The sequence below is a fragment of the Styela clava genome, chromosome 5, assembly GCF_964204865.1.
Source record: "Styela clava chromosome 5, kaStyClav1.hap1.2, whole genome shotgun sequence".
Taxonomy (NCBI): domain Eukaryota; kingdom Metazoa; phylum Chordata; class Ascidiacea; order Stolidobranchia; family Styelidae; genus Styela; species Styela clava.
Genome location: NC_135254.1, coordinates 6,756,170 through 6,999,096, shown reverse-complemented (window position 1 = coordinate 6,999,096; position 242,927 = coordinate 6,756,170). Strand labels below are relative to the sequence as shown.

At 36.2% G+C, this 242,927-nt stretch overlaps 6 protein-coding genes and 2 long non-coding RNA genes across 8 annotated transcripts; 5 read left to right on the top strand and 3 right to left on the bottom strand.

Moving 5' to 3' along the window:
- The first annotated feature begins 18,254 nt into the window (after positions 1-18,254).
- LOC144422937 (uncharacterized) lies at positions 18,255-26,001 on the top strand. Its single transcript, XM_078112976.1, has 7 exons — positions 18,255-18,390; positions 20,456-20,526; positions 20,776-20,812; positions 21,221-21,352; positions 21,972-22,163; positions 22,733-22,947; positions 23,478-26,001. The coding sequence occupies exons 1-7, from the start codon at positions 18,321-18,323 to the stop codon at positions 23,673-23,675; spliced, it is 915 nt and encodes a 304-aa protein (XP_077969102.1). The 5' UTR covers positions 18,255-18,320; the 3' UTR covers positions 23,676-26,001.
- A 15,513-nt stretch (positions 26,002-41,514) lies between these two features.
- On the top strand, positions 41,515-45,948 carry LOC120344812 (uncharacterized). Its single transcript, XM_078113106.1, has 5 exons — positions 41,515-41,689; positions 41,946-42,070; positions 42,593-42,754; positions 43,226-43,440; positions 43,965-45,948. The coding sequence occupies exons 1-5, from the start codon at positions 41,562-41,564 to the stop codon at positions 44,160-44,162; spliced, it is 828 nt and encodes a 275-aa protein (XP_077969232.1). The 5' UTR covers positions 41,515-41,561; the 3' UTR covers positions 44,163-45,948.
- Positions 45,949-48,734: 2,786 nt separating this feature from the next.
- Positions 48,735-104,107, bottom strand: LOC120343929 (poly [ADP-ribose] polymerase tankyrase-like). The gene is made up of 57 exons (XM_078112479.1): positions 103,889-104,107; positions 103,375-103,438; positions 102,981-103,039; positions 102,131-102,212; positions 100,359-100,494; positions 99,814-99,962; positions 98,902-99,095; positions 98,216-98,384; positions 97,781-97,842; positions 95,547-95,711; positions 92,819-92,881; positions 92,540-92,718; positions 91,137-91,245; positions 90,285-90,454; positions 89,795-89,873; positions 88,810-88,947; positions 87,954-88,157; positions 87,069-87,173; positions 85,881-85,984; positions 85,119-85,180; positions 84,336-84,469; positions 83,600-83,731; positions 82,761-82,863; positions 81,803-81,933; positions 80,663-80,887; positions 80,260-80,430; positions 79,062-79,211; positions 78,437-78,523; positions 78,000-78,062; positions 76,591-76,755; positions 75,984-76,198; positions 75,571-75,698; positions 74,431-74,647; positions 73,487-73,626; positions 72,740-72,836; positions 72,072-72,225; positions 71,541-71,630; positions 70,601-70,753; positions 69,550-69,667; positions 68,290-68,407; positions 67,676-67,847; positions 66,794-66,886; positions 65,063-65,205; positions 64,446-64,584; positions 62,543-62,718; positions 61,328-61,433; positions 60,019-60,188; positions 58,916-59,057; positions 57,913-58,037; positions 57,257-57,335; positions 56,704-56,881; positions 55,559-55,666; positions 54,535-54,731; positions 54,052-54,138; positions 51,038-51,164; positions 50,628-50,722; positions 48,735-50,058 (listed from the first exon to the last, which is right to left on the bottom strand). The coding sequence occupies exons 2-57, from the start codon at positions 103,433-103,435 to the stop codon at positions 49,960-49,962; spliced, it is 7,317 nt and encodes a 2,438-aa protein (XP_077968605.1). The 5' UTR covers positions 103,436-103,438; positions 103,889-104,107; the 3' UTR covers positions 48,735-49,959.
- A 6,726-nt stretch (positions 104,108-110,833) lies between these two features.
- LOC120345044 (choline transporter-like protein 2) lies at positions 110,834-140,885 on the top strand. Its single transcript, XM_039414420.2, has 19 exons — positions 110,834-110,922; positions 112,160-112,282; positions 113,539-113,629; positions 114,366-114,450; positions 115,271-115,468; positions 115,799-115,960; positions 116,794-116,927; positions 117,610-117,751; positions 119,074-119,176; positions 119,342-119,441; positions 120,322-120,526; positions 121,414-121,493; positions 122,432-122,529; positions 123,578-123,665; positions 124,348-124,546; positions 125,508-125,625; positions 136,485-136,600; positions 137,816-137,900; positions 139,395-140,885. Exons 1-19 carry the CDS (start codon positions 110,901-110,903, stop codon positions 139,529-139,531), a joined length of 2,286 nt encoding a protein of 761 aa, XP_039270354.2. The 5' UTR covers positions 110,834-110,900; the 3' UTR covers positions 139,532-140,885.
- A 1,499-nt stretch (positions 140,886-142,384) lies between these two features.
- LOC120344383 (uncharacterized) lies at positions 142,385-146,980 on the bottom strand. Its single transcript, XM_039413582.2, has 2 exons — positions 146,668-146,980; positions 142,385-146,031 (listed from the first exon to the last, which is right to left on the bottom strand). Exon 2 carries the CDS (start codon positions 145,985-145,987, stop codon positions 143,750-143,752), a length of 2,238 nt encoding a protein of 745 aa, XP_039269516.2. The 5' UTR covers positions 145,988-146,031; positions 146,668-146,980; the 3' UTR covers positions 142,385-143,749.
- Positions 146,981-151,168: 4,188 nt separating this feature from the next.
- Positions 151,169-210,083, top strand: LOC144422821 (uncharacterized). Its single transcript, XR_013475398.1, has 3 exons — positions 151,169-151,602; positions 205,583-205,700; positions 209,925-210,083. It is a non-coding gene; the product is annotated as an uncharacterized LOC144422821 (long non-coding RNA).
- LOC120344257 (E3 ubiquitin-protein ligase rnf213-alpha-like) lies at positions 156,621-204,705 on the bottom strand. The gene is made up of 50 exons (XM_078112672.1): positions 204,195-204,705; positions 203,196-203,316; positions 202,081-202,214; positions 200,384-200,622; positions 199,879-200,105; positions 195,628-195,867; positions 195,135-195,333; positions 193,931-194,007; positions 193,441-193,570; positions 192,940-193,071; positions 190,920-191,033; positions 190,594-190,722; positions 189,731-189,917; positions 189,409-189,584; positions 188,009-188,117; positions 187,253-187,401; positions 184,148-184,304; positions 183,727-183,870; positions 183,362-183,516; positions 182,991-183,153; positions 182,580-182,830; positions 181,975-182,170; positions 181,384-181,582; positions 180,866-180,991; positions 180,561-180,696; positions 179,955-180,072; positions 179,271-179,471; positions 178,566-178,663; positions 177,969-178,257; positions 177,292-177,461; positions 176,728-176,884; positions 175,233-175,414; positions 174,666-174,803; positions 171,841-173,769; positions 171,382-171,546; positions 167,100-171,116; positions 166,551-167,014; positions 165,956-166,109; positions 165,269-165,432; positions 164,687-164,799; positions 164,336-164,429; positions 163,485-163,596; positions 163,016-163,182; positions 160,310-160,472; positions 159,917-159,961; positions 159,405-159,485; positions 158,717-158,845; positions 158,451-158,643; positions 157,971-158,106; positions 156,621-157,357 (listed from the first exon to the last, which is right to left on the bottom strand). The coding sequence occupies exons 1-50, from the start codon at positions 204,241-204,243 to the stop codon at positions 157,210-157,212; spliced, it is 13,566 nt and encodes a 4,521-aa protein (XP_077968798.1). The 5' UTR covers positions 204,244-204,705; the 3' UTR covers positions 156,621-157,209.
- A 30,486-nt stretch (positions 210,084-240,569) lies between the features above and the next one.
- LOC144422761 (uncharacterized) lies at positions 240,570-241,764 on the top strand. The gene is made up of 2 exons (XR_013475369.1): positions 240,570-240,803; positions 241,509-241,764. It is a non-coding gene; the product is annotated as an uncharacterized LOC144422761 (long non-coding RNA).
- The last annotated feature ends 1,163 nt before the right edge of the window (positions 241,765-242,927 follow it).

Sequence of the window (242,927 nt, the reverse complement as noted above, 5' to 3'; positions counted from 1 at the left end):
TTTGGCGTTATGTTGACGCTATTATTTGTCTTCCTAGCTATTATATATTTACCATGTTGATGAATGGATTATTATCAATTATATACAGGTGAATTAGTATCTATGATGATAAAAAGATCAACATAGTTAAGGAGGAAATATTTTTATTAGTCGTTTTGACAGGCCTATTAATAATTAGATAAGGGCGCGAGCATTATGGGATATCATGAGCAATAGCCACACAATATTTCTTTCCAGTTGGGTACTATTTCATACAATACAATATTGCCATACTTGATCTCGCGACCCAAGAGATGATTATAAAAACCGGTCATGACTGATTTAAAAATATTATTAGTATCGTTTGCCGTCGCATATCGATCGTCTCTGTCGAGAACCCCTTTCACCCCAATTATGTGGACCTTAAAAAGTTGGTATATTTTAAGGACAGATAGAGTGCTGTTTTTATTATACGTGTTAAGGAAGATATCTTCCATAGAAACACAAACAGCACTCACACATAATTTATTTAGGGTGTCAAGGATTCTCGACGATATGCTAAGGCAAACGCTACATTCCAAAAAAATATGCTGGGTGTTGTCAGGCCCAGATTTACAGAATTTACAGCCCAGTTTAAGTAATCGGTTATTAAGTTTATTATACTTAAAACCGGTCTGTTTCCGGCGTTTTCCAAAAAGGAAACCGTTCCGGACAATCCTGAACGATATTTCCCTTTCATGATTATTAAAGTGATATTTAAGATGTCGACTGAGAAGGTGGACAAATTCCCAGTCGACATCGGTGGGAGGATGTTCAAGTCTTTCCCCCAGAAGTCTTGAGTAGATGGTACGAAGATTGGAGGATTCCCATTCCTCGGTTGAGAAGTTCAATCTTTTAAAAAGATTGAATCTCCTCAACCAAGGTTCAGGTACACAGATGGAGTGGGGCATAGAATTACTATAGAGGTTGGTATTAACGGATTTTATCTTACTGCCAAGGGAGTATTGGGCCTCTCTATGCCAGAATTGACTGGGGTTGGTTAGAGAGACCAGGTGTTTAAACATCTCCACTTGGCAGGCAGCAATCTTAGTCCTAAGACTAATTACGCCCATCCCTCCTTTATTGATGTCATCCTGAAGAATCCTCCTACTCAAGACTTCCATGGGTTCAGACGTCCACATAAAAGAAAAAATATTACGCTCTATTAGTTGTACAGTTTGAGGGGGTATAAATACCGACCTCGCACTGTACAATACCTGGGACAAGATTAGGGAGTTTATCACCATAATCTTGCCGTACCAGGAAAGATACCTAGATCGACTAAGGTTAATTATTTTATTTATGGTAAGTATCTTTTCATTCCAAGTCTTATTGACTTGGTCTTTACCAAAATAAATTCCGAGTATTTTAACAGAGTCCTTTGTATATTGGTTATGGGGCGAGAAGGATATTAAATCTCTGGCCCGTTTATTAGTACAAAGGATCTCTGTTTTGGTCCGATTAATGGCCTGGCCAGTTGCTTTACGAAAGAGCTCTAGCTCAGAAAAAATTTCATCCACCGAGTATGCATCGGATACAACAAAAGTTGCATCGTCTGCATACTGGTCAAGTTTATGATAGTAATTACCTATATTAATTCCTTTTATTAAGTTATTACGCATTATCTTGCGGCTTAGGGACTCCACGTTGATGGTGTAAAGGAGCATACTCAGGGGACATCCTTGACGGATGCCCCTGAGTACGTTAATCTCCTCCGTGAAAGCCCCGTTCACCTCGACAATGCTAGAAATATTCGTGTACATAGATGTTATCAACCTCAAGACATTCTCACCTATATTTATTCTGTGAAGAATATTTAATAGGAAATGATGGTTAACCATGTCGAATGCCTTGAGGTTGTCAATAGCTACTATAAAGCAGGGAATATTTTTATCCCTGGTAAAATTTATTGCGCTATTTAAATTATGATGTATGTCGAATATACTTCGACCAGGAATGCTACATTTCTGATTTGGACTTATTATGGAGGACAGGGGTCCCATGAGACGTTTTGTGAGGAGTTTGGCGACGATTTTGTAGTCGACGTTCAGATTTGAGATCGGTCGCCAATTTCTCAAATCTGAAACGTCGGCTTTCTTATAAATTAAACGGACGCGAGCGATTTTAGAAGAGTCTGGCAGTTTACCAGAAAATAAAATGTTATTAATCAAAATTATGAATTCTTTTTTAATTGTAGTCCAAAACGTCTCATAGAACTCCTTAGAGAGGCCGTCAAAACCTGGCGACTTCCCACTCTCCATATCTCGTATAATATCAAAAACTTCCTCTTCAGAGGTCCAATCAGCCAATTTATCCAGATTGTCAGGGGTTAATTTAGGGTGATTCATTATATCTAAGTAGTCCTGTTGGGTCACTATATCAATGGGAGATACAGTTCCCCATAGCTCCTTATAGAAGCTGTGTACTATGTTAATTATTTCAGCTGGATTATTTTTTATTATGCCCTGATTATCCTTGAGTTCAGTAATGGTGGTTTCGGCCTCTCTTTTCTTTATTTTTTGATAAAAAATTTTGGAAGGTTTTTCTTCGGTTTCAGGGCTTTCAATATTGGCTTTTAATTTTATATATTCTAATTTCTTTTCCTGTTGAAGAAGAAGTTCACGACGCAGTTGAATAATAGCATTATTATTGGTCCCTTCTTTAATTAGATGTTGTAATTCCAACTCTTTACTTTTATTTTCTTTAGATTTCTGGATGGAATACGAAATCGATACCTTCCGGATGCTATTTTTGACGAAGTCCCACCAATCTTGGATGAAAGGAAAGTCCTCCAAACGATGGACATACTCACTATATTTATGTTTAATTAAATTAATATATACTTGATCAGTGTACAGGCTAAGATTGTTTTTCCAAGCACCCTTGCCCCACCTAATCTTCATAGAAGATTTTAAAACGAGGAATGGGACAAGGGTGTGGTCAGAAACAGTGTTAATTAGATGATGAATAGTTTGAGCACTAGCCAGCAGGTTTTCAGAGATGTAAATTCTGTCAATCCTGCGTGACTGTGCTCCTATTTGGCAGGTGTAAAGTCGGCCAGTAGGATAATTCCTACGATAAATATCCACCATGCTGGATGCTTGTAAAGCTGATCCTAATATTTTCTCTGCCCTAGAGAGTTTAAAATGATGACTATTAAGAACATCACGCTCATCTAGGACAGAGTTAAAATCACCGGTTATAATTATAAATATCAAAGGATCCAGAGTCTGGATCACACCGCACATCCTATCCATGAAGGTAGTCTGTATACAACCTCTGACAGACGGGACGTATGCATTAAGAATGCAAAAGTTATTGTTATTATATAAGAAGTCCAGTCTGCAAAGTCTATTAGGAATAACCCTAACATAAGTTGTATCGGTACATGGAATATTATTTTTAATAAGGATCCCAGTACCGGATTTAAAATATTTTGTTGAGGTTTCTTCATGGCTGATGGTGTTCAGATGTGCGGTGTAACCCAGATCAGTTGCCCAAGATTGGATGGTTTCCTCCTTACAGCGATGTATTTGCTGCAAGGAGATTATATGTGGTCTGTGTCTCTGTAAAAAGAGACTCAGCTTATGCATGTTTGTGCTGAGACCGTTAACATTGATGGTAACAATACTTAGCGAGTCCATTGATATGGAGCGATTTGGAAAAATATGTTAGTGCAGTATACATTACTATTAAACAAATAGCTGAGGGAGGATCTTCAGCTTCTATTGAGTTATTACAAGTTATTATATAGTGAGTACTGCCACAAATGGCTGTCCACAAAAAAGAGAATTGGAGGAATCCACAGAATTGGACCAATATTATTCGTCCTTCTCTGAAGGCAGAGCGGAAAATATTCGGGACTTACTCGGGGGGAGAACAAGGGAGGTGTCTGATGTACTAGACGAACTCTCCCGTCCCCTTTTGTCGTCCCTAAAAACAGATATTTTATCAATTTGGGAATAGTCCCACTCTGGACCAGGTTCCTTCTGTTTGCCATGGCTTCGAAGTTTTTGCCGAAAAGACGCATGGTCGTCATTAGAACTCTCCGAGAGTTTGACCAGATTTAACGGGCCATCCCCCGAAGAGTTCTCCTTCTCATTATTTACGATTATTTCAGGATCATCCTGGTTTTTTCCTTTGTTAGGACTATTTTTATTGGCATCATCCAGCTTCTCCTTGATGTTTAAAGAATCTGACTCGAGAGAATCAGAAAGATCACGAATTTCAGTAGGGATTGGGTGCAATTCGACCCTAACCAAACTGGAAAACTTATTAGGTTTTTTGGATGATGTTTTTTCCTTTCTATTATTTTTCTTCGGCGACTGTCTCTGCGGTAATGGGGGACTAGGTACAACTTTAGAGAAGCTATATCTAGCTGGCGTCGCTGAGGTGGTTGTCGCCTGTACATCGAGAGAGCTGGTGCGAGGTGGAATTTTGCCACCTTGATTTACAGCTGATGGTATTGCTGGAAAATCGGTACAGTCTCTCTGTACATGCCCCGATTTTTTGCAGAGACGGCAAGATGGTGGCAAAACGCATTCTCTGGCCAGATGCCCCGATTGGAAACAATTCAAGCAGGATTTAGTATATAGCTCTGCGGGAAGATAGGTCTTACATCTCATTCCACCAACGTTGATGAAGTCCGGAAACTTAGAGACATCGAACTCATCAACGATGGCTTGCACGTAGCCATTATACACTTTAGTACCTTTTAAAAAGATTTTAAACACCCGCCTGACTTTTCCAAAGTTTAAGGAATCTAGCATTGCTTTAAGTTGGTCTATCGTGGCTTCAGTTGGTATGCCCCGCACACTGATGCGTGTGCCGGGGCCACGAGGAAGACCAAATTTTAATTCACCTGAGGGAGTGTTCAAGATGTTGCCGACACTATCAAGAAAATTATCTCGCGTGGAACCTCCATCCGTGGGCTGGAAAGTTAAGTTCCACAGGCCTTGTCGGATAGGAAAAATACCTTCTACTAGGGCTTTAAAAGAGCGAAGTTTTTCGACGGAAGTAAAAAGCTCGTAAAACGCCGAGACGGTAGGTATGTCTTGAGAAGTTAAGAAATCGACCGACTCGCCGCGAGAGACCTCCACACCCTTTACACTAACTACCCTGGGCAGTGACGCCGCCACGCTTGAAAACAGCGGTTTTGGCGTCACAGAAGATGCCTGGGTAGACATGGCCTTTCGACTGCCAGGAACACTCTGAATTAAATCAGTGCCAAGAGGCAAGTGTGTCCTGGCAGACATAGAAAGACCAAGAAACCAAGTTAGTCAACCAGATGTTCTGACAAGGAGAGAATTCTGTAAAAAGGTATAAAAAAGTAAGTATACTATTTTTATACCTATACTACTATTTATGGTGGTGCTGGAACGATGACAATGATGAAACGAGCTGAACAGCAAGTACTATTTAAACAAAAGCAAGTCAACAAAAGCGGTAACGTCTTAACATGAAGAACGCTACTGAAACGCCGGGGTGGCCTCAAGGAAACTACAAGGAGAGGCCACTCCCAATACACCAAGAATTGGAGCGGGATGGCAAAACCACAATTTAGTTGTACCTTTGCTTGAAATTCGATCCTTTGACAGTTTGCAGTAGAGTGATACTGAACACTCTTAGCATCGCATTATATTCTATGCAAGCTTACTCATGGCTCACGGGAAGCGGAGAGTAGTATTTATTTCTCTTCTTAAAAAATAAAAAATGCATTTTGTCACAAAATAGAAGTATGAATTTAGTGGGCGCATCTCTCTTTCTATCTTCAGGAAACAGCACGTTGATTGATGCTTCAATTCCACACGTACAAAAGTATTAGGGGAACTTTAATATAAGTTTGGCACAATATAGAGTATCGTCGCCACCCTGAATATTTTCGAGAATTTATAAAAGCTAACACATTGATAGCTTATTATGAGAAATTGAAACAATGTACAGGAAAATTAAAATTGAGATAGGATGACTGTATATTCAATTTTCTGAATTCAATCGCCCTTCCCTCATTGCAAAAAGCGCAGGTGTAACAATAACATCGACAAAGTTTAACATACGCGTATATACGTTTTAATTTGGTAAACAATGTGTTCAAGTCTTAAAAAAATGAATTGGTAATGAAATAAATAGGTCTGATTAAGATAAATGAAGAACTGACTTCATGGCCAATTGCAACGAGATCTCTAGTTTTTATCAAATGTAATGTTTTTTTCTGGATAACACTCGAATGTAGAACACTCGTTAATTCGAAAATTCAACAAAAACGAATCTAATACCTAACTATTTCAGCCCTTGGATATTTGAATGAGTTGGCCAGTCCAAGGTTACAAATATTTTGACTCGATCTATGCTGGACGATCAGGGGCGTGACTAAGAGAGTCGGCCTGGACAGCAAGTTATTAATTAAGGGCGGCAAGCTTTGGAGTTCTCGTTATTACACATTTTATTCTCGATGTTCTTTATTTATGTTGACATTACGTTTGACTTATTCATTCTCATGTATAACAACACCAATAACATGTTTACACCCCGGATTATTTTCAAGTTTTTTTTATAAAAGGCATCATTATCAGAAACTTGACTTGGGCAAACAAAAAACGTTTGGCAGGCTCCTGAGGTCACTGTTAGGACACGTCAAAGATCTTTACCATTCAACAGAGATCATACCCGTACAAAAACCAAATAACAATATTGGCAAATACGAGTTAAATTGCTGATTATTTCTTATTATCTTATTAAAATGCAAAATATCAGATCCCGGCGTATTACCCACATAGTTCTACTTTTGGCAAGATATCAATCTGTTGGTTTAAACTAGAAGATAAACATCAATTACCTAAAAATGGCAGTAAATATACAAAAAATATGAACTGTATTGCATAATCCATTGTTGTGATTAGATCATGAAATTTAATGAGTTGGAATTTGAAATTATATGAAAATAATTTTATAATAGGTAACAACACCATTGTACGCGGTAGCTAGAAACTATTGTTTAGTCATTTTGGTTGCATTATGCAACGTATCCTTCCTTTGTGGACGCACTCACTTGGCATTAGGTTAATGCCAGGTCAGAAAACCTAGTTAACCGGCGCTCCGAAATATTCAAAACCTATTGAATGAATCAATTTTGTTAAAGATTCAACTTTTGACTGGCAGTGTCATGTCAACTCAAACTCGTTGACCCGATGTACTGAGAATTGTATTAATTTCCAGAACTTCAATTTTCCAAAACATATTCTTGATTATTGCACAACTTTGCAGAAAGTCAATGATTGAACAAAGTCATCCACATCGCAAAATCGCATATAAAAGTTAAGATTTTTAGGGAGAGGATGGGCTAAGCCTATGATTTAAGCGAAAAAGTATCTGATATATCAGCAATTAAAACGCTTTATGGATGATATAAAATTGCCACTGCATTAAAGTATCATGGCAGGATTCCATTGTTCATACTTGTTGTACTGAGTATTCAGCAGCTTATCTACGTAAAATGGCGCCAATGACAAATCTTAAAAATGCGCCCACGTGATTGTTGACCGATAATTTTTAAGGACAATTGTTGAATTGAGATATTTGTACGTTATTATTTAAGTAAAAATACAAGTTTCAGATCATATATTTCCATTTCGAAATTGTTTTATTGAAACATTTTGCGCTCATATTTAAACGGTTTCGTTCGCACGAGCCACGACGTTAGATACGCCTTTGTGTATATTCGATTCATATGAGGAAGCAGACTTTTATAAACTATCTACGTCTTACGGGCTTGCTATCCTAGACCCCGATACATTGAACAAACTTGTGGTGCGGTGTCTAATAGTAAGACACGAAATGCACTGAAATAATGAAAGTTATAGTGTAGTTCAGGACTGTTGAGTCGAAGTGGAGGGCCAACATTGTAAATTTTCTACAATCAAAGTTAAAATAAAAATTTTCTATTTTCAATGTTGATAAAATAATTCAAAATATGAGATAGAAACAAAGTATTTTCACTCAGCATTACGATACTGGTACTTACCTTCCGATCAATGTTATCCTCTGTGACGTGAGTCGCCTCCATGGTAACCACTTGTAACTGTGCACAAGGAACCCTCATGCGGTGCATAATTTTGCAATCATATTTGTGCTGTATATTTGATGATAAATGTACTAACTTATATTTATGTAAAGTGTAAATATTACTTGTTCTGCACAAAATGCATTGCGAAGTGCTTATAATACATAACAATAAAACAAAAGAAACAACCAGATATCGGGAGTCGAAGTGGAAATTTTTTTGGGGTCGGAATCGGTTGTATATTTTCTTCTAGTCCATAACTATGAGTGTTTAATTTATTCTAACAAGAGGAAACGTAACAATTTAGAGTGGAAAGAACAATTTTAAACTCTTCCCATAAACGATACACGGAAATGATTAACAAAACTAATCCCATTTAAAATATGACAAATCCAACAAATATTTTCTCTGACACCGCTATAGAGGAGGCCAGATCCAACGCAACACACATACAAACCGCCAAATAAGAAGATATCGGTTTCTTTACGTAAATAAATTTTTGCAGAGTGCAGAGTGAAATATTGAAATATTATATAAATAATGTTCATAGATTAATTAATTCATTCAGAATGAAATTTTATTTCATTGTTTAAAAGCAACAGAATTCGGCGGCCTATAACTGTGTGTACCAATATGGAAGTAACTAATTTTGTTCGCCAATTTTATGTCAAGTTGTGTGAAGGGACTGAAACCTATGGGCAGGGGTATATTTACTTGGTCAACACAGACAATTCCTGAACTCGTAATAGAACTAAAATAAGGAAAATCGAGAAAAATTATGCCATAACCCGACCTGGTACATATATTTCGGTAGCACCTAGAATAATCCATTTTACTCACAAATATTACTGCTCAATTGCGACACATAGTGGATCGCCGCGTATGTAGAAATAACACTGCGTCTGATAGTCATAGAATGGGGTTGAAAATTGTATTGTATATGCGTTCGATTTCAAAGTCTCTAGAACAGGGGTTCTCAACCTGGGGTTTGCGAACCCCCAGGGGTTTACGAAAAGATTCCCAGGGGTACTTGGGTGACTGTCGAGCTTTTGTGTGTTGCTGTTTTTTAATATCCTACATTACTACAAGAGGAAAATGCGTGCTCATTGAAACTAGATGCCAATTGAAACGTATATATTTCCCTGATCTTGCGTTGTTGTGATTGTGACGCAACAATGTGAAATTCACAGCTTTGCAGGCAAACTGAAATCTCCAAAGACGGCGTGCTGCGAGCGTTTGAGAAAGTGATTATGCTTATTGAAACTTGAGATTTTAAGAATTCATTAGTTAGGCGGAAGAAAAGGGCAATAATTTCAACACGAAGATTTAATTTAGTTACATCTGGTCAATAAATTGCTGTTGCAACAAATTGATAATCAATATATATATCACAACTTTGTTCGGTGTCTGATTACCTTACAAGTCTGATTGTACTTGACAGAAAAAAGATTGAGAACACCTGCTCTAGAAAGTAGCAAACAATGATGAATTTGTGTAGGGCTGCAGGTGATGACATTTCTCAACAAACAGATTTGGAGTCGAAGCATTTTTTATCTGAATTTTTTTAGCAATAAAAGCTGGCATTAGCTATAGGTATGAGTAAAAACTAGAACTGGGCGTTTTCGAATACCTGATGATTATAGAATCGATCCGAATATTTTTTTTAATTAAATCGCATCTCGAATCATCGGAAGATATGTGATTTTCATGGTAATGGGTCCTTCAGACGCATAAATTACTAAAATCATAGAATCCATCACTCAAACAGTTCTCGTAGCGTTCGCATACAATAAGAAATATGTTTCATCAATAACTCATTAGGAGTCTTATGCCAGAATTTCATTGTAAAAATATGGTCTCAAAACAAAAATATGATGACGGCAATTTGAAATTTTTGTTAGATTCGAATTGAATAATGTACTATTCGATTCTAGTTAACAATACAATACTCAACACAAGATGTGAAATATTTCCACGTACTATTCAATCCAACAATCAGCAACAGAACAATAAAATGACATTGACAGAAAAAAATCGATTCTCATTAGTTTAAGCAAATTAGGTTTGTGTGACTGAAACTATAAAGATAACTATCAAATGAGTTTAGGAGCGGTATGCATGTACACATGTGTCAATAGAAACATATTTTTAGGGATTCGAGGTAATTCATCCCTGCACTGTTAACAAAAATTAACCAACCGTGTTGCATATCAGGGAGAGAAAAAGTAAATTACTCAGTTGACAGCATATATGCACTCAAGCCTCACAAATTAAAATAGAGTGTGTTAGTTTCCATTCACCTACGCGGAGATTTACGACAACCACCGGGTAGCATTGTAACGTCTAAGATGACCATCATCATATATCCCAACTAATTTATTGCGATTATCTCCTCCCTTACTGTGGTGCAAATTGAGGCGGCGGTAGTGAAACTTAAACCTCGGGACCTTGTTTTGAGACAGTATAAATTGCGTTAATAAAATAAGCTGTTTTGGTTCTCAGGACTTTTTGAATATAGCGTGCACGTTTTTACAAATTTGTAAATACCTCTTTAAGAATTCTGTATTCGAGAAAATTTTCATTTCCTAATATTAAATTGACCAAAATGTTCAAAGTCAAAAATAAGGATTTGAGGCCCCACTGAATATTTTGAGGTTTGATATAGAATAATTGTTGCGATTTTCTATTAACGTTTAGAAGCTCCGAATATAAAATAGTTCCTTGTTGCAAAAAAATAAAACAACTTGATGGAATGGCTATTTTTTCCTAGTTTATTCGGTAATTTGCGCTGATACCGTACCCACAATTTTAATTGTTTACTAGCTCGTGATGTCGACAAAACACAAAACACAAAAAAAACATCCATATGTACAATCACCTGCCCGTGTCTCAAAACTTAGCGTATGAAGGTGAATTCAATGTGTTGACAAATAGGCAAAATAGGGTTAAAGGTCAGAGTCGTGACAAAATGCTAGTTTGGGCAAACTGTTTTCATTCAAAATACATCATGGCGTTCTTACTAGCACTTACAATTTAGAATCGAGTAGTAAATTATTCGACTTGGTTTCAACAAATATTTCAAATCGCCGTCATCTTGTTTTTGTTTTGAAGACACATTTCTTACGATGAAATTCTTTCATAAGCCTCTTAATGCGTTATTGGTGAAAGATGTATCTTATTGTGCGGGAACACTGAGGCTGTCGTAATCGTATCAAAAACGAAGTTGGGCGACAAATGCGCAATATTCCTTTTGAGTGAAGTAATTGAAGTGCAGATAAAACGTCACAGACTACGTCGTCGACGACTCATTTATTTCTGAGACTGATCGTTTGAAATTCCCTCAAGTCTCAGATAAGGCCGCAACTGAGTTGAATATGGTCGACATTTAAGGGGAAGGCCAACTGAAATGCGCTTTTCATTGACTCATGGAAAAGAATGCCAATGGAAAACTACGCCAATGTCAAACGCGCTGCGCTTTGGGTATCGTCAATGTTTGGGTAAACATACGTCTGCGAATATGTTTTTTCTACCCTAAAACACGTGAAATCAAGACATTGATATCTTCTGACTGACACCCATAAAGAACTACTTCGATTAGATACAACGACACACAAGACATATTTAAAGAGTATTGTTCAGTTCGAGTAATGCCAGAATTCCCACTGAGTAGCATGCATAATTGGCTTTTAAATCTCAGTCATATTCATGTTGGTTAACTCCAGATATAGCCTCCTATATAGTGGTGTCGTAGAAAATTTGTTAGACTTTCTCATAATTTACCTGTGATTAGTTTTGTTAAATATGTACGTGTATCGCTTATGAGGACACTTTTAAAATTTTTATCTTCACTGTGAGTTACCACGCTTACTCCTGGACTCGAAGAAAATATACAATTTGAAATCAGCCTTTCAATATAAATTCTTACGTTTACTCCTGATAGAATTACTCAACCACCCATGGCTATGGACTCGAAAAAAAATATGACCCTCATTTGAAAGAAAAATATTCACCTCTACTTCAACTTTGAATTATGAGAAAACACTTTTTGAAACAAAACTTTGACTCGATACAATTCACTGCTCGAATACACTGATATGAACGCTTAACACGGTTGAGGTTTTTTGATTTCTAGAGAAAATTTTGTATTATGGACTCAAAAAAATGTACACCAGATTCTTACCCCAAGGTTTAAAAACAATTATTTCGACTCCCGATATTCGGTTGTTTCTATAATCAATTTTGAATTATTTTATCAACATTAAAAGTATTAAATTTCGTGTTCCTGTCAATTTCGTGTCTAATTTTTGGACACAGCACCACAAGTTTGCCCAAAGCATTGCGGTCTAAGATCGGAAGCCCGCCTGACATATTTGATTTATAGGAGTTTGCTTTCTCATATGAATCTAATATACACAGTGGCGTATCTAAACGAAAGCAGTCGTGACTCGTTCCATGAAAACCGTTTGATATAAAGCCCAAAAATGATAAAAGTTTTAAACGTAAATGTTTTAATGAGACCATTCGAGAAGAATTTTTTATAATCTAAAACTCGCATTTTACTTAAATCCTAACGTCCAAGTATCTCGACAACAGTCGTTAAAAATCGTCGATCATCGATCACGTGGGCGCATTTCTAAGATTTGTCATTGGCGCCATTTTAAGTAGATAAGCTACAGAATACTCTATACAACAAGTATAAATAGTTGAATTTAGCTTCTGCCATAATTGGCAATATAACAGGTACTTGTGGACTTGAATCATAGGCGTAGCCAGAGTAACATAACTAACCTACCCTTCCTAAGTCTTTATTCCGATTTTGCGACGTTTTCAATGAGTCACGAACTTGGACGTCTTTTTCGACATTATTTTATTCTATTCTGATCTAATCATGAGCGACTCACCGTACTTCTAGGCTTACCATACTTCCCGCTTCAGGCGGGACAGTCCACTTTTTAACGTCTTGTCCCGACATGTCAGCCAAATGTCCCGCTTTGGCGTTCAACCAGTCAGCATATTACACGAACAATACCAATTAGCATGTTCTCGATACTGTTGTTGCTGTGTAGCACACCGTTAGCCTTCTCACTGAAGGTGGGTACGTGGTTTTGTTTGTTTCATTGTTTTGTTAGCGGAGAATTGCTACAATTTGTTACGTGTAAGCCCCGTACGCCAAATGGGTTTTAACGTTCTTTCTATTTTTCGAACTGAAACCGATATTTAGACAGACAACGCATGATCTTTCGATTACAATTATGGTCAATGAATACAGCCGGAATGGTTTTAAATGTAGGTCTCTAATTTAACATCGGTAAATTCAGAGTTGAAAAAATCACAACTATGGTCTTTGGAGGCGTCCCGCTTGAGGTCATAAAAATGATATCGATACCGATATCCCGCCTGTTTTATTCTTAATAACAAAACTGCCTCCAAACAAGCCAACCGAGACGAAATTGATCTCTTCTATAGATTTGGCAGTGGAGTAACTCTATGAAGTACTTGACCCCGAATGTTTGCAGGTGCTTTTATTGAGTTCCAGAACCGGCCAAATGTGCGCCCTGCGATCGAAATCTTGATGGCGTTTTCAGGCAACAACTGTTGAAGCTAAGTTGTCTTTTCGTGATATCTCTCACGGTATTATGATTAGGGCTGAGCATTTTCGAATACCTGATGATTTCAGAATCGAATCGAATAATTTTTTCGAATCGAATCTCGAATACTTGGAAGGTATGAAATTGTATGCAACTTTCTTATTATTTTAGGTCCTCCAGACACATAAATTACTGAAAACATAGAATACATCACTGACAATAAAAAAAAACACGTTTTCATCAATACCTCAATACAGAAAAGAGTCATATGTCAGAATTGTGTTGAAAAAATATGGCTTCAATGAAAAAAAATTGAGAAATTTACCTCGACCATTGGCGGAAAGAGTAAAACAAGATGGCGGCGATTCGAAAATTTGCTCCTAACCGATTCGAATAATTTACTATTCGATTCGATTCGAATATTCGATTCGAAATGCCCAGCCCTAATTATGATTATCATCATGATATCCAAAATTTAATTTAATATCCGTATACTAACTTATCTTTTAAAACATTCTAGGCAGATCATAAAGCTGAATAAATCGGAAAGATCGGTCTATTTGTAGCCGATACCGATATATATACTAATATCGAACAAAATTGCCGATACATCGGTGCAACAACTTCAATTGTCTAGCGCCTTAAACATTATACCTAATTATCTGTGTTGGTATCGTAAATTAAACATATCAGGCTCAAATTTCGTGCGACTCACCCAACCCAGGGTGTTCTAAATTGGTAGACAAATCAGAACCTGATTCCGGTCTTTCCCAAATAAATAGTGGCTTCCTACATATCGTTAGATATCAGGGACTGCTTGTAACTTACCTCATTCAGAGCAAAAAGCACGGGTAAGCATAGCATTGAATCCCCTCTCCCCAAGTTCTGTGTGCGAACTTGGCTTAAATGTACACTTGTCCCACGTGATCAGTTGGTTATTTTCTGAAATGGGCATTGTGGAACTATTTGATATTGAGTAAAAAGTTCAATCGAGATGATTCCAACTTCGACAAAGTAGAATCGCATTATGAAAATCGCGAAAAATTTGTAAAAAAGCACTGGGAAAAGAATCCATCATGTGAAATATAATTCTGCAATTCGAAATTCGTAGATGTGAGCGGTTTGCACTTTTTGTTATCGCTTTTTCAGTTACACGAGTTAATTAAAATTTTGTTGTTATTTCCGATATAGAAATGTTAGGACTGTATTGCTATCTCAGGTCGGGTTTTATCGGGTAATATACACGTCTTTGATAAGTAAACGGGTTAGAACCAGTTCCAGAAAGGAATGTACCAATCGATTATTTTAAACCAGGCGTTGCCATCAGCGGACCAGTTTGAATCAAAATATTTTTAGGTTCAACGTGTGTGACGAACTTCATGTATTCCACTTTACTATGAAATAATAAAATCACGAGCCTCTTTGTGCGGATGAACATGCTATTAATCTTTGAAAATTTTAAAATTTAACCCTTTTTTTGATATATATACGTAATTTGGCGCTCATGTATAGTATGTGAACCAAGAAGGCGGACAACGGTACGTAGTATGTGTACCAGGTTAAGGCCTAACCCTCACGTGACGTCATCCACAGGCATTTTTTTTGTCAGAAAACTTCAAGCTGCGGTTGACGTGTTTTTTTGACCTGACATAAACCTAATCCTGGGTAAGCGCGATCAAAGAGGAAGCACACGTCGCATACTGCAACCAAAATGAGTAAACAGGTATTTCTAGCTCCCGTGATAGCTTCAGCTTACTCGTCAGTAAATGTTTAATATAAAATTATTTTTAGATAATTTCAAATTCCAACTCAATAAATTTCGTGATCTCATCAGAACAATGAATTATGCGATACAGTTCATATTTCTTTGTATATTTACCGCCATTTTTCGGTAATTGATATTTATCTTCTAGTTGAAACCAACAGATTGGTATCTTGCCAAAGTTAAAATCATGTGGTTAATACACCGGGATCTGCGCCAACATATGATTCAATATTTGATTGCCTATATTGATAGTTTTAGAAAATTTATTTTTGCTAAAAAGCGTTGCATTTCACTGCATAAAATTCAATTCGAACTCATTATTTTAGTCAGTATTTTTTTAACAAAGTGATTCAAACGATCACAACACAATTTACGTCAATAAACCATTAACTATAAGGAAATGAGACTTTGATAGTTTAGTCATTTTAAACTCTCCTCACTTCTCATACAATTATTTAGCATTTCAAAAAGATAATAAAGAATAATCAGAAATTTAACTCGCATCTGTCAGTATTACTATTTGGTTTCGTTACGTGTAGAATCTCCGTTGACTGTTCAAGACTCCTAAAGTCCTAGCTAGGGCTGGGCATTTTCGAATACCTTGTGATTTCAGAATCGAATCGAATAATTTTTTCGAATCGAATCGAATCTCGAATACTTGAAAATATATAATTTTAACCGACTTTATTATAGTATAATTGGTCCTCTTAACAAATGAATTACTGAAGACATAGAATAAATCACTCAGATAGATTACTGAGCGTTCACACACAATAACAAACACGTTTTATCAATAACTCACTACAGAAAATAATCATATGTTAGAATTTCGTTGAAAAAATATGACTCCGATGAAAAAAAAATTGGGGAATTCACCTCGACCATTAACGGAAAGATAAAAACAAGATGGCGGCGATTCGAAATTGAGCTCTGAACCGATTCGAATAATTTACTATTCGATTCGATTCGAATATTCGATTCGAAATGCCCAGCCCTAGTCCTAGCTTTAACCTCAGGGGCCTGACAAACGTTTTGTTCTGCCCATGTCGAGTTTCTGATGATGCCTCTTATATCAAACATCAAAATTAATTCGGGCGATAAACAAATATAGATATTAATGAGAATAAATAAATCAAATTGCTTTAGCTTAAATAATGAACATCGAGAATAACATGTGTAATAACGAGAACTCTACAGCTTGTCGCCCTTTACAACTCGCTTTCTGGGTTGTCTGACCTTATTGCCCAACTCAGCCATGCCCCTGATCGTCCAGCATGCGATAAAGTTAAAATATTTGTAACCTTGGACATAGTCAACTCATTCGAATATCCAAGGGTTGAAATCGTTAGGTATTCGATTCGTTTTTGTTGTATTTTCGAATTAACGAGTTTGTTGTATAATCGTGTGTCATCCAGAAAACATTAAATTTAATAAAACTGGAAAATATGCTATAATGGGAATATCTGATTACTGTTAATAAAGTAATTTTTAATGAAATTCAATTTTCTTGGTTCTTTAGTTTTTTTTTTAATAAACTTTTATCAGGGCGGCGGAGCTTAAGAATTATCATGCAGGCATAGGTTCAATTACATTTGAACCCACGTACATTTGAACCCGTAATTTGAACCCACTTTAATTGCACCTGCATACTATTGCATGGATATTTGAACCCATACTAACCCTAACCCATGGATTTCAGCACCCACATATAGATTAAACCCGCGGGTATACGGGTTCAAATGTACGTGGATTGAAATGTGCGACTATCGCAGGCATAATCCTGTGTTCTCAAATCTTTTCTCTTACATGACCGATAATAAGTTTGAGTGAAAGTGACGTGGTCCACTTCTCGGTGGATAACTTCCACAGCGTACGAAATGAAAGTAAAACCGAGGCCATGTTTGGTTCTGATGTGATCTAATGATTATTTTGCATGAACTTTGTTCAATATTTCTAATTTCCGTAAAGTCGTTTAGTGATCATGAATGTCATTAGGAAATTCGTAGTTTTGAAAAATGATACATGCCGTGTACAATATGTGAACAATATAACGGAAGTGTGCGAAACAATTTGGGAGTTTGAATTGTAGAGGAAGCCTCCATATGTGATATCAAAATGTACAATATCAACCATAAAAACACTCGATTCAAGGTCGCTTTTGTAACTCACTCACTAACAACAGGTTCCCTCATTTCAGAATATGTACGTGTGCCACTGCGAGGAGTACATTAACATGACACGCTTAACATACGTCTAATAAAAAACTTTCGCCAAATATAACGCTAGTCGTGTTAATTAATTGACTTACAGGGTTGTTCATGGGGTCTCGTTGCAATTTGTCATGAAGTCAGTTCTTTATATATATATATATATTATCCAAGTTTGTTTATCCAAATCCGTGTTAATTCTTGATTTTGAGACTTTATGAGCAGGGCGATTGATTTCAGGAAATTGAATACAGTCTTTCTATCTCAATTTTAATTTCCCTATACATTGTTTCAATTTTTCATAATATACTATCAATGCGTTAGCTGTTACAAATTCCTAAAAAATATTCATGGTAGCGACAATACTCTATGTTGTGCCAAACGTATATTAAAACTCCCTCGATACTTTGTACGTGCTGGAGCATCAATCACCGTGCTGTTTCATGAAGATAAAAAGAGAGATGCGCCCACTAAATTCACACTTTTTTGTGACGAAATGCACTTTTTTTCATTGTAATTTTTAAAAAGAGAGAAAAATAATTCTCTTCTCTTGTTAAAGCAGTGAATAAGCTCACATAGAATATAATGCTATGCAAACAGTGTCGAGTATCACTTTGTTGCAAACTGTAAAAGGATCGACTTTCAAGCAGAGGAAGGTTGGCAAAATCTTCAAAGAATTTAAAATGAAAATTCCTCTTCGAGTCCTATTAATCAGATTTCTCCTGATTATCGAAGCTTTTTCGTTGATTAAAGGTTAGTACTATTTCAATTAAAACGTGAATGATTTTTGTTTAGGATTGCTAGAATATTGTGTATTGCAATGCAAGTCTTTTTTTTTTATTACTTCTTACGTAGGATCCGTAAGTGGGCGTTGCTAAGATGATTTAACGAATTGGTATTAAGGTTTTACTTTAAAGTACAATCGTTTTTTTTTCAACGAAATAGCAAGTATATTATTAAGCTTTTGATCGCAGTATACAGAAAAAAGTTTGACTAGGTTCTAATGAAAGCTTACAAGTATGCTTGCTATTTACTGGAAAGATATTATGCTATTACTATTCATCGCTTTGTAATTGTTTGCAATTTTATCATGGTATTTGGAAGACAATTATATTGAACGAAAGAACACGGTAACATGGTTTTGAAATTGTTCTTTCATTTTAGTATTCATTGCGGAATATGCTGCCAATGAATTTGTGTTTTTTCAATGACACAATTAGTCTTTTTAACATGTGTACTTTAGAGTTTAGACTACTGACATTTTTGTCATTCGGAATATTTCACTTTATAGCTCCGAAATAGGCTCTAGAAAAGCTGTCATTACAGAAGTTTAGTCTGATAGTTTGTGGATAGACACGTCAATCAATCAAATTAGCTGTTTTGGTGAAAAAATATGTGGTTTTCAATATTTACTTTGAAGTGATTTTGTCGGTGTTACTTGACTGATGTTTTACCAAATTGTACACGCGTTTTTGAAGTTTTATTATTGTAAACTCGTAGGTACGGTTACAGGTACACTGTCGCGTTTACGCTATACTGCGTAAAAAATAAGTATAATTGCGTAAACCAGTGGTTCTTCCTTGACGACTAAGTGTGCTTGACAACGACGTCACCTCCATTTAATCTTATTTATTTTCAAAAACATTTTCGTAATCGCATTAAATTTTGTGAATGAATGATATGAAGAAGGGGTGTGCAACCTTTAATACAGGAGGGCCAGATAAAAATAACTTGTTGAAACCATGGGCCACATCTTTATTTAACATAGGCTTTCTTGTAGGCACAAAAAGTTTGGTTGTTGAACTAATGACGTGCGTTGTCCGCATCGCACTAGCTAGCTGTTAGGCCAGTATAGCGTCGTTAGCATATATAATAAATTGGACTCGGGTATGAGCTTCGCGACGAAAAGGGAATCGAATTTATTGCACCTAACCGATTGAGCAAAGTTAAAACTCGTTCGCGGGCCGCACACTCTTTGAAATTAGCACTTCTCCGCGGGACGCACAATGTTTTTGCGGACCGCAGGTTGCACACCCCTGATTTAAATACCTATTTCTGTATAATTTTGAGGTTTTTTAATTTATCGATTTACTTTCTTAATATTTTGAAGAAATAACGTTGGTTGCGTAGCCATTGAGTTTAAACAAAGCACGCTCGTTCGAAATAGCGGGGAATCATTCGTTTAAAAACGCGTTCTATTTAGACCTAGAATACGACTTTATTTAATTTAAAGCAGTGGTTGTCAACCTTTCTTGTTAAATTCGTCCTGTCAACTATTTTGGACACATTTACTCCCCCCTCATTATGCCTGAAAAGTATCGATAATTTGTTTATAAAATCTCTAAACGATCTAAATTTATGTTATTACGATTAAATGTTATGCGAAAATCGCGCCATCGTTATTGTGCTGTTGAAGTAGTTTATAATGCGTGCATGAATAAGTTTTATAGCAATAATAGTAAACTACCGATTATTAGCAATACTACAGCAAATAGAAAGTTCCCAACCCCCTCAAGAACGGCAAAATTTGTCTGCTTGTTGATTTGCTTGTCGTAGCCCCGGCATAATCTACAACGCGTGAATATTAAATTGAAGTTATTGTTGATTGGTTAAACATAGCGTTCGTTATTACGTTTATGTTTTGTACGGCTATTACGTCACAGCTACATAAGGAAGTTGACGACTCGAGCGATTGCGTACTATTGAAATATTTGTAAAATTACCTTCTTCTCACTATTAATAACTTGTTACATTTCCGAGACAAACAATCTTCTTGATTTGTCGTTGTTTTATCTAACTATATATCTTTCCTCAACAGGAGAGAAATGCTGGGCACCAATGCTGTGTAACAATATACCTGTGTGGAGAGTATTCAAGGAATGCGAAATGGTAAGATATTCATATTAGCTTAATTTCACAGATTTATTTGTTTTACAAAAATGACTAGCGACATTCATAACATAATTAAGGAAAATCCTTTACTACACTTTGTTTATTCAAAATTTGAAAATTCTATAAACATTATGCGCCCAACAAAACGGCAGTATGTCGTCACATAAGTTTTAAATTTTTCGCAAATTTACGAGGTTCCAGATAAGTCGTTTTTATTTCTCATTTTATATTCATTTTTGTTTTAAGAATGAAGAATTGAGAAACAGAAAAAAAACTTTGGAAGGTTTGTAACATAAAGAATACTTTAACGATTCAACTGTGAGCCCCATCGGAATTGGTTGTTTTATATTTATTCAAATTATGTTCCCTTTTTTATTAAACTAGGTTCAGAAAATGTTGGGTAAGAAATATATCCCCAGGATTGTAGTCTCCCAGTTTTGGTTATTTTATCTTTTTATTAACGGAATACTCTATATTTCAACATTTTATTTATTCAGATCATTGAATAATGGCTTTATCGAATCGGAAACTTTAACAATAGAACCTTTTCAAATTGAATTTCGATATTGCGACATAATACATTTATCTGTTAATATATCATATTTTTCTAAAAACCAAGCGATAAATGGTTGATTAACTAACAAAGGATTGATAAATAGTTTGATAATCACCGATTTTTATCCATTTATAGAGCAAATCAACCAGTTGACCAGCATGCTAACCCTTCTGGAAGGAAAACTGGAAACCACAACAGCAATGACAACAAAAAACAACATAATACACACCTCTACCACAGATGTAGAAGAAACGACCAAGCCACAAGGTAAACAAATTTTCATGTTTCATTTTTGGTTGTTTTTGGCCATGGATGCACAACTTTTTTGTCGGTGTGCTATATTATCAACTTCAGACATCTAGCTGCGCCACAAAAAAAAAATTAGATTTTTCATATACACAACGATTTAAAACTTTAATTCGAAACCAAATGAATGAAAAAACGAATTAAAAAAATTCAAATTACAGTAATGAAGACACCGGTAAAAATTGCGAAAGATTTAACGCATCGACAAGAGCAAAAAACATATTTTTACATGTATTTCTACTCATGTGAGCGCACTTTTGAAAATAAACTGTCGGCTTGAGATTTATGCTTGATGGGGAAACTTTGAGAGTTTACCACACCTGAGAAGGCCACACCTTATGGCTTAACCGGCCGGGTTGTGGCCCACGGGCCGCCTGTTGCACAACCCTGTTATAAGTAGTGTCAATATGAATATATTTTGTTCAGCAATTATAAAAAATAATCTGTAGAGACGCTGAATAAGTCGTTCGTTAATGATTGCGTAAAACAGAGAAATTTTAGATTTAATATTGCCGACATCCCACAAAAATTTCATAAGTTTAACAACCTCGTTTTTATAATAAATCCCATTTTCACACAGAATTCAACGGAGTGAATACTTCTTCAGTCACCGCTACGATTGGTCCTACAAATTATCCTTGGACTTCTCCCGAACTAGCTGTGATTCCGGAAAATACATCTGAGACATCCGTCCAAACTACGCCTGAGCCATCCGTCCGAATTACATCCGAGCCATCCGTCCAAACGATTCCGCCAGGATTTACTGAACAAGGTCTGTTGAGTTAAATAAATCTTCATGTTTAATTTCAATTTGTCTGATTTATATTTGAGCGTATGGAACATTAGGAAAAATGTATGGTTGTTTTTTCTACAACGTATTTTATACACTTTTCACTCTCAATAGGGCTTTTTAAAAGCTTCCAGTGCTAGATAAAAAAAAATACTGCTGCTCGTAATGACAGAAATATTTCTGATTTCGAGTTGCCTACCCATTTCATTACACTCTGGGTGATGTGCTGGACATTGTATGATTTTTAATCTTTTCAAAGTTCAAAAAGGAATTTAACAAATTGCTCGATTTTCAACTAATCAATCCACAAGGTGACCCATATATGCAAATATAGATGCAAACTAACAAAGACCAAAATCTTAAATAAATCACGACGTAGGGTTCAAATATACTCAAGTCTTCGTCTCAAAACGTTAATGTGACATTGCACGCATCCCATAATAAGTAAATAATAATAATAAACTGCAAACCGTAACCAGATATGCAAATGTACGACCATACATTCACATTACTTCATATGATTTAGCAATTGCAAATTATTTGAATTGCAGATATTGTGCGCTATGACGGAAGAATATTCATACCGTTGGCATCTGAAAGGGTTAATAAAGCATCGGCGATCGTCAAATGTCAACAAATAAACGGAGATCTGGCGAATATATACAACCAAGATCATATGAACAAAATAATGACATTCATCCGTGACAACAAGATGGACTGGGCTTCATTGAAAGAATTCCATCTTGGCATGACATACGACCCTATTGTAAGTTGAATATAAAAGTATTGTAAGTATTTCTCCTAACTGCGCATATCGATTACCTTTATTGTTTGAAACTCAAAAAAGTAAGTTGTGGCGTCATAATACTATACAGTTTGTAATTTTTAATAGTACTTCACATTCGCTCCATATAAGACTGCGTAAGACTTCACTCAGACATAGGGAGATCGGTAGATCCTTTATCATTCCAGATCGGATGTTTGTTTCAATTATCTAATACCGATTGAGATGATTTTGAACAAAAGGTTAAACTATGACTCGAACCCTAATTTTTGAAAAATGATGTCAGTATATTAAGGGAAAAGTTAAGAGAATCCATGAAAATTATTTATATACATACTCTATTATTAAATAAAAACTTAATATTTATTAACTTTTTTCTTTTATAATCATATTCTACGTTATTATATGGTGTCAATATATTAGTCAAAACCTAACAAATGCCATAACTTTTGAATATAATCAAATTATTCTAATAATTGAACACTTAATATTATTCAACTTCTTACCTCTAGAATCAGATTCTTCGTTTCCGCAACGGAACTATGATATCACAAAGTGGTTTCGAATGGCATATAGGGACTCCATACAAAGGGCAGAGTTATTCTGATCGGACAAACATGTTCATCGGGATTCGTAAAGATTCAACAAGCATCTATCAATACATTTTCAACTTTACAGATCAACGCAACAACATCCTGTGTGAAATTTAAACTTTCACATAACAGTTATAGTAAACTATCGAATAAAAATAAATTAGGATTGTAAAATCTTTTTGTGTAATTAATGACTCCAATATGAAACGCCGAATATGAACGCTGCGCTTTAGTTTGGCATAATATTGCATTTTATACTAGACAACGTAATGTCGATGATTTGGCAGTGTTGGGCGTTTATATATTTACTACAAACAATAATCTCGAATCGAAACAATATATATGCTGTTTTACAATACTGTTCATGTTCACTCAGTCAGATGTGACGCTTTACCAGGTTTTCCTCGTGCACGAAATTATTTTTAAATGTATTTTTAATCATTAATTTTTTACTGAACAAGGTATTTCCCTTAGATCAGGTCTTTGTTTGTTTATTTTAAGTCCAAATTGTTTCAAATTATTGAGAGAAAATATAAATGAATATTTGATGTTGAATTTTAATAGTATTATATCAATATCCAAGTTTAATTGTGTAGTTGTAAAGGCCAGAAAAGATTTTCAAATTTCATCCCCTTTCCTTGTTAAAACAAGGTGAACAAATGTCATCTCTTTTTTTATTTTAGTTTTAAGTAAGAATCAATGTAATATATGATTTCTTCCAATATTGTATTATTATTTTCTTTCTTAGATGTGTTTTAAAATGTTATCATTTTAACAAAGAATTGTCCGAGCCATTCACATTTTACGATTTTTATTATCAGTATAAGTATGTCGAAAAGAAATGGAAAAGATAACATAAGCTTTCAGCCTCAACATCACCCAAATCCTTCTCTCGTTGAAATAAACGTGGAATTGTGTCTGATTAATATTATGCTAAGCCAGTTTCCATTGAATCCAAATTTAGCTGCAAACCAATGAAAACATAAAGATAAATTAAAATATTTCAATATGAGTCATACATATGAGTTTCCATTGAAGTGCAAGTTTAGCTATGACAAGGGTAAAATAATACAAAGTACATACGTTTCAATAGTTCGCATCTCCTGTCTCCCAATATAAACACGGAATTTTTATCTATTTTATCCAAAGCATTCACACCCCATTTATTAAATTTTCGCATTTATTCTAAGCATTTCCCTCCTCTAAAAAGAAGAAGAGATTTTGAAGTTGGGTTTTAATATTAGTCTTTCAAAATCCATGATTAGTTTTATATTTTAGTTTTCTTGAGTGAGAATCAATGTAATATATGATTTATCCAATATTGTATTATCTAATTTTATTTCGTGTATGTGTTTTGAGAATTTTTTTATCATTTCAACAAAGAATTATTAGATTCATTTACATTTCACAATTTTTTATTATCAGTGAAAATGTGTCGCAAATAAATTGAGAAATTGAAAAGATAACTTAATCTTTCACCTTCATCTGAAAATCCCTCTCTCTTCAAAAATAAAAATGTGAAGTTGGAATTTGATAAATAAAAAATTATGCTAAACAAGTTTCCATTGAAATTAGTTTAGTTGTTACCTGATAAAAAAAAATTGCCAGGGTATCTTTATAGTCCTTTTTTGTGGAAACATGAAAATCAAATATTAACCATATTTACATTTTAGTTTACTTATGTTAAAATCAATGTAATATATGATTTCCCTTTTTTTGAAAATCCTTTTCTCGTTAAAAATAAAAATGTGAATTTGGTATTTAATAAAAATTATGCTAAACCAGTTTCCATTTAATTCCAAGTTTAGTTGTAACCCAATAAAAATGTAAAATTTGCCTCGATATCTTTATAGTTCCCTCCCCTCTTGTGGAAATATGAAAATCAAATATTAATCCTATTTATATTTTAGTTATGTTAAAATCAATGTAATATATGATTTCTTTCTTTATTTTATTTGATCAGAAAATTAACTTTTATATGTTAGGTGTGTTTTACAAATATCAATTATTTGAGAAAAATTTTAACAAATTTTGTTGGAACTTTTTTGGCATTATAAGTGTGTCTAAAAAATTTGGGAAATTGAAGAAAAGTTTTCTGATTGTCTAAAAGTATTTGAATCTTTGGAAAAGGAATTTGTTGAATGCATTAGGGTGTAAATGTATTCTGGAAATATATATTTCTTGCAAAGGTATCGATATTTTTTACGAACAATATCGTTGTAATTTAAGCAAATCAAGATTTAAATCGGGACTGCAAAATCAGAAATAAATATCAGGCAGACGCAGAATTTATAAAAGCAAGTAGACAAAGTCTGTTGTTCGTTGTCCAATTGAAATTGAACTAATTTTCTCTACGCGCTTCTAACTAGATCCGTATTATGAGCACCCGTTTAGGGTTAAACCACAATTTTTTTCCAATTTTCTTATTTTAGTTCTATTACGAGTTTGGGGACTGGCCAAGTGACTCTCGTAGTATTTGTACCTGAAATTATGGCATATCCCTAACTTGGTACGCATACTACGTTCCGGTGTCCGCCATCTTGGTTCACATACTACGGGAGTACCCAATTTTCATCGTATGCCCAATTTTTGTCAGTTTTAGTTTAACAACATCACAAGTCAAACTATCGCCCGATCATCAAGAAAATCAGAAGCTGCTGTTCAGCCTCGGTGTCAAATTGAATAAGTCTAAAACAGGGTATCCCGAACTTTTTGGGCCGCGGACTCCTATTTGTGAATCTTAGTTTTGACAGAGCCCTATCCTATGCCGTATCAATTTCTGTGCCTAATCAACGAGGAAAAATAACGTTTCATTTACAACACAAACGGCATCAATTTGAGGAATGAGGTTACTTTTCACTGCACAATTGCCTCGCATATTTAGGTCGTTACAGAAGGCAATAAAATTTCAAATGCCTTTTCTGACAGCAATGAATATTGTTCGTATATTCGTCTTGTAAAAGCAATATAAAAGAGTTGGTAATTATAAATACCAAAGACTGGATGTATACACAAGACCATACTGGCCGGAAACACACAAATGTACGGAATGCACATGCATTCGTCTGTAACGCTAAACCCCAAAAATGTAATGTTTTTTTTTTATTACGAATCAATCATTAAACATCGACTAAAATCTGTTTACATCGTTGCAAACCCTGTGCAGTCATCAAGGACCCTAGTTTGGGAAAACCCTGGTCCAGGACCGATCTTCAATTCCTCGTATGGGTACTATCCTGTTACCGCCCCACCATTAATTTATTCTCTGCTTTCAGATTGTATCAAGTCTAGATCCGGCATGGGCGGAACCGGCCTGTGGCTAATTCAATCTGGCCTGCCTGATGGTACCACAACCAAACTCAAACCAAATTTCTATGTTTTGGCTAAAAAAAATAGCTCAAGCAATTTGAGATTGTGATTAAACTTAGTTTTGAGTTTATTGTTTTCCACTTTTTCTTTTGTAACATCGTAAATGTTGTTCATAAGATGTAACTTTTTACGTCACACTCACTTGGCCCGCCAGTCTAGGGGCAAAATGTTTGGTCACTGCTGCCAAAACCTTACTCACCCCTGGTCTAGATCTATTTCTTTCATGCAATTATTGATCTGGTAACCAAGAACACAAGTTGTGTTCGCAGAAGTTGTCATATCTGTGAAATATGAAAACAATCAATTGTTTTATTACATATCTTGGGGTCAAAAGGTCATGTAAAAAGCTGACGAGCCCGTCACTGCGATGAAGCAAACCATTCAAAATAGGTGTCATTATAGAGTTAAAAATCCTATCAAGTTTTTGCTGTTGCTTCAATAACCCACGTTCACATTACAAAATTTCGATGAACTACCAAAGTAATGGTAAAACAACGGACGAGAATACAAATTTGCGAATATTGCATTCAAATAACTTTTCCGATTTCCGATTCCGAGTTCGAAATGAGCATGCATTCTACACGTTGTAAGATACTAATTCATTTTTTGTTTATGCCTAAACAGCGTTTTAACCACAAGTTTAGAATCGAACATGTCTGGACAATGATTGAACAGTTGTGTCCGTTAAAACTGAACGTTTATTTAGATACTTTTTCGAGTTTCACTGCTTAAAAAGTATAGCCAAACCAGTGTTAACTCTAAGCAAATTATGAGTGCGAAAGTGCTTCGCAGTCGGAAAAAAAAGTGCGAAAGTGCTTTTGCCGATTTTAACAAGTTGGGTGCCCTAGCCTTTCATATAACCCATTTAAAACGGCATAGATACTCGAAAAAGCGCTCCTCCGGTTAATATTATGAATTAAAGAGAAGCCTTTTCCGAGTTCCCTTTAAGCGAATTCATGTTTAATTAAAACAAGCGACTTCATCGTCAACGAAATGACATCTGCTAACACCTGCCCCGACAAAACTTTCATGCAATGTATCACCGTGTCAGTTGCTTACTCGCGTAAACAGCAAAGACTTCACATTTGTTACTCCTTCCATCTAACAGACACGAGGCAGGCTGGAAACCATATTAGTTACAGGGTGGATCGTTTGTACAAATCCCGTGCAAAATAATCCCCCACCCCCAAATATAAATAGCAATCAACTAATTAGGGTTAGGTGCGCTGGAAATTCAACTTTTCGGTTTACCCCTAAACCTAATCTGATAATTATTAATTTGCGATTTTGAACCACTTTGAAAGTCGCCACCCGCTGTTTTAAAAGATAGGTTAACCTACGTTCCCTCCGAAATATTACCGCAAGATACTCCCCTGTTTTAGGAGATAGGTTGACCTACTTTCCTTTCAAACTTTTTTCTCTGAAATATTACACAAGATCACTTTGAAAATCCTCCCTTTCGTGAGCTAGCGTGACCTAATTTCTCATTTACATTTATATTATACTATTTCAGAGCTTACCCAAAGACAAGTAATTTTTAAATGTCGACATGCCTTGGTTTGCGTGCGAATCAGTTTAAATCGGGCAGAAAACATCATATATTGGCAAAATGTTTAGTGATGTCATGTACTTTCAGCATTCATAAATAGCACTCTTTGTAATGCTGCTGACCTAGTATCAAATATTCGCATCACAACGCCACTTGCGAGGTTTCCATATATTTCAATTACACTAATAGGAACAATGACACCAAAGAGTTTTCTTTTGCGAAGGTACACTAAATATAACGAGGGTGATTCTTGAGAAAAACATGAATATAAAAAATCAAAGAATATTATGATAGTGGATGCCAAATAATTTTGAGAGTGTCTCGAAATAACAATCCATTTGATAAATAATTTTTATTCGACCACATGACCGCTGATATCCTGATAATTAATGTTGAAAGAAAATTACGCATTCTCAGATATTGGACATCCAGTCGCGATATTCAATCGTTTATATGCACAAATCTCACATTAATAGTAATTGCTACCCAAGTTTGTGAAGTTTAGAAACCAACAAACAGAAAATAACTTATCCTAAAACACAATTAAAATTCAGTCGGCAATAAATTCGTCGCCAAGACGATGCCATACAAAACAAAAAGATTTGGTCGCGAGAGTTACGTGCGTTGTTTTTTAAGCAGAAAGTAAAAAAAATTATAATTAATAAACGGGAGTTACGACGCCCTTTACACATCGTGTGTGTTAAACTTCCCTGGTGAGTACTTTGGTAAGTACTATTATTATTGTACTTATACACCTGTTGGAGTATTTCGGACAATTTCGAATTTAAAATAAATGAAAACTTGACATATAATAAAGACGCAAAAGAAAAATGAACATTTATTGAAAAAGTTATTATTTAAGAAAGACAACATGATCGTACAATTCCGCCAAAACCTCGATGTTCGCAAGTGAGATGATAAATAAATACTTCCCTGTATTCGATCAATTAACTTTAGCGTATCGTTGTTCTGCCAACAAACAGCCGGGTGCAAAATATTTCCGTCCTGTGATATGCTCACAAATATTCTCGATATTAATATCATACCCTCGCGTATGTACTTTCTATTAGCTCTTTAGTGATCTATGGTGGCCCATCGTTGTCACGCGTAAAATTGAAAATAAAAATAAAATAAAAAACCGATAATAAAAAAATTTTTGTGAAAAAACATAAAAATAATTAAAAAAAAAATTAAAAAAAAAAATTAAAATTAAAAAAAAATAAATAAATGAAAACGAAAAAAAAAAAAAAAAAAAAAAAAAAATTAAAAAAAAAAAATTAAAAAAAAAAATTGAATAAAAAGAAAATAAAAAGGTTGACAACGATGGTCCGCCTCGTGGCCCATCGTTGTCACGCGTTTTTATTTTTAGAAAATTTGCCTCTGCTTGGGACCAACGTTGTCAGGCATAATCCTACGCGCACAAATGTGTTCCCTGGGTTTCAAACTCACTACTGATTTTCTTGAGCAATATTCAATATGAAAATGTTCTATAAATTCTCCATGCTACAAGTTCAACATGAAGTAATATATTTATAATAATGATAAGAGAATATAGAATTGAATACGAAAATTCGGAAAATTTGTTTTTACGTGTATAAGGTAATTTGGAGAATGCTGCTTAACTACTCAGTTGTCTGGACACTCGCGATGCCGGTACCGTACCGTCTTACCAAATACCGGTAGTCGGTTATAGTCGCTTTGCGTCTGACCGTACCGGTAGCCATACAATCACTCATCATCTCCCATTCTTTCACGAGTGATTGCATGGGTACCGGTACGGTCAGACGATACCGTACCGGCATCGCACGAGTGTCTAAGCAGTTAAGCAGCATTTTCCAATTAAATTACCTTCTACACGTAAAAACAAATTTTCGTATCCAATTCTATATTCTCTTATCCTTATTATAAATATATTGCTTGTGGTTGAACTTGTAGCATGAAGAATTTGTAGAACATTTTCATGTTGAATTTATTGGATATTGGTCATGAAAATCAGTAGTGAGTTAGAAACCCAGGAAACACATTTGTGCGTGTAGGATTAAGTCTGACAACGTTGGTCCCAAGCAGCATCAAATTTTCTAAAAATAAAACGCGTGACAACGATGGGCCACGAGGCGGACCATCGTTGTCAACCTTTTTATTTTCTTTTTATCCAATTTTTTTTTTCAAATTTTTTTTTTTTTTTTTAATTTTTGTTTTTTTAATTTCAATTTTTTTTTTAATTTTTTTGTTTGTTTTATTTTTCAATTTTTTTTTTTAATTTAAATTTTTTTTTATTTCTTTTTTTTTCAATTATTTTTATGTTTTATCACAACTATTTTTTTATTTTCGCTTTTTCATTTTATTTTTTCATTTTTTTTTTAATTTTACACGTGACAACGATGGGCCACCATAGTGATCCCTTCCATCCTTGGCCAAGTCATGTTTCGAATATGTGAACATTTTATTCGACCATACATGGCCGGCGGGATGTTAAAATTGTAAACAAGAGAGAGGTAAAATCAATCGCGAGTTTCGTTATAACGGCTTGTTTACGAATTGTTGCGCCTGTTATCGTCGAAAATGATTACATTTGTTGTATTTTGAGGCATTTAAGCAGTAATAATTAGGGCATGACATCATCAAAATCATCAAGTGAGATCTTGAAATTGCAAATTCCGTAAATAAAATTGTGAATTATTCCGTAACGAATTCAGCTTTAATGACCGTCGGGGTATTGTTTTGTTGAAAATTATTATTATTGTGAGAGCGCCAAAAACATACAGTCCATACCGATGCGACTGCAATTTATATGGTCGCAATTGGTGTGGCGCGTTTATTAATAGTGTAAAATAAATTAAACGAATATCATTTATAACCGAGCCTGTCAGCGTGTTTATTTTCTGTGGGCAGGAATCGTAAAATACCATCTTGAGACAAATTCACTTCTATTATAAAATCTTAATTTTTAATTTTTTATTATCGTTAAAAAATAAAGTGTGGCAACTTTTTAATTTATAGTTGACCAAAAAACCGCCCCACACTCGTCCAAACGTGTGTCGAGCTTGAACGACAGGAACAGATTCATCGAATACCTTAATTAGGGAAAATATGTATTTTAATGGGAATGCAAAATAAATGTAACAAAACGCATTTTTTTGTGATATAACTTTGTATTTTCGGAAACGGGTTGCCATGAAAGGTAAAATTTGATCTAAATTAATCGCAAAAAGGTTTTATTTTAAATGTAACAAAACACATTTTTCGAGATACAACTGTATTTTCGGATACCGGGTGTCATGAAGAGTAAAATATGATCTGAATTAACCGTAAATAATGTTTCATTCCAAATGTATCATAACGCATTTTTTGCGATATAACTTTGTATTTTCGAAAACGGGGAGTCACGAAAATTATTAATCTAATGTTTTATCTATCGTCTAACTAACGTCTGGAACACATCATTTTCGGGGAGAACTCTAGCCCGCGAAACGTCATTTAATTTAAAATAGAGAATGTTTCACGCATTTCAAAACAGAAAATCACCAGTAAGTGGACAGGGATTCAACCCTCCGGATTCAGTATTCTATATCCCCGTGTCAGAACTTTCTGAAGAATGGAACAAAGAACCCGTCAAACCGCCGCGGAAGAAGGGGAGTATTTTTTGCACTAATAATTAGGGCGTGACAATATCAAAATCGTCAAGAAAGTGGTGAATTTGCAAATTTCATAAATAAAATTTTGAATTGCTAGGTAACATTTTAGCTATAATTATCGCCGGGGTGTTGTTTTGTTGAAAACACGTTGAAACTTGAGGGAATTAGTTACAATTAGCGCCTGACCTCTATTAGGCACTCGAGCACTGGAAAAAAAAGCACTCGAGCCCAATCTTTTTAGCATTAAGTCGCATACGTAAAATATCCTGTAAAAGAAGTGCTGTTCATTAACGTCATCTCGTCTTATGACCACGCAGAAATGCCTTTATTGCCGAATTATTCAATCACTATTTTAAATCAACATTCAGGATTGACACAATTTCAGACTTGCGAAGTTTATCACCATAGAAATACATGAGAAAGTTAATTATCGTCTTAATAAATATCTGCATCACAGTATGGACAATAATATTACCATTCGCATAAAATTAGGACGGTAAATTTACAAATCTTGATAGGTAATATTAAAGCCAACGCAAATGTTAATTAGAGTCCTCAATGTCTTCAACAGCTGTTGCCGATGTGAACGAACGGGTAAACCCGAAATATAAAACTTCGATGTCCGCCGACCCACAAGAATTCATATTTGTAAAAAAGAGAGGGCGGGAATATAGATTACCCAAAACCTGGATATCGCCGCCAAAACGATCGGTGACAAGAACAATTAGCGATTACAACGGAATTAACCAGTAAAAAGGCTTTGTTGCCGATTTTTTAATGTTCCACCACGTTTATTCGGTACTCCTTAAAAATATTCGATTCAAAAAAATATTGAATTTTGCCCACCCAACCTCGCATATCAATGAGAAATAGTTGTGTAAATATCGCAAAATTCCGGAAAATGCCACGTCCTTTCAACATTGTGATTACAATAAAACGGCACTTAATGGTATTTTGTGAATTTGGTGATTTTGCAAATCTGTGACATGCTGCTAAAAGTTTCGTCTGATTTGAAAATCGTGCAGTTTGGTCACAATTCATCCAAAGTGACTATAACCGTAACACTTTTATAGTCATTTTGAATTCATCGATATCATTGATAGTCACATGACCACTCTCGTTCAAAGAAACGCACTGGGTATTATTCCAACAACCAACCCGTTTTTTGCGGGACAAGCGGAATCGGTGTGCTTGTATAATAATCATATTATAAACAAGAATTTTGCCGTTAATGCAAAAGCTTTATTTCCTATGTCTGCATCTCATAGGTTAGAATTCCGATAAATATCGTTATGATATGCAGAATTGAGTTACAAAAGTACTAGTATGTTACTTATTTGTCACCTTAATACTCGAAAATATTTGTTAACTTTGAATTTTTATTCCATTCGAAATCAGAAAAAAGTGCTATTTCTCTTCAAAATCGGAAAAAAGTGCTATTTCGCAGTCCCTAAAAAAAGTTGCGAAAGTGCTTCGCAATTTTCGCAAAAAAGTGCGCTAATAGTGAACACTGAGCCAAACAATGACTTATTTCTTCAATCAAGTTTGGTTTGTTGATTCTTATTCCATTTACCAGTACCAAATTCTCGGCGACAAGGTCGCGAGATTTTTGGTCAACAACAAAATTACCAAGCGATGTGAATCAATTGGTTGTTTTGGAAACAGTAGTCTGATTATGTTCTATCGAGGATTCAATACCGCAGAAGGTAGTTTTAAAAGACTTGCGTTGTTCCGAATGCGTAAAAGAAGTGTAGGAATTAATTAAAGAGTGGAATAGGAAAAAGCAAATAGTTGCTAAGAGTATTGGTGCATATGGTCAAAGCTGTTGTGTAAGAGAATTCAATGATGATCTAATTCTAATCCAATATATATTGTATATGTTTCTTCATATCATAATATGTTAGAAAGTAAATTGTGTCAATTGTCGCAAGTTAGGTTGGGTTAGGTTAGGTTGTCGCACTTTACTCCCCAATCTGACCGGCGTTTCAACAACAATTTCAGAATTAGAAATGTTCAAATATTATATTTGTATTTGCAGCCACGTTTATGCACTTTTTTATAGTAGGCCACATCAGATTTATGTCTATTTTTTATTTAAACAGTTCTAAAATTCTCAACGACTCGACCATTTTTTCTTGAGATTGTTTGAACCAACAACAAGTGGGTATATCTGCCTTAGGAAAGCACTTGAAATTGGATGTTTTGACAACAGTAGTCTGGCTTTGCCTCATCAAGTATTTAATACCACAATAGAAGGGTTCTCGAGTCAAGTAGGATAGGATAGGAGGATAGGATTTACATATTTATCCCGTGGGAGAGGAAAGCCGATAATACGGCTTATCCCTATGGCGAACCACGGCCTCTCGTCCGGTTACCATTTCATGTCTGGTATGGGATTAGTTAGTTATTTTATTTTTTCGGAAGCATGAACTTGATGGTGGAGGAAGCCGTAACCGACCAGCGGTTACGTGAACCACCCTACGGCGGCGAGGAGTCCATCAATCCTCTTGCCCATAGCCATCCCGCATGGGATTCGAACCTGCGAACCCCACGCAGACTAATTAGAGGTGCGGTGGCGAGCCTAATCCTAACGCTTAGCCCGTTGAGCCACACCGCCGAGTAGCTTTAGAAAACTTGTTTTTGTCAAGATTTCAAGTTTGTTTGTCTCGCAGGTGCAAAAAAGAACTACATAGTACTGGGTGGGATTGGCTAGAGCAGTGGTTCCCAAACTGGGGTCCGCGGACCTTTTGGGGTCCGCGAAGCACTTGCCGAGGGTCCGCGAAGGAAATCTGTAATATGGCTCATAGCTATAGGTACAAAAATCAAGTTCTTAAATTTGCAAATATACATTTTTCTCTATTTGCTTCTATGCAATCACTGCTATAGACACTGATTTTTCACTTTCTGCTCCGAGCACGCTGCCCCATTGTGATTACACAGAGATGTGTGCTGTGATATAGAAGAGAGAGTCGAATTGCTGTCATTACATGTAAACTAACTGCAGGGATGTAGCTGACGATGCTTTTTGCATGTTTGTTGGTACAGGGTGGAGTTACAGTAGGCAGCTTACGAAGTTATTCTAGTACGCATCTGAATGCTGTTTTATAATTTTCATTTGAAAGGTATTTCAGATAGATAGCCTAAAATGGTAGGTAAGTAGAGCATAGCGAAAAACGGCAGGCCTATATTTTTACGTGTTCAGCTTTGTAATATCAAGTTCGAGATGCCGCCTAAAAAGAGATTGAGCTACGACGAATCTTTTGTGAAGTTCGGGTTTATCTTGCGTTTTGTGCCATAAAGTGTTGGCAGGCTCTTCACTAAAGCCTTGCAAACTGAAGAGACACTTGGAAACGCATCATCCAAATTCAAAGGACAAAGGTGCAGACTTCTTCAAACGTCGTGGTCAAATTTTACAAAATTCTAGATTTGATAACATGGAAAAATTCTAATATTTAAGCCTAGAGTATTCTACTACCTACCAGTATATTTGTATATAAATTTATGTGAACCATATTATTATTATATGTAACATATTGTTGTGTTTGGAGTTAGAAATAAATTAGTAGAGAATAGATGACCACCATTGCCAGCGCGCAGCCAGGATTTTCAAAATCGGAAATTCTCATTGCCGCCTGTAATCCCACCGCGATTCCGCGCTCGTTAAAAGAGCCGTCTTGTCAGCGTATAATGATCATTCTGTTACGTAAAATATTCAATCCATGACAACTATGAGATTCTAAAATATCTTTATATATTAATTTAATGTGTCCAACATAACTCGCGGTTGCTTCTTCTTACGTCAAAAAAAAAACATTACTATTCGGTCCACGGCAATCTGTGACCTAAAATTACGGGATAAACTGCTTGATGTATTTAATTTTAATATGTATTTTTGCAATCTTGCCAACTCGTTATCGCCGTTAGAAAAATCTCAAATAATTATATAAAATCCTGTTAAGTGTAGAGAATAATTCATTTCATACAATGAATATACATATATATAAAGTTTAGCAGTAAATTAAAATACATATTCATCGCCGTGATAATGCCACCTGTTAAAAGAGTCGACTTTTACAACAAATAATATAACAACGAATATATATTTTTCTGTTGTGCAAAGTGATGAATTCGTGACCGACACGGACATATTTAAAATGTCTTGCTCTTATTAATTTAATTGTCTTCAATTTAACCTGCGGTTGCGTCGACAAAATAAAATCCTCACCACTCTTATATACCATTGCAATCCGCGGCCATAAAAATAAAAACGTGAGGTAAACTGTCCGATTAAATATTGTTTTTATCCGTATTTTGCGAATTCGGCAAATATTTAGATGTACTTGTTAACAGTGACTCCGCTCGATCGAAATGCTCAGAGTAAAATATCTCAGAGTAAAATTTATTTCATCACAATAAAATTGAATATACTTTAGATTAATTATATTATATACATCCTCACAACCAGGGAAAAAGTCGCGTTTCAAACCGTGTATCGTGTTAACCCGAAAATATTCGACGGCAATTTAGAGTAATGGATAATCAGGCAAATCCCGCCCTCAATTAGTGACGATATGTTTCTAAACGCCGACCAAACATAATGTGTGCCAGAGGCACACGAAATTTTGCGATTTTCACTGCCTAGAAAAGCCTTTTTTAAATTTTCGCGGGCCTCAATAAAACTTATATTGTTTACGGTTTTATTTTCAGTATTTTAAATTGCCGCTTTTCAATCAAAAAGTTGAGTTGTCATTAGAAACTCGCCGCCGATAAACGTATTCACCAGATTCACAATTCCGTGCGCATACAAAAATAAAATAAATGTTATCGTTATCGTGGAACAAATTTGTGGAAAATTTTCGTTTTAGAGAAAATAACACAATCGTAAAGGCGTTTACGGGCCTAAATAACACGTTACGCTGATGAGTGATAAAAACAATCACGCGCAAGTTTCTATCGAGAATGTTTTCATTCAACGGAAACGTCTTGAAAGCGGCGTCGAAAATGTGTGAGGTCACACAAATATCCGATATTCTTATGAACGTGAATTCCGATATTCGAATGACGAGATATTCGAATTGGCCATCCCTGTCCACTGCCATGAAAAGTTTAGACGGCTCTTAATATGAAACTCTCACTGTGGCATTCTAAATTAGACAAAAAAACACTTGCTCCTTTTCCACATCTTAATGGATATTTGGATGAGAATGAACTTCAAATAAGCGACGATATAATCGAAGTTATGAAGTCCCACGTTTCAATTCTAAGTGAAGAAATTACACATTATTTTCCGGATTTACTAGACTTTAAAAAAGTTGATCGTTTCATCAACGCTCCATTTGGACTCAAATTGGACGATTTACCTTAAACAAACAATCAGATTCAAGAACAGTTTATTGAAATGATTAATGATGGAAGTGCAAAAAATCTTCACCGTGAAATGTGTTGCAGTGACTTTTGGATAGCAATGACGCAGGCTTATCCAGATCTTGCAAAAATGGCTTTGAAAGTGCTCATTCCCTTTGCCACAACCTACGAGTGCGAGGCAGCTTTTTCCACTCTACTCCATATCAAAACAAAATACCGAAACAGACTGGATGTCACGCATGATATGAGAGTTGCGCTTTCCGAAACCCAACCCAAAATAGATGAAATAATTTCAACGAAACAAGTGCACCCATCTCATTAAAATTCCTATCATAATTTTCGTTCGTTTTTAAGGTTTTTTACTGTACGCATTGATTTTTTAATGTTTATTGCACAGGGCCGGGAGTCATTGAAAAAATTGCATGGGGTCCGTTTTGAATTTTTTTTGAAAAAGTTTGGGAACCACTGGGCTAGAGGCATAGGTTGTAATCATCAGAAAGTATTTTTATACTAAATAATTGCTCAGAGTTTTTGCTTTAAAATGTATTTGTTGATTGATAGCTTACAGACGAGGTTGTCGTGTAAGAATCCTTAATGGTGACTTAAACTTGCTGAAAATATATTGTCTTAATCTCTGTCTTAATATTACGATATGTCTGAATGTAAACTGTGCAAAGTCAATTTTCGTGGGATAGTTTGGTTATGAAATAGGAAAGTGTATCGATGCATTAAAAAGTCAAGGAGAATGTACAGTTTGTACAAGTGAAACAATTTCCATTTTTCATGTCATGTTTCATGTCCAAAATGTCATTTATGTGGTTCTAATATTAACATGATTTACAATTTTTTTTACTCGGTATTCATTAATTCTTGAATAATAATTATTTCACAACTACTGAGCTGAATAAATAAAAGAATGTAGAATATAAAATTAAAGTGAAGTGTAAAACTGTTGCGATAATGCGACTGTATAATATATTCATTTCTGAATGGCATATTCAAAAATTTCATTTGGGGTGGCGGCCTAGATAATGTAATAAAAAAATAGACTTGCATAGTCGTATTCGATCAATGGTAGTAAAGGACCGCAGACAAAATTTCATCCAGGGAAATTACGATCATGAAATATTATACTTATTGGTGTCGCTACTCGTTAACAAGGTTGCACTGCTCGAAAACCAAATTTCGTTATCCATGGCTCCCCTCGCCCCGAAATGCTTTTTCAATATTTATTGCAATTTTATATGAAGTGTTCTTTCAGTATGGTGCGAAAATAAGTTACTGATTATTTCCCCACGAAGCATGGCGCTTGCATGCAACTAAGATTTGGTAAGTTTAGGCTTACCACGTCCCGCTTTTTAGCGTCTTGTCCCGCCGTCCCTACAAGTCAGTCAAAAGTCCCGCTTTTGCGTTCAGCCATCCAGCATAATACACGAACATGTTCTTGTAAATGTGGTTACTGTGTATCGCAACGCTAGCCTACTTACTGGAATAAGTAAATTCTCAATGCTTGAAAACGGCAGACTATTTCATTTTTCTTTATTCCTTTTGCTGTACATAGAAAAATCTAAATTCGGATCATTTGTATCGTTAGCGTCTATTCCTTTCTATTTTTCGAACTGAACCCGATATTTAAACAGAGAATATGCGCATGAACTCTCGATGACAATATGGTCAGTGAAGACAGCCGGAATGTCTTTGAACGTAGGCCTATGTAGTAAAATCGGAAACTATAAAGTTACATGATCACAGCTAAGTGGTCGTGTCTTTGGAGGCGTCCCGCTTTGAGGTTCAAAAAATATGGTAATCCTAGGTAAGTTTAACTTTCAAAGTCAAATTCATGATAAAATTGACTATCTGCGCATATCGTATGTGATGAATAATACCAGCCTCGGTATGCAAAGGATATATATATATGTTCAGTAAGCTATTGTTATTAAATGATATGACGACACGGTTCCATTACATTTGAACCCATGTAAATTTGAACCCATGACAATTGCATCTCCACACTATTGCACCTATGGAAATTTTTTTTGTTTTACGGATATTTGAACCCATACTAACCCTAACCCATGGGTTTTAGCACCCGCATATAGATTGAACCCGCGGATATACACATGGGTTCAAATGTACGGTCACCTGACAACACAAAACCTTGTTTGCACAAATTTCTCTCGTTTTATCACCGAACGAAAGTATGCTAAACCTATGACCTAACTCAGGGGTCGGCAAACTTTTGTCGTTCGCGGGCCAAAATTAAAGGTTGCAAGTCATTGGCGGGCCGCACACATTTTCAGAAAGTTAAAAACCGAGGGAATGGCCAGTGAATCACACAGATTTCAGTTAGATTTCAAGCAGCGCGCGAAGACTGATCATTTGAATATTTTCTGCGCCATTACCATTTGCACTCAGCATCAACTTTTCTACGTTCTGTTGTCATTTGTCTAATTATAATCAACTTATAGGCTCATTAAACGAGTGATTGTGAATTGTATACTTGTTAGGTTATAATATAACTTAGTCTACACGTGTCTCACAATAAATTCTGTTACGTAAAGAATATAATCGTCAATACAGTTGTTTTGTTAATTCAAATGGATTTGTTTAAGATTCAAATGGTTTTAAAATCTAATGACCTCGGGTGTCCCTGGGTCATTTTGACACCCCTCTTTAATTTTTTGGTATTTCATCAACCAAAAATGCCAAAAACATCAATAATGTGTCCTTAAAAGCGTCTTTATTATGGCTATTTGAGCTACAACGCTAACAACGTATCGCGTATCACGCGTTCGACGCGTGACCAGAAAAAGAAAGAAATTTAAAAAATTTCGTGGAAGAAGTTTTCCAAGTCTGCGACCTATAGTCACCTCAGAGGAGAAACTTGCACTATCTCTTTTTTATCGTAACGCGCAACACGCCAGCATTCAAATAAAACATGAGTGAATCTCATGACACAATCCAGACGTGATATATTGAAATAAATGTCATCGCTTGTCGATTACTCGTCTGTAGTACTCGACATTGATTGATTTGCTTTCTTTCTCCAAAACAAGTGTGTATATCTGTCTTAGGGAAGCACTTGAAATTAGGTGTTTCGAAAACAGTAGTCTGGGTTTGCCTCATCGAGTATTCAATAGCACAATAGAAGGGTTCTCGAGTCAAGTAACTTTAGAAAACTTGTTTTTGTCAGGATTTTAAATTTGTTTGTCTCGCAGTAGCAAAAATGAATTACATAGTAATGGGTGGGATTTGCAAAAGGCATAGGTTGTGAACAGCAGAAAATGTTTTTAGACTAAATAATTGATCAGAGTTTTTGCTTCAGAATGTATTTGTTGATTAATAGCTTACAGACGAGGCTGTTGTATAAGAAAACATCAGGCTGACTTGAACTTGCTAAAAATATAATGTCTTAATCTGTGTCTTTATATTACGATATGTCTCAACGTAAACTGAGCATAATCAATTGTCGTAAAATAGGTTGGTTATGAAATAGGAATGTGTATCCAGCGATGAATTAAAAAGTCAAGGAGAATGCAAGTCGAGCAAAAAAAAAAAAAAAAAATAGAAAAAAAAAATAAATAAAATAAAAAAATAAAAATGTACAGTTCAAACAAGTGAAACAATTTCAAAATTTCAACAATTTTATTCATGTGGTTCTTATATTATTATGATTTACTATTTTTTTTTACTCGGTATTCATTTATTCTTGAGTAATAATTATTTCACAACCACTGCGCTGAATAAATAAAAGAATATAGAACATAATATTGAAGAAAGTGAAACTGTTGTGATAATTTTATTCGATCAACGGTAAGAAAGGACTGTAGAAAAAATCCGAGCAAGAAATATACGCTTATATAATGTTTTATTTCTTGCGAAGCATGGTGTTTGCATGTAACTAGGATATGATAAGTTTAGCTGTGAAAGTTTATCATGATAAGAAATGACAATGTTCGCATATTTTATCTAAAAAATAATACTAGCCTGGAAATGCAGAGGTTTATATACTTTGTTGAAATATTAAACATTATGACCAAACAAATCTTTGTTCTTACAGATTTTTGTCGTTTAAAATAATCAACTATGACATCACCAATAGTCACGTCGGTGCTATTACTCTCACTTTCCATAGTCACGACTGGAAGGAGACAAGATAGAATTTGTTTCCAATTAGACAGTGTGGATGTGGAAGACCGATATGGCGAAAATCGGTATGTAGCAAATTAACGTTTTGATAATTTTACAAAATCTTACAAATATTAGAAGTAGCTGCAGCTGAGTATCATCTATAACAATTTCAACCGCTTGTTATGAAGGCTAAAACAATTAGTCTATAGTCTATAGTACCATATACCCTGCATTAAAGCTATTTTTTCTAGTTTTTGATCTAGAATCCCCTACCTATGGGTGAATGTGTACAACGTTCCAACGTTAAAAAAAAATAAAGACTAATACATTTATTTTTAGTGTTGAAACCATTCGAGGCGAAAGAGGCCCAAAAGGAGATAGGGGGATTACCGGGTCTAAAGGATCGCGAGGAGAAGTTGATTATGATGAACTTGAAGCCTTGATTAATGAAAAAGTAGAGAAAGGTGAAATCTACAAGATTGTTTCATTTGCTATTGTAGATCTAGATTGTAGACATTTTGGTCCAATCTTTAGATGAAGTTGAATTTATAACCTTTGAACTAGCGATATTGAAATGGACAGTTTTTTTTACGAACATTCGAGAGTTATTCCACGTTTTGGTGTACCAGCATTATGTCACACAGCCAAGCGTCTCAAGCATTTTTCATTGCCTTATGTCATATCTGCGTCGGAAGACATTGGTGTTGCGTCCACCAACAATCGCAAATCATTTCTCCGAACGTATTGTAATCAAAAATAAAACGCGAATAAATTAATAATATCAATCAGATAATATATTTTTTTTTAGTCAGAGATTCTTTGCTACCTGCATATAGGCTCCGACCACTTAGGTGGCAATTGAGTTTCGTCCCAACTTCATTTGGTTTGGGATATTTTTTTTAAACAAAACTAGCAAATGGATTATAATGTGATTTTGTTGTTAGTAGACAGTTGTTATGATTTTAATTTGTAACATTTGTGTTCAGCAATGGAAAAGCAACGAGTGGAAATAAACAAAACAGTAAATATATTGATGGGAAGAATAGAGGCATTAGAAGAGCAAGAAAGCACAAACACTCTTGCAGATGCAACAACTGCTTCATCCGTTCCACCGACTCTCTCTCCGCCTCCTGGGTTCACTGAACAAGGTTTGTTGCATCATACTATTGTGTAGTTTTGATTTTTCAATACTACCATTTTATATCTTCACTCCAACAGTGCTCTGTGCAAGCATCAACTGGAATGTAATGAACTACGATTTTCTGAAGAACCGTATCTTTGCGGTTGCACATTGCCTCCTTAGTGCCAATATAATTTATCCCGACGAATTAACCATAACGCAAGTACGCTTGATCATTTTAAAATAAAGCGAATTGTAGTATTATATTCAGATTTTATAACCCAACTTTGTAACTTTTAAATTACTGAATGATTTTTTGAGTAAGACAGAACGATTTATCAAGCCGTAGCTGTCATTCTCTCACTTTTAGATAATTAGTATGAGTGATTCACTTGGCGAGCACAATTATAAAAATCATCAACGTTGGATATTCAAATGTATGACGCCACACTGAGATCAATCATTCTGATTTAACAAATGCTAAATATTCAAATTACAGATATTGTGCGCTATGACGGGAAAATATTTATACCGTTGGCATCTGAAAAGGTTAGTAAACCATCAGCAATCGCTAAATGTCAAACACTTGGTGGAGAGTTGGCGAATATATACAACCAGAATCCTATGGACAAGATAATGACATTCATTCGCGACAACAAGTTGGACGGGGAATCATATAAAAGATTCCATCTTGGCATGACATACGACCCTATTGTAAGTTGAATATAAGATATTAATCAGTTTTTCTCCTAACTGCACATATCGTTTTATTTTATCGTCGCTTGAAATTCAGTTGTGACGTCATAATATCATGCAGTTGGTATTATTATGAGTACTTATAGCTGTTTCTCTCCAGATAAGGCTCTGTGTAAGACTTCACTCAGATTGATAGAGCCGTTATCATTTTTGATTGGAAGTTTGTTTTATTTATTTAACACTGATTGAGATAACTTCGGATAACTGGATAAACAAACCATGGCGCGCGAACCTTAATTTATGAAAAATGATGCTACTAAGGGGAAAGTTGGTAGAATATATAAAAGTTGATTATATACATATTTTAGGAATATTTAAATATTTTATATTTAATAACTTTTTTTTATATTCATATTCTACGTTATCTTCGGCATATGACGCCAATATAGCGAAGATAATGTTGACAAATCCCTTTACTTTTCGAGTTCAATAAAATTGTTATAATAATTTAAACACATAATATTGTTAACTTTTTCCTTCAGGATCAGATTATTAGTTTACGCAACGGAACTGAGATATCGCAAAGTGGTTTTAAATGGACCAGACCGTACCCATACAACGGGCAGAGTTATTCTGATTGGACAAACATGTTTATCGAGATTAACAAAGATTCAACAAGCCCATATCAATACATTGGCAACCACCCATATCTTAACAGCTACGTCTTGTGTGAAATTTAAAATTTTCATCTAACTGTTATTGCAAACCATCACATAAAAAGAATAAAAAAGATAGAGAAAAGTTTTCCGTGTAATTAATGATATCAATATAAAATGATTTTGAAACATAACGAAAGGAACTGGAGCAAAAACTTCTGTCAAATCGAAAAAATGAAAAGTTACGATTTCAGTTTGTATATTTGGGGTGTAATATGTAATTTCTTTCGTAAATTTTTACTGAACAAGCTATTCACTTTGATTAGTTATATTATTTATTATATGTGTTCAACAACTGATTAATTTCACAGTTTCACCTATGCTACCCTATATGTTATAACTAGCGTTGAATTACTTTCTTCGTTTATTCAAATAGTCATGACACATCCAATTACTTTAAGTAATTTTGAAAAGTAAAAAAATCACCAAATGTTGATTATTTTTTTAATTGGAGTTAACTTTCAAGTTCCGTAATTGTTTTGTCACAGTATATTCAGGGTAGAAATATGTTCTATAATCTTGTGCTCATAGTATTGGACATAAATATGTTGGCGCTGCAGGGTAGTGATCTTGAAATTTTCCCATACCCGCCAAGGTACAGTTAAATTGTTTAGGAAATGGAAAACCATTAGAATTTCAGTCTTTGTGGAAAGATTACCTCTTGTATAATAGTGTAAAAAGCGACTGGGCAAATCATTCGACTTGACATCTTGACGTTATGATCAATATCATTGCTCTTACAAATTCAGAGTAATTTTACGTTTCGTATCATAGCGAATATTCACATGACCCGACAGCATTCATGGGTTCGTTTCCTACATTTTTATTCTAAGAAAGTTTGCTTTGAAATACAAGTGTTTCATTAGTTTGCATCTCCTTCTACCATTATAAATCCGAAATACTCATTCACTTTATTCGAAGCAATTTTTACCCATCCAAAATTTGCTTCCTCCTTTAAAATAGGGAAAAACCCGAAGTTTTTTAATATTGGTCTTTCAAAATTCAAGTTGGGTTGTGTAGATGTTCGGTAGTTGTAACGGCCAAAACATTTTCAAAATGTATCCCCCTTTCCTAGTAGAAACACCCCATCACTTTTATATTTTAGTTTTCTTGAGTTTGAATCAATGTAATTTGTGATTTCTTTCCTTAAATGTATTTTTAATATGTTTTGTAGATGTATTTCAGGATTTTTATCATTTGAACAAAAACTATTAGAGCCATTAACATTTCACAGATTTTATTGTCCGTATAAGTGCGTCGATATTAATTGAGAAATAAAAAAGAAAACTCAAGCTTCCACTCTAATCTGAAAATTCCTCTTTTGTTAAATATAAAAATGTTTACATTTCACGATTTTTATTAAAATCTGAATTGGAATTTGATAAAAAAAAATTATGCTTAACCAGTTTCCATAGAAATCAAAATTTAGTTGTAACCTGATAAAAATGTAATATTTCCCAGTACATCTTCATAGTCCCCTGTCTTCTTGTGGAAACATGAAAATCAAATCTTAATCTTATTTACATTTTAGTTTACTTATGTTAAAATCAATGTAATATATGATTTCTTTCTTTCCTTTTTTTTGATCAAATAATTAAGTTTTATATCTTAGATGTGTTTTACAAATATTAATAATTTTGGAAAAATTGTTACAAATTTAGATTGGGCTTTTTTAGCATTATATTTGTGTCTCGAATAAATTGAGAAAAAAATTCTGATCGTCTAAAAGTGTTTGAATCTTTGGCAACGCTATTTGTTACTGCATTCATGTGTAAATATACATTAGAAATAAATCTTTCTTGCAAAGGTATTACTATTGTTTAAAGAAAACATCGATATAAGTTGAGCAAATTAAGATTTAAAACGGGACTGAAAAATCAGAAATAAATATCAGGGAAACGCAGAATCTATAAAAACAAGTAGAAAAAGTCTTGTTGTTCAACCGAAATTGAACAATTTTTTTATTACTCACTTTTAACGAGATCCTAATTTTCACCACAAGGGTACATCTTGTCATTTTCAGTTCTACAACATGGTAAGGTAAATTATTGCTTGATAGTCGTCATAAGCAGCGCCGGATTAACCATTAAACAATATAAGCACGTGCTTAGGGCACCAAGCAAAGAGGGGCACCACAGAAATTTTAGAGCAGAATTTTATATAGTTTATCGGCATTTATTAAAATATTACGAGTTCACCAGGCGAGTCAAACTTCAAAATGTTCGCTTATTTTTTGTCTTCACGTATCATATTAACCTTCTTTACTAAAAATGAACACTGAAACTTATTTATTGGACACGAAATGGGCCTATGAGTCGTTTTCTTAAATTGTTGTTGTTTTTCTTTCCAGTATTCACCTTGTTGCTGCATTTTTATTTTGAAAAAATTTCTATTCTCTTCAACAATTGGACCAATGAACTATTTACACTATGTGGCGGTTCCACGATCGCATTTCAACGATATATTGGTCAGTAAAGTCGGGAGTTTTTTGATAAGGTAGACCAGGGTGGTCCAAACTCTGTCATGCTGATACATTCCGTGCGGCTCACAGAACAATTTTAGCGTATATTTGTATATAACGGAGTAACGTTTTTGAGTTTTTTTTTTAGATATTCCAACTGGGGTTGGGATCCCGAAATTCAAACCCTTTTTCTAACGCTTTGTGCCTTTATTTTAGTAAAAACACTCCTCTGTTTACAAGCGTCGGCCATGTGACAGTAGTGACGAAACGCAGAGCCGACTTAACGCTGCGTAATCCAGTTTTTTTCCAGTTAGGCCCCGAAATACCAACTGAGACGGACTTGGTTGGTATTTGACGATGTCACTAAGCTTGCTTACGCTGCAAGTTTTTAAACTACTCAATATAACAATTCGTAATAAAATGAGTGTCGCAAGAAAGGTGACATAAGAGAACACGGCGGAAATGTATTTCCTTGCCCATCACATAGTGTGAGTAATATCTGTCACGAAAGAATATAATTTGAAGCGACATTAAACGCGAGATGCGCAAAATACAACGGTAATTAACTTTAAAATAACTGAAGGCTTTATATATCTTCTTTAAAAGAACGCCACCCATGCAACATGATAATAGTCTGATTAGAACTGTGAACTCTCGTTGTTTATTAGAATTAAAGTAAGTAAACTCGCGATATTTTGATCACTTTTGGGTTTTCTCCGACTTGCGGCCCGCGAGAGCTCCTCAAAAGTTTTTGCGGTCCTTCAACATAGCAACCTTGAACCACTTTGAGGTAGACTACTAGGTACCGGTAAAATTCCAAAGTACAGTTGTGACTTGTATCCTTTGGTATTTCGATTCACGTTGAGACTGGAGGCATGAATCTTTATTGTCACACTCCCTCAGGATTAGCCCAACCGATATTGCGTGTTTGCATATATATAATATCGGCAGTAAACGGCCGATATATATATCGGCTATATATAACAGTTAGAAAACCCAAAAATGTTCGTAAAAGTTGTTCTATTTACCGTTGGTTGTGATTATCTTTAATGGATAATACACTTATGTGGTTTATTGTTTTTATATTTAAATTACACATGAGGGGGGCACCAAAGTCTTCAGTGCTTAGGGCACCAAAGGGGCTTGATCCGCCCCTGGTCATAAGGGAAACCAGATGCTGCTTCTCAGCCTCGGCGTCAAATTGAGTCTAATACAGGGTTTCCCCAAACTTTATGTGTCACGGACCCGGATCCTAAGCCGTATAAATTTCTGTGCCCAACCAACGAGGAAGGGTAATGGGGGCTCCCGAAGTATGCGAACCAAGATGGCGGACATCGGAATGTAATACGTGTACTAAGTTAGGGTTAGGCCATAATTTTAGGTATAAATACTACGGGAGGCTCTTGGCTAGTCTTCGAACTGATAATAGGTCTAAAATAAGAAAAATTGGAAAAAAATTATCGCCTAACCCTAACCTGTTACGTTCCGATGTCCGCCATCTTGGTTCGCATACTTCGGGAGCACCGGGTAATGTTACATTTACAACATAAACTTGAGGTATAAGATTGCTCTTTACTGCACAATTTATCAATTCTCGGAGCAAAGTGTGACAAGCAAGTCCGTAGGTCCGACTCTACGGCAAGTCTCGGCCTGAATTTTATCATCATATTGGTAAGAGCTGAAAATCCGGTCTCGCATCGGTAGGTCGTTGCGAAAGGCAATAAAATTTCAATTGCATGCATTCGTCTGCAACGCTCAACCAAAAAAAAGTAATGGCTTTTTTACTACAAATCAATCATAAAACATCGACTATCTTTTCACATCGTTGCGGACCCCCTGTGCAGTCATCACGTTTTGGCTAAAAAACAGATCAATGAATTTGTTGACATCCCAGTTAGAATCTGTGACTCGTTTCATACCTGCTATAGGGTAAAAAATTCTCCCCAATTTTCGCCGCTATCAATAATCCTAATGCACACTTTTCTATGGCATTCGAGATTTAATTAGAATTTTGCTGACATTATGGTGGCGACTTCTTGTCCATATATTACAGTATTGATCAGTCATTTTGAATATTTCTGATCAAGCGCTGCATTGACCAAAAACACTCACACCTAATTCAGAATCTGACAAAGTGAAGCTTTTCTCTTGAATACATATTTCGTACGATTAACAATACAATAATTAACACAAGATGTGAAATGTTTCCACATATCAACTCAATCCAACATTCAGCACCAGAACGATAACAAGACATTGACAGAAAACATAGATTTCCATTAAAGTTTGAGCGAGTTAAGTTTGTTTGACTGAAAGTATAAAGATTACTGATAAATGAGTTGCAAGCAATCGCAGACATGCTAGGAACGTAATGTATATATATACATGTGTCGGCAGATACAGGTTGTCTTAAGTCTTTAATGAATTAAGAAGAATACCCGAATTAAGTTTGTGTGACTAAAATTATAAAGATTACTGATAAATCAGTTGCAAGCGATCACAGACGTGCTAGGAACGATATGTATATACGCATGAGTCAGCAGATACAGGTTGTCTTAAGTCTTTAATGAATTAGGAAGAATACCCAACTATGTGGCAGTGAGGGGAAATCGCCAGAACAAAATTAAGTCGAAGCAGCTATGTAAAAAATCTCGAATATACAAATAGAGATCCGAGCGACCAGCTTTTCCCTCGCTGTGCAGTTTAGGCAGTGCAAAATGCATGTTCAAGATTGACCAAACTTCACCAGTGAGAAGTAAACCTAATGATATATCAAAGTGGTTCTGAAATGTTGGCGCACGCTCCACAAAAGGAACGAAGATAATTTTTTGAGGGCCTGAAGCCGATTAAAAATTGAAATAGGTGTTAGATCTGATTTTGCCCCCCTTATTTTGGGGGGTTCCATCCTCATATTACCGTGTTTTTTACATAATACATAATTTTGCCGTACTATCTGTCATTTGTAGCTTATTGGTAGCTAGTTATTTTTGGGGAGGGACGAGAGACTTGACAAAGGAGGCGCAGCTTAAAAAGTTTTGGAACCACTGATATAATAATTTCAATCAACCACCGACTCATGGATCACTGTTGCACTTATGTTGAGCAGGAGCGGGTGCGACGAACCGGTTGATTTTTGTCTAGCGGCCAATTAAAGGCAAAGATTAGAATAATAAATTACAAAAAGCTATCAAATACCAAAATCCAATGTTAGAGGAGGAGCAACCCAAAAATTAAAACAAATAAATTGTCAAAATATGATTTTCAACAATATGTGGTCTCAATACCAATTGGAGAGACCGAGCATTTAATTGGGTTTGATTTCGTCTTTATATTCCATCACGACGAGAGAATTCAGGCCATTTACTTCGGCAGCTTCGAAGTACTGCTAGTTGTTGAAGTAGGTGAGACCGAGTGAGAAGTTTCCGCATCCGAATATCGAACCAGGTAGCGAAGGCAAACCTAAATAAAAACATATTTTTTATATCGTGTAAAGAATGATTTGTAAATCCTATCCCAACCCCTTGATCCAATCACAGGCATTATTACTTATCGATCTTAAGATCGGTAAGTATATTGATAGGTATTCGTCTGTATGTGTGTGTGTCTGTTAGATGCACGCGACATCTCACAAAAGCGAGATTGAATCTGCTCCAGATTTTGCATGTGCATTCATCTTATCTCGGACCAGAAGCCTATTGAATTTGGGCGAATTATGTCGTATAATTAGCGAGTTATCAATCAATTATTGATATAGTGATCTAGATTTCTGTAAAGCGAGAGAATTTTGAAACCCGCCGAGTGTGTGTGTGCGATGCGCAGTGCGCAAGTTACAAGAGCGGATGAATCGAAACTGCAGTTTCTGTTTTGGGGGATCCCCTAACTATCGATCGATAAGTCTTCGGTTTCCAACCGATATTCTCGTTTATCCTTTCTCTCTTTCTCCATGAAAATACTAAAATTCTGTTAAAAAACTATTATCTACAACTATGTTATTAGAATTGCAGTAACATTTTTGAATGGTTACCCACCTGCTCTTGACTGTACACAACATATTCATTGTAAGCATTCGACACGCCAGTCATATCCGGGTTTTTTATCTTTTCTCCAAGAGGAATAGCTCCACCTAGTGTCATTGGTAATGAAAAATGGTTAGAAATTAGCCTATGACAGTGGGTTTCGAGAAATGGCATGTGATAGTTTGCTTCTCGGAGCCAGGAAAAGTTTACAACCGAAAAATAATGTATTTGAAGCCATTGCCATTGATTTTTTTTTTTCGGAATCCAGGTGTTTTGTGAGATTGTAATCTCTTGTTCCTGTTATATGGCGGAGATTGACTTTCAAACTTAACAATTCTCAGTACGTATTAGCAAAGTAAGCAGTTATATCAGATTTTTGATCCACTTTAAGATAAATATGAAAAATCCTCATAAAGTCCTACCTTCTGGAAGAATTAGCTCATGACCGGGTTTTGGGATGTTTTTCCCGACAGCCATCACTGAGTTTGCAACTTCCATTTCTCCTCTCGGCATATCATCTCGTATTTCTTTCACATGTCCCAAAGCAACCTGCACGAGGATTAGAAAATGGCAATAGAAAGTTACCTGCGACAAACTATTGCTCTGTTGTAGTGTGGGTAGGGATGGGCAATATAGAATACCGAATCCGGAGGATTCGAATCCCAAAGTATTCGAATCCAACGGGATCCGATAACAGGATTCGGTTTCCGCCTTTCCGGCGCCATGCGTCAATTTTTGTATTTCGGGTTTCTAATTTATCAATTATAGGCGAGCGTTTTTCTCGCGTAGAAATCTCTCTCGTTTAATTAAACTTGCGTCTGCTCGCAAAGAACCCATAAATCGGTAAACATCAAACACTGTAATTTCAATCGGCATATTCAGGATAAGAAGTCGGCAATATAACCTCACGGCGAAGACTCTTTATTGCACCATTTTTGCGTTTTCCTTCTTTGCTATCTAGCTAGCGTTATTTGTGCCGACTCACTGGTGATATTTCGATAATCTGAATGCAACAATCTTTAATTGTTTACAGACGTGCCTTGCTTCAATTTAAATTGAATGATTTTTCGCGACCTACGAGTTTTCCAAAAAAATGATGCACGTAAACCAAAAGCCAGGCGTCAAATGTTATAACATTACTTGCGCTCAAATATTATTTACTAATAATTTTATTATACCATTTTCCGAAATACAAAGTTATATCGCAAAACGCGAACATCTGTCACATTCAAATTTCACTCTCAAAAGATTACATATTTTTCGGTCCGCTTCCATCGTTCAAGATAGACGCACGTTTGATCGAGTGTCTGTAGTATTTTAGTCGCCGATAAATTTTGAAAAAGTTGCCGTATCTGGCGAAGATAGTGACGTATTGAATTTGAGTAGGGCTAAGTCTGGGTAGATAATGATTAATGATAACATTTCTATCGTTCAAGATAGACGCACGTTTGATCGAAAGTCTGTAGTATTTCAGACGGCGATGAATTTTGAAAAAAGTTGCCGCATCTGGCGAAGATAGTGACATATTGAATTTTAGTAGGGCCAAGTCTGGGTAGATAATGATATGTAACGATAATCATAGAAAATGAGTTCGTCTTTAGATGTTATTACCTAATAACTAAGTACGAAATCGCGTTTACGGGAACTTGGTTTTACGTGTCTTGCTCGCACAGAATAAAAATTTGATTTTAATTGGTAGTGGTTAAATTTAATATTTTACAACGGCGCATAGGTTGCAGTGGCCACACGCTGGTTCTGCATCTAATTAATTCTCAGCGGGATTATAGTACACTCGACAGACTTACATTAATAATGATTCAACGCCGTTTCATGTCTATTTTGTATTTAACCGCTTATTATTAAAGTGCGTAAAGCGTGTCTTAGTTTAGCATATCAGTATTTATTAGTATTTCTTTAGGGATTACATACATTTGGAACAATTGAGGGCAAAAAATATTGTAATATTCCTAAATTTTATTGTCCTGGGAACTGCCTGTTTAGTATCAAATGAAATCCAATGTTCAGGACATTTCCAAATAAATAATACATTTATAGTAAGTAATACATTGCAATTTTTTAACATCTAAATCCCGCAATGTGGAAATTCCCACTATTTGAATAAGTATGAAAATAGAATAGGATTCGGTATTCTGGATTCGATTCAACTATTCTAGAATATTCTAGAACAGTAAATTATTCTACATTGCCCATCCCTAAGTGTGGGACATATTTTATATCTATTACTTATTACTTATCGATCTTTAGATCGGTAAGTTTGTTGATAGGTATTTGTCTGTCTGTTAGATGCATGCGATATCTCACGAAGACGTGGTTGAATCTGCTCCAAATTTTGCAAGTGCATTCATCATATCTCAGACCAGAAGCCTATTGATTTTCGATGAATTATGTCGTATAATTAGCGAGTTAATAATTAATTAGTGATGGGACAATCTGTGTCACTATGGAGTCATGAATCGAAACCGCAGTTTCGATCGATAAGTCTTCGGTCTCCGAACGATATTCTCGTTTTAGGAAGTATTGAATTAACTTATCCCACGCTAAAATTGATGTAATGCAAAAGTGTTTTGCGGCTGATAAGCTCCAACAAATATCAGGTACTAGCAAAGTGACTCCCGTAGTATTTGTACCAAAAATTATGGCCTAACCCTAACCTGGCACACATACTACGCACGCACACACATATACTCTTGGTTCACATACTTGGTACCCAGTAACCTGCCTGGCACTCCAGATGTATGTGTACCAATATGGAGGTAACTAATTTTCTTCACCTCCTTTACATAAAGGTTGTGTAAAGGGACGGAAGCCTACGGACTTACACAGACATTCCCCGAACTCGTAACCCTAACTCGTAACAGAACTAAACTAGGGTAAAAATTGGAAAAAAATTATGGCTCAACCCTAACCTGGTACACATGTACCTTCTGTGAGTATTCACAAAGCGACAATCTCATGCTGTAAATTTAGAATATCTAGATTATTTGATTTGTTTGCATCATGGGCAAAAGCAATTTCCGATATCATTGTGTGTAAGTGATTATGGGAAGAAGGCGTTTGATGTGTGTACTGTAAACAAAACAGAGAGAGGAATGCCTCGAGTATTCGTTTTGTTTTGAACATCTTCGGTCTCTGACATTTAATCAATGATAAGTTCTACTACTCATGTAGTGTGTGTACCAGGTTAGGGTTAGGCCATAATTTTAGTCCAATTTCCTTATTTCACTTCTATTACGAGTTTGGGGACTGTCTTTGTTAGCCAAGTGAATATACCCCTGTCAATAGGTTTCAGTCACTTTACACAACTACAATGTAAAGTAGGCAAACAAAATTAGTTACCTATATATTGGTACACACACTTCTGAAGCGCCCATTGTTGTGATTTTTAATGTCAAAATTTTCACAAAAAAGAGCATACCTGGCAAAGTAATAAATATTTCTTCTCTTTGTCCCACTTCTTGCAGTCTTGCATTGCACAGCAAGCCATATCAGACATGTATATACCCTGCATTATAGAACAAAAAATTCATTATTAGGAAAATTGAGAAAAAGCAGTTCAACACAATTAACCACGTTGTTCAAACGATACGTTTCCTATCTCACACAGGGTTTGTAAAAATCAGGAACCTATTGAAGACACAGTAGATGTTACATATCAGTAGATTAATTTTACAAAGAATCTCTATTTCTAGAAGAGTTCATTATTTTCAAGCAAAGTCTTGTAAACAGGAAAAGTCTATCATAAACAAAAAAGCCAAATATTTCACCGGAGGGGGTCTATCTGGCTGAAAGTTCTCTTATTTCAGGTTGAGTCAACTATTTTCAAGACAATGTCTCTGCTTTCCAAGAAAAAGGTTCAATTTTAATAAAATGTCTTGATATCAAGGTAAAACAATCGTACCTTGCCAAACTGCAGCAGAGGACCAATAGGTGGGGGCTCTGTCAGCATCAGTCCTTTGTGTAGAATAGACATCAAGTTGAGAATGTTAGTTCCGTGCCACAACATCTTAAAGTTACCGAGTCCTGTTGAAACCAAGTTTTCTGCTTCTCCTGGTCTGCTGATTCGATAGATACACTCCACTGTAGTTCCAGCAGGTGCTGCAAAAAGGTTGTGCGACATTATAAGTTGGAATGATAGTATTCAGCACCACTGTTCTAACCACTAGACCAGTGTTCTTCAACCATTTACTATGTGGTATACCTTTTCAAATTTTTATTTTTTTTGTATACCCCAAAAATAGCAAAGGTTATTCAATAAGTAGAAAAACTTGTTTGATAAAGTCATTACAGAACTCTTACCCTTGCGCTCAATTGACAAAAAAACGTAACATAGAAATTCATGTTAATTTTACGACTTTTATGAAGATTGTGTTTAGAAATTTGCAATAACTTTGAATTAGTCTTTTCTGTATATCTCTCCGCAACTTATTTATTTGCGTGAATAGGTTTCTACTAGCTCATAAAGTTCACCTCGCAAAATTCGTGGTCTAAAACATACTGTACTTGCGAATTAGTGTTTTTGATGTTTAATGTGTATCTGTTTTGAAAACACAAAACTAGCAGTAGTGTAGAGCAGGGCTACTCAACGATTTTTACCGAAGACCCGCATACAAAACTTCAAAATTATTTGGGTCCGGTCTTACCAGAAATTATATTTCGGCATCCTCAAACACGCACTTCAGCGGCCTATAAATGATTATTAGCTAATCGAGATTGTTTATTATGGTTTTATAGTTCTTTTATATATACTCAACTCTATAAAAGTCATTTTGTGGGGTTAATGATCCAAAATAAAGAATTAGGTGCAGTCCGAATTAAATACTTGAAAGGTCCATGTCTTGTACACCCGGGATCTGACTTGGGAATACAGTATACCAGTTGAATAACACTGCACTATGAAGAAATAAAACAAACGCGTAACTTACCGCTGTTATACAGATACTGCAAGATATATTGGGATTCATCTGACAATGGTTCCATCACTTTGACTCTACATCCAACTGACCGATATACATAGTCAAGAGGATTCATTTCTGTAAAAAGATAAAACATCAGATATCTATTCTCAGGCGCGCAGCCAGGGTTTTCAAAAGGAAGGGGGAGGTCAAAATCCGAACTTCCCATTGCCGTCTGTAACAGTCACGGTGATTACGCGCTCGTTAAAGGAGCCGCCTTCTCAGCGAATAATGATTTTTCTGTCGCGTAAAATATTCAATCTATTGCCAACTGCGCCACTGACCATTCTTTTCAAGTATAGCAACCAAGAATGTCCAATTTTATACAATTTGCGATCCTTGCCTTGTACGTCTCCACTTGCACAAAGGCACAAAGCAGGGGTGGGCAAATTACGATCCGCGGGCCGGATCAACCACACCGAAGTATTTCATCTGGCCCACTTGTGTCTGATGAAATTATGACTACAATTTTTATGGATATAAATTTTCGTTAAAAATATCAACGTCATGATACCTCAATTGTTACTTTTTGCTTCTTACTGTTTTATAAACGTTAGCCTAGTTGTTGTAAATAAACTGTTTTTCATACCAAGTTTATTATCTGTGACTGGCCCATTCAGAAAAGTAATTGCCCATCCCTGGCATAAAGCAAGGAAAAGTTATTAATCTTAATATATAGTATGTGATAATGAGCAATGGTTTCCCAATTCAAACATTTCCTATTTGTTGCATGTACAACTTTACATGAAAGATGAGTTATTAATGAAACATGTTTCTTATTGTGCCTGAACACTCAGCAAACTTTACGCAGTGATTGATTCTATGTCTTCATCAAAATATGTGTCTTTCATCACATTATTAAAGTCACATACGATTGTTAAAGATCTAATTCGAGAAAAAATATTCGATTCTGAAATCATCAGGTATTTGAAAAGCTCAGTCCTATTAAACACAATACAGAGCTTCCGCAGTATGTGCACCAAGATGTCGCACAACCTGAACATAGTATGTGTACCAAGATGTCGCACAACCTGAACATAGTATGTGTACCAGGTTATGGTTCAGGTTGTGCGTCATCTTGGTGCACATAGTACAGGAGCGCCCACAATACCAACCATTGATTCGATATTGAGCTCCGAGGAGAACTTTATTTGAAAACTCAAGTTCAATTAATCGTTGCGTTTGTTTCATGAGCTGATTGAGTGTTGCGACATCGCAGATTGAGCGAACTCTATCGAACAATCCACCACGTGGTGGCAGCAGACGAAAGTATTCTGTACTGAGTTGTTGAATCTGAAATTAAGAAATTCAAGAGTAAAAAATCTTCACTGCCGGGATATTCGGATCAAAGTGGTAAAATATTAGAATCAGAGGAAGGACTGAATTATATTATTTCCACCGTTTTAGAATTACTGGTTAAAGAACCAAATTAGATAAAAATAATTATCATTAAAATATTTATTATTTTAAGCAATTTCAAGGACATAAAAATTTGAAAAGTACTGTTCTAAGTGAGCCATGACAGCCATAAGCATTATACTTGACCAATTTTTTTTGCTTGAATTTCACGTTGATGCCAAAAGCAACAATGGTCAACAATACATCATTTTTATCTGCACTAGATTTCACTTGTGAAAGATAGTATGGAATATTCAATAATACATTCACCTTCTCCAAAGCTCTTTGTAATCTAATCTGATCCTGCGCATCTTCTAATTTCAATTCCTGCGTTGTCGCAATTAGGTCCCTGAAAACAAAACGTATTCAATAAACCCCGATGTTGCTGCTCGATAACCAGTATTGGTTTTCAACGCTACCCGTCACCCTGAAATGCCATTTTTATTTCTTTTATTTTGTCAAAAAGCGTATTCCATGTAAGAAGGAACAATGAGTCTCTTATAGTTTCATACTCAAGTACTTTTATTGGACTTATCCTTAACGATTTTTGAATATGTCATCCCTAACCCCCACTCGACTAAGTCACTCAAAAATTATGTCACCATGACACACAATCATGTCACAAGCTGCAAAAGTATTTTACATGTTCTTATGACATGGGTTGTTCGCTTTTACACAAGCTGGCTGTTACAGCATTGTAACGTCATAGACATAAATTATGAATTGGACTTGGGTCGAGGCTATACAATGCAAAAGGATTGAAATTTCTCGCACAGCCCAAAATAAACCAAGCTAAAAAATTGTTTTTCAAGCGGCATGCTATTCAAAATTGGTACTTCTTCGCAGGTCGTACAACTTTTCCTTGTGGGCCGCTGCATGCACACCCCTGTTTTATATGAAATAGTAAATTATCCAGTTGCACTCACTTAATTTCATTCAATATATCAACTCCGAGATTCAGTCTGTCCTTCTCTAACCTTCCGAAAGGCATGATATCGGGGTCTACATTGGTGCTGTCCTTGAGGGCTTCTTTCATGGAGTCAACACTGATCTGCAAAGTTTGAAAATGATTTGACAGGACTTAATAATTATCTCGACGGAGAAGAAACTGTTGAGATACCTTAATCAAATGGTAAACCCGCTTGTAAGGTTAAATATACAGTCCATGTCGGATATGGTATCGCTGGGAATGTACTTGCTATTATATCGCTTTGAACAAAGAACGCGATGCAAGGAGATTGAAAAATTCTCGCCACAAGTGTGCTAAAATGCATATGGGTAATATTTGTGTGCATATTATGCAATGCACGGAGAAGTATGTTACATAAATAGGCGCTTCAGAAGTATGTGCATCAAGATGGCAGACACCAGAACGTAGTATGTGTACCAGATTAGAATGAGGACATAATTTTATTCCATTTGTCCGGTTTTTAGTTCTGTTACGAGTTGGGGGACTAGCCAAGTGACTCATGTAGTATTAGTACCTAAAATTATGGCCCAACCCAAACCTGGAACACACATACTACGTTCCGGTGTACCCATAAATTATGTGTCAGGCACACGGTCTAAATCAGGGGTAGGCACGGTTTTTGAACCAGGGGCCAAAAATTTTGCCTACCCAGGCTGGCGGGCCACGTAAGTGTGACGTGAAAGTAACATTTTATGAACAATATTTACACTGTTACAAAAGCAAAGGTGGAAAACAATGAGCCTCGTGCCAAAACTAAATTTAATCGCAATGTCAACAAATTCCTTGAGCTTTTTTTTAGCTTAAACATCAAGGTTTAGTTCGGTTGTGGCAGCATCAGGCGGGCCAGATCGAACTACACAACGGGCCAGATTTGGCCCGCAGACTGTAGATTGCCCGTGTCTGGTTCAAATACATGAACTTTATTGACGAGTCATTTGGAAACATAACCATGTACTCACCAAGTCAGTGAAAGCTTCTCGTACTTCTTGGTCGAGTTGCGAAGCGATATCGGAACGAAGATCAAATTCCAAGTCTGCTACTCCTCGTTTTTGTTGAACCTCTGCTGCCACCAAATGGTACTTGCGAGTTTGTGGCTTGAAACTGAAAATCAGAACAAATACATTGTTTTGGACATGTGCAACTATTTTGAATGAATAACGAATGTGATGCTTTTTTACTTTGTGAAATTCGAAAAAAATATGCATGAATTTGATGTTTATATTATTATTGTGAACCTCTGAACCATGATTGTGTTTTCAAGACCTAAAGTAGAGGATTTTAATTTTTCACATTAAATTCAGATTCATGATTGATTGAGATCTTGCGTACGTCAAGATTTTTAGGGCCAATACTTTCAAAATCGGGGGAGCTGAAATAACGACCAATTTTTGTCAACTTAAGTTGAAGCCTTCCAATTGGGCAGGAGTTTAAAGTTGATGTGCAAATTTGGTTGGTTGTTATCCGCAGCTATGGATACAAATAAAAAATCAGTTCTCCCGTAGTATATTATATGTACCAGGTTAGGGTTAGGCCATAATTTTATTCTAATTTTTTTTGAGCTTTACAGTTGAACTGAGAACAATCTAACTATAATAAGAATCTGGGGGACTGTCTGTGTTAGCCAAGTGAATATATCCCCCTGCCCATAGGTTTTAGTCCGTTTACACAACTTGATGTAAAGTAGGCGAACAAAATTAGTTACCTCCATATTGGTACGCACACTTCTGAAGCGTCAAAATTAGATCCTATTAATAACAAGCCAAGGGAGGAATGTGTCAGAAAGGTTGGGAACTACTGCTTCATTCACATGCTAATGTGTAATTTTTGAACACTCCATTATTCATCGTTTATGTTTTCTGAATTTACAGATTTCCATCAACATGTACTTCGATTTATCTTATTTCAGCTTTATTACGAGTTCGAGGACTGTCTGTGTTAGCCAAGTGCATATACCCCCTGCCAATAGGTTTCAGTCCGTTTACACAACTTGATGTAATTAGGCCAACAAAATTAGTTACCTCCATATTGGTACACACACTTCTGGAATGCCAAAAAAACTTACTTGTTGACATTTCTCCATTCATTCCCAGTTTTTAGTTTATAATATTTTGCGAATTCGTTGATCGCATTGACCGGGGTTTTGAACGGGGAGGTTTGCCAACTGCCACGTTCTCCTATTGTTCCCCAACGTGTGAAAAACAAGTAAAGATGTCGTCCTTTCTGGTGAATCACCTGGGTAAAATATGAAAAAATATTGATACAGGGATCAATGAAATCAGAACTATTTCAAATGCATGCTTCAAGGTAAAATATTTCTAATGTTTATCATTTCTGTTTGTTAGCGACGGCCGTAGATCCTTACTCGTAACTCTTACTTGTAAATTCATGTTAATAATGTCTATATTGCTTTTCATGCGTCGTGATTTGTATTAATGGAAGGGATTGTTGTCGGGAGTTTAAGAGAGTCCCTGAGTCAGCATAAAACAATTTCCTTTGATCGTCCACAACGCGGTTAATTTCGATAAGAGTCCTTATCACCGCCCCTTAACGGATAACATATCCATATCGTGAAGGTGATTAAAAGTCGCGCGCCGTTAATTGCCTCTACAGCGAAAGTGCACCAAATAATAAAGTTTTCACCACAAAACAACTGGCCGTAAATCGACACTGTTGCTGTTATATAAAAGAAACACAAGCGAAAACAAACAATCACAGCCTGTACAAGCGTCACGTGTTAAACAACCAATCACAGACTGTACTAGCCATCAGCTGTATGATAAGACAATCCACTTTCACAAGCGAGTGTGTGTGTGCGTGCACGCTTCTTATTGTGAGAACTTGGTATGGTTTGGAGCTTTTGGAATTACCGGCAAGTCAGCATAATATCATCTCGTTGCATGATCAAATTCTGATAAGTGAAGGTACATATACTACGGGAGTACCACACTAGATATACTAATATTTGCTAGTTAATCTCAAAATTTATTCACAGTATTGAATTATTTGAAACTGAATTCAACAGAAGACACAGAAGTTGGAAATAAATGAAAGTTGTTGGAGCGATTTCGTTGATTTGTGATATTTTGAAGCCTTGGTTCCCAAAAGTTGAATGGTGAGGCACGCTCCACCAGGAAGGGCATAGCGACTTTTTGAGGGATCATGGAGCTTATCAAAAATGAAAATATTTGTCAGATTTGTTATTGCTCACATTATTTTGGATATTTACATTTCTTTATTTTGAATATTTACGTCCCATCCATGTATTTTCAAACATACTTTTGCTTTACTATCTGTTATATGTAGCTTATTGTTAGCTAGTTATTTTTGAGGTGGGCGCGAGACTTGACAAATTCTAAAAGGGGGCTACATACCTGTATTCTGAAGAAGTTATACTGCACTACACCGCCTTGCTGGACATCGACAGCCGTTAGGAAAACATCACACGGACGATTCATTGTGGGATCGATCACTATCTCTCTGAAAAGATAGAATTTAGTTAGAGAGAAAGATCTTACCAATGCTGTCAAGATCTATCCTACATAGTCTATCAGAGGATGTAACAAATTAGCAAAGCAACACCGGAGTTGAAAATTTGAGATAATAGCTCAATAAGGTGTCTGTAAACTTTGTACCTTGTTTCAAGTGAATGAATGTGACGCAAGAGAGCACCAGACGCAAGAGAGCACCATTGAAGCCAAAACATTGAGGAAATACCAGAGCGCCTGTCAGTGCTTGTCTATACTTTAAAATTTAGTGAGTTTTAGTTTCAGTGATTATGTGAAAACACTTTACCTAACAATAAAAGTTAAAATCATTATGTATCAGTGCATTCCTTGCATTTAGTTTAAGTGAATAATTAAAATCGTCTAACTCATAGAGTTTCGATACATAGCCAGGCAATGATAAAGATGAACAATTATTAAGGTCCACTCCCATCTGCTATTTACCATCAAACTGCTTTTTCAATTTCACAAACGAAGCATGTTTATAACTTTATTATGTGAAAAACAACGAGTTCAGCAAAGTGAAAACAACTCACACAAGAATTCCAAAAATTGCACAGTCCGCCCTTGCACCCATTAATAGCTTTTGAATTCAATTTATTTCACAAACAAACATTTGTTTATATTTTGACTATTGGAAAAACGGTCAGTTCAGAGAACATAAAGCTAACTACAATTGAAGATAGTCATCATTACATATCAGGGAAAACTTGCACTCTGCTTGAGCAGATGTGTACAAACACCTCACCCAAGAATTCCAAAAACTAGGTAGGGGATGTTAATAAACATGGAAGATTCAGATTCATTACAAATCCAATGACCACCCTTCAGCCCTTGAATGGCTCTTTAAATCTATTTCACAACCAAGTGCAACACTTGTTCATAATGTTGGAAAAACAATCAGCATACCTCCAGGAGTATGTGTACCAAAATGGCGCACAACCTGAACATACTATGTGTACCAGGTCAGGGTTCAGGTTGTGCGCCATCTTGATGCACATACTTCGGGAGCGTCCAATCAGCCTATCTATATGAAGCATGTTCTCAACGATATCCGCAAGTAGAGATAATCATTCCTCTCACCCAGTTTCTCTAAGTCCAGACAAAACATCGGGTTGGGGCAATGGTCGCTCGACTTCATTTTCTAATTCATCTTCTCTGATTCGATCGAGTATTGTACCTGCGTCCACTTCATACATTGGTTGGGAAGTTTCCCAATTCTCTTCCTGAATTTCTGCCGTGATTTGCATCGGTTTTTGCTGAAATAAAGAATCAGTTGAGGCAGCTTTTTTCAGCTGCAATTCTTTGGCACCATAGGGTTCAGTCAGCACAGTTCAGGGTTTACATACAAATCTGTGAGCAGATATTATTATATAACAGGGATGGCGAACCTTTTTCAATAAATGGGTCAAAAATCATATTTTTATCGCGGAACAGAAGAGAGTGGGTCACAGATATTTAATCAATGTTTGTAAACTTCTGAAATCTAATAAGCTTCAGTTGGTGTATCAGGGATTTTTATGGCACTCGATTTTAGTAAATTAGAGTACGAAAACACGCATACAGGTTACTAAATACGTTTAGGCTGATGCGGCAAATTATCCTACGGTTTCAAAGAGTTCGATCAGCTTTAAACCCAGTTGGGGCACTTTTACACTGCCCCATTGTTATTTCAGTTCGCTAGGTTTTTATTTCAAGTCTGAAAGCTTTTGCTTTTTCAATGGCCTTGTAGCCGGGAAACTAATAAAATGCAAAGTAGCATCTAGTTCTCGTATAACCCCTAAAACAGTCCGCAGATGCACTTTCGAAAGAGACAAGACGTTACGAGAAATGAACAGATCAATTGTTATGTCATAAACGATGTCAGAGCCAATAGCTGAATAACGGTACACAGCGGTGCAGACATACGTCCAACATTGAGGGACTTGAAAATTACCATACCGGTTTAGAAATTAGCAATTTGAATATGAGCGATCGCGGCCCTGACTGCCCAAGCTTAGTTATTGTTAGATTAATTTAAGGCCGGTTTTATTAATTTTCATAATCGATATGTTAGCATTTTTATTTTATTCATGCCTTGGCGATCACGAATAAAACGCGGTGGGTCACTTTGTGACCCGCGGGTCAGTGGTTCGCCATCCCTGTTATATAAGGCATCCATAAAATCTATAATATTTTTTCAAATTGCAAATTTATCGATACCGTATATTGTTTCGGCCCTCACAGATGTATTAAATGAAGTAAAACTACTTAACGATTACTGATTGAAAAACAACAAACCTGGTTAAGATATATTGAGAACTGACATAACAAAATTAAACTGGAACGGAACTTTATGGACACCCAGTCGTCTAATATGGTGTAATAAATTGGATTGGCAAACATGCAACCAAAAAGATTTCGGCACAAGCAAAATCAGGCACTCCATAAGTATGTGTACCAATATGGCGGTGACTCATTTTGTTCGCCTACTTTATATCAAGTTGTGTAAAGGGACTGAAGTCTATGGACAGGGGTTATATTCACTTGGCAAACACAGACAGTCCCCGAACTCATAAATGAAATAAAATAAGAAAAAACGAAATAAAAGTTTGCCTAATCTTAATCTGGTACACATACTACGGGAGTAGCACAAATCGCGGTAGTTCTATATATAGCAGTGGTTGGTTGTAAGTTGCCTTGAAAAGAGCGGCATATGTATAATAAGAACATGGTATATTGTGCCGCAGAGCCTATACCAGTACCTGAGTGCCACTGTCATATTAGCAAAACTAGCTAGAAAAATACTGTTGCAAAAAACACAATGTGACACTTTTCACATATACAGTTGAGCAACACTTCAATAGGCTACCAATTATAAAATGAACAAAAAGATTTACTCAAAAATAAATCAGCAAATTTTAGGTTTTTGTTGAAAAAACAATTTTTAGGCGACCCAGTTTTTCGTCGCGACCATAATTGATTAAGAAACACTGGCCTATCTTACCCATTCAAGTTCAGGGAGCCCCATAACAGCTTGAAGAGCTTCAGACATTTTTCCCGAGCCTTCCTCCAAAGCATAATCTAACGCAAGTTTATTGTAACGGTCACGAACAGTCAGAGGTACGCCTTGCTCGACTAGCAATCTAAAAACAACATTCAGATTTTGAATTCTGTTACCATAGTTCGTAGAAAAAGGGGAATGTGTTGACAATAAATTTGCACAACTGGAGCATTGTGTTCACTAGCTTTTTTAGAGGTAGTGTTTCGAAATTCAGGGGGGGTTAAATATTTTGCTACCGGCGATAAAACTATTTGTAACTTATAAAAATGTGTTATGTATTTGACATATCAACACACTGATAAAGATGCCACTTTCTGGATATTCAAATACAATTTTACTTAGGTACCCTAGGTTAGGTATTAAAGTGTGGTATCACACCTCAAAATTAGGGGGGGGGGGGGGGGGGGTTTAGGGGAGGTAGAATGAACAATAGTGGCGAATATCGAAGGTTTTTTTTGATTATATTTAAATATTACTCGGACCATATTGACAGAACCTGGTTGAAAAGCACTGTTTTTATACTAATTTAAACAAAAGTGCATGTAAATAGCAAAACTTACTGTAATATGTTCGTATTCTCCCAATATCCATAGGTCAAAGGTCGGGTAGTATGATGCAGAACCGTTCTTCCCTCATCATCGAGTGAGGAGAGAAGAACAGGGGTCTTGTGAGTGAGTAGCTTCTTCACAACATATTCATCATTCTGGAAAAATTTTCAAGTTTACATTATTTCGTAATTCCACTCAAAACAAAAATCTTAGAGATCTGGTACAATGGCCTAGATTCGTCTATTAGGCAACCTACCTGGGATGTGGATAGACTATCGCACAAGAGGCGACCTGCTCAAGAATTTTGTGCGGCCCCTGCATTTGGGGAAAGTGGTGAAATTTCTTACAATTACACACAAAATTCAGATTTATTTTTGAACTTTATTCAATCAAAACATCTGAACTACGAATTAATGTCGTTTTCATCGACGTAATAATATTGTCAGCCACCATTAAATTTAACTATAAAATAACTATAAATGGGATAGTAAATGTAAAGTAGTTTGTGGCTCTTCGCAAAAAAAGATTTGCGACAGTTGCCAGAAAAAAACTTTGCCAACCTCTAGTCTAGCCAACATTTAGGGCAGTGGTTCCTAACCTCTTTTGTTAAATTCCTCTCTTCGTCTATTTAAGAACTTTTTAATTCTCCCTCACTACGCACTAAAACTCCTTCATTCGTTCAATCTTTATTGGATCATTAGATTTTGTTATGCGCGATGTGCACGGTTTAGATCAGGGTCGTCCAACCCAACCCATGGGCAATATGTGGCCCCGGAAGCATTTCGAGTGGCCCGCACTGTATTTTTCAGAATTGAATAAAAAAATTGGAGTAAAACTATTTTTCGAGTGATGTAGTATACAAAGACGTGATACAGACGATTTGTTTATTTTCCTGAAGCCAGCCCGTTCAAATGAACCATCATTGCCATTTTGAATCGAAACCAAATTGGAGGAGATATTGATAAATGAAGGTGCCATAGCCGCTTACACACTTGGTCTTTTACTACTCTATATGACGTTATCGCACAACAATCCAAGCCATCCTCAGATTGAGAATTAGTTAAGGAATGTATATTATGTATTGTTCGGGTTGCCAAAGTTTTACGTCCGGAAATAAAAGAGGTGTTTGCAAAAATAGCCTGTCAAGACAGACCATAACTCGTCATATCGAAGAGCTTGAGAACTCTATAGCAGAAACTTTAATTGCAAAGGCAGGAAAATTTTCATCGTATTCCTTGGCGCTTGACAAAAGCACTGACATCAAGATCTTCTTACGGGGAGTTAAAAATAATTTTTAAATCACTGCAGAGCACGTAGCCATTAAGGGCACGACAAGAGGCATTGGTCTGTTGGGAGCTGTGATGAAAAGATCAAGCGTCTTGGCTTGTCTTTAGCGAAAATTTTGGAAACAACAACTGATATCGCCTAGTTAATGGTTGGAAAACAACAGTTTTATTGGTATAATAATTGTGAAAGTTTAGTGTGCGGATAATGTTTGTTTTTTATTAACATGTAGTCAGTGTAGCAAAACTAGAACATAATGTCATGTTTAGATGGCCTGCGCTATTATTAGTAAACAACATGTGGTCCTTTGGCCAAAAAAGGTTGGACGACCCTGGAATTTCCCTATGAAATACAGAGCACAAGTCCCGCCTAATAACGACTTCTTCCAAGGGAAGCAATTTCCATCAAGTTGGTGAAATGAATTCAGGGGATTTCAAAGTATAAAAAATGTCTTCCAACCTGCTGCACAGCAACCATCAATGGAGTCTGGTTATGCAATCCTTCCACTTGTACATTGATGTCAACATTGTATTCAAGAAGAAGATCAAGGACCTGAAAAGAAACAATAATTTTTTCATACGGCTCTCATGCATGCTTTTCGCTCCGAACTGAACTCTGAAAGGACCAAAATTGGCATTGCCTACCTGGATTATTACACCAGAGGTTCTCGAAACATTTTGAGCAAAATGTGTGGGAATGCCGTAACAGCCAAAAAATTGAAAAAATATACAAATGCGACAAGGGAACTATTGCTAGAACGGTTCGGATGGATGAGAGAAGTTCCTAACTATTTGTGAATATACAAGACTAGCACTGCTGATATTTTTCATGTTCTATGGATTGGAGCAGATCGGGACTTCAGATTGATGTGGTAGGAATTCAAATTCATTTGTCAAGTCTCGCGCCCCAACTCAAAAATAAGCTACAAATAAGTTGTAAAATAAAAGTATGTTTTATTAAAAAAACACGTTTAAAATATGTGGATAATATTGGAACGTAAATATACAAAATAAAGAATATCCAAAATAAGGAGAGCAACATGAAATCTAACAAATAATTTTATTTTTAATAATGTCTAATCTACGTTTTCCTTGTGGAGCGCGGCAAAAAAGACTCAATGCTCAACAAAAAAGCTGCAATGGCATTCTGATTAAAATCAATCATTAAAGATCGACTCTTCTTTAATATCAGTGCGGACGCCCTTTGCAGTCATCAAAGACCCAAATTTGGAAAACTCTGCACCGGTGGACACAGTTTTGATCTCTGTAGAATAGTAGGGGAGTGGAATAAAACTTATTCCCTTTCAAAAGACCCCTGATTTAACCAATTTCAATTTCTTACCCTGTGTGCTTTCCTCTGAATGGCTCTCACAATAGGGTTTATTTGAACTGTGTCGATCTCCTCAGAATTAAAGTAAGCTTCCACGGAGTAGTCGCCAACTACAGATGATATATCAGGAAAGTTACACGATTGGTTGATTGCACCGCTACCTTTGTCATGCTCCAGGAAAAGTCTGAACGATGAGTATAGGATTTAAATTTGATACACAATAAAAAAGAACCAAAAGGCCTTTCCACGGCCAACTGCGCCATTGCACATTGGCCCAAATGCGGCCCACACAGAAGTGCCAATTTTGAATGACGAGCGTCCCGCAAAATGAATTTTCAATTTAGTTAAATCTGGTATGTGCGAGTATTTCCAATTCCTTTGCACTACAAAGCCTATACCTAAGTCCAATTTATTTTCTAGGACAATACAATGCCCTTTTTCGTCCTGCAACTACTAGAAAACCTATGTTGAATAAAGGTGCGGGCCATGGTTTCATCCAGTTATTTCTATCTGACCCTTCTGTATTAAAAGTTGCCCACACCTGTCCCAATATATCAAAGACTGATGGTACAGAGTTAAAATACACCATATAAATGCCCCCATTTTATGTCCAATTGGATACTTACTTTAGAATGGTCGTGGTTAGTTCATCATTGATTACCGGGTTCCACAAGAGGGCAGCAATGGCATTACGATTCTTGAAATCCGTGAAACTGATCATTCTGACGGAAGATGGGTTTCGGTCTAAATAAGATAAATAAAATCAACACTGGAAAGTAATAATCCAATTATTTTATAAAACTTGAGACTTGACAACACTAAGTTCGCAGAAAACACCAGAAGACAAGCAATAGGGGGGAGCTGTCCAGAGGGATAGAATAAAATTAAAGTAGATTTATATAAGTAAAATAATACAACATATGTTTTGATAGAATACTAGTTCCTACAGAAAGCTTGAACTAAGACAACATTAGGACAATAGCCTGTTAGAGACCTCTTTATATCCATTTTTATTTAAGCGATAATAAATTGATTAAATTGTTGATTAACCCTTTCCGTGCGGTGGGCACGTATACGTACCAACGACAAAAGTCGCTAGATTGCGGCGGGTACGTTGATGTACCCCACTGTTTTATTTAGCAATCGGTCGCAAACTGTTGGTCTAGTTTTTCCGGGTTTTAGTTTATTGATAAGAAGTCTTCTTCGAGATTAACATGAGCGACGGTAAATCTCGCTTTCGTTTACGACGGGAATTTTATTTGCGGCGGAACAAGAGAGCGTTTTTGAAATTTATGCAAATTTCGGTGTTTTTTGGGTGGTAATAGAAGACATATTATCCCTTCCATTTACCTAAGTATTTTGAGTTAGATCACGAAATTGCTACAGCAATATTATGCTATTGTTTACCAACCACGAAGCGGTAACAGTAAAGGATTTAGCGAAAATTTCTATTTTTTATCACGGTTTGAAGTTTCAACTCCCAAGAAAAAATAATGCCTTTTTTCTATCCGGTTTGTGACTCAGACACCCACTTTTAAAAAAACTTTTTTTTTTAATCGCCAATTGCAAGCTCTTTAAATAAGCTTTCCAACGAGCCGTCAGTGGGCAGCAGAAGATCATTAGTTTTTTGTTAGTCGATTAGTTGTGGGGGTACAGATGCATAAAATCGGCGTAGCAAATACGATTATTTAATAAAAAATAAAAATCGCATGGAAAGGGTCAAAACAATCTTAAAATGCTGCAAATTGAGGACCAAAAAATAAAAAATAAACTCGCTTTTCTGGCATTTTCACCCAACCAAATCATTAGGGAACACAATCTTCTTAATAAAAGCAAAATATCAACATTTTCAAGCTATTTACAGCCTCTCTAGAGTCCAAACTTACCCATGAAAAACTTGATGAGAGTGTGGTTCTTTGTGTAAGCGGCATAATGCAATGGTGTGCATTGATAATCATCAGTCGTGTAATCTGGGACACCTCGCTCTATTAAAAGCTGTGCAACCTGTAAGATAGGAATTATATTAAATAGGTGAATACTGGTGCAGGAGAGATATAAGGCAGTGATTCCCTGAGTTTATTGACGGGGGACCAAAATCAAAAGGATATTCGCAGGCCTGGAGACGAGAGCACTACAAAGCCTCTATACTGATAAGGGCACGTACAATTGAACTGTGAATATATAAATGCTTAAATTGTGCTAATAAGGTACGGTAGGTAGAACGCAAAAATCTGAAGTGTTAACCTATTTCACTCGAGGTCATCAGGGCCAAATTAAATCTTTACGCTGGCCCTAATTAGCCCGCGAGCCTAGTTTCGGGAACCACTGATAACCGGTAGGTGAATTGAATAAATAAATATTTTAGTGTTCCAATTTTCACTGACATCCGAGCAACAAACAATTATGTCTGTGTAGAAAACTTAATTATTACAGAATTCCCTTTACGCATTATTTTACGCACAATTAAAGATTGTTGGAAATAACTATCATATTGTTGTTATAGCAAGGAAAAAATATCCAAAGCATTATTTTGAAGATTAGATTTCATGCTTTGAAAGTTTTTCTTGGTATATATAGTGATACGATAGTGCTTTTTTTTACCATATGACACCTTGATGAAGTTTTTCTGTATAGAAATTCGAAACATTGGCAAATTAAATCGTTTTGCTAACACCAGTGCTTTATTTATCTTTGACCTGATACAACCATTCCCAGCGTATTCAAGTTTAGGCCAATCACACCACAAGTAGGTAAACGTATAAAAACTGTCAGTTCTTGATTCTTGTCAGTCGCTATCTTAGTCAATGTGCCGTTACTGTTATCGTTTGATTGTGTTAAACTGATGTATCTTTATTTGAATGAAGGGATAATACAAACGTATTATTACATTACATTATTACGTAATGTTTTCCAACTATGAGATGACCTTGATCTCACCTTGATTTGAACGTCTGAGTTCGAAGGTCGATTCATCGCAAGGACATGTAGAAGATTCTGTTTCTTTTCATTTTTTTCACAAAGTTTTCCGGAATCCCGCTGTTTACGTAGAAGAGATAAAACAACTTGATATTTCTTTGCTCTCATTGCAGCCTGTGAAATTATAAAACACAAGTGACATTTCAAACTTGACTAATTGTGCGCTAGCAATACACTTGCCATCAAAAATTTCCTGCATGGGTCACAACTCTGTTTTATTCCGGATGTCCAGCTTTTTATTTTAATATTTTATGTTCTGACTTTCGATTATCTGTGATTAGGAAGATTTATAACATTTTTTTTTTGCAAAAATTCATGAGACATGTCAAAATTTGCTAAATTCTGTCGCGGTTCTTAGTTTAAACGTATTTGATAAAAGTTTTACCTTTTTTTATCAAATACGTACACCGAGAGAATTTGCTTAAACAAAAAATCGAAATTTTGACATGTCTCATGATTTTTTGCAAAAAATGTTTTAAATATTGGGCATCGTAAGGCGGCTCATCTACACATTTCAGGCATGCAGTATACATCTTAAATAATTAAATTCCGCACATTGTGTAATTCAATCTGGCCCGCCTGGTGCTACCACAACAAAACTGAAATCAAATTTAGATGTTTTATCTAAAAATAGCTCAAGGAATTTGTTGAGATCAAGATAAACTTTTGTTTTGGCACGAAACTTATTGTTTTCCACTTTTGTAAAACTGTAAATATTGTTTATAAAATGTAGCTTTGTAGGTCACACTTACAAGACCCACAAGTCTAGATGAGCAAAATTTTTGGCTGCTGCTTCAGAAACCTTGCCCACCCCTGTTCTAGTGGTCGATTGCAAATCTTCCACCAGGAAGTTTAGCCGAGGCTCAAAAGCCTTTTTCCAAAACTAACAGCAGCCACTTACCTCAACAGCTGCAGCATATTTCACACCACAGGCTTCGAGGCGATCAAGCATGACGTACGTTACTCCCTGCCAACCTTTTTCCACGACAACCTAGGATCAAAAAACACGAAATGGATTAATATGAAGAATTTGTACAAGCAGTAGTCAAAATGTACAAACCCCAAGCGCTTGATTCGCTTCTATCAGCTAGGGCCTATTTTTCGTATATCCATAGCAGTATTATCAAACTTTTTAGGCCGCGTCCCCTTTTTAGAATTTTTCAAGTCTCCCGCCTCGAAAATAACTAGCTAACAATAAGCAATAAATAATAGATGATAAGGCGAAAGTATGTTTTATTTAAAAACACATTGAATATATGCGGATGGAACATAAATATATAGAATAAAGAACTACGATAATCAGTGATTACAATACAAAGAACAATAATGTAATAATGACGGAATATAAACAAAGGAGAGTGGCACACAGCAACATAAATAACTAAAACAAATTTCCATAACTTTCTACCATGACATCACAAGACCTAGTTACCTTGAACACTGGCTCGCATGTTGATTTCATTGGTAAAACATTAGCAGACTTGAGTTGCCACTTCTTGGCTGGAATTTCACTTGCGGAATCCTTGGGAATCGTGATAACATTTGTGTTCACGTTGGCCCCTTTTTGGATAAGCATTACTGCACAACTGAACAAAAAAATTCCGAAATTATTTTTAGCCAGCAGAAATGTGACAGCAAAAAATCCAAATTCGATAGCAAAAACTTTGACATAGACAGGGATTCAAAGAAAGTCGGGGCATGAAGTCAAATACCAATTACATATCGCACCGATTTCCAATGTATAAGTCGAGAGTGATAAAAATGGGTCGTATTAAGACGATTCAAGTTTGTCAAAACAAACTTCCAACAAACCAAGTTCTTTTCATTTCATTATATGACTGTATCATTGCATAATTCCTATTTCATTCGGCTTCTTAGTAAGAACCAGATTATTGCATTACGAGTGGTTTTTCTGGAGTTTAATAGGCACTGATATTCGAGAAGATGTTGCGGCTTCGAGCAGGTTTAACTTTGAAGGAAAGGATGCCGAATGGCTCTTTCAATGCTCAAGGTTGCTGACCCGAGGCTTAGGTTAATTATGTATTGAAATCAATATTTATCCAAATTCAGCGCGGTGTTAGTTTGAGAAATCATCCGTACCTTGTCTGTCCAGACTTAACCGCCAAGCTAAGCGGTGAATTCCCATCTGAGTCTTGTCTGTTTATATTCGCTCCTCTTTCTACCAGATGCATGCAGCCTAAGATAAAAACATCATTTTTTTATTAGTTAGGGTTACGCAAGACTAACTACTACCTTTCCTTCCTCACTCTATCCCTGTGGAAGTGGATTCGTATGCGTGTGACTAACAAATAGGAAAAGATTTTTATATTTATCAGGGAGAGAGAAAAGACAATAAGACTGTTCAATCATATGACAGGCCATGAGTAAGGTTACCGGCCCATGTTGGATATGGAATTGGTTGACCAGTTATTTGTTTCAGATGCATGGACTTGATGGTGGAAGAAGGTGTACCTGTTACGAGAACCCCTCTAAAAGGAGTTCAGCAAAATTTTGCACATAATGTGAATCTTCCAATCCACACAGGGTAATCAGAGTTGTTATGGCAAGGATATACTCACACCTTTGTTACATCATAATATATTTCTTTATACATACGTAATGAAAGAACAAAAATATTTAAATACAGTATAAATAACGGATTGTTAATAACCGATAACGAATAAACGAACACAAAGTTTCATCAAATAATTAAGAATCTTGAAACTTTTTATCTGAAGAAGAAGAATCTCGTTTCAGAGGATTCGCTTGCATGTCGAATAAATGGGCTAAATGTTTCACCCTGACTTAAAATGATGCACCATACTCCCAAGATCTTTAATAACTTACATATCATGGCTCCTTGCATTGAAGCAGCATGAAGTGGCGTTTGTCCATTTTTATCAGCTGTGTCTATTTTATCAGCTGTCATTCCTGATGTGAGAAGAGTCGTCAGCTCTATTGGATCGTTGTATTTGTTGCTTTCAGACCTTAAAATAACGCATTTAAGGAAATGATGATTCTTGAAACTTTCACTAAGACACCAAGAAAAAAATATTCAAGCGGTTCTTAAACTTTCTCGTTTAATTCCTCATTGTGCTAAGCATTAGGAATACGCTGGGCCCGCACCTCTGATTACTCTGCGCGGGTTCGCACGTTCGAATCCCATGTGGGGATATGGTAGATATGTGCGAGAGGATTGCTGGACTCCTCTCCGCCGTTGGGTAGTTCATGTACCCGCTGGTCTGTTACGGCTTCCTCCACCATCAAGTCCGTGCTTCCGAAAATAAATAACTAACTAATCACATATCTAACATGGAATGGTAACCGGACTAGAGACCATGGTTCGCCATATGGATAAGCCGTCCTATTGGCTATCCTATTATTACTAATATCGTTTAGTTTTTTACTATATGATACTTATTTATACACACATTATAAACTACTTATTCCACAGATAAGCAGAAGCATGTCATACACACTGAATGAGGTTCCATTGAAGATTAAATAATAAATGGTTTTAAAGTAGACAGGAGGCATTCAACCAAATGAGTTGGGAATGCTGCTCTAAGTTAAGATATTTCATTTAGTCAACTTTAGTACAACCTAATATGTGAAGTGAGAAAGTGTATGAAAGCAGCACCAACACTATTATAATAGGATGGGATTATTCTGGCTGGTCACACCTGAATGCTTCCAAGAAGTAGTAAGAACAGAATTTATTACTGATGAATCGGTTCGTGTGTTCTTAGATTTATTGAATCCCAATAAAGAATATAAACTTTTTTACATACTTCCCAATCTTCATGTACGCATAATGCAATGGAATCCTCCCACTATCATCGTCTGCTGTGAGGCTAGCTCCTTTCTCAATAAGCATATCAGGAATGTCGAATAGCGCAGAATTCGGTCCACTAGCGTTCACCGCAAGATGAAGCGCAGAGCAACCGTTGTGGTCACGTTCATTCAATGATGCTTGCTTCTCGAGAAGAGCATTTACAAGATCCATTTCTATGTGAAAAGGAAAATCGAAAATAAGAACAAGGTGGAAGCAAGAATCTACTAAACATTCAGAGTCTTTAAAAAAACGGAATCAGGCTTTAAATAAGGGGTGCTACTGAAAAGCCTCCTCTGATTTCATTCCCTGAGTCTGCCAAAACCAAAAATGAACTGCAAAAACTTTAAAGAGTCCTATTTTTATAGAGTCTTGTATAAGGTCTTATCTGCAAAATTTCAACCATTTTTAGGACCCAGGATAGACAATAAAATTTACACCAAGAAATACCAAAAACTATGAACTCCTGTTTGGAGTAAAAATTATATATGATCGCAAAATCAACTCATGACTCCAAGAATATAAATTTTTGTACTCGCGTAGTATGTGTACCAAATTAGAGTAAGGAAGGCCATAATTTTATTCCGATTTTCCTTATTTTAGTTCTATTACGATTTTGGGGTCTGTCTGGGTTAGCCAAGTGAATATACCACCTGCCCATAGGTTTCAGTCCCTTTATACAACTTGATGTAAAGTAGGCAAACAAAACTAGTTACTGCCATATTGGTACATATACTTCTGGAGCGCCTAAATTTTCGACAATGAAAACTTCATTCATATTAATGACTTTCACCTGACCGAAATTAAAAATAACATTGACTCCTATCACCACCCTTCTTACTTCACTGTTTGATATAGAGAATCCCACGAATTGTTTATATTCACAAACTAAGGGGGTTTATGTTCAGCTTTTTTGTGCCTATTCCATTCAGAATATTCAAATATTTGGGCAATCACATGTGTTATTACACCAATAGACTGAACAACAATGAACTCATCAGGGAAACTGACAACAGATTGGAATGGAAAGCCATGATCGTCGATGTCTGCATCAGACGTGGCCCATGAGGAAGAAAAAATGTTAATATAAGTAAATTACCCTCTTCCTGTTCTACTGCACACATCAGAGCAGTTCTACCGTTCCTTGGGTCAGCGGGAACGAGTTTAATGTCAGTGATTGTACGAAGCAGTGCGCGGATCGCTGGTAGAAGACTTTTCTCTCCTGGTCTGTGACAAAGAAAATGATGTTTAACCATATTTGCAGAGACAAAGTTCCTTATATATAAAAAGTACTGTGAGACTATGATAATAATTAAATAATGAAGTGCACGTTTAAGAATGTCGAAATATAAATTCTGGAAAGAGCGGAACCCAGTAATTTTAAAAGCTTTGTTTATAGATCTTTCGTAAAAATAGTTGTGTATACCTGCCCTAGTTATTTCTCTACACTAAACCTCAGAGCAAGTGACCTAATGCATCCAAATGTTTTGGAATTCTGCCAACACCACTCACCCGTGTCTTGCTGTTGCCAGGATGAGAGGAGCCATCGGATATTTATGCTTCTTGTTATTTGAACAAAAGTTCGGTTGAGCACCTGCGTCGAGGAGAAGTTGAACTGCTCGTGAATTGCGATGCAATATCGCCATCGTGAGGGGAGAATTTCCAAGCTGATCAAGAACATCGAGTTTGGGTTTGTGACGAAGCAGAGCTGATAGAACTTTGAAATCCTAGGTAAAGAGTGAAATATAAGAAAACCAAAGTCAAACATTTTTTTCTCAGTTCAGACGTCAGAACCAAATTTCAGAAAAATTAAAGTAAACGAATATATTTATTATCGAATATGTTACGATATCCAATTCATATTTGTGAATGATTTAGTCCGACTACCACTTGCAATCATTGTGGCTTTGCTTGTTGTTACATGGTAATTATTCTTTGTTTACATGTTCGTGTGAGGGAGCTGGTAATGGTGCATTACAGATTATGACAGGGCCACAGAAATCTGCTTTGAGAGTACACTGTCATAACTTGTGAATGTAAATCAATGTAACTGTTTTTTAATGAGTTAGGAATCCAGCAATGTACAATGCAATATTTCTCATATAATATTACACCCTACCTTATCTACAGCAGCCTTGCTCAAGTAATGTGCAGCAGATTTCCCATCATCTGTGAGGTTTCTGTAACTTCTACGAGTTTTACCAACCACCATACTTATATCACTCTTTGCAGCGAGAACAAGAGCTTCCAGTAGAGGGCAGGCAATATCTTCGAGAGATTTTTGCTAGATGTGAAAATTAGTGAAATAGACTTGTTGTTTATTAATGGCAGTGGTTCCTAAAGTTGATTGATCGGTGACCAAAATTAGAAGCATAAGAATATTCAAGAATCGGGAGAAGGAAGCGCCTGCAAGTGGGTGATACCGGCACCGGAATATATAATTAGGATACTGATTACTGATATGAATGAATTGTGAAAACTATACACATGCCCAAACTGTGATAATGAAAACATAAAAATTGGCTGTGTCTAGAATGTTTGAAGGTAAAAACATTGAGTGTCAAACTATTTCACTTATGTTCGGCGGGCCATATTAAATCATTATGCAGGCCGAATTGGGAGCGACTGTTTTAGGTAATGCTTTCAACCCCTCACTACAAACAAGGCATGAGACTGATGCTCTGTTTCATTTTCGTCAAATAAAACTACAAGTTGTGTCTCATTGTTAACATAGCTTTGAAAGTTAATCCCAATCTGCAACATATCAGCATCAGCTCGATACAAAGTTCAAAACCTCAGAGATGCATACATTTATGTAGTAAGTGTACATGTTGTGAGGAAGTGGATTAATGTGCTAGGTGTTCTCATGCGCGTCCGGAGAATTTTGCCGTAGGAAATTTCACCACATAGGGTTAGGATAAGCTCTTAACTAACAAATCTTTTTTAAATAAATAAACCTAACCCATTTTAATCACAAATACTCGTTTTACAGCAAAATGCTCTTGAGGTGGTTTTTCATGCGGCGTTTCTTTAATGCAGCGAATTTTCTTGTGGCAAGATTTCATACGACAAAATTTCCTAGAACGGTTCTCATGCCTTCTCTCAACAAAGCTTCACACAAGCAAAACAATGTAGAGAGCTTTCATATTTCAAAAACACGAAAAAGAATTACGAATGAATTACAGAAGCTTCCCAATGATAGATCAACAAGTTTTTACATTCTTTCTTTCCTTTTCTGATTTTAACATTTTTTAAATTTGGCCTTGTCCCTAAAATCGGTCACATAGACTTTTATCCACATAAAAGAATATTCTAATAATTCAAATCAGAAAATATAAAGCAACAATACCCAAAATAAAAATCAAACTTAACTTATTCCCAGTGTGATAAGTATAGTACAGTTACATTTGAATTTTTTAAGTATAACTACAGTAATTTGGCACATCCCAGGGACTGCTTTTACACACATTCATAGGATTCAAATCAAACACAAAAATTATGAAATCTCAAACAAAAAATCATACTTACAATTTTCTTGACTTCTTCTCCATATGTATCAGAATTAGATTCTGTAGATTTGGGCAGTGTTTGCTGAAAAAATGAAAAATTTAGAATCATATTTTCACTGATCTGGTACTATGTGCAACTCTTGAATAAAAGACAATTCACGCACTTATTTCTACTGTATTTTTCCTTTCATATTAAGCGGGGACATTTTAGCGTATGGATCACCAGAAATTTCCAAACTTCATGCAATATACGCATAGCATATTTGCGTTCCTCTCACTTGTCGCAAATTTTTTTTCATCGAAGCTTTTCGGAGTTTTCAGAAAAACTGCCCTCAAAATTACAAGTTTTCACAATAAAATATTTGAATAACTTTTTTATCACAAATTCATTATATAAAAAAAATTTGTTTAATTGACCAAATATTCCATTTATTTTTGATATTTTTAATAACTTACTTCCCCAATAGTCTTTGCCAGCAATAGCAGAGGTGTTAGTCCATATTTATTTCTTCGAGATGCGAGCTCAATCACTGTCTGTGGAGTCTGATAAAAATAGATAGGATAGAAAAAAAATAAGAATTCATCCAGTCCATACATGGCTTTCCAAACTGGGGGTCCTGACCCCCCAGTGGGTCACAAAATGGCTCAATGGGGGTCACAATAAAATCTTTTTTGTCCTAAGTCAAGTTAAAACACAAATATCGATCAAATTTGAAGGATTTAGAACCAGTACTGAGACCCACCATCACCGAAATAGAGCCAAACTTCGATCTGGAGGATATACAAGAACATTGTCAATTTCATTATATTTTTTCAAATATTTCCTGCGTCATGAAACGGTACTTTACTTTCATTTCACTCTAGGAGTCCAGCAATCCTTTCGCACATAATTACCCCGCATGAAATTCAGTCCTGCGAACCCATGCAAGGTAATCAGAGATGCAATAGCAAGCGAATTCCTAACGCTTAGCACGATGCTGTATCAAGAAATGCTACTTCATTTTATTTAAGTAAGTACAGTAATCCTCTCGCCAAGCTATGCTCATATCAAGAGTGTCCCTAAAATAAAAAAGTAACATACCCTATTCACAAGTCCAAATACAGTTTCAGCCATATTGCCTTGGTCCCAGTTCTTTGCTAACATATGAAGTATATTGTCACCAACAGCATTAACACTACGCGGGCAATGAGTATCTTTCCTTACCATGAGTTCTATCAGGTTCACGTTCATCTGTTATAGAAAAATATACTTAGATCAGGGGTTCCCAAGCTTTTTTCAGAACGACCCCAAAGACAACTTTCAAGTGTCCAGTGCGACCCCAAGTCAATATATTTATTTTTCATGAAACTTCAAGAGCTTCCTTCACTGGACTTTCGAGTTTGGTCATGTGGTGGTATTAAGTAAAATAAGCTAAAACCAAACAGTGATGTCACAATAAGCACCTACATTTTCTATAGTATAGGCATAGAGCGATGCCTGTGGGCCTGTTTTACAGTAAGCCATGATACAAACTGCTAAATTCAACATGGTTTGTCAAATCCTAGATGGTTTGTACATCCATCCTCTACCATACCTCAGCGACCTTACCTACTTATCACTCCGACCCAACTTGGGGTCGCAACCCCTGGTTTGGGAACCCCTGACTTAGATGTTTGTGTAGACCCTTGTACGGGGAAGAGGGCTTTGGGGAGATGGTCTTGAACAGTGGTTATTGAAGCAATTGTTCCTAAAGTTGATTGGCCAGGGGCCCAACTTAGTAGTAAAAAAGAAATGAGGGCCGAAAAAGGAATGCACCTCAAACGTTAGATATCGGTAACGAAAATAATAACTAAGATAACAGTGTAATTGAAATGTGACAAATATACACACGCACATTGCACTTTAGTTATGCAGACCATTATAAATCGTTACGCTGGCCATAATTAGCCCGAGGGCTACAGTTTGGGAACCTCTGGGTTGAAGTGTTTAACTTGACTATGTTAGTATCGCAGGTCAAGCAGTCGATAATTTGGATTGGAATCAACGCTCAGCTCACAGTGCTAAGAATTTCAATTCGCAATGGCAAACTAGAAAGTTCCTTCCGGTATTGTAGATCCTAGCATTAGTTGCTTAGAGGGGAAGGTATATAGAACAATGAGATATCTTGTTTTTAAATCATCGAAACATACAACCCGAGTCCGAACCTGAACTAAAAAGGCAACCTTTCTTTGTAGGTATATAGAAGGTATGTAGAACAATGTAAAATCTTGTTTTCAAATTATCGAAACATACAACTTACGTCTTCGACCGCAAAATAAAGAGGCAATCTTCCTCTGTAGTCAGCCATATTTAGTTCGGCTCCTTTTTCAAGTAATAACTCTGCAAGATATAAACTAACTGCTCTTTTTTCAATCTGAATAGTCCTAGGTTGAGTACGAGACCAGATGGAGTTGGAAGCGATGTTATGAAGCTGAAAAAGTAAATTTTACAATATCTAATCTTACACACATGACACAAACAAGGAAAAAATTCAAGGTGTGAAATTACCTCATAAAAATTTAAATAAATAATATTTTCCAAAAGAAATATGATTCACTAGAAATATATGCATTAGTTTACGCAATTTCATAAAAAAAGTCAGAGCAGGACTAATAAAAAAACAGGAAAAACAAATTAATGCTTTTCTAAAACAAAACACTTACTGGCGCCATCCCCTGGACATCTTGAGCGTTCACGTCAGGTTTATAAGTGTCGAGTAAAAATGCGATGAGATCGACAAGTTGCCATGACAACGATTCATCAGCGAGAAGCCTGGAAAGTATTGTGCGTCCTCGTTCGTCTTTGAAATGAATGTTTGCAGCATGCTCAAATAATAAGTTGGCAACATCCCGATGGTTTTTGAGGAGAGCAACTCCAATTGGAGGCATCTGAACAATGAAATGTGCTCAAAGTGAGAAATTTGAACCATATAATATGCGAAACGCCCAACTGATATATGGAGAACCAGCTAACAGCCAACGCAGAAAAACTCTGCTTTCTCAACTACAACTTGACTGTTGAACTGGAGTTATCGAGATTCACAAGCTTCCTGTCCTTACAATAAGTGTTCTTTCTTGCCCTGCACACACTTTTCTTCTGCGCTGTGGCTTTACACTGATAATTTCTAACATAAGGCGTTGAAAATCGCTAAACTCAGTGATGCACAAAGAAAGGTGTAAATGTACTTTTTATGTAAATTTTCGTATCATTGCATGAGTTTAACATTTTGTTATAGACTCCATTTCTTTCGCAAGAAAAAACACAGATTCACAAAGTGTTGCTTGTTACTTGTAGCCATCTTTTTAGATAAGGGAAACATCAATATCGGCTTATCGGCCTAGTTTTAGAAAACTATCGGTATCGGTTTAAAAAAGCAGTATCGGTCGGGCCCTAGTTAAGAAATCGTTCATATCCTATGGGGATGATTAAGTGTGACAGGCTTGTTGGACTTCTCACTGCTGTGGGGTGGTTCAAGTAGCCATTGAGTCGGTTAGGGTCCATGCTTCTGAAGCAAATAACTTACTAAGCTAACGAATCCCATACCCAAAATGAATCGTTGCAAGTCTAAAAATCGGACTCCACTCCAGATTATCCAAAATTCATACTCCGTCTCCGCAAACAAATTTGAAAATACGGCTTCAGTTTCAACTCCAGTCAAAACATAAATGAGAACCCATATCGGACACAAGTTGTAATAAATTGAAAAGCAATGGCAATCCAAAAAGATACCAGCCTTTCAAAAAAGGTATAGTTCCTTATGTATCAGTGGCCGCTTGGAAGGTTTAAAAATCGTCCCCCCTTACCTTTCTGTCATTGTAAACATCTGGATTGGCGTTGGCATCAAGTAGTAGTTGAACACAATGATACCAGCCATAACCTGCAGCGTAGTGGATTGCTGAGTTGTTTGAGGAATCCGTTACATTTGGATCCGCACCTATAAGACATGAGATGATGAAATGATATACTAACACATGAAGGTGTTTTTGTACATGTTTTCAAGGTTTTTACTTATCGATTTGAATCGGTAAGTATGTTGATAGGTATTTGTCTGTCTGTTTGTCTGTTAGATGCACGCGATATCTCACGAAAGCGAGATTGAATCTGCTCCAGATTTTGCATGGGCATTCATCATATGTCGGACCAGAAGCCTATTGATTTTGGATGAATCATGTCGCATAATTAGCGAGTCATTAATTAATTAGTGATGGAACACAAGGTGTCACTATGGAGTAAGAGCGCTCTTTTGGGGGATCCCCTAACTTTCGATCGATAAGTCTTCGGTCTCTGACTGATATTCTCGTTTCAGTTTGTGCAAGGTTTTTTGGTGGATTTGCACTCACTTAGAACACTTAATATTTCACACCGGTATTTCATCCCTAAAAATCAGGGTTTTTCCATATTACCTCTCAATAAGACGGGCCGAAATATTCTTCAGTTAAGCATCGATGGGCTTTCATAATTTTATTGGATAACTCATATACATTTTGGTGGAATCATACCCATGAAATTGACTATTCTTCCAAACAAAAGCTATAATTTGCTGTCAAAAAGGTGGCAGCAGTCATCAAGGCAGCAAAAGCAGCAATTTAGCTTAAAAAGTTAAACCACAGTCGCAAACAAAAGCCGTAATTTAGCGTCAAAGAGGTAACGGAAATCATCAGGACAGCAATGCATTGACTGCTAATGCAAAAACCCCAAACTCTTGATCACACAGCTCGGCAAGAGATTCCTAAATATTATAATATTGAATGATCTTTTTACCTTTTCTCAGCAGATAAGTCATCACAGGGTAATGACCATTCAGAGCAGAGTGAATCAGAGCAGATCTTTGCAGTTTGTCTGGAGCTTCAATACTTGCGCCACACTAGATAAAAAAAATAATAGGTTGTCAAAAATTTGTTTAAAACAAGGAAATTCAAAGTACTGATAGAACGGGTGTAAATTCTAGTATTATCAAAATTAGAAATTGCCAAATTTCTCTGTTAAAATAAATCTATTTATATATAGTGGTTCTCAAACTTTATAGCTAACAATAAGCTACAAATAACAAGGCAAAATATTTTTATATTTAATAAGCTCCACGCCCCCTCAATAAATTGTCTACGCTCCCCTTGTGGGGTGAAGTCATCGTTTGAGAAAAACTTATTTAGAATATATCAAGAAATTTCATATTCAGAAATATAATTTAACAATACATACTGAATAGAAAAATAATGAGATTATAGCAACCACAATAGGTTGTGAGACATTAATTGGACCTCCAGAAGTATGCGCACCAAGATGGCGTACAGCCTGAACATAGTATGTGTGTACCGGTTATGATTCAGGCTGTGCGACATCTTGGTGCGCATGCTTCTGGAGCCCCCATTAATTTCTGCTCCAAAGTCAAACAAATTGTTACTTATTAATAATAAAAGAACTTGATACAATGCTCCCGAAGTATGTGCACCCAGATGGCACACAACCTGAACATAGTATGTGTACCAGGTTAGGGTCATCAGTGTTTACAGAATAGTAGAATATTCATCAGATTATATCTACCTCGATAGGATATGAGACATTAATAACTTTACTTATTCAGAAAAGAACTTGATACCCACATTCACGAGAGCAATGCAGGTCTTCAAATGTCCATTTGCCGCAGCTAACATCAACGGTGTCGCTCTAGCCTTCGAGATGCTGACGGGCCGATCCATGTTCGCCCCGTATTTGGAGAGAACTTCGATCACATTCTTAAACAGAACATACAATAGAATAAGAAGTATGTTTTACAACCGGAAGGATTTTTGCTTGTATTTGCTGTAGTATTACTAATATTCTTTAGTTCTTTATTATTACTACAATACTTATTTGTGTGCAAATAATACAAGGTACTTAATCTTAAAAATTCCAAATAAAGCAACAGGACGTATGGACAAACTCCAAAGATATTAATAAACAACTTGAACAAGAACAGTATCCGCAGCTAATTTTTTTGAGGTACTTAAACTTGCAAAACCGACACAGTTAGCCCATACAACGGTGGTACATCAATTACTCAATATGGCTCAAAACTTAATATGAAAAACGGCACTTGTGAAATTTGACAATGGTAGCGTAAAAATGTGGCAATATAGCAGTAATTTAAATATGACATTATCTAGTTCCGATAGAACATTTTTATAAATTAATTGTGGTGCTCCGTAGATAATTGTGAGCCTCTTCGCAGGCTCCATTACACCAGAAGTTTGAAAACCTGTGCATTAAGCTATAGTTGCCACGGACAGAAAAACACCTCTGATTACACAAAATAAAGTAAACAACGCAACCAATGAGAGGATTTTAAGTTGTACTAACCGCATGTCCATGTTGAGCAGCATAATGAACAGCTGCGTAATTATTTCTGTCTGGACGTTCAACAACGTTCTCCACATGGTGGAGCATGTTCTTTGAAGCTGACTTTAGGATCAGCTCAACGTTACGATGGCGACCTATGAAAATGAAGATGAAATTTAGTGACATCAATTTCGTGAAGTAAGTTAAGCTAGAACTATATCTGCCGATTAACTCTGATTTTAAATATTTTAAATTTGCTCAATTGGTAACCAAATCATATAACTGCGTTAATACTTAGGTTTCTACGGGACTAACTCCTTATCCTCCATCTATGGTTTTGCGCTGGTGGATCCTTATGCATATACTGCAAGGATGCTGTAGCAAAAGTAAAGATAACTATTTCGAGTGATCCAAGAGTTAGGCTGCATACTTGTACAAATATATTTCTAAACTGTTGAATAACTTAAATCATATAATATGCCCAAAAAACAGTAGTAATTATGGTTGTTTATAAATTGTATATCATCAATGCATATTTTTTTAAAACTTTTGAGCCGCCAAGAGGTACTGATATTGTATAGATTCCGTATTTGATTTATAGAGGCGAATCATACACTAGTAAATACTAGGTGCCTGGAGCAGTTTCAAGTCAAACTGAAGGTCTTAGAAAAGGTTTTGACAGTATACATATAAGAATTGTAAGAGGAATGCACTGTTCCTTTATGTCTCAATACCACACAGGTTTCGTTCGATTGACTTTCACAAACTTTTCTCCCAAAAAAGTACACAAATATTGATACAGACCTGCTAATGCAGCCACCATCAATGGGGTCATTCCCATCTGATCCTGTTCTTCAAAGTTGACTCTAAAAAATTAAGAAATGCTGCGTAAGAAAAGGAAAATTGAAGCTATCATCCTTTCACATATTACTTGATGAATTTCTTGTAAGTGCTATATTTTGAATGTTTTCGGCTTTTTTTAAACATTCTTACATTTCAAGTCAGAAGATTACTTCAGTGAATAACACTTGATTTCAAAAAACAAGAAAATGTGGCTTCACATACTTCTGAGTCAACAACTATATTATTTATAGGGTGTCCGTAAAGTCCCTTTACAATTTCAATTTTGGTATGTAGTCAGTTCTCAATATATATTAACCAGGTTTATTGTTTTTTACTCATATATTTGGGGCTCCCGAAGTATGCGAACCAAGATGGCGGACATCGGAACGTAACATGGGTAACAGGTTAGGGTTAGGCGATAATTTTTTTCCAATTTTTCTTATTTTAGTCCTATTATCAGTTCGAAGACTAGCCAAGAGCCTCCCGTAGTATTTATACCTAAAATTATGGCCTAACCCTAACCGAGTACACATATTACATTCCGATGTCCGCCATCTTGGTTCGCATACTTCGGGAGCCCCAAATATTTTTACTTCATTTAATACATCTATGAAGGACAAAAACAATATATGGTATCGATAAATTCCCTTTGTGATTTTAAAAAACCTCAAGACTTTATGGACTATATTTAGGCTACATATATTCAAATTATACAGTCTTTACCTCGTGCACAGAAATTCCAATGGCCCTGTCCCCTCACAGGCAGCAGCGTAATGAATTGGTCGGCGTCCTCTGATGTCCGCAGCATTAATGCAATCTCTTGATAACTGAAATTAAAAAGGTTTGAGAAATTGGCAAAGTTATGTCAAAAATCTATGCTACATTCAGTATATCATATCAAATAGGATTCAAAATTGAAAATGAGATAACGATCGGAGACCATCGACTTATCGATCTACCGGCGCATATCCTTTGCTTTGACTCAATAGCGACACCACATGTCCCATCACTAATTAATTAATAACTCGCAAATTATTTGACATAATCCATCCAAAATCAATAGGCCTCTGGTCTAAGATATGATGAATGCACATGCGAAATTTGGAGCAGAGCTCGCTTTCGTGAGATATCGTGTGTATCTAACAGACAAACAAACAAACGACAAATACCTTCAACATACTTACCGATCAAGATCGATAAGTAATGATCCAATTTTGGCGCTCCTGTAGTATGTACATCAAGATGGCGCACAACCTGATAACTTTAACCCGGTATACTACGGGAGCACCCCAATTTTAACCGATCAAATTGAATATACCAGTATTACCTAAAAACCAGGGATGGGACAATGTGCACAGGACTACAAGACATTTAAAAAACGACTTCAGATCCAGACTATAGCTTGACAAAAATTTGGGCCTTGACGGAAAAGTCCGGAGACTACGAGCAATAAATGTTTTTTTGCGTATTTTTCAAAAAAATCTCCGATTTCCGAGAAACCAAATTTAGACAGCAAAAGTTAATATAGACAAGCTTTTTAGATGGTTCGTTGATACTATCCAGCCAGATGGATGTTTTTTGTGTGTTTCCTTCAAAAATTCAAAGATTTCAAAATTTTAACCCTGTGTAGTCTAAAATTAGACTTTTGATCCAATATCACTTCAAACAAGCCAAATTCAAATTTCATATCACTGTTAAGAACTGTCTAACAATAGAATCCATTGAGTTGGGAATATTAAGCAAGTTTAATATTTTTTGAGTTTCCTTTCAAAATTTTGACCTCAATTACAACCATTGAAGGCCTGACTTTTGAAATTCGAATAATTTAAATAATTCAAAACAAGCCAAATTCAGACTCCATATCTCTGGTAAAAAAACTGTTAACAATAAAACCAATTTAATAAATTTTACCTGAAATAAATTTTTGATATTGGTTGGATCTGGGTTAATCGCAGCTAAATGGACAGGTTGAAGCCATCCATTTGCACTGGCACTCCTCTTCTTGATTTCTTTGTTCTGTAAAGAAGTGATTTACATTGATAAGTATTAAATCCAATAATTTGAAAACCATGAGTTTAACACATTTTCGAATAACTGATGATTTCAGAATCGAATATTTTTTTCAAATCAAGTATGCGACTATTTATTGTAATTGATCCTGTCAACCCATGAATTACTGAAAACATAGAATACATTACTCAGACAGATTGCTGAGCGTTCACAGACAATAAATATCACGTTTTTATCAATAAATCACTGCAGAAAATGATCATATGTCAGAAATGTGTTGAAAAAAGACAGCTTTATTAATGAAAAAAAATTGGGACATTCATTTCGATCATTGGCAGAGAGACAAAAACAAGATGGTCGAAATTCGAAATTTTGCTCTGAACCAATTCGAATAATTAACAATTTGATTCAATTATTCTATTCGAAATGCTCACCCCTAGTTGTGACGTAGTGACGTAATTTTTGGATTCTAGCCATTTTTAATAAAAGTTCCTCACTAGAGTACTAACTTAAATAACATATATTTATTTTTTTCCTAGAAATTCTAGCTACATAGATTCCTCCCTCATATCATTAAGATACTTTCCTACCAAAATAAAATAGACTGCGTCTTGTGAAACACTTTTTAACATTAGTGTATACAGTGCCACCATAACTATATATCATTCCTTGGCTCGCAACTTGAATTTGAGGTTAGTTTTTCTTATTTTCGAGTTCAGAGGCATGAGACTGTTTGGAGAAAACAGTCATAAAAATTATTTCTTACATTTTGAATTTTGTACTTACTGTTAATCTCGGCATAGGTTCTTCTTGCGACAACGCTAACTCATGCAAATCTGTGAAACCGTGACCTTGCAATGACCCCGGTGAACCTTGAACTCCCCCTGGAACAGATTCAGAATGATTTTTGCGAATGTACGAGATCAAGAAATGTGTTGTGTCAACGTGACCCATCTCCGCAGCATGACAGATGCTTTGAAGAAGAAGATTCTAAAAAATAAATAAATATCACTTTCATTTCACTGTTATTATAAAACATTCTAGAGCAGGGGTGTGCAACTAGAGGGCCAAATGCGCCCGGAAGTAAAAATTGTGCGGCCCGTAGACAACTGCCAATTTTGAATGTTGTGCGGACGCGAATGCAAAACCTATACATATGATGTTACAATGTCCTAACTGCTGACTTGTGCGAAGGGAACAATGCATTTCATAGAGTAATCCACAAAATATTTGTGCCTGCAATTACTATTGAGCCTAAGTTAAATAAAGATGCGCCTGCGGTTTCACCCAGTTATTTGTATCCGGCTCTCCTTTATTAAAGGTTGCACGCCCCAGATCTAGAATATCGGTTCCCAACCAAGGACACAAAGCACTTGAACGGGGGTCACAATGCTATGCGCAAAACTGAATTTCCTTTCTTCTTCTTCACAAAAAAATGTTTCCCCTAGTTTCATTGCTTGATTATTTCATATGGTGTTTTCACTTTGTTGAGCATGCATTGTTTAAATATAATGGGGTTTGGAGCCTACCGATTAAAATAACAACACAAGCAAATACTAGAATGACAAACAGGAGGGCTACGAATGCTAAAAGCCACGAGTCATAAGTCACTCTCGTTTGAGATGAAACAAATAATACTTACTGTCATGGTCCCATCTTTAAGCTTGGGGTAATGTGACATAAGAAGACGTAAAGTATCTCTGCCGACACCGTGTGAGCAAGCGAATGTTGCGTACTCTAATGCAGTCGCTGTATCGTTTGGCATTCCTAAATGCCAATCCTGAAATTTTGAGGAAATGATTTGACAGTGATATAACGTTTAATGAATCATCTGGCCCAGTGATTCTCAAACTGTTGGTCACGATAAATTTTTGAGGTCGCAAAGATCACACCAATTTCACACAATATACTATAGGCTATCTACTGTATATTTCAGACTTTGATTCAAAACACAATTATTAGTACTGGTGCAATACATAATTCTCACGATTTTGAGAAAATACATAATATCAGAGTGGAGCGCTTGCATAATAATGCAGACTTAACAGGGGTTGCAGAAAATTTTAATACATTATAAAGGGTCGTGAGCCTGAATGTTTAGGAAGCCCTGATCTGGACTATTAATCGGACATGAGCATGTGACAAGGGCTGTGGTGTGAGAAAATTGGCTTGGTTTAACCCGAGTCTGAAGCGATGTCCTATTTCCAAAGTCTGGATAAAGAATTTTTGATTTTCGGTAGAGATATTTTCTATATACTCAAAACGCTCACGAAATGTTCTTATTAACAGTCTATCAAAAGAGGCTTGCATACGCCAAAGTTTTGTTATCAGAATTTGATTTTGTCATAGTTTGGGCTGAAGTCTGAGTGAGAATTTTCAGGAAATGGTCGGGAGACCATTTAGAATTTTCTAGAACTCCGCTGGTGGAAAATATTATATTCCTAACTTTCCTTTTTCCAAGATGTCATAAAAGTCAAGATGTCATAAATGCAATGAACTGATTAACAGGTAGTTATGTTACTAGACTGTTGACTAAATAACATCTTTCATTCCCACCAAAGTAAAGAGTGACAAATGATGTTTTGAGATTTTTCTTTTCTCAAAAATACGCCACAAAGACAACAAACCTTCAAGAAAGCATAATTCCCTTCTTTCATTCCTTTACTGATGTCAACAGCAGAGAGATGATCACCTTTGAACCCATTCCTAAACATAAATAAAAAAATCATGAATCCTGGGATAAACGTCTTGCATTTACTGTATTTCCTGGCGAAGTCTACCCAGCAAATAGGACAAGATCAGCTTAAAAAATTTTTTCTGCCTATAACCTCAACATGACGAGGCAAGAAAAACGCAATTCAGCGTCTCTGTTCGAAAGATAGGCAACAACATGCGCTGCATTTTTATCGATTGTTAAATTTTTCCTCAGTTACGCATCAATGCACTCTTTCACTTTGACATGCTGACAAAGAATTTTAAAAAAGAACAAAGAATTTGGAATCTCGGAAATCCCTAATTCAAAAATATTATATCTAAAAATCAAGAATTTAAAATAGCAAATGTAATTAATTTTAGTTTTAATAATCTTCCCCGATTCTACAATATTCAACTTCTTACTCAGGATCATTCGGGTCTTTTAAAACTTCAGGAGTCGTCTCGATGGAATGGTGATCGTCCACTCGTTTCATTTCGTGCAACAATGACTGCAGAACACCTTGGTTTGAGCTGAGCAGAGCGTAATGCAATGCAGTGTATTGAACATCTGTTGATCTGTACTGTCTCATAAACTGTGAAGATGAATAAAAGAATTAGAACCCAAGCAGGAGAAAAGAAAAGCTGATAGGAACTCTCGTTAGGTAGGAAGTTTAATAATAATCATTTTTGACGCTCCAGGAGTGTGTGAACCAATATGGAGGTAACTAATTTTTTTCGTCTACTTTACATCGAGTTGAGTGAAGGGGCTAAAACGTATGAGCAGTCTCAGTTGGCTAACACAGACAGTCCCCGAAATCATAATAGAACTAAAATAAGGAAAATCCGAATAAATTTATGACCTAATCCTAACCTGGTACACATACTATCGTACCAATAACACTGTTTGATGTTTATCCAGAGGAAAGGTAAGTTGCTAGCACCTATGGTCTGATTTAAGATTCTAATAAACTGGAGGTACTACAACTCCCGTAGTATGTTAACCAGGTTAGGATTTTCATTATTTTAGTTCTATTACGTGATCGGGGACTGTTTTTGTTGGTCAAGTGAATATTCCACCTGCCCATAGGTTTCAGTCCCTTTACAGAACTTGATGTAAAATAGGCGAACAAAATTAGTTAACTCCATATTAGTACACATACTTCTGGAGCGCCAAACTGAAAATGCTAAATAGAATAGAATAATTCAATGTTTGTCAATTGGGGGAGCTGATAAGACCTCTGGCTTGTTTGAGAGTCTTTTGAACATACTACTTACATCTGGTGCATTCTGCCTTTCCTTGTACAACTCCTCCAGCTGTTCAACATCTTGCAGAATCACAGCGCGAATTGCCAACTTCGACCACGGAAGAAATGGACGAGCAGCTCTGAACAAGACAATTATCAAAAATTAGATGTAAAATAAATAAATAGAAAATAAATGTGAATTCTTAATTTTAGGAATAATATCGAATATTTTCATTTGATAACATGTTATTTAGAGCAAATATAACAATTCTGTATTATCTATTTCTGATAAGTGTAGAAAATGGAAAATAGAATAAAACTGTTTAATTTTTATGCAATTCAATTTCTAAAAAAAAAAAAATAATAAACCGCATGGGCAAATTTTTGAAACTGCAATTACCTAATATTTCACATCTGATAATATTATTTCCTAATGTATTCAGAATAGAATGTTGTTCGGTTTCGCTAGTCCCCGAATGCAACACACGTAAGAAATAGAAGTTTCATTGTAAGAAAACTTGAGTTTGTGGATAATATAAAAAATACAAAATCCTCTCAAATCACTGTTTAGGAGTAATATTTTACAATTCTAAATCTAACTCACTGTATGCAAATTATCTTTTATAGGTTCTATGTCCCAACTTGGGATACATTATAGAACATTATGTCTACCCAACTGGTGGACTGCATTCCGAAACAGACCAGTGTATTCAATTCGGACCGCACCTAATTCCTTATTTGTAACCCCATAATAAACAATCGAATAGTGCTATCTTGATTAGCGAATATTCATCAGCCGGCCGAGGAAGTGCATGTTTGAGGATGTCGAAATATAATTCCTGGAAAGACCAGACCCCAGTAATTTTGACTTTTGCATACAGATCTTTAATAAAAATATTAATAGCCCATTATTTCAAGGTTATTTCAGACAAGCCCAATTCTTTCTGTTCCTGTTTGTAACACGTACAAGCAGGGGTCGGCAACCCTTTGTAGCTCGCGGGCCAAAATTAAGGTTGCAAGTCATTGGCAGGCAACACATATTTTTAGAAAGTTGAAAAACCGAACGGATGGTACTTTTGATAATAAAAATCAAGCAGTGATACATCTCCCTCAAATAGAAAATGGATTTATTTTCTCATTGCATCTCATAAAATTCTATTTGAATATTTCCAGTGCCATTGAACCCTCTGCACTTAGCATAAACTTTTCTGCGTTTTGTTGCCATTTGCTCAATTATAATTAAATTATATGCTCATTAAACGAGAAATTGTGAAATATATAATTGTTAGGTTTAATATAATTTAGTCTAAAGAATATATTCGTCAAAACGGATGTCTTGTTACTATAATTTAGTGAAGCGTCGCGGGCTGGATTATAGTGCTGGCCCGCGGGCCGTAGGTTGCCGACCCCTGACGTACAGTATCATCCACTCACCGGCTATCAAAAGCAGGATCTTTGTCAGCAATCTCAATATCCATGTTGGGTGTCAGTTGGTCATTTCTCGGATGGCTGCTAGACACTGCATCAGGACTGTACATGTATTGCACGACGGTGTCTGAGCTGACAATGCTCGCTCCACCCAACTTCTCATCTTGGGCATTGGTGATTTGTAACTAAAAACGAATAAAACAAGATTTTTCCAGAAATAATGTTTTACAACCTACGGGCCGTGACCCAAAGTTGGGTTTAAATTATCAAACTGATATTACTCACCAATTTCTTGGTTTTGCTGTTGCTTTTAGGGCTGAACACAGGAGTCCCTGATGATCCCGGAGTCTGTGAAAAATAATTGAAGAAAAAATGAGATAACGGGCATATTATTTTTTAGTATTTATAAATCGGCCAAGGGGTTAAGATAACAGGGTAACCACCACATTAGTTAGGCCTAATGTACCAACCAATAGACCAGGGCTTTTCAAAGTGTGCTCTCCCTGCCCCCATTTTGAGGACCATGCAGCAGCTTTGCGGGTCACCCCTGTCTGGGTAAAGGGTGACGGACTTTAAATACACTGTATTGTGATTTGCTTAATTCTTTAACTGTAAGGAATTCAGTATTTTACTTTACTTTGTCGGCTCTTTACTGATGGAAACACAATAAAAACAAAACCAGGTTTTTCGTTATTGAGTGCAGGTGGCCAAAGTGTTAACACTTTAGTGGTTTTCAAACAGTGTGGTGCTCCAACAAGGGGGCTGTAGACAGTTTTTTACAGGGGTGTGAAACTAATTAAAAATAATCTTGCAGATATCTACATTTCTTTATTATTTAGAGCAGGGGTTCCCAAGCTTCTTTCAGGACGACCCCAAACACAACTTTCAAGTGTCCAGTGCGATCCCAAGTCAATATATATATTTTTCTTGAAACTTTAGAGCTTCTTTACTGGACTTTTGAGTTTGGTCATGGGGTGGTATTAAGTAAAATAAGCTAAAACAAAACAGTGATATCACAATAAGCACCTACATTATTTATAGCATAAGCATAGAGCGATGCCTATGGGCCTGTTTTACAGTGAGCCATGCTACAAACTGCTAAATTTAACACGGTTTGTCAAATCCTAGATGGTTTGTACATCCATCCTCTACTACATAGGTTCTCAAAGTGCTACATACGGAGCCCCAGGGCTCCGCGAGAGAAACCCAGGGGCTCCGCGAGCTATTCGATTACTTTTCAAAATAATGACTTGGCTAATTTTGTAACTGCTCAAAGAAGCAATAACAGCTTTGATAAAATTTGACAACAATATAGCCTCGAAAAATGGCAAAGATGCGGAATTAAAAAATGACATTATTTATAAGCTGGAGCGCAGCCAGGATTCTTAAGAGGTGGGGATTTGAATCGGAAATTTCCGCGCAACATTCTTTGCGATTATAAAAAAACGGATAACCAGATTTCTGTTGCGTAAAATATTCAATGCATGGCCGTTAAAGTGTCTTGTCGTAATATTTCAATTGTACTCATAGTTACTCACGTTTCATTCGAGATTCCTATTAGGATTACTGAAATGAAAGAATACTATTCTAAAATAACATAAAATACGTGATAAACTGCCAACTATAAATAAATTGGAGTCGTATTTTTGCGATATTGGAATTTGTCAAACTTGATTTGTTCTTTTGCACTTGAGATTATAATTAAGCAAGATATCGTCGTGTAAAAACTCACAAGATCTGGGCAAAATACGAACGAATAAAATTTATTTTAATGCATGCGGCTCCGTTGGTAGAATAAAAAAAGATAAATCGCGCACACAATTGACTGTGTTTCGATTTCGCAGTTACTATACGATGAATAACCGAAGAAAACCTAACATAACACCAAATTTTGTGATTTACAATGCCTACAAAAGCGTTTTTAATCTGACGTGAGTCTGCTAAAACCAAACATATAGTGTGATCTTTTATTTAAGTTTTGATATTTTAGAATGCCGTTTTTCAATCAAGAAATTTGGGTTGCGGATTTACCTCTTTATTATTAATTATTATTTTTAGCACTTCGTCGCCGATGACTATATGGTAACATGTTTTTCACATAAAACTCATAATTCCCCACGAGAACAAAAAAGCAATTATCGTCGTCATTGTGGAACAATACATGTATATGCCGAAGAAAATTTTTGATTTAGGGAGAATAAACACCGGCGTAAAGATGTTTAAAAACATGCCATGCTGACGAAAACTATCGGTGATTGTGACAAAATGCAATCGCGCACGTTATTAGCGGCCTTCCGAAAATGTCAAAAGGGAAAAGATTCGACCCCTAGTTTAATATGTTTGTCAAGTGTCAAATTTACAGCTTTAGTAAGAGTATATATAATTTATCTTTGAAATTGAGATTTATTTATGACTTGCATTAACCCTATTAAAAAAGGTTCAGCATTTAAATTAAGTAAAGTACGTTTAACTTGCTCAGGAATATTAATCTGAAAGTAACAATTTTAACATTTATTTTGGGGCTCCGTGAATAATAGTCAACCTTTTCAAGGGCTCCGCAACACCAAAAGTTTGAGAACCCCTGCTCTACTATACCTCAGCGACCTGTTTGCGACCCAATTTGGGGTCGCGACCCCTGGTTTAGAGATTGCAGAGAGCTGTTGTGCTTGCATCTGTCTTTATCATCCTTGGCGTGGAGCATGTTTAAGAAGAGTTCAACTTCATGCTGTTAGTTCAAAGATTCTAGAACCCTTCGTACAATGTCAACATGCTTATTGTTAGCTTGTTGTTTTTGAGGTAGGGTTCAACTGTTCGTCGTTTGATCGAGTAGGCAGGCACTCGAAATGATTCGAATTTCTTTCAACATCATGTCATTGAATCCATGAATGGTCGATTCCTTTTTTGCCTATCGAGTGTTGTTGCAGAAGATACAAGCTTCTATGTATAGCATTTAGGGGGGAGTGGGGGTTAAAATCACTGCTCTAGACTAAAGCACATACAAACAAATTCTCACCATCTTTGCCTGGGGTTTTGCCAATCTGATAGTTGGACTTTTGCCAGCTGATACTGCTCCATATCGCCCTCCTGTGGTTTTCTTCCTAGCGGAACCTTGTCCCATTGTTATTTTACCCAGTTTCGGAGTAACAGCAGACTTTTCAACAGCTTTCTTTGACTCGGCCTACAAATGAGGAAAGCATTGCTTATTATTAAGAACATTTTAAAATTGAGACAGAAATTTAAAAGTTTCAAATTTAAAACTACTCTTGCATAACCAACTAAGCATTTTAAATGCCTTGTCTCAAAACAAGGATTTCAGCAAGCAAGTGTGATGAGGTATTTATACAACTTTAAAAAAATGGCTCTAAATAAGCAGTTACTTATAAGAAAAATGCCACTTTGAGGTATTTTCACACTATTTCTAGATCGAAGGTGTGCAACAATTGGCCCGCGAGCCACAAACCGGCCCGCCAAGTCATTTGATATGGCCCTTGTCAGCACTCGGTTTTCCCCTAATATGCCTAAAATCCTAATTCTACAGTTTATGGTTTAAAAGGCGCAGGTGTGTGTAAGACAAATCTAGAATTAAATTTATTGCCACTTTGCCTTTATTTCATTAATTCATCATTGTGTACATAGAAAAACTTTTTTTTTTGCGTAGCCCTGCTAGATGTCTGAAATTGTCTGATATATCGACAAAAAATGTTGCACAACCCCGACATAGATTAACAGTCACTGATAAGTATTGTAAGGAGATATTATTTTAGGGGGTACTTTACAATTCCGCTTTAATTGACCAATTTATTATACTCTGGTAGGCCAGACCAGAAGCCTATTGATTTTGGATGAAATATGTCGTATAATTAGCGAGTTATTAATTAATTACTGATGGGACATATGGTGTCACTATGGAGTAAGAGCTCTTTTTTGGGGGATCCCCTAACTTTCGAGCGATAAGTCTTCGGTCTCTGACCGATATTCTCGTTTTGTTGTTATCAGGGTTTTTGTTGTTATAAAAAATCTTCTCGGTTAATAATAGAGCAATCAATTTTGAATTTTTGGTATGATAGAGGGCAATTGCTTTTATGTTTTTAACCTAATCCTCCCGGTCTGACGCATGCGCGACGTTTCAGACGTTTTGCAATGCTGTGTGTATACCATGAGGTCTGGAATGTTTGTTATGGTCTTGCTTGAAAGGAAATCTTATTCCCCACACAACGATATGAGAATGAACCTTATATGACATTTAGAAGTGATAAAATTTCGCTTACATATCACGCGTGTACTTCCCGCTGCGATATAAAAACGTCGCACAACAAGAAAATGATTCCATAAACCTTGGCGTTGCGCGCTAACCAATAACAAAAGCTAGTATGATAAGGTCTTATTTTGAAGGTCATTTTATATGCTACATAACATAGGAGAGTGGACATCTCACAACGTCAGGAAGTTATAAAAATATCAAGTCGTTTGATCGCCGCTGCCTCACCGAAAAAAAGTTAGGCGTTTTATCTCGCAAATTCTCCTTGTCTGACGATTATAAGCTTTTATGATTCATAATAAATGTTTTTCATTATGACTCACAAAAGCTTTCAACGCGATAAAGCACAAACAAACAACCGATCGATCTATCAAGCTTAGCCTGGCCTGATTCGATGTGGTGACTTCTCAAACGGTAAATTTCCAAAACGCTTGAACAACGCGCGCTATGGAAAAGCGTTTAGTATCATATGAAAGAGAAAACCAATGTGCAGTCAACTGTATAGTCACATTTCAGCTTTACAATAGCTATAGACGTCCAACAGCTGATAGAATGAGAGAGTGTAAATGTTTTTGTTATTTTTTGACGTTACGAGAGACCTCTTGAAAGAGGTGTTTTAGTTTACGGTCCTCCAGTGACATCTAGCGTATAGTACTCTAAAATACCTTTCCAATGGTATATAATTATTGTATATTGGGTAAATTTTGGGGGTCGTATGGCATTAATAAAAATGGGTATTCAAAATTGGGCTCGATTGGGCGTCTGAAACAGGTTAAAGTCTTCGGGGCCCAATGTATCATCTAAACTTCTGTTTTATGTCCAACTCGAAGCTTGCCTTAATATCCATATACTTGAGCATTATTCTCTCATTGAGACTGGGATGATCTTTTACAGATTCAACTATCAAACTTATATAGTACTATTTCCTCAAAGATCTAGCTCTAACGGGACAATAATATCTGAATAAAGTAGTAAAGAATATTGTTAACCTTTCTCCCTCTCTTTGTGCTAGGAGTGAGAGTTGCAAGTGGGGCGTCTTCATCTTGAAGAACTGTTAAAAATAATAACACAGAATTAATATGTTTTCTCCTTCAAATCATGGCATGTGGAATTGGGGAAAATAACAATTGACTCAAAGTTGGAAACAAGTTTGACAGACTTCAGCTCTAGACTGATGTAAATTTGGTATCCTGTCAAATTTTAATACCAAAACCTTCTTTTAAAGCAGTGGTTCCCAAAGTTGATTGATAGGGGGTCAAAGTTAGCAGCGGAAGAATATTCGCGGGTCGGGAGATGGATGCGCACGCAAGGAGCTGATACCGGTTTCGTATAATTTAGAGTTATATTTAAACTTCAACTCCTTATTACAATTCCGAGAAGATTGAAAATGCCCATGGATTAACTGAAAAAAAAAAGATGCCAACCTCTTTCAGGTCCTCCCACTTGTTTCGCAGAAAGTTTCAAACTTTTTCCTTTCTTTTTAGGGGAATACCCTCCAGCCGAGGAAGACCCTTCGTCCTCACTGTCTGAGGAGATTTCTTCCACTCCCTGTAAAGACTTTTCAAGCCGATGAAGAATCTTTTTTTCTTGTACCTGAGAATATGAAGGAAAAAATTGTGAAGTTGATGTTTAAAGAAGGTAATTTAAAGAGAATAGGAAGAAAAAAATTGTGAAGTTGATGTTTAAAAAAGGTAAACCAATGCGTGGTAGTTTGAATTGGAAAAGTAGAAAAGTCAAATGTCAGGTGATGTGGCGCATCATGCTAAGCGTTAGAAATACACTCGCCACTGCACCTCTGATTACCTTGCGTGGGTTCGCAGATTTGAATCCCACGCAGGGTTAATTATGTGCGAGAGGATTGCTGGACTCCTCGCCGCCGTAAGGTGGTTCACGTAACCGCTGGTCGGTTTCGGCTTCCTCTACCATCGAGTCCATGCATCTGAATAACTGACTAACTAGCCTCATACACAACATGGACCGGTAACTGGATGAGAAGCCGTAGTTCGACATATGATTAAGCCATCTTGGCGCCTCTACTTCTGCTCATGGAATGTCTTAGTCGTAGTAAATTGCATGAATAAGCGTAAACAAAAAAAATTAAATAGCCAACCTCTGGAAGTTCAAACTTTCCAGCATCCAGTTTTTTCAGGCTCAAACCGGAATAGAGAACGGCCTTCTCATGAAGGAAATCAAAATATGATTTTTTGTAAATGTTCGGTTCTTCGTGCTTGTCAAACCATTGAATCTTGAACGGTTTCGAAGCGTTGAATATATTCATCGGACAAGAGCAGAGATAGTAGCCACCTAATGGTTCAAACAAATGAAAACAATAATACTTTATAGCCATGAATGTAACGCAACAACGTATTCCCCAAAGAACATAAAAATATTGAAAACAATTATGAAGCGAACATAATACCAGAAGACAATCGACACATTAACATCTTTAACTACAAAAATATTGGAAGTAAATGGTCCTTTTGGTTGGAGAGAAAAAGGTTTATTTATCCCAATAACGATTAGTACACTTTATGTTTAATAAAGCATTTCAAAATGTTACAATCAATCTAAAAAAGTCTGAAATGATAAATCAAAAACATTCTTGGATAAGACGTTTTATATCCATCTCAAGAAAAGAGAACTAAAAAGCACTAATTTGTTGAAGGAGCATTCTCAATAGACAATTGGTGAAGTCTAGCAAGTTTTCCCATAATCGGGAACTAGGATGGAGGTCAAAATTTTGTTCCAATTTTAGTTCTATTACGACTAGCCGGGGACTAGCCAAGTGACTCTCGTAGTATTTGTACGTGAAATTATGGCCTACGTCAACTCTAACCCGGTACACATTCTACGTTCCGGTGTCCGCCATCTTGGTTCACATACTTCGGGAGTACCCAAAATTTTAATTGTAAATTGTCCCACAACCACAGCTTTGACCAATAAAAACCTTTTCTGAACATCATTATACTCAGAAATTTTAAACATTCCCGTTTGACTCCCGAGATTTGATGATAAAACATACCGTCTTCATTTCTCACAGCCAGCACTTCTCCTTTTGCGAAGTAAGGTTTTAATTCTGGCGTTTGCATGCCACTAGGTGTTGCCACTTGAACAGAAGGATCCGATTTCTTTTGTGTTGGCGTAGTTGGTACGCGGCTTGGAACTTCATATCTGAAAATAGAAGAGTTGTTCCACCTAAAATCCCATTAAAAGGGCGACAGGTGGCGCATCCAGAACATTAGTAATGTTTGCCGTTTCACCTCTGATTACCCTGCATGAATTTGCAGGTTTGAATCCTGTCGTAGGGTGGTTCAAATAAACGCTCATCGGTTAGGGCTTCCTCCACCATCGAGTCCATGCACCGAAACAAATAACTGGCTAATTCCTAATTAACTAACTAATCCCATACCCAACAAGGATTAGCAACTAGACAAGAGGCTGTAGAATGTTATATGATTAAGCCATCTATCGTCTTTCCTATCCCCTTGGTATAAAAGTATCGTTATCGATCTCAAGAGGCCTTGCATGTATTTGAATTAGCATGCACAAATTGCAAGAAAAACTCACTCATAATACAGGGATGACGAAGCAACATGTCTGCGAGGTCTTTTTGATTTTTGACGAGTGGAAACTGCCGCTGCTCCAGCACCTCGCTTGTCTGCCTGCTTTGTTCGAGATTTGCCGCGAGTTCCTCCATCTGATTCTGAAAGTGGAAAGAGGAATAGAGCCAGGAATGGTCAGAGTCAAATAAATTACTAGCATTTCGAATAGCAGATTACTCAGTTTTTCTCCCAATATTTTCTTTTCCCAATGTACTCCGGATACATAATTATTTGGGGTCTCCCGAAGTACTTACACACAAATACTTCCAGTGGACGAAGCATACTGATTTTTGCATATAATATACCCAACCCCCACCTGACTACATCACTAAGACGTCACAAAGCTTGCCAAAGTATAGCTGCGATACAATTGTCCGAAATGGCATCTGTGCCGGCTATAATGAACTCAGTAGCACAAGTGATCTTTCTCATCTCATATTTGTATCGTTACGATTAGGGCCCGACCGATATATCGGCCGGCCGATATATCGGCCTTGTTTTTCACAAATTTTGAACTATCGGTATCGGCTAATTTTACCGATAGTTATCGGCTAATCACGTGACTGCCAAAGTGTCAAAATTGCGCCGGGAAAGCAGTTTTATCGCTTGTTTAATTCGAGAGCGGTTCTGCGTGAAACTCTTTTTCTTCACTATTTCTATTTCTCTCTTATCAAAAGCGGTTTCACGGACGATTGCGACACGGGATTTCACACTTTGCAAGCAAGTTTGCAGTGTGGTGGCTTACAAATCGAAGCAATAGAACACGTGAACGGCTTATTTGTGTCAAATAATATACGCTAGATAGAGAATTTTCGCGTAGTTTACACGGCGCTTGATTTCCCTTGCGCTTTAGTCGTTGAAGGTATTATTTAACTTCTTGTATTGGTATGTTATAGATGGCTGGTTCTAGCGGTAAGAGCAAAGTATGGGAATACTTTGTATGCCACAGTGATGGTGTACTTTGTAAAATATGCTCATCATTGTTAGGTCAAGGTTCCGCCGATTCCAAAAAGAAAAACACCAGTAATTTGTGGAGTCATCTCAGATCGAAACACAAGAGCAAGTATGATGAGATTTCGCAGACGCAGTTAACGCGAAAAAGGCCAGCTGAAGCTTCCCAGTTTAATCGGCAACCTTCATGGGAACACATAATGGATAAATTTAATAAATGGCATGGAAATGACGCAAGAACGAAATCACTTGATAAAATAATAATGGAGATGATAGCCACTGACAACAGGCCATTTGCAATAGTGCAAGATGATGGATTCCGCAGGCTAATAGAAACATCGGTATCGTTATCGGCTTATCGGCCTAGTTTTGGAAAACTAGCAGTATCGGTATCGGTTCAAAAAGGCAGTATCGGTCGGGCCCTAGTTACGATGTATCGCAGTGACGTAATTTTCGAATTACGAAGTCAGGTGCGGGTTGTCACTATGGAGTAAGAGCGCTGTTTTGGGGATCCCCTAACTTTCGATCAATAAGTCTTCGGTCTCTGACCGATATTCTCGTATTATTCCATTGATACTTTTTTAACACTTTACACACATAACAAAATCTAGGACTTTAGTTTATTATTTCCGTTTAAATATTTGATTTAACTAACATCTGGAATCCTTTTTATGGGCCGTCGATGTTTTTATTGAAAACAATTAAAAATTATCCCCTTCCCCCCAGGAAGTAATAAACTTCATAATTTCAAAATAATTTTTTTTGACTGAGTTGTAGATCACATACCTTCTTCCAGTTCTTGTTGATCATCAGTCGTTTCAACTTCCATCTGTATAGCAGTTGCGTCTATTGTTGTCATTTCTTCAAGCTGTGGAAGAGAAAAAACACAACAAATTATTCACCGGTCAAGTCTACTTTTAAAATAAATGGAGATATTTGTCGTTCTTGGAGAGAAATTTTCCTTGTATTTGCTTCATAGAGCAAAGCCACTGTATTGGCGGAATCACAGATACCAGCATGTAATCAGTGACCACAGCCAACTTATGGAAACTGTGTGAGACCAGGGGTTGGCAAGGTTTTAGAACCAAGGGCCAAAAATTTTGCTCATCTAGACTGGGGGGTCATGTAAGTGTGACGTAAAAAAGTAACATTTTATGCAAAATATTTACAGTTTTACAAAAGCAGAAGTGGAAAACAATAAGCCTCGTGCTAATACAAAATCTAATCGCAATCTTAACAAATTCATTGAGCTATTTTTAAGATAAATCGCAAAACTTGGTTTTACTTTGGTTGTGGAAGCATTGGGCGACCAGACTGAATTACCCAATAGGCCAGATTTGCCCATGTTAACCCTAGACTGTTGGTGTGCAACTGACAGAATGGCCTTGGTATTAATAACATTCTTCTAAGTTTTTTTATCCTCTAATCATTATTTATAAGCACACATTATAAATTACTTGATAAAAAAGCGGGAGTGCGACTTGCGACACTAGCTGAGCATAAAATTTTCAAGAGGCGAGGGAACAAATTTAACGAAAAATAGGAATATGGCAAGGGTCACAGCTGAAGATCTCAGGTTCTCAGGCTTGAGAATAACGCAAAATTATGTGCTTTCGGCAACAATTAAAGTATTTACCTCCTGTTTAGGTGATATCTCCTTCTCTTGTTGAATGGTCTCCTGGTCTGCATCACCGTCTAATTTAGTAGAAAAAAAATAATGGAAGTTTATCAAAAGTTGGGCCCTTAAATTTAAAATTATCAAAGCAGAGGTTCTAATTTTTTAGAACATTTTTCGCTTTGATTTTTGTAGATAAAATCCGAAATTCAGAAGAGGAAGCCCAGGCCAAAATATCTTTATCTAAAAGTGAAGTGCCAAAGACTAAATTATGATAAACCTCGTAGTTGCAGTCATATTTTTGAAATCAGGATCAAATATTACAGAAATAACAAAATCATGCTAGAGTCTTGTTTATGTTACAGAGAGATTAAAATAAAACTGTCAGAAAAATATAAACTCTTTGTTATATTACCAGTTCCAGCCGCTGTTTCCTTCTCGGTATCAGAAGCCACTTTCTCCCCAGAAGAAGACATCGTCTGCAAAAAAAAAAAAAGTCTTCTGAAGATGGGACACATAATACTTTTACATAAAATTAGTTCCCCCAAGGTGAAATACCAAAGCTCCAATAATAATAAATGGAACCAATGCATAAAGAAATGCAGCGAAGCGACCATATAACAGAAGAAATGATCTGATTAAATCAGATAATAGCTGAGTGAATTGTTTTTACTGGAGACACATTTTCAAACTCCTGAGAGCATGAATTTTATCCTATCATCGTTCAAAGACTGAGATCAAAATTTTCACAACTGGGAATGTGAAGACATGGTCATATTACTCAACTATGCAACTTGGAATACAGGAATAGGAAGCTAGATTAAAAAATTTTAAAACCCGTATTCGGGAATTGAATATAATTTTCCCCATCTTCACATGATGGTGTTTAGCGAAATTGACAAATAAAGAATTGACACATTTATTCTCACCTTCTGCTGTTAATAACCAACAAAGTCTAACAAGCTTTTCAACTCCGAGCAGGTAAAAATTGAGAAGATTTTTCAACCAATAACAATAATTCGAAGAACACTAAATCTCCAACTTTGTATAAACCAATGCATTCAACAGACGTTTAACTAGTCAATAACTTTGAAGTGAAGCAACAGTCATTTAAAGCCTAGAGCTGTCAGGCTGTAGAACAATTATCAATTTTAACATTTTTTTCCAATATTAGGGATTAGAAGAAATGAAGTCGTAATTGGCATTTCAAAATGTTTTCATCTTTTCCTACTTTGGTATCTCTTGTAGGTATAATCCAGTCTGGATTTCATGGCCTTTTTGAACGAGAAATCGGGCGTGCAATCAGAAATTCCCGCGTGCAAATAAGAATTCCTGGCGTGCAATTATAGCTCACGACGTGCAAAACAACTGCACTCGCGTGCAACTGACTTTGACATCAGATACCTCTCAATACATCCGCGTAAAATTACCGGTACCGGCATCGGATAAAAAATACGTTGAATCAGAGAAAAAATGGACGTTTGACCTTTGACCCCAAACATTATTTCTACAGTTTGTCGCTAATTTTGAGAGTGTTTGTGCGACTTTGGATACCGGTACTGTTCAGTACATCCGCGTAAAATTATTGGATAAAAAATACGTTGAACCAGAGCAAAATGGACATACTTTGTCATTAATTTTGGTAGTGTTTTTACGTAGAATTAATGGATAAAAAATACGTCAAATTAGAGCAAAATGGACGTTTGACCTTTGACCCCAAACATTATTTTCATACTTTGTCACTAATTTTGGGAGTGTTTGAGCAACTTTAGATACCGGTACTGTTCAGTACATTCGTGTAAAATTATTGTATGAAAAATACGCTGAATCAGAGCCGTACTTGGCCATTGGTGCGGAGGCATTCTTTTCGTCCATAACTATTCTCACGGGATTCCTATTTCCTATCATTCAACATGATATGGACCTTTCCCCGAACATAGACTTCCTTGTTTACTTCGTGACATTGGCCAATCAGTAAGATGCAAAAAAGGACGTAACAATGAGAGGAATTTTTCGCGGGTCAAAGGTTGGGGAAAGGTCCATGGTCTTTTTGCTTCGCAATATTTCGATCAGACCAAATCTTGCAGGCTGGTATTTGTCGACAATTGTGGAGTTATAATATTTTGGCATCTTTATATTACTGGATTATTGATTTTAAAACCATTTAAACCGATTTACATTGGTGAGCAATTGCAAATTTTCGGCGTGCAAAATTGATTTCGCTCGCGTGCATTTTTGCGGAGCGCTAGCGCCCTCGGGCGTGCACCTGCCATGGAATCCAGTCTGGGGTATAATACTGTAATGAGCAGGCAAGCTTGATTTCAAAATTTATAAACTGATTTAAAAAAGTCAATAAACAGTAATATGGGGTCTGGTATAGTTTAGTACCACATGCACTTCTAGTTGGCCTGGCCCAACAATTTTTGCATATGTCAATCCTAACCCCTACTTGACTACATCACCGAAAAATAACGTCATTTTGACGTCACAGTGGCGTAATAATACCCACCAAAGTATGCGAATGGTCATCCAAAACGCGCAGACAAACACCCGAAATCGAGCAAGCTATCTCTCTCGTTTTCTTGTCACAACGATCTCGATAGGAGAGATTTCGCCGGCTTTAGCGAGTTCGTTATCGGCGGCGCAGATGTCCTTTCGGGCGATCGTAATTATACTTTGGCAAGACCCATGACGTGATGGTGACGTCGCAGTGACGTAATTTTTGTATGGCATAGTCAGGTGGGGGTTAGGAATAACATATGCAAAATTCGGTATGCTACGCCCACTGGAAGTACCTGTGGTACTAAACTATACCGGTACTAGACCCGTAATATGTGTCTACCCAGCGAAATTTAACACCAAATTATGTATTTGGGAAAATGACAATTTTCAGGGTTATTTTGTTTGCAACAGTATATAGATTTTATTTTGATTCATTCGCAAAAAATAAAATAATAGCCTACACAGAAAAAGAGAAAGGCGAATAGTTTGTGAAAAAAAAAACTAAAAATAAGTTTATAACTTATTGAATGCGTTCACTCATCGAAGAAGAACAACAAACATAAACAAGAATATAAACGGTTGGTCATTATTCCAGTATTCACTGATTCAGGCGTCTTGACTTCATAATCAAATCACGTACAATTAGACTACTTACAAACAAATATAACAATATTGATTCGAAATTCCCACAAAAAAATCCTTTAGATATCGCTACTCAAAACGAACAGCGAGCCTTAGACAATAACGTTAACAGAGAAGTCTAAATGCAACATAATACAATACAGCAATACCGGTACCTGCGTCCGGCAATCTGCATTGTTTTTGCAAAATAAAAACACAAAATCCCGCCATTGTCGACACGTGGATCACAACGCCAACTCGCGGAAGAGTAAACTTCTTCTTTTTTCTTACTACAGCACGCCATCTCCCGGATATATTGAGAGCGCGAAAATTTACCACGCCCTTCCGTTTGAAGCAAATATACATGCAAGAAAAGCGCATTTGAGCGCTCAAAAAATAGATAGACTGCGAGAAGTATTTTAGTAATCTAACTGATTCATTTTTAAAGTGAAAATGTAGGTAAATATTCTATAATCTGTGTTTGAAACAGATAAATTCAAAAAAGCTTTTACATTAGCGTCATCTCGCGGATAAGCGATCGATCAAACTGCGCAGGCGCAAAGCTGCGACATCTTACGGATTTGTCTGGCGACGTCACATCGTCTGGCTTTCGCCATCTACCGTGTTTGTTTCTCACGTACGCATTTGTTGGTTCTGTCTATTTTGGACCGAGTCGGCCATATTGATGTTATGCGGAAGATTATTGTGCTATAATAAGCGAATTATGGCGATTTGTACGATATCGAATTGCGCAGAAATTTGCCCCATACATACATAATACAATGTGCTATAGATACAATAATCCAGAATCTCTTTGACAAAAACTAACAGTTTATCTTATACCAATTTATGTAAAATTTTACTTCTTATTGCGAGGTGCGTTAAAATCAAAAAGACGGTATGTCTCAAGCAAATCAATTTAACAAATTGAGAAAAAATCGCTAGTGCGAAAAATTGAACCTGGCTGATGGTGTTAGCAGATAAGACGTAAAAACTATATATCTATGGTAAAAACCCTATGGTCGAGAAGATGGCCCGTACAAAATATAAGCAAATTATAAACAAATTAGTGAAACTTTTGATGCTACTGCACCTCTACTTACTCGACATGCAACAAGCGCCCACATACACGAAAACTGTAGAATTAACAAAGCTCACTCAACTTCGAAATAATGCTTCGATTTAATGGCGTCGGCAAGCGTTTATTTACCGGGAAACCCCGTGTATGGAATCACCAATTTTGCCATGGATCCACATTCTAAGTTCACGGTAAACATTTTCGGACCTATTCTAATCATCAAACTTAACGAATCCTATTTATATATGAACATAATCCTTCAAATCTTTTTGCACAAATGGTATGATCTCATAAGCGCTACCTCCATGTGAATCGCATCGCCAAACGGATTATTGCTATGTAGTATCAACAACGAAAAATTTAAATCTAGGCGTCGTAAAATCGATAGAAGAAATGAAGCAACTTTTTAATAAATATTACGTATCTGAAAAAGCAAAAAAATGCAGTGATTTTAATGTTGAGAACCTGTAGTATTTAGCATTCGGCGGACCGTCACATACATGGCTATGAATAAATTTATTCTATTTCTTGGTCATAATAATAATAAAAATAGAAGCAGCAGGAACCGACGCTGTATCGCTGATGTAGCAGTCGGAGTCATTTTTCTCGTTGTTATCAAAATTGAGAAACAGTAGAGAGTAGTTTTTTCAACGGAGATTCAAAAATAAGAATAACATGGTCTCTGGCCATATAAGGGTCCGGAGTAGAAGGCAACAAGCACACAGGACATACGTTTCAATACACAATATCCCGCGAAGCTAAAAAGTAGAAATTTCGTAGTCAAGATTCGTAATCCCGAAGATGGGTCTGGAATAATTTATTCAACCCGGAATGGAGAGCCATAGTCAGGTTTATATATGACTCGAAACATAGAGATCATTATCTGGTACTACCAAAGTATGTGAACCAAGATGGCGTACGCCGGAACGTAGTATGTGTACCAGGTTAGGGTCAGGCCATAATTTCACCTACAAATACTACGGCAGTCACTTGGCCGCGAATAGAACTAAAATGAAGAAAATTGGAATAATATTATGGCCTAACCCTAACCTGGTTCACATACTTAGTTCGGGAGTACCCTTTTTCTAACTTGGTCCCGTGCATGAACCGTGTTCAGTTCAGTTCCAATAGAATACTTCAAAATATACCACGTAGCACGCATACCACGTAGCACGCATACCACGTAGATTACCAATAGGAAAGGATGGAATAGCAATAAACCTTTTTGACAGGTATTTTAAATATTCGCTACTAACAAGGCCATGAACAAGCATACACTGGGAAAATATCTTTTTTGGTGGGGTGAGGTGCTATTGTCACGAACAAAAGTTCCTTCATCGAAGTGGCGTGGGGGGGGGGATGCTATTGTCACAAACAAAAACTCCTTCATTGAACCTGTTGAAAAAGACGTAAAAATACAACCACCACCATCGTGTATATGAAGCGTGTCAGGGTATTGACACAATTTTTGACCATCACCTCAAGGTCATGACTAATCTTATTACTTATCGATTTTAATCGGTAAGTATGTTGATAGGTATTTGTCTGTCTGTTTGTCTGTCTTTCTGTTAGATGCACGCGATATCTCACGAAAGCGAGATTGAATCTGCTCCAGATTTTGCATGTGCATTCATCATATGTCATACCAGAAGCCTATTGATTTTGGATGAATTATGTAGTATAATTAGCGAGTTATTAATTAATTAGTGATGGGACACACGGTGTCACTACAAAGTAAGAGCGCTGTTTTGGGGGATCCCCTAACTTTCGATCGATAAGTCTTCGGTCTCTGACCGATATTCTCGTCTTATATGTAGTTAATTTGGGATCTATATGGATTCAACCAACTCTCATTGTAAGGCACAGCCTCCAACTTCCTTATTGCGGTTTCATGTTACGTCACATTTCCTTACATCATGTGTGTTACATTTAGAGAGAGAGGGATTTTATTATTTCGTCAACCAAAAAATACAGTCGTCAATAAAATAGCACTAGCAAATAAAATTATTTTAGTATGGACAGGAGGGAGCGATACGACCATACGGTCATCGAGGTCAGCTCCCACCATATACGCTGATGTGATTAAGATTAACACTGAAAGATGACCAGTGGTGAAACTTGAACTATTACGATAATATTTTTACAATAAATTTCTGAATAAAATTAGGGAATTCTTGGGTAAAAGCATTGTTATGAACGTGTATTTTTAGAGGAGATAACGAAAGGGGGTTCCGGTGTTGCATTCGGTAAATAAATTAATCTAAAGCACCCAGAATAATGTGATGAAAATTCATACTTCTATGAAAACTAAATACCTAAATTCAATGGGGTTATAAATTGGATATATACATACACAGTGGATAAGGGACAAAAATGTTTGATTAGGCCACCCAGTCTTATAAATTCCTACAACGAGAGAACCTGGTTCGACTTATGATTGCGTAGTCTTATCGACTTTTCTCTCCTATCAGGGATAAATACGGTCATGTTTTTCCGATCACCTTTATTACGAAATAACTGTGCAAATTCCCCATTTTTTATTATGTTGTTGTTGTTGGCACCTGTTATAGCTACTTGAGATAAATAAATATAGTGTTTCAGCAGACGCTTTTGTCACAAAATAGTTCGTCTTTGTTCTGGATGTGATACGACACCCCTGGATAGAAAATAGCCTGATTTCTAGACGCTTTTGTCATCACGACTTTTCAAAATATTCACAATGCCTACTATGATTTTATGGTGTATTTAAATGATTCGATCATATAAAAACATAACACGATGGACATTCGTGGATTTATAATATAAAAGGCCTTTATCAGAAATCAATAAGTTGAACATGTTTATTCGTTTGAAACGTCCAAAGTATGAGAACAATTTAGTTAAATTACAGTCAAATCAGTTTTCATTTTTTGTATTTTTTAAAGCTTCTCGGTTAGGCTCAGTTTGTTTCGATCAAAACAAGAGACATTCGTTTCGATCTACGCAGGCTAGAAGACTTATGTTGGGAGGGTGTTTTCAGATAGGAGAAATAATTCGATATTTCACAACAGTGATTTTCAGCAGGAGTTCTGCGGCACCATAGGATACCGCAAGTACAGCCCAGGAGTTCCGCTGCAATTTGAAGATTATTTTGTATTGTCAGTACCAGGCTTAGCTTTTATATATAGTTATAGTTAATACAAGTTGGGCAATAAAATGCTTGCTTAAAGCGTCTAAAAAACGTTCCAACTACGAACAATTGCTATGTATGATATATAAAATGCTTTTTATTGGGTACACCCGTAGTATGTGAACCAAGATGGCGGACACCGCGACGTAATATGTGAACCAGGTTAGGGTTAGGCCATAATTTCAGGTACAAATACTACGGGAGTCAGTTGGCTAGTCCCCGAACTCGTAATAGAACTAAAAAAAGAAAAATTAGAAACAAATTATGGCCAAACCCTAACCTGTTACATATACTATGTTCCGGTGCTCGCCATCTTGGTTCACATACTTCGCGCCTGTTACTGTACTAATTGTAATAACTATACCTATATGTAAAAGCAAACTTCAACTATTGCACAGGGCACTGTTCAAACTTTGGATATTTGAACCCCCCCCCCTCCTTCCTGGATTCGACCATATGATTTCTCATCTCTAGCGCATTGATTTAAAATAAATTGAAAACCAAGCAATATGTTTTACAGTTATTATATTTTTATGGCAAATTAGATTGGAGGAAAGCTTGAAGAGTCAACATGGGATGTTGCTGTGGAAAAGGTGAGGACTGTGACGTAATAGTTGAATCGATACATAATTTCTTCTATGTTATTTGGTCACAAAGCAGAATTATGACTTTGCTAAGTTGTTGTTCGTGTTATTGTTGTTGATTCATTCAATCGATTCAGCTAGGTAGCTCTACAGAGCCCTTCACTAGCCCAAGTGCCACGATAACTAGTATTCGACGCCTAAAATCCAAATTATAGTCTTCATTATTACATCGTAGACCTCCTTTGTGACGTTCGGTTTCGCATTTTTCTGGAACGTTTCTTGTATCATCCAATACGTTTTAGCCGGGGGCAGAAGTGTAGAGAGTCTTTATGGAAGGCATAGATTAGGAAACTTCGATAATCCCTGGGTTAGCCTTTGCTTATATCGATCTGGACTTTTTAATATATGAAAGGCTATGACATGACTTAATAATTAATTAATCCCCCATGGAATAAATTTGTATTCATATTACTTCATATCAATACTTTAGTCTTCTGCCAGAGTATTAAACTATCTTAACTTAGAAACAAGAGAGCTGTGCTCGAATATATGGACACGTCACAAGGTGTCGCTATGTAATAGCCTTCTGGCAAAAAAATCAATCTTTAACCACTGAAAATTTCAAAACAATTGGTCCAGTATCCGAAGAGAAAAGCGATTTCATCATAACGAAAGAGAAGAAGAATACTAACAAGAACAACAACATAATATTGAAACGATCGTTATGTACACTGAAGTGTCCAATAATATAAATTTCACGTCATATGCTTTACCTCAACAATATGCCGCATAATTTCTTTTCTAACTAAGAACAATGGGAAACGGTACTTTAGGGACACGGAGGCATAAAAACAATGACGCGTTGCGCTCAGCAAAAAAGCAAAATATTCGGGCACGGGCGGAATAAATGCGGTTCATGTTGGACTTGCGGATTCTTTATAAATTCACAATAAAGGTTTTTATATTCATATATATTGATCGTCTTTGTATTGACGGCTGACACAAGTAAACTAGGTCCGTATTTATTGAATATTTCCACATTTTTTTTTGCAATATTTTACATCACATCACTTGTTTTACACGAATCTTTCATAGTCAGTATATTTTTTGCTATTAATATCATTATATTCACTTATGCTCGTTTTATTTTAAAAGCTGGTATCTGTTTTGCGTTTTTCTTATTTTTGCATATTTTTTAAGTCGGTACATTTCCAAATAAAAATTGTGTAAAATTTTATTATTTTAGAAAAGAAATCAGCATTCGATCCTTCGAAGGATGGGCCAATCAAAAACCGTTCTTGCACTGATCTGATCTGTTTAATAATATTTTTCGCCGCCATTGTTGGATTCGTCGTCGTTGGGATATTCGGTAAGTGCCTTGTTGCGTATTTACTCAAAGACCTGGTAGACGATATCAGATCAGATGCTAATCTTCACAGACAAACTGTGTAGATTTTTTATTTATTCTAGACGTTTTTCACAAAAACTTTCTCTTTGGCGACTTACGGATATCTACATTTTACCGACTTTCTAGGCACGAATATGGTAGAGTGGTTCACGTAACCCCTGGTCGGTTACGGCTTCCTCCACCATCAAGTCCATGCTTCCGAAAACAAATAACTAACTAATCCCATACCCGACTTTGATCGGTAACCGGACGAGAGGCCGTGATTCGAAATGTGATTTAGCCGTTTTATCAGATTTTCTTTCCCGGGATAAATGTATAAATCCTATCCTATCGTAATATGAACCGTAATGTATTAGGGCCCGTTCAGGGGTTACCTGAAATTCTAATTTCGGTCTCCAGACTCTCTTCTTTTTTAGTTCATGGCCTGTTTTATGCAAATCTGTATCAAAATATGACTGTGTTTCGTGTATCTGAACTGAAGTTGATTCTCAAAATGCCACCATTATAAATACTGTATACACATTTGCAAATGTCACTAAAATGTTATGGTAAATAGGAATATTATGAAAATACCAGTGGAGTCCACCAATCAAGACTAAAAATAAACAAAAATATCACACTATATTGCCGAAACGTGGTGTCATAATTATTCGATTCAACGTACTTTCATTACCGTACCCGTAAAACGAATGGTGATTAACCTGAATAAAAATTGAATGAGCAAGTAATAATAATACACGCTCACTAAGTTAGTATTGAGGGCACATTTAAGCTGAAATAATAATTTCAGCGTTCTACATGAAGACATGGCCTTAAAAACCACGGAGTCCAATCGCGTCTCTTCTATTTTGTATTTCTCTATATAATATTTTAATTCTGTTGGCACGATTTTTTGGCCCTTGTTTCTTGTTTTTCTGATTCAAATACTAAATTTTTTCTGCTTTTCAAGATAATTTTTTTAGTTCCTCTCGGTTGTGTTGGAAATAGAATTTAAAAAGCTTGACATCTTATGCATTATATATTGTTTTACATTTATAATCATGTACCAAACGAGCTACGCTTTTTAAATTTTTATGGTTCTTAATATAAATGGCTGAATATTAAAAATTGTGATTTGTTCATATTATTGCTCTAGCTGACCATGTTGCATATATGAATGTTTAAGTGAAAATAGATTCCCAGCTTTGATATTTTTATTATTCCTTTTTCTTTTTCAGCATGGCTGAACGGGAATCCAGTTATACTTCTGTTGCCTACTGATAGCAATGGAAGAATATGCGGAGTCAAATATGGAGATTTGGATTTGTCGTAAGTTTTGTCCACATATTCTTTTAGTACACACTGTTGTGTCTGCTTTCATACTTCATAAAAACGCAATACATCACATGTCGAATTCATGTTTTGTTCATTCATGTTCTACTTTGACAAAAGGATACCGCAGTGGTTTTCAAACGGTGGGGCATAGACAATTTTATGAGGGGACGTGAAGCTAATTAAAGATAAAAAAAACTTTGTTAGATTTGATCTTGATCGTCTTTGGATATTTACAGTTTATTTATTTTGAATATTTAGATTTCATCCATGTATTTTCAACTGTTTTTTAATGAAACATGCTTTGCCTTACTATCCGTTATTTTAGGTTATTAGTAGCTAGTTATTTTTGAGGTAGTGCACGAGACAAAGTTAAAACGTTTGAGAACCGCTGGGTTAGAGTATTCTTATGCATACTGAGATTCATAAGAGTAGAACAAGCTATTCTTGAGACTTCATTTTCAAAGTGCCATTTCAGCTTTGAGTCACAGAAACCTTGTTTAATCAACTTGTCTTAAATAGTAACTGATTGGTGTAGCTGCTCGATAAACAACATCGTTTTTTTCGCGTCACCCTTCACCGCGATTTTTTAAAAATATTAGCCATTTACATATCAATGGCTTCTTGTCTAAAGCCATGTTCAAAGTTAAAATGTATGAACACCTCTCATTTGCAATACCGACATGATTAAGTTATCCACTGTTTTGATTTATTTTCTTTTTCAAATGATCAGAAACAAGACAAATCTGTTCTTCTTTGACTTGACACAATGTGCCAGTCCAGCAAGTTACCTGAATTTTCAATGCCTCACACCACAGGTGAGCTTTTTGTTATAGGAATAGGATATGATTTACATATTTATCCCAGGGTAGTGGAAAGCCGATAATGCGGCTTAATCATATAGCAAACCACGGCACCTTGTCCGGTTACCAGTCCTTGTCGGGTATGAGGTTAGTTAGCCAGTTATCTGTTTAAGATGCATGGACTTGATGGCGGATATGAGACAACGAGACAACTCTGATACCTAAAATACTTCTCTTAGACTAAAATTACCTTTCTATGCCTTGATTACAATTTTTCCTAATTAAAGTTAATTTTGAATGTGATAAACAATTTTTATATACCTGAGCATTGTGTCAATTCTTCATTCACAGAAACTCAATATGACCTAATATAATGGCTTCTGTCACTTTTAACTCAAAATTATATTCTTCTGAGCAATCATGACTCAGTGATTTTCATGATGATTGGTAATGTGGGCATATCTGTAGCCTTTGCTCTGAACAAGGCTCTGCAGAAACATCCTATGATAAGTAAGGATATCAAAAGGACCTGAATCAAGGGGGCGGGATATCAAAGACCCCTGTATTGGGTGCTCCAGAAGTATGTGTACCACTAAGAAGGTAATTAATTTTGTTCACCTACTTTACATCAAGTTGTGTGAAGGGACTGAAATCTGTGGACAGGGGGGTATATTCACTTAGATAACACAGACAGTCCCAGAACTCGTAATTGAACTAAAATAAGGAATATCATAATAAAATTATGGCCTAACCTGGTACACATACTACGGGAGGACCTTGTATTGTAATATTCATGTATTTCTGCATGACGAAACAAAGCTGATCGATTCTACAGGTCTGTGTCAACTCGTGTCCAGATTCAAGTTGGACTTATATTCAAGATCTTGTGATACTTCAGGCAGCCAAAACAGCTTCAGCAAGTGGAGCTAGCAATGCTGTAATTTCAACTTACGCTCAGACCAATCTGAATCTGGACTGGTCCAAATATATCTGCAAATATGACATTGACGCAAAAACTGAGTTTGAGAAAGGGGTGAGTGCATGGAAGCAGGATTTTAATTTTTGAGGGAGCAAGAAGTTAATTGAAAATAAAAATATTTGTTAGCTTTTATCTTACTTGCCTTATTTTGGATATTTACATTTCTTCATTTTAGATATTTAGTTCCATCCACACATTTTCAACGTGTTTTTGAGTGAATCATACTTTTGTCTTACTACCTGATATTTCTAGCTTTTTGTTAGCTAGTTCGTTTTTAAATGGGGCGCAAGACTTGAAAAATTCTAAAAATGAAACGCAACTAAAAAAAGGTTTAGAACAAATGTGTAAAACACTTCAATTTCACAGTTCTCTTTATTCTTGTAGACAAATGGCGAAAGTGATCTTCAAGCAATGATATCAGCAGAGAAATGTGCTCCATATTATATACCAATGTCTCCAGTTGTGAACCGATGCATACCGAGTGTTATAGTGGACGCTACAAATTTTGTGGCGGATTCTGCATCTGGACAAGACACAACAATCGTGGTATGTCATTGTAATTTAAAATCTACTTAGGATAGGATTTACATATTTATTCCTGAGAGAGGGAAGAGGATAAGATGGCTTAATCATATGGTGAACCCTTGATTATGGGCTTATCAGAAAACCCCTATTAACAAATGTTCAAAAGGAATCATAAATGTGATATATTCAAATATTGGACACTTCATCAATAACAATGAGAAGTTAGTACTGAACAAGGCTTTGCAGAAACATCCTATGATAAGTAAGGATATCAAAAGGACCTGAATCAAGGGGGCGGGATATCAAAGACCCCTGTATTGGGTGCTCCAGAAGTATGTGTACCAAAAGTAGAACTAAGATAAGGATTAAATTATGGCCTAACCCTAACCTGGAACACATACTACATTCCGGTGACCGCCATCTTGGTCAATATACTTCGGGGGTACCGAGCGAACACGTACTACTTCTTTTAGCAACACCTTTCCAGCTAAAATCTGTACGTTTCAAACTTTACTTAAGGTTTTGTTTGCTCTCTAAATTCTATAATCAGTTTCATTTATTTTGTTGTTATCAATTATTTAATTGTCTGTTATGCTGATTATGGAGTCAAAATAAACTTATACTAACATAAAATGCAAGAAATTCAATGACTCTTCTGCCGTTGCGTGACTTTTACAAACATGTTCTATGAAATTTTTTCCCGCCTATCATTGCTACTCGAGCAACTTTTTTTCTTATTTTTACTAGTTAGTAAAGCAGACAGTCCACTTTGACACTTTAGTTGTCAGTTTGCTCAGAGATAAATCTTCATTTTTTCGGAGTGAGTGCGCATAATTTTGCTGGTATAATTCCAGGATGCGCTCAATCAAACAGTAACCGGCTCAAATCTAAATCTTGGGAGTGAAGTCATTCAAGCGTATCTCAATGCTCAAGAAATTGGAATGAAAATATTTGCTGACTTTACTGCTTCTTGGTACTGGATACTGGCGTGAGTATCTTCGATTATATTGCAAAATTTAGTACTCCTGAAGTATGTAAACCAAGATGGCAGACACCGGAACGTAGTATGTGTACCAGGTTAGAGTTAGGCCATAATTTCAGGTACAAATACTACGGGAGTCACTTGGCTAGTCCCCGAACTCGTAATAGAACTAAAATAAGGAAAATTGGAATAAAATTATGGCCTAATTCTAACCAGGTACACATACTAAGTTCTGGTGTCCGCCATCTTGGCCACATACTTTGGGAGTACCCAAAATTTTATAAATTGCAAACAATTTTTATGTTTTATGATTATTAAGTCTAAGTCAGAGGTTCTCAGACGGTGAAGCGCGCCCTATAAGGGGTCGTAGGCAATTTTTTGGGGGGCGTGAAGCTTATAAAAAATAAAAATATACGATATGTCAGATTTGATCTTGCCCGCTTTATTTTGGATATTTACATTTCTTTATTTTGGGTTTTTACATTCCATCCACATATTTTTAATATGTTTTTTGAATAAAACATACTTTCACCTTCCTATCTGTTATTTGTAGTTTTAGTTATTCTTGGGGCGTGGCTCAAAAAGTTTGAGAACCACTAGTCTAAGTGATTCACATATTGATTTCATATGATTAGCTTATCAAGTTTCCTCTCGCTTGGGATAAATATTATAATCTTATTATTTGCAGTGGCCTTGGAGTAGCTGCGGTGATTGCATTTCTCTGGATTGTAATAATGCGTTGGGTTGCATGGCCAATGGTCTGGATCACTATATTTGGACTCTTTGGTGTGCTGGGATTTGGAGTCTATTATACGTACACTGAGTGGCAGGTGAATGATTTTTATTATGATAAATCATTAGACAAATATAAAAAAAAAACAGGGTTTGAATTCTAATGTAGAAGTTTGCCCCAATAATTATTTTCTGCGAAATGCATTTTTATTCTAGAGAAACATTCATGAAATAACTTTTAAAGCATGACCTTTTTAGAAGTGTGTCGTACCTTCAATGACACTATGTTTAAGCAACAATGCAGCATTCACTTGTCTAAAGCCTTTGGACAAAAAATGCTTATAATCAGTGGTGAGCTGTAGCCGGAACGCACCGGAACGGCGTTCCGTTTGTTGGACATTTTACTGCATTTGCGTTCTTGTTGTTGAAATAAAATTGTGGTACAAAAAGTCTGGTTTCTCCGGTAAACTTAGTTATTAATTTATGTTTTGTTGCATCATAATTTGTAAATCTTTTTACGTCACATCACACAAATAATTAGTACAGCAGTAACGTGTAATAGATGTTTCCCCGACCTTTGATCCCATGAAAATTCCATACCTTTCTAATGATAAGATTTGTATTGAATTGCTATGAATACTCTTATAATTTTACACACACATTTTTCATATAATTTCTTCGCAGTTTCATTGCAGTTCTGTAAATGTTCGCGTAGTGTTGTGAATATATCACATTTTTGCGAATTAGGTTGGTAAAATTTTTTTAGCTCATCACTGCTTGTAATAACACAAACTGAACCCAAACCTTGAGTCAAGTCGAAATGTAAAGCGCAGTTAATAATTGACTTAGTGTCCCTTGTGGTTTGTTGGTGACACACCCAGGTCATTCCATTTAGATCAGGGGTGTGCAACCTGCGGCACACAAAGGAAAATTATAAGCCCTAAAAGCTAGCTTGTGGAAAGCAAACAACCCATGTCACGACATCAATAAATCATTTTTTGTGCTTGCTACCTGAAAGCCTACGTTGAATATAGGTGGGCCCTCAGTTTCACCAAGTTATTCGTATCAGGCCCTGCTGTATTGAAGGTTGCACACTCATGATTTCTAAAGTATTGTATAAACGTTGACTCAAAAATTCAAATATTGGGAAAGCATCGATCAGAGTTTGCATTTAACATTTATTCATTATAGCGCTTAGCCTTTGTCGTCATGAACTTCATAAACCGATTGAAACCGAATTCTTTCTTTTTTTAATCTCAGAATGATTTAACATTAGATTCCCTCATAGGCGATGTTGATTGATAACCATTACTGGTTTATTGTGTCTCATTTCACGCTGAAATACATTTTTCTTTTATTTTGCTTCACTCTGTATCATTCATTTCTTATTTTATTTTTATGTTTACTTTTAATTTCACAGAGACTTCTTACAGTGGATGGTGCCAATGCAACTTTGGTCTCAACAGGATTCACTACAAATCTGAGTCAATATCTTGCGCTTCAAGAAACATGGCTGGCTTTCTGTAAGTAATATTCTCATTTTCATTCACAATGTTGGGTAAGACATAGGTTCTCAAAGTGCTCCATACAGAGCCCTAGGGCTCCGTGAAAGAAACCTAGGGGCGTATGTATTTGTTTACTTATTAAAATAAAATATTTTTTAACTTTTTTTTTCATTTTTTTTTCAGTCATCATTCTCTGTGTTGTGACCGCAATATTTTTCCTGCTAGTTATTTTTTTGAGGAAAAGAATTCTTATTGCGATTCAAATTATCAGAGAAGCAAGCAAGTAAGCAGAATCATATTCTATTAAAGTGTTGCACGGTTGGGGCTATTATAGGCAAAGTTATTCTGTTAATTCATTTCATAGATGCCCCATTACAGCAATTGCTGTTTTTGTTGGACATAACCCTGTGGATCGTTGAAAATTTCTTTTATTTTTTTATCTTCTTTTTTCTTGTTTGAAAGATAATTTCTGAATCAACTAATTTACCAATCAACTGTAAATCTTAAAAGCAAAATTGTTTTTCAAATTTTCTCCAAGTCCTATGAGACCTTTCTCACGTCGTCTTTGTCGTGGTCGGTTTTGAATATATTTTATTTCAATGTGGCATTCTGTCAAGCTCGGCTCAGCGTTGTAGCACATTGTACTAAGCGATAAGATGGTGGATTTCTGAATTTCTCGCTGCTGTAGGGTGGTTCACATAACTGCTGGTCGGTTACAGCTTACTCCACCATCAAGTCCATGAATCTGAAACAAATAAATGATTAAATAATCCCATACTCGACATGGACTGGAACCGGACAAGAGGTCGTAATTTGCCATCGGTTTTCCCATCCCTCAGGATGAATATGTGAATCCTATCCCTTGGACTGATCTTTTTAGCTCAGCGTTAATTGCTATAGTAGTTAGTGGTACCCAGTTATTAAATGGAATAAGTAGGGTAGTATTAATCATTTGACATTTTCCATAAACTATAGCATTGCTCCCTTGCATAAAATATATCTTCAATCTATTATGTTTTTTACTCATATTTGCAGCATTTTTAGTTACTTGAAGTGAAACTGATAATATCATGGTTTGAAAAAACTTGTCATCTTACTAGTTATAACTGAACAAATATCATACTTGGTTGTATTTATTCTAATCAACTCTATTAATTTTTCAGAGCTGTTGCACACATGATTTCCACTCTTTTCTACCCCCTAGTGACATTTATTCTTGCAATAATTGTCATTGCATTCTGGGCTGCGACAGAATTGTTTCTGGCATCATCAGGTGATCCTGTATACAAAGTCTTGGACACCAATTCTACCAGAGTAGCTGCAGAAACTGAAACTGACCCATGCAACAACACTGTCTGCAATATAACAGTAAGTTGGCCGATAATTGTTTTTGCAAAACATTTTTGATGACATCATAAAATCAACTTTGAAAAGGTTTTAAAAATGCAGCCAGAATTACATAGCGTTTCACTGTTTTTAAAAGTTCAAGATTTGTTCTGGTTTAGCATTGCCTTCCTTCCAACCCTTTGGATGAGATTCTCAAAAATGTTAGTTTTTTAAATATTATCACAAAGTGATATGCTATGGTAAAATAGCCATTCAATCAAGTTTGTAATCAAGCTCACGCATCAGCATTTCAATCTAGTCATTAATTCAAAAAAAACTTTGTACAAGTGACACAGGGCGCAACCAAATATGTAATTACCGTATTTATTTTTCTGAATAATAAAGAAATCTGAAGGTCTCACCCTTGTGGATAGTGAGAAAATTTTATAAATATTTTTATAGTGCTATGCCATCTATATCTAAGCCAAATAGGCATTCAATCAAGTTTATTATGTTATCAGCATTTCATGAGTCATCAATCTAAAAAAAACTCTGTGCAAGTGACATATGGGGCAATCAAGTATACAATGACTATCGAATGTTAGACTCACTCTATGACGCTGCCCTATAACCATCACTGGTTTATCCCTTCACACTGAAATGCACTTTTTTATTTTTCTCAATCATATTTGTAAAATGTGTACTTTCGGCACGTTATAAAATAAACTACTGACCGACTGAATTTGCCATACTCTTAGTGAGGTGGTGCGCTTAGGTTGAGATGCCAACATGATAGGGCCAACTGCTGATTTACTTGTTGGGTTTTGGTATTGTAACTACCGTACTTCGTAGAATACAATCTGATCATTTTATCAGCAATGAAGTTTCATAAAATTTCTGTATTTTCAAGTTTCTTTTTATTAATTCAGGTATGGAATGAAGCAAACCATACATTTGCAAATGATGACACAATAAAATGTATGTTCATTGAGTATGGAGGAGACTCACTGTGAGTATTTCATATATTTCAAAATAGAAGTGTTGGTTCTTCAGAAGTATGCGCACCGAGATGTCGTACAACCTGAATCCTAACCGGTACACACATAGCATTTTCAGGTTGTGCGCCATCTTGGTGCGCATCCTTCTGGAGGTCCGAACGATTTTATCCTGGAAAGGGGAAGTACTAAGGCAGTGGTGTCCACCATTCCTTGACTCACTGTTCATATAAACCAGCGGTTCCCTACCAGGGCCCCGTGGTCCACAAGGAGGGCCAAAGAGCAGTTGGAGGGAGCCACAGCGCTAGATGCAAAACTGATTTTACTTTCCCTTTAAAAAAACTGCTAGTTCTTCCCAGTTTTATTGCTTGATGAGGTTATTTGACAGGATGTTTTCACTTGAATGAGCATGAATTGTTTGAATAGAATGGGATTTGAAATCTACCAATCAAAATACCACTGGAATGATGGGGGGGGGGGGGGGGTCGCATGAGTGCTAAAACCCTCAGAATGGGGCCACAAATCATAAAAGGTTGGGAACCAAGGTTGATTGTTATTCAATCTTCAAAGAAGCATTTGCTTAATTAAGATACATGTTTAAATAACTTTTTAACATTTTTTTACCATTTGTGTCTATATACAGTCACTTGTTACGTCTATAATATCACAGTTTAAGCATGTATATATTAATAACAATTCAGTACAGTATCTGAACAATTCAGTATCTTAATTATACGTACCATTACCGGCTCCTTGCAGGCGCTCTCCCTTTTCTGTTATATTTTACAAAGTGTCTGCCAATAAAAATCCCACTACAAGCATAACAAATTTTTAACTTGAAACATGTATCAATCGAATTAACATGAGTATTTAAAAAAAATTTCTATGTAGTTCCTCAAATTTCTGTTTTGTTTTTGAACCTGAAATTCAAATTTCATTTCATTCATACCAGGTTTCATCGAAACACTCTATGGCTCCAGATTGCAATTGTTTTTGCATTTTTCTGGCTTCTGAATTGGGTTATTGCTCTCGGAGAATGTACATTGGCAGGTAAGAACATTGATTTTTCAGAAATTGGAATTTGAAGAGAAATAAATTGTGAAATTAATTATTGTGTGCAGAAGAGCCGCTGATAGCGTAATGACAACTAACAGTTATTACTCATCAATATAAAGTCAAGAAAAAGTAACAGTTGACATACTGCCGATGCAATTTGAATGACAATAATTTTGATATATCTTTCAATGCAAGTTTTTAATATAACATACAATATATACTGGGTTATACCTAGGATGGGATTTACATATTTACTTTGGGGGAGAGGAAAGTCGATAAGACGGCTTATCCATATGGCGAACCATGTCCTCTTGTCTGGTTACCAGTCCATGTCGGGTATGGGATTAGTTAGCCAGGTATTCGATTTGAGATGCTATTTGATTTATGCTTGTCTGGTATTATTATACATCAGAATATCTTTTCTTTCTTGTGATTCTGTGTCAGCTTACCCATACTGATTTTTTTTATTATTGACACATTCACATTAGATTAGGAATTTTCATATTCATCAAGATTGATAAGAAAGCTGATAGGATAAGTAAATCATTTAACAGGACTTCATTATACGGCCTATCATCCAGTTAATAGTTCATTGATCAAGCTAACTAGCTTTGGTGGTGTGGCACATCATGCTAAGCATTAGGAACATGCCTGCCATTACCCCTATGGGTTTAATTATGTGCAAAAAGGTTGCTGACTCCTCGCCATCATAGGATAAGTTCAGGTATTTGTAACAAGTAACTGATCAACTAATCCCATATCCAACATGGACTGGTAACCGAATGAGAAGCCATGGTTCGTCATATGATTGAGCATTTAATCAGCCTTCCTTTTTTCTGGGATTATCGTAATATGTAAATCCTAATTAATAATCCTAGGTCCATGGGCTTTGCTGGTTACATAAACTACCCTACAACGAAGAGGAATTCGTTGGTAATCATTTATGACAAATGTATTCATAGCGACATGTTTGTTTTACACAAACTTATTTGACTTCATGTGCCATGCTAATGAAATCTAATCTTGTTATCTTCATTTACAGGAGCATTCGCATCCTATTATTGGGCATTTGATAAGTCAACAGATATACCAGCGCTCCCCTTGTTTTCTGCTTTTGGAAGAACTTTGAGGTATGTTGTGGAGCGATTTATATCTAACGCTGTTAAAATATATGTGCAAAGACAATTAAACCGATAAATATTGGTTATGATCAACTTCAATTTTTAGGCAATGATGAGGTTTTAATCATAATATCATAAACCATGGCTTTTTTTGCTGAGTGATGTCAAACAAATAGTTAAGCTAAAAGGCCAGGTTTTGGCTTTTATTTTCAAATCAAAGCTGTTCCAAGCAACTCTCACATTTTTCATTCACTATTTGATTTTGTACAGTCCACCAAGATGCATACTGAAAGTTTTCCTTTTCCTGGCGCAAAAGATTCAGTAAAAGCGCCATTTACTTTCATACTACACCCATATCTGTCATGGCACCGTTCCTTACAAGAAACAGCGTTTTACCACATCACCACTTTTTTCATCTCTATGCATAATGTGAAAAAGTATAACATGTTAAATTTGCAATATGGAGGTACGGTAACAAATTTTGTTCCCCTAATTTACATCAAGTTGTGTAAAGGGACTGAAGCCTGAGGGCAGGAGGTATATTCTCTTGTTTAATACAGACAGTCTCCGACAAATTGTAATAGAACTGAAAATGAGGAAATTCGGAATAAGATTATGACTTGACCTGGTACACATACTACGAGAGTACCCATCAATTTACTAAACCGTCGTTTTTTGCTTTATACATCAGGTACCACACTGGGTCTCTGGCATTTGGTTCCTTTATCATTGCACTGATACAAGTTATCAGAGTCCTACTTGAATACTTCGACCACAAAATGAAAGGCTCTGAAAACAAGGTTGCAAAATTTTTCATGTGTATTTGTAAATGCTGTTGTTGGTGCCTTGAAAAGTTTATGAAGTTCTTGAACAGGAATGCCTACATTATGGTAAGTACCATAACTTTTAATTAAAAATTCAATACCTCTTAGAATGTTAGTGTTTAGTTGAAACTCTTTTTCATAAATTTTATTTTTTTGTTGAGGCTTGTGACTTTTTTAGTATTCTGTATATGTACGTTTTTTGAAGCAAAGGTACAATGTTTCACCAGAAAAAATGGAGTGGCGTGACAGTTTACTGACATGGCATTGCAAGTTATAAGTTGAGGTTTAATCCCAACACTAACCACTTTACCCAGTGCAAAATAAATTGGTGGAACAATTTTGGAGCTAAAAATTTCAAATCCAGTTCTAATATATGTATGCTTCTTATATAGCAGGGGTGGCCAACACGTCGTTCGCGATCGACCGGTCGATCGCCATGTCCCGAGAAGTCGATCGCGTCTGATGTTGAGTGAATTTAATAACATACCGGTACCCTAAAAAATTACCACTCTAGACCCAGTTTTTGTGTGGCGATTTCATTAAAAATGCGCCCACACAGCCAAACTTATTGGCAGCGATGTAATTTTTCGTATGCATTTGTGCAGTTATCTGCATATTCAGTACTCATTCGTTTTTGTGCATGACCTTATTACCGATCAGTCGATCGCGAGCTATTTTGAAGATTTTAGTCGATCGCGGCCGAAAGCAGGTTGGCCACCTCTGTTATATAGGGTGTCCATAAAGTCTTTTAAAATTGCAAAGAGAATTTATCGATACTATATATTGTTTTGGCCCTCACAGATGTATTAAATGAAGTAGAAATACTAAAACAATTATTGATTCAAAAACAACCTACGGTACCTGGTTAAGATATATTGAGAACTGACTTCATAACAAAATTGAAATTGTAAAGGGAATTTATGGACACTCTGTAGATATTGCAAGTACTTGTCTAGTTTAGAACCTTGTTCAGAATAAATACACAGAACACACATGCTGTATGTATGATGACTATTATCCATTTCAGATTGCAGTCTATGGTAAGAACTTCTGTTCATCTGCCAAGCAAGCCTTTAAGCTAATTATCAGAAACATCGTTCGTGTAGCAGTCGTGGATAAAGTGACAGATTTCCTGCTTTTTATGGGTAAGTTGCGTTTCCTTCAGTGACACTATATATAAGGAATTACCGTATTTATTCAATTATAATGGATCTTTTCTTCTAAATCTTGAGGCAACTTTTGTGCAATTTTTGTTTTCTGGCGTAGTGCAAGTCCATGCCTTCTCATAAACTTTTGTGCCCAACCATTAGATGCTTTAAAGGTTGAATCTTTGCAAATCTTTTGTGCACGGAGTCTAATATGGAGCGAAGTGACGATGTACCCACTAGATCAGTGGTTCTTAAACTTTTTCGAGCGCGACCCAAATCTGAGTTTTATGAATACTCGCGACCCAATCCTAAAAAACGCAAAATGTGTTTTTAATGTTAGTACAGTTTGACTCAAATACAGACAACTATTTATTAGAAACAGTCCATTGACTCAGTGAGATTGATGAAACTGAAATTTCCTTTTTAATTATATCTTCAATACACAGCTCTATTTTACTTAACGCAATACGCAAGTTGTCACGGGTATCGAAGCGATTGCGAGCTTAGTTTTGATAACCGTCAGTGCCAAATATCCTCGCTCGCACAAGTGCTTTGTCGCGAATTGTAGCAGAAAAGGCGTCCGCTGTCCGTCGCAAACACGACATCCTAGCTGGCCTTCGGTATCTCTCGCAATATACAACTTTTTACTCGTCACATGTGCACGCACTGCTTCGTTCGCGGTAAATGGTGCCTCGAGATGAAGTCACATTTTCTCTAGATATTGAATAATCTAATGTCGAGAAGCGAGCTTTTTCATTGCGTCGTCTATTACAATTTTCATTACCAAAAAAACACCCAATTTTGGTTATTTTAATCCACTAAGACGACATTCCATGCGGTCAACACAACGACAAGCGACGTGCATGGTTACCGATACCATAAAAATAATACACGTGACTGGCATATCAGAATTGTGATGTAACAATGAGCTCAAGACAGTTCTTTCCGTGAATGAAATTTTTTATTTCATTATTTTTAAATACCAGAGTTTAGAAGCTAAATTGAAACATTGGGAAAGCTGAAAATTCGTCCTTCTCCTCTTAGATTGCCCTTGCATTGACGACCTTGTCGCGACCCATTTTTAAACCTTCCGCGACCCATGTTTGGGTCGCGACCCATACTTTAAGAACCACTGCACTAGATCTTTGATCAACTATCCAATCATAAAGCTCCTTCTCCAACTCTGGGTACCGGGCTTGTCTCCCTCGCCGCGCTTTCTTTGTTTTGTTCATATCTTTTAGAACAACTTTCTGCTTTCTCCAATCTCTGACATTTGTCTCTGGTACATTGAATTCTCTAGAAGCTTTTCTATTTCCATGAGTTTCCGCATAATCAACAACCTCCAGTTTGAATGCAGCCCTATATGCAGAACGTTTTTGTCTTGCCATCAGTGTTAACTCTAAGCAAATTATGAGTGCGAAAGTGCTTCGCAGTCCAAAAAAAAAGTGCGAAAGTGCTTTTGCCGATTTTAACAAGTTAGGTGCCCTAGCCTTTCATATAACCCATTTAAAACGGCATAGATACTCGAAAAAGCGGTCCTCCGGTTAATATTATGAATTAAAGAGAAGCCTTTTCGTTAACGGAGTTCCCTTTAAGCGAATTCATGTTTAATTAAAACAAGCGAATTCATCGGCAACGAAATGACATCTGCTAACACCTGCCAGGGACAAAACTTTCATGCAATGTATAACGGTGTCAGTGGCCTTCTCGCGTAAACAGCAAAGACTTTCACATTTGTTACTCCTTCCATCTAACAGACACGAGGCAGGCTGGAAACCATATTAGTTACAGGGTGGATCGTTTGTACAAATCCCGTGCAAAACAACCCCCCCCCCCCCAAATATAAATAGCAATCAACTAATTCGGGTTAGATGCGCTGGAAATTCAACTGCGATTCATCCCTAAACCTAATCTGATAATTATTAATTTGTGATTTTGAACCACTCTGAAAGTCGTCACCCGCTGTTTTAAAAGATATTACGCAGGATACTCCCCTGTTTTGAGAGATAGGTTGACCTACTTTCCTTTCAAACTTTTTTCTCCGAAATATTACACAAGATCACTTTGAAAATCCTTCCGTTTCGTGAGCTAGCGTGACCTAATTTTTCATTTACATTTATTTATATTATACTATTTCAGAGCTTACCCAAAGACAAGTAATTTTTAAATGTCGACATGCCTTGGTTTGCGTGCGAGTCAGTTTAAATCGGGCAGAAAACATCATATATTGGCAAAATGTTCAGTAATGTCATGTACTTTCAGCATTCATAAATAACACTCTTTGTAATGCTGCTGACCTAGTATCAAATATTCGCATCACAACGCCACTTGCGAGGTTTCCATATATTTCAACTACACTAATAGGAACGATGACATCAAAGAGTTTTCTTTTGCGAAGGTACACTAAATATAACGAGGGTGATTCTTGAGAAAAACATGAATATAAAAAATAAACGAATGATATGATAATGGATCCCAAATAATTTTGAGAGTGTCTCGAAATACCAATCCATTTGATAAATAATTTTTATTCGATCACATGAACGCTGATATCCTGAAAATTAATGTTGAAAGAGAATTACGCATTCTCAGATAGGCTTGCACGTAATTGACAAAAATCAATTCCGTAATTACGGCAAAATCAATTACGTAATGACCCCGTAATTGCGATATTTTTCCATGCATTTAAACCTATCATAACAACCAATTAAATCCACTTCTTTTCCGAATGGGACATTGAAGTTGGGTTTTCATATTCTTGGCAGTACTACACGCCGTCGGCAGATGTTAAAGGCAAATATCAAGGAGTGAATTCAAATTAATTTTATTCTGATTTTTATCTTTTGTGTTAGCTTTGGTTTTCCTTTATCACCTTCGCAAATTAACCGTCCCATTTTTATGCGATCAATTTTATTTTATTATTACCGACACTGGTAATACGGATATTTATGGAAACGATAGTTTTTTAAAACCACCTTAGTGCTGAATAAAAATTACGGGTTTCTAATTTATTAACTAACGACGAGCGTATTCTCTCGTTTGATTATACTTGCGATTTCCTCGCGACGAAGACTTGTTTTTGCAGCGTCTTCTGCATTATCCGATATTACTGCCTTGTTAGCATTTTATAATAATAATTATTGATGTCGACTTATTGACGATATTCCGATTACCATGCTTCATTTTACATTCAATCATTTCGCGGACTGAATGTTTATAACATTATTTGCGTAAAATTTAAGATCAAATATTATTTATTTGAGTATAATTTAAATATGGAACTTATATGATATGCCTTCTCCGAAAACACAAAGTTATATCGCAAAACAATGCATTTTGTGACATTTATTTTACACTCACGACATTTATTTGCTAACTCAAGTCGTCGATCCTATCGGCCAAGATTGACACAAGTTTGGTCGAGTGCCGGTGGTATTCAAGTCGACGATAAATCAAATTAAGTTGCCGCATTTGGTAAGACAGTTAATCATATATGGCCGAAATATTGAGAGGAATTGTGAAAAACATCATGAGCAAGGCCAAGTCCGGACTGATATATAACGATAAAACCGTTAACAGAACATCAAGATTTTGTAATAGAAAATGGATCTCGCACAGAATAAACACACTGGCTCATATTTGATTATATATGATCCGTCGTTTTGCTGTTTCTCTGCCGTCTCAATCGCTTTACCGATGCCGAGAAGACGAAGTTGCGTTGGTTCATTACGCAATCTCTCTTTTGTCGTCATATTGCTATTTGATAAGCGCGACATTAATTATCACGGCGAGGTATTGGCGCGAGTGATCAATCGCTCTTTTCGCTTATTCGGTTCCAATTCGTCGCGAAAGCTCTTCGTTAAATTTCACAAGATCGTCGTGCTGAAATGTTATGGATACTTTCCTGTTTATACCCCAAGTCTGAAATACAACAGCCAAAAACAGTATGATATTCCATGTTCATATATCAAGTGTTCATATTAACAATAAAGAATGGTTAAGCATTGCTAATCCACACTTAGTGGGGAATTCCCACTATTTAAACGCGTGACTATAAAATAGAAACGGAACATATATATTATATACCATAAGTAACGGAAAACTGGAACAAGTAAATAATAAATAAAAGTAAAATGGATACAAATGTTTGATAGACCATGTTTGAAAGATTGATCTCCTGCGTTCATTAGTCATTTCACACGAAGAAGTTGAAACCGGGCGTGTTAACGTCCATCAGTCTTAACACAATTCTTCCCCCTATCTACGGTTATTATGTACATTGGCCATGGCCATGCAAGCTAAGAAGCGAGAGAAGTTGAAACCAGGTGTGTTGGCGTCAATAGGTCTCAACGCAATTCTATCCCTTATCTACGGTTAAGTTACGGGAGAAGTTAAAACCAGGTGTGTTGGCGTCAAACGGCCCTACTCAGTTCTTCCCCCTTAACTACGTTAATAATTTACATTGGCCATGCCAGAGAAGTTGATAATAGGTTAGTAAATGGCAACGCGTCAGGCCTTCCTTCACCTACGTAACAAGAGAGAGAAAAACGGCTGCGAATACCGGAACTCTCTTCTACTTGTTGAGCTTTCATTTTTCGCAATCGACGAAATTGACTGCTTTGAAGAAAGCTCGTTTCAATGCAATAATTACGACTTTACGTAATTCGTAACTTCCCTTCCGTAACTCCAAATAATTACGTAATTCCGTAAATCCGTAAATTACGTGCAAGCCTATTCTCAGATATCGGACATCCAGTCGCGATATTCAATCGTTTATATGCACAAATCTCACGTTAATAGTAATTGCTACCCAAGTTTGTAAAGTTTAGAAACCAACAAACAGAAAATAACTAACCTAAAACACAATTAAAATTCAGTCGGCAATAAATTCGTCGCCAAGAGGATGCCATACAAAACAAAAAAGATTTGGTCGCGAGAGTTACGTGAGATGACTGCCGTTGTTTTTTAATTAAGCAGAATGTAAAAAAATTTATAATTAGTAAACGGGAGTTACAACGCCCTTTACACGTCGTGTGTATTAAACTTCCCTGGTAGGTACTTTGGTAAGTACTATTATTATTGTACCTATACACCTGTTGGAGTATTTCGGACAATTTCGAATTTAAAATAAATGAAAACCAGACATATAATAAAGACGCAAAAGTAAAATGAACATTTATTGAAAAAGTTATTATTTAGGAAAAACAACATGATCGTACAATTCCACCAAAACCTCGATGTTCGCAAGTGAGATGATAAATAAATACTTCCCTGTATTCGATCAATTAACTTTAGCGTATCGTTGTTCTGCCAACAAACAGCCGGGTGCAAAATATTTCCGTCCTGTGATATGCTCACAAATATTCTCGATATTAATATCATACCCTCGCGTATGTACTTTCTATTAGCTCTTTAGTGATCCCTTCCATCCTTTGCCAAGTCATGTTTCGAATATGTGAACATTTTATTCGACCATACATGGCCGGCGGGATGTTAAAATTGTAAACAAGAGAGAGGTAAAATCAATGGCGAATTTCGTTATAACGGCTCGTTTACGAATTGTTGCGCCTGTTATCGTCGAAAATGATTACATTTGTTGTATTTTGAGGCATTTAAGCAGTAATAATTAGGGCATGACATCATCAAAATCGTCAAGTGAGATCTTGAAATTGCAAATTCCGTAAATAAAATTGCGAATTATTCGGTAACGAATCCAGCTTTAATGACCGTCGGGGTATTGTTTTGTTGAAAATTATTATTAATGTGAGAGCGCCAAAAACATACAGTCTATACCGATGCGACTGCAAGTTATATGGTCGCAATTGGTGTGGCGCGTTTATTAATAGTGTAAAATAAATTAAATAAATATCAATTATAACCAAGCCTGTCAGCGTGTTTATTTTCTGTGGGCAGGAATCGTAAAATACCATCTTGAGACAAATTCACTTCTATTATAAAATCTTAATTTTCAGTTATTATCGTTATACAAATAACGTGTGGCAACTTTTTAATTTATCGTCGACCAAAAAACCGCCCCACACTCGTCCAAACGTGTGTCGAGCTTGAACGACAGGAACAGATTCATCGACGACCTTAATTAGGGAAAATATGTATTTTATTGGGAATGCAAAATAAATGTAACAAAACGCATTTTTTGTAATATAACTTTGTATTTTCGGAAACGGGTTGCCGTGAAAGGTAAAATTTGATCTAAATTAATCGCAAAAATGTTTTATTTTAAATGTAACAAAACACATTTTGCGATATAACCTTGTATGTTCGGAAACGGGTGTCGTGAAAAGCAAAATATGATCTAAATTAATCGCAAAAATGTTTTATTTTAAATGTAACAAAACACATTTTTCGAGATACAACTGTATTTTCGGATACCGGGTGTCATGGAGAGTAAAATGTGACCGAATTCACGGTAAATAATGTTTCATTCCAAATGTATCATAACGCATTTTTTTGCGATATAACTTTGTATTTTCGAAAACGGGGCGTCACGAAAATTAATAATCTAATGTTTTATCTATCGTCTAACTAACGTCTGGAACACATCATTTTCGGGGAGAACTCTAGCCGCCGAAACGTCATTTAATTTAAAATAGAGAATGTTTCACGCATTTCAAAACGGAAAATCACCAGTAAGTGGACAGGGATTCAACCCTCCGGATTCAGTATTCGATATCCCCGGTGTCAGAACTTTCTGAAGAATGGAACAAAGAACCCGTCAAACCGCCGCGGAAGAAGGGGAGTATTTTTTGCACTAATAATTAGGGCGTGACAATATCAAAATCGTCAAGAAACTGGTGAATTTTCAAATTCCATAAATAGAATTGTGAATTGCTCGATAACATTTTAGCTATAATTATCGCCGGGGTATTGTTTTGTTGAAAACACGTTGAAACTTGAGGGAATTAGTTACAATTAGCGCCTGACCTCTATTAGGCACTCGAGCAGTCGAAAAAAAAAGCACTCGAGCCCAATCTTTTTAGCATTAAGTCGCATACGAAAAATATCCTGTAAAAGAAGTGCTGTTCATTAACGTCATCTCGTCTTATGACCACGCAGAAATGCCTTTATAGCCGAATTATTCAATCACTATTTCAAATCAACATTCTGGATTGGCACAATTTCAGATTTGCGAAGTTTATCACCATAGAAATACATGAGAAAGTTAATTATCGTCTTAATAAATATCTGCATCACGGTATGGACAATAATATTACCATTCGCATAAAATTGGGACGGTAAATTTACAAATCTTGATAGGTAATATTAAAGCCAGCGCAAATGTTAATTTGAGTCCTCAATGTCTTCAACAGCTGTTGCCGATGTGAACGAACGGGTAAACCCGAAATATAAAACTTCGATGTCCGCGACCCACAAGAATTCATATTTGTAAAAAAGAGAGGGCGGGAATATAGATTACCCAAAACCTGGATATCCCCGCCAAAACGATCGGTGACAAAAACAATTAGCGATTACAACGGAATTAACCAGTAAAAAGGCCTTGTTGCCGATTTTTTAATGTTTCCACCATGTTTATTCGGTACTCCTTAAAAATATTCGATTTAAAAAACATTGAAACATATCAATGAGAAATAGTTGTGTAAATATCGCAAAATTCCGGAAAATGCCACGTCCTTTCAACATTGTGATTACAATAAAATGGCACTTAATGGTATTTTGTGAATTTGTTGATTTTGCAAATCTGTGACATGCTGCTAAAAGTTTCGTCTGATTTGAAAATCGTGCAGTTTGGTCACAATTCATCCAAAGTGACTATAACAGGTTACTAACACTTTTATAGTCATTTTGAATTCATCGATATCATTGATAGTCACATGACCACTCTCGTTCAAAGAAACGCCCACGCCCCGGGAGCGTTTTTTGCGGGAGAAGCGGAATCGGTGTGCTTGTACAATAATCATACTATAAACAAGAATTTTGCTGTTAATGCAAAAGCTTTATCTCCTATGTCTGCATCTCATAGGTTAGAATTCCGGTAAATATCGTTATGATATGCAGAATTGAGTTACAAAAGTACCAGTATGTTACTTATTTGTCAACTTAATACTCGAAAATATTTGTTAACTTTGAATTTTTATTCCATTCAAAATCGGAAAAAAGTGTTATTTCTCTTCAAAATCGGAAAAAAGTGCTATTTCGCAGTCCCTAAAAAAAGTTGCGAAAGTGCTTCGCAATTTTCGCAAAAAAGTGCGCTAATAGTGAACACTGCTTGCCATAATAGATAATGGGTAATATATAATGGGTATCTACAGTACAGTACGATAATGGCAAATAAATATTCTCCCATGCAGCGGGAATGTCAAACGCATGCTGAGCTGTCGCATGTGCGTGTGCTTGCACGAAATCGAGCGCTTGCACGAATGTCAAACGCACGCTGAGCTGTCGCATGTGCTTGCACGAAATCGTCCTGCATTGGAATGTGCATGCGCGAGCGCACGCACGTTTCAGATGTTTAAAACCACATTTTCAATACCGCATTTCTCAGACCTCGTGTATAACGCGCAGCATTGATTTTTGCCTAAAATTCAGTTCAAAATTTTGCGCGTTATAATCGAATAAATACGGTATGTACATTCACTTGTCTGAAACCTTTGGAAAGAGAATGCTAGTAATAACACATAGATAAAAGTCCCTGAACAGCTATTTAATACTGTCTTGAACCTTTTTAAAGTTGATGTTATCAAGTTTGTTGTAGATTTTAGTACACAATGAGTATCTGTGTACTTTCTGAAATTGAAAACTTGACTTCTACATTGCCTTTAAGACTTTTATCTATTGCAATTAATCTTATCGAAAGTGCCACTGTACATTTATGTTAAATCATGAATATTGCAAAATATAAGAACCCATAATAAGTCCAATTAAAACGCAAAATAAAAAATGCGATATTCTGAGGGGTTAAATATCACTTCGTGGTGAATACCTATTTGAATTTGGGACTGTGGGATGTAAATGGGATTTGTCATGTACTTTCTATATAAAGAATATATTGAAAAATACATACGCTTCCCTTATGTTGTTGTTACATATAACCACTGATACATAATAAGATATTAATTTTGAAAGGGCCTAAATCTTTTTTTCCAAATCAGTATTGTAATTTTACCTGTAGTTGGTCAATGATATCTGTGTCAATCAATAAATGTTTGACAAATCTGGGTTGCTGGGTGACCAGGAATAAGGCTTTAAACTGACATATTATGTCACATGATGATGCATTATCATTATCACCACTTCACACATTTTTTGTAAATTCACACCGAGTTCCTAAAAATACCGTTGTTAGTTACCAGATATAAGTTTGGAGCCCAAAAAGGTTATTTAATATAGAGGATGTGGATGTTTATGTGTTTTGTCAAAAGTTTGTATCTGGGATTTCCAAAGCGTCCTTGTGATATCCTGTTACCATCTTACTTTTGTTCCAGTGTTACTTTAGTTTGCTCTGCGTAAATTCAAAAACATGGAATGTGAGTTTATTATTAAGGATACAGTTTCAGACATCTGATATGACAGTGAATCCTTTTTGTTCTATAATATAAATTATTTCTCAAGAATCAATTGCAGCCTTTGTTACAAATGATAATTGACAGCTTTGTCAATTGTTGGGCAAATCTATTCTAATAGATGTGTTGTATTTCAAAATTTTAAAAAGCTGAATACACAACCTTCTATATTAATTCATTGGGAGAGAAATTGAATTGCAGAGCACAGATCTTCATCTGTTTACTAGTCCTGGGCTGAGGCTATAATGACAAATAGTCTCCCTAAATACATGAACTTGGATACATGAAACTGTGAGCCAGTGGTCTTAACCTTTTTCAATACATTATTCCCTTTTTAAAACCTATTTTATCACTCTTCACTCCACCTCACTATACTTATAAACTGTTTTTGTTTGTTATTCAACATTTAATAGATAATAGGCTATTGATATTTGCTACTCTCACTCTGACTTTTAAACGGTTTTAAATGTGTGCTTAAAGCCCAAATAAGTATATAGGTCAGGGTGGTCCAAGGTTGACGGCTCTGCGCACCTCAAAATTATTTTCGCATTGTTTGCGGGCCCCAATAGTGCCAAGAATAGGTAACCAGTGCAATACAAAACAAACACTTTTATTGTACAAACATGTAGTTATCAGGCATAGCCATTCTAGGCTAATAGAATCAGCATTCGATTTTTAGTTCTCTATGATGCTTATATTGTTAGCATATATTCCGACCACAAAGCTGGATACCAGATAACAATTTAGACTGCCCAGCACATCATTCAACTTCGCTAGTTTCCCCAGCTAGCCATAACACTATTTAATTCAGTGACATTAGTGATGACAATATGTCAAAAGATTTTTCTGATTAATTTTATAACGAAACAACACAAAATGCGATATTTTGATTACTCTCCAATGTGATGCGGGCCATAGATAATGAAGCGGCAGGCTACATGTGGCCCGCAGGCCTGGGTTTAGACCACCCTCATATAGGTAAAAAAAAGGTAATATTTAACGAAACTAAAAATTCCATCGCAAAACAATTTAATCTTTCTTTGGGGGAAATTTCCTCGCTAGCTGGAAAACCCTGTTGATCAGTGACTGACATCGCTATGATGAGGAATCCGGCAATCTTCTCACCCATAATCATTAATCTGTGTGTGAATTATCAAGAATGTATATAAAAGGAGATATAAAAATGCTTTTTTTTAAAATAATTTTGGGATAATTCTTTGTTCAAGTATTTTTAAATTTTAACCTTTACTATGCTGACGAAATGAAATTTAGCAGAAATTTCTGATTCGATATTAATAAGATTTATCTTTTTGCCAGGCAAACTTATTGTCACTGCAGGACTGGTTGCACTCAGTTGGGCATTCTTTGGCAACAAGATATCTTTTGCATCAGGATATGTACCATCACTCAACTACTACTGGATGCCTATTGTGGTATTTTGATATTGATATGGCTCTTCAGTTTGATGCATCATACTAATCGTTAGTGATGGTGATCGTACATTTGAACCCACGTACATTTGAACCCATGCGTATATCCGCGGGTTCAATCTATATGCAAGTGCTAAAACCCATGGGTTAGGGTTAGTATGGGTTCAAATATCCGTAAAACAAAAAAAATTTCCATATGTGCAATAGTATGCAGGTGCAATTGTCATGGGTTCAAATGTACGTGGGATCAAATGTAATGGAACCGTTAGTGATCACTAGACATATCGGTAATATTGTTAATTACCCTATAGCAGAGTTTCCCAAACCTTTTTTAAGCCCCGAACCCCTATTTGTGAATCTTAGTTTTGAGGGACCCCCATCCTATGTCGTATCAATTCCTATGCCTAACCAACGAGGAAGTAGGTTATAATGTTTTATTCACAACACAAACGGCATTAATGTAATGGATGAAGTTACTGCACAATTTATCGATTCTCAGAGCAATTTTTGATGAGCAAACTCATAGATCCAACTCTAAGTGTCAACCTGTATTTCATCATCATATACGTAAGAGCTGAAAATGCTGCCTCGAACATGTGGGTTGTTCCAAATGGCAAAATAATTTTTAATTGTTTTTTCCAACAGTAATGGATATTCGTCCGCAACGCTCAACAAAAAAGATGCAATGGTTTTTTGATTGAAATCAATCCCTAAAGATCGATCAGACTCTTTTCATATCGTTGCGAACCCCCTGTGCAGTCATCACGGACCCTAGTTTGGGAAACCCTGCCCTATTGGGAGTTACGAGGCGCTCCGAAAATATTATATGTGGGATGGCTGCTTGCTTTCTCGCAGTGTGATTTCTATAATCGCTATTTGGTTACAGCTTCCAGCACTATCCAAGTCAAAGCATCGAGACTATTCCTGCCCTACACGGTTAACTTTTTCGCGCTGTAAATTTTTCTCAACAATAGCATGAAATCCTGTTATTGCCTCTCCTCTTTCCGAGATACTTATGAAGCTTTATTATATCATAAGATTTGGAAACTGAATTTATATTCATATCCTTGTACTGGTAGCCAGACCTCTTACTGACCGCTTGACAGTGCTAAATTTCATCAGATTTTGAAAAATGCCGGGATTTTACCCTTGTTATTAAAAAGTAGTGATTGATGATGATAATCGGTAGATAATTATTATAATCAATCCTTTTTACAGATCATTGGCATTGGAGCTTATATTATTGCGGCAGGCTTCTTCAACACATATGGAATGGCTGTGGACACAATATTTCTATGTTTCTGTAAGTGTCTGATCTTTTAGTCATAGCCAGATCTATGTTTTCTAGCGCTAATGATTTGATTTCTGCGAGACTACCTTATCCTTCTTCAATGCTTTTGTGCTGATGGATTCGTATGAATATAATACAAAGATGCTGTAGCAAGAGTAAAAATAACTGTCCTAAGTGATTCAAGAGTCTTGTTGCACACCAACACAAACATATTTCTGTAGCGTTTCTTCTGACCAAGGTGAAGAATAGTTATGTATGTCTGGAGACGTCTGACCTTTGTCAGATGAAACGTTACAGAAGTATATTTGTGTTAGCGTGCAGCAAAACTCTTGAATCAGCTAAGTAAGTATGTAAAATACACACAGTGATACTTCAGGAATATATTTTACCATATTTGTGGAGTTTTGAACTTTTTATTCGCACCCAGACTTTGAGATATTCGAATAATAAAATTATTTCACTTCAACTACGCCCTGTAGCTCTGTGATTCCCAACATTTTATTACTCGTGGCCCTCTTCCGGAAGATTTTAGCACTCATGGACCCTTGTTCAACATTCCAGTGGTAATTATAGTGTTTTTTTGATTGGTGTATTGCAAATCCCATTAGGTTCAGATCAAATTTCTTGCTCATAATCAAGCAATGAAACTAGGAAAAACAGGGAGTTCATCTTGTCAAAGGAAAAAATAAAATCAGTTTTGCATCTAGCATTTTGACCACCCTCTAACCACGCCGTGGCCCTTTTGGGGGCACATAGGCCACTGGTCAGCTACAATTTGAGCTACATGAGTTTCGGGTAAAAATATCAATTCCGGCTAAGCCTCCAATATCAGAAAAATAAGTGCTACCCCAGATTAAATCCCTAGTTTGTATTGTAAAAGGGAAGTCAAAGGGAATCAAAAATGGCATTCAGCTACTGAACATTTATACTACCAGGGGTCAAAAATTTTGCCCACCTGGACTGTCGGGCCATGTAAGCGTGAAAAGTTACATTTTATGAACAATATTTACAGTGTTACAATAGCAAAAGTGGAAAACAATAAGCCTCATGCTAAAACTAAATTTAATCGCAATTTCAACAAATTCCTTGAACTATTTTTTAGCTAAAACATGAAAACTTGGTTTTTGTTCGGTTGTGGCAGCATCAGGTAGGCCAGATTGACTTACTCAACATGCTGTATTTGGCCGGCGGTCCGCAAATTGCCCCTGTCAGGGATAAGCTATGTGTGGGCTACTGTGGGAGTAGCCAGAAGTTTTCAAAAGGAGGGGGGGTACTGAAATTTTAATTCGCCAAGTTAGATCGGAACGAGCAAGCGGGTCCGGTCGAGCGCCGGAAAGCGTGTGTTTTCATGAGTCTTGAGAGGCTAAAAAGTGTTCAAAGCCACGAATAATTGCTCTGTATGATACTGAATCATACTTTTATTATATTCACATTTCAAAAGGGGGGGTTCGACCCCCAAGACCACCCCTGAGGGCTACACTTAAACCTTTGATTCTTGTGTTACAGTGGAAGACTTAGAAAGGAATGATGGCTCTGAAGAGAAGCCTTACTTCATGAGTAAGAGCCTGATGAAAGTGCTCGGAAAGAAAAATAAAAAACCAAAAGATGAAAAAAAGAAAACAAAAAAAGAAAAGAAAGCTTAGATTGACTAATAATTTTAGAGATGTTTGTTTAGAGAACAAACTTTTTTCCTTTATTTAGAATAATAGTTATGAAACCTTTTTATTTTGTTGTTAAATTGCTCTCAAGCCTTATGTATTACACTCATTTTGGGAAAAGAATAGAATTGAAGATTTTCTGGAATGATTTCTATTTTATTGAAGAAGCCTTTTCTTATTCTGATTGTTAAATATCTATTTTGAATAATCAATGTTTTGAACATTTGAATCTGCTTTTGCATGTGCATTCATCATATCTCGGACCAGAAGCCTATGGATCTTGGATGAATTATGTCGTATAATCAGCGAGTTATTAATTAATTAGTGATGGGACACGCGGTGTCCATATAGTCATGAATCGAAACCGCAGTTTCGACCGATAAGTGTTCGGTCTCCGACCGATATTCTTGTTTTTATCTTGTTCATTCACTGTGATCTACAATTGTTGGACAAATTGGACGATCTATAAGTCAAAAGTCATTGGTGTTTTGATTGGGTTTTTCAAGGCTGGTTTTTTCCTCAAAATCAATATTACATTTTCATATTGCCTTAAGTTTTCTTGTATCACTGTGAATATTCATTTGTTAAGAAAAATGCTTTCAACTGTCGTTTTATCCTTTTCAAAAGGTCCTTAGTGTGTTGGTCACTAGCTATGCACAGATTAGCATAAATCTTTGTTGTGTAGATCTCATTCATGCATTTTTATGAACTGCCAATGGAGTAGGGATAACTCGATTAGATTAAATATTTTGTGAAGGTATTAAGCAATATAGAGCGAAAGTGACTCAATTCGAGTTAGTGCTCCATTTTATTTTGGTTGAATACGTCCTGGTGTTGTCGAGGGTCTTGTAATGATTTGGATATGATGAAGACTCAATTATCAAACAGATGAACGCAAATTTGTTTGGGTTGAGTCAGACTAAATTTAGCAATTGACAACTTATTTCCAATTCTGACTGTCATGGTTAATTATCAACATTTTATTAGACAACCTGAAAAGGGCATCCTTTTTTAAGGCTGACATAGACTTTTCATAGCCAACATAATAGGGCCTCACATAAACAGAAAACCCTAATGAGTTCAAAAACATCTTTTAATTTATTAACATAAATTTCTTCAAACGTCGTAAAATTAGTCGTCCTAAGTATTCTTTTTATATTCTCTTCATCTTTCACCACTGTGCTGAATATATATTTTATGATGCCAGAGTGTATATGTCACTCTTGAGTGGAAAATGCCAGACCTGATTTTTCAAATAGTGTCTTTATTGCTTTATTTTTTTGTGTGACTAGATACTAACAAAAAACACTAGCCTTAGTAATACATTCATTTTATAGTACCAAGGTGCTACATTCTATGTATGATCAGGGAGAGAAAGGATTTTTTCATTTATATTGCAAAAGCAAACAATAAGTTCACAATTATATGGCAAACCTCGAATCTCACCAGTTCAAATCAGAGCTATATAGAGGGTGTCCATAAAGTTCCCTTACAATTTTGTTATGAAGTCCGTTCTCAATATACAGGGTGTCCATAAAGTTCCTTTACAATTTTGTTATGAAGTCCGTTCTCAATAAATCTTAACCAGGTTTGTTGTTTTTTAATCAGTAATTGTTTAGGTATTTTCACTTCATCTTCTAATACATCAGTGAGGGTCAAACACACAACAATCTGTTCAAGACTGTGTAAAGAAGTTAATTAGACCAGGGTTTTCCAAATTGGGGTCCGTGACGACTACCAGGGGGTTCGGAGCGATATTAAGCGTCTGAAATATATACAAAAACGTATATCCACTGCTACATAGACATTTATAAACGAGATAAAAGTCGTAAGTTAACACAATCGAAAATGGTGATTATAACGAGACCTTAATATTGGAAGTGAAAAAGTTGGTTTGGTTGGGAAATTCTGAATTAGACTGTCATCTTACAAAAGATTACAGTTAATTATACTTGCTGTTTTGTGATTAGAGATGTTATTCTTATTTATCTTCATAATACTATCTAATTTAAGCATCCTTGTGGCAACAGCCACATACGGATCCGAAGTAGAAAGTTAACATTAAGCTTGCAGTTAGTAAACAAAACCATCTGTTTTGCCAAATAACTCTGCAATTGAATTGGCTGTTTTAAAACTCTTCCTCAAAGTCATTCATAGCAAATCATGACTAAAATCAGGAGCGTGAGACCTGAGGAAAGTACCATCGTATTCCAATCTTGTGACAAATCTGACCACAGCTCCACAGAATCCAAAACATAGGATAGGATTTACATATTTATCCTGAGGGAGCGGAAAGTGGCTTCTCGTCCATTTACCAGTTCATGACGGGTATGGGATTGGTTAGTTATTTGTTTTCGGAAGCATGGACTTGATGGTGGAGGAAGCCGTGATCGACCAGCAGTTACTGAACTGCCCCAGGACGTTGAGTCCAGCAATCCTCTCGACGACTCTTCATAGTTATCTCTCACAGCATTCTAACTTGCGAACCCACGCAGGTAGGGATTGGTTGACCAGTTAGTTGTTTTCAGATGCATGGACTTGATGGTGGACTAAGCCATAACCGACCAGCTGTTACGCGAACCACCCTACAGTGGCGAGGGATCCAGCAATCCTCTCGCACATTTTTAACCCTGCATGGTATTCGAACCCACAGAATCAGAATGCGCAAGGCCTCTGTCATCCCAGTTGGAAAAATTTTCTCAAATTATTGTAGCTATCTTTGTATGCTTGAAAAGACCAATTTGATTAAAATGATTGAATGGTCCACAGACTCGAAACGGATATACCTTGGAAATCTGATCAAGAACCCCATCCCAGAACCTATGGGCAGAAAAATGATATGTTGAAAATTTATTTTATTAAAAATAATAAGTTGGGACAAAAAATTGATATTTTGAAAATTTTACTTCAAGAAAAAACATGATTGTTGTCATAAATAGGTACATTGCGAACATGAAAAATCATTTGTGTCAGACGCTTCTTCAAAAATGTTCCACATTATTCAAAAACATTTCAAACGCCACAAGGTTAGGAGAGCTGGAAATCAGACAAAACGGTGTTGGGAATTTGCATGAGAAAAAAACACACAGGAGTCCAGATGGAATATATATTAATATTTTGAGAAAATGAAGTCAAAAAAATTTTTTTTCAAGAAACCTGCTCAAAGCACGGTCATTCAGAAATTAGGGAAATTGGTCTCTGAGCGATCTTTTAAGTTTTGTGCTTTATCATCGCCGCCAAAAAACAAAGATTACAAATTAATTAAATAAGTCGAATAATCATAGCACATTGTATTTTTCCATTGAATAATCAAATTCAATCATTTTTTCACCAAACAATAAGTTTGGGGCGCGGTTCGGGAACCACTGGTTTAGAACAAATGAAAAATAAATGTAAGCAATGTGGAATCCCAGATAAAATGTCTCAAAATGAGTGGCTTGAAATATATGATATTATTACACAAACAAAAACTTGATTACGGTAAATACATGACAACAAATTAACAAAATGGTGCACCAGTGATTGAAATAAATACAATGAAGAATTTGAAGAAAATGATTTTTACACCAAAACAACAACACACATAAAATGAGAAATGAGGGTCTTGGCCATGGTTTAGGAACTAGGAAATCAATAAGAGCAAATTCAAAATATTTGGTTCTGTCTCCACGTTTAGACTCTGACATGGCACAATCTGTGTAATTTTTTCGTTTGGATGCGTTTGAGTTTTAATTAGAAATTTCGTAGCCAGAAGTCTGATATTTAGACCCCGAAAAGCTTCGAATACTAAACAAATTTTCAATTCTGAAAAACTTGACTATAAACCTATCAGTGTTCTTTGTCCTACTAATTCAACCTTAACCCGAGTTATAAGAGACTTGAGGAAAATCTCTTCCAGCATAATTGCTAAAGCCAGCGATAGCTAGAGTTGAATACAGTATAAAAAAATAAACGCAAAATTCTCCATCTCTGTAAAATCAAATTTTGAAAGTGTACAAACTTCAAAAAAGTTTTTGCTTTCCTCCTTTTTAATTTTTTCCGCAGTTGGATCTTGAATGAAATCTATGTTTTGATCAGACTAACCAATTCCAATTGCCAAAGTAAACATTATAAGTCAAGTCTAAAATTCTCAAGAAAGTCCTAAATACAGCCAAATTCCATTGGTTCTGACAGCCTCGTGAAAAATATACATGTACTGGGCAATCACTCTGCAGAACTTCTTGGAGGTGGAACAAGTTGTTTTACTCGTTCTACAAGACTGGCAAGTTTCAGCGCTGGTCCAAGTTTCATGTTCATATATTTAACTGCAAGTGAGCTATTAAGCAGTAGAAGTGCTTGTCCATCAATTTCATGCGTTTGAAATAAATGAATGTGGTTTACGAGAGCAGACTCGTTTTCACGGACGTAACTTACGACATCAGAAACTGTCCAGCGTTGGGGGTTTCGAGACATTTTTCTCCTAGGCTCCTCTAGTGGTGACGATTCTCGAATATGTATGTCTATTTTTGTTTCTTTCGGACTTCGAGGTTCTGCAGGTTGTGGTGAAGGTGATTGAAGAGGATTTGTAGTTGAAGATACAGTCTGCGATGAAATTTTCGATAAAATTTCAGAAGTCGTTGAATCAGGCTGCTTTGAGTCTTTTTCTGTGATTTTTTGTTCATCTATTTGCGTTGTTGTGGTAACTTGTGCATTATCAACATCCATGGAATCATTATTACTCCCTTTTGTCTCAGCTTGAGTCGTTTGACATGAGTTTTCTGTTATTTTACTCGAACCGAACTTTCCCAACTTGTTATCTGATGTTACAACCATTTTTGAGCTCCCCATAAGTCTTGAAGGCCAGCCTTCAGTTGCCTTTTTGACAATTTCGTCCCGACTAAAACCGAAAAGTGAAGTCGGTGAAGTATGTTCTAAAAAGGAAGGAGATTGTAACGATAAGCTTTGAGTTGCAAAATTTGTCAAACTAGTTGATGTTTGTGTGCCAAAGCCGAGAATTCGTTTCCTTGGCGAATCGTACACTGATGACATCGAGTGTTTGCGTTTATTCTTCTTCCTTTTTTTCGAGCGAACTAGAAAATGATTTTCATCTCCCGTTGAAGCAAAACGTTTTCGCTCTTTATAAATTTTAGAATCAATTTCACCTAGCTGGTACATTCGTTTATATTTCTTTTTAATCTTTCTCCTCTTTTTCAATCTCTTTTCATGCTTTTCTTTTTTCCTTGCAGAAGAAATTTCAAGACTTTCCGATTCTTTTGAATTTTTGACTTCAACTACTGATTCATCTATATCACTCGTTAAATCATCATTGTTATCTTCTGTTTCTTGGTCCTCCTGCTTTTTCGGTTCAACTCCAGTGGAAGTTTCTGCTTCGTTTTCTGAAGACGAGGATTCTGAAGATTGTTGTGAAGAGACTGAAGAATCACAAGTCTCAGAATCTGCTGATGATTCTGTCACTGAAGAACCTTGAACAGTGGGAATTCTATCATCTCTAATCGCAGGTGATTTGGACGAGACTTCAGCTGTTCTAGTAACCGGCGTTAGTGATCTAGAAACCCTATTCCTGCCTCGTCCTCTTGTACTTTTAACATACGGTGATTCAGATCTTCCTGCCGAATTGCCTTCATTGGAAGTATTCTTTCCAGACCCCTTTTCCGTTTCTGTAATATTACCAGCGCCACTTCTAGTCTGCCGTTTCGATTTGTCAGCAAGTTGTTTTAATCTTTCCTCTACAGCAGGGTTATCTCCCTTATTCCCAGGGTTGGTTAAAGGATGATCATTCTCATAACACCAGCCCACAGGGAACAGGTCCCTACAGGCATAATGACACCAATAGTCCATTGCACCACGCCACCCATCAAAAGAAACAAACACTTGGTCACCTTTTATATCTCCGATTGTCGCAGGGCAAATCAAATCAGGGTTTTTGCGGTCGACAGCTTCAAGTTTCATCCCTAGTTCGAATAAATTTTGGTCTGGAGGTTGTGGTTCAGGCAAAAAGCAGTCTTTTCCTGCTTTTTTACCTTTTTCTCTATTTTTTGCTAAAAAGTTTGACCATGTTGACATATTTCTTGTGTATCCCAGGGGAGGTTGAAGCAATATCCCCTTAGATTCTTGCGTTCCAAGGGGGTAAATATCACCAGAATCCACCAAACGCCAAAAATCGTTACACGCATCTCCTCCATCAAGTCTCAACAGTATTCTAAGTCCCTGTAATGAAACCACGGTGGACAAACAAACAGATGTTGGACTCCTGGGATCTTGTGCTTCTAGTTTATCATAAACTTGGAAATTATTCACCAAAGTCTCACTATGGTTTTGTGCGAAGCATTCCTTCGGTGCTGCAGGCAAGTTACAAATTTGTAAATATTTGTCCCAGTTTAATCCATCTTTGAAAAGATTCACGTTGTCTTTTTTGCTGCCACGCTTTGCTCTATTAGCCATGACTTCAATTTGATATACTTTTAGCTGTTCGAACTAAGTTGCGACTGTTGAGAAAAAAAGAATTATCAAAGATGAAAACCAGTCAATATAGGTGTAGTCTAGAGCAGGGTCACTCGACTATTTTCACAAGTGGGGTCTGATCATTTTAAAAATCATTTTTTAATTACGCAAACAAATCTTCAAATGAATCGTTCAACAAAATACAAGACTAATGCTCAATATCGCGCATTGGTAACGGCACGACATGCAGACATGGCTTTAGTTGTCTAGACTCTAGCTGCAGAGCTGACTTTGCTGAAATATTGTAAAATATTCAAACCCGTACAGCAGTAGAAAATTTGAAAAACAAAGCTTTTCAGGAAATGAAAGAATCTTTAAGACTGAAAATTTAGATTATATTTGGTGGCGATTTTATTCCGAGCAACATTGCTGCATTGAAATAACCACAATGTCCTCAATACAACGATTAATAAGTTGATTTCATGTTTAATAATAAAATTGGTTTTGCAGATTATTTTAATCTTGGCTCTAGATAATAAATATAGATAGATAAATAAATAAGTATACAATCAGCATAATAGGCGATAAAATAATTGATAAAAACAAAATAAATAAAACTGATTATAGAATCGGGAGAGTAAACAAAACCGTAAATCCACAAAAAAGATGCTAATATTTACCACCATGCAGCCATGTATGAAAATCCGTGCAAGTGTGTCTGGGAGCCCGCTAGTTTTTTACGTTCCGTTTCGAATCCTTCAGTTTTGCAGTTGGTACCGGTACCGTACCGGTATACCGTACCGTATGGCAATTAAAGATCGAAATAACGGTATGAAGAGTACCGGTACCGTATGTTAACTAATACAGTACCTGAACTGAGACTCATTAAATTTGAAAGTCTAATATACCGGTACGGTTACCGTACGTTGTTTATTGGTTGTTCTTGTTTCGCCTAGCCTATCTAGCAATTACGCGGTACGGTACTGATACGTGTTAGCCCAAAAACCCAGCAGATAATCTCGCTTGTTCCCACCTATCGATCTCCTCCTCTTTTTTTCCGAGAAGAGTTTAAAATCGATGAAGCCACTAGATGATGCTGTGGAGCAATAAAAATACAAAGCTTATAAAAAGTTACTGGGATAGATGGGATCAATGGCATTGTCATTGATTGGATATGGATGTTTCCCCGAACTTTGACCCCACAAAATTCTCCCTATACTCCCTTCTTTAGTCGGCGAGCCAGGTGTGGAAAAATGAAATCCTCGGCGGGTCGGATTATTACAAATACTACTTTGGTATCCAATTCAACAATAAAACCTAATATAAAATCTAATTTCTAAAATCTATTTATATTTGGAATCTAAATATAACTGATAACAGTAGTGGGGAATGCTTACAACGCTCTCTGCTTTGACCTTATATTGTTTGTTTAACAAGTGTGCTAACGCAATTGTCTGTTCACTAAGGCAATTGTTCCTTTCACCAGCTAGCACTGGCAGTGCGGTGAGTAGAGCAATCGGCAACTTTCAGGAATGATGCGTCGGACCGGACCACATTACAGAGTGTGATTGGATACAGTCAGCGGGCCGGTCGAAATCTCGCCGCGGGCCGGATGTTGCCCATCCCTGCTATGGACCTTTCTCCGAGCATCGACTTCTTCGTTCACTTTGTGACATTGGCCAATCAGCGAGATGCAAAAAGTGACGTAACAATGCTCCCTTTTCGCTCCGCTCAGATACTTTTTTCACTCAGACAGATTTTCAAGCGTGGTCATAAACATTACCTCGTTTTCGCATTTTTGAACTCTATTCGTTAGTTTTCTGTTGTGTTCCGGAAACTTAAATATAAATCAGATACTTCAATGATCACTCTGTCTTCCTAGGAGTTTTTAATTGCAGTAATAAAAAATTAATGTAGAAATAGCTGTGATAGACTAGGCTAAAATTCTTTACCGGTACTTTAAAAAACAGATTGTTGTAGCCTGCGTGATGAATCATAATGATGGTTTGAAAATTTTTTTATATTCATTATGTGAGTGCTTTGGGACTCTGGACGTTTACAAACTAGTTTACATGTTCAAACCCGTCATGTTTATTAAAATAAACAACCACGTGCCGCTTGCAGACAGTAATAGCTAATTTTAAGCTAGTCTTTTCGGAAATACAACTGAATTCCTACAAATAACACGCAAAACTGCAATGATAACGACCATGTTTTAATATCTATCCGAGTGGACAAAATGCCCGAGCGGCTGCAAAAAATTACAATTGTTACGTCATCATTGACTTTTTGCTGATTGGTCATGGTCGCAGGAATAAACAAGGAAAGAGATGTAAACATCAATTACCAAGATTAGAACTTCATTTTTTCCTCGCGGAGAGGGACGTGGCTTCTCCAGAGCGGTTGCCAGTCTATGTCGGTTGTGGAATTAGTTAGCCAGTTATTTGTTTCCAGATTCATGGGCTTAATAGTGTAGGACGCAGTAATCGACCAGCGATTAGGTGACCGACCACCCTACTGCGGCAGGGTGTTCTGCAATCATCTGGCACATAATTTACCTCACATGAAAAGGACGCACGATGCGTCACACCATCGAGCTATTTGTCACGGTAGAAGATGTTGATCAAATCCTGGCGTGCTCGCCATTGTCACAGTAGAAAGATGTTGATCTACCGTGTGTATTGAATCAGAAGACTCAGATTCCGCAAACAGAGAACACAGGAAAGCACATCCGGCCACCAGCGCGGCGACCGGAGAAGAGGCGGGAAGCTCTTTTTCTCACGACTCGATGGTGTTCGGAGTCCCACAGTAACCGGACAGGGATGAAGTATATCCAAACCAAGGGCCCTCGAAAAGCATATAGGCAAATATAAAAGGACAAACTAAATTAAAACACACGGATAATAAAATCCGTGACACTATTTCGGATTCGTACCTATGTGGCCATTGCCACAAGTATATTTGAACGAGATAGTACGTTATCAAAATTACGAACCGACGAACTAGCAAGTTTAAGGCTATTTCTCAGCTTTCGTTAGATCAAAGTCCAACTTCACCCGTCTACCTAACTAAATCTCCAACGTTTGTTCATAACCCATGTTCATGCCCGCCATCTCACTGCTTTTTTCAAATGTGTTTCCAATAATTAGTTTTAAATCGAATATTCTATTTCTTACTCTGTCCTCCGATGATCTTTAGCTTCCCAATATTATTCACGAAAATCCGAGATAGACTATGCTAAAATTAGCTAACAGTAGCTGTAAGCGACACGTAGTTGAATATTTTAACAAAAATGACGATTTGGAACAAGTAAACCAGTTTGTAATCGTCCACTCTCCACAAAACTCTCAAAATAAATATTAAAATTTATAGAGATTTTTTCTGGGGTCAAGGGTCAGTGAAACGTTCATTAAACAAACAAGAGAGCTATGCTCAAATATATGGACACCCAGTGGCAATAATTTTGATGACGTCATAGCGAAAAAAAGTAATAGCCTTCTGGAGAAAAATTTTATCTTTAACCACTGAAAATATCAAAGCAATTGGTCCAGTATTCGAAGAGAAAAGCGATTTTTTAAAAATGGAGACGGAGACAAATAACAATAACAACAAAATTTTGAAACGATCGTTATGTCCACTTCGTGTCCAATAAAGAATGGTCAAGCATTACTATTCAACACTTGGTGGGGAATAGAAACGCAACATATATATCATATGTAACGGCAAACTGGAACAAGTAAATAATACGTAAAAATAAAAAACATTCGAATAACGGAAAATAAATATTTATTCACATGTCTTACTTATCTGGTTCGACGTTTCTAAACTTACTTTCTCACTTAATTCGTAACCTCCCATCTGTAACTCGAAATAAATCCGTAAATTACGTGCACGCCTAATGGCTAAGGACCTTTTCCCGAGCATCGTTTTCCTTGTTTACTTCGTGACATTGGCCAATCAGCAAGATGCAAAAAATGACGTAACAATGCCCCCTTTTCGCATCCGCTCAGACACTTTTCTCACTCAGACAGATTTTCAAGTGTGGTTGTAAACATTACCTCGTTTTCGCGTTTTTGAACTTTATTACTTAGTTTTCAGTTGTGTTTCGGAAAATTAAATATAAATCAGATAATTAAAAGATCACTCTGTCTTCCTAGGAGTTTTAATTTGATTGCAGTAATAAAAATTAGTGTAGAAATAGCTGTGATAGACTAGCCTGAAACTCTTTACCGGTACTTTCAAAAAACAGATTGTTGTATTCGATAAATCATAATGATGGTTTGTAACACATAACCCATTTTACAGGCGCCAACTCGCAAAAGCACTCTTAAAATGGCCCCGAAAATTTTGCGAAGGTAAAGTATGGGAAAAATTTTTCGGGGGTCAAAGGTCGGGGAAAGGTCCATAACTTGCTGGGGATAGGATATAAAATGGTTGCATCAATATGTATTGTTATGTTGTTCATTTTGATGCACTGTTTTAGATTGAGTAATAATAACTGTATAGGTATTTCTTAAACATGGTGGCAATGATAGCGATTCTGGCACGGGAATATTGTGCGCCATTGCTTGCATTATTTGATTTGTGACGCCAAATATAATACAGGCGTCAATATACGTCTCTGGCGTTGATCCTATTTATCTTTGTTATGTCACAGATATGGTTTCGGTTCGGTGCTGTGGTGAATAATTTAAAAGACTCAAGACTTCCGAATTGGTTGTTTACTGTACAATTCAACACCTAAAACAGCAAAAAAAAAAGACGCAAGAAAACGGGACCGACTTCCAGCCCAGCGGCCGGAGAAGAGAACTAGATATATATTTTCTCCCATTTGTGGTCTGAGTATAGACCCCAGACCCGGCTAAAACCTACTCAAATCCAAGGTCTTGTGAAACGCATACATAGAAATACATTATATTATACAAATAGGGACACTATGGTATTTTTAAATGGCGGATAGCCTAAAATTTGAAGATTACGTACATGTTAACCAGTTTGTAAGCGAAGCTAGCGAACTTAGTACCGACGTAGGAAGAATATTTCCGTAAGGCGCCAGGCGTGGTGGAAACATTATTACCACGCTTCACTGAAAAGCCCGCCAATTCTTGTAGCCCGTAAACCAGGCTGCGGCCTGCGGTGGGTTCTTTTTTCCTGCCTGTCAAGAAAGTCGACTTTGATTTCGCTATGGCGGTACCGGCACTATGCTTGTTGGTTTGAATATTGTTGTTTGTTTGTTTTATGTCATTATATCTATATCGTACATTGATTTTAAAACAATTAATTTAACCGTATTTGTACGCATATATTGGTACAATTTAGCTTTGTAACTAGTATAACTGCGCACGGTAGTAGCCTAGTCTAACTGCACTGGTCACAAAGATTTGATCGGCACGATAATTAGTGGCCAGGTTAACGTACTTATTTAGTCCGTGAGAGATCCGCAAATGCAGAATTGAATAAACGTGCCGATACGCCAGTCTGTACATTGCTGGATATCGCATTCGTGACTTAACTAGGGAAAATTTGGGTAGCACAGAAGGCTTACAAATATGCGGTTCTGATGAATACCGATACCGTACATCTGCCAACAGACAGCACGACTGCATGAACACAAGGTTAGTTTCATTTCATTATTTATTTTATTCCTGCCAATGTGTGATGGTATAGATTAGAAAACCTTCAATCACGGGCTTGTCGGCCTGGCCTTCTTATGCGCGGCGGTGCGGCTCAGCGTTAGGAATACGCTTGCCACCGCAACTCTGCGGGGATAGTTATGTGCGAGAGGAGGGTGGTTCACGTAACTGCTGGTCGGTTGCGGCTCAAGTCCATGCTTCCGAAAACAAGTAACTAACTGATCCCATATCCGACATGGAATGGTAACCGGACGAGAGGCCATTGTTCCCCATTAGGTCAAGCCGTCTTATCGGCTTAAGTATAAATATTTGAATCCTATCCTATTTCTGTCTGTGGCTTACGCAGGGGCGGGCACTTTACATAATTTAAGAGGGCGAACTTGGCTGGCCAGCCAAAACAACACCGTGCCATTTATCGTTAGTAACAATAACCTTTCGATGTCATTCTCTTATTATCAAGTAATAGCATTGCATTTTACCGCTCATATATCCTGTAAATAGGCCACTTTGCCTGGGCTGAATTCCGCGAGAATTACCCCACGACTCTTGCTAACAAACAGAAACGACAAATTGGAGGAGTAGTATTTGGGTACGTTCTACTTCTAATCTACTTCTAAAGCGCACAAACACCGCTTTGTAAAATTAGAAATGTCAAGCAAGGTAACAAATTATTGTGCGAAATTTTTCCCAAATTTTAGAAAGGAATTATTATTAGTAGAATTGCCATTATTGCCAATTTATTAAATCATCATTTAAACTCCAAATAACAAACTTTGACTTTCGCCGTTGCGTAAGAATGGATCCTTGTAAAAAAGGAGAACGGGTGGAAATAGCTCACCAACATTAGAATGTCCAGCGTGTTGAATGCCTTTAAATAATACCCACATTTTACTACTTATCCATACTATGTTTCCTGAAGAAATGAACGCTCTATGATGAGTACCTGAAAGACAAATCAATATTTAAAGTGTTTACCTACATACATTTGAGACATCCAGTATATTAAAAATACCTGGTCTTCGACAATTGGGTAAAATATTTCATTCGGTAAAAATATCCTATTTTGCCACCCTTGCCACTCTTCAATCACGCCAGTAATCTGGCGAAACGCCTGGTAGTCAAAACACTGATGCAATGAAACGTTATAAAACTTTCATTAATTCAGTAAATCGCACTACTTCACGAAAGCGTGGTGGAATTGACGATTATTTGAAATCTCGAACACAAAAACGGTCATCTTTTTCGGATAGTTTCTGCGGTCTGAAAAGTCGAATAATAGTAGTAAATGCTATGATCTTTGCCATCAAATTACGCTCGGGTCTTGCACGAAATTCGTAGCGTAAAAAGATACGTCCAGCGGTGAAAATTGTTCATAAAAAATTTAAACCTATTTAGTGTTTTCAGCAATAACAATTAATTGTTGTAATGAAATACAGTTTGTTTGTCTCTTTCATTTCTCTCGAGATGAAGTGCCGAGATGATTTTGGCAATGGAAGAACCTGGGAATTGTAACAACTAACAGAACTGAATTAGGTTGTGCGAAAGTGAGAATATATGTGATAATAATAAGGGAGTAACACAAAACGGGGAAGGGCGAGCAAAGTCGATTTATTCTGATGGGTATAAAATAGGTTATACTTTCTCTCCCTTTTGGCAAATAATTTGAATAATAATAATACAGAAATAGTAATAATGGAAACGACTATTTCAGAAAATGATTTTCTGTTGCGCAAGTTATTCAGTGCAAGATCGATACATTTGAAGTGTCTTGTCGTATTATTTTAATTCTGCTCAAGGTAGCTCACGGTTGCGTCGATTTAACTAGAAATGAAAACATTACTTGTCTAAAATACCACGGCGATCAGCGGACATAGAATGTGTAGTAAACTGCCCGATTATAAATAATTTTTGATTGTAATTTTGTGATCTTTCGAAGTCGTTATCGCCCTTACAAATACCAAGATCCACAATAGAATCTAATGAAATACTATTCACGGTAACTTAAGAATAGATAAGAAGTAACATCGCGGGCAGAATTGACTGTTTCAGTGTCAATGACTATTAATTAAATATATTTCAAAATGTTCCAACATAATATATGCCATAGACACGCGAATTTTGGAGATATACAGTGTTTGGAACTTCGTTTTTATTTGTGGCCGCTTTATTGTGTTTTTCATTTAATGACGATTTTACTGGCTCGGTTGCTTCTGCATGCAATATAAAAAGGTAAAAGCAATCAACTCAATCTCTGTTCATATTCAGAACTGTCTGGGGGCTGAGGTTTTTGTGAATATGGCTATTATATTACGGAGGTTTGGGGCAAGAAGGGAATTGGACATAATTTTGTTTAGGGATGGATAATAGTGGATATTATATCAATGCATGTTTTTCTGCAAATCTGTACCAATTTCTATATGTTTTTTTACCTTTTCGGGTATTCGATTCGGACCGCGCCTAAATTTTTTATTTTGGATCATTAGCCACACTTTGAAGTTTTCTTTAATAAAATCACTCCTATACATTTAAATATATATGAAAAGAACTATAACGCCATATTAAACAGCTAATTATAGCTAATAATAAACATTAGTTCCCCCCATGAAGTGTGTGTGTTAAGGATGGCGGAATATAATTTGGGAAAGTCCGGACCCAAATATTTTTGAAGTTTGGTATGCGGATCTTCGGTAAAAATAGTTGAGTAGCCCTGTAGGCTGTAGCTCACAAATTTTGTGGACTTCTTAATAGTTCTTATGTTTTGATTGATGTAAAAGAGTATAAAGATCAAAAGAGCGGAGCGAAGTACTCATTTTTTATGAATTATTTTATCATAGAAGTCTTTCAGCAATTAATTATGGTATTTGAGTACCGGTACCATGTATATATTGTTTATATGTGTACTAGTGGTATATGGTATTAATTATGGTGTTTGGGTAGTGGGTACCATGTATATTTTGTGCATACCGGTATGACGTGTACTAGTGGTATTATGTTATTTATTATGGTATTTGTATTTGGGTACCATGTATATTTTGTACATATGTGTACTAGTGGTATTATGATATTAATTATGGTATTTGGGTACCATGTATATTTTGTGCATATGTGTATTAGTGGAAAGATCACCCTTAGTTTGTGATTGTAAAGTGGGTATATGTTGAAAAACAGTGCATAGTTTGCACTATAATCTGATAATTTACTCTTCTCATTCTAACACAGTAATCATCAAACAATTACTTTTTCAAAACTTCATTTATAAATATCATGTTAGATTTCCGTGTGCAATGAAAACATACAAGTAAAGGTTGCATGTCTAAAAATGACGATACATATTGGTAAAAAATTGTGGTTGAGAAAAGTTGGACCCGTTTGGGGGTATAAATGTATAATGAAGTGGTCGGGAACCCATGGCTCGCGAGCCATATATGGCTCTTTTGGTGTCCACATATGGCTCTCAGAAAAATCTAATATTCTAAGACTGAGCTTATCATTGTTACGAGATTTCAAACTCTATCATATCCAAATTTGGCAATAAAATTGCCAATTCGTTCGAGAGCGCGCGCCCAGCGCCTGTCTATGTTATGTAAGAGAATTACCAGACAGACATTGTGACTAAACTAAGGGATTCTGGAACATATTTTGTGACATCACAAAGCGATAGAGTCGCTAAGCAATAGAAAAAAGCGTTTCATCTGTTTGTACGTACCGCTTACAGTATTTGTCATATTTAAATCGAACTAGCAAAGCTTGTTTTTAAAATCCTACTGAGATGCCTAAACGAAAGAAGGGTAATGAGAATCGTTGATTTCAACTTGTGCTGCATGTGAGCAGCCGTTCGAGGCCCGCAGCGACACAACATACAGCATCGGAAGCCATATTAAATATATATTGACATTGTATGTGTTGACTTTTAAGTAAAAATTTCAGGCTTGATTAAGTGAAAAAATGCTATATGGCTCGCACGGAAATGCAAGTGAAAATATGTACCTCCTATGGCTCTCTTGACCAAAAAGGTTCCCGACCCCTGGTCACAGTAATGCTATATTGGAAAATGGTCTCATCAAGTTTCAGATATGCTATTAACAAAGCCAACTGACTATCAAATTTTTTTTTATCAGTTTAAACAAATAATGAATCTATATTTTCAGTTATTATTTTCTGAATTCAATTTCTATTATTAATGTAAGTTTCAAGGTTAAATTTTATATTGGAATTGTCTCATTTCTTATATCATAATAGGGTTTTGGTTCATTCAGTTTTTAGTGGAATAGTATAGCAAATTTAACAGTTTGGATTCTGAAGTCTCATAACATAGTTTTTTATTTATTTCCCTATTTTTCTGTTGCAGTAACTGAAGTATGTGCCCTTGAATTACTCAATGTAGCACTGTAGATCCTGCGGCGGCAACATAAGGGCCAAAATTGAGGGTTGCAAGTCTTGGCGTACATATTTCTAGAAAGTTAAAAACCGAACAGGTGGCCGATAAATCACAATTTATACACAAGTTAAGAAGACAACTCGACTTTTAATGTGACACTTTTTGTTGCATCACTCTTGATTGCTTTTTGATATTAAGTGGCATGCAAGAAGCCAAGATCAAAACATTTTCTAAATGAGCATCACTAACCCAATTTCTCAGCTGGTTCTTTGTAATGTTCATTTTTCGAAAATAATCGTTTACACACATAATTATGTACTTCCAAACATTGATGTGAATTTTTTTTCATGGTTTGTCAAATTTGAAGTTTTCTTTCAATAAGATACTTTTAATAAAAATCAGCAATGATACATCTCTTGAATAGAATAGATTGGCCCAATAGCAACTGGATTTTATACGTTCCAAGCAAGAAACTAAATAGTATTTCGGTAAAGAATGGTGGACTCCTATTGTATAAATCGACGAAACTTGCTCAACTACCGTACTTTGAGAATTAAAACTCTAGGTATATATCCAGGCAACTATTGAAACTAAATATGCAACTGCAATAAATTGCAAATAATAACACTAATCAAAATTTATTTCGGTGATCATAAAAATAATAGTATTCTCATATTATAAAGTACAATGCACAAATATGAACAAAAAGTTTGCTATCTGATAACCATGATCTCAAAAGTCTACATGATGGTAGAAACAGCAAATTAACTGCTTTATCTAACAACCTCAGTAGTAGGTTAGGTGTGAGAAAATTTGTCTCAACTCAAGTACCCACTTCATGTTCAACAATCACTAGAATATTATCAGTTTATTTGTCAAATAGATTCTGGCAAAATAAAAAATCAAAGATATTAGCTGACAATTTGTAACACTATACTATTGTCACTGTAAATCAGTATGGATATAATAATCATGGAGACCCTAAAATGCCTCCTAATAGGAGGAAATATATATAATTGGCAATGTCATATTGCTATTAATGAGAAGTTTTTTAATATGACATCAAGAATAGGAGAGATATTATATAGATATATATTAGATTATGTGTGGGCTAGATATTAGATATAGAGAAGTATATACACAATAGTTTTTATCAGTTATCAGTTGAAATCTGACATTATCACAAGATTACTACATATAATTTTCAGCCATCAGTTTAGCCCATTTTTATATTTCACTGCTCGCTTCATAAGCCAGCAAATGTGCCTAAAACAAATATCTGGTGGTAGTTTCAGGACTCCCTGTTCCATTCCACCGGTAAACGGCAGTGAGAATGAAGATAAAATGTCTCTAGCAAGGCTAAAATAGAAGCAAAAAAGTGTTAGAGATGATTACATATAAAAATACACACGGGCAGTTTACTCTATGCAATTTCTGTTTTTGCAGACTTGGTTATACTAGATGATGATATGGTATTATCCAAGTAGTAGATAGAAGGAATTCCCCCGTCTGTACCTATATTGACTGTACAATTACTTCGTTTATTGGCTTGTCTGTTTCAATACATTGAAACGGCAATATTTTGTCATCCACTAAGTTATAATTTACACTTTTATAGATGCCCTTTATAGATATATTTTTATATAAATGGAAGAATAGAAATAAATTCATAGAAGATAGTCAAAATTATGGTTTATTTCTGTAAATTTGACATTTCAGAAGCAAAATTTTGATTTGTGTCAAATTGCTATAGATTGCTATTTAAATTTTGCTGTAAAATAAGTGCATTTAGTAAAATCAATTACAAAACTGAATTATAGAATGTTCACAAGGTAATGTTTCGTTAAAGGCACATGGGCCTGAGAGGCCAAATTAAAATTTATTTTTATGTTTCTCTTTCCCTGCCATAGTTTTTACTTATTTAACCTTGTTTTGAGCAGAGGTATAACGAATTTTTTCAAGTAAAATCTACCTTTTATCAGGTAATGTACCAGGAATTCTCACAATCAATTGATTGAGTTGTTGTTGAAAAGAGCTCATGTTTATAATCTCAAATGCATCTTGTACTTCTTTGATTAGTTTCTCATCCTTGATTTCTTCTTGGGAACCTGAATATTATATAAATTGCAATACCACATATAATATACTTTATTATTAACAGCTGATAGAATTTTTACTATTAGTAGAACTTTAATACTCATGCTAATTATTATAAAAGATTAGCATCAAGCCTTGTCTGATACCTGCCAAAGTTATTTTGGCCAGCAAGTTTCAGTGAAGTGAATGAAGATACCGGTAATAGTCGACTCGGCAGTTTACTTCACTTTCTTATATTTGCGTTCTGCTTTCTTATTTATAATTGAATAGTAAAACGGTTGTCTAACATTTTTCCACTTTCTGTGCTTAGAATTAGTGATGCCATAAAGTCATTGCCATGAAATAATTTGAATACCTTCATTGAAGAGTTCTTTGTATGGATCCAGGCCCCGGGTAATAAATAATAACGAACGGTGCCAGGAAAGTCTTGAATACAAGGCCAGTATGTGTTCTATTTTGATCATAGTTGGAATAGCTGACAAATCCGAAGACGAAACATGGAGCCTTTCGCACAGAAATTTGCGAATCGTGTCATCCTTTATTTCTTCCTATAATTATATATAAATATTTTGTGAGACGTGTTTAGGTCCAAGTTGTTGCAACTTAATAATAACAAGTTACCTCCATTCCTAGCTGTTGTGTGCCAATAACAGCAATACCTGTAGCTAGAGCTCTCACTCCTGAGTATACAGCGATAGAGTATGACGAAGTCTCATCCACAGCTTCGACGAGGTTAGCAGGCAACGATTTCTGAAAAGAAATGCTTTTACACACTTGAACTCAAAATATTGCATTTAATATTTATCGATCTTGATCGGTAAGTATGTTGATAGGTAATTGTCTGTTAGATACACGCAATATCTCACGAAAGCGAGGATGAATCTGCTCCAAATTTTGCATGTGCATTCATCATATCTCGGACCAGAAGCTTCTTGATTGTGGATGAATTATGTTGTATAATTAGCGAGTTATTAATTAATTAGTGATGGGAGACGCGATGTCGCTATTGACTCAAAGCGAAGGATACACACCGCTTGATCGCTATCTTGTTTAGTTTCCAAGTTCGACACTCTACTAACAATGCACGCCAGGAATGGCTGATTCGAATTGTTTCGGTGTTCAAACTTCCACTTTCCAATTTATTCGTCAATTATTACTCATTTATAATCACCATCTCCAAGTTTGGATACATATATATCTCCAATTCTGGAGAACAAACACATCCTGGAGGTCAATAGATTATGTCCACTTGCCACGACCGAATCCCCAATTTAAAAATGAAATTTATGAATTGAAGAAATTTAATCACCTGTGGGAATCTTTCGCAAATTAGTTTCCATTCTGTCTCAATCCCTTTGCACTGTGTGTACCATACCATGAGAGGCAACGTCTAAAAAATAGCCTAGTTGTAAATAAGTTGGCTTTCAAAGCCTCGCTGGTGGAGGTTCTATAAACTTGTTTTATAGAAAAGTTTAAATAGTGGATATAAATGCTTTATTATCTAATAATCGGCAAAGAGTACAATCTATGAGACGCCATGTTTTAGATTAGAATGGTGCAATGTACGGGATGTGGCCCACAGAACTTATTTACATGGCTCAAAAGGACATGGTATCCCATTATGTTTTTTCTTATTTTTCACGATCGGCGTTTTTGTATTGTGGAATAAAAAGTCATTTGAGAGGGACTCAAGAGCGGGATAATTTTGTAGAATTTCCATGTTGTGATTAATTATGTAGTTATGGTAGTTCAAATGTCTACCGGTAAAAAGGAAATATGTCCTCCTTTTTGTGTATCTCTTTACGACTATATTCAATTTACCTTGGAATTTATTTTTCTTTTATGCTTCAAGAACTTTTCTTGCACCTTAAAAGCATTTTAAAAAAAAATTAATATATTATTCAAGAAGTTAAAATACCAAGTGATGGAAGACCATAAAAATTTTCTTTGATGCAAAGTGAATTCACTGATCATTTTGCTAAACTGCTGTTAATGAGACGAATCTATTTTTTTTTTCAATTACCAAATCATTCGCTTCCAAAGTATCAGGAAATGTCTCCCACAAGGTTATTGCTGTTAAAATTTTGTACTATCCTTGCGCTCCCAATTTTGCTTTTGCAATTGATGCCACCCCTTGAGTTTTTTTATGTGAATGGGTGTCAGCAAATGCTGTAACACCAGCATTCTAGCATTTATCCGTTATAAAAATCATACCAGTTTGTTGATTGCTTCAAGATTGTACGTGATTCGATGTTCCAATCCCATCGCGTCCTGCCTTATGTCATACTTTGCATGCATTTGTACCAGTGGAAGTATATCACGATTTATGTCAATACTGACTATATGAGTGGGTAACAGTTGAGAAACGTCTATCTCCCTGTAAACAAATGTGGAGAAAATGTAATTGTGTAGTTAGTCAAGATACAGAATGTATTTTCAAACAGATTATGGCGCGTTGTGATGGTCTAGCACCGTGGTTCTCAAATGGTGGGGCACACCCCACAAGGGGGTGTGGTGTGGACAATTTTCAAGGGTGTGGGAAGCTAATAAAAAATAAAAATATCGTTTAGATTTGATCTTGCCCGCCTTATTTGTTTTTAAAACTTATCTTTTATTTCATTATTTGCATTCCATTCACACAATTTTTGAATAAAAGATATTTTCGCATTACTATCCGTTATTACTAGTTATTTTTGAGGTTGGGCACAAGACTTGACGAATTCTAAATAAGGGCGTGGTTTAAAAAGTTTGAGAACCACTGTTCTAGCAGTTGAAGCATCAGTCCTGATTGTGTTGCCATGACAGATATCAGTGGTTGCTTTTACAATGCTCTGTCCACTTGTTTGAAATGGGCTTTCAAATTTTATTATATTCTCAGTAATCTTAAGCCTACAAGAGCATGAATTCTAACATGCCAGGCACTGCAGCCATGTATGCGAAATTACCGTATTGCCTTTAGGGATTTAACATTTGAATGTGCTGGATCAGATTTTTCTCCCAATGCTTTTTCTTGATGTACAAGCAGTCACTGATGTGGGTAGGCGGGGGGTGGGGAGGGGATGTGTAATCTGTGATGCCAACATATCTAATGCTAAACCGCGGTGGTCCATATGAGGACTCCCCAAACTAGGGGCTAGGGTTAAATAATTTTGGGGGCTGCAAAGAAAACATAAATTTTACACAACTGAATCCATTGTATTAAACATATATTATTAACCTTTTGAAACGAGTTGGAAAGATTTTTTGCTATCAACTACGTCAAAAAAATATTTGCGCTGTGAACTAGATTCTTATTTAAGAAGTAGGTCTTATATTAAAATCATTTTTTGAGGTTAAGATTAGGTCGCATTTTCAGACTAGGTCCTATTTTCGGGGAAATACGGTAGAATCATTGCGCTTGCAAAACAATGCCTATTCTGATTGTAAAACCCCATTTACGCGATTTCCCGAAGATGATTTGCTGAGTGCGCCTCGGAGATTAAGATATTTCTGTTAGATATTACCGTTCTCAACCTGTGCTACTCGTACCACTAGTGGTACGCGGGAGATTTTCAAGTGGTACGCGAGCAGTTTTAAATTATTGCAACAATTAACCTTTCAGTTGGTTAAAATATGCCGGGAACGCTTTATCTCCCTTACTGTATGTATTCGCTGAGTGTTTATGGATGTTTTCCCAAGCTTCAGTTTCCTTGTTTATTTCCGTAACTATAACCAATCAGCAATAAGTCAATAATGATGCAACAGGTAACAATTGCAATTTCTGCAACCAGTCGCTCAGACAATTCTGTCAGTTTTCAGTTGTGTTTCAAGAAAATAAATGTGAATTACTAACTTAATTGTCCTTATGTCTTCCGCGGAACTTTAATTTAGTTGCAGTAGATGAAAATGAATCTCGCAAATGCTGCAATGGACAAGGCTAAACTTAGCTATATATATCAGTATCTGCAAACGGCACATGGTTGAATAATTTCAATACAAATGATGGTTTCAAACACGTAAACCAGTTTATATGCGCCAACACATCAAAACACTCTCAGAATAAGTATAAAGTTTGCAATAGTAAATTATAGGGATAACTTTTTCCGGGAACAATGGTCGAGGAAATGTCCATAGCGCTGGCACGCTACCATTTCTTTTCTTCATAGATCGCACTCGCCTGCTATTGCCCACCTTAAATGAAGCAATATGGGCATGTTTTTGACGGTTTTGCGTGTTACGCCACAAGGGATGTAGTGCCGCATTATAAAATACTCCCACGTTTCTTGTGTCTTTTTCCTCATGCCAAAAAAGTGGCTTTGTCGGTGGTACGCGGCCATAGTAAAAAACAGTGAAGTGGTACGCGGTGTGTAGAAGATTGAGAACCACTGTTGTAAATGCAAACCGAGCTTAGCGAACATGAGTGAAAGGAAAACCTGAGATAAGGAAGATAAGTTTCTGCCCTTATTCTTAAGGCCTACATGTTTATAAACGATGAAAAAATTGTATTTTATTTAAAGGCAGCAATTTTCGTGTGGGTGCCCTTTGAGTTTTTTCCCTGATAATTTGGCGACGCACGAACCGCTGCCTTGTGCTAAATTTGTTCATTGAGAGTGAGTGAGTAATATTGCCAGATGAAGATCATGCCTTTGGCCAGATATCGTAATTCATAATCATTGAGGCCTGTATTAACAAACATTGAGCAGCGACTCGACCTATATGCAGCAAAATGCAGTCACACCCATCACACTGAATTTTTATTTAACGTTAATCTGAGTAAACTTTTGTTATAGAGTAGGCCTAGTGAAAGTTGAAAACGAACTGCCGCGTAAAATTTTAATATATTCAGAGGGGCCGTGAGGTCAAAAGTTTAAGAAGCCCTGGTCTCTGTATAACACATCGCATGAAGAAGGTAAATATGGGAATAGAATTTATCTTCCAAACCTTAAATTTTTATCTTGTTGGGTTTCCAGAACTTGGTTTTGGATGTTTGTTATGTGTTGAACAATTTGTTTTGCACCTTCTCCCTCCTTAGTGTTGGACGGTAGGAAATATATAATTGGACTTGTCAAAGAAAGTTTGCCCGCTTCATCAGAAAGTGAGGGAAGTATCTGAAAAGAGTTTATTTACTTCTAATGTTTGCAATCCTTCCATAACAGAAGACTCATAATTTATTGAATGTTAATAAGGCCGTCTTTCCTGATATGTATGACTAAATTTTTTTTAGATATATGTTATGTAAACATGTGAGCTATATTCCTTGCACAGTTTTCTACACACACTTGTTCAGGACATAATAAATGTTAAAGAATTGGCCTGTGACTCTGAAGACTATGCCCAGTCTGGAGACTGGTAAACCAGTGTATCTCAAAGTGTGGGCCGTGAAGCGGCGTACAAACATACATTACTTCACCTTGTTATAGATGGAAATATACTCTTTTGCAACTTTTTCCTCATTTTCATCATGTAAAATAACTCCAATACATGTTCTTTCGCACTCACTTAGAGATTTTTTGTACTGGCATCTGAATCAAAATTAATTGAGTAATACTGGATAAGCATGTCATCTAGCGTTGCACAATATAGAACACGCATGCCCAATGGGCACGCTGTAAGCTCGAATGGGCCTGTGAACGGTTTAATAAAAGTAATCCTTGCTTTAATAAAATAAATCCTTATAATTTTATATGGAAATAAACTTAAATCAACATGTTTATTTACACCAATGAAGTCAAACCTATTACGTTTTATAGAAAAAGTTCATTATTTTAATTTTACTCTCAAAAATGCAAAAAAATCTTGATTTATCAAGTTGCAAGCATGTACAATTGTGAACAATGATTCTCAACCATGAAAAAAAAAATAGTATAGACTCTGTTAAAAAAAAAACATTTCAATTTAGTGATGTGCATCCCGATTTCTCTTATAAGCTTATTTATATTTGATCCATTAAGTACATATGATTAATTAAAGCAGTAGTTTTTCAGGACATGGAATTGTTTCGGTAAATAGTTATTTGTTATTATGTGTTTTATTTACAATACCAATAATTATATGAATATGGCGTGGCTTACGACAAAATTATTTTTAGAATTTTGGCCAGATTTGTGCACCCCTGATTTAGGGTGTTCAGGGAGTTTTGTAAACAAGAGCGTACACTCGAGAGCTACGTAAAATTATCATGCATTTCAAAATCTGTATATTAGCACTAAAGTATAAGAATGAAACATGAGAAACTAATTTAGTAATTTTAAAATACTGTACCTTTTTACTAGCATATTTTGAAACTTTAAGATCAGGTCCAGCTTTTCCAGTGATTCAAAATTCTCAGTCTCAAGGACATATTTTAGTGTTCTTGCTATGAAAAAATATTTATCTGATAATATTTTCCGCTCTTGCCATATCAGTTTATTTATCATATCTCTCGTAGTATCACTGCAAATCTATCGCATGCTGACAAGTAGATTCTACAGTCATTTTGACTGAATTGTTTTTCTGTTATTGGAAGAAATATTCTGACAAAGCAATGTCACAAGTCCTTTGATAAGTAGTTTAACGATTTAATACATACGGTAATAGGTGATTCAAGAGCCCGAACTCATAAAAGTTACAAACCCTGATCTGAATGGTTCATATCTTTTTTCACTTGCTCAATACTGCATGGTATTGTATATTCTGCCAATGCATTCTGAAATGAATTTTGTTGGGGCAGGTCTTCGTTTATCAGGCTGTAAAGTGATTATTCATATAATAGATAAATCAAAACTTCATACGCTGACATATTTATGATCTACTTGGGGGCATAGTAAGGCAACTGGGTGAATAACAGTGAAATACAGCTTAATAATGTTATGTATACATGCCCCAGCAATTGGTACCTAAACTGGGAATAATTTAACAACAACCCACGTAGCCATGCCCACCACTGGGTCAGCTGTACCAACAGCCCTCTATCGAACAGCAACATAATTATTGACTTGCCAGCCTATGCCGCGTGTATGCGGGAGGTAACGTTACACCAACGGCTTGTAATCTTGATATGGCGAGAATACTCGGGGTTAACTTTGTATGTATGGCCAGTGCTGGGCGAATATAGTCTGGAACAATGCTGAAGGATTTTAAGGGATAATTGGAACTTTCCTTTTAGTGATTCCAATTTTGGTAATCAACAAAGGAGAAAAATTTAAATATGCTTACTTGTAAACAGGCATCAAAATTTTTTTTGATGTCTCTTCAGCCATTTTTGATAAAGCTTCTCTATTTTCAAAAATCTCTTGGAAGTATTGGACGTAAAATGCTTGAATCCATTTTTTTCTGTCCACATCGGTAGCCCAGCAAGTATGACCTTGAGATTCCATGCCCTGTAATAAAAAGGAAAGGGTTAAAACTTCTTCAGATTCAAAATGTTATAACTGTATATTATTTATTTCTCATTTGCCTATATGCAGGATTCAATCCTAAGACCTTGTTGTTGGGCTAATGGGCTAGTAAGTAGGATACAGTTATTGCGAGTTTCTTGAGATCTTTTCTAAAAGTACTGGGAAAATATCTCGCTGTCATTTACTATCTTGGACAAAATTTTCTGTCTCCAAAAATGGAACATAATTTGGTCCTTTGTATTTTTGTTAACATACATTAATAATAAACCAGGGCTGATTGTTATTAAACTATTGTTATTGGTAGAACTTTTTTGATGAATTCTTTCGCTAATATAGACATTTTTGATTTGCTGAAATATGAATTTGTATATTATACTAAATTTATGTGAATATGGAACTCTAATTCGAATACGATATATCTAGAAATCATTTGCATTGTAACTAACCTTCATAACTATACATACTGTATCACAAGTAACACTTTGAATCTAAGATAAAAAATAACCTTTTTTGTGTCTGATATTCTGTGGAGAAGACCGAAGAAGAACAAAATAAAATCTTTCGTATCCTGATTTCCAACAAATTTCTTCAACGTATCTTCCAATTTTTGCAACAAATATCCACTGGTATCTATTTTTAAATCTGGATCTGAAAGAATCCTGTGTTAAAAAATATGGATTGTCTGATCAAATTGATCAAAAAATGTGTTTTTTACAGTATTTTATGTTTGATATAATAAACAATTATTGTAGTATCTAATTAATGTTTATACTGGCCCAGAAACATGCTTTATTATCTTGCTTGACTGCAATCCTATAGAGAGCACATCCGATAATATTGCAAGTGATTTCCTGTGTTTTTTGAATTTATGATAAATGACTGGTTTGCCACTGTTATATCGGACATGGTAGATTTGTTGGAAGTTTGCTAATTTTAGGTTCTACTATCAATAATCTTTCCCGAAAGGATAAATATGAAGCATGCTAACCTAATAAGGTAGATTGAGGTATATTGAGTATTATACTATTTTATACAACTGTTTTTATTCAGATCAGTTTTGGTCAATTCCACTCAATAAAAAGATATCGATAGTGACTTACTTTTTAACATTTCTCGGGTTTTTGGTATAGCCAATAAGAAGGCAACAATATAGTAAAACTTGTACAAATGATATTGTTTCTTGTGAAACTTCATATGAAGTATCTTCAAATATTTCTGCTGCTTTGATACTACTTGTTGAAGGTTTATCATTTGCCAAACTTTCCAGCATATCCATGAGATAGCAATTTTGTTGGACTAGGGCTTGAACAGACAGTGTCAGAAGTTGAATTAGGTATGAGTACTTTTTTCCAATGTTTGAATTTTTGTTTAGTATCGATTGTAAATCATGGTCTAGTTTGACACGTTCATCCAGGTTTTCGGGAGAAATAGCAGCACTTTCTGCAAGATCATTAGAACAATGATCCCCAGTTGGTTCATTCCATCTTAACACCACTGACCAAAATATGTCCAGAAATATAGACTGGCCATCAGTCTCTTCAGCTAGAGAAACAGGAACCAGTGCCTAAACATATTAAACACATAAGCTGTTATTAGTCTTTGCATTTTTCATTTAGTGTTCTGGTGAAATAGTTATTAAACTCACTTACCTTCGTTACATCACATCCCAAAAGCTGTTTGAACCAACTTATCCCATACTTGCGACATCCAACTTTTATTAAGAATAAATTCAAGTTTGAATATATTTCGTGACTTTTGAACATCTGTGTAACTTCATGTATAAGGCCCATGAATTCAGTATTTTCAAATCCGCCATGTAATCGTGACTGATGTATTTCCAAAGCAAGGACTCGCATGGATTGTCTCAGTGCTGCAAACGCTGACACAAAATCCATGCTATATTGTACAAGCTCACTCTGAAAAATTATTTTGAAGAAATTTTGAAAATGTTCGTTATAATTGACCCAAGCAGTTTGGCACTCCACTTTTTGTTCCATGATATAAAGTAGAACTCTCACAAAGTCTGTAAGCTTATCTTTGTCCAAGTTTTTCAATTTAATCTCAATTTTGTCTTTTATTTCGTTGTTTGTATTGCATTCCCTCAATAGCTCCAATAATATAAAACTTTTTGTATTGATATCCAAATCTAATGCCATAGTTTCCAAATGCTCAATTTCATCAGAATCATCAGATTCAGCATCTTCGTCAAGCGCATCAGATTGCCAATCTTCTTCACAGACTAACTCAAAAAAGAGACGCACCAAATCGTACCTTTTTTCAAATATTTTCATGCTACATACACTTTTTATAAATTCTTTAAAAAAGCTAGTGCAATTTGATTTGAAATCGTTTAATTGTTTTATTTCGTTACTCGGCACTTCCGCTGGTAAAATGTCATTGTCTTCTAGTTTGTCATCACATGTTATACATTTTTTAGGATCTCTGCTCAGAATTTTGTTTTTGTAACAAGTTTGACAGCAAAAATGACCACATTTCGAATGCATAGGCTGTTGGAATGGATCACCACATGAGCAATACTCACTCCCCCATCTAACTTTCATTTTTATGTTAACCATATCATAACATTTCTCAAGCATTCCACATATTGATAGCGTGTAATCTACCCAATAGTTGTCGTTGTCCTTGTCCTCTGATTCTTTAGTTAAAAATTTAGCTGCCCACACCAGGATTGGGACATATTTTTGAGGCTTTTCATTAGGTGTCAGTAATAACACAAGAATGTTCAGAAGGTAAATGGGATTCCAATCACACATCAAGTCAAGAATTTGTTTTGATTCAAGTGAAATTTTGATGGAGTTCAGAGTATGCTGAATGTTATTTGAGTTTTCAATCCACAACATACATTCTCTGGGATCACTTTCTGACATATTCTTGACATCATCTTCTAGTATAGTTATAGCAGATTTCAATGCAGATATGTGTATGTTTGATCCATGCATATCAACATCTTTGAGCCAAGTATCGACAACGTTGAGAATTGTAGGACATGCCACAAATACTTCCGACAGTTTACTCAAGTTTGCCTTGACTTTTCTGTATGCGATATATGCTGTAGAAATATAATGAGATGCTGATTGAGGTTCACTAGGAATCAGCTTGGCTTTGTGATAGTTGTTCAGCAATTGATTTGCGACTTCTTTAACCACTTTAATGGCAATATCACTTTCTTTATTCTTGTTACATTCATTTCCCGGTATATAATTAGTCTTCACCAGATCACGAATATAGCCATTTTTTATTTCCTCATAATATTTTGTACTTTCAATAGCTTCATATGCCCAAAAGTTTTGGAATACTTGTATTACTTTTATTTCTTCATTTTCTGAGTTCTCCATATCTTCCCATGTATTGTCAAGAAATTTAGTTATACAGAAGCTGAAGGGAATGTCACATAAATATGTTGGGCATGGATGGTTGGGTGTGACTGCTCTGAAATCATTTGAACTAATGCCTTTTGGTATATCAAGGGGAAAACAATCTAGTATTTTGAACCAAAGGTTCAACTTCCAATCCGACCTTTCCATAATATGATTCAAATTTCCATGAACGTCGACTGTACTGATGAAATGCGCTATTAAATTGGATAAAATGGTCTTGAACCGCAGGAGTAACGTGTTATAAAATGTTCCACTTTCCTGTAAGCTTTCCTTCTTCTTTGCTTCAAGAACCATCCAAATTGAATACTCAAACTCCGATTCAATAATTTTCAGTGCATTGTGGAATTTACACATCAACTTTTTTCTGAGCATTCCATTTTCTTCAAACATAGTTAGCAAAGATTTAAATCGTTGCAAATAACGTTGTTGTGCATTGCTGGACCCTTGTATTTTTCCAAATGCATTTCCCAGGCAATTTTGCAAAAATTTTGTGGTACGTTCTGGATCAGTTTCAAGCACATGAAATAAGTCAAGAAAATTTGACTTCATCAAATGACAAGATGGCAATAAAGCTGAACCAACATGTCTTACTTCATCCAAGTACACCAGTTGAAATTCTTCACAAATTTGAACTCTGACAGATTGAGTATAAACACTCCTTTCAACTGACCACAGTATGATAACAACAATTGGGATACGGAGATTCTCTTTGTTTTTGGAATCCCAAACATGCTTTGCAAATTCCATCAGTTCTCCATTCCGTTCTGCCTGGGGACACTGCAATATCAATACAGCACCTTGAGTGCAAGTTAGTTCCTCTTCAGAAATTTCCCTTTTGCAACGATTCAAAAAGCAGTCTAAGTCTTCTTCCAGTTGATGACGTGCTTCATAAGCTTTTAAATCCAGTATCATTACACTGTTTTTCGGAAGGTTAAGCTCTTTTTCAATGGACAGTCTACTGTGAGCAGGCAAAATGTTAGAAAAAGTTACAACTTCGAAAGAATGTACTTTGCTCTTATCTTGTAACGAATCTTTTAACATATCAGAAGAATGTACTTTGCTCTTATCTTGTAAAGCATCTATCAACAGATCCATCAAGTTGAAGTGAATATTGGATTTGAGATATCTGAGTTTATCCTCATTGTCGTCACCAAGGCGATAAATTGCATCCAAAGTGACTGTTTGCAAAATGGCTTGCTTTCCGTTTTTTATATCTCCATTGCTGCGTAAAATTGCGCAACTAGCAAAATCTTCCTGATATCCAATGAATATATCACTAAGTCTGAAATCTAGCGAGACAAATGTTTCCATCCAAGTTTTCAGGTCATTGGCTTTCGCAATATCAGAGTCCTTCAAAAGACATTCAGCATTTAAAAAATGCTTTTCCAGTCGATTGATCAGGGGTATAGGATATTCTTGAACCTTTTCTTTATTTTCAATAATAATGAGCCTGAAATTTTGATTTATGGAAGTTTTGACGCTATGGCCTTTGAAGCCGATATCGACGTAACGTTTATCACCAAGCGTAACGTAGTGTTGATTCAAAGCATCATAGAATGACTCATGAATTTCTGAAAGATTCAGAAGAACTACCGTTTCACCAGTTTCCATGTAGGTTTTGATATGTCTAACATTTCTGCAATATTCAGTGAAATTTTTATCTCCAGGGAAAGCTGAGCCAAATACAGGTTTCCATGTTCCTTGCTCTCCTATTATGCCCTTGAGCAAAATTGATATCAAGTTTAGGGATGCATGTGAATTTGTTTGCAACAACAAAAATCTACTGTCTGTTTCTCCAAGATTTTTTTCCACAATGCTTGTAAGAGGAATTGTACCTGGTTTAAATGTTGGGAACTTTTTTTGCAAATCTTGTTTGAAAACATTGGATACATCATGATCTGAACCACTAAAATTCCTTGAAATGGCTGTCCAAACTTTTAACACATCACTTGGATTGGGCTGAATGGATTTGATGAGACTATAGAAATCTCTTAGACCAAAAAACTCAATAGTTTGGTTTGTATATAGCTTCATGTAAGTGTTGGCCAATTCTTTTAACAAGCTTCTTGAATTTTCATTTATTGAGTCTTCGCCACATATGCTGACAGCACTATTGATCAATTCGTCTTGTTTTGGTGGACTTCGGAGAAGAAATAACCCACGGTTGAGTTTTGCTGGGTCCAAAGGCCAGTTAGAAATTCCATAAAATCCGCAATTTGTTTTGTCGTTTTCGACCACACGGTGTGAATCGAGCAATGGATGCAGAACCTAGAACAAAATTAACATAATCATTAGATCAAGGCATGGTTTCCAAGTTCTGTAAACTATTTACAATTACTGGTACACTTTTTTATAATTTATGAGTGGATAAGCGCACTTTTTTATGTTAGTGCTGTCTAATTTATTTGTATGAATTATGTTTCATATCCATAAGAAATAATTTGATTTTGATATTTTTTTTCTTTACGTTAATGTTGTATCTAATCATCAGATATATGAAACTGAAAGTAATCTGACATTTATGGTGACTTACTTTAAGTGGCATAGTTGGTGAATCTTCTGCTAAGCCAATTTCCTCGAGCGCAGCAACAGCCACAAAGTTCTTATTCCCACTTTGTAATTCTGTACACAGATTGAATATGTGCAAGATGTCTTTATCCTTCGTTAGTGCACTGCACTGAAGAGTGAATATCCGTGCCTGCGAAATAAAAAGACCTTTGATTAAATCTGTTACATCACCTTTTGTCTTAATGACAATTCTGGTGACACTATACTATAACATGGTAAAACTTGTCTGTAATTGTATTAAATATATTACAACTCCTTGCCATTTTCACCCTCAATCATAACATTTTATACACAATGGGTTGATTCAGGTTAGCATTCACAGCTAAGGTAATGAAACTATAATGTGTTAATAGTTTTGGGACCTAAATAAAGACTGTCACTGCTCCAGCCTAGAATAATACATAAAAAAACTATAAGAACTCACCTCTTTTAACCTAGAGAACAACTTTGACTCTGAATAAGCTCCTCTCATGCTTGTTGATATTGTTGTTTTTGCAAGTGATTTTGAACTTCCTGGTTTTCCCAATATGAAAAGTGGCATCTTCAGGTCAGCACAAATGGCCATCATAAAAAAATTTTCTCTCAATGATTCGTTTTGTGAAATGTTTTCTTCCAGCTTTGCCTCATTGATAAAAATATTCTGAACTGCTTCAAGTTCATACAGCAAATCCTCCTGTCCCATACCCGGACAAACATCCTGTGAGATATCCATAATTTCTTTACGAAATTCTCTTCTCTCTTCCAAGGATACATGGTAGCATACACCTATGGTTTGAAATATTTCCCAAATCCCTCTAGTGCGATTGATTGCCGAGAAGTTGTGACTTTTTTCTTGAAGGAGATCAAACAAAACGTTTTTGTGCTCATAAAACCATCTGTAAACCTCTAAGCATCTTTCTACATCTCGAAGGCTAACAAACCTACACTCACTATTTTGATTCCTCATATATTGCTGTGCCTTGCAAATGATGCGACAGAAAATGTCCAGATCTAAATCATTATTGTATACTTTTTTAGACATTTGCCGAATATACAGTTCTTCAGTGGCAGCATCGATTTCACCGAATTCCCAAACAAAGATTTGCATACTCGGTGGCATTGGGACAACTTTGTACAGTAAGTCATGCATGGGCTCACCCTGGATTTGGTCAGATTGATTAACATGTATGTTTCCTCCAAGACTTGATTTCTGAAGCCGTTGAATTGCTTTTTCTGACAGTATTTTGTAAGGATTACAGGCGGCTATAACTTGAATATCACCTTCATCCAATAACTCTCCATCACAAGTTTGATCACACATCAATTCCTTAATTGCATGCACTGCTTCCGTAGTATTAACTTCATCAAAAAATAAATAGACTATCTTTTTTCTTGAATCTGGGTTTGATTTTGATCTGGATACACGACTGTCTTGTCTGCATTTATCTAGAGCTTTCCACACTGTGTCTTGAATATCTGAAATTGTTATTCCCCCGTAAATCTTCTTTGTGATAAACAACAGCTCAGCTTCTGATTTCAGTTGTAGTAATTCTTTCATGAATTCCATCATTCTTGTTTTGCCGCAGCCAGTTTCTCCCATTAAAATAACTGGAACTTTGCAACGCATTCGCATGTGAATTGCTATAAGTTTAAGGACATTGTCAGCTGTCAGTTCATAAGATGGATCAGGGTCAACTGCCGAAGGAATTCCCATGACAAGACACAAAATTTCTAATAGCTCTGCTCGGCTTTTTGAGTTTAAGTTGATACCTAAAGCTTGATGTCTGTTTAAAGAATTATGTAGCGAACGTGATTGTTGAGTATTACTCTCCATTATATGTTCAGATTGCACATTTATAAATGTCATGGTTTCCCCATCTTCATTGAAAAATATGCATGGGCGGTTTAAGTCATACCATGTGCTCCCTGTAATTTTGTGATCCTTATCTGAAAATCCATATGCGTTGAAAGCAAAATCACAGGACATTCTTACCATTAGTTCCATTGCTAAGTTTTTCAATCCAGGGATACCTTTTTGCCCACAATATACCGATCTTTCACATGTTTCCAGCTGAATGTTCATGAATCGCACAAAAGCATGCAGTTGTGCCCATGTTGGGTCGGGAATTTGGCAATTTTCGAGAAGGATTTTAATACAATCGCTTTTATTTCCTTTGATTCCCTCAAAAATAAAGTTATTCAAGTTTGATTGTCGGTGCTTGAAATACTGGTAGGGCCTTTGAAATTCTGCAGACTCGAACTTCATGTTATCCATTCCAATCGCATTTTCTTCATTGGAGGTATGGTTAAATATTTCATGTGGCTGTAGAGTTGTAATACGTGGCAGAAGATTCAGAAGTGAGACATCAGAATGCTGATTAAAAATTTTCAGAAATGATTTTAATTTCACAATTTGCATTTCAACAACACAGTTGATACTGGCGGAATGATTTGATAAATGGGATGTACCGGTAAATAAAAAACAGTGATACCTCGGTAATCGACTTAATCATATGAGTCAAAAATGTTACGATACTTGAACGAAATTTTGAGCTTGGACACCCAAGCCGAGCTGGTGCTCGAGTGAGTTAACGAGACCTTAACAGCTGCCCCTTGACAATTTATTAACAAACATCAGTTCAAGGCGGACTGTTCGACAGATAACAAGCTCTGAGAAATTTTTGTGATTTAGTGCTTGGCATTGATCACGGTTTCAAAGAATTTGTGGTAAAGGGAAGAAAAAGGAGTAAACAGTGAGAATAACTATCAAGTTGAAAAATAAATTAGGGCAAATTACTATAATGTTCGATCTTGCCTTATAGTATGGCATGCAAAAATATAGGACGGGATGACAATTATTGTTGTTTGGGTACACATTTTATTAATATTCTGGGTATATTGAAATGGGTAAGAACGTGTTAAATTAATTACAATGGTTTCTTATGGCAAAATTTCGGTACTCAAACAAATTCCGAATTCCGAACGAATTATGTTTGACTACTGAGGTATCATTGTAGAAAATGTTAGATATTTCTGAATTCTTAATTTCAGGATCAATTCAGAAATAATTTATTATTTTGAGCAATTGAGTCAGAAATTCAGAACTTCAGTATTAAAACTTACTGATTTCTGTTTATTTGCTATTAATATTCAAGATTTTTTATGATAGATTTCAACTTTATGGTCTGTGAAATCGAACAGCAAAAAGTTTCTTTCAATATAATCATTTTTTATGATGCTTTAATATTGAAACAAGTAAGAAATACCAGCCTTTTTTACAAGATTGTCATCTGTAACTTCGATCACATAATAGTGGTTTGAATGTCTCTGCCATATCTTCCCATCATTTCCCTCAATGCTCCCCAGAATCAACAAATTAAAGAGAAATTCTTCAATTCCGCTTTTAACCTTAATATCAATGAAATACAAAGAATGAATATTGCCCCTCTATGTTTTTACCTCATAAAATTCAGAATAAAGAGAACGACATAATATTGATAAAGTTGCAGTTACTGATGGTGATTTTGATAAATGTCATGAGGAGAAAAGGAAGTTTTATTGTTAGGAGAATTCAAAAATATTGTGTCTAATTTATACTATAAAATAGATAGCAATTGTATGTGAAATACAAGACGGACATTTATGGATCTGTTGTCAAAGTCTTTTCACCATATCATCCAAACACTTTTCGAAAGCTCCTTTATACCTCCTTTATATGATAAAAATGACATTTGAGGTAATTTGTGTGGCATATTCTGACTTCTAAAAAAAAGTAGAGGAATATTCTGTCAGTGCGGGACATCCCTAATAGAGTTAAGTACAAAATAATCTTCGTACCGCAGTAGAGATGTCCAAATGAACAAGATGTTCATGCGTAACTGGAGAATTTTCTGAAATTAATTTTCGTGTCGCTTGCTGGGATGTCAATACTTTTTCAAGAAATCTCACAGTTGTAAATCTTGGTTGAGTATCTCGCGTTTTAAGTTTGTTTTTCAATCTTGTTATATAAAGACTTTTTCCTGAAAATTTAATGAATTAGATTTAAACTTTTTCGGGTTTTCACAATGATGTGTGGACCTTACTTTAATTTGAATCATCAGGTTGATATGTTTGATATATTATAATTGTGCTTAAATACTATATCAATCTTTTTGCATATCTAATTGTGGATGTAATGAATGAATTTTTTAGAAAAGGTGTGGCTCATGCTGAGCATTCAATTTCACAGCACCTCTTATTATCTGCATGGGTTCGTAGGTTGAAATCCTGTGGGGGATAATTATGTGTGAGAGGGTTGCTGGACCCCTCATAGCCATATGCTGGTTCATATAACCACTGGCGGTTACGGCTTCCTACAGACCTTCACCTTCAAATTCATGCATCTGGAAACAAAATAACTTAGTATCTGATCTAATACCCGACACAAACAAATAGCCGGGTAAAAGGCTGTTGTTTGTTATATGATTAAGCCTTATCGGCTTTTCTCTTTTCTCTCGGCTTATCGGTTAAACTGATATACCTTATCTAAAATACTGCACTGTACATGAAAATATAATAAACTCAAGCAATATTTAGAACTGTGTCAGCGGTTTTCTTCTCAAATTAACCAATCTTGACTTTGTCTATTCTGGTTAAATAACGCCCAATTAGGGTTTTGTTAGTTATCTCATTCTTGGTTTATTTGGCAATTTAAATAGTAAAAATTTTTATTAAATGATTTTTTTGTCAATGAAAGATTTACAGTTTTAGTCATTCACCTTTTATTAAAGATAACCTTTCTGGTGCTTTTAGGCCTATAAATTTTTTTTGTTATTGATTGTACAGCATTGTTTTGGGCATTTGCAGAAATGATAACGAAGCGCATAAATTTAAAACTGCTATACAACATTATTGTCATACCAACTTTTAACAAAACCTGTGAGAAACACGTCTTTATAACATTGTGTGGATTTTGCTAGATAGATTTACTAATATGCACTCAGGCATAATGGTAATCTGGTATAGTCTTTACTATGCACAGGGATTAAATTGCTCGCACATGCCAGATTAACTAAACTCAAAACTCGTTTTTCGGGTACACCATTCAACATTGGCCCTTCTTCGCGGGTCGCACATTTTTTCCTGAGGGCCACATTTAGCAGGCCTTTTTTTTATTTTTTTGAGTTGAAGTGCTTATGATTCGTAATAAAAGAGAAAAGTACTGGCATGATTAGATATAACAGGTTAAGACAGGTCAGGTTCAAAGCTGGCATACTAGTACTAGATATACTATTTAGTCTGTATTATGAATTTCTCAACCCAATGGCTAAAAAGTAACAGCTTTTTGCTTTACCTGCTCCTGATGAGCTTGATGTCACAACTCGAACTAAACTTCTTTTGTCATCAATAGCTGCAGCACTTTTTTCATATCTTCCATCTGCTATCAAACAGCTTTGCAAGTATTCAGCGATTTTATTGTCTTTTTTTATTCGTAGTCCTTCAACAGTATTCTGAATTGCCAAAAAATTTTATTGCCATGGAGTAAACCAATGCAAATGTGTTATGTTATGATACCCATTCAATTTTGGTTAGTGATATAAAGATTGTTAGTTGGCATTTCGTCTTGGTGGATTTTACATTTTATAAATTAAAATAAATCTATTCTTGCATTCCTACTTTGCAATTACACAAAAGCCATGAACAAAATCATCCAATAAAAAATTGTCTGGAAAGAAGTTCTTGTACCCTCAATTTCGAGAGCTGACATAAGAACCCTCAAACTATATACGAAGTGAAAACAGACTACCAGATTGTGATATCGGAGTCTAAATTGTCAACTGAAGATACGTCACAACTGCATTTTGAATTTTGTTTTAATCTGGTATTTTATATTATGTAATCCAATAAGTTGACTTGCCGGTTCGAAGCATAATGCAAGATAACTTTTGATATTCTGACATAGAATAACCAGTTGGTAGTCAGAGTCCTTCAATTGATCTTCTTTCAAATTGTGATAAATTCTCTCCACATCTTTCATTACAGAATTTCCTAGACAATCAATAGCAGCTAGAACGAATAATGGTGTCCCTGAAAAATACAACCAATCTATTTTGAGACTACATATGTAATCATTTGAGTAAGCGTTATGCTTACTCAAATTCATTTCATTTTTTAAATATGTGTAGATTTCTTGTGAATTTTTACAAGTTTAAGCAGGGGTGTGCAACCTACAGGAGGGCTAGATACAAATAACTGGGTGAAGTCACGGGCCGCACTTTTATTCAAGTCTTTCCAGTAGTTGCAAGCACGGAAAATTGTTTTTTTATGTTATTGATCTTACGGCATTGCTAGTTTTTATATCATTATGTATTTTGCCAGCTAGTTTTTTTTATTATGACAGTGTAAAAGGCTCCGCGACGTAAAGAGATTGGAATTGCTCACTCAATAAACTAAACTAAAAACTCGTTTCGCGGGCTGACCATTAAAAATTGGCACTTCTCCACCGGTCGCACAATTTTTCCTTGTGGGCCGCAGTTTGCAAACCCCTGAGTTAAGGCAATAATAGCTTGTTATCATAACACAAAATTGTATCACCTTTGTTTTCGCATTTTTTCATTACCCTGTGCAAGAACCTCTCAACAGTTTTAGTTGATGTTGTTTCGCTACAGATAAGAACTTCTGAAGATGTTGGGAGGGATTGATCACTGTCTTCCATGTAAAGTGATAAAATAGTTTCATACATTTTCTGATTGTGGCAAACAAGATTGGGAGTTCCACGCTTAAGAGGCAAGGTTAGCGTGCGATTTAGTAATCTGGGATTTGTTTGATCTCTCAGTAGTTGTAGAAGTCTTCCTAGTTGACCAAGTCCTAAGCCATGTCCATTCTGAAATAAAATTAGAATTCCGTGTTTTGAGTTGATGTTTATGCAATAGATAACACACAAAATAAATTCTAGCTAAATGGTATGGTGCACTAACAGTAGAAAAAAGTTGTTTCTTGTTCTACGCAGAAGAAGGAACATTCATTGGCATCAAAAGATTTTCAGACATAAGCTGTAAGCCCCCTTCATTGACTTATGTTAGGCGGGGAAACTTACATGCTTTTGTAGTATTTGCATTGCCTGCATTAATACCTATGCATATCTTCATACCATAGGCATGGGTTTGTAAAAAGCAGGAAATTTAACGCTACCTCCATGAAGTTTTGACATTTTTTTTTAATAGATAGAATTATGTTGCTTCTATTTGTTTGTTGCTTTGCTTCCTTTCTTTCACTAGGTGAAATAAAAGCTGAAAATGAAAAAAATATACACTCAGTGAAAATGTTAGATGAGTTATATGTACCGATTTACTGAATATTGCCAATGAGGGGATACCTCATTAACAGTTATAATACATCATAGCTTTTTTTTAACTAGAATTGCAATCTACTGGGTTTGAGCAAAAGCTTAGATATAACAAAAAAAGAGTAAATTGTTTTATCAGAGTAAGATTGCTGATGCTGACCCTACTGTATTTTCTTGATACATTCCATTCAAATGAAAAGCAAACAAAAAATTATATCTATCTGGTTGATATCAATCGACTTGCATGTACAATGTAAGCTACATAGCGTAATCTAATTTTGAGCCTGAATATTATTACCATGGTATCTGGGAGACTAGAGGCATAATCAATAAGAATAGGAATTTTCATGCTTATGTAATATATGTTTGTCCATTGACTAAAAAAAGATTTAATCACTTCAATGAACTAAGTGGTTTTGTAAACATCTGTAAATTATTGAAACAAATATCAGTTGATTCAGAAAACATGAGCAGATGAATTCAAATCATAAAACTCCTTCTGAAAAGAAGGACTGTTCAGTCTGGGTGAAATTGGGTGATAAATTTGTTACCTATATCTTCATCAAACTTTTCTGAGAGTTGTCGAATAAGTTTTGCTTTTTTCTGGCTTTTAATTATCCATCTTCGGCATTTTATCTTGTCTACCCCTTCTTTCTGTATAGCAGCCTTTGCCACTTCACGTGAGCAACGTGCTTCTTTACGTAAGGTTTCTACAAGTTTGACTTTTTTTGCATGATCTCCTGTGCTACCATCTGTGTATAGAAAGCAATGTAAGTACTTCATAAAACATTTGGTTTTGAGCAACACACTGGTTCAACCAGGGTTCCGCTGGCACATTCCCTTGGTTCCGCAATTTTTCATTTCAATTCCGGGAATTTATATTAATATATTATGCCGTTTGAAAATAACCAAGTTAGGTTTTCCATTATTATTGAAATTGCAACACCTTAAAGATTTTTTGACAGTATTAGGTTCAATTTTATATATATTTATAGTTTATACAATTAAACAATAGTGCAGCGGATCCCCTAGCTTCAGGAATGTTGGAGTCCGTTCCACCAGTAGGGATAAAAATAACTGATTTAGGGTGTAAGATATTTTTGATGTTATATAATACCGTCAATTTTGAAGATGTAGATACTGCCCCAGTTCGTTTAAATTCAAACGAAAAATGCTCAATTGTCATAGGATAGGTTTGTTGACTCGTAAGTATAGTAAGAATGTTAAAAATGTACCCTGATTGCTGTCTTCTCCTACTCTTGATGTACCATTAATACCATCGATAGCCTCCTTTAACAAGTTGCGCATATCTTTGATTGTGTCTCTTCTAACGATAGACAACAGCGCGCATACCTGTTTCAAGAGTAAAATGAAGATTCATGAGATTCACCTGAATAGTATGAACTAGAGATTCCATATTATGTACCTTCATATTCTATTTGTTATAAATTACTGTTATGATATTCATGAAAATTTCAACGAAAACTTTGGATGACATAATTTATAAGAATTTGGGAATGAATCATAAAAATATTTTTTTAAAAATATTACTTTTCAAGAAATTACAAACATTTTTACGCCGTAGATGATGTACAAGTAATCGCTTTTCACAACTCCATTTGAAGCTTGTTCTAAAAAAACTTTTTTTGAAAAAATATCTTCTGCGAAGATAACTAACAGTTGGGGTTACGTGAAACTAACCACCTTTTCTCGCCATATGTCTTTACACTAGTGGATGCTGGAGCAAGAGTGAAAATGACTATTCTTTCTAATTCAGCAAAGATGTTGTGATAATGAAAACTAAATTGCTTACAACTCAGGCCACAGCCAGCGCAGCTTACCTGATGTGGGAGGGGTCCTTCCTCATTCTTCTTATTGTAAATAGCCAGCTCTTTGCTTAGGTATGACATCTGCTCTATGTTGAATTCATTTAAAAAATAATGCTGCTTTCTTTGATTATCAACATGCCGTTGCCACCTGATATAAATACAGAAATCATATAGTTTGAACAAGTAACACATTAGACCAATTTTATCAGGATAAAACTTAATGATCGAATGATGGTGTAAATTTTCGTTTATGACTTAATTAAGAAACATTATCTATTACCGTAATTATGAATTACTCTATTAGCATTCTGATTTACTTTTCTAGTGTTTCCTCTAGAAGAGAAGCGATAGATTCCACATCTGAAAGCTCAAATTGATTTTCTTCCATAGGATCACTTCCTTCAAATTTCATTTCAATTGTGAATCTCTTGTCTTGCACTGGACTGAAACGATTTGTAAAATAATCGAATAAGAATGATTTCCTGAAAAGTATGAATGAATATATGCAAACATATTTTCATAATTCTCGTCACTGAGAAGTTGCTCTAGAAAACTTCAGATGATTAGAGTAGAATATCAAGGATCAAACAACACTAAGTATTTCTAACTAAAACGTGTCAAAATCTACAATACATCATGCCAAAAAATATAGGATATTCTTCATTGTAAAATTCCACTTTATCAATTCTTTTTTTTCTTTCAGCTAGTTCAAAATGATGATATAAATTCAAAATGTCAAATATTCTAATTGCGCTATCTTCTTTGAAGCATGCTGTAATGTCAATATTTTAATATATTTTCTGAATATGTGTCATAGATGTGTATGCATACTTACTAAATGTTAACAATACACGTATCAAAGAGTGTACATCTGGCTTGAGTGAGCTCTACCAAAACCTTTGCAAAGCGTTCGGATACTTTGAGTCTTGCATTGAATATTTCGGAAGTATTATTTGCTTGATCAGATCCCTCAGTCATTAATGAAATCAGTGCTTGAATGTCCTGCAGGTCATCGTGCGGTATTACTTTTCTTTCTGAAATAAAAATTGCAACATTTGAAATTTTGTAAATACTCATTGTGATTTAAAAAATTGGCGCTTCAGAAGTATGTGTACCAATATGGAGGTAATAATTTTGTTTGCGTATTTTACATCAAGTTTTGTAAAGGTACTGAAACCTATGGACAGGGGGTTATTCACTTGACTAACACAGATAGTCCCCGAACTCCTCATAGAACTAAAATCAGGAAAATCTGAATAAATAATGGCCTAACCCCAACCTGGTACACATACTACGAAGTACCAAAAACTGTAATATGGAAGAGATCTTATTGCATGGGTATCAATGTTTACTATTAAGGTTAAATATTTTTTGTGCTCAAATGAAAAATGTTAATTTGAATATGACATGAGAAACATAAATTGACCTTGACAAGTATCTGAAGGCGGTACAGTCACACCGATATCAGCCATAAATGATGCTTGATTGTCAGGTAATACAGAGATACTGAAGATTCCATTTTCAGCGATTTCCTTCGCCTTCACATACACAGATTCATGTTCAACAGATATATTTTGAAATTCCACTTTTTTAAAAAACGTCAATTTTCCTGCAGAATTCTCCTAGGAATGAATATTAGTTAATGTTTAACTATTTATCTTCATTCAATATTCCATCAGAGCTTTGTATTTGATAAAACAAGATATCTCTAGATTTTAGATTATCAAGTGAACTTTGTCTCCGAACTACCTTATAATAACAAGAACTTTGGCATCGACAAGACTTCTTTAAACTACTGTTCAGAATGCTTAGTCACGCCTTTTTAAATTTATGTCGAAAATTTTAAATTGGATTATCATGATCACAAGTTTACCTATTCTTAGTTTACCACAAAAAAGTTCAGTGATACTTCACTGATTAATCACCAAATAAGATAAAATCTGATGAATAAAACGACCAACAGTAAGCAATATTTTACTTTGATAGTTGTTCATTAACGTAAGATAATTGATAGTGAAAAATAAGACCTACCCACTGTTGTCCTATTTCGGGATTTGCTTTGAAATTTCTTTCCACTATTTGACACCTTTCAATTAATTCTTCAAATGGAATTCTTTTGTTTTGAATGTCAAAAAGCAGTGGTGCGAATCCATTCACAGCATTGGTGAAATCTCTCATTATTATTGTGAAATTATTATGATCTTTACTGTATTTCGGACTGTCTGTAACTTTTGAGTATGAGTTCGCGACCAGTTCGCACATAACATTGATTTCTTTAGCATCTGCAAAAATTCATTAATTGCTTCGTGAAAGGTTAGGTTATTTAACTTTACTCTTATTTCAGATTGTTATGGAAGTTCTTTTAAAGGTGTTCATGCAATTTTTAGCAATGCAACAGACAGGTTATCAAATTTAGAAATAATCTTTTCAAGATATTGTTACCTCGCATTGTTGATTGAATCCAGTATCTGAAATCGTGATGTTTTAAAAAATTTTCAAATATTTCGACCATATCTGATATGAGAAGATCGGAAAGCATTGGTGCAACAAAGAAAACGTCTTTCTTGATATCTTTCAACATGATGTTTTTTGAGTAAATTTTTTCCTGAAAAAAATGGCAACATATTGGGCATATACGGTACCAAATGAGGGGATGATTAATAATCTTTTTAGGTTAGAATAGATTCGCTACTTTGGGCTATTAGTTAGAGTAATGATATGATGTACAATTCGTACAAATGCATTCGTACAAACAGCATTACTGAGATAGCTCTTGCAAAAATATGAAATCTTTCCAACATAAATTGACTTACACTAATGTATTTGACATAAGGGTACAGGGATTCCTCTGCAATTCCAAAGCAGTCTTTCATTTTCATAATTAAACAGGCCGCAGGTACGCAGCGCGAGAGCTTTTCATAGACTTCTATTTGCGCGAATACGTTGACAACTTGAGATGAAAATTTCCCTGTAATATAGCTCAACTATCATGTCATAGCAATATTTTAATTTTACACAGGCATTGCCATCAGATAAATAATTTTACATCACAATGAAGATTTCAAAAATTAGGTTTTATTCTGATGTTAGCTACTAAGTTATGGCTAAAGATGAATTATTGTGGCTTGATATTTCAACCATTAATTCAGCACCCACTCTTCCTTCAAACCTAACTTACTTAACGTTTCTGCATCAAGACCAACTGTTCTGCAATATTTCCAAAAGTCTTTAATGCCAGGCAATATATTTGGTTCACCATATTTGAACATGTACTTTCCAGGTCCATGAATCCAGCAATCCAAATCCCCGAGATGTATATCACCTGTACAATTATCATTGTGCATGGTAGAAACTATAAAGTTCAAAATTAATCCAGTGACTTGAATGTAGCCAATTTTAAAATGAATTATCTTATCAACCATATTCAAAAACCAAACCACAGAAAAATCACTTCTAGATGTGGAAAACTAACAGAACCCACAATTCTTCAGTATAAAGATTTGACTTTGGAAAAGTTGGCAATTTTTTTTTTTTTTTTTGTAATGAAGTTTTGCCAAAAAGAATTCACATAGAAATACAATTTTAGGCAAATTATTAACCTTCGAACATGTGCTGAACATTTTCCAGGACTTTGTTTTTCAAGTCTTTCATTTTTTCGATAGCAAATTTCAGTGTGTTTTTTTCGTTTCTTTCAATGTTTATTCTTTTCCATTTGGCAATTTCAGTAATCCACACACATGAAAATATGTAGTCCATCTAACAAGAAAAAAATAGTTTTAATTACAATTTATATGTATACTTTATAGATGAATAACTCGATGTTAGCTTCAAAATCGTTTTGAAAAATTGGTATTTTGGGTGTTGTAATTGAACTTATTTAGCTTTGATTGGCAAATTATCAGCATAGTTTTCAAAAGGAGCTTTCCATAATGTTTGCATACAATGTAGTAACGGTATGCCATATTATATGTCATATGGTGGCGGCGCGTGGTCATTTTGACAACCGGGGCAAGCTACTGCGGGACCAAGTCACCCTCATCTACGGGGACAGGATGAGCGCTGTAAGTTCTCCCATCATTTTATGAGTATAAAAACCATTCCATCGGTAACAACCAATCGGCAAAAGCGACAATTTTTAACGATAAGAAAGTGTCTTTAAAACCGGTCCAAGTCAAGGGATTAATAAATATAGACATAGTTTATTTTGAAACCTCTTTCAAAAGGAAAGACAATATTTACCCAGATAAATACAATGACATATTAACAGAAACTTTGGGAAAGCAGACAAAACCTAAAATAAGGTTTAAAACGTTACTATGAAGAAAAGAAAGATAATGCAAAGATAAGGACATGCGTCGCTCACTCATAGATATATATGCTGCTAGACTTCTACTGCTTGAATATATATGCAACACGCCGCGGTTCCTTGGAAGCAAAATGCTCAATAACGCGCTGATTAAAGTCATGCATCCCAGAAATAACGTCTCTGTGAATGGATAAAACAGCCAAGGAATTTAATCTATCTTGCTTCATTGTGTTTCTGAGATACGTTTTAATACGCTTCAGCGTGCTGAATGTTCGCTCTGCGTCGGCGGAAGAAATAGGCATCGTCAAAATGATGTCCAGAAATTTTGCAGACGCCGCAAAGGTAGTTACTAGAGTGTTATCTATGAGGAACCCATAGAACGCGCAAGTTGATGTGATGTTCAAAAAAGTTTGATTGGTGTATATAAATCGCAATTCATTTTCCAATTTAGCCTTGACTGCAATGCGCCGTATAATACATCCACGTGATAGAATATTGTGGCGAAAAAAGCGAGAAAAAATGAAAACTCACCATCTTCTAGCAGACGCTTTAGACCTGCCGCCTCCCTCACAGAGCGTTCGTCCCAAACCGGAGAGCTCTGAATGCCATTGAAACACACAATGAGCTCAGACCTAATTTCAGACACGCCCTGCACCACGCGTGATTGGAAGTTCCAACGCGTTGGTGCACAAGCTGGGAGACGGCGGCTACATATCTGGCGAAGGAGGTCAGAGTGCTTCGGCGAAACGGAAAAAAATGAAGAAAATCCCGAAACATTTGCAAAAAATATACGGACGAGAGGGGTATCAAGACACATATTTTTAATAACGAGGTTAAATTGGTGTGCATAACAATGTAAAAAATGCGCATGAGGAAAATCTTCTTTTATATAAACTTGAACACCATGTTTCGACCCACTCATGACTGCCGCGCCGTCATAAGTTTGAGCTATCAATTTTGACTTCGCGTTGTAAGGCTGTAACACTTCTTTCAGTACAGCCGATATCCCGCAAGCCGTGCGATCAACGATTGGTACAAAGCTGTGAAATCTCTCGGTAGGTTTACCATCTTTCACAAACCGAAAAATCACAGCCAGTTGGGAAACGCATGTGATGTCAGTTGTCTCGTCAGACTGAATCGAAAGGAACTGGCAATTCTCAATTTCCAGAGCCAAATGTTGTAAATAAATTTTATACATTGAGTCGAGCAAATCATTTTGGATATCCTTAGATGTCCCTTTCGAAACAGTTGCGGCATCAAGATGATCTCTCAATACTGTACATAGGGATGCAGTGTATTCCACCATATCCAAAAATACCCCTCTATTAGAAGAGCCAGCCCGTTCATCGTGCCCACGGAGGGACAGCTCGTGACAACCAATGAACTTCAAAACTTCAAACACGGTTTTTCTCGACGCTTTGGTTGTGCCGACGAATAGAAACCGCGCGTCCTTCATCCAACTGTGCTGCAATATTAACATTTCCGAATGTTCGGTATTTTACTGCATTGTCCAGATGCTCCATAGAAGATTGATGATCCCTGGCACGCTCGGAAAGATGTTTAAGATCTCCAAATTTACACCAACGTGAGTCACGGGCGGTAGCAAAAAGTAGGCAATAAAAACAAAAAAGTGCATTTTTGTCCTCGCTGTAACACAACCATTCGTGTTTTTTATACCAAGTTTCTGCGGAAAATTTACGCCGACGCTTTCCTCCGTCATTGGATTGTTCGAGTGAACAATTTTTTGGTTGATAAGGCCCAAGACGTTGTACCTCTAATTTTTGTTCCAGCAGCAGCTGCGAAAACGGAGTGCGAAGTAGTGCATCAACCTTATTCGTTATGAGGTCTAAGGCTAAGAAATGCGAAGCCGGAAAGAAGTGAGGAGCTCAAAAGGAATGTGGAAAATCGAAAGCAAATGGACTAAAGGTCTCTGACTGATTCAAATAGCGAAACAAGCGACAAAAACGAAGGCGAGGAAACTATCAACTCTTCAAGCAACCAACGAACGAGAAGGAATGCGTGAATATGTCAACACGTTGTTGTAAGAAACGTCGGCATTGTGTCGTCATAATTTCGGGGCTAGCCCCGATCGGCCCCGATGATTTAGTAAAAGAAACAGAAAACAAACGAGACAAACGCGGCGAGTGGAAGATAAAAGAGAGAATACGATATACGATGAGCAACCGGGGCAAAATCGGCGTCGCTCCGTCGGCGTTCGGCGAAGGCTTTGCGAGCGAAAAATGAACCATGTCGGGAGAATATGGCTAGTGTAGACAGTCTGTGCAACCGATATTGAGGTATTTTTCGAATATTTTTTATTATACCGAAAAAACAACCGGGACATTGCCCCGGTTGGCCCTATTGACGCGCCGCCACTGTTATATGATATATCCCATACCCGATGGTTTAGCACAAAATTAACATCATCGCTGAGCAATTCTGCGGCTTCTGATAATGGAAGTATCGAAATCAAGTCATTCAAAGAACATTGTAAAAAATCTCTTGGAATACTTCTGATTAAATTGGTCTCCTCAAGTTTGACTCCAGCTGTATAAAAAACTCAATTATTTTTTTTCTAACTCAAGAAAGTCATCAAATTATAGGACTCGATATTTAGTTATGATCCCCTATAGTAGTCAGAAAACATGCAAGCATTTTGAATGTTCATATCAATCCTGAAATCTACTCCTTTAATTAAACTATGGTGTAATTTTGAACTATCCACCCATTTTGTAAATTTTGGCTCTGCTCCCACTCTCCATTTGTATCACTGTATTTCTTATTGAGTTACTATCATCAATATAGATGGTCAATTCAATAAAACATACCGGTACTGACCAAGTTCGACAGCATGGAACTTTACAAACTATACTTTATTGAATTGAATTTCAATATTTTACGGTCGTACTTAAAGAAAACTCAGTGTGCTGCGGCACATAGTCTGTTGCTATAGGATGATTAAGAATGTGCTCTTGATTTTGTGAAAAACCTGCTGTGTTGATATAGGTGTCTCATTCGATGGTGTAATCTGATCTTGCTTAGAAAAACACGTAACTACAACATAGCAAGAACTAGAATAAAAATTTCGGGAAGATTTTAAGATTCTGGAATTATTATGCTTCATGATACTTTTTTGTTATATTTAGTGACCCACCTGAAGCCATGAAGTCGATTACTTTTAGAAAAAGTGAGGAGTTGTCAAATATATATTGTAATTTTTCCAGTTGCTCTGCTCGTAGTCTGCCACAATCTGCATCAGTTTCCTATTAAAAAAATAGCTTTTCAATTTACTTAAGTTGGAATTAATATGTTTATTAAAATCGTTCGCTTATTAAAAACTTTTGCACCTGGAACTAATCTTTTCATGTAATTGCTATTTGATGACAGAAATTATTTCGTAGGGGGGGGGGGGGGGGGGCGGGCGTAGACAATTTTTTAGCTGGCATGTATCTAATTAAAAATGAAATTATTTGTTAGATTTGATCTTGCCCGCCTTATTTTGGATATTTACATGTCAAAACTTCATTTACGTCAACTTTATCCACGTATTATCCACATGTTTTTCAAAAAACATGCCATACTTTGCCTTACTATCTGTTATTTGTAGCTTATTGTTACCTAGTTATTTTTAGTGTGGGGCATGGCAAATTTTAAGAGGGAGGCAAGCTTAAAAAAGTTAGAGAACCACTGATTTAATTAAAGCGTTAGACTTATTAAGAGTGTTGGCATTGTAGGTGGGCATCTGGAACTGGTCGGGTGGAAGTTGGTACAGGACCTTAACCCTCTTTTTCCGCTGATTACAATCGACTTTTTGTACTATTATATAATATGTAATGACTAGTTAACCAAACGTGCCAGGAACACCCCCAATATCTCAGACTCAGCTTCGCAACCGTAGCGAAACGCGAAATTTTCAATGATATGTGAGAGCATTTCACGATAGTTGTCTGGAATCTTTGTTTGTTTATTATGTGCGCGAAATTGTTTCCCGCTCTTTCAAATTACTTATCTTTGAAGTAATGACAAATACTTTCGTGTATCTCTGAGCTTTGAAATACCTACACAAATAAAATTCACTTAGTAGTAGAATAAAAAATTTACAAAAAAAAAAAATGTGGACGGATCAAGCACGGATCGAATTTGGAAGCCTAAAATGATTTTAGTTAGTGCGGGAATACTTCACAAAACATGAAAATAACTATTATTGTCATATTATGACCAAGGATGGTAGTACGAATATATATATCATCAGGAAAAAAGAGTTAATTGGAGCAAAAGTCACACATAGGCTTGGTTTAAAGGCCCTTTAGTAGTTTTGGGTTCCTGAGATATTATTATCCAATCACTGGAATAAATGTACAGATACTTCAAACCAGGAGTGTGCCACATTTTTGTCAGATGGTCATATAACCAACTTCAGACATATAACTGGGTCATTCAAAATATTTACTTCACCCACGGAGGAAAGGAAATATCACTTAGCCCTGTGGTAATAAATGCACCAGGCCGCATCGAAAAGAGCAAATTGCCGCTGTGTAACACAAAAAACGTTACCTGATTGCAGGATGGCGATATTGCAGCATAGATACTGGAGGCAGTAGAACTCTTCCTCATTATCATACGAAGCAACTCGAAGCTGACATTCCCATCCAAAAGCTTAAAGTATGTGTTCCGAAACATCTCCGTCACTTTGAATATTTCAGACTGTTTTTTCAATTCCAAGGTTTTATCTGTGGAGAAAATAATTTTCCTGACATAAAATTGGGGTTTGTTAAACACATGATCGGTGATACCAATAAAGATAACCATTTTAATATCAATAAAAGGAAATAACACTAATTGTTTTTACAAAATGAAAAAACCAGCTTATGCTTACAACATTGTTTGTAAAATTGCTCAGATCCTTCCCAATCCAAAAGAAACTCCAAATAAATTTTATCAGGGGTCCATGTTGGGTTTTCTTTAGTTAAATGTTTTATACTTTTTTCGAAAAATTGTTCAAGAAATTTGTCCTTAGTTTCTTTTCGCAAAATTCTCAAGAGCTTAAAGTTAGAACTGCTCCTCTGTGTAAAGAAAAAAAAAAGTTAAAATATGTCACCTTTATTCTATCTCAAGCCATTTATATTCCCATTGATTGTATGTAAAATTTACCATTTCAATAAATATAGTCAAGTTAAATGTCTACGACTATGTCAGATTTTCTTGACTATATTAACCAATTCCAAATTTAGGGGATAATACTGTGTTTATTTACTCAAAGGAAATAATGAGTGTTCAGTTGTTCATAACAAAGTCCGTTTGATTGATACCTAATAATAAAGGTGTCGATACTTTGTTTGTCAAACTTTTCCTATATATTTGGATATCTGTTTCGGGAAAAATATCTGGACCTCTTCCAGTTATCCCACTCCCACTAATATCAATAATCCTAATTTATTTTTTGCTTGATAATGCTAGAAATTAAGCAAAATAAAGGTGAATGCATTGATAAAGTTGAATAGGCCCCATAAATAAAATACTTTTATTAGTGAGCATAGAGGGGGGGGGACTGGAAAAGGTTCAAATATCTATTGAATTTATAGCTGATTAAATCATATCTCAACGACATTGTGAAACGTTTTATTAATGCAAATAAATGGTTTCATAATCTTTCTATTTTGGCATCATATCAAAAATGTAAGACGTCTTCTGACATCTGAGTCCAAATTTTAATTGAATAATGGGATTATTACTACTCACCTTCATAATATTAATTTCAACACAATGATAGGCAACACGTTCCAGCACTTCGTTTAGTATTGGCAATATATCTGAGGGAACACAATTTTCAACTTTTGTTAAAAATTCTTCATATTTGTCTTTTGATATCTATAAAAAAGAAGATAGGCATTCTATGATATGAATGAAATTTAATTAAAATAGGTCGACCTTATTTATACACTAAATTTGCTGATCGATCAATTATTTATGTCTCCGCAATTGAGATATGCCTAGCTGTTGAACTCTTTCTGTTTCAAATATTTTCGAGGTGGTTTTACGAAAAATAAGTAGTAACAAATACTCACCAATATTAACAAATCCTCAATACTATGAAGAATATCATTTTGCCATGAGGTTCTACTCCAATTTTTCATAACGGGTCTGTTTCCCCAATCAATACGCAGAATATCGTTCCAAATCTGTCATATCAGATTTATTAATAATGAAGCCACTGACTTATGATCATAGATCATTTCGGTATGTTTTGAGCATTTTTCTTGATAATGACAAGCATTATTGTGAATAATTAAAAAGTAATTTAATGAACCAGGATTATTATATAACAAACATGTACCGTATATATTGTCTAAACCAGTGGTTCTCAAACGGTGAGACGTGCCCCTCAAAGGAGCGTAAACAATTTTTGAGGGGATGGGAACCTAATTAAAAATAAAAACATTTGTTAGATTTGATCTTGCCCGCCTTATTTTGGATATTTACATTTCTTATTTTATCAGCCAAAAACAACTGCACTAACAAAAATAGCAACAAATTTTTCTTGTTTTTGAAACATTTCATTTATTTTATTATTTACGTTCCATCTGCGTATTTTCAACTTGTTTTTTGAGGAAACCATTTTGCCTCATTAACTGTTATTTGCAGCTTATTGGACACGTTTAGTGGCCATAACGATCGTTTCAAAATTTTGATGTTATTGTTATTTGTCTCCGTCTCCATTTTTAAAAAATCGCTTTTCTCTTCGAATACCGGACCAATTGCTTTGATATTTTCAGTGGTTAAAGAAAAAATTTATTACTTTTATTTTCGCTATGACGTCATCAAAATTATTGCCACTGGGTGGCGCTACGTGTCCATATATTTGAGCATAGCTCTCTTGTTGTTAGCTAATTATTCCTAGGGTGGGGCGCGAGACTTGATGAATTCTCAAAAAGGAGCGCGGCTGAAAAAGTCCGGGAACCACTGATATAAACTCTTCTGGTTAGTACAATTTGGGGTACTCCAAATGCATACCAGGTTAGGGTTAGGCCATAATTTTATTCCGATTTTCCTTGTTTTAGTTCTATTACGAGCTCGGAGACTGTTAGTGCTAGACAAGTGAATATCCCCCTGTTCATAGGTTTCAATCCCTTAACACAAATTGTTGTAATATAGGCGGACAAAATTAGTTATCTCCATATTGGGACTCATACTTCAGGAGATTCTTCCAATCGGATATACCAATATAATTATGATACTCTACAGCAGGGGTCTCCAACTCAAAACATGTCGCGGGCCACTTTTTGAAATTCATTGACCACGCGGGCCGCAAACCAAGATATTAGGTACAAAAATGGGTATCTGAATGTACTGTCAGACTGTATTGGAATTACACTTGAATCTTACAACAAACGAGACATGAAGCATATTCATTTACTTGTGCTGGATATTTGGTCTCGATGTTTGGCCTTATTTCGCGTTGGTTTGCTAGTCTTAAGACAACATGCAAATGCTCGTCCGTTAGCCGTGGGAGGAGGGCTAACTTGCTAACTTTCATACTTGAAATAAAAAACTGCTCGCAAATATAAGAACTGCCAAACATCGCAGGTATGCGACGTGAATGTGCCATTAGCTTTGCAAACCTTTCTTCGGGCACAATGGACAGACCGACACTCCTTTATTTCGTCACAATGAACATACGAAATGCAATTATTGCATTTATAATTGAATTATAACCACAGAATAAAACATGAATACGGATAATAGGAGGAAATTTTTGCTTCACTTTTCACAGTTTGTCGGATCGGACTCTGATTAGAAATATCACGCTAAAAACTTACTGATAGTTGACATCGTACTATTATAGTTTTTTGTGGAAAAATCCCAACCATGACGCGGGCCGCAAAAAAATGCCTGGCGGGCCGCGTGTTGGATACCTCTGCTCTACAGTATATATGTTTTTTTCTTCCTGAAATCTGTTTTGCTCTGCCAAAGGCATGAGCAAGTGGTAATTGTTATATACAACGGTAATATGTTCTTGAATATAATGGGATTTTTTGCTCAATTTGTCTAGTAAATAATGTTAATTCGTTCACCAACATAACTTACTTGTATATGATTTTCAAACGAACCCGGAGCAAACAGATCGACTTTGTTTTTTTTGCTGTTTTTTGTTTTTATCGAAGCGAGGAGTTGTGGCAGCAAGGTTGTCACTATTTTGTAGTCTGCCACACTTGAATGCTTGAAAAAAAATACTAATTAATTCATTTTCTGTCGGAGTGGTTAGGTTGATGAACATCTTTCTCTCATTGAACTAAAATTTGCATTCGGTTTCTAGTAAAACAAACTACTAGCACCCTACCTACACCCTTGAGCGTGTATGGAATGACTTTACCATGCGGTCATGAAAGGATTTCTTCTGCCGTGCATGCTCCTTACAATAACAGTTTATTTCATTTTATTAACACACGATTCGGTTATTCAAAATGATTTTGGGGAAATCTATCCCATTTTAACCAGATCCAAATAAAAAAATATCAAAAGTTCACGACCAAGAGTTGTGTTACACAAAAATTATGTAAGAAATCCCAGACTCTAAAATAAATGTACCTGTCTACTAGTTGAAGTGCTCGAACAAAATTGAGAAACCCAAATTAAAACGTCCCACGAGAAGTCCTCTTTCAAACCCTTTACTACTTTTTCTATAGAATATCTGATGACATCATTTTTTTTCTTTGGTCTGTTAAAGAATTTTTAGTATGGATTATATATGGTTGCAACAGCAATATTTGAATGCCTTGAAAGTGGGATAGTTGAGTATCCTAACTATGAGTGAATTTGAATGATTTTTACTGGTAATCATCAATACGTAGTGACTAGTGATCTACATTCCAAAAACTTGGAAGCTCATTTCGAAATCTTCATTAAATACAAATTTGAGATTTCATATAAGTTATGACATTGAAAATTTGATTTTGCATGTTTTATTTTTAGGGCAACTTTCATTGTAATATTTTTTAATAAGTATAAGTAGGTTCTTTAATGATAAGCGAGAAACAAGATTCTGGCACATATATGAAGAGACATATTTACTACGTACTCGTCATCCTTTCGTAGTTTGTCGTAAAAAGCCTTGAATACATCTTTCAATTCCTCATTCTGCAGATCTTGAATTGTCTGAAATTGAAAGTCAGAGTTGAACTTGTTGAAATTTAGGATTTGCGAAATTTGGCAGATTTATTTGACTCGATCGTCAGCGTGTTTGCAGTCAATAGCAAAAAGGTACTATATACGTTTCCATGTATTCCGGTTTGAAAGCTTGAAAAATTTCATTATTGCTGCCGTTGTGGTTAGATAATAAAGTTCCGAAAATAATATGTTTATGTAAAATAAAAGGAATTTCCGTTTTATTTTTTCCCTTTACAGGCAATTGAGCACTTGACAGCCATTTCAGTTGAAAAGAATCATTTTAAAATACGTTAGCCGTTGGAAAAACTATTTCGTTAAAAATTTTAAATTGACATATCTACATGTAAATCAGTATTTTGAGCCCCCGATAATACCAGTAAAAACCACTGATAGGAGGGTGACAAGGGCTTACACCAGGGGTCAGCACCCTATGGCCCGCGGGACGAATACAGCCCGCGGAGTACTATAATCCGGCCCGCGACGCTTTACTGAATTATAGTAACAAAACAGCTGTTTTGACGATTATATTTTTTACCCAGCAGAATTTATTGTGAGACACGTGTAGACTAAATTATGTTATAATCTAACTAGTATAAAATTTACAATGACTCGTTTAATGAGCCTCTAATTTAATTATAATTAGACAAATGGCAACAAAACGCAGAAAAGTTGATGCTAAGTGCAAAGGGTTCAATGGCGCCGAAAATATTCAAATGGGACTTTTTGAGATGCAATGCAATAAGGAAATAAATCTATATTATATTGGAGAGATGTCCCACTGCTTGATTTTCATTATAAAAAGTATCATCCGTTCGGTTTTCAACTTTCTAGAAATATGTGCGGCCCGCCAATGACTTGAAAGTTGGAACTCTTAATTTTGGCCTGCAAGCGACAAAAGGTTGCCGACCCCTGGCTTACACGGTGCTGTCATATAATAACAGTTGTCACGAGACTAGAAATAATTCAAGATTTTTACAAAGCAGTAGTTCTTAGAAATAAATGGGAATGAAATGAGTATTGTATGATTAGGGGAAGTTTATCACGTCTATTTTGCGAGCAATGGCTTAAAGTCTCCAGAAACAGATTGCATCTATAAAAATAAGCTATTTTCTCACAATGTTGCTTTTCTTTATTGTGAGGCAGTCAAGAAGCTTCGTGATAATTATAATGGGATCGAAATTTCTCATTTCTGATGAATGTTCTTTGATGAGTTTAAATAATGTAACGCCCCTCAAAATGTAAACGTAAGGCCTTTCTATCCATTTGTGAACTTCTTTTATCCGAACAATTTCGTCAAGCATGCTGGTTAAAGTGCTGAAAAATTAATATTTGGCAGATTAATATACACACAGTAATTGTTTGCGCAACAAGAATATTTTTTGATCTTGAAGACTTTACATACCGGTAATCGTTCATTGCCGGAATCGAAATATGAAGTGGGAGAATTATCAGTTGAAAATTTTTTTAATTAATGAGTTTTGTGAGGCACTGAATCAAAATGCATGGAATGCATCCCTATCTACACAGTGATATTAGGTGTATCGGTGGTGCAGACTGAAATAGGCAATGCAATTGTTAGTAAATTACTTTTTTAAGAGATTAATTTACCATTGAGCCGTATCTGCACTTGATCTGAATTTCAAATCTTCCCATATGTTCATATGCTCCTTGAGTATTGGCAGTTGGGCGATAGGGGTTCTCAACATCAATGAGTCTGAGAATGGTATTGGTATTTGTCCATCCTTTTTCATCAGCCAATAAAGAGGCAGGATAAGTATCCATTTGTATTGGAAAGAGAACTTCAATTGAGTAAATATCTTTTCCACAATTACGCACACATTAGGTATGCTGAATAAATATAATGAATGGTTTGTTATTACAAACTATTGTGGGTGAATGTCTCATCCTGAAAGGCTATATTTCTTTTGTATAGATTATGTGCTGCTGTCATAAAAGTTGTTTGTAAAACGGTAGCCCCCTTATAAAATTAAAATAAAATGTCATCATTTGTCGAGATTTTTGTCTCCAATTCAAAGAAGTCTTTATTTAGACGCAGAAAGACTTTCCAATCTTTCACGGGACAATTTCGGCTATAAAGTTGATATCCTTTATTTTCTTTACTTTCTCATGGTAAATATCAGAGATGCAGTGGCGCAACCAGACCGTTTTCAACGGGGGGGTCCGACCGGAATTTACACAGTGCAACCACGACGTAAGTCGCAATGCCACTAGGTGTCGCCCCGCTGAAACGCGATAAATTGCTCGTGGTTAAAAGGGAAACGCCATCGATCAAATCCCAGCCTTTCGCTTATCTTGCACTCGTTCATTAACGGCGCTTCGCTATGTCTTGCACTTCATTACATTCCAGCGAATTGCTAACGAAAAGATGTTAATTATTTTCAACGTTTCCCTCGCTTTGCGCCTCGTGGATAGTGAAACACGGCTTAAATAAATTCCAGTGTTTCCCTAGTGCCGCGCCTTGCTCGTTGGGTGAATTCGTCAAGACTAAAAACAAAATGCACTTCTTGCGAATGGACCTTTTCCCGACCCTAACCCCAGAAAAATTCTAAACTAAACTGAAGCTCACCGGAAGACATAATGACAATTAAAATAATTGATTTACAACTAACTTTTGGAAACACAACTAAAAACTGACTAATTTAATGCAGGGATGTCCAAATCGAATTTAAATTCAAATATCGCAAACTTCAAATACCGTTTTTTGTGTCCCGAATATGGCGCACATATCCTAGCGTCGTCGTCCATGTGTGGTTCGGCAATATATTACAGCTGACATGAAAGAATTTCGATAAACGCCGACATGAAGAACTTATAAGACTTCGAGGACGTTTTTGATTGAAAATATTTTCTTATCGTGTATTTTAACTTAGTCGAGATGGTTCAGGCGTCCTCGGCAAATTGTGTCTTAATTAGTTGTTTTCATCCTCAGTTTCGATAGTGACCGAACATAACGGGAAATTTTTTCATTTCTTGTAATTTAGCGCGTATAAAATAGCTCTTAAATAGTATTTAATATCTATCGCGGATTTCGACGGCATCCGGCGTTGATGACAACATCGTTCAGTTTGAGTTAGCGGTATTCATTTACAAACAAAAATACATAACAGCCGACATGAAATATTCAAATCAGCGCAGAGTTCAAAAATAAAACACGTTTTATGGTCTTAATATGCACTTAGAAAGAAGAAAGGACAGAGAAATAACGACTAAAAACTAAGAATGGTATGCTATGTTTGTGTACTTTTGTTTACCATCGTCATCATAATCAAATTAGTTAAACCCGATTCCCAAATTTCCGTCCGCCAATAATGGAGAATAAAGATGGAAAAACGTGTTTTACTTTTTGAGTCGGCGTTGATTTAAATTTTTCATGTTATGTGTTATAATTTTTTGATTATAAACCAATACCTCCAACTTAAAATAAACGATATTGTTATTAACGACGTCGGGATAACGATAAAATCTCCGATAGAAACCAAATAATATTTAGAAGCTATTTTATAGAGTGCAAGAAATTAAAAAATTTCCCGATAAGTTCGATAACTATCAAAACTGAGGATGAAAACAATTAATTAGGGCAGGATTTGCTTTTAAGTTTATTGCCGAGGCGCACAACATATCTTGACTAAATTGAAATATACGATAACAAATGTAAAAAATTTTCAACCAAAAACGTCCTCGACGTCTTATAAGCACTTCAAGTCGGAGTTTATTGAAAACCTTTCACGACGACTGTTAGTTATTGCCGTGCCACACATGGCTGCTTTCGATTGCGATAAAAAATGAAATATTTGTGAAATGTTTTTAAATCAGAACGTGGACTGGGGCGGTAGGATGTGTACGGCGTTTTCGGTTTTCGGTCTTTCATATGTAGAAAATCTTAGATTAATCGAAGCAATATTTTTCCGAAAATAATTTTCGTTTCCAGATTTTGAAAGTTACTACTGCATTATTATAACATGGAGACGGGCGGCGTTACATTGCGTCAAGGTGATGAAGCACGAGAGTATTCGTCACAAGAGAGAGAGAGATAGCATTATGCTATTGTCGCTTTCAATGCGCATCGACAGCGCGCGATTTCTACTTTTTTGAGGTAACATATCTCATTTTCGAATACAAACATATACGCGGGGATAGCGATTGTTACGCAACTAACAGCAAAAAGGTATGATTGAAGTCGGGCGGTGTTAAATTACGTCGAGGTGATAAAGCACTGGAAAAAAGTAGTTTTCACCGGATTGTTATGACCGTGGAACGACGTTGTTTGAACGTAGAACGATAATAAGAAAAAAAAACGAATTTCAAACGGGGTGGACACGACCCCCGTAACCCCCCCGCTGGTTGCGCCACTGCAGAGATGGGCAATATCGAATACCGAATCCAGAGGAAGCGATAACAGGATTAGGTTTCCGCCTGTTCGGCGCTCCGTGTTAATTTTTGTATTTCAAGTTTTTAATTCATTAATCAAAGACGAGCGTTTCTTTCCCGCGTCACCAACTCTCTCTTGTTTGACTCGCTTCCTCTCAAAGGACCCGTAAAGGCGGTCGTCATAAATTCAACACTGTAACATCACTCCCAGAAGATTGCATATTTTCGGGGATCAAGCCGGCGATCATGTGGTCCAAGATTGAGATACGTTTGGTTGAGTGTCTGTGGTATTTTAGTCTACGATAAATCGAAAAAGTTGCAGTATTTGGTAAAGACAGTTAATCATATTCGACTTAACTATTGGGAGTGATCATGCAAACACGCGATATTGAGTGGGACAAGTATGGGTAGATGTATACCGATAAGAAGTTATGAACAGAAAACAGTTGTTGAACATTTTGAATTTGATGTCACCGAGTACAAAATCACGATTACGGAACTTTTCACGAGTCTTGCTCGCACAGAATAAACATGTATACTTGATTATAATTTAAAGTGGTTTAGTTTACTCCAGTAATTAACACGAGGTATACGGAGTGCTGTACCCGCTGCGGTCGCATAGTTGCGATGGCATCTCGCTGGCCCTGCATCTAATTAATTCTGAGCGGCCATGTTTTAGTACACTCGGCACTCTAACATTATCAATTATTTAAGGTGGCTTCACATCTATTTTTGCATCTCACCAGTTTACTATTAAAGTATAATGCGAGTCCTAATCCTGAGAAATGCCTGTTTGTTACCAAATAAGATCTAATTCTCATGACATTTACAATTATACACATTTACAATTTTGCCTAAATTATAAACTAGCAACTGGGCGTGGAATTCCCACTATTTAAATAACTTTAAAAATAGAATAGGATTCGGTATTTCGGACCACTTGTCATGGGCCACTTTCACGTGAGGAAATTCATTGCGAGCCGCAAACTTTTTACCAAACTTGAACAGCGGCCAAGTTCTATTTACGTTTGAATTTACAAATTATATAAAAAGCAAGTTTAGGGTATGGCTGGGCAAAATATTCGAATATCGTATCGAATAATGAAATATCAGAGTAGCAGTTTACTATTCTAATGTCTGGTGTCAGTTTACTATTCTAATGTCACTTGTGCGTCGCAGAATCAAACGCTTGCACTGCACAACACACTTGGGATTTCTAACGAACACGCGAAAATCTGCACACACTTTTCGCTATCAGACAAAGACATTCGAGTGTTATGGTCCTAATTTGAATGTTTAATAAAAGTTAATATCTTATACGCATATGTCTTATCGTGGATGTCTGTAGTAAACACAATAAATAAAACGCTTTTGTGTCTACTAATATTTAAAATTAGGGTTTCATAGCAATTTTGATGAAACTCTTCGCTAATTAAATGATCTAGAACAGGAAGGAAAAGACGGACTAACCCGATCAATTTGTCGTTTTCGTCTTCACTCAGTTCATGGTATAATATTGTCTGGTCCTTCAGAGATAAATCATGCAAACTCAGAACTTTGAATACGCTGTCAATCTTGCAGTAGTTTATCTTTGGGCTTATTTGGAGAGTAAAGCCCAGATAGGCGATAGTATCGCGAATAGCTCTTAGTCTTGATTGAGCATATTTTCCTATGTATGGCAAAGCCGAAGTAAGAATCTAAAATTTAATATTGATGGGATCACTGAGCTATAGCAACATCACAAATTAAGCAAATCAAATGTGAGGTGATACAAAATTTAACCAATTAAAAAAAAGAGTATTGTAAGTATATCGAGTATTGTAAGAATGTTGACTATTTTTATTTTCTAATTTTAAGCTCCTTAAATTCTTAATTAGCCTTCGAACTATCCGGTTGCCAAGCTGTATATCGAGAGACCAAAACACACCCTCCCTATTTTTGTAAAATTAATTGATGTTCAAACACCAATGCATACCTCAGAGGCATTTTGTATAGGAAAAATATGCTTATCTCCATCGCTAGTTTTGAAAGTCCAACCATCTAATAACTGCTTGACCCAGCCATGAATATCATGAATTGTTTCGAAAATTTGCTTGTATTCACGCTCGTTGCGCATCATGTCAAGCATTTGTACTTTGGCTTGATTGATCCATGTTGATTGACTGGTCACTCCGCTACTCAAGATGTCAAAGAAAATCAACTGTCCACCAAGTCCTAGCAATAAAATAGATTTCGTCAGTCGCAATACAAGGGTCGGATGGGTTTATCTTTTTATTGCAAGGGTGTGCAACCCTTAATACAGGAAGGCCGGATACAAATAATTGGGTGAAACCGCGGCCCGCACCTTTATTTAACATAGGCTACTTAGTAGTTGCAAGCACACAAATTTTGGTTATTGATCTTGTAGGGCTGTCCAAAATCAAATATTTTTTTGATTCGAATCGAACCGAATATTTTTCTCGAATCGAAGCTAATAATCGAATATTATTGCGCAATTCTAAATTTGTCTCTGATGTACAATAAAAACTTCCTCTTCAATATTGTGATAACGTATGTGCAGTTATATCTAAATTATTGCAAATATTTTGCATAATTATGTTTCCAAAGTTATAAAAGGAGATCACAAGCCTCCTTGAACTGGTCAAGAAATTAGGGTTTCGAAAGTTTTAAGAATTGGAAATTGCACAGACTCTTTTAATGCCCGTAGTTGCTATTTCAGTCCTATTATCATTAGTACTATTAACTCAATATTTTTTGTGAATTTTCAGTAAAATGATAAACAACTCATAATATATATATAATTGTTGTCCAAAAAATTCAAAATTGCATTTCGGGAACTCACAAATTCAGAGCTAGTTTGATGACATTAATATTTGATGACCATATTGTTGCTGTACAACAGCCATCAACTCACAAGAGTGCAATTATTTGTCATAGTAATAAATGAATGAAACAAAGTATTGCCATTAGAAGAAATTACAAATTCTATTGGAAAAAGGTATTGGACCTCCAAAACGTGTTTCAGTCCTGTACCATGTTCCTATGATTGCTGACTCAACAGCTACAAATCGATTCTATTTATAGAACTGGCGTTTTTGCTGACACAAAACTTGCATTTTTCTCCTTGTATTCTCTATTTTTAAATAATAGTTACTGATAACTTTTCATTTATGACCATGCATGAAATGGATAATTACATGTCACCGGGCAATAGGAGAGACCTTTTTACAGAAAAAAAAGCGATAGAAACATGTTTTTGCTAGCCCGGTGAAAAACGCGGTGCAAAGGTGGTCGTGAGGCGCATCATGTACCAAATTTTAGCGATTCGTAAATTGGCCGAAAAACGCTTCGAATAATTTGCGATTCCCTTGATTTCGAATATTCGGTTTGCTTGGACAGCCCTATATCTTGGGACAGGCTCAAATGTAATGTAAATATGTAAATGTAATATGCAAATGTAAATATTCGATTGAACAATTAATTTTGTATCTTTAAATGGGCATAACCTCGAAAATTGAATTTATTTCCGTGCAACTATGTTTAATCTGAAATACTCTAAATTTGTGCGCCATTGTAAATTTGTATGTCATCAGTCAGTCATTCGTAAATTCCTTCCGTTCAAATAAATACGACGGAAAAGTTTGAATCTGATCATATTCTCACATACAGTACCTTTATCTACGTTTACTTGTCTCGTTTTGAAACCATTGCCGAAACGTCGATTTCTGTACTTTTCTGAGTAGATGTTGTACTCGAATGTTGTTGTTGACCCAGGAATTTTTACTGAAACTTCATAATGATTTCCGCTGAAAAAAATAAAACAAGTAAATTTAAATTATCCATCTAATTCTGGATCGTTGGATAAAACAGAGTGAATAGCTAACTCATGAATTATGAAATATTGCAATAGAACACTCGCAGTTGATAATACTTGTCGTTCATTCAATAATGAAAGACGCGAAAATCTATCACTTTATTGCAGTGGTTCTCAACCTGTGGTACGCGTACCACTAGTGGTACGCGGGAAATTTTCAATTGGTACGCGAGCAGCTTTTATTGCAACAATTAACTTTTGAGTTGGCTAAAATATGGCGCAAATAATTTCTCTTTATCCTACATACTGAATGTATTTTCTGAACGGCTTTATAGCGTTACCAGTGCTTGTCTTTATAGATCGTCTTCGCCCTCTACTATCCACCTAAAAGGAAACGAGACGGGCATGTTTTCGCCCGTTTTACGTGTTACGTACACAATGCATCTGCATTGAGAAATCGGCAACGAAGGGAGCCTTCGGCGGGAGTGGTCGACGCGTGTCGAGATACTACGATAGCGCCTTGATACATTATAAGAATGTTACTATTGCTACCTGATGTATGTGTTGAATGATCGGCATAATCTTGAGTTTAGAGGCTAATTAATTCGGAGAATAAATTAGGCAGTTCGTGATAGCGTCTAGCGCCGACCAAAGTCTATTAGTCCGAGTTTTGCCATAATTCGATTCGTTTTGCCTTTCAGCTCTGACAGCAGACGACGCAAATTCTCTCGTGATTTTACACGCAATTAATACGTTGTTACTGCATATAATTAATACTTTGAATCCTTGCATGAAGGTCTAACATGGATGCCGCATAAAATCCTACCGTACACCAACAAATGTAATTTTGTCGGTGGTACGCACTCAGAGAGTAAATAACACAAGAGTGGTACGCGGCCAGTAAAAGGTTGAGATCCACTGCTTCATTGAATCTAACTCATACTTCGTAAAATAATGCAATAAATATATATACCTTTTCTTGTAGGCACTCTTTTCTCCGATACCATGAATTCGAATATTATATTCATCGTCCTCATTATCACACTCTGGCCCGTCGAACTTCAGGTAGAATTTTACATGGATATTTGAGCCACCTGCGGACAAATTAATTTTGTAAACAATTTTATTGACTGGCAGACTTTTATACAAAAATCTAGCTTTTACAGATGGAAGGCAGAAAAGCCTTCATACGGTTTGTTCTGCCACTCACTCTCGTCCGAGACTATTGGAGATTGCGGTAATTCTCATGGTCGATTTTTAACCAGAAGCCATTAGACATGTAAAAACCTAGCATGCCAAGATATTAAATGTGCATATTGCACCAAACCTAGCCAGTAATATGTGTATTGTGAATTTGTCATTTTGAATTTCCCAAGTTTAAAACATATTACACGCAATTGTAAAATAAATCACTGATATGAAATTTCGGCGCACCAGAAGTATGTGTACCAATATGGCGGTAACTAATTGCGTTTGCCTAGTCTAGATCAAGTTGTGTGAAGGGGCTGAAATCTGTGGACAGGGGGGTTATATTTACTTGGCTAACACAGACAGTCCCAAACTCGTAATGGAACTAAAATAAGGGAAATCGGAATAAAATTATGGCCTAATCCTAACCTGGTACACTACGGGAGTACCAAATTTCTTACATATATATAACTTGTAACATGGCCGCTATATTCGACCAAACATTTGATGCAATCAAACCTATTTGGCGCCTTAATTTAATAAATACCCAAAATATTCTCTTGGTTTAACGAATTTATGACATGAAAGATAATTTACATACATTCAAGGTCACACAATTTATGTAAAGATCAAATTTTTATGTGTGAATTTACTGCATTTGAATTCCTTTAAAAATTAATTTATTCAGAGCAACTTTGTATAACATACAAATGAATACGTTTTGTATTATACCAAAAATTTTAAAACACCAAAGATAAAATTACAAAATCCTGCATACTTTTACCTGGATACGTTGCGGAAATATTCTGCATGGAATGAGTCGTGAATGCCATTTTATATCTTCCTATCCGTATGATTTGTATGCCTTCATTCGCATCATATTTAGTATATTGGACAAACTGGAAAAAAAGGGTTCAAATACAAGATAAATTGCCAGTATTTGGGTTCAGGGTTTGATTACTTTGCTCGAAATGATTTCAAAAAGAGAACGGGATGAATTTTGAATTGTTTGGGGTATTTCATAGATAGAAATTTCAATTCTCGGAACTTCCCATCTTCGCTCCCTTTCTATCATTTACGTTCTATAAGCTTGTGAAACTTCCCCGTGACTGCCGCCCCGATGGTAATGACTTGAATTATTTCAATTCTCGCTTGTACGACTTTATCGTGTTTTGTTTTCAAAAAAAAAACAACGTGATAGTTAGTCGACTGCATTTGAAATTAAAACTCATTACGAACTATTTTCTTCAAGCCAATTTTCACTCGATAATCCGTGGATATCCCTAAAAATCACATATGTCAGTTAAAAGGAATAGTCAAACACTCGCATATCAAGGAAGAAAAACAAAATAAAACCAAGTAAGTTGAAGGCCCGGATGTGATTGGACTGTATAAACTATATGTGATTGGACTATATAAACACGAGTATTGAAAGTATGTTACAACTTACAAGTGACAAATTGTACAAAATTGTAGTTCAGCGTCATATCAATGGCTATAAGTCATCTTTACAGTCTTTAAATCAAAGGCTGAGGAATGTGCGCGTAGGCACAGACACAACATCGCTGAGTTGCGCAAATATGGAATTTGCGTATAATATACATATATATATACTGTATAAATGTATTTTAAATCAGACAAATGCTGCATGCCGATATAACTTTTGATATCTATAGAACGAATTGCCGCAATTAGGTGCACAAAGGTGGAGGAAAAGATTAACAAACAGTGCCCCATTCACACCAGATAATAGTGCGTTGATAATATTCGGGTTATACTTGTTTCGCGTCTCAGTGAATTTAATTAAGAGAATATTTGTGCTTATTTAACGCTTATAAACGTCTAAAAACGGGTTGATGATGGTGCGCGGTGTATCCAATTAAATAACTGCGTCCACGGGTCAGTTTAAGCATACAAATATCGCTACCAGTTCTGCTTGTTTAATGAGAAGTTAATTTTATTGGTATGCTTGGTGTTATCTTTCAAGTATATCAGATTATCATTCATTTTCCTATCAATCGAGTCAATTGATATATATTCGTCCCCACAATTGGTAGGTTAAATTCAATATTTTATACTAACGTTTCACGCAAGCTGTATTGTTCTTTGCTGTTTACATAAGTTTGTTTTTCCTGATAAACTGCTGACAGCACATTACTCATTCACTTATAGTCTGACGACAATCGTTATCTGATATCTACCTCTGACAAATATTTGGTAAGTGCTCTGTTGCTCCTGGCACATCGAAGATAAATCGGATATTGAAAGTGTTCTTACCAACCCTTGTCAGGTGAGCATTGAGCAGATATTTTGAATAAAACAGAAGAGTCTTCATACAGTATTTTGGAGACTCTAATCTAAAACGTGTATCATTTTGACGATGGGGTTCGATGCAATGTTGGCCACACATAAATATGGCCACAAATTTTGAGAAAACTCTGTGCCAACGTAAGTAGTATTGTTTGATCGCAACTTTCTCAAATTACCATGTCTATCTTGATCTGATAAAAAAAGACGTCTCAGTTTTATCTCTCGAATTCCCATTCACCCAAAAGCTTGCATATTCGACAGATTACAAATTTGGATCGGATTTTGTCATATCTTCTGCCTATCGGTTAGTCTTTTCCAATTTCAGTTAAGATATCGTTACCTTGAATTTGGCCGAATTTTTTTTAAATTTTTTTAGCAAAAACATTGCCTGAGAAGAACATGTACACACAAAATTGATTAATTTAAGGACTTGAAACTCGATTTTACGCGTTTGGAGAACGAATCTAAAACACCCAATATTTTCAATCCAGCATTTACTAATATCAAGTTATCACACATATTCAGCAACTAAGTTATTAAACATATATTGCTGAAAATGAGATTCCAGAAACGTTCTCGCTTGAAATAATTAGCTTGCAGATGAATGCAATCTGTTTGCAGTCGATTATTTTTTTAAATATCTGCAGTAATGTCTAATATTACCTCAAAGGTTAAAAGTTGACAACTTGTTTGTGACACAACAATACCGAGTTATTTTGCTGAGTTGCGCAAATATCGTATTTGCGTATATAGCGTGATGTATTTTGAACCACACAACTGTCGCTCCAGATGGTAAACTTTAATATTTATTTATCGAATTATTCGCAAAATGAAAGAGAGAAATACAGGAATTTGAAACAAACGCGCCTCTATTACACCATGTAATAATAAAAATAAGATGATACTTGTTTCGCGTCGTAGTGAATTCACACAAGAGGGCATCGGCGAAAGCGTTCTTCTATAAAATGCCTAATAAGACTGAATGCCGACAATGTTCGCGCCAAACAATCAGGATACGACGTTCTATGGGTCAGCCAATGCATAAAGCCCCCTCGATCGAGTAGTTCACAGTTGTTTTGTGAGAATTTTCGCTATTTGTGTTTGACTTTGATGTAGCTATAGACACATCACGAGCAGGGCGGACGCCCGGGGACGCAAGACCTCCATATGCGTTCAAATCAGCGACATATGTTGAAAACCACAATTGTGGAATGAATCAGAAATCAAATTAATTGTTTTCAGTTTTTATTTTTTGCGTCGGTTCATCGTTTGTGTATTAACCGTATAATCATTACTACAATGAAATGCAAATTATTATGAGGATGATAGTTGACCTTATTCAACGTGTCTGTGAATTATTGCATTTAATAGAAACTCTGCAAAGTCGTCATCACGTGGTCCTGATTATTATTTTGATTTGAAATGCTCATAAAATAAATAACGGCATTTCCACCCGTCAAAATAATATTTCCCTTTCAAAATTTAGCGTGAATTCTATAGCGTCTATAGACTACCACATATTTTTGTTTGACATTCCTAATTTCATGAAACGGTCTAGCTAGGTGCGCTTAATGCATAAATAGAAATTGAACCGATACGCAAATGCGACTCCTCAAATTTGTCGGTTCTGTTTGTTGGCAAGAATCATGGCAAATTTTCGCGGAATTCATTGTTGCGTAACAATGTGTCAACACGGAGTCGTGTTTCTTGGTTGATGACCCGATTCCCCCCCCACACACACACAAAATTGTTCCTACCCCTGATCACGATTGGTTTTGTCATTCTGCGTTGGGTGCCGTGAAAATTGTGACCCTGCTTTGAGAGAATATTTATTAAAAATAATGTAAAACTACTACCCGATTAGAGTAAATATGAAGGTACGTTTATCTTTAAAATATAGGGAAGATGCCTATTAGTCATTATTGCTACAAAATTTCAGCCTCTCAATTCAATTTCTCTGAATACTATTTACAAAATCAACATGCCAATATTAACGGCGCTTGGGCCAGAGATACGAGGTTCTTAAAACGCGAAAACCGCATTTTTTAAAATTTAATTGCACTTTTTTACTCGAGTTGTATCTCATAGCTGCGAACATATTTTCGACTTCCCTTACCGAAGAGCATTGAGCCTGGAATCAAACAACTGTTCCATAATTTTCTCTAATCCAATACAACAGAACTGGTAGATATCTAAATTAGACGTAAAAAGTTGTTGTTTCCAGGGGTGGGCAAGGTTTTTGGACAACGGGACAAAATTTTCGATTGCAAATTTTCTATGACTTGCGACTAGGGATTTGTTCAATAAGAATTGTTTTAAAACAATTGTTTTTAATCAAGTTTTTTTTGCCTGTTTTGTTCAAAATGGCTGTACTGTTTGATTTTTTTGTATTAAATAGGTTGAAGAAAACTTGAAAGAAACTTGCCAAGCGTTTCTTATATGTAATAAATCTTTCAAAACGCCAAAAATATCTATAGAGGCTCATGTACACCTTCTCAAGCTGTAGTTCAGTGGTTGGCGCAGAGGCAACCGATAAGCCATTACGTGAACGACCCTGCTGCGATGAAACCACCTTGCGAAAATTGAAATGCGATCGAATAAATGAGTTTGTATAACTTTGAAAAACTCACTTCAATCTTAAAAAAGTATGCTAAGCATGAATTACCCGAACAGTATTAATGGTAACAATGACTCCATTTTATGAGAAACATGTCAATACATGACCTTGAAATCCATAATATGGCGCCATAACAGATTAGTTGTGGTTGTGGCGTCTTTGCATCAGAGGGCTCTTACAATAAACATACGGTAGGCTGGGTTAGGGTGTTTCATCGTTCATATCAGTAGATTACCGCCGATATAAGCATATTCTTCATTATCGCAACCCACTCGTTTTGCCGACGTGCTGCACTTGATCGAATTGCTTTCGTAGTAGGCTCGTGAGCTAATTTTCATGATTTTCCTTACTCAAAATGTCTCTCTGATATCTCGGCTGAACATTCCGGGTAAAATCTTATGACTTTGGTGGAGATATAAAGTGGCGATAAATGTATGCAATAGTGGTAAAAGTCAAAATAAAAAATTTTATTTACATTTTTGAAGTTATAATTCCGACTGCGTGTGCAGCTGCCAGAATGCAACGTTTTGGCGTAGTTTCGCGGTGATGCAAGGGGTATTTCAATAAAAAATAAAGAAAAACTTTGATTTAAAACAAGCCCTTGTTTTAAAACACGCCCTTGTTTTAAAACACGATGTTTTTTTTTTAAATTGATAAAAAACAAAACCCTACTTGCGACCCTCCTCTTAACCTAAGTTATTTACACATAACAATGAACAAGCAAAATCGGATCAATCAACAATAACTTAATTTTGGTGATATGAAGTAGCTTACATTTGCTGCATGCTTTCGTTTCAAACATATCATACTATCATTCACCCAATTAAATCAAAATCAGATTTATATCCTACCCCCACAGTTGACAAGTTTGAGTAACTTGAAATTTTCAGAATGTTTCAGAAATGCAATGGCTGTCACACTATTGATATTAGACTTTCAAAATGTAGAATAAAGTTCTGAAACTATGACGTTCATCAGGGGTCCGGCCCACGACGCTTCACTGAAATATAGTAACAAAACAGCTGTTTTGACGATTATTCTTTACGTAACAGAATTTATTGTGAGACGCATGTAGACTAAATTATATTATAATCTAACAAGTATAAGATTCACAATTACTCGTTTAATGAGCTTACAATTTAATTATAATTAGACAAATGATAACAAAACGCAGAAAAGTTGATGCTAAGTGCAAAGGGTTCAATGGCATCGAAAATAATCAAATGCAATTTTTTGACGACCCTTGACGTACATAACAAGCCAGTAAATCACATTGATAAACCAAATATTTATGTCCATACTTTCTTTCAAAGTTTTTGCGTTATGAATCGCGATAATAGACTTTAAATTCCAAAGACGCCCACTGAAACGATGAATTCGCTTATGCTTGGTATAAAAAGTATTCTCAATGTGAATTCAAAATGCATACGGTATCTTTTACCATGTAACCAGTACACAAGATATGGGTTTTATTTTGAAAGGGTGGTTTATTTCAACCATATCTTGGCATTTTTTCACCTATGTAAAATTTGTCCAAGTAATATGATAATTACTTTTACACAATTTTGTTACAAATTCATTTCACAGATATTTACTTGGGGTGTTGGAAAGCCGCGGATACGGATATAAAAGAGGAAGGAAGAGCAAAAATTGGAAAATGAAAGGGAACTAAAAAAATTATTTTCGTCGGTTCTTAGCAGAATCAACAATTCTGTGAAGCGAATGCATGACAAAAGCGAACTTTGCTTATTTATAAATTATCTTATGCAGGATAATAAAAGTTTCAAAAACAAACAATTTAAACATTACGTCTTATGGGTTATGTGGTAATTAGGTCATATATTTGTATTCGTTGTTTCGGCGACTTCGTCTGGTTTGACTGAATTTTCAGTTTTCAGCCGTCTAGCTTAATCAGTAGTTGTGCTAGATCAAGGTTATCGGCTCCGGGTGCCACAAAATTATTTTTGCAATGTTCGCGGGCCACAAAAGTGCCAAAAATGGCTAAACAGTGAAATGCAGAACAAACACTTTCATTGTGCCAACACATTGATCAGTATTTTTCATTTATCAAGCTAAAACATGCAAAAACCACCTAAAAACTTACTAAATCCTGCAAAAGTCTTTCTATATTTACACTTAGTGTATAATTTTAAACTTTTCATAACGGAAAAAGTGCTTTCGCAAATGCAAGTACTTTCGAACATTGAAAGATTTTCAAAGAAAAATCTTAACTTCGGAAAATCCTGATTGCTCACATGATTCTAAAATGCCGTTTGAAACTATATTCGTTTGTCACCGATACAACTCTCCGAAATATCAAGCTAGCATTGTGGTATTTTTCCTTCCGCATTCAGTTAAAAATTTAAATTCGTCATCTCTCTTTGCAAACACATGTTTATAAAATAACTTACAAATAACTGCAGATTGATTGATTATAAATTGTGAGGTACATGAGGGTAAATTGACCGCGCGAAATAAAACCGGAAGGCATCAAAGCGGTCCACGAAAAAACAATACCCAAATCAATGGACCTTTCCCCGAGCATCGACTTCCTTGTTTACTTCGTGACATTGGCCAATCAGCAAGATGCAAAAAGTGACGTAACAATGCCCCCTTTTCGCATCCGCTCAGACAATTTTCTCACTCAGACAGATTTTCAAGCGTGGTTGTAAACATTACCTCGTTTTCGCGTTTTTGAACTTTATTCGTTAGTTTTCAGTTGTGTTTCGGAAACTCAAATATAAATCAGATAATTCAATGATCGCTCTGTCTTCCTAAGAGTTTCAATTTAATTGCAGTAATGAAAATGAGTGTAGAAATAGCTGTGATAGACTAGCCTGAAATTCTTTACCGGTACTTTTAAAAAACTGACTGTTGTATGCGATGAATCATAATGATGGTTTGAAACACATACCCCATTTTACAGGCGCCAACTCGCAAAAGCACTCCTAAAATAGCCCCGAAAATTTTGCAATGGTTAAGTATAGGAAGAATTTTCCGGGGGTCAAAGGTCGGGGAAAGGTCAATTGTCGAGACGTTAAGACTAATTACGGTGAGTCGCGACAGGTAAATAAACTGCAAATGATTACATTGTCGCTTGCAAATCAGACACGATTACCATATTCAGTCTGGAAGACCCAAGAGGAACAAAGATAACCCGGAAACGTTAAATTCGTGGTTGAGGGACACGGTGGTAAATATATTCTAAAACATAAATCAGAGTAGGAGTAGTCAACAAGCAGAAAAAAATAATAAAAATTTGTCTTCATTTTGTTCAATTTACAGAAACAGGCCTCTGTCAAAATATTTTAATATGATTCCACTTCAGTGAATATCCCTATCCCTGTAATGGGTTGACTGCCAGCCCTTCGCTCGGACAAAAGTCGAACTTTATTCTATCTTCTGAACTTTCGGTTACTTTAAACCTTGAGCGAACTGTTAATTTCACCGTGTTATGCCGTTGCTTTATAATCTGTCCCACACTCGTTATCTCACAACAACTTCAACAAATATTTGATTTGATTTACGTAGCTGGTAACGCATCACGCGACTTTTGTTTTTCATTTTATTTAAGAGCGTTCGTGTCATACTGTGTCAGGTGTTGTCAACCTTAATTGAGCAAATATTCGAAAAAATTGTAACAATACAACCCTTTTCAGGGTAACTCTGAAGGTGTGTGGCATTTTGCCAAATAGTTTATACCCAGTTTATTCATTAATCTATTCCTAGATAATACCTAGCAGCAATAGCTCAAAATCGGATGGTTCTGCAAAACGTTTACGCGCAAAAGCACTACACCCGTAGCAACCGGATATTATCGCTTAACTTACTACGCCAGGATAGCAATTTTGTGACGAATAGGGTTCGATGTAATCTTGGCCACAAATTTAAAAAAAACTTTGTGCCAATGTAAGTAGTATTGTTTGATCGCAACTTTCTCAAATTACCATGTTTATCTTGATCTGATAAAAAAACGACATCTCAATTTTATCCCTTGAATTTGGCAAAAAACAAAATTGATTATTTTCAGCGAAAACATTGCCTGGAAAAAACATGTACACACCAAAGTGAGTAATTTAAGGACTTGAAACTCGATTTTACGCGTGTGGAGAACGAATCTACATCTACTAATATCAAATTATCACACATATTCAGCAACTAAGTTATTGAACATATATTTCTGAAAATGAGATTCCAGGAACGTTCTCGCTTGTAACAATTAGCTTGCAGATAAATGAAATCTGTTTGCAGTCGATTATTTTTTAAATATTTGCAATAATGTTAAATATTACCTCAAAGGTTAAAAGTTGACAACTTGTTTGTGACACAACAATACCGAGTTATTTTGCTGAGTTGCGCAAATATCGTATTCGCGTATATCGTGATGTACTTTGAACCAGACAACTGTCGCGCCAGGTGGTAAACTTTAATATTTATTTCTCGAATAACCCGGAAAGTAAGAGAGAGAAAATACAGGAATTTAAAACAAATGCACCTGTGTTGCACCATGTAATAATAACAATAAGATGATTTTTGTTTCGCGTCGTAGTGAATTCACACAAGAGTAAGTTGAAATGCCTAATAAGACGGGATGCGGACAACGCTTGCCCCAAACAAACGATGTTTGTCGGTTCCTAGCAGAATCAACAATTAGGTGAAGCGAATGCATGACAAAAGCGAACTTTGGATATTCATAAATTATCTTATGCAGTATAGTAAAACTTTTAAAAACAAGCAATTTCAACATTACGTCGTATGGGTTATGTGGTCATTAGGTCTTATATTTGGTTCCATTACATTTGAACCCACGTACATTTGAACCCATGACAATTGCACCTGTATGCTATTGCACCTATGGAATTTTTTTTGTTTCACGGATAGTTAAACCCATACTAACCCTAACCCATGGGTTTTAGCACCCGCATATAGATTGAACCCGTGGATATACGCATGGGTTCAAATGTACATGGGTTCAAATGTACGGTCACCCTTATATTTATATTCGTTTTTTTCGGCGACTTCGTCTTGTTTGACTGAATTTTCAGTTTGTTCAGATATTTTTTTTTACTTTGGATAATGTAAATGAATAAAGTCATTTTTTTCCATCGTGAATCGAATTTTGAAAAATACTATAGTGCTATTTTCGGATTTTGAATAAATAAGGTCTATAGGCGACGACGCGGGACGAAAATATTGCTATAAGCTCCTCCGCCTAGCCAGGAAGCATGTTTTTAATTAATTTTATGACGAAACAACACTAAATTTCTGATTACTCTCCGAATGCCACGCAGGCCACAGATAATGGAGCTGCCGGCCACATGTGGCCCAAGAGCCCGGGTTTTATTATTTTAATGGTGCTTATAACTGGCTTAGTTTTGTGCACCAGGACTGTGATATTCACCGTTGGGTGTTCAAATGCTTCGACCCGTTACGAGGACTTGTTCTATAACAAAGGAAATAATTCTGGGATTTGTTAGCAAATTGATAATATTCACGGGGACTATATTCAGTTCTTTGCAATGATTAAGTAAAATTGATCTTGGGAAGTCATAACGGGGACAATGTAATATTAAATGTTCGACGGTTTCGTTTTTCATGCCCTGTACTAGACGATGTATTGTAGACCAGTAAAGGGGCTGCAATATGCGTATTCTCTGAGATATATTAACACTGGAAATTCTAAAAAAATACCAACCAACCAAACGTGTGCGGAAAATTTGGTACTCCCGTAGTATGTGTACCAAGTTAGGGTTCGGCCATAATTTCAGGTACAAATACTACGAGTTTCACTTGGCCATTCTCCGAACTCGTAATAGAACTAAAATAAGGAGAATAAGAAATAAATGTATTGCCTAACCTGCTAACTTGGCTAGTGCCCGAACTCGTAATAGAACTAAAATAAGGAGAATAAGGAATAAAATTATGGCCTAACCTGGTACACATACTACGTTCCGGTGTCCGCCATCTTGGTTCGCATACTACAGGAGTACCGAGAATTTTGCAACGAAACCATGCGCACAATTCTTGATACCCAAAAGATGGTAACTTGTCCACGAGAGACACTTTACTGCGCGAAAAAAAAAACAGAAAAACGCAAATGGTTACATTGTGTTTTGCAGTCAGACACGATTACCATATTTAGTCTGAAAGACGCAAAAGGAACAAATATAACCCGGAAACGTTAAATTCGGGGTTGAGGGTTACGGTAGTAAATAAATTCCAAAACATCGGAGTAGGAGTAGTCAACAAGCAGAAAAAATAATAAGAAGGTTGTCTTCATTTTGTTTATTTTACAGAAACGGGCTCCTGTCAAAATATTTTAATGATTCCACTTCAGTGAATATCCCTGTCCATGTAAAGGGTTCACTCGCAATTAGCAGCCTTTCGCTCGAATAAAAGTCGAACTTTATTCTATCTTCTGAACTTTCGCCTACTTCAAACTCACAACAACTTTGAGCGAACTGTTATTTCTCCGTTTCATGCTGTTGCTTTATAGTCTGCCCCACGATCGTTATCTAACAACCACTTCGACAAATATTTGACAAGTTTTATGTAACTGATTACACATCACGCTACTTTTGTTATTTTATTCTTAGTACGAGTGTTTTCGTCATTCTGTGTCAGATGTTGTGACCCTAACCTGTTTTAGACTCCCAATCGAGCCCAATTTTGTATACCCATTTTTATTCATGTCATACGACCCCCAAAATTTACCCAATATACAATAATTATATATCATTGGAAAGGTCTTTTAGAGTACTATACGCTAGATGTTCCAAGAAGTCTCTCGTAACGTCAAAAAATAACAAAAATATTTACACTCTCTCATTCTATCAGCTGTTGGACGTGTATAGCTATTGTAAAGCTCAAATGTGACTATACAGTTGACTGCACATTGGTTTTCTCTTTGATATGATACTAAACGCTTTTCAGTTGACTGCACATTGGTTTTCTCTTTGATATGATACTAAACGCTTTTCGATAATTCCGTTTGAGAAGTCACCACATCGAATCAGGCCAGGCTAAGCTTGATAGATCGATCGGTTGTTTGTTTGTGCTTTATCGCGTTGAAAGCTTTTGTGAGTCATAATAAAACATTTATTATGAATCATAAAAGCTTATAATCGTGAGACAAGGAGAATTTGCGAGATAAAACGCTTGTGTGAACTAACTTTTTTTCGGTGAGGCAGCTGCGATCAAATGACTCGATATTTTTATAACTTCCTGACGTTGTGAGATGGCCACTCTCCTAGGTTATGTAGCATATAAAATGGCCTTCAAAATAAGACCTTATCATACTAGCTTTTGTTATTGGTTAGCGCGCAACGCAAAGTATTATTGAATTATTTTCTTGTCGTGCGACGTTTTTCTATCGCAGCGGGTTTTTCAAGTACACGCGTGAAATGTAAGCGATATTTTATCACTTCCAAATGTCATATAACGTTCATTCTTATATTGCTGGGTAGGAAATGAGCTATTCTTCCAAACAAGACCATAACAAACATTCCAGACCACATGGTTTACACATTTATCCTACGCCTCTCATACAACCTGTCAGGTTGTGCGTCATCTTGATGCACATAAAAAACGTTATTTTTTGATTTTCAATCGCCGTAACGAGCTTGTTCTGGTATTGTCAAGTAGGTAATGGAAAAATCTTCAAAACAAAACCCTAACCGACATTCTAAACCTAGGTCACGTGATTTTATATTCGAAAGGGGCACAAATGTTGCATTCAGCTTAGATCAGTTAACAAGGGTGTCTAAAATCTGAACGCATAATAATAGCCCGTAGGGTAGCGCTAACGCGCAATAAACGAAAGATGGGTTGTTGCATTTTAACAAGGGTGTCTAAAATCTGAACGCACATTAATAGCCCGTAGGGTAGCGCTAACGGGCAATAAACGAAAGATGGGTTGTTGCGTTTCAACAAGGGTGTCTAAAATCTGAACGCACAATAATAGCCCGTAGGGTAATTCTAACGCGCAATAAACGAAAGATGGGTTGTTGCGTTTTAACAAGGGTGTCTAAAATCTGAACGCACAATGATAGCCCGTAGGGTAATTCTAACGCGCAATAAACGAAAGATAGGTTGTTGCGTTTTAACAAGGGTGTCTAAAATCTAAACGCACAAAAATAGCTCGTAGGGTAGCGCTAACGCCCAATAAAGGAAAGATGGGTTGTTGCGTTTTAACAAGAGTGTCTAAAATCTGAACGCACATTAATAGCCCGTAGGGTACTTCTAACGCGCAATAAACGAAAGATGGGTTGTTGCGTTGTGATTGAGCAAATATTCAAAAAAATTGTTATAATAAAACCTTTTTCTGGGTAACTGTGAAGGCGTCTGACATTTTGCCAACTGGTTTATACCCAGTTAATTTATTGATATTGCCACAAAATTCCAATACAAACTCACAAAACTCTCCCAATATCTACGTACCAATATCAAGACCGATGGGACAATGGCTACGGTCTCGTTTGATATGCATCAGCGTTGCATCGCACAATTTGCTTCGGTCTCAGCCGCAAACGTATTATTGATTCCTTGATAATACCTCAGCTCAGAATCGCAAGTGTAGTTTTAAGTATTTTGTGGCGTCTGAAGCTGCTGCAAAACCATGGCGGGATTTCTAAACCGACAAACCAATGGCGTGAGGCGGGCACTTCAGCAAATTGAAAACCAATGGCGAGTAAAATTTTGCTGCCACGAACCAAAGCATGTTGGCTGTAATGACAGGGCTGCCTCTGATGGTGACAAATATTGGGTAAGTTGGAGCATTTTTCCCATGGATAGATTTTGATGGATTTGGGGTTAGGTTTCAGGTTTAAGTAGATATAATGCCGCATGATAAACTAAAATCTGGTACATGGCTTTCTGAATATACCGCTTATAGCGCCATAAAACCATGGCAAGAGACGCCACAGTTCGGACAGGAGCTGCCATGAAGTGGTAAGAACTGCGCAAAAGCACTGCTCCCGTAGCAACCGGAAATTACCGCTTAACCTACTACGCCAAGATAGTAACTTCTTAATGAGACGATAATTCCGACGATGGACCTTTGACCCCCGAAAAATTCTTCCTATACTTTACCATTGCAAAATTTTCGGGGCTATTTCAAGAGTGCTTTTGCGAGTTGGCGCCTGTAAAATGGGGTATGTGTTTCGAACCATCATTACAATTCATCGCATGCAACAATCTGTTTTTTAAAAGTACCGGTAAAGAATTTTAGCCTAGTCTATCACAGCTATTTCTACACTAATTTTTTATTACTGCAATTAAATTAAAACTCCTAGGAAGACAGAGTGATCATTGAATTATCTGATTTATATTTAAGTTTACGAAACACAACTGAAAACTAACGAATAAAGTTCAAAAAAATCGAAAACGAGGTAATATTTACGAACACGCTTTAAAATCTGTCTGAGTGAGAAAAGTGTCTGAGCGGATGCGAAAAGGAAACATTGTTTCGTCACTTTTTGAATCTTGCTGATTGGTCGATGTCACGAAGTAAACAAGGAAGTCGATGCTCAGGGAAATGTCCATAGGCTTGGTATAAAACAGTCTTTCTAATAGGAATCAATTATGTTTACTTTCGACATTGCATCATTATTTAAAAAAATAAATAACCTACACAGAACACAAGAAGAAATCGTTTTTCCAAAACAAAAAAAACAAACAATGGGAAACAGAAATACGAGAAAAAAATGAAAATTTCACAGTTTTACTGGGGAAGGGAAATCACGGGGAACCAAATCCACTTATCTAGCAGCAACACCAACAACATTATGCTTATACAACCAGCTCATAGATGCGAGATGCCATGGGCCAATTTACTCTTGGGCGATGCGATAACTAAGAAATTGAAAACATGGGAAGGAGAAGGAAGAGTTCGAAATCATCGCACCGCAACCCCAGCAGGATCAACCACTCACAACCATGGTTTAGGAGTATTTGGGGGAATTAAAGAAATCATAATTTTTTTTTATTTATTCCACAAAGTTTCAGCTTGACGATTTTGATCTTCTTCTGTTGACCAAGCTATTCTGAAGCACCGATTAAATATAAAAACGGTGGGCGTATGACTATGCAAATACCATATTTAGACAAGCTGGGGGCGGGGTAGGGCACAATTTATTCATCTTGTTTTCTTTCTCTCAGGCCTATTTCATGCCGACAGGTAAATAAAAATACATCAAATTTTAGCATCGGCGAACGATTTTGTTGTTAAATGTACATGGTGCTACCGTAGTATGTGAACCAAGATGGCAGACACCGGAACGTAGTATATGTACCAGGTTATGGTTAGGCCATAATTTTATTCCAATTTTAGTTCTATTACGATTTCGTGGACTAGCCAAGTGACTCCCGTAGTATTTGTATCTGAACTTATGGCCTAACCTGGTACACATACTGTCACGGATTTTATTATCCGTGTGTTTTAGTTTAGTTTGTCTTTTATATTTGCCGATGTTTTTTTCGAGGACCCTTAGTTTGGATATACTTCATCCCGGGCCCGGTTACTGTGAGGCTCCGACCATCATCAAGTCGTGAGAAAAAAGAGCCTCCCGCCTTTTCTCCGGTCGCCGCGTTGGCGGCCGGACGTGTTTTTCCTGTGTTCTCTGTTTTGAGTGTTATTAACTGGGAAGTTGTCTCATAATAAACCACAAATCTGGAATCTGAGTCTTCTGATTCAATATACACGGATGAATAACATTTTATTACCGTGACAATACGACGTTCCGGTGTTCGCCATCTTGGTTCACATACTACGGGAGTACCCAGCACATTACACATTTCAAACAAATAACATATTTGGACAGCTATACGCACAATTGAGTAAACACTCGTTATCGAGTTATTTTGTATGATTTAATCACAGCATAAAGTACACGTTGCACAAGTATAATATTCCCGCAACTCAGCAAAATAACTCAATAAAGGTATTTTATCTCTCCTGCATACATTCCTTACATTTTAATGAAAATTTCCGTAGATTGACTTGGACTACGTTGTCAACTTTTACCATTTGGCATAATATTCGACGTTTTTGTATATTTTAATACATTTTTTTTTCGAATCTGCCATAAGTTTTTGGACGCGAAATGGACCCATGGATCGTTTTTACTTATCGATCTTAAGATCGGTAAGTATATTGATAGGTATTTGTCTGTATGTATGTCTGTCTGTGTGTCTGTTAGATGCACGCGATATCTCACGAAAGCGAGGTTGAATCTGCTCCAGATTTTGCATGTGCATTCATCTTATCTCGGACCAGTAGCCTATTGATTTTGGGCGAATTATGTCGTATAATTAGCGAGTTATCAATCAATTATTGATATAGTGATCTAGATTTTTGTAAAGCGAGAGAATTTTGAAACCCGCCGAGTGTGTGTGTGCGATGCGCAGTGCGCAAGTTACAAGAGCGGATGAATCGAAACTGCAGTTTCTGTTTTGGGGGATCCCCTAACTATCGATCGATAAGTCTTTGGTTTCCAACCGATATTCTCGTTTTACTATGTTGTCGTTGATCATCATGTTCTCCTTGTTTTGTTCTTGTGAAAAAATCGCTTTTCTTATTGACTGATCGACCAATCGCTTTTAAATTTTTGAGTGGTTGAAGATTGTATTTTTCAAATCTGCTGCGATCGATAAAATAGCGGTAGGCTACTGGAGCAGATTGCATACCGCTAGCATTTCGTGTCCATTAATTTGAGGATCGCCCTCATGTTTTATCAACATATTTCTTTGATTTTTTCTGTCGCTTGATTTCAGCAAGACATTGCATTTCACACGTTTACCATGGTATTTTTATATTATTCTTTTCATTGGAAGAAAGAGTTTATTCAACACTCATGGTGGCCGGATATGATATCACGTTACCTGTCTACAAATGTGATTGCACACAGACTTCTCTGCTCTTGTCTAGGTTAAAGTTTTTGACAAGTTTTCAATTATCAGACCAAACCTTTGACAGTTTTTTCTCTGGCATATCGATGGTTTTCTATGGAATAAGAATATGTTAACAACTTCATATGCTGTGAAACAACAAATTAAAATTATTGAAAATACACTTTTACTACAAGGCCGATATTCCGATATAAACTGAGAAATTTCTCAAAATCAATGAAGATAGTGTCTACTCTAACCTATTTATCAAAATAACACGCGCTTCACGCGAGTTTTTATTTGATTTTTGTTTGTGTACTTTAGTTGAAGATACTAAAATAAACTACACATATGAATTACCAAAACGTCAAGTAGCCTATATTTACTTCTAAATAGAAGTATATATCACATAACAATTGTTGTTAGACTGTAAAGCAACTGAAGGCAATAAAGCAAAAACGGTTCGCTGGTTACAAGCTCAAGATGGCGAAAATTCAAACAATAGAATATCATTCTGAAGGAAATTATTCGAGCAAAGAGCTTGGAGCAAATACATAACGATGGCAGGAGTATTCACTCATGTTAATTATTGTTAAATAATGTTGGAAGAAGTCCGTCATGTAAAGACATTCGAGTATGTAGTGAAGACACCAACGTTGAGTCAGCCGTGCGCCATAACCAATATAAAATTAGGTCAAGATAGCCCAATAGAGCATCGAATGATGCTACAATACTGTCACAGTCTGAAGATGTTGCTACTGTGGTTGTAGATGAATCAGAAGAATCAACGGTTTCGGATTGATTGTTTATTGAACGGCAACGCATAATTACAAGCATATAACAGTCAAACAAAACATCGTTACGAAACTGAGAACACGACCGACCGCCAGGGCAGTGGCCGGAGAAAAAGAGAAAGATACAGTCTTTCTCTCACGTGTAGTGAGTGGTCGGAGTCGAAGATCCAACATAACAGCATCAAACAAGGTCGACATAACAGTTTATAAACATAAAAATATATATACACACAATATAAATTCGGACACTTTGGTCCGCGACAGAGCCCCTTCCTTGTTCAGAATGAAACTCGACAAGTTTTATTCTAAAAAAACCTCCCTGCTCTAAATGTGGAAAAGATATGGAAACTGCGCTAATTTAAATTCAAAAGCCCTCAAATATCCAATTTTCAAAAATGTGTGTACCCCACCCCCCTTCAAACTAGAGGCATATTTACCAGAGAAGTTCCAACATGTCAGCATAAAGGCCGCTGCACACATGCCCAGCAGAACGGCAGTCGTTTGGGGAATCCCCATTTGAACGCTTTGTCGCCGGCAGCTCCGTGGTATGATTTCTGCGGTTCCAATACACACTGTATATATCAATACACATATTCGCGGCCAAGGGCCCAAGTTCCTCACGATTGGGTTTCGACGTGTTTTCTTAATTATGATAAGATTTTTTTTAGTTGGTATGCATGACACTGTAGCGAATGTGCATTGTGTATAACACAATCATAATGAGTAGTATATATTTACGATCAAATACATGGCCTGGATGTTTTGCTTAATCCTCAAACACGTTTCTTCCCTTTATAAAATCTATTCAACCGCGTTATTCCACCTCCATTATTATCGGAACCACCACCACTTACAAGTCAAAACAGAGTTCAATGATTTTATATTAGCCCATACCTCTAGTGAATACCCAGCATTACTAATCATGCATTCTATATTGCCACAGCCCAATCTTAATCTGCGATGTTTGGTGCATCTATACCATAACGTAATTGAAACCTTGGCTTCTGGAGTGACAGAATATAAACATGTTAATAACTTCTTAAAACTCATGAACACGAGACTTGGTCCTCACATGTTGGCCAGCCCCTAGAAATCAGCAAACCTCTCAAATCACAATGATGACACGCATTTAATTACATATCACCTCGGAATTCCTGAGCCCATCTCTAAATACCATTCATTCAAAGTAATATTATTTAGCTACATACATCCAGTAGCCCATTTTTTCCAGTAAATAGTTAGTTTTCCTCGAGGAAAATAAATTCGTATAATCTACCGAGAACTATACACTAAACAAGACAACATCACTGTTTCATAATTACATTCCTTATTTTATTTTGCCCAAAACGAAAACGCCACATGAAAAGAATAACATTAGAAGCATGACTAAAATATAAGCCATAACTTTATTAATAAGTCCAATTTTTTTCATTATCTGGTATACAGACAAAATGTGGAGCTACTGGCTCTGTTCCAAAACAGAAACCTCTACCACGATGTCACGAAACATCACAATACTCATATCTTTCATGCATGCTTCTGCTTCAAGTAACGGCCTTGAACGTAACTGAGCTGCAACAAGATTGCCAAAATGCTCAAATTTATCTACATATTTAGTATTCTCCAGCTGCTGGGTGCTTTTTCTCAAAAAGTTCACCATCTCCGCCTGAAAATAATACATCATATACTCTCAAAATCTTTCATTCCATCAAATTCTTAACTCCAACGACACTAATGTTGTTAGCTTCGATCTATGTACAGCTACAAGTGTATCAGCTTAAACGGAATCAGGAACACCCAAAATGATTTCTATATAACTAACTAAATCTAAACTAACTGATCTTTTGTCTACCTGTACTATACTTCTTTCTGATCTTTTTCTTTTTGCAAAGGTCCTGATTGAACTTCCATTCCACTTTTCTTTGTGGCACAAAGATGGACTTCCAAGGTCAAGTTGTATAGATTCTGCTGGAAATGAAAAAAGTTCTTCGTTCACTGTAATCAAGTACGAGAATAAAAATACGTTATTAGACCACACGATTATGAAAGAGATAAATGGAAAGTTTACATCGGAACTGTAAAATAAAATAAAACCTGTTCGAATCTCCCTAAAAATAAAGCAGAGAATGCCCAGCTAGACAGTGTGACCCATCATGCTAAGCGTTACGAATATGCTTGCCACCACTTTAACTCCTCACCGCGATAGGGTGGCTCACATAACCACTTTTCCACCATCAAGTCCATGCATCTGAAAACAAACTTACCCGACTTAAACTGGTAACGTCATATTATTAGGCGATTTCGTCAGCCTTTTTCTCTCCCGGAATAAATATGTATATTGATTCCTAATGTGGGTTGTTGAAAAAGACTTTTCAACTCATTCCAAACATTCAAATTGAGAAAAACAAGAAGATGCCATTGTCTTTTATATTAATATACATTGCACAAATAATATCTATATGTAAGGAAATGTGATATCTCTATGGCTTACATAATCTACATGGAATTTATACATTCCAGATTCAAACAAGTCAACATTTCCAACGTTAAAAGTATAAATATATCATGTAATTGATAATTTTAAGTATACAGTGAATGGATAGATCTGCACAATGCTTCTACAGATTGTGCACATAATACAAGCATTAACTTATTGTTCTGATACTAGTTACAGAGCTGCTTAGTTCGCTTACCTTCACTAGTCAAACTCAGTCAAACTCTCTATTGATGTATCTTGCTCTATACAGGCTTGAGGCAAGTTATCTACGGTTCTACAAAGAGTGATACTGATTAAAAAACATAAATTTGAATACCTAAATACACTATTATCATTGAATTGAAATTACATTCTTAACTAGTTTGGAACTTTTGAATGAACAAACAAATCAAGATGCTGCATCAAAGAACATCCAGAAGTACACAGAAGATGCTAGTATGAAGTGTTATCGTATTTATTGTAGAAAACAAGTGATTACATAACTTACTTTCTGTGTTTAATGAAGGAATCTAGAAATGACAATTGATGATAGTAAGGCCATTTTTCCAATTGTGATGCAGCTGACCCACTGGGAATTTTCTCTGTTTCTCTATGCTTCTTTCCATACGCGGTTCTCAAACTAGTCCATCTAGTTTTGCAATGCTCAACTGAAAAAGGGTTAGAATTTGTATGAAGCAGTATAGTAACTTGTATGAGATGTCATGACAAACAGTGTCTCATAGCTAACAAAATTCCAATATCGATTTATTTGGCATGGATTTTTATTTCCAAAAACTCCAATTTTGTTTGCAATTACTGTTTACATTTTTTGCCATCTGTTCAAGGCAAGCATGATTAAAAGCTTTGACAATATGGAATCTATAATATCTACTTAAGGGGAAAAGCAGCACACCCGAAGCTTCCACATCCATTGCCACGTCTTCCCACAGTTGTTTGTTTCCACAGTCTGTTTTTGTAGTAAGCATGGTACTGATTGTATAGAGGCTCTTTGCTTGAGATGCTGTCTATTAACCTTGCATTAAAATCCATATTTAGCTCCTAATGCAGTAACAAGTCTACAAGTAAACTGAAAAAATGAACGCAACATTATTGACAGGATCCAAACATCCTTATTCATGTATTTCTCAATTCCATGCGTACATAAAATCATGACTTTATAAATGGATGAATGAGAACATCAAAAATCACTCAAAAATTCACCAAGGTGGGAATATGGGGCTTCGAAAAGAATTACGGTAGATAAAACATTCTCTCGTAATAATCACAATATCTTCATAAAAGATTAATAAACAAAAGAACTGTATTACAGCCAATTTACCAAAATACAAACAACCAACTAATGGTGTTTTTAACAAAACAGTTCTATTTACTTCAACTAGAAGAGAGCATTTTATCAATGATTCCACTGTCATGGTACAGCCCCTGTAGACATAGAGTACAGGCACAGTTTATTTCTAAAAGAAGCTGCATTACGGGAATAATTGTTTGAGCCGAAATGGTGCAAAGGAAACATGTTCAAATTTACTAGCAATCTATGCCTCCAATTTCCCTCAGACACTGTTCCAAGTGGGCCCATGTTGTCACCATAAATAGAAGTTTGCCCCTGTGGTTGCTGGAGGTAATCGTGCAGTACAACACAGGATTGTACAATTAATGTGGCCATTTCTGGATCACAGTTTATAGTTTTGAAAAAAAAAATGCCAACGGGCAGCTAGAATCCCAAAAGTGTTTTCCACAATCCTCCTAGCCCTGCTCAGCCGATAATTGAAAATTTTCTGACTACTATTCAGTCCACGACCAGGATAGGACTTCACAGTGGCGGCGCGTGGTCATTTTGACAACCGGGGCAAGCTACTGCGGGACCAAGTCACCCCCATCTACGGGGACAGGATGAGCGCTGTAAGTTCTCCCATCATTTTATGAGTATAAAAACCATTCCATCGGTAACAACCAATCGGCAAAATCGACAATTTTTAACGATAAGAAGGTGTCTTTAAAACCGGTCCAAGTCAAGGGATTAATAAATATAGACATAGTTTATTTTGAAACCTCTTTCAAAAGGAAAGGCAATATTTACCCAGATAAATACAATGACATATTAACAGAAACTTCGGCAGACAAAACCTAAAATAAGGTTTAAAACGTTACTATGAAGAAAAAAAAGTTAATGCAAAGATAAGGACATGCGTCGCTCACTCATAGATATATATGCTGCTAGACTTCTACTGCTTGAACATATATGCAACACGCCGCGGTTTCTTGGAAGCAAAATGCTCAATAACGCGCTGATTAAAGTCATGCATCCCAGAAATAACGTGAATCTCTGTGAATGGATAAAACAGCCAAGGAATTTAATCTATCTTGCTTCATTGTGTTTCTGAGATACGTTTTAATACGCTTCAGCGTGCTGAATGTTCGCTCTGCGTCGGCGGAAGAAATAGGCGTCGTCAAAATGATGTCCAGAAATTTTGCAGACGCCGCAAACGTAGTTACTAGAGTGTTATCTATGAGGAACCCATAGAGCGCGCAAGTTGATGTGATGTTCAAAAAAGTTTGATTGGTGTATATACATCGCAATTCATTTTCCAATTTAATTTACCCACGTTTATCATGGGATAAAATTTGGAGACAGTAGCCAACAAATGGATGGGAAATTGACGTGCAAATTTTGAAAAATTTTTGGGGTTCATCAAAGAGAACGCGGCAAGGTGTTCAGTGCGCAGACGATCGCCTATTTGATTCGCCAGAATGTCACAGCATTCCTTTGCAGACAAAATCAAACGCTGCGTTGTTTGCCCGCGGCGTAAAGAAGCACTCCATGTGTCGTCGTATTTTATTGTTTCCCGGATACGAGATACAGCATCGCAGAAGTCTGAAATACACGACTGCACAGACGCTCCATCCATTAGCCTTGATTGCAATGCGCCGTATAATACATCCACGTGATAGAATATTGTGGAGAAAAAAGCGAGAAAAAATGAAAACTCACCATTTTCTAGCAGACGCTTTAGACCTGCCGCCTCCCTCACAGAGCGTTTGTCCCAAACCGGAGAGCTCTGAATGCTATTGAAACACTCAATGAGCTCAGACCTAATTTCGGACACGCCCTGCACCACGCGTGATTGGAAGTTCCAACGTGTTGGTGCACAAGCTGGGAGACGGCGGCTACATATCTGGCGAAGGAGGTCAGAGCGCTTCGGCGAAACGGAAAAAAATGAAGAAAACCCCGAAACATTTGCAAAAAATATACGGTCGAGAGGGGTATCAAGACACATATTTTTAATAACGAGGTTAAATTGGTGTGCATAACAATGTAAAAAAATGCGCATGAGGAAAATCTTCTTTTATATAAACTTGAACACCATGTTTCGACCCACTCATGACTGCCGCGCCGTCATAAGTTTGAGCTATCAATTTTGACTTCGCGTTGTAAGGCTGTAACACTTCTTTCAGTACAGCCGATATCCCGCAAGCCGTGCAATCAACGATTAGTACAAAGCTGTGAAATCTTTCGGTAGGTTTACCATCTTTCACAAACCGAAAAATCACAGCCAGTTGGGAAACGCACGTGATGTCAGTTGTCTCGTCAGACTGAATCGAAAGGAACTGGCAATTCTCAATTTCCAGAGCCAAATGTTGTAAATAAATTTTATACATTGAGTCGAGCAAATCATTTTGGATATCCTTAGATGTCCCTTTCGAAACAGTTGCGGCATCAAGATGATCTCTCAATACTGTATCTAGGGATGCGGTGTATTCCACCATATCCAAAAATACCCCTCTATTAGAAGAGCCAGCCCGTTCATCGTGCCCACGGAGGGACAGCTCGTGACAACCAATAAACTTCAAAATATCTATCAATCGACCGAGAACATGGCGGTTTTTCTCGACGTTTTGGTTGTGCCGACGAATAGAAACCGCGCGTCCTTCATCCAACTGTGCTGCAATATTAACATTTCCGAATGTTCGGTATTTTACTGCATTGTCCAGATGCTCCATAGAAGATTGATGATCCCTGGCACGCTCGGAAAGATGTTTAAGATCTCTAAAACCAAATTTACACGAACGTCAGTCACGGGCGGTAGCAAAAAGTAGGCAATAAAAACAAAAAAGTGCATTTTTGTCCTCGCTGTAACACAACCATTCGTGTTTTTTATACCACGTTTCTGCGCAGAATGTACGCCGACGCTTTCCTCCGTCATGGGATTGTTCCAGTGAACAATTTTTTGGTTGATAAGGCCCAAGACGTTGTACCTCTAATTTTTGTTCCAGCGGCAGCTGCGAAAACGGAGTGCGAAGTAGTGCATCAACCTTATTCATTATGAGATCTAAGGCTAAGAAATGCGAAGCCGGAAAGAAGTGAGGAGCTCAAAAGGAATGTGGAAAATCGAAAGCAAATGGACTAAAGGTCTCTAACTGATTCAAATAGCGAAACAAGCGACAAAAACGAAAGCGAGGAAACTATCAACTCTTCAAGCAACCAACGAACGAGAAGGAAAGCGTGAATATGTCAACACGTTGTTGTAAGAAACGTCGGCATTGTGTCGTCATAATTTCGGGGCTAGCCCCGATGATTTAGTAAAAGAAACAGAAAACAAAGGACACAAACGCGGCGAGTGGAAGATAAAAGAGAGAATACGATATACAATGAGCAACCGGGGAAAAATAGGCGTCGCCCCGTCGACGTTCGGCGAAGGCTTTGCGAGCGAAAAATGAACCATGTCGGGAGAACATGGCTAGTGTAGACAATCTGTGCAACCGATATTGATGTATTTTTCGAATATTTTTTATTATACCGAAAAAACAACCGGGGCATTGCCCCGGTTGGCCCTATTGACGCGCCGCCACTGGGCTTCATGATTCCAATTTTCAACGGGAAAGCATCATCCGCATCATAATATAATGGGATGGATTCACTAGTGCCAGGCAGAGTCTGTTGGCCAGGAATATTGAGGCTGGATTGATCGAATCCTTTTCCCAATCGTGAGTTTGAAAAAACACCACCATCACTGTGCCTACCAGAATTACCAATGTCGACAATAACAAACCTATATTGCGCATCACAGACAGCCAGTAGAACAATTAAAAAGTAACCCTTATAATTATAGAATTCGCTGCCACTATTTGGAGGGCGTTTTATTCGCACATGCTCTCCATCAAGAGCACCAATGCAATTTGGACATTGCCATCTAAAATTGAATTCCTTAGCAATCTCCAACCATTTCCTCGGAGTAGGTGGAGGCATAATTTCATTAACAAGTTCTTTCCACAGAGCAGACATTGTTTCTCTGAGAATTGTCCCAATAGTTGAGTGGCCAATTCGGAATGAAAGCGCAAGATCCAACTGAGAAGCACCAGTGGCCAAATATCTGTAAGAAAAAACAATATTTAGATATTCAGTAAAAATACAAATTCATCGGTAAAGCAAATTCATTGTCGCACTGTACATATAAATCCAAATCAAAGACACAAAATTGTGAGCAGTTTGTGCCTTGCACGTTTGTTAACATCTGTGCCAAATTAGAAGCAGGTATCAATGGATATCACAGTGAATTAGGTCATATCGACTGAAATATGAATAATTTTGTTGTAATATCCAGTGAAAACAGAAACTATGATACTTGAATTATTAGAACAACTATTCAAATGGTACTTCACGTTATATATATTATATAATACTAACCGAATAGTCAATATTAGCCTTCGTTTGGCACTTCGCCAAAATGTGTCTTTTTTACTGATTATCGATTCAAGTTTATCGAGCAAATAGTCAAATTGATACGTTTGCATTCGAAAATACTGATGGCATTTTTCTTCGTTGGAAGATTCCAAAATTTCTTCTGCCCATAAGAATTCAGACTTATCACTTCCATGTAGAAGCAGGTCATGGACCCCACATTTTTCTGTTATAGAACACACAAACTTAGTACGAGTCCTATAATTTTATTTGTATGCACATTAAAAATGACGGGCAAGCTAGCATGGTATCTGACAATAAAAATACCGTAAATCAGTAGTTTATTTGTACTATACTAAGATACTGGTACACTTTACAGCTTTATAAATCTCAATTACTGATTTTTTGATTCAAGCTGTATCTCAAAATTGTACAGGTGCAAAACCAGGATTTTGTGCGAACATATGTCCTCATGTCAATATACAGATATACCGTACCGCAACTACTGAACTAAGCACCAGTAGGCTACCATACCATATCCCAGTACGGTACCGGTACTCTCTGGCTGCATAGCTGTAGTCTAGATACCGTACCGGTGAGGTACTCACCTGGTAGTCCAAATGTCTTGATACAACATATACATCACAGTCGTTTTAGAGACGAGTCTTGAGATTCCATTACGATTGGGATCCATTTTCTGTATACGGTACCTATTTTTCCTGCTGACCGCTGGTTGTAATAATAAAACTGGGCCTAGCGCAACAATGAAATCGATTCGAAATCTCTCTTGTACTAGCCCACGTTCACAGACACAGGTACCGGTAGTTTATCACGTAGGCTAGACTTGCAATTTAGACAAATTATACCAAAAAAACATCACCCCTCAGACACAGGTTAATACTATGGAAGCTAGCGCAGGTGTGCAACGGCAATGCGATAAAGTCCAGCATACTTCTACTTTGTCGTAGAGCCGTAGCAGCGAGAAAATCAGCCGCGCGAAAATCTCGATCTGCTGGGTAATGCGCAGAATCGGTGATGTCTGTATCACACCCGCCAGCAGCCGGACGAACCTGCCGTGAGCTGTCGTAGCCGTGCATGTGTGCATCCCCCTTAAGTGAAAGAAAATCAAAGTTATCAGGAATGAAATGGAACAACCACTATAACACAAAAATTCAATCACAGTCGCAATTTTCTCGAGTTTGTTAAGTCGCCTTCAAACGCAGCCAACAAAAATATAACTCAGATAGTTTTTCTTGTGCATCTACACGTTCGTCATCTTAGCAATTTGGGGAAAATGTTCCTTCCTGGATTTACTCCTCCCCACAGGGATCCCGCTCCGATATGCAACGGTTACTGGCTCATATTGACCACACACAATGAGACTCTAACACTTCAGGGCTCCACCACTGAAGTCAATACACTCAATCCCATTTCTGAAAACCGGTCACAAAAGTCCAACCAGCCTCAACCGCCTGCATATCGAGCCACAATCATTACCCGAAAACTCGCCCATAAAAAAAAAACATTTCAACGCATTTCAGTTTCATTTCCCAACTCTGCTGCAATTTGGAACACAAAGTCTTTCCATCACCAGACATCATCGTCCGCCATATCAAGCTCACTTGAACGAAAATGGTCCATAGTCCACTGCTGGCTGGCCAGGATCCACTACATATCCACTGCCTTCGCCCGATGAATACGTGTCAATTCCATTTCTCGCAAACTTGCCAGACATTGCTCTGCTCTTATCCGGAAATGACCATTGTCACAACTTTCCCGAAGTTGACGTTTCCGGCACACAATTTCTCCATGTTGAAATTCGCTTCTTTTTCTGTTCTTTGAAATAGCCGTCAACAAATCTGGGGACTCATGTAGTTTCGTACCGAATCCACTTCTAGTGGGCGTAGCATAACAATTTTTTGAAATATCAATCCTAACTCTCACCTGACTACGCCATCCAAAAATTACGTCACTAAGACGTCACAGTGACGTAATAGAGCCCTTCAAACTATACGAACTGTTATCCAAGACGCGCAGACGAGCATCATTTCTCTTGTTTTCTCGTCGCAACGATCCCAATATGAGAGAGATCGCTGACATTAGTCAGTTCTTTATCGTCGGTGCCGATGCCATTTCGGGCGATCGTATTCGTATGTATATTTGACGAGCTCTATGACGTGATTGTGACGTCGCCGTGACGTAATTGTTGGATTGCATAGTCAGGTGGGGGTTAGGATTGATACGTGAAAAAATTGTCATGCTACGCCCACTAGAAGTATGTTAGGCACGAAACTACATGAGACCCCAAATCCTGGCGTGCACGCCATTGTCACGGTTTCGAAAAGATGTTGCTACAGTGGTTGTAGATGAATCAGAAGACTCGAAGGTTCCGGATTGATTGTTTATTGTTCGGCAACTCCAATATCAAACTTAAAACAGCATAACAGATTACATCACTAAAGAACTGGAAACATATCCGGCCAGCGCAACGACCGGAGAAGAGAGATCGAAAAACAGTTTTTGCCTCACATTTAGTGAGAGGTCGGAGTCCGAAATCCGACAAAACAGCATTAAATAATGGTCAACATAACAGGCTATGAACATAAAATATATACAGCCAATATAAACACGGACACTTTAGTCCGCGACATTAGGCACAGAAATTAATAAGACATAGGATGGGGGTACGTCAAAAATAAGATTCACAAACAGGGGTCCGCGGCCCAAAAAGTTCTGCATGCTTCTCTTGATTAATAAGTCGAAGTTACGTTGGTTTATTACGCAATTTCCCTTTCGAATTTTCAACCAGTTACTTCCATCTTTAATTAAAACGAAGCTAATAAATTGACTGTCGCTGCAGAGCGGGTTGTACATGGTTTGGCATGTAAATGTTTTTATGTGAGATGTGTGCTTTGTTTAACGCATAGTGGGTGCCATTTTATTACGCAAATATATGTTATTATTTTACGTTCCACCCATTTCAAATTATGATCGGTACATTATTTGACAGTTTTTCCTTGTGTGAAATATTTTTGAATGTAGTGTTTTTTTAATTATAGCGATTACCTGATATTACGCAAATATATGTTATTATTTCTGTTCAACTCATTTCAATTTTTGCCGATCCGCTGGTACATTTTATTCAATTTTACCGGTCCGCCAGGGGACAAAGGTTGGGAACCACTGCTATAGACCACTTTGGCTACTTTATAATATTTCGGTATTTCCTGTAGAATAAGAGGTTGTATCAAACCCCAAGCAACGGGGTCCTCAATTCTAGAAAATATATGTAAGCCACTACGTAAGCTTCATTAACATGGCACGATTCGCATAAATCCAATAAACTACTTTTAAAACACCAAATATAAGTACAAAAGTCAGATGCGATGAGCGAAACCCACTTGCTGTGGTCCTCTGATGTTCTAAACCAAGAATGGTTTCTCTGATGACCCACCTCTGCATAAGAATTCCCAACATCGCTTTTAGTGTGCAGTCTGCGAGTTAAAAGTATTTTTCAATGTTAATTGAAGGCCCTGATGATATAATTCCGTGTCAACGCATTAAAATTTATTGAATGTTATTGGTATATCGCTAATTCTGAATGATCTTCTAATGGTTAGCAGATTTACCATTTCAAACAAAAAGATGGCGTGGCAAGTACTTTCATTTATTAATTTTTTTCTCTATTTTTGTTTACTATGTATATGTTTTATCTTAAGTTTATTCTCTATATTATCTCTGTGTTTGTGGGTGCTTGTGAGTGTGTGGGAATTAATTTAATAATTTTAGGAGAGTGAACACATACCACTTCTTCTTGGCAAAACCTTCCATCTTTTATTCTGTACGTTTTGAACCTTATCTAAGGCATAATCATAGCCAAGTTTATTTCTCTATCCAGTAAAAAAATAACATAGGAAATTGACAAAATATAAAATTGAACACACATTTCACTGGTGAAGGGAAGTCGCGGGGAACCAAGATTGGTTATCGAGCTGCGAGACCTAAGGTTCAACTATAGGGCAAAGAATGACCTTATCTACGCTTTCACTCACGTGATATTGGGTTGACACACGTTTAATTGAGTGTGACTCCATTCTGAACCTCTCAGAAGTAAATAGCACACAATGTATTATAATGCCAAATGTTCGTATATTGTGGAGATGTACAATCCGATTTGAAGAATCCAAATACAGATATATTGAAATATACACTTCAACCGTAACACAAGTATATGTGATGAAACCAAAGTTTTAACTAACAAAGAACGATAAAAACGAGCAATACTTGAACGAGGGGAATAACATAAAGGAAATGAATTGGGGCAACGACCTTGTTTCAAGCAAATAAGATGCATATGGATATGAGTATGGCTAAGGTTTTGTTTGTCCTCCCGATTTCATAATCAGTTTTTATTCACTTGTTTTTTTTTTACCAATCATTGTATTGCCAGTTGTTATGATCAGTATGGAGTCGAAATAAACTTATACGATGCCGTTGTTGATCTATCATTAAGCCTCTCATTACAAAATAAAACAAGAAAGCTATGCTCAAATGAAAATTTCGAAGCAATTGGTCCAGTAATCAAGGAGAAAAGCAGTTTTTTCAAAACGATACGAAGAAGAAGACCAACAAGAATAAGATTACCAAAAATATGAAAACGATCCATAGGTCCACTCACGTGTCCAATGAACTTGAATTTGTCAAGGTAAACAGGAAGAATCGACGGTGAGTTTTGTTTCGCATTTCTATTTTTTAAACATTACGTTCATTCTAGTCCTAACCCAATTGCTACGTTTGACGAACTGTAAAGAAATCCTAAAATATCCTTTTATTGATCTTACTAATTAAAAGGATCCGGCATGAGACGAATATGTCTTCCGCAGAATGGGCACCAATTAAAATTTAGTCACTTATCGTGTGCAGTATGGTAACGGTATGATAACTAACGTCAGTATGATAACTAACGGACCTCTCACTGCATGTCATTTTTGCCATATTCATTTTTCTTTGTGACTGTTCTTAATCATTTTATCGTATTCAGAATAGCATATCAAATATGACTCGTCTGAAGTTAGAACATAAATTATGAGCATTTCATCATCAACGAAACATTTCTTCTCTCTGCATATTTTCCAGATATTTATGCTGAAATATCTTCAGCGGTTCGTGACTCACGAGTCGTGAGCAGTACCATCGTTGTAACCACGTTTTCCCCAATATTACCTCAAGTTGTCTGTTATTAACTGGCATCATTTACCAGTACCAGGGCTACAGAGTCGGGTAAGATTTTCTCCCTACTCCTGAAGCAATATTTTCCTATTCACAGGAGTCAAATTTATAAAACACCCAAATTTTTGGAGGGCAATGGAAATTTCTTTTTAATTTCATAACTCTGGTGGCACTTATCTACATTACGTTGTTGATTTCTTAAAGAAGGTGTACAAACATCTTATCTTTACGCGAAGAGAGTTTTATAGCAGTGTTGGGTACAAATACCTGAACATCGAGTTGCGAAGGTAAGTGAAGGGTCATCCGAGTCGCGAATTGCCAAACTTTATAATTCAAGTGTCAAGTCAAGTCACTGCCATTCTGACTCGCTGCTCTTTTAGGTCACAAGTCGAGTTCGAATACATCTAATAAACAAGAGTGCAATGGATAAATATGACTGACAGGCTACGACTTCCCGGAATATGTGGTAATTTTCATTTCACTAAAATTTGCAAAATATTTATTTCAAGTTCCAGGTCAAGTTTTTTCTGACAGTTAAGCAAGTAGAGTCTTTTTGCTGAGATAAACGTTTGAAATAGAAATCTTCGAAAATGTGACCCGAGGTAACGGGTATCTCCAACTCTGATATTATGTGTATTAAAATACTCTTTCTGCTTTGAAGAATTTATTGATTAAAACCCAAGCATGCGTTTATATAATCACAACACTAAATAGATTTTCACATGATTCACAATTTCACATTAATAACTCGACTGCCTCAAACATAATTTGAGAACTATATTTAAGATTTATAAATCTTGACATCAACATAAATTTCCTTAAATCATCGCACAAAAATCATAACAGCTAATCGCTTAAAAATCTATTGAAAAATCTAACTATTCAAATAAGTAATTGGATATTTATGTTAAAATATATTCACTGTCATTTAATCATATTTACAAGCAATTAAAATAATCTTAGTGAAGTCTCTTACTAGTTCATCAATAAATAACAACTATCAATTTTCGATTATGGCTTGTTACTGATCATGAAATCAAATACATTGATAGACCCGAAAGGATGGATAGACTTAACTTAGCCAAATGGCAGTAGCTCAAGCACGTGAAAAGAGTGCTTTAAACATGAGAGTATAATAGACATTCTAGTCTGGGCTACTGTGGCTTGGGCACATTAAACAGAATCATAAGAATCCTTGTGCAACCATCGTCAAGCACCCAATTCTATAAGCAGCTACGCCATTCATCTTTTCGGCGACTATCAAGATTCTATTATCAATGCATTTGAACCAAATTTATACAAAATTATTTAGATTCCAGCTTCATTGTCTGCTTGAATAAATACGAAATGTGCTTGAAACAAACAGTATCAGGTAATTTCGAATACCATAGTTTGGTTTTGGATTTGTTGAAAAATGGAGATACAACATTCTCAAATACATCTTCCACAAGTCTGAAACAAAAGTATGTACATTTTTACGAAAAGTTGCTATTGACAAGTCAGGGTAACGTTTTTCAGAGCAAGTAGGCATACTAGCAAACAACATTGGGGTGTCAAAAATTCGGTACTCATGTAGGATGCGTACCAAGATGGCGGACACCGGGACGTAGTATGTGTACCAGGTTAGGCCATAATTTCAGGTACAAATACTACGGGAAGAACTTGGCTAGTTTTCGAACCCGTAATAAACTAAAATAAGGAAAATTAGAGTAAAATTATGGCCTATCCCTAATCTGGTACACATATTACGTTCCGGTGTCCGCAATCTTGGTGCACATACTACGGGAGTGCCAAAAATTCTATATAATTTTTTAACTCTCATACCAATGTTTAAAATTGAAAATTCTGACTCTTGGAATGTTACAACATTTATTCTAGACTGGTAATTCAGACTAATGTTAAAATTGATTTGCTTTCCATACTGAAATCTCTTCTGGGAGTGATTTGAGATAAAAACTGTGAAATCACTTTTTGTTGTGGGTTGAAATAATTCATTGATTGTTGAGAGTTTTGTATAAAAAAACTCTACCATTACGACATGAAAGAAATTACTGAATAAATTGGTAACAATTCGATATTATTTAATGTACCTTTTTATGAACAAATTTTGTTCAAAATTAGTCGGCGACTCAAATATTTTTATACCTCGTTAAAGGGGGCCCGGCGGTCTGCTACTCCCCAACTTATATAAAAAAAAAAAATGTTGTACATTCAGTTAAACTGTTAGTTGTTCTTTTGCTTTTACCTTGATGAAGTTGAAAAAAAAACATACCTTTCCACCCATTTCACAGTTTTATCAGTTTTTTTTTCTCCTAATGTAGTTAACCTATATTCATTGACCTACATCTTACTATACTCTCCATAGCAGGGGTCGGCAAACTGCGGCCCGCGAACTAATTTTTTGCGGCCCTCGAATGACCCATCTTCGAATGCATAAAAAGCACGTTGATTCTAAATTTAATATTGTTTCCAAGTGGATTTATGTGATAACAAGTGCTGCTGTATGGCGCCCGTTTGTAGTAAATAGCCTCAGTTGTATGTTGTTTAAATGAATAAAGTCCAATTATAGGTTCAGTTTGATTTTTGAAAAATGTCTTGGGAACGGAGTGAAGGTTGCGACCAGGGTTGAACATTACAAAGTTTTTGGCCGGAAAAATATTTTTCTTTCTTGCGCATTTTAAAATCAGTTTGCTTGATATGCCAAATCAGCATCGCAGTCAGGGAATTTGATGTTAAACGCCATTACAAAATGTGTTATTGCAAATACGAAATTCGACCAAAGACCCGGGGCTGCGCCACTGCTCGCCTGTATGACAATGCAAAACGTGAAGTGTGCACATATTGCTGTTGGCAGCTTTATTTGGAATGCATTACACTAAGAATAAACTCCATAACGCTTGTCTGATTGTCATTTGATGACGTACCGCGGTGCAACGAAGTTGTCATTTGATTTCAACGCTTTGGCAATGACACAAAAACAACATTATCCTTCACATTGATGATAAGTGAATAAAAACAAGGTATTGTTTGATAATATATTAAAAAGGTCACATACACGATTGTGGAAGGCTTTCAACACATCAATAGAAGGCGCCATAATTTGAAGTTTAATGCAGCGATTGTTCGTAAGCGGAAATAAATGTGACCCGCACACTACCAGAAATGTTAATATTTGGCCCGCAAGTACATAAGTTTGCCGACCACTGCTCTTTAGGCTACCGTGAAAGCTTGCAACTTTTACTTTATTGTAGTTTTCTCACTCAAGAATATGTCTTAATGTATTTATTTGAAATTTTACAAAATTTGTTACCGTTTTTCTGGAAGAGTGCCAGGCAACCTGATTATTACTTCATTTATGAACTGTTGACAAGCACTGACGTCTGTGTATTCCAGTGCAGAATTCAGACTTTCGATGATGTGTTTTTCTTCTATCGTTTTTTGAGAACCTATGCAATACAGTACAGCTGGTTATCAAGAAGTTATATGTATTGTTAGGTGTAATATATCATTTTTTAACAAACGTCTTCACTAATCAATTCCTGATTACAAGACTGCCTGGGTATGGTATCTTAGGTGATTGGCTATTAGCTGTCTAGGACAGCAAAATAGCATATGATTCTGATTCCACATTATCTACATTCAGATATTTTATTACATTTCAATTCTTTATTCATTCCACTGCAGTGGATATATTGCAATTTGGTTATGAGAAAATTTTTATGAACCAGTGACCCACCGTCTGTAAATATTTCAGAATATGGATCAAGTCCACGTGAGAAATATAGTTTAGAACGATGCCAGAAAAGTCTCGAGTATAATGCCAACGTGTGCTCAATGTTAGCTGTTGGAAGAATTCCTTCTGATCAACAGAAGATATCTTGCTTTCTTCTTCAAGAAAGTTGTTCAATCTGGTTTTGCAATTTATATGCACCTGGATAAATTTTATAGATATTGTAATATAACTAATCTGTCGACTGTTCACATATGGGTGTGATATTGACTTGGATAAAATAGTAACTTGCAGTGAATCATAATCTTCAATTCAACTGAACTTCAATCCTAGCATTTAAATCATAGTGTCTGCTCGTGTCTAAATGCTTTTCTACTGCAATCACGATAAAATTATTTCCTTCGGGCATACTCTCGTAAAAACTCTAATGTTGAAAAAAAAACTTCTAAAAATTCTCAAGTTGAGCAGAAAAAACATAAGATATTCTGTACTTGTATCGACAATATATAGTGAGGCTTTTGAAGATCTTTCAACCAACAAATTTGATATTTGTGATGTCAATCTGATTTTACAGTTTTAACTCGTTTATTCATCTTACAGATTACATCAAGTTTTGGGAATTCTGCTTTAAAGCATCCTACTATTCTAGTATACTCACAGATGCAAGTCGCTTAATTCCGTCTTCGAGAGATCTAACAGTCGAATACACAGTTGCTGAATATGGCGATAGACCATCAGTCTCCATCTTCGAGTTGGCAGGCAATTCGATCTCTGGTATCAAAATTAAAACGATCAATTGTTAGGTTTGAATGACTTTATTATAATCCTCACTGAAATGTCTATATATGTCTTTGAGTTGGCTGTATATGCATTTGACTTTTGTATATATATCACCTAACTGTTTATATAAAAACATTGAATGGCTGAATTTTGTATGGAAATCACTTTAATGGCTGTATAGTGTATATGTACATTAAGTTGGCTGTATATGCATATGACATGAACTATATAGACATATACAGAAATATGTATATATACATATATCGAGTTAGTTGCATATGCATATTAAGTTGTCTGTGTATTCATATGACTTTGGCTGTGTCTGTGTATGTACATCAGTTAAATGAATGTATATGTACAAATGAGTTGGCAGTATATGCATATAATATAGACATTTGTATGTACATCACTCAGGTGGTTGTATATGTAAATTGATTGAGTCGGCTGTATAACCATGTGACATGAACTTTTGTATGTAAAACATTCAAATGGCTGTATATGTATATCGAATTAGCTTTATTTGCATATGGCATTATATTTTGAAATAACATAACTTAAATGGCTGTGTTGGGTCACTGTTCTGTATATGCATTTGACATTGACTTTTGCATATACATATTAGGCCGCGAGCCGAGGCCCTGAAAAACGCCTAGAAAGTGAGTTTCGTAGCGCACATCAGGTAACTACCTGAAAATGGTTTTAAAATGTTCCTTAAAAATTTAGTAACAAATATTGCCTTGTTCCCACTTCCAAAAAATGCACGTTTTACGGAAAAGACGCTTTTACTACAAGATATATGTGCTACGATCTGTCCTATATTCTCTACATTTTCGGCAATGAACAATGACTTCTGCATGACGTAACAATTGAATCGAATCAGCTGCAGGGTTGCCATATTGGCTTTTTTAACGCCAAATATGCCATTTTTGGCTTTTTTCAAACGCGTTTGGCGTCAGAATTTTCGTTTGGCTTTTTGGCGTTTTTTCGTCCTTTTTCAAGTCTATTCTAGTGTCTATTATTAACATCATATGAAATACAAAATTTAGCGTGTAACAACTGAACGTTAGCATTAGGATTTCCTGGGGCATCAATTTCCTTGTTTGTTACATTAACTCTTAACCATACCCAATAAGAAATAATGGCAGTTTCTGCAGTTCTCAGACAGATGTTCAAGCAGGGTTGTAACATTGCCTCGTTTTTATAGTTTTGCGTGTTATTTGTCAGATTTACGTTCTGTTTCCAAAAAATAGTTGTATAACTTAATTTTGATTATGCCTGATATGGTTTATGTGAGCTTTAGTTTAATTCTGCAATTGCAGTAACGATGTGATTAACTACGCTAAAATTACTGAATTAGATAGCAGTGGTCCACCTGTGAGCGGCAGGGGGTTAGATAATTTTTTAATAAAATTGATGGTTTATAAATTTTAGAAATAAAACAATATTCAATAGTAAAGTACGATATAGGAAGAATTTTTCAAGGTATATCACAAGTTCAAGTAGAAATATGTAGGTATATCACATACTGACAGACTGAAACGGCACCCTGTATTGTATAGAGGACTTGCACGGGTCACGTGACTTTGTTACTGGACGGCAATAAAACAAAAACGTCCATTTGGCTCCTGCCAGTTGCAAGTCGGATTATACGTTTCCGTTTTGTTTGGCTGTTGAAAATGGTTATTTCGTATTGTTCCGCTGGCTGTACGTATAGTATAGACAACGAAATGGATCTTCAGTTATATTCCACTGTTTTCAAAAGATCCGAAACGTCGCGCAATGTGGATATCATCTATTGGCAGGACTGCTCGGTGTCAAATTCAGAAGCCATCTCATTTGTGTTTCACTGTTTGCGGACAGCACTTCGTTGATGGTAAGTCATAATGTGCCGTTATCAATTTTTTTTGAATATTCATAAGCTCCCTCATTTCAATGGAAAGCAGATGACAAACTACTGTTATTGGTAGGCCTAGGCGTAGGCCTACTTGCACACTTGACTCGTGTAATGTATTAATCAATAATTGCCATAATGTATTGTTTCCCTAGTTAGCAGGTAATCTATTAGTAAGTGTGAAAAGTTGAATAGATAACTAAAGTTTAACGCCAGTGCTAATGCAAAAAATAACCAGTATTCAATTGAATTCTCCATCTAAAAATACGCTCGCCACCGCATCTCTGATCCCCCTGGGAGTTTCACAGGTTCCAATCCCATGCGGGGATAGTTATGTGCGAGGGGATTGCAGCTCTCCTCCCACTGAGGGTGGTTCACACGACCGCTGGTCGATTACGACATCCCCCACCATCAAGTCCATGCTTCTAAAACAAATAACTGGCTAACTAATCCCGACATGGTAATGGTAATCGTACGATGTTGCACCTTGCAATCTGTCCCCAACCACAGATATATTCTATCCTAAAAACTACCCACATTGGTAGGCGTAGTTGCGTTTTAAATTGAAAGAAATCTATAATAATGGTCAGAAGGTGATTGTTTTGTTAGTTAGCAGGTAATTTATTACTGATCTGATACACAAACTTGGCACTGTCAAATGATGATTAGTGTTTAATTTATTTTCAGGAAAAAGGGAAGATAACCCATTATCAGCTGCTTATATGTCCCATCGATATTTGAATTTTCGCCATCCCCAGAGAGGAAGAGAATAGTTAGAAAAAGGGGAATTTTGAAGAAAGGCAAAAGGCAGGACCATTTCAACAAATTCTGTTAACTTGTATGCGTTGCAATATTAATTTGCAGTTGTTAGCATAAACATTTAATGTGTCTTTCGACTAGACCTACCACACTTTAAATAAGCCGCCTACACCCCTTTTCACTAGAACCATAATACTGTAAAATATTTGATAGAAATTACCCCCGAGGCATCATATCTTCCATTTGAAAGGGCTGTGTAGGCAGATACATTTTTTATCCTAAGGAATGCTCTGAGGAATTATGAAATGTTACTTCCATCTTATCCTTGCTTATAGATATCTTGAGGTTAGTGACTCCAACTGACCCATGCATGCCACACTGAAAATTCTCTTGTGTACCCATAAAATAAGGCTGTTGGAGCCTTCAGACATTGTAAACAGTCGAATCTGAGCACGATGGATTCATGTGAAACACGTAATATGCATTTAGAGGCAAAAATATCCCATCCTGAGCAGCACCGATCCACAACCTCCTGCCTATGGAATCAAAACATTAGACAAATTGGTGTACTGTGCGCATTCACAAATCTTTGCGAATCATGTGTGCCTTTTGACTAAAGAAAATTTAGCACTGAAATGGTCAATCTCAATATCAACCTAGTATCTGCAGATAAAACCAATTGTTTTTTGAAAATACATTTTTGATGTGCTTTATTTTTCAAATATTATTTATAATTACTGTAAAGTGTGTGATACATTTGGTACCATGAATACCATTTGCAAATTAGCTTGGGTTACACCCCTCTCAAATAGAAGTTTAGACTCTTAAGTCATATCTCATAATATTCTTTAACACTTTCGATGCCAAGGACGTATATATACGTCATTTGGCGCCAACCGTTCCGTGCCATCAATGCAAAATGACGTATATATACGTCATTCGAAAAGGGAAAAGTTTAATAGATAGAAGAAGGTCGAGTTCAGGTATTTGCCGTCTTTTTTTCTTCTCTCTCTCTCTCTTGTTGTCAAGTTGGGGGGGAAGAATGACGTCGTCATCCAATCGCGTCATTCAAGAAATACCAAGATGGAAAGAGGGTCTGCCATGAAGTAAATTATCAACTTATTTAGCATGGCCGAGGTACATATTAGCCGCAAATTATCATCAAAAATTTGTACGAGACCGACTGACGCCAACACACGGTTTCAACTTTTTACGGTGAAATGATTGAAAGGTGTGAGGAGAGATGATAATATTATCAATCATGTTACGAAGATGTAGAAAAACATTACTAAACCGTGAAATAATTCGAATATTTTTATATGCATGATCGTCGTCTTATTGGCAGGG

What these genes read in the sequence shown, in the direction of transcription:
- LOC144422937 (XM_078112976.1), top strand. Translation starts at nt 18,321, where the DNA reads ATGAAAATTCCTCTTCGAGTCCTATTAATCAGATTTCTCCTGATTATC. An exon ending in TATTCAAGGAATGCGAAATG is followed by an intron (nt 20,527 to 20,775) that starts GTAAGATATTCA and finishes TTTTGTTTTAAG; the next exon opens with AATGAAGAATTGAGAAACAG. An exon ending in GCATGACATACGACCCTATT is followed by an intron (nt 22,948 to 23,477) that starts GTAAGTTGAATA and finishes TCTTACCTCTAG; the next exon opens with AATCAGATTCTTCGTTTCCG.
- LOC120344812 (XM_078113106.1), top strand. Translation starts at nt 41,562, where the DNA reads ATGACATCACCAATAGTCACGTCGGTGCTATTACTCTCACTTTCCATA. An exon ending in GACCGATATGGCGAAAATCG is followed by an intron (nt 41,690 to 41,945) that starts GTATGTAGCAAA and finishes ATTTATTTTTAG; the next exon opens with TGTTGAAACCATTCGAGGCG. An exon ending in GCATGACATACGACCCTATT is followed by an intron (nt 43,441 to 43,964) that starts GTAAGTTGAATA and finishes TTTTTCCTTCAG; the next exon opens with GATCAGATTATTAGTTTACG.
- LOC120343929 (XM_078112479.1), bottom strand. Translation starts at nt 103,435, where the DNA reads ATGTCTTCTTCTGGGGAGAAAGTGGCTTCTGATACCGAGAAGGAAACA. An exon ending in GGAAACAGCGGCTGGAACTG is followed by an intron (nt 103,040 to 103,374) that starts GTAATATAACAA and finishes CTACTAAATTAG; the next exon opens with ACGGTGATGCAGACCAGGAG. An exon ending in CATGCGAGCCAGTGTTCAAG is followed by an intron (nt 71,631 to 72,071) that starts GTAACTAGGTCT and finishes TTTTGATCCTAG; the next exon opens with GTTGTCGTGGAAAAAGGTTG.
- LOC120345044 (XM_039414420.2), top strand. Translation starts at nt 110,901, where the DNA reads ATGGGATGTTGCTGTGGAAAAG. An exon ending in AGATTTCCTGCTTTTTATGG is followed by an intron (nt 125,626 to 136,484) that starts GTAAGTTGCGTT and finishes TCTTTTTGCCAG; the next exon opens with GCAAACTTATTGTCACTGCA. An exon ending in ACTACTGGATGCCTATTGTG is followed by an intron (nt 136,601 to 137,815) that starts GTATTTTGATAT and finishes TCCTTTTTACAG; the next exon opens with ATCATTGGCATTGGAGCTTA.
- LOC120344383 (XM_039413582.2), bottom strand. Translation starts at nt 145,987, where the DNA reads ATGGCTAATAGAGCAAAGCGTGGCAGCAAAAAAGACAACGTGAATCTT.
- LOC120344257 (XM_078112672.1), bottom strand. Translation starts at nt 204,243, where the DNA reads ATGGCATTCACGACTCATTCCATGCAGAATATTTCCGCAACGTATCCA. An exon ending in ATTTGGACATCTCTACTGCG is followed by an intron (nt 174,804 to 175,232) that starts GTACGAAGATTA and finishes ATTGATATTAAG; the next exon opens with GTTAAAAGCGGAATTGAAGA. An exon ending in CAAAGAACTCTTCAATGAAG is followed by an intron (nt 158,107 to 158,450) that starts GTATTCAAATTA and finishes TATAATATTCAG; the next exon opens with GTTCCCAAGAAGAAATCAAG.